The sequence below is a fragment of the Patella vulgata genome, chromosome 8 (assembly GCF_932274485.2).
Source record: "Patella vulgata chromosome 8, xgPatVulg1.2, whole genome shotgun sequence".
In the NCBI taxonomy this organism is placed as follows: domain Eukaryota; kingdom Metazoa; phylum Mollusca; class Gastropoda; family Patellidae; genus Patella; species Patella vulgata.
Window position 1 is genome coordinate 12,858,547 of NC_065886.2, and position 237,445 is coordinate 13,095,991.

General features: G+C 35.7%; 8 protein-coding genes and 1 non-coding gene across 13 annotated transcripts; 6 read left to right on the top strand and 3 right to left on the bottom strand.

The window, feature by feature from the left end:
• Positions 1–5,703: 5,703 nt before the first annotated feature.
• On the top strand, positions 5,704–43,335 carry LOC130010334 (multidrug resistance-associated protein 1-like). Its single transcript, XM_050560464.2, has 29 exons — positions 5,704–5,840; positions 10,664–10,843; positions 11,879–12,001; positions 13,111–13,239; positions 14,071–14,199; positions 15,126–15,187; positions 16,490–16,636; positions 18,133–18,435; positions 19,019–19,199; positions 20,121–20,441; positions 21,118–21,255; positions 21,815–21,961; positions 22,693–22,847; positions 24,285–24,411; positions 25,938–26,114; positions 27,271–27,438; positions 28,283–28,472; positions 29,805–29,898; positions 30,523–30,634; positions 31,615–31,846; positions 33,195–33,505; positions 33,881–34,080; positions 35,429–35,552; positions 36,395–36,496; positions 38,358–38,504; positions 39,411–39,569; positions 40,532–40,698; positions 41,883–42,077; positions 42,970–43,335. Exons 1-29 carry the CDS (start codon positions 5,796–5,798, stop codon positions 43,079–43,081), a joined length of 4,677 nt encoding a protein of 1,558 aa, XP_050416421.2. The 5' UTR covers positions 5,704–5,795; the 3' UTR covers positions 43,082–43,335.
• Positions 43,336–47,427: 4,092 nt separating this feature from the next.
• LOC126830181 (coiled-coil domain-containing protein 153) lies at positions 47,428–53,778 on the top strand. Its single transcript, XM_050560495.2, has 6 exons — positions 47,428–47,587; positions 48,518–48,589; positions 48,961–49,080; positions 50,891–50,983; positions 51,714–51,844; positions 53,082–53,778. The coding sequence occupies exons 1-6, from the start codon at positions 47,527–47,529 to the stop codon at positions 53,208–53,210; spliced, it is 606 nt and encodes a 201-aa protein (XP_050416452.2). The 5' UTR covers positions 47,428–47,526; the 3' UTR covers positions 53,211–53,778.
• Positions 53,779–55,672: 1,894 nt separating this feature from the next.
• On the bottom strand, positions 55,673–63,456 carry LOC126830175 (monocarboxylate transporter 13-like). The gene is made up of 5 exons (XM_050560485.2): positions 63,352–63,456; positions 61,813–61,956; positions 60,317–60,463; positions 57,388–58,458; positions 55,673–56,636 (listed from the first exon to the last, which is right to left on the bottom strand). The coding sequence occupies exons 1-5, from the start codon at positions 63,356–63,358 to the stop codon at positions 56,467–56,469; spliced, it is 1,539 nt and encodes a 512-aa protein (XP_050416442.2). The 5' UTR covers positions 63,359–63,456; the 3' UTR covers positions 55,673–56,466.
• A 39,765-nt stretch (positions 63,457–103,221) lies between these two features.
• On the top strand, positions 103,222–148,201 carry LOC126830167 (multidrug resistance-associated protein 1). Its single transcript, XM_050560466.2, has 30 exons — positions 103,222–103,355; positions 108,802–108,981; positions 110,099–110,221; positions 115,021–115,149; positions 115,697–115,822; positions 116,612–116,673; positions 117,555–117,695; positions 119,667–119,936; positions 121,429–121,609; positions 122,244–122,564; positions 122,910–123,047; positions 123,884–124,030; positions 124,407–124,491; positions 125,246–125,315; positions 125,654–125,780; positions 126,633–126,809; positions 127,705–127,872; positions 128,891–129,080; positions 130,087–130,183; positions 130,418–130,550; positions 131,644–131,875; positions 133,090–133,400; positions 134,372–134,571; positions 135,435–135,552; positions 136,500–136,601; positions 136,948–137,094; positions 137,552–137,710; positions 140,027–140,193; positions 142,960–143,154; positions 144,004–148,201. Exons 1-30 carry the CDS (start codon positions 103,323–103,325, stop codon positions 144,113–144,115), a joined length of 4,641 nt encoding a protein of 1,546 aa, XP_050416423.2. The 5' UTR covers positions 103,222–103,322; the 3' UTR covers positions 144,116–148,201.
• Positions 148,202–149,790: 1,589 nt separating this feature from the next.
• On the top strand, positions 149,791–160,279 carry LOC126830552 (NF-kappa-B inhibitor zeta). Its single transcript, XM_056102821.1, has 7 exons — positions 149,791–149,966; positions 152,932–154,902; positions 156,051–156,147; positions 156,899–157,013; positions 157,795–157,884; positions 158,545–158,683; positions 160,104–160,279. Exons 2-7 carry the CDS (start codon positions 152,970–152,972, stop codon positions 160,277–160,279), a joined length of 2,550 nt encoding a protein of 849 aa, XP_055958796.1. The 5' UTR covers positions 149,791–149,966; positions 152,932–152,969.
• Positions 160,280–165,441: 5,162 nt separating this feature from the next.
• Positions 165,442–179,557, top strand: LOC126830170 (NF-kappa-B inhibitor zeta). Of its 4 annotated transcripts, XM_050560477.2 has the most exons (9): positions 165,442–165,593; positions 171,597–172,291; positions 173,270–173,572; positions 174,261–174,357; positions 174,760–174,883; positions 175,080–175,169; positions 175,496–175,634; positions 176,067–176,191; positions 176,749–179,557. In XM_050560477.2, exons 2-9 carry the CDS (start codon positions 171,646–171,648, stop codon positions 177,001–177,003), a joined length of 1,779 nt encoding a protein of 592 aa, XP_050416434.1. In that variant the 5' UTR covers positions 165,442–165,593; positions 171,597–171,645; the 3' UTR covers positions 177,004–179,557. The 4 variants fall into 4 exon arrangements, with proteins under 4 accessions (XP_050416434.1, XP_050416430.2, XP_050416432.2 ...); XM_050560473.2 differs by having other exon boundaries at positions 171,597–173,572; XM_050560475.2 differs by lacking the exon at positions 165,442–165,593 and adding an exon at positions 170,675–170,842 and having other exon boundaries at positions 171,597–173,572.
• Positions 179,558–182,220: 2,663 nt separating this feature from the next.
• LOC126830180 (deoxyribonuclease-1) lies at positions 182,221–196,078 on the top strand. 2 transcript variants are annotated; one of them, XM_056102677.1, is made up of 9 exons: positions 182,221–182,516; positions 189,940–190,087; positions 191,120–191,202; positions 191,692–191,778; positions 192,783–192,883; positions 193,223–193,335; positions 193,868–194,025; positions 195,331–195,427; positions 195,975–196,078. In XM_056102677.1, exons 2-9 carry the CDS (start codon positions 189,956–189,958, stop codon positions 196,041–196,043), a joined length of 840 nt encoding a protein of 279 aa, XP_055958652.1. In that variant the 5' UTR covers positions 182,221–182,516; positions 189,940–189,955; the 3' UTR covers positions 196,044–196,078. The 2 variants fall into 2 exon arrangements, with proteins under 2 accessions (XP_055958652.1, XP_050416451.1); XM_050560494.2 differs by lacking the exon at positions 182,221–182,516 and adding an exon at positions 189,260–189,280.
• An 8,364-nt stretch (positions 196,079–204,442) lies between these two features.
• On the bottom strand, positions 204,443–210,451 carry LOC130014029 (uncharacterized). Its single transcript, XM_056102822.1, has 5 exons — positions 210,443–210,451; positions 209,650–209,725; positions 208,530–208,853; positions 208,239–208,349; positions 204,443–204,486 (listed from the first exon to the last, which is right to left on the bottom strand). The coding sequence occupies exons 1-5, from the start codon at positions 210,449–210,451 to the stop codon at positions 204,443–204,445; spliced, it is 564 nt and encodes a 187-aa protein (XP_055958797.1).
• Positions 210,452–212,996: 2,545 nt separating this feature from the next.
• On the bottom strand, positions 212,997–228,436 carry LOC126830176 (uncharacterized). The gene is made up of 4 exons (XR_008788967.1): positions 227,646–228,436; positions 215,561–215,686; positions 214,663–214,762; positions 212,997–213,631 (listed from the first exon to the last, which is right to left on the bottom strand). It is a non-coding gene; the product is annotated as an uncharacterized LOC126830176 (transcript).
• Between the last annotated feature and the right edge of the window lie 9,009 nt (positions 228,437–237,445).

The window sequence follows — 237,445 nt, forward strand, 5'->3', positions numbered from 1 at the left end:
TTACGTGTGTAATAATATTGATCAATTTGATTTAAGTTTACCCTGAGCAATATAGCTCCACTGTTTCTGTCAAAACATATTCTATAACTTTACATCTGCTTCAGATCTCCTAGCTGCCAGTTTCTGGCTGCATTGAAAACGGCCCCACACTGATCCGCAGTGAATATTCGCTTGGCCGCTACAATCACTGATAAGGATGACATCGATGCGACTTTAAAATGACTACAAAATATTAACTTTTTTCTTTCGACAAATTAAATTCTGAAACATTTTTTTTTAGTATTAGAGAAATAAATAAAGGTGTTTGAAGTATATCTTGATAAAAAAATATTCCATATTTAGCGTAAATAAGTACAGAAAATAGTACGCGGAGGCGTAAAATGGGTAAAACGATATAATTTTGCCCGTACCAGTTCATATTACTACGTTCAATGTAAACAACGCACGTGTGACCATCAATTTGACGTTTTTTTCTGTTTGTTTACTCTGAATTCTTTCAGAAGTACATTTTTTACCGTCTAATCTGATTGACCTGCTCGTGTTTGTTTTAAAACAACAAAAACAAGCCACAGAAGTAATCTTTTTTGGCGTTATCGATGCCATCTTGCTTTGTTGGTAAACATTGTGATGTGACGTCACCCTTAGAACTACAGCGGTCTGACCTTTTAAAGGTCAGTCATCTTGGACAGAGATAAAAGACGGATGTCGCATTAGGTCTGTAAAACAGATTGAAACGGCCCATGTCAGACCAATACTAAAGAAGTTAAACCTTGATCCAGAGTGTCTTAAAAACTACCGACCAGTATCAATTTTATCTCTCGTTTCGAAAGTCATCGAGAAAGTTATTGCTGAACAACTCAAAGAACATCTAACTCGTGAGAATCTCTCAGAACTATTTCAGTCCGCATATTGAGACAATCATAGTTTTAAAACTGCACTAGTCAGACGGAGTAATGACTTATTGCTGGCTGCGGAGGGGAGAGTGACGTTTTTAGGGGGGGGGGGGGCTCACCCGGCACAGTCTACAGTAGGTATTTTAGATATGGTCGACCGGCAATTTATTTTTTTTCGGGGAGGGGACAAAACATTTTTCAGGGGGGGGGGGGGGGGGGCATTGCCCCCTTGCAGCCTTGCCCCGCGCTGGCTACAGGCCTGTTGTGTGGTATGGACAATAAGTGTGTCATATCGTTTGTTTTGCTTGATCTATCTGCAACATTCGACACTATTGATCATAATATTCTAATTTACAGACGCAAATATAGGTTAAAAGTATAAGACTTATCTTATTCAATCATACTTATCTAATCTTAATCAGATTGTATATGCATGTAGAAAATGCTAAATCAAATCCAGTCCAAGTAAAATTTGGTATTCCCCGTCGTGAAATCATCTGCAAACACTGTGAAGACTACCATCTTTTTGCAGACGACACTCAACTCTATCTAATAGGGCCACCATGTGATATTCCAGACAAACAACAGTAATTGGAACGCTGCATGGAGGGCATTAGAGTATGGATAACTGCAATCTTTCTTAAACTGAATTCTGACAAAACAAAGTACATGACCATTGGTTCAAAATCATATGTGTCATCATTAGATAGGCACTCCATTCGTGTTGGGAGTGATCAAATTAACCCCGTTCAATCTGTTAAAATTTGGGTGTTATATTTAACACTACTATGGATATGTTCCAAAGTAAAAGTTCGGTGCTAAGACCACCTAAAGATAAATTTGAAATGTTCCTATTATTAATTAGAACAGGTTTCGCTTTAGTTTTTATATTTTACGTTGACATTTTATTGCTTTAAATCTTCCTAGTGCAAAAACGGTAAATTTCACCTTTTGACCTCCAGGGTCACTAAGACTAAAGGTGAATTTAGCAAGTTTACATTTTTATTGAAAGTGTGATTACTTTCGATCATTTTCAGCTTCTTTCCATAATACAAGAATGACTGCGCATTCACTTTCAGTGCAAATGAACCCATTTGACCTTTGATCCCGAATATCTCGAAAACGCCCCAACGGCGGACTGATTACCACTCTGCATCGTATTCTACGCAAAATTTTACTCTAGAAAAGTTGGGTCTGGTTTTGTGCCCAATTGATGGAACACCCCCCCCCCCCCCGCGCGCTGAGCCTCCCGTCTATTCGCTAATTACAAAAGATACAAAACACTGCTGCACGTGTAATCACCAGAACAAAACTCCATGACCATATTACACCTGTGCTCAAATCCCTTCACTGGCTGCCCATAAACAGACGTCCCTTCACTGGCTGCCCATAAACAGACGTATTCAATATAAAATAATCCTCCTCGCTTACAAGTGCATCCATGGTTTAGCCCCTGACTACCTAAGTGATCTACAAATCAAAAAGTGCTTTTTAGGCTAATGATTGATTCTTCCTGAAAATCAGGTGACAATTTTTTTTTTCGGACAAATAGTCCCTCCGCCCCCACACCCACTCTCTTTAATTTCAATTCATCCAAAGGGAGATAACCCCGGTTTGTAGGAAATTCGATCGGATAGATTTCGGAATGAGACCAGCAATCGTTCGTATTTAGTTTACCTTTCTATTTATTGCAATTCTTTCGAATTTGTGTTCCGGAAGAAAATATACATGAATTTAGGAAAATATCTGCGAAAATAACATCACCGCCTACAGATTCCTTTGACAAGGTTCTTTGTGGCCAAACAGCTTAAGATCATCGGAATGATTAAAAAAAATATAGGGAGCCACGGTGGCTAGATGGTTAAGACGCTGGCTCGCTAGCCTGGAGGTCGGGTGTTCGATCCCTGCATTGGCCGAGAAAATTCATCTGGATTTTCCGACGTGGTTTCCCCTTGTCAGTGGTGCAGAACGGGGGCCTGACAAGTACAGCTGTCTAGTCCTTCGGACTGGAATGCATGTAAAAGATCCCTTGGCAGTTGGAATTCGATATAAGTGCCGCTGCCCGGGCAAAATTCCCCTCATAGCAAACAACAGTAATTGGAACGCTGCATGGAGGGCATTAGAGTATGGATAACTGCAATCTTTCTTAAACTGAATTCTGACAAAACAAAGTACATGACCATTGGTTCAAAATCATATGTGTCATCATTAGATAGGCACTCCATTCGTGTTGGGAGTGATCAAATTAACCCCGTTCAATCTGTTAAAATTTGGGTGTTATATTTAACACTACTATGGATATGTTCCAAAGTAAAAGTTCGGTGCTAAGACCACCTAAAGATAAATTTGAAATGTTCCTATTATTAATTAGAACAGGTTTCGCTTTAGTTTTTATATTTTACGTTGACATTTTATTGCTTTAAATCTTCCTAGTGCAAAAACGGTAAATTTCACCTTTTGACCTCCAGGGTCACTAAGACTAAAGGTGAATTTAGCAAGTTTACATTTTTATTGAAAGTGTGATTACTTTCGATCATTTTCAGCTTCTTTCCATAATACAAGAATGACTGCGCATTCACTTTCAGTGCAAATGAACCCATTTGACCTTTGATCCCGAATATCTCGAAAACGCCCCAACGGCGGACTGATTACCACTCTGCATCGTATTCTACGCAAAATTTTACTCTAGAAAAGTTGGGTCTGGTTTTGTGCCCAATTGATGGAACACCCCCCCCCCCCCCCCCCGCGCGCTGAGCCTCCCGTCTATTCGCTAATTACAAAAGATACAAAACACTGCTGCACGTGTAATCACCAGAACAAAACTCCATGACCATATTACACCTGTGCTCAAATCCCTTCACTGGCTGCCCATAAACAGACGTCCCTTCACTGGCTGCCCATAAACAGACGTATTCAATATAAAATAATCCTCCTCGCTTACAAGTGCATCCATGGTTTAGCCCCTGACTACCTAAGTGATCTACAAATCAAAAAGTGCTTTTTAGGCTAATGATTGATTCTTCCTGAAAATCAGGTGACAATTTTTTTTTTCGGACAAATAGTCCCTCCGCCCCCACACCCACTCTCTTTAATTTCAATTCATCCAAAGGGAGATAACCCCGGTTTGTAGGAAATTCGATCGGATAGATTTCGGAATGAAACCAGCAATCGTTCGTATTTAGTTTACCTTTCTATTTATTGCAATTCTTTCGAATTTGTGTTCCGGAAGAAAATATACATGAATTTAGGAAAATATCTGCGAAAATAACATCACCGCCTACAGATTCCTTTGACAAGGTTCTTTGTGGCCAAACAGCTTAAGATCATCGGAATGATTAAAAAAAATATAGGGAGCCACGGTGGCTAGATGGTTAAGACGCTGGCTCGCTAGCCTGGTGCAGAACGGGGGCCTGACAAGTACAGCTGTCTAGTCCTTCGGACTGGAATGCATGTAAAAGATCCCTTGGCAGTTGGAATTCGATATAAGTGCCGCTGCCCGGGCAAAATTCCCCTCATAGCACACTGTATGGCGTATGCCCGTCTTCATTAGCCCAGTATAGGCCCAGTTATAGGACGTTAAACCCCATTTCATGATTAAAATATGTTATCTATAGACAGAGACATCAAAACATTAAATTGGCGTTGAGTGGTTTGCATTTTTCGGAAATATCAGATTTCTCACTGATCCCCACGCTAATATGTACTCAGATCGATTAAACATACATTTTGCAAGAGCTAATTCTGCCTATTGCAAGTCTTTCTTTTGGCATCAAATCGTATATAAATTATTAATTAGGCATTTATATACTAACAAGCCCAACCTACTCTATTGACCAGAGGATGGGTTTGATTTTAATTTAATTTTCTGGAATTTTCAATTTCTTTCTTTTTTATTATCAATTTTCCGGAGCCACGGTGGCTAAGTGAGTTAGACGCTGACTCTTTAGCCTGGATATCGCGGGTTCGCTCCTGGTGTTGGTCGAGAAAGTTCATCGGGATGTGGTTTCCCCATGTCAGTGGGGCAGGGCGGAGGATCTGACAAGCACAGCTGTCGCTAGTCGTTCGGCTAGGACGAAAATCCGAGGTCCTAATGAACACATTGCATGGCGTGTATGTAAAAGTTCCATTGGCATTTGGAATTCGATATTAAGAGTAGGCCGTAGGTCAAATTTTCCCCCACAGCACACTATGTGGCGTATGTCCGTCTTCATTAGCCCAGTCGAGCTGAACAGTATAAGGACGTACAAACCCCGCCATCTCATTTCATTTCATTTCAGGTCTATGCAAGTTTGTTTTTGACCTACATATATCGTAGGCTACATGCAGATTTATCTGTTATCTACCCTTTTAGAACTAAATCCAAATTTATTTATAAAATAAATGCAGAGAAAACAAAATTAAAATTGGCTTATCGAGTAGACATATGGCCTTTAGTACATGATTTTGCTTTGTCATCATACAGTAACATGGACCTTTTATAATAATGTATTATGGTAACATATACCCATGCAACATATAAATTAATTTACGAACAATGGGACACTCATGGCAAAATGGAACTTCTAAAGTAAAAGGGGTTTTATTTTCATTTCATAAATTCCTAACACAAGGGTTTTTGGGGTCTATTTTACGACCGAGATTTTGTGCTTAGTCAGGGTTTTTTACAATTATATAAATCCTTGCATGAACAAACATACCATGTGACAGTCACGTGATGTTGATATGTAAAACATGAAATTTTGTTTGGAAGAAATTAGTCTCGGAAGAGATGTATAAATCTTTTTTTTTTTTGATTGACAGCTTGGTGTCATTACGGTTGATGGATTGAACTAGATGGGGCTGGATGATCACGCTAATTATCAAGATCTTTAGTTTTGGAGGTAGAAAAATGATTAGGAGAGTATGGCGGCTGCTTTTGAGAAGTTCTGTGATAATTCGCCAATTTGGGTAAATAGAACTTGTTATTTCAAATTTATTCCTGATTTTCAGATAATTTAGTTTCATAAATGCAAACAAAAAGTTGACTCTTGTCTTAATTATTTCTGAATTTGTTTGCCATCTAAATAGAGTTGCATTAAACATGATGGATGATGGAACCGGTGTTGCTGATTCAACAGTCACACCACAGTGATTTGACTTTTGTTTTAGTTCCCTGTGTGGCACGGTAAGGCCGACCTTAGTTTTAGTTACGCAATAAAAGACCTAAATATTGACACTGTTTTTACAAAAATTATTAGTCATACTGTACGTATAATAGGTCTTCCATAAAGGATGCACTGGACATCAATGAATAATACTATAACTATTGTATAGAAATTGCTCCGAACTGGCTAATGAAGACAGGGCTATTGACTGTATAGTAATAGTAGGGTGACCCACCATAAATAAATATCTCCAAATATCTCGACAATTACGCCACAATATTTATATATATGCCAAGCCTCAAATCAGTTCCACACAATTATAGTCCCTAAATAAACGATCATGTTGTACTTAATAAGCTATGACCATTAATCATCTATAAATAATAGACTGAAAACTGGTTCCAAGTGTCGTCCATAACATCCAGACACTTTTTAGTAAAAGATAGGTTACGTGCCCTTGTTTTGAAATTAGTCTCGCTTAATCAGTCTATCGACCATTCTACGTCTGATTGACAGGTTTGGATAATCAAGACTACTTTTTTACGAAACATAACAGAAAGCTAGAACAAGAAATTGAATTTAGAAATTAGCACTTTAGCCAACTCAACAATTGTTTTAAGAAACTTGTAAAAGTAAAATGAGTCTCATGGAAAAAACAGGTTAGTTGTGACACGTCTGGCTTTTACAGATTTTGCCTGGCACCATAGCTGCCCGTCTAAACTTGCAACTATTGTTATTAAACTTTTGCATTGACAAATTTGGATTGGATGTTTCGTACATATTATATAGGTCCTTTAGATCATGAATTATTTTTATGACCACGTTTCAGTATCTGTCGAAAAAACAAAGACAGGTATTTATTTATTCAGAAATAATTTGACATGAACTTGAATTTTGTGTTGATAATTACTTGATAATATTTGCTGTTGTATGCAAGTTTTGCCTCTACGCTAGGGTTGGCAATGGGTACATGTACTGTATGTTTAATGAGCCATATACTGGTACACAAAATTGTCTTATTTTGGATTTTTCATGCATTAATGAGTTTGCAAGGTGAAATTTGAGGGACTACTATTGTTCTGCTGTGTTTTCTGGTTACTTGGCTTTCCATAATAATGAAGGCCTACCAGTTGACTAACAAAACTGTTATGGTTGCTTATCTTATTATTTTGCAGCTAAAAAATTAAAGTTATCTAGCCAAACTGAAAAAAAATTATTTCACAGTACGTACATGAAATGAAATGGGTTTCAAGTCGTACTTTTCTGTTCATTAGCCCATTTCATTTCCAACCCGGAGGAGGTTTGTGTGGCCAAAACTGGCGGGGTTTCGATTCCCCGGATGTACATGACAAGGAGTAGGGTCGCCTGTCCAACCTCGTGGGTTTTCTCCGAGTCCTCCGGTTTCCTCCCACTGCTAAAGACCCCTACGCGCAAGCAAATTATTGAAATAAAATTGAACCATGTGTTAGTCCCAAAATGACCTAGTTTTTGTCGAGTGGACGTTAAACCCCATTTCTCTATCTCTCTATCTCTCTCTCTTGTGTGGCCAAATGGTATAACGCATGCACGTCAGATCATAAGGTCTGTTATTGAGTCAAATGGCATGGTTTCGATTGCCTGCTTGTGTGACAAGGAGTAGGGTCGCCAGTCCAACCTTGTAGGTTTTCTCCCACTAAAGACCGCTTCCCGCAAACGAAATGTTGAAATAAAAATTGAACCATGTGTAAGTCACAAAATGACCTAGATTGTGTTGACTGGAGGTTAAACTCTCTCTCTCTCTCTCTCTCTCTCTCTCTCTCTCTCTCTCCAGTTGAGATTGTTATATACATGTAGATATAGGTAGTACAAGATCTGTCTGTGAGTGCAATAACTGTGTAAATAAGACACATTCACCCTCTGAACTCTCTAGGGCAATAATAAACAGGTTGATATATATATTATGTAATGTGGTTCTTGAACTGATTATGCTTGATGTTTACAATGGTTGATGTACATGTACGGTAACTGTTATTAAGGGATATCTTATCCAGTAGAGGGGGCGAAGGCCATTGGCGTCGATTTCAGGGGTGCAGCCAATCACAGTGGGTGATTCAGTCAAGATGAATAAAATATGAAATTATCGCTGTTTACTTTGTTGTACAACATGGCATGCCCTATTTAATTTGAATACAATGTTTATTTCATCTGTTTGACATAAAATATCTTCCTTTCTACTAGTTTCTCCTACACTTGAATCTTGGAGGCATACATGTACATCAATGAATTGACTGCTGGCATCATCAAACCTCTGCATGCTACTAATTCAATTCACCACTCAGGCAACTTTTGTTAGAAAATATTTGTAGACAGATATAGATAAAAATTTTGTAGACAGATTTGATATGAAATGAAATGGGGTTGAACGTCCTACTGTTCTGCTCGGAACTGTACTAAAGAAGATGGGCATACTCCATACAGTGTGCTATGAGGGAAATTTTGCCCAGACAGCTGCCAATGTGTACACGGGACCTTGGTTTTTCATCCCATCCGAACGACTAGACAGCTGTCCTTGTCAGGCTCTACGTCCTGCATCACTGACAAGGGGGGAACCACGCCGGAAAATCTGGATGAAATTTCTCAGCCAATGCAGGGATGGAACACCCGACTTCCAGGCTAGCGAGCCAGCCTCTTGCCCACTTAGCCACCGTGTTGATGAAACATTTAACCCTATTCCATTCATTATCCCAGCATAGGAGCAGAACAGTGTAGGACGTTAAACCCCATTTCATTGTAACGGTGCATAGAAATAGAGCCAGCGCCTTACCCACTTACCCACCGTGACCTCCCAGATGCAATATAACCACCTGTAAAGTCGCCAATCATTATTTCAGACAATATGTAATTTTTCACGGGTTTAAATCTCGCTACATTCGACTTAAATTGATTATTTATTTAACATTTGATTAAATAAATGACATCAAAGTATCTACAGGGGCTACGGTGGCTCAGCGAGTAGGATGTTGGCTCTCTCTAACATGGAAGTCCTGTGTTGATCAGGATTTTCCTGCGTGATTCCACTTGTCAGTGGTGTATTCTACCCTTCAGAAACCTAGGCTTTTTAACGGCAGTTTAGAAATTGTGTCAACTGTCGGAAAATAACTTTTTATACGCCCACATTGAAATGTGGTCGTATATTGTCGTCGCCCCCGTCCGTCCTTCCGGCTGGATGTCCGTCCGGCGTCCACAATTGCTTGTGGACGCTCTAGAGGCTAAAGTTAATATCCGATTGACTTTAAATTTATATACAGTGTTTAAGGCCATGAGACGAAAAAGCCTATTGATATTCAGCGATTTCCGATAATTACTGCCAGAGTTATGGTCCTTGATCACTTCAAAAAATCTTGTGGACGCTCTAGAGGCGAAAGTTAATATCTGATTGACTTTAAATTTATACACAGTATTTAAGGTCATGAGACGAAGAAGCCTATTGATTTTCTGCCAGAGTTATGGCCCTTGATCACTTCAAAAAATCTTGTGGACGCTCTAGAGGCCAAAGTTAATATCCGATTGACTTTAAATTTATACACAGTGTTTAAGGTCATGAGACGAAGAAGTCTATTCATTTTCAGCGATTTCCGATAATTACTGCCAGAGTTATGGCCCTTGATCACTTCAAAAAATCTTGTGGACGCTCTAGAGGCGAAAGTTAATATCCAATTGACTTTAAATTTATACACAGTGTTTAAGGTCATGAGACGAAGAATCCTATTGATTTTCAGCGATTTCTGATAATTACTGCCAGAGTTATGGCTCTTGATCACTTCAAAAAAACCTTATGGACTCTCTAGAGGCCTAAGTTAATATCCTATTGACTTTAATTTTATTCACATTGCTTAAGGTCATAAGACGAAGAATCCTATTGATTTTCAGCAATTTACGATAATTGCTGCCAGAGTTATGGCCCTTGATCACTTTGAAAAATCTTGTGGACGCTCTAGAGTCTAAAGTTAATATCCGATTGACTTTAAATTTATACACAGTGTTTAAGGTCATGAGACGAAGAAGTCTATTCATTTTCAGTGATTTTCGATAATTACTGCCAGAGTTATGGCCCTTGATCACTTCAAAAAACCTTGTGGATGCTCTAAAGGCTAAAGTTAATATCTGATTGACTTTAAATTTATAAACAGTGTTTGAGGTCACGAGGCAAAGAATCCTATTGATTTTCAAAGATTTCTGATAATTACTGCCAAAGTTATGGCCCTTGATCACTTTGAAAAATCTTGTGGACACTCTAGAGGCCAAAGTTAATATCCGATTGACTTCAGACTGATACACAGAGTTTAAGATCTTGAGACGAACAAGTATATTGATTTTCAATGAATTTTTATGACTTGGAACAGCTAAATCCATGATACAGTATTAAAAGTTTTGTATACAAAACGTTAGCATGGGGCAGAACTTTATAAAAACCAAACAAATTCTAATGGTTTTCTGAGTTGTTGCTCTTAATCAGGTTTAAGTGTATTATAAATGTTTCATTACCGAAAAATATGCGACAACTCTTGTTGACTGCCCGGACGATTTAGCTGCTGTGGGTGTATGTTTCGTTGCCTGGCAACCTATCTTTTTGTTTGTGTATTTCAGAATGATAGTTTGATATTGAACAATTCGTGGCCACAGTTTACTGATTGCTTCCAAGAGACAGTGTTGATATGGGTGCCATGTGGATGGTTGTGGGTGACTTTACCATTTTATATTGGCTATGTACTGTCAAGTCAAGATGGCATTCCTATACCTGTCAACTCCTTCAACCTGGCTAAAACAGTAGGTTTAATTTTTTAATCTGAAATACAGTGAAAGATGAACTTATTGTTACTTAAATTCTTCTTTATATTATTCAGTGGCTTATCACCACATGATGTCATTAGTCATAAGTTCTTTCCTAATGATAAAAGTATTAAACACAATATATAGACAATGCCTATATTAGACATATCAAATTAGTGTCAAACATAATGAATTGTAAAACCGAATATATATTTTCAGTAACGATTTATAATAGAATCAAAACCTTTTCATACTCTTCGTAAATTTATTGACTTCTTTGAATATGAAATATATCAAGACAACCATTGAAAGTGTTGTGTTGATGATACATTTAACCCCATTTTAACATACCGGTGCATGTATGCATAGAAATAGAAATTACCAGAAGACATTAAAGATTCATTGTCACGAAAGTATTTATCGGGAGATTATTTCCAATAAAAGTATGGCAAATTTGGTATATACATGTATGGAATGTATAGACGGCCAATCTTACTAGAAAAATACTGGATTAACAGAAAAACACCCATAGAGCAAGCACTGGGCAAAAATGTCTGGGTGACACTAACTGGCAACCCAACGGTTTGTCCGACAGCTTATTGTATGCTAACATGACTGAAGGAGTGGTTGATATTTCTTGATCGAATGGTTAGACAATTAGGACCATTGAGGGGTGTAAACAGGCTCAGCAATTAAATGGCGGAAAAAGAAGTAGACAGAAAATAATTCAAGAGTCTCAATACCGGTATGTATGGTAAAGTAATGACAAATACATTCTGAAAAATGGACCCTCCCAAGATTATGTTAGATGACAAACATGAGTTCTCAAAACAGATTTTTTTATAGCTTAGGGTATTTCCCCGTGAATACAAAGTTTTGAGAGGGATTTGTAGTAAATTTTTGATAGATTAAATGGTTTGAATATGTTTTTAGTTCAAATATATCATCAAATCACACAGTTTGTATGTGGGAAAGTATCTTTAAACCCCATTCCAATGTCTTCCATATACTCATTTTATTTAACTGTTGTAGTTTTTCAGTATGTTTCTGTTCTTTCTGGCTGTCATTGATATTATAAAAGATGCTAGTGATGTAAACCCTAAACGAGATGGATCAGTTGATTACGTATCAGGTGGAATTTTAGCAGCTTCTTTTGTAAGTTTAAGAGGATGTATGAATCATTGTGATTTTAAAGAAATTTCCTATACTCTCAGTTTATTGAAATGTCCGACAAGGACAGCTGTCTAGTCCTTCGGATGAGACGAAAAACCGAGGTCCCGTGTATATATTGGAATGCACGTAAAAGATCCCCTGGCAGTTGGAATTGCCCGGGCAAAATTTCCCTCATAGCACACAGTAGGACGTTAAACCCTATTTCACTTCACTTCATTGAAATGTCCCCATCTTATTGCATTTCACCGGATTTATTTATAAAAAATCTAGCTCTTGATGAAAGGTTTTCAACATCCTTTTTAGGTTAAAGATACATTATGTAAGATTTAGATGAAGAACTGACTGTTCTTGCTATAATAGTTCAAAAATATGTAATGCAAAATGAATATATTGAAAATTTCATTCAAATTACTTTATTCTTAGCGAAGTTGTCAATGCTTGTAGTTTTGACAAGATGTGTGCATTGATTGTTTATTATCGTACCCACAATACTGGTATATTGAAGACTTAGCCTCGCTTCTCCATTTTTAAATTAAATCATTAATTGGCCGTACCGTTCTAATTTACTTAAAATCAGAGCCATCCGATGGTATGGAGAGCTGATTAAGGTCTTGTCATGTAAATACATGTAAGCGTCTAATTAATGATTTATATAACATTTTAGGCCTAAAGAAAGACTTGCAATGAGCAGATTTAGCTCTTGCATAACTTATCTTTAAATATTATATTGATTATGATTTATAGTCAATTCATTTAGCACCAAAGTCAGTTTTTAGGACAGGAGTGTCTGAGAACCAGGCCCCAAGTTCACAAAGTATTCTCAGACTTAGGTTAAGAATTTATTCAACTTTCAATCACTATTTATGAGAAATATCTTGGATCTAGAAACATAAAACTTATTGATGTATTTTATACATTAAAACAACAAAAGTTTTATAAAGGGCTATATTTTAGTCAAAATAAGGTGAATAATTTTGAGTAAATTCTTAACTTAAGTCTGAGAATGCTTTGTGAACTCTCGGAGCCTGAATGTTTGTTTTTTTAAAATATTTTGTACATGAAAAAAATAGTATTGGTTTTTGTTTCTTCAGTTAGTGACAACTATATTGGTTCAGTTTGAAAGAAGTCGAGGTTTTATTACATCAGCTATATTATATATCTTCTGGTTATTGTTATTTATTGCTGGTATTATTCCATTTTATACAAAAATAATTAATAAAGTAAGTACAGATTTTATATCACATAAATATACATCTAAATATAACATTCTAAATGTACATGTACTTATATGTCTAATAGACAGATTCTTTAATTTATTGTATTTACATGTACACCTTGGTTCCGTCGGTATCTCTTTCTTGATCCAGTATTCACGCAGATGTATCAGCCTATCCAGCTTTAGTCACCCTGCTAAGGGAGTGTTGCCATCCCTCTTCTCGTATCTGTGTCTAATAGACATGACAGGATAAACAGCACAACAAATTTACAGCCAAAACAAATGGAAATAAATTGAAATGAAATGGGGTTTTGCTCTGACTGAGCTACTGATATACTCTTATATTGATATCCAACTGCCAAGCGATCTTTTACATGCATGCCAATATGTACATGGGACCTCGGTTTTTTTGTCCCATCCAAATGACTAGACAGCTGTCCTTGTCAGGTAATCCGTCCTACACCACTGACAAGGGGAAACCATGCCTGAAAATCCCAATGAACTTTCTCAGCCAACACCTGGATCAAACCAGGGACCCAGTAAGTCAGCCACACAAATGGTACAGAAACACAGCATAGTCTCATTGTAACAGCATTTAATCCAAAGAATATGTTTCCGTAAAGAGGAGACGAGGTCGGGGACAACATTGGATCAAATAGGATCTATCCCTATAATAAAGAGGAGTAACTCATTTAAACACAAAAAAACTTAAGGTTTCAGACCACTATTTCTTAACATGAATAGATAGGTTTATAATATGGAGTATATGACAGTACGATTCAGCACTATATAAAGACAAACTGTGTTAATATGTTAATTATGCTTTATATTACAGGAATATGAGAATGATTTATTCCGATTTGTTTTGTATTATATTTATTTTGCTTTCGTGTTTGTGGAACTTATTCTACATACGTTTGCGGAATCACGAAGTAGGAGAGGTTACCATGAACCAGGTGAAAGGGTAGGTATTTTATATCTCTGTCAATTCATTTGGAATAATGTTACCTATAGAGATATTGTAACAAAATAACTAGTTAATTAGTAAAATAGGACGTTAAATCCAATTTCTCTCTCTCCCTAATTAGTAAAAGGTCAATTTTTGTTTAAATTTATTTGATGAAAGTTTACTTAGGAATAGGCTTATCTACTATAATGCTTTCCAGGAGCAAATGGTGGATGACTAATCCAGATTTTGCAGCTTGGTTTTCCCAAATTCTTTCACATCTACGCCAAAATGTACATGGACCTCAGGTTTTTCTTACCACTTGAAAGATGTCACACGACACCACTGACAAACCAAACTGGATAATCCAGAGAAAGTTTCTCTTCCAATACAGCTCGAACCTGACACCTCTTAGCTGGTTAGCAAGCCAGTGCCTTCCCCAACAGTAGTGTATAATATATATAGACGGGCTACTGTTTAATGTGGGTGGAGCCTCACACAACAAACTTCAGCCGACTCCAGTACCCTACATCTAGCCTCTGCTGTATGATGAATTCTGCCATTGGAACTACTTTCAAATTCACGGATTACAAATGGCAGCACCCATGAAGACGCCTATCATACAAAGCTTTCAATGTCTGAAGCTGTTTTTATCCGATTCACAACTTTGCAATGAAAACTCTACACACTCTTCAAATAACGCCATTTTTAGAACTTCTTTCTAATAGCGGCAATTTTTCCTAATACGTAAACCAATAGCTGCATCACAATTATATAGGTGTAGGTACATATCACTTACTGTCATATAGCCGAGGCTAGATGTAGTCAATGTAGGGTACCAGAATCTGCCATGGTTTGCCGAGTTGGTAGAGTCTAACATGAATGTTATGTATTGTATAGCCTTTGTCTGCCAGTTTATTGACAAAAGATTTTTGATATTTCAGCAATCTTCACCAGAGACAAAAGCTTCATTTCCTAGTCAAGTCACCTTCTCCTGGATAAACTAGTAAGTTATTATTTTATTATTTCTTGATTTGAGCAGATAGTTGAAAATTATTTGTAACATTTCCAGGTCTTCAACTCCAAATTTTGTCAACCCAGTGTTTACTTCAGATAAGTGGGGCATTGGGCAGCCTTATGGTCTTATATGTGCACTTTAGATCATAAGGTCTGAGTCGAGTGGCATGGTTTCAATTCCCAGCATGTTTCTGACAAAAATCATGGGTTTCGTGCAAGTTCTCCAGTTTCCCCCCACTGCTAAAGACCCCCTACATGTACAAGTGAATTATTGAAATAAAATTGAACCATATGTTAGTCCCAAAATGACCTAATTTATTTTGAGTGGATGTTAACCTCATATAGTATAGTACTAAATATGCATTTGGCTAAATATACATTTCTCATATTTAAAGTTGCAATTTCATATTTTTAAGTTATATTTTTAAAATTTATTAAAATAAAGCCTTAAAATAGATGGTATCTATAAACAGTCCTACCTTGTTAAAGAATAATCCTATTAATCCTATAATTCACTATTGCCAGTTGAGAAATTGGCAAAAATATCATTTTCATCTTCAAATTCAAATGTTTGAAGATAACTACTCCATGATGGAGAATAGAAAAAAAAGGGAGGTAATTGTGTTATTATTTCCGGTGTAAATGAGTTTTAAGTTTGAGAATGACACCTATGATCGTATAATAGTGAGTTGACAACCTATTGAGCAAAAGACATAGAAATAATTATGTTTTGACTTCTTAGAAAATATGAAATTGTAACTTTAAGCATTTTTATGTTACCATGGCAACAAATTTGAGTTAAGTTTCTGGTATACAAGGACGCAGGATGTAGATGACTGTCCGCCGGGAGCCATTCACTTGAATTGATATTTGTTTATTTCTTATTCTGGGGGTTTGGATGGCCGTTTATTTCTTATTCTGGGGGTTTGGATGGCCGAATGGTTAGCACATGCGCGCTGTATCATAATGCCTGTCATTGAGTCAACTGGCGTGGTTTCGAATCCCCGGTTGTACGTGACAAGGAGTAGGGTTGCCTGTCCAACCTTGTGGGTTTTCTCCGGTTATTCCGGTTTCCTCCCACTGCTAAAGACTCCTACGCGCAAGCAAATTATTGAAATAAAATTAAATCATATGTTAGTCCCAAAATGACCTAGTTTATGTCGAGTGGACATTAAACCCCATTTCGCTGTCTCCCTATTTCTCTCTCTATTTCTTATTCTTTGTTTTGTTTTGCGTGAAGTGGGCTTCTCCTGCAGTAACTTTTAATCATCTTGTTTATTTTATTTTACAGTTTGATATTGTTAGGATATAGAAAATCTATAGAAGAAGAAGATCTATTTGAGCTGAATCCTAGAGATGATAGTGAAAAAGTTGTACCAGAATTTGAAGAAGCTTGGAACAAAGCTTTACAAAAAACAAAACAACAGAATGAGGAAATGTAAGTAAATACACATAAACACACATAAACTGGACACAAGTACAAATTAGTTGATTTGGGGTGATTTTAAATGATTTTTATGAATTTTCAAACAAGGATTTGATATTGAATAAATGTGAAATACGCAAGATTAAATGATACCTGGGCTTCAGTGTCAACGCCCAGCAGTTGATGAAGGGTTATCACCCGAAACATGTCCTGTTTTGAATTCAATCTACTGTCACACATTCTTGTCAAATTTGTTGCTTGGAGATTATTGTTTTCTAAATCAACTGAAAGTGAATGAAATTAAAAATAAATTCTTATCTGTCTGGAGCCATGGAGGATATTGTGAGTAAGACGCTCGTTCGCTACCCTGAAATTCGCAGCTTCTCTCCCGGTGTTGGCTGAGAAAATTCATCGGGATTTTCTGACGTGGTTTCCCCTTGTCAGTTGTGCAGAACGGAGGGCCTGACAACACATTTGTCTAGTTGTTCAGGTGGGACAAAAGACGGAGGTCTTGTGTACACTGGCCTGCACGTAAAAGATCCCATTGCAGTTGGAATGTGTTATAAGAGTAGGCTGTAGAGCCGCTATCCGGGCAAAATTTCCCTCATAGCACATTGTATGACGTATGCCCGTCTTCAGTAGGACGTTAAAAGACATTGGTGCTGGTGAATGGTGACGATTACTTATTAACCCGTTGACTGATGTGGCAAGTGTTGCGTATATAAAAATACAGTATTGTTGATGTTGAATCTCTAAAAAAATTCACTGTTCAAAAATAATTCAATTCCAATCGTTATTGACAAAGATATCATGAATTTAAGATATGTCAACTTTTGGTATCATCTGCTGACGATATCAACAGGACATGTTGAAAACAAGCCAGTGTCACCATAATCTTAGCTAAAATGTTTTTAATCCGATTGAATCCAAGATGGAGGATTATTTATCGTTGATATTTTGATTTTGTTTACTTAAAGATACCTTATGTAAGATTTAGATAAAGATGTAGCCATTCTTGCTATAATAATTTAAAAATAGATAATGTAAAATTAATAATTTGAAAATTTCCTTTAAATTACTCTATTGCAAGCGAAGATGTTATTAGCCTTTGAAGGTTTGACAAGACTTGTGCAATAATTTCAACCACCGTACTGGTTGTTCGAAGCTAAGTCTCGCGCCTCCATTTTTAGCTTAAATCAAATTATGACTGAACTGTTCTTATCTATTTAATATCGGAGAAATCTGATGCCATCAAGAGTTGATTATAGTCTGGATAAGTTAATTAAAGTCTAATTAATAATTTATATAACATTTCAGGCCTAAAGAAAGACCTGCAATAGGCAGATTTAGCTCTTGCATAATGTGTGTTTAATTATATGTTAAAAAGTAAACCTGAATATATTTTAGCGTGGATTAAGGTATGAAAGATCCAACATGGTCCGAAAAATAAAAATAAACATCAATGGATTTAGCTTTTGACTAAAAATTATCATTTATTTCTTTTACAGTGAAAGAAAGTACAATCTCAAAAAACATTATACTGGTGTTTTTTCAAACAAAGCTGAAGAACATCATCTTAGGAACGAAGCCAAGTCATCGAATGTTTCTGAGAAAACCCCTTTATTAACGGAAGGCAGTACTTCAGTTGAACAAGGCGTGTCTTTTAAAGGAACAAAAGATGATGCACCAAAGAAAAAAGAAGCATCGTTGTTGAAAGTTTTATTTAAAACTTATGGTTTTACACTACTCTGGTCATTTGTTTTGAAAGCTATATACGATTTGTTACAATTTGTTAGTCCCATTTTACAAAGGTAAGAATATTTTGTCTAAGCGCTGCCTAATATTCCATTAAAACGTGTCATGGGGTCTACTAGTGTGATGCCAGTCCTAGGCTAGTACGAGACCAATCTGATTAAAATACAGATCTATATTTCGTTTGTTTATACTTTCGATGGTCTACACTAAATGAAGATCTGACCAGTTGTACTAGAAGGTCGCGTCAGGGGTGGTACGATTGGCTTTTTACCCAATGGCGTCAGATATTGATCAATCAATCAGCGTGGAGCTGTTTCTAGTGGTTTACCCACAGTTCTGTGCATGGCACGCTAATCCAGAACACCTGTTATATAACAACTCTTCCAGATCCTATTGTAGTACAGACAAATAAAATGAAATTTTGAACTATAAAAAACGAAACGAAATAGGATCTTTATTTTAATCAGATTGGTAGAGACAAGATGTCTAATTTATTTGTTTTTCTCTCTCTCAATCAGTCTGATTAAAATATAGATCTATATTTTGCTTCTTTTTTTTATATAGTTTTCTATTGCCTCCACTACATGAAGATCTGACTGGTTGTATTAAAGTTTTGTTAATATTTTTCTTTTTTTACAGTGCATTAATAGATTTTACACAGAATCGTGATACTAAACCAGATTGGCAGGGATATGTATATGCTGGAGGTTTTTTCGTCATCGCAACCATCATGTCATGCTTCTACCATTATTCATTCCATATCAGTATGACCCTTGGGATGAGAATCAAATCAGCACTTATAGCAGCCATTTATAAAAAGGTATGTATGCTTGGAAGTTGCACTTGTCTACGGCATCTCCCTCGGTTGAAGCAGACATTAAACCTGACATCAAGTCAAATCAAGGGAAGTTCTACTGGTGTATGCCAGATTTCCCCAAAACTGGAGCATGTTTGTAGGCTACCAAATTTACATTACAGATGACCAAATAGCATCTGCTGCCACAAAAATGACAATGTAACTAAGTAAGATAATCATTCCATCAAATTGAACAAAGAAAACGGCAAAGTAACCCAGCATCTTGCGAAGAGTTTCCCAATAATCATAAATTATTCTTTTCCGCATAGGACAACAAATACTCTAAAATGTTAATTTTCATCCAGTTGAATTTCATAATTCTATCTTCCACTCAACTTTGAAGCCATGGTCGATCAGTGAGTAATACACTGGATCTGTAACAAGGCAGTCTAAGTCAGGATTTTCCAGTTTGTTTTCCCCTTATTAGTGGGGCAGGATGAAGGGCCGGGCAAGGAATAAAGTCTAGTCATTAGGACAGAATTGTACGTAAGAGAACCCTGGCCGTTGGAATACAAATGAGAGTAGACCATAGCACAGATGGAACAGAAAAGTAGGATGTTAAAACTCATTTCGATTCAGTAAATATTTGATTTTGGTTTTTAATACTATCTTTCAGTCTATTTATAGGCTTCCGACTTGGGCCTGGCTAGGGACAGCTGTCTAGTTGTTCGGATGGGAAGAAAAACCAAGGTCCCGTGTACACATTGGTACGCATGTAAAAGTTCCCTTGGCAGTTGGAATTCGATATATGAGTAGGCCATAGTGCCGCTGCTCAGGAAAAATTACCCTCATAGTACACTGTATTGCGTATGCCCGTCTTCATTAACCCAGTCGGAGCAGAACAGTAGGACGTTAAACCCCATTTCATTTCATTTCTATTTCTAGGCTCTAACTATCAGTAGTGAGGCGAAGAAACAGACAACCGTGGGAGAGATAGTCAACTTAATGTCCGTTGATTGTCAAAGAGTTCAAGATGTCACCGGTTATCTCTATATGTTATGGTCTTCACCTCTTATCATATCTGTCGCACTCTACATGTTATATCAGTCTCTTGGAGCATCCATCTTTGCTGGCCTGGGCGTTATGATATTACTGATGCCACTGAATGCGTTTATCGCAACTAAACTGAGGAAATATCAGATGGCTCAGATGAAGTTGAAGGATCAGAGGATAAAATTGATGAATGAAGTCTTGAATGGTATCAAGGTTAGTGCTCTGGGTTTTTAATGGTAGACAATTGGTACTCAATATATCCAGGCGCATGTCCAGATAGGGCTCGTGCCGAGTATGTCAGGCTGATCCAGAAGGGGGGGTTTCAGCGGTCCACCCCCACCCACCCACGGGATGTTGGATTTCTCTCTTTAAAAAGCTCAGTGTGTTTGTATAAATGTCAAAATGACAATATAGACCATGTGTTTCTCAAAAACTTTCAAGGCCAAAGGTACATAGTCTCAGGAACCTGGCATAGCCCCTCCTGCAAAATTTCCTGGATCCGCCCTGTATATACAAGGTGCGAAGCATTGTTGCCACTGTGGCCTCATCCCTGCATTAATCCTATATATGTATGTGCCTAATTGAGCAAAAATATTGTCTTGGACCGTCAGATTTAATCAAATTTTTCGGTAATCCCCCCAGACCTCACTCCAGGCTTCGGTCCCTCAATTATACATGACAAGTTGTTAGGTCGTCTGCCACTCCTCATGGGTTTTCTCTGGATTCTCGAGATTCCACCCTCTCCTAAAAATATCCTACTCAAAAAAATATAATTGAAATCAAACTTTGTTGAACCATATGTTGGTCCCAATATGACCTAATTTGTGTTGAGTGGATGTTAAATCCTGTTTATCTCGCTCCCTCTCAAATAAATGATTTTATGTTTTAGGTATTAAAACTGTATGCATGGGAGTTGTCATTTCAAGAGAAGATATTGGCTATACGAGACCAGGAGTTAACCATATTACGTAAATCAGCATATCTCAATGCTGTAGGAACATTTGCTTGGACTTGTGCTCCTTATCTGGTGAGTAGGATATGATCTTAAGGGAAACTCACTATCTGGTGACTAGGATCTGTTCTTCAGGGAAACTCATTCTAGTGAGTAGGATATAATCTGAAGGGAAACTCCTTATCTGGTGACCAGGATATGTTCTTAAAGGAAACTCCTTACCTGGTGGCCCAGCTCGGAGCAGAACAGTAGGACGTTAATCCCCATTTCATTTCGTTTTCCTTATCTGGTGAGTAGGGTATATTATTAAAGAAAACTCCTTATCTGGTGAGTAGGACATGTTGTTAAGGGAAACTTCTAATCTGGTGTGTGAGTATGATATATTCTTAAATGAAAGGTCACAGACATGTTTTAGTCAATAAAACTGGTTAATTGAGGATGAAAGACTATCCTGTGCAACTGTTTGAAGATCTGTCTGTTTCTTGTGGGATTGGCAGTAAGTTTCCATATTGCGAGCTGTGTAAGTGCCTTGATAACCATGTCTATAGTACTTACGGAAGTTATAGTTGTACAGCGAACAAACAAACAAACTTTCTCTGTTGTTATATAGATGATGACTATTTATATATTTCAGGTAACCTTAGCAACATTTGCAACATATGTTTTATCATCAGATGATCATTATTTAGATGCCCAGAAAGCCTTTGTCTCATTGTCTCTATTTAATATTCTACGTATGCCAATTAATCTCTTACCTATGATAATACCATACTGTATACAGGTAATCATTTGATACACAAATCTTTACAGTTTCAGGAAATATTTTAATGATGCTGTCTTTTAATTAGTGGGGGTTTAACGTGAGAGTCAAGTGGAGTAATTTTGGTCGCCTGTCCAACAGCATGGGTTTTCTCTAGGTGATCTGGGGTTTTCCCACTGCTAAAGACCACTATGCGCTATGGAATTATTGAAATTAAGTTGAACCATAATATGTTAGTCCCATAATATATCAAGTGGAGTTACCCCCCTCTCTCTCTCTTTCTCTCTCTCTCTCTCTCTCTCTCTCTCTCTCTCTTCTAACATATTAAAATGCACCTACAACATTTAGCTCTTGGAAAATGAAGTTGCTAATTGTTAAAATATTTCAGTTGTTTTATAGGCAACCATTCACATTGAAGGCCATTTTGTTGAAACTTGGTTTATGCTTTATTATGCAATAAACCTTGGAGGAGCATACCTTTGAACAATTTGAACAAGATTCATCAATTGTTTGCAGAGTTATTGCCCTTGGCATACCTTTGAATTTTAGTATTTGCTTTGAAAATCATGTATTTGTAAATTACATTGATTAATCCATGAATTTCCGAATCTATACTTGGAAATATTAAATATTCCACCAGCCCTGAATTTCACGACAACTGAAACAAACTTTAAAATATGCTGGATTTCAATCGACCATGAATAACCAAGCTGAATAACTTTAATCCAGAGTTGTTTTTATTTTATTATCAGGGTTGGGTCTCTATAGGAAGACTCTCCAAGTTTTTACGAAGCACTGATTTAGATCTGGAAACAGTTAGCCATATTGATAGTGTAGAAGCTGTCGTAAAGATAGATAATGGAACATTTAGATGGGATAAAACACTACCAAAACCTACACTTAGAAAGTATGTACTGTCGAGTATTCATTTAGCTTGTTTTTTTTGTTTGTATGTTATTTACAATACATAGAAAATATATTATCGTTTGTACCAGCAGTTGCACTTAACTATCAGTCGGTCCAGAAACTAGTCCCCCCCCCCCCCCACCTCCCTATATTCCTATTGATGCATAGAAAAGATATTATCGTCTGTACCAGCAGTTGCACAGAACTATCAGTCGGTCCAGCCACTGTTACTTTTTCAAGGGAATGTTGCCCCCTCCCCCAGCCTCCTATATTCCTATAAATACATAGAAAAGGAAGTATTCATTGAAATGATATGGAATGGGGTTTACTGTTCTTCATTAACAGTGGGGGAGCTGCGGTTGGTCTTTGAGTAAGATGCCGGCTCTTTAGCCTGGAAATCGCATGTTCGCTCCCGGTGTTGGCTGAGAAAGTTTCTAGGGATTGTTTGTCATGGTGTCCTCTTGTCAGTGCTGCAGGACAAAAGACCAAATAAGGATAGGTGTCTAGTCGTTCAGATGGGACGAAAGATGGAGGTCATGTGTAGACATTGGCATGCACATAAAAGAAACCTTGGCAGTTAAAATTGGATAGAAGAGTAGGATGTAGCACCGCTGTCCAGGCAAATTTTCCCTCCAAGCACACTGCATGACGTATGCTCATTTTCATTTGCCCGGTTGATGCAAAATAGTAGGATGTTAAACCCCATTTCATTTCATTTTTTGTTTATTTTTGGTATAAATATATACTATTCAAAAAAAGTAGGGGATATTTGATTTTGAGGGCATAATACTAAAATATGCAAATGACAACGAAAAAAGTCACTATAGAACTTAACAGAAGAAACATTTCCAGTTACATGTGACGCCCAAACGCACCAATAGCTACCGCATGGAATGCAGGTGATGCTTGGGATCATCATGGGGGTCCAACCCAAGATTTGCACGACTCTGACTTTGAATGTTACAGTCATTGTGGCATTGAATTCCAGGATGGAAACATCAGTTTAATTGTTTTAGTGACCAGAAAACAAATTTTGATATGCGTCTGTGCCTTACTTAGTCTAACGATCATTTGGAATAAATCGATGAATGTGAACTTCATTTCATTTTGTCATTTGTTTCTTCGTCAGTTTCATTAGGTGACTTTAATAACACTTAAAAATCAAATATCCCCTACTTTTTTTGAATAGTATATATATATATTATATATTTGTTTATTTTAAGTATAGATATTATATTGTATATTTGTTTATTTTGAGTATAGATATTATATTATATATTTGTTTATTTTTAGTATAGATATAGATATTATATATTTGTTTATTTTTGGTATAAGTATAGATATTAAAGTATTTGTTTATTTTTAGTATAAATATAGATATTATATATTTGTTTATTTGTAGTATAAAAATAGATATTATATATTTGTTTATTTGTAGTATAAATATAGATATTACTGAAGGTAAATTAGTGGCTATAGTTGGACAAGTTGGATCAGGTAAATCATCACTGATATCATCTTTACTGGGTGAACTAGAAAAAGTCAGTGGTAACGTCAATATTAAGGTAAGTTAAACATAATCAATATATACTCTTCAAAAAAAAGTAGGGGATATTCAGAAACAATACAAAACTGGGGAAATGCACTGCTGTTTTTTTTTAGAGGTATCCAGTGTATGTTAATAACAGGCCAATTGCCTACACATGAACATAAACAGTTCATGTGGGCGGCTTATCTGACGGCCCCCATTTCACTCGCAAAGAGATACACTGTCAAAAGTGAAAATGGATGTTTTTGATTTTTGTCTTAAAAATGAGTAATTGCTCCACCAATCCTCAGACATTCAGCAATTCGTCGTAGGATGCTCCTAATCAACCGTCCAATCACGATTTGGGGCAATCTGACCCACTCGTCTTGCAGTGCCAGGGCCAATTCTTGCAGTGTTGTCGGTTGACGTTGAGGTCGATGAACACGTCTTCCGATCAAATTAAACGTAACACACTAAAGCAAAGATATGCTAAACAGTAAATCTTATAGAAGAACCGATAGGAAAGCAAATATGGATAAGATAAACTAGCAAGCGGTAGTTTTTATCAACCCTTCCTTGAAGTGTCAAATTTGACAATGAACCCCTCCCACGTGTATGGCGCTATTGCGTGTCGCACATGCAGCTCAGTGGTTCTGTTGGGGAGATAAGTCCTTCATCTGTGAACATACTATCAAAGCATGTCAAGTGTCCATGACTATTTATCATATCACAACCTGCCTAGATATTTGCATTTCAATATCCCCTACTTTTTTTGAAGAGTATATTATAGTCAAGTAGGTTTATAATTGTGCTTACTTCATGGCTGGACTATTGGTTTAATGTGTGTATGTGAAATCACTACAAGGTGTGTCAGTTAGTCAAGTGGTATAATTTTGATTGTCCGATTTCCTCCCACTGCTAAAGACCCCTATGCGCAAGTGAATTATTGATAAAAACATATGGTAAACCCCATCTCTCTCTCTCTCTCTCTCTCTCTCTCTCTCTCTCTCTCTATAAATGCATGACTGAAAATTGCTAATCCTGATAATAAGTCATAAAGAAATGGGTTTTGAGTTTGAATTTGAACAAAATTAATGTTTTTGCGAACTCGGTATCTCAATTGGTGAATTTGAAGATCTCAAGGTAAATTATCACTAATTGGTGAAAGGGAACATTTATATGAGTCCCTAATTAAATCAGACACTACATCAAGGTAAATTAATGAAAAAAGGATTTTCCACGAGCTAATGGTTTTCAGTGTTATTGCATGTAGCACAAGATGCTAAATTACCTTTATTTTGTTGCAGCAAAGGTCCCACAAGATATTAAATTACCTTTGTTATAATATATTTGTTACTACAGGGATCTATAGCATATGTTATATATGATATACTTGTTACTACAGGGATGTATGGCGTTATATATGATGTATTTGTTACTGCAGGGATCTGTAGCGTAGGATATATATAAAATATTTATGTTACTTCAGGAATCTGTATATAATATATTTGTTACTGCAGGGATCTGTAGCGCAGGTAATATTTGATATATTTGTTACTGCAGGGATCTATAGCCTATGTGCCACAAGAAGCCTGGATACAGAATGCTACTGTTAAAGATAATATATTATTTGGTAGTCGATGTAAACACAAGACCTATGATCGTGTTCTAGAAGCATGTGCCTTAAAACCAGATCTAGATATCCTACCTGGTGGTGATTTAACAGAAATAGGAGAAAAGGTGACAAATTAATTAAAATATCCCACAATCTTTGTATTATTTTATATTAACATTGTTCCTAAATGTCTTTTTAGCTCTTTACAAAATCTTCTGCAGTCTGGGGGGTTGGATGGCCGAATGGTTAGCGTGTGTACGATGCCTTATAAGGTCTGTCATTGATTCAAGTGTCTTAGTTTTGATTCCCCAGTTCTACGTGACAAGGAGTAGAGATGCCTGATTGCCTGTCCAACCTTGTGGGTTTTCTCCAGTTTCCTCCCACTGCTAAATACCTCTATGGGCAAGTGAATTATTGAAATAAAATTGAACCATATGTTAGTCCATAAATGACCTAGTTTGTGTCAAGTGGACGTTAAACCCCATTTCTCTCACTCTCTCTGCTGCAGTCTAGCTGCTGCCATGAATGTTACCCTTTTAATGCAAATGAATCCAATCCAGGAGTTTATCTAACTTGGATATTTGAGTTTGATTTCTTAATTAGATGATAAATAATTAATTAGAGTATATTTTAGTGTTCATTGATTTAATCTAAAAATCGATGATCAAGACTTTGTTATTATCGTAGCAATGACAATCGAGACTCCACTATTCTCCAAACAGGCCTAACTTCTTTGAAATTTTCAACTTATTCCCTTTTCATTTTTTTTTTTTTCCGCTTTCTCACTAGCCTGGAGGTCGGGTGTTCAGTCCCTGCATTGGCCGAGAAAGTTCATCCAGATTTTCCGGCTTGGTTTCCGCTTGTCAATGATGCAGGACGGAGTGCCTGACAAGGACATATGTCTAGTCGTTCAGATGGGACGAAAAACCGAGGTCCCGTGTACCTATTGGCATGCACATAAGAGATCCCTTGACAGTTGGAATTCGATATAAGAGTAGGCCATGGCAAAATTTCCCTCATAGCACACTGTATGGCGTATGCCCGTCTTCATTAGCCCAGTTCGGAGCAGAACAGTAGGACGTTAAACCCCATTTCATTTCATTTTCATTTCATTATCTTTTTTTAACCATTATTGTGAGAACTGCCAGCTCGGTATCTAAATCTAACATAATGCTGAATTAAGCTGTGAAAAATTAGATATTGTCGTAAAAAGGGAAATAACTTGCAGTGTCTAGAAGTATTATCTGACTTTATATTTTATGTTAATTTTTTCTATTTTAGGGAATCAATCTGAGTGGAGGACAGAAACAGAGAGTTAGTTTAGCTCGAGCTGTTTATAGTAACGCTGATATTTATCTTCTCGATGATCCACTCAGTGCCGTCGACTCACACGTAGGAAAACATATCTTTGAAAAGGTCATAGGTCATGAAGGAACACTGAAGAAAAAGGTAAGGAAATCATGACTCAATGGCAAATTATGATCATTATTAAACCATTATTAACATAAAAAAGAACCCAAAATTACTTAGTTTGTATTGAGTGCACATTAAACCCCAGATTATCTTGAGAATCAGAATATTGTTTTTTTTAATATACTCAGTATGAATGACTAATTATGGATAAGACATTTCACATAACTTTAATGTAATTTCATGTTTTATAATTGTTGTTTCTCTGGACACGATTGTTGGTTTGGTGGCCGAATGATCTAACTCACGCCCTTTAGATCATAAGATCTGTCATTGAATCAAATGGCATGGTGTCGAACTACAGTGGACTGTCAATTCCGACATCATATGTGATCAATAAAATAGACAGCATGTCAGAATACTCAATTGCCGCAATGCCGGAAGTACTAGATGTAGAGATCCGGAATCTGCCAAGGTTTGCCAAGTGTGTATTTGCCACGAGAATCTCAAATCAAATACCAAGCACTCTCTTATTTACAAAAGATTATTAAATTATCAAAGATCGACAAATGCTTTATGCTCACAGATAATTGATTGGTGATTTCTTGTCGGCTAACACACACTGATTGAAGGCCAGATTATCCGATGTTAATTCAACGCAAATCGTGTGTCGGTACCACTGATTGATGTCGTAATTCGGAATATTCTGAATCCAGACTACTCATAACTTTTTGGGGTTGAAGTATTAAGGAAATAAATCGGGACATGAAAATGATGACAAATTTCACAGAATATCTTAGTATTCAGATGTCGGAAGTGACAGAGTCCACTGTAGTTTGTGTTCAGTAAACTTTAAACCCCATTGCTCTCTCTCTCTTTTTAGACTCGTTTGTTGGTTACTCATGGTGTTCACTGGTTACCTAAAACAGATCTAATTATTGTCATGAACGAAGGGGAAATTTCAGAAGTTGGATCATATAATGAACTTGTCTGTCATGATGGAAAATTTGCCCAGTTTTTAAAGCATTATTTAACAGAAGGAGCTGGATCTGAAGATGATGATGATCCAGAGAGTGAGTACTGTATATTTATTTTAGGATGGTGTCATGATGGAACTAAACTTAGATAAGCAGTTTTATTTGTTAACCCCTTAACTGTGTAATTAATTTGACGTTAACTACCCCCTATTGCGTAATTAATTTGATGAAAAACGTCATTTTTTGGCCTATTTTTTTCTGAATACAAATTTAAGTGGTCTTAAACCGTAATAAAACTAACAGTAAATAGAGTTGTCTCCCTTCAATTAGATTTCCTCGACCAGGCGTATTATTACATCTAACGCATGGTAAGATTGTGTTCGAAGAATGGGTTGGGGAAAATACCTCCAGGGCGTTATATTACGTCCTACACACGGTGAGTGGCAGTTGTCCAGGACGTTATATAACGTCCTACGCAGTTAAGGGGTTAATTAGATGAGAGTGATGAAACTTGTTGACTGTTATATTCGGATCCTTGGATCCTGGGGTGTTGTACAGTTACATGTGGGTGAAAAGGAAAAACAACCATTCTCCATGTTAGAATTCCAATCTCTTTCCTTATTACTCAAAAAGGCAAAAGAACTACCATATAAGGGAGACAACTTGTGTGAACTTAAACATAAGGTTTCAGACCACAATGATATAGACTATACCACAATATGACAGTACCGTATATGTATTTCAATCACAAATCAGTATATTGACTAAATTTGACAATGAGCATTCTTTGCTAGTTAAACAGAGTGTTAAGTGATTTGATTGCTTGGTGCTTTATAAAAAGATAAATTGTACAATTAATTAATGACATCTGTATTTATTTTAGGATTGATTCAGAGAACATCACTCTAACTTTTCGTTTTCTCTTTTGCTTCTGTGTCTGCTGCACAGAATCCGCTGTATTGTACAGTTCATACTTGCCAAAATTTGGTTTTGCCCTAAATGCATCTAGAATGACTTTTAAAACGACTTATTGATTCCTTCCTCTGCCAGTGATCATCTGACTTACATATTTAGTCACGTGTAGAACATGATTTTACTGTGATATTACAAACTATAAAATATTTTCACTGTACAAGCTAGAATATATTATACATTTATTGTACAAGCAGAAGTGGTAGGCCAACATCACCTAGCCTATGTTACTCCCCAGTCCGAGCTACCCCTTTACACCAAATTTCAGTCTTGAGGGGAAAAATCCTAGTGTAGCCGACAAACCTGAACAGACAAGACAGCAGAAAAACAACAGTCACTAATATTAGTATTGATATTTATACAGTACAACGTGTAATATATTTTATATTTATATTCTACAGGCTATGATATATTATATATTCATTTTACAAGCTATAATATATTTTATATTTACAGTACAAGCTGTTAAAAGTCAGATATTGGAGAGATTGGAATCTGTAACTGGTACATCTGATTTTGCTACATCTGGTGATGATGAAAGAACATCCGGGTAAATATATATATATTGTATATTTATATATAAACACAATTGGTAGCAGGTATCTTTGATTCAGTCCTATTTGTCAATGTTGAAGGCCTGTAATTAATGGGGCAAAAAGTCAAAATAGATATACATTGTCCGTCAATTTTACAGCACCCCTGAGAACATTTCCCACCCCCCTCGTTGCTCTGAGCTAGTTACGGCCCCACAATCTTGATTGACTGGTTATGAATATATGTCACTATCTCTCAATTATAACATGCCATAGAATTAGGATTACAAAGAGTTAAATCAAATTGAAACTTTACGCACAATAAATGCAGTTAGATTTATAGTTCCTATTCCTATGCATAAAAAGCTTTAATAAATATCATAAATGCTTTTGTTTACATTGATTTGATTTAGTCTTACCTGACCGTTATTGTTTACATTGATTTGATTTAGTCTTACCTAACCGTTATTGTTTACGTTGGTTTGATTTAGTCTTACCTGACTGTTATTGTTTACATTGATTTGATTTAGTCTTACCTGACCGTTATTGTTTACATTGATTTGATTTAATCTTACCTGACCGTTATTGTTTACGTTGGTTTGATTTAGTCTTACCTGACTGTTTTTTTGATATTTTACCAGTAAAGATTCTACAGTTCGTAAAAGAAAGCCATCAACTGATTGTGTAGAGAAAAAGAAAATTCCTGCAGAGGTCAACAAACTTATTGATGCTGAAAAAGCGGAAGTTGGAACGGTAAGCTCAAATTTCCTCTATATGAACATACTTAGGAGAAAAGAGCTATTTAAATTACATTGTTAAACAAGATAAGCTCTAAATCAGTCTGGTTTGGTTAAAGGACATTTTTCTATTCAGTGCCAACAGAGTGGATAATCTGCTACAAGAATTAGCTCTCCCGATATTGCTGGATTTAGATTAACGCTTAAAACAGGTGTGATTATTTTGGATAAAGCACAATATTAAGACTATCATTAGAATAGATTATGGATAAGCTGAATAGTTTATTGTAACAGGATCAACTAGTCATGTGATATTGCGGTTTATTTTTAATTGATGCACTTTATTTTATACTTATAACATCTGTATTCAATTACCTGTATCCTTCTCACTAAATCCTTCTCGGATTGAAAAAAAGCTTTTATCCAACACACACACACAGACGGAGACACAGAGGGAGAGAGAGAGGTTTAACGTCTACTTTACACAAACTAGGTCATTTTGGGACTAACGTATGGTTCAATTTTATTTCAATAATTCATTTGCGCATGGGGGTCTTTATCAGTTGGAGGAAACCAGAGTTAAGGCCCTTGTTTCATTTTGTAGAACCTTGTGAACCCTCAAAGGACAAAAATTATAATCTCATCTGTATGAAATTGTCTTGTAAATGCCTACAATTACCTACAAATATGTGACAACCCTTGTCAACCTCTCGAACGATTTAGCTGCTGTGGGCATTTGTTTCGTTACCTGGCAACCTACCTTTTTATACTTCCGTTGGTCTGCACTACATGAAGATCTGACAGGTTGTAATAGGAGGTCTATCGCTGAGAATGTCTACCCATAGTTCCCTGTGCCAGACGATAAGAACTTGACTCAACAGACCATTTAATTGGCTACTCTCTGAAAAAGGGTTATTTAATAACTCATCTAGATCTGTGTATTAATTAGATTGTGAAATACTTGCAAGTTATATCTGTGAATTTTGTTTATTTTAGGTAAAACTGGCTGTGTTTATAGAATATGCTAAAGCTATTGGTGGTATTACAACATTGTTGATATTTTTAATTTATCTGGGATATCAGGTAGCTAGTGTGTATTCTAGTATCTGGTTGAGTCAATGGACAGATGATCCGTATCTGTTAAATCGTACATTAAGTAAGACCACAAAATATCAAGACAAGAACGATATGTATCTTGGAGTTTATGGAGGACTGGGTGTAGCTCAAGGTAGGTTTAGCTAAATGTTCTTGTTACAAAAATCTTGTTTTCAAAATAAAATCTGAAATATAAAATGAATTTGTGTTTAACCAGGCTAATGATTACACTCTGATCATCAGTGAATATTCGCTAGGCCACTACTGATCATCAGTGAATATTCGCTAGGCCGCTACTGATCATAAGTGAATATTCGCTAGGCTGCTACTGATCATCAGTGAATATTTGCTATGCCGCTACTGATCATCAGTGAATATTCACTAGGCTGCTACATTCACTGATATGTATGACATCGGCATGGCTTAATGAGTCCCCAATATTAACTTTTTTCCTTCTGCAAATGAAATTCTAGAAAATGTTTTAAGCATTAGAAAAATAAAGGTGTTTGAAGTATATGTAGGTAAATTAATATTTCCTATTTAGTGTAAATGGGTATTTAAAATGAGAAACGGCACCATTCTGCACAGTAGTGTCTTCTGTAAACAATGCGCATGCCATTAAGCCAATGATTGACAGGGTGATGGGATGTCACATGTTGAAAGCAGTCATATTTTACAGAGTTATTAGAAGACTATTGCAATACCACTGTGAAACAGATTGTAATGATTATAAACATACACTATACAGTTTGCTATGAAGGAGATTTTTCCCAGACATCAGAGGGGGGTTGTATGGCCAAATGATTAGCATTTGCGCGCTGTATCATGAGGCCTGTCATTGAGTTAACTGGCGTGGTTTTGAATTCCCGGTTGTTCGTGACAAGGAGTAGGATTGCCTGTCCAACCTCGTGGGTTTTCTACTGGTCCTCCGGTTTCCTCCCACTGCTAAAGACCCCTACGCACAAGCGAATTATTGAAATACAATTAAACCATATGTTAGTCCCGAAATGACCTAGCCTGTGTTGAGTGGACGTTAAACCCCATTTCTCTCTCTCTCTCTCTAAAGACCCCTATGTACCATCTTATTACCTTATGCTAGCCCCATAATGACCTGGCTCATGTCGGGTGCACATTAAATCCCATCTCTCTCACTCAAATGTTGAAGCAGGGAGTTGGTTGGCTGAATGGTTTTAAAGCATGCACATTAGATCACAGAGTCTACCATTGAGTCAAGTGGTGTGCTTTCGATTCCCTGCTTGTATATAACGAGGAGTCGGATCGCTCACCCAACCTCATTGGTTGTGTCTGGGTCCTCCGATTTTCACCCAATGCTAAAGACCCCAACGAGAATTACGAAAATAAAACATAACCACATGCTAGCCCCAAAATGACCTGCTGGTTCATGTCGATTGGACCTTAATCCCTTTTTTCTCTCTCATGCCTTTGCCCATGATCAATTTGAAATATTTCTTCTATTTCAGCGGTTATTATACTAATCTTTGCCTTGTTATGTTCAACGAGAATGGTAGCAGCAGCCAGAACTCTCCACGCTAAAATGTTATTTAATATTTTACGATCACCAATGTCTTTCTTTGATACGACACCTAGTGGTAGGATAGTGAACCGTTTTTCACGAGATATAGAAGTTATAGATAATAATCTACCCAGTACGTTTCGTGTTTGGATGAGTTGTTTTTTTGGTGTTTTAAGTACGTTTGTTGTGATAGCGTACAGTAATCCAATATTTCTGGTAGTTGTACTGCCATTGGGATTACTCTACTGGCTAGTTCAGGTAAGTTTGGGATTATTTCCCTCATCATCTGTTAGTATAGAATGCAAGCTTGTGCTTTAGATCCTAATGTATGTAATTGAATCAAGTGGTGTGATTTCAATCCCATGATGAGGAGTAGGGTCGCCTGCCTGACTTTGTGGGTTTTCTCCATGTCCTCAGGTTTCCTCCCACTGCCAAAGACCCCTAGTATTTAATACATGCAATCTACTTAATGACCACAGCCTGATTACTAACAATTTCAACTAACTAATAAATGTTATGTACATAAAATGACAACTTACATCTGTTTGTGTCGTATATTTCCATTTATAAAAGTGTTTTGTTCTGAAGTCACTGATATCAAGTTTACAGTGATATTCTGGATTGTTGTTTCAGAGATTTTATATTCGAACATCAAGACAGTTAAAGCGAATTGAATCTACAACACGATCACCTATCTATACCCACTTCAGTGAAACAATAACAGGAGCTTCTTCAATTCGAGCCTATGGTGCTTCTGAGAGATTTATAGAGGAATCACAATCACGTGTGGATAGAAATCTGGTTATATATTTCTCAGCCAATTGTGCAAATAGGTTAGTGATCTTTTTATGTATTTCACAGATAATTCTGTTAGTATTTTTCAGCCAATTCTGTTAGTAGTTCACAGCTAATTTTGTTAGTATTTCACAGCTAATTCTGTTAGTATTTCACAGTTAATTTTGTTAGTATTTCACAGTTAATTCTGTTAGTATTTCACAGCTAATTCTGTTAGTATTTCACATCTAATTCAGTATTTCACAGCTAAACAGCTTATTATGTTAGTATTTCACAGCTGATTATGTGAGTATTTCACAGCTAGTATTTCACAGCTAATTCAGTATTTCACAGCTAAACAGCTTATTATGTTAGTATTTCACAGCTGATTATGTGAGTATTTCAAAGCTAATTATGTTAGTATTTCACAGCTAATTTTATTAGTATTTCAAAACATACTGGGATCTTATTCCAGTAAACTTAAATTGAAGGATGCGGCCATTTCATTGAAGTCCTGAAATGAAAAGAAATGTGGTTTAACATTCTACTTTTCTGTAGCAACTGAGCTAATGAAAACAAGCATATGCCATGCAATGTGCTATGAAGGAAATTTAATGTGCACACCAATGTGTACACAGGATCATGGTTCTTCATCCTGTGCAAAGAACTAGACACTGTTCCTTGCCACGCCCTCCATCCTGCATGACTGACAAGGGGGGGGGGGCACGCTTGAAAATCTTGGAGTATCTCTGGATATCCTGGTTAGTAAGCCAGCTTCTTACTCACTGAACCACTTCGGCTTCCATTCAAGTCCTAATACAAGTTTTAACTCTTGTGAAATAGCTTCCAAGAATACAATGGACACAGTGCGGTCCCATGCATAGAAGAATAAGATTGATTGGAGAGAAAAAAAGCAAATATCAAACAAAAACATCTATCTAATTAAAATACAAATCTATATTTTGTTTCATTATACTTTCGATGGCCTGTATTACATGAAGATCTGACCAGTTTTAGTGGAAGGTCGTGTCAGAGGTCATACAAGTGGCTTTTGACCCTATGACGTCAGACATTTGATTAATCAATCAGCGTTGATGTTTCTAGTTCTAGTTGGTTACCCACAGTTCCGTGCACCTCATGCCAAAAATATGCCGTAACAGACCCTTTCATTGGCTAATCCTTCACATCATTTAGAACGCAGGTTATATAACAACTCTTCTAGATCCTATGTAGTAAAGACAAGTAAAACGAAATTTTGAACTATAAAAACAAAATGAAACGAAATAGGATCTGTGTTTTAATCAGATTGACAAAAACATGAGTATGATTAAAGGACCAAGGTAGGGCCTGATTTTAATTCTAGAATTTAAAAATTAGCTTTGAATAATTATTTGTTATTGATTACAGATGGCTAGGATTTCGTCTGGAGTTTCTAGGTAATATTATTGTATTAGCCGCAGCTATATTTGCTGTATTAGCTACAGATTTAGAAGGTGGTTTGGTTGGTCTATCTATAACATATGCTTTACAGGTACAGTAGTATAGTATAATTCATAAAACATTGGTGGGTTGGATGGCCGAATGGTTAGCATGTGCGCGCTGTATCATAAGGTCTGTTATTGAGTCAACTGGCGTGGTTTCGAATCCCCCGTTGTACGTGGCAAGGAGTAGGGTCACCTGTCCAACCTCGTGGGTTTTTCTCCAGGTTCTCTGGTTTCCTCCCACTGCTAAAGACCCCTACTCGCAAGCAAATTATTGAAATAAAATTGAACCATATGTTAATCCTGAAATGACCTAGTTTGTGTCTAGTGGACGTTAAACCCCATTTCTCTCTCTTTCTCTCTCTCTTCTAAAATATTGGTGGCTAAGTGGGTAAGACACTGGCTCGCTAGCCTGGAGGTCGCATGTTCGATCCCTGCATTGGCCCAGAAAGTTCATCGGGATTTTCCGGCATGGTTTCCCTTGTCAGTGGTGCAGGACGGAGGACCTGACAACAATAGCTGTCTAGTCATTCGGATGAGACAAAAAAACGAGGTTCTGTTTATACATTGACAAGAGTAGGCCATAGTGCCGCTGCCCAAGCAAAATTTCCCTCATAGCACACTGTATGGCATATGCCTGTCTTCATTAGCCCAGTCGGAGCAGAACAGTAGGACGTTAAACCCCATTTCATTTCATTTCCTAAAAGATTGTTTGAGAGAGAGAGACTTTCTAAATAGATAAAGGTTTGTATTTGGTGTTTTTAGAAATATTGAGCATTCACTGGCTTATGCATGACACCCATCACTATTTCACGCTAATCAGAGCAATATCGGCTATAATAAAAGTATGCAATATTTGTAGATATAATATGTATTATAAATGTTTTTGTAGATAACGATGACATTAAACTGGATGGTGAGAATGACAAGTGATTTAGAAACTAACATCGTATCAGTAGAAAGAGTAAAAGAATATTCAGAAACACCAACAGAAGTAAGTTTATTGTTTATATATATGTAATGGGGGCCACAGTGGCTCAATTAATATGGGACAGACTCGCTAATCAGTGGGTTACGTTTTGATCCAGGTGTAGACTGATTAAATTTCTCAGGGTTTTCTAGTCTTGTTTTAACGTGTTGAAAGTTCTCCCAAGAAAAAGTGTTTGTATGGGACAAAAAATGAAAGTCCTGTGTACACATTGTCAAAACACCTCACAAGGAAAAGTGTCTAGTATTTGTATGGGACAAAAAAAGAAAGTCCTGTGTACTCATTAGTGTGTAAAAGGACCCCTGCCAGTTAGAATTTAAAAAAAAATCCAAATGGCTTTAAATTACTGAAAGTCTTTATATACAAAGCAAATCCTAATCATCCTATGTTTATTTACTATAAGTTCTAATGTTTATAAATATATTATTTAGGCTGTGTAGAATATACCATCCTATATTTATTTACTATAAGTCCTAACCAGTGATGGGATTTTGCCTGTATATTCCGGACATGTCCGACGCTATTTTTCCAAACGTCCAAAAATGTTCGACCAGAAATATGCCGAATCGGACATCAAGACATGGTAAATAATATTCAAAATTCGAAAATTGATATAGTGTACTGAGTGTATAACTACCACTCAACCCGATTATCGTTGATAATAGGCTGCATTGATTAGGTAATTAAGTGATCAATGTATTCATCGTTTTATACCGTCTATACACCCACCTTGATTAACTACTTAATCTGCCTTGATTGGCTGACTTAATTCTTTGTCGGACAATTCATCAATTCAATCCTGAACAGATGTCATTGCTTCTCTTTGTCGAACTATATATCAATCCAATAAACTTAATCCACGTGATTAACCTGTGATTTCTCCATTGTCTCACGTTTTAATCTCCTTGATGTCGGCCGTAGACATTAGTCATTTATGTCACATATCCTAATAGTATATAACACCCCGAATCAATATACATTGTGTCCGATAACCTGACTGTGATATTTCTTCAGTGGAAGCCGAAGTTAAATAAAGCTATTTCACACACACTCAAAATGAAAGTAGAAATCTCGCGAGACACGTGGAATCATAAATTGTCGGATTTATGATCTATTTTTGAATGGGGTTTATGTTTTTAAATAAATAAATAAACACGCTAAGAAATGTTGACGAATATTTCGATTGGAATAACGTAAGTAGTTACGGTAGTTGTTTTAGTCGGTAGCGCGTGCTTAGAGTCTAATGGGATTTTTTAGCAGTTGGTGTCACTCGCTCGTTGTATTAGAGCGACGTTTACTGCAGTTTACGGTCAAATAAATTTCGGGATGTCAGTTTTTTTACCTTCCGTATATAAATCGAAACTGAGTATAAGACGAATGCCGGACTTTGATGAAAAATGTATCGACTTATGACCCGAAAAATACGGTAATTTGGGGGGAATTTGGAACCGGTACGGATGGGCAGTAGTCTGAATGCTTTCATTCTATGGTATTACGATGTCAAGTAATTTTGTAGGAATATTATTGACATAAATTTGAATACCGTACGGGAATTAAATATGAAAAATAACAAGGTGCACCTGTTTTTTTTCTATTACGTATGAATTTGAACATTTTGTTGATACATGATTCTGAATTGTGGTTTGAATTGTCCCTTTATTTTCGGGAAGAAAATGTCCGACGACTAAAATTTTGAAATCTCATCACTGGTCCTAACGTTTATAAATATATTGTTTAGGCTGTATGGAATATACCATTGTATCTTTATTTGCTATTTGCTCTAATATTTATAAATATATTGTTTACGCTGTGTAGAATATACCATCCTATCTTTATTTGCTCTAATATATATGAATATATTGTTTAGGCTGCATGGAATATACCATTTCGTAAACCACCAAGAGGCTGGCCAGATAGTGGTAATATTATATTTGAGAATTTAACAACTAGATACAGACCCGGTTTGGATCTCGTGTTAAAGGGCATCAACTGTGAAGTTAAATCTGGTGAAAAGGTAAAAAATATAATTTCATGTTCCATCTTTGGTGGAGTTTTTATTCCAACATAATAAAAAAAAATTTTCACTGGTGCTAGACCCAATTTTTATATTTATAATTATTGTTAAAACAATGCCAGACTCCCTCTGTACCAGCCGGTCTTTTTATTTAGACCTGCATGTCACGTGACAAGGAGTAGGGTCGCCTGTCCAACCTCGAGGGTTTTCTCCGGGTCCTCCGGTTTCCTCCCACCGCTAAAGACCCCTACGCGCAAGCGAATTATAGAAATAAAATTAAACCATACGTTAGTCCCGAAATGACCTAGTTTGTGTCAAGTGGACATTAAACCCCATTTCTCTCTCTCTCTCTAGACCTGCATGTCAAAGTGGCCATATATTGTCATCAACTCCTCTTTAAAATGTGCCACCATTCAATCTTTATGAAATTTCATTTGGCGGTTGTATGTTTCAATATCCGTTTTCATAAGCCCAGTTCGGAGCAGAACAGTAGGACGTTAAACTCCATTTCATGTTTCAATACCTGCATGCGAACTTATTAATAAAAAGTAACACAGTTATATGGGACAACAATCACTGGTTTATTATATTCAGTATCCTCAAACTCTGCAATAATAAACAAGGGATGGTAATCCTCTATAATTGTTTTAATTTTGTATCATAAGGTCTGTCATTGAGTCAACTGGCATGGTTTCGATTCCCTGGTTGTACGTGACAAGAAGTAGGGTCGCCTATCCAACCTCGTGGGTTTTCTCAGGGTCCCCCAGTTTCCTCCCACTGCTAAAAACCCCTACGCGCAAGCGAATTATTGTAATAAAATTGAACCATGTGTTAGTTCCAAAATAACCTAGATTGTGTCAAGTGGATGTTAAACCCCATTTCTCTCTTTCTCTTTTCTGTCTATAGATTGGTATTGTTGGTAGAACAGGAGCTGGTAAAACATCTTTATCTATTGTATTATTCCGATTAATAGAAGCTGTGTCCGGTAAAATTATTATAGACGGACAACATGTCGCTGATATCGGACTTCATGATCTCAGATCTAGTATTACTGTATTACCTCAGGTGAGTTTTAAAATGTAGAGATATCTGAAACCATAGGCTAGTGCTCCAGCAGAAATTATAGCCATTTGAAGTTTACATTAAATTTGTATTAATTTCACATTTGAAATATATTTTGATTGGATGTACTTGTATTGATAATTTCATTGTAGATGTGGTTCATTTTGAACCAGAAACTGGTTCCATACCTTGGTAATCTTTTTCTCCTTCTAGGTGGTGGTCAGGTCATCTTAATGCATGTGTTTAGATCATAAATTCTGTCATCGAGTCATTTGCATAGTTTAATTCCCTAAGCATATACTTGACAAGGAGTACAATCACCTGGTACCTCAAACTGCTTGTAATTGAATTATTGTTAATTATGCTAGTCCAGAAATTACCTAGTTTTTGTCAGTGGGGGTGAAACCCCATTCCTCCCCTCCTCTCTCTCTCTCTCTCTCTCTCTCTCTCTCTCTCTCTTTTATTTGTTGGGGTGACCCTCTTAAAAAAAAGGCTCTATCAATTCAAATGTGATAAAAATGAAACTTGGCATTGTGCATTAATTAAGAGTAGACCATGTGGAATGGGAGTATCAGTTTAGCCAGATTATGTTAATGGTAGTCTTCTATATTTCAAGGGGGGTTGGATGGCCGAATAGTTAGCACGCACGCTCTGTATCATACAGTCTGTCATTGAGTCAACTGGCGGGGTTTCGATTCCCCAGTTGTACGTGGCAAGGAGTAGGGTCGCCTGTCCAACATTGTGGGTTTTGTGGTTTCCTCCCACTGCTAAAGACCCCTACGCGCAAACGAACTATTGAAATAAAATTGAACCATATGTTAGTCCCAAAATGACCTAGTCTGTGGCGAGTGGACGTTGAACCCCATCTCTCTCTCTCTCTCTCTCTCTCTCTGTATATATATATATATATATATATATATATTTCAGGGTCCAGTTCTATTTTCATGGTTTCTTCTATATTTCAGGATCCAGTTCTATTTTCTGGTAGTATGAAGATGAATCTTGATCCGTTTAATGTTTATAAAGAGAGTGATCTATGGGAGGCGTTAGAACATGCTAATTTAAGTAAATTTGTCTCAGAAGTCCCAGGTAAATTAGAGTATGAAGTTGGAGAAGGAGGGCAAAATCTCAGGTAAGGGTCATAACAAAATCTGTGTCACAAGATAAGTGGGGTTAATTTGGCCGCTATAAAATCAGTGACCCAAAGTTTAAATAAATAAGATTGTAACTCCCCAGACTGCGATGAAATAACTCCTTACTGAAAATACCGTGAGTGGATGGGCGAATCTCTAGAACAGTGTAGACAAGGTTGGTTCTCAGTTAGGCAGTTTGGGGTTAAAAAGAAATGAAATTTAGGTTTAATGTCACTAACAAAGACAGGTATACAACATGTAGTGTGTTATAATGCACCGTAGTACTACAACCTAGTCTTATTTTAAATTCCAACTGTCAAGGGTTCTTTCACATGCATGTCAGTATGTACCCGAGATCACGGTTTTTGTCCTATCTGAACCACTAGACGTTGTTCTTTGCCAGGCTCTCCGTCCTGCACCAATGATAAGTACATACCACAACGAAAAATCCTGAGGAACTCGACCAACACTGGTATCGATTCCGGGACGTTCTAGTTAGTGAGCCAGTGACTGAACCACTGTTGCTCTGGAGTGAAAAGGGAAATAATCTTTAAAATATTTCAAAGTTTGTAATTCCCAAGCAACAAATTTAATCCAGGACTCGTTTTGGGCAGCAATTATATATCAACACCTTCTGCATTAAACCAGCTCCACAGTTCCAATACATTCTTTACAAGTTTGTTACTTTTACCCTCGTCAGACCCGGGTGGCGTCCTTACTGTGTGACACTATGGCGACGGAAAATGGTCGCCGAGTGCGTCAAGATCGCCATATGCGTGGTCAAAGCGTGGTGGAAATGCCAGATATCGTGCTGTGGTCGCCAATGATCGTTGAGTCACAGCGTTTGTTTTAAGCATGTTCAAAACAAACGCCAAGGTCTGCGATCTGACCTGGAAAGCTGTAGGAACACGTCTCTTTTCAAGTTTGTAATTTTTTGGGACATTTTCTTGTATTGTTTTTACGATTGCCGGCGACCTTGTGCATTTTCTTGTATTGTTTTTACGATTGCCGGCGACCTTGTGCATTTTCTGGTAGACGTACAGTCGCTTCAGTGCAGTAAGGACGCCACCCCGGTCTGACGAGGGCATTTCTGATTTACTATGAAATATAGGACACATTTGAAGTGAAAACATTTTATTTTTATTATTCAAAACATTTTTCATTATTTTGTTTTTTTTCTCAGTGTTGGTCAGCGCCAGTTGGTGTGCTTAGCCAGAACTCTTTTACGTAAAACTAAGATATTAGTTTTAGATGAAGCTACAGCAGCTGTTGATATGGAAACCGATGACCTCATTCAACAGACAATAAGAACAGAATTTAAAGATTGTACAGTATTAACGATAGCTCATAGATTAAATACTATCATGGATTATGACAGGTCAGTGATATTACTCTCTCTCCTTCAGGGGCGGATCAAGAAGGAATTTTTGCAGAAGGGGATTTACCAGGTTCCTGAGACAATGTATTCTTTTGAGAAATATGTGGTCTCTATTATCATTTTGACGTATATCTGGGTTGACCAGAGATCTCCACCCCCCAAACCCCTTCACTCTGGATCTGCCTCTGTCCTTATTTAACAGTTCAGTTGGAAATTAGATAATGAAATTATACATTCTCAATAAACACAAAAACATAATATGTAATACATTTACTATCTTAATTAAAGCGATGTTACATTGAGGGTTTTCTGCTTGAGATACCATTTAGAGAACCCTCAATGTAACGTCGCTTTAATTAAGATAATAATTGTGTTCCATATTATGTTTTTGTGTTTATTACGTGTGTCAATTGCTAAATGCCACTCAAAGAAGATGATACATTCTCATTAGCTGTGCTGACAAGGACAATTGTTGTTATTTTGTGCGAAATTAATTCTTTTGTCATGGCATTTGCACATTACGTGGTTGAATGTAATATTTGAGCGAACTAAATCACAAACCTAAAGGGGTAGGAATCAATTGTACATTTCGATCCTATGTGTTATATTGAAAAATCAGCTGGTCCTAATAATAGTAAATCTTCATAAGATGAAGGAATTGTTAAACCCATCAGGTACCGTAACTGTTAGAGGACTGTACTCTGTGGTGATAAAATGAGCCTTAGTTGGCAAGAGGAATTGATTTGTAACCAAGCTGGCTTGATTTTACTATCAGCGATCTTATTTACAAACTCAATTAAGTCATTTGTAAATTTCTGCACCCCCAACCCCCCACCCCTCTACCACTAGTAAGCACATTGTTTTATATCTCTTTAAATTTACTTTAATTCAGAGTCATGGTACTGGATAATGGTTTAATAAAAGAATTTGATCAACCAGACAAGTTAATAAATGATAAAGAAACAACCTTTTATAGTATGGCAAAAGATGCTGGTCTAACCTAGTCTACCAAGTGTCTATTTTGAGACCAGGTCTTTCTAATTGTACCATTGCCAAATATACTGTGGCCTTAATGGCAGGTCTACTTTACAAATGACAGATCTCAAATTTAACAAGTCATTTTTTGATGTATGGAAATAAAAATTAAAATACTGTTTAGATCTATATTTTGTTACATCTCACAATGTCACAAGTAAACTGCACTATTGTATTTATACAATTTCTGAATATTGAAATTGGATGGATAATATTTTGGGGGGGGGGGGGGGGGGGTTTGATGCAGTAAATTATGTTTAGTTAAATTAAGCTAACTGGACAGAGTTGGTCAGCCTTTTACCTACCATGCATTAATTTGGTCACACAAAAATTCAGATGCGCCATATAAATCTTTTACCCCTGTCTTATTCTTGTAATAATATGGTTGTATTAAACACATATCGAACAGTTTATTAGTTTGATTCATTACAGGGGGGGGCTGGATGACCGAATGATCAGCGTGTTCGCGTTGTATCATAAGGTCTCTCATCGAGTCAAATGGTTGGTTTTGATTCCCCGGTTGTACGTGACAAGGAGTAGGGTCGCCTGTCCAACCTTGGGTTTCCTCCCACTGCTAAAGAAATGTACACGCAAGCGAATTAGTGATATAAAAATTGAACCATATGTTAGTCCCAAAATGACCTAGTTTGTATTGAGTGGACTTAACACTCTCTCTCTCTCTCTCTCTCTCTCTCTCTCTCTCTCATTCTCTCTCTCTCATTCTCTCTCTCTCTCGCTTTCTTGATTCATTAAGCATACAACTAAAAACAGATAAATGTTAAAGACTATAAAGGATATGCATGAAATAATAAAATCGTTAATGATTATGCTTGCTTACTGCCATACTTTATTATTATCACAGGGATGCAATGTACCACATCCTACTATTCTGTGCCGACTGGGTTAATAAAGACGAGCCCTGACTTAAACTATTAGCTAGGAATATATTATTTTGTAAATGTTATATATATTTGTATTATTATATTTTTATAGTTTAATTATAACCTAACAGCAGTGCTGGAAAGTATGAAATGGCTTCAAAGCTGGTTTTATATTTTGATCACAATCTAATTCATGCAGGAATACTTGTAATTATCATACCCTACCATGTGTATAACACCTACGACAATTCCATAAAGCATTCAGCTGAATGAATCGGCACTGAATTGCAATCGTATGTGTGGACATATTAGGTGAATTCCCCACCCGATTCACTAGTCGATTGCATCACCTTTCACATCAAATGGTTAAACATGGCAGCGATCATGTCTTCAAACAATCATGTGACTTCTCAATAACAGTTATGATTGGCCAATGAATTCTAAAATCGGTGAATGCTTCAGCCGAATAACACCGAACACACAAAGCAAATTTTGGTGCCCATTGATTCGGCCAGTGTGTCCTCCGTTTAACTAGGTCACAGCAGCAACTAAGCATCAGACCATTTGAAAATATTTGGATATTTTTCTTATCCTGTTCAGGAACGTATGGATGTATAAGAGTGTTTTCACTTCAGTATTATCTTTTAGAGCCAATATGGCAAATATATTCATCTTAATCAACCTCTTACCTGTTGAAAATGTGTGTCCTAGAAACAAACTAAGCATTATAAATATTAGATGTATACATTTTCATGCCAAAAGATTATTTTTTATTTGTAGTCAAACATAAATGCGTAGTGCTATAATTGAGTATATTGGACATAGATGCATAGTGCTATATAATATTGAGTATATTGGACATAGATGCATAGTGCTTTATTGAGTATATTGGACATAGATAACTGAAATATTCTGATCATATTAATCATAGTTTCTAGTGGTATATTTGATAAGACATTTATTCACATGGCAAGCCTATAATCAACTCTCTAAACCATTGGATAGCCTGGATATTTAATGGATTTGAACACCTGTGACATTTAATAATTTAATGTTATAATATATAATCGAGACATTGTTTATTATCGTAGCAATGGGACTTGACAATCAAGACTATCTTGTCAAAACTTCAACAGTAATTTGACTAAAATATTCGTTATATTCTCCTTTCATTATCTATTTTTTTAACTATGATAGCTTTCGAACAGCTCTTTATCTAAATCTTGCATTTTTGATTAAAACTATTTAAAAGATCTGAAAATTGTTCAATTTTTATTCGGCACCCTAAAAATAGGTTCACTGGAAAAATTTTGTATTTCCTAATGGGTATGTTTCTGGTAAATAATAACGAAATTTCAGTGTTTAAATTTGTCTACAGAAAACCATTTATTAGACCTGGGGAAAATAAACTTTATGGGCAATTATGATTGGTTGGGTTGCTGTCATCACTGGTCTTGCTGGGGTGGGTGTGGGGGGACCTAAAGCTGTAAAATGCTTAATACCCCCAACAAAAATATATAGAGGACAAGAGCACATTCCCTCTTTAGCCAAAGAGTTTAAATTAGAACAAAACTAGTAGCTTACCAATAAGAACCTGGGAGGGCTGCAACGCCACTCTAAAGATTTCATTTAATTTCTGCACAAATCATGATTGTTACTTTGTATTAAACATACATTATGCAAGAGCTAAATCTGCCTATGGCAGGTCTTTCTTTAGGCCTGAAATGTTATATAAACTATAAATAAGACATTTATTAATAAAACAATACCATAATCAACTCTTGATGGCATCGGATACTTGAGATTTTAACTAGATTAGAACTGTTTGCCATTTAAAAATTTAATTTAAAAATGGGAAACTGAGACTAAGTCTCGAATATACCAGTGCCCTGGTTACCACTATGCACACATCTTGTCAAAACAACAAACAGTGATAACTTGGCTCAGAATGAAGTAATTTGAATGAAATTTTCAATATCTTCATTTTACATTATCTATTTTTGAACGAACTATTATAGCAAGAATGGTCAGCTCTTTATCTAAATCTTACATAATGTATCTTTAACTATCCAAAGGTATTAATCCCTAAGCAACAAGCTTAAAAAGTGATATGGTTTTTTTTTATAGAAGTATGTTTGGATTAATGAATTGTTTATATATTTAGAAAAACAAAATGAATGGTAATATTTACCATATGATTGTTAGGGATAATTATTTTGTATCAGTAATATTTGTCAATGCTTGTTAGTGATAAGTATATTGTATATCAGTAATATGATGTGTATTGATTAGCTTATAAGTATTTTGTATATCAGTAATAACATGAGTATACATTAGTTGATAAGTATTTTGTATATCAGTAATGAGTATAAATTAGTTGACTGTTTTTTTCTTGATTGTATAAATGTAATAAAAATTTGTTTCTTATATAAACTGTGTTTGTCCTATCATTTGTTTATTATAGCTTGTATTAACTGTAATACTAAGTGCAGGATGACTGCACCACACCCAAACAAAATTTATACAACAAACTCACAAGCAATAATTAAATAACAAATGTATATATCAAATAAGGTGGGGTGTTTGTAGGGAGCCATTATAGCTCATGGTCAGTCACTAGCCATGAGGTCACAGGTTCGATCCCTGTGGCTGAGTGAGTAAGACATTCCATCAGGCATATATTCCCCATTATCAGTGATGTATAACGGGGCCTGGTAAGGGACCATGTAAGTCGGGTTCGGATGGGATGAAAACCGAGGCAAGCTCGTACAAAATCTCTTGATAACTTTGATTAACTGTGAGGTGATATGTAAATTAATAAAAGACTTCTAACCCACATATCCGAAGTTGAAGAGGCTTTTTGGAGCAGGGGGCGAAAGGTCTAACGTGCGCTTTAAATCAACTGGTTAGTCATTGGAGTCAAGTGGTATCATTTCAATCCCAAGCTTGTATATGATATGGTGTTGGGTTCCCCTCCCAACCCCGTGGGTTTTCCCCAGGTCTGGTTTCCTCCCTCCCATTGTTAAAAAGAGCATGTTTATTATTGAAATTAAATTTACCATATTATGTTAGTCCCAATATGACCTTGTTTGTGTAAATTGAATGTTAAACCCCTATTTCTCTCCCTTGGGGTAAATGTGATGAGATTGGTGACCATGCTCAACCAGTCTAATTGAAATTAGACTATACGTTTATTTCTTTTTTGTTTTCATGTCATTTATATTTCCACTACACTCATGTCTAACAAGAACTCAATTTGGGAGGGTTTTTTTCAACTGACCTGACTTGTCCCCCTCGTTTAGCAATAGTTAGATAATGAAATAAGGTTTAACGTGACCCTTTTGCTGCACCATAGTTTCATCAATCAGGACTGGATGTACAGAACATAAAAATAGAGTTATCTCTCTTTAGGATTTCTTCCAATCAAATTTTATTATTCTCCTTACTGCATGTTGCAGCGTGATTAGCAACCGACCCTACTCGATAATTTTTGTGCAATTTTTCTTAATTTGTACCCAAAAATCAAAATCAAAATGCCACCAAAAAAGAAGAAAGGAAAGGGGAAAAAGAAAGGGAAAGGCAAGAAGAAAGATGGTAAGGAATTTAAATCATTATTTTTTCTACAAAAATAATTATGACATTTGACAATATTTTTGTTTTGTTTTCAGTTGTTTTTTTTCGCAAGAATCAGCTGATACTGATGGGCAACTGTCTAGAAAATGATAAGAATCAATCAGTGAATCAGGTCCCGGTTTCACAAAACATTCTCGGGCTTTAGTTAAAGGGACAATAACACTCTTGCTGGCTTGAAAGCTCTAGAAAATAAATAATATCTCTGTCTAAGTACTAGATGTTTAAGTGTCCTACCTGCTGTGTAAATTATCCATTACATCCTATTTTACTTGTCCAGAGGGTTCGAAAATATTTTTAAATCGAAGTTTCATTTCAAAAGGTTTACGTTAGACGTTTCAAACCATTATGTTGAATTTTTCAAAATTTTTAAATAAGGTGTGTTAAGATGAAATTTGTATCATCAATTACTTGAAATATTCTAAAATAGTACAATTTGTTGACCAGAATAAAGATTGGGACATATTATTCAGTTACAACAAGAGTGGTATTGAGCCTTTAAGAATTTACTCAAAATTGTTCGCCTTATTTTAACTAAACTATAGCCCTGTATAAGTTTTATATTATTTATAAAACGTTTGTTGTATCAAATAGTAAATACACCAATTCAATGGGCAATTATAACATGTTACTATGTTAACATTTTTGTGTTTTTGGATCAAAGATATTGAGTAAAGAATACTTTGTGAAGCTGGGGCCTGGATAGGCTATACCTTGCCGGGAAAAGAGGCCCTCAAGTTCAAATTAGCCATAGAAAGATTAGAAGAAAGAGCTATACAGTTTGAATATAGTAGGCCTGCTAGTAGTAAAGCCTAATAAAAATAGCAAAGTTGTTTGTATAGTTTATTAATAAAATAATTGCCATTAAAAACTTGATATCTTTTTTTCTTCCAGATGCTACTTTGATGTTAGAAGATAAATATAAAAGAACAGTTGATGAAATACAGGCTCTAAAAGATCATTTAGGTAAATATCATTTAACATTATAATTATACATCATTTTGACCTAATAAAAAGGTGGGTAGCACTCAACTGAACTATCTTCTTTTTTACTGATCAATGACAAAATCTAGAATTTGCAAAAATTGTTTGTGAAGATAAAAAAAAACATGCACCATACCCATGGACATTAAAATAAATACATTATTGGTACATGTTTCTATCTTGACCAAGTATATAGCCCACCACACCGGTCACAGGACAGTTTGTAATTTAAAGGAAGATAAGATTTATTGCATCAAAATGCCTACAAGAGGCTGCATACATAAAATGAGGGTAGATCAAATTATTTTAAATGACATCTTAAACTTAAATTAATTTTTTATTCTCCATTTTAGCAATACGAAAGGAGTTTACAAGGCGATCAGTTGTTTATAAAGATGAAATGCGTCAAAGAATGCTGGGAGCTGAAGATGATCTGGAAGACCATAAAAAGGATCAAAAGGACATTAGTGCTGGTAATAATTATTTTAATCTTTTGTAAGTTTGTTTTTATTTTTTAAGTCAAGTCGGCTTCATGGCAGACCTGTGACTGCAGTGTACAGGTCAGTGGACACTTCCCCAGATCCATTAACTCGATTTGGTTGTTATATTATTGTTTATTACGTAAAATTTATATTATTTATAAGTTATAACTAAACAGTACAAAACTATGGATATTTACCGTACTTTATATCATTATTTTAGATAACTTCATTATAGAAATGACTGGACAGTACAAGACTATTATTTACACTAGAAGTTTTATTATATATACGACTAGAAAGTGCAAGACTATATTATTTACACTATACAGGGCTGGGGTAATGGTAATGGGTAATGGTAATGGAATGTAATCATTACATTTTTTAAGTAATGAAAATGTAATGAGTAATGGAAGATTTCAAAAGTAATGAGTAATGGAAATGTAATTAATTACATTCCAAAAATCATGTAATAGTCAATTACATTTCAATTACTTTTCAATTACATTTTATGGCATATATAAATATTTCCAAAATGACAAGCCTCAAATTTTATAGCACCAAAGAAGTAATTAAGTGTATCTGACACAAATCCAATTCATTATAATTCTAAAAAAAAGATTTAAATCAGTTTTAAAAAATTATAAGAAAAATCAGAAGGCATTAAACATTTTCTTTTATTACTTTTTATGTAGGAACCCTTTTTAGACATGTAACCTAAGAAGTGGATTTCTGATAAGATGTATATTATAATCAAAGATTAGTACTAATTTGCAGCCAATCAATCAATCAATCAATCAGTCAGTTAGATTAAAAGACAATAGTCTTGCTGCACTTTAATCTTAATCTCAAGGTAACAAGTGACAAACCAAACAATGACCTTTAAGTATCTCATCATTTTATGGTTACTTAAAACTAATATATATTTTGTTTTAGAGTCATGCTGAATAATTTACCATTTATTATACAATATATTATAGAAAAACTATTTGGACTGATTACAATTTTTTAAAAATTACTTAAAATGAAAATACAGTTAATTAACTATAGTTTTGATTCATTTTTCAAGTCATACAGTGAAAATGTCAGTTTTTGTCACCACTGCCCATCACTATAAAATTTGCCTTGATGTTATAATTGTTAGAAATAATAATTCATAAACAAATATCTATTAAGTGAATCAAGGATTAGTTTGAGTTTGATTTTGTAGGTACTTCATGGCAGAAAAATAAGGTTGTCTTTTTAATTTCTATGAAAAACTTTTTTTTGTCACCACTGCCCGTCACTATAAAATTTGCCTTGATGTTATAATTGCTAGAAATAATAATTCATAAACAAATATCTATTAAGTGAATCAAGGATTAGTTTGAGTTTGATTTTGTAGGTACTTCATGGCAGAAAAATAAGGTTGTCTTTTTAATTTCTATGAAAATTTTTTTTTTATTTATATAGTCATAAAGTAATGGGTAATGGTAATTAATTACTTTCAATGTAATGGGTAATGGTAATTAATTATATGGCTAAAAATTAGAAAGTAATTGTAATGATTACATTTAAAAAGTAATGGTAATGTAATTAATTACATTGGCAATGTAATGGCCCCAGCCCTGACACTATAACTAGTATAACTTTATTATAGATACGACTAGATAGTACAAGACTATATTATTTACACTATAACTAGTACAACTTTGTTATAGATACGACTAGACAGTACAAGTCTATATTATTTACATTATAACGTTATTATTGATATGACTAGACAGTACAAGACTATATTATTTACATTATAACTTTTTTATAGATATGACTAGACAGTACAAGACTATGCAAACGGAAATGGGATTAAGGATTCACCAGTTGGAAACTGAATTAGCCAGAACACGTACTAAACTTAGTAAGTAGAGATCAATAAATCATATAGCTTTACAACTTTGATTACCTGTGATGTGTTATGTAATTTATTAATAGAAGTCTTCTAACCCACAATTAAAGGGTATTATTGGAGATTAAATAACGAATTGACAGTTCTTACTATAATAGTTAGAAAATAAATAGCGTAAATAGAATATGCTGAAAATTTCAGTCAAATTGCTCCACTCTGAACCGAGATATTAGCTTTTGAATTTTAGGCTAGCTTTGATCACCATTACTAAAGTTGGTACGATAAACTACAAAGTCTTGATTATCCATTTTTACGTTTAATTATTTTTCAAAAAAAGTATTCCAATCCGATAAATATGGTAGGTTAGCGATGGCATCGAGAGTTGATTATGGTCTGGATAAGTTAATTATCATGTCTAATTAATAATTTAGATATTATTTCAGGCCTAAGGAAAGACCTGCAATAGTCATATTTAGCTCTTACATATTGTAGCCTATGTTTTAAGAGGCATTAGTGCTTATGGAATGTGTGATGTTATAGGTGTTTCATAAATAAACTTTTTTTAAAATTAGATGATGTTTAAAATTTTAGATTTATTTTGTGGTTTTCAAGGAGTTCAACAAAAGCCCTTGACAAATATCTTAGTCTAAAGAGATGATTGCTTGGATGAGTGTGAGACATAATTTCATTAGAAATGACAAGACAGGCTAGACAACTATGTTAACATAATATTATATTTCAGCTGATACAGAACTTCAGCTAAAAAAGACAAAGGAAGAGAAAGACAAGAAAATACAAGATAGAGAATTAACTATCAGTGAATTAAAACTAAAGATGAACAGTATGGAGAAGGATTATGAAGCATGCTTACGAGTAAGTGCATGATAAAAGGACCAAAGCCCCACCCTCTACCTGGTAACCTACCTTACAATAGAAATGATGATCGCCCGATTTTTTAAGTTTTTTGATAGGGTAACCTACTAAAATTGTGAAATCTGACAACTGTTATAAGTTTATGAGAAAGCCACCCAGTATGAGTTTAGAAGTATATGAAGATGCAGGCAATCTGATTAAAGCACAGATCCTATTTCGTTTCGTTTTTTTATAGTTCCAAATTTTGTTTTATTTGTCTGTACTACACTAGAATCTGGAAGAGTTGTTATATAACCTACGTTCTGGATGGCATGAGGGATTAGCCAATGAAACCATGCACGGAACTGTGGATAAACCACTAGAAACACCAACGCGGATTAATTATTCAATGTCTGGCATTATAGGGTCCCAAGCCATTCCTACGACCTCGATGCGGCCTTCAACTACAGATCTTCATGTAGTGTAGGCCATCGAAAGTATAAAAACACGAAACGAAATATAGATCTGTATTTTAATCAAATTGAGATGCAAGTGGCATATTTAATATAGTGACAGTAACTAAGTTTGGTGCCAGAAATTAGATCTTCTGCTATTCTGGTTTCATGAAATTCATGTATTAAAACCTAGATTCACAGCTTGTGCATCTTCAATAGAAGGCTTCATCTCGCTTTAACTCTATACATCTTATCAAGGCCTTCATGTAATACCCTGGATGTTTTATCACTAATTTCAATTGGCTACTGACCAAGCTGGGGAGCGTATCAGATTCCTCGATCATCACAAATACCAAGGCTCTCACTTTCCAACTAAAATGTCTACCTTTGATAATAGAGTTGCAAAGTTCAAGGATCGTTGAATGTCAAGGTTTTCGTGGAGGTCGCTATATTTGATTTGAGCCTGTTTGTGTCACAACTTCTGATTGGACACTACTAGTACTGTTCAGGTGTGTGCGGTAAATGGAGATAACATAAGCTAAAAGTTCAGGAATTGTAAAGCAATCTAGCAACGTCCAGATGTTGTAAAACCCACAGTCGTTTCTTCAGGAACAAGTTGGTTGTGGGACTGCAGGAGTGTGTACAATTAATAGCAATTATTTCAAATTTCAAACAGTACTTCATTGACCCCCCCCCCCCCTCCCAATGAAATGAATGGCCAGGTCCTTCAATCTCTGCTATCCCCTTTCTGCCACTGTGAAGATGTATATTAATTATTGTTGTTTAATTATTTCTTTTTACAGCAAGCATTCGATCTCCTAGTAGACAAAGTAGAATCATCCAAAAAACTGTGGGAAGAAAAATCTACAACAATACAAGCTAAAAATAAACAAGTGCTTCTAGAATTTGGTCTTAATCCTTTAGAAATATAATCTACATTTGTATGTAAAGAACAAATTAGTGATGAGTGTTGTGCAGGTAGCAGTGTATTATTATCTTGGTAGTATGGAATCAACTTGATACTACTTCTATAATGTCTAACATTTGAGAGAATTCCCGGATTCTTCTGTTTCTAATTATAACTGTACTGGAAATATCTCTTTAAGAGTCTGTTAGACTTACATTATTAGATGTCTATGACATTTGAGACAATTCCTGGATTCTTCTGTTTCTAATTATAACTGTACTGGAAAGATCTCTTTAATTAAGGGAGTCTGTTAGACTTACATATTATTAAATGTCTAACATTTGAGAGAATTCCTGGACTGATCACTTGGTTGATCCACTGTGTAATATAACTGCTCTGGAAATATCTCTTTAAGATCATGTTAGACTTATGTTTTGTTTAGCAATCTTTAGGTATTTTATAAATAAAATATATGTTTATTGTTTAGAGAAAAGAATTGTGATATATATTGTAAATAATGATTATTATGATATTTCCTCTTAATATATGTAATATTGATAATGTTATTTATTAAAAACATTTTTTATACTAGATATATTTGTAATTTATCATCTGATCCTGTTTATCTAAAAGAGTGTTTTCACTTCAAAATATTGCTAGCCTAAGGTGTTCTAAGGTTTAATTGTTTGTTGATTTCCCCTTTTCACTGGTACAGTTCCGAGAGCCTGTCAAGGACAGCTGTCTAGTTGTTCGGATGGGACGAAAAACGAGGTCCTGTGTATACATTGGCGTGCATGTAAAAGATCCCTTGTCAGTTGGAATTCGGTATAAGAGTAGGCCATAGTGCCGCTGCCAAGGCAAAATTTCCCTCATAGCACACTGTATGGCTTATGCCCGTCTTCATTAGCCCAGTCGGAGTAGGATAGTAGGAAGTTAAACCCCATTTCAGTTCTGTTTAGTGAATTGGTTGAAATTCTAATTTATGATATTTAAATAGACTGACAGGTAAATTTCCTCCCAGTTAGTATATAATATTATATAGTATATAATAGAATTGGAAATAAGATTGAAGTAAGAGCCCTGGTCCAAACCACTTAAAGTAGCTATTTTTAAGTCTTTAACTCAATATCGACATTGAAAACACGAATTATTTGTCAATTTAAATCAGCATTGATGTTGTGATCTTACCGATACACGATGAGCTTCCGACATTGATAATCACACTTCCAAATTCAAAAATAAATATATGATTAAGGCATAAAAACTATGCCATAGAGAAGCCAACAGTATCTTTGCTATCAGACAGGCAAAACTTAAGTCAATATTTTGGGGGTTTGGTTTAGGAATTCTTTGCTTTGGCCCCAAATGAGTTCACTGTAAGTAACCTTCATTGTATTTAAAGCCCCCAACATACATATGTCTGCTAGATATAGCTTTGGAAGAATTAGAGTTAAATATAGAGTTTTTAGATCCCAGAATTAAGCCACGCCACAAGATAAATGTACTTCAGTAGCACGACAATTTTTCACAAAGCTAGGATTAATTTCAACTCTATTTCCATTAAACATAATATATTTTGTAAATTCCAGGAATTCTAAGTTATTCATTTTGGATATTAAGACATAACACGGGCATAATTTTGTAGGATTCCGACAAGTTAGTTTCCTTCCAGATATAATGTCAGGGACTCGGGGCCATATGGCGTAAATCGTGCTGACAGTTCCACTCCACACCAACAATATGAGTAAACCGTGCTGGCAGTTCCACTCCACACCTACAATATGGCGTAAATCCTGCTGACGGTTTCACTCCACACCAACAATATGGCGTAAATCGTGCTGACAGTTCCACTCCACACCAACAATATGGCGTAAATCGTGCTGACAGTTTCACTCCACACCAACAATATGAGTAAACCGTGCTGGCAGTTCCACTCCACACCTACAATATGGCGTAAATCGTGCTGACGGTTCCACTCCACACCAACAATATGGCATAAATCATGCTGACAGTTCCACTCCACACCAACAATATGGCGTAAATCGTGCTGACGGTTCCACTCCACACCAACAATATGGCGTAAATCGTGCTAGCGGTTCCACTCCACACCAACAATAGTGGTAAATCATGCTGGCGGTTCCACGCCATACCAACAATATGGCGTAAATCGTGCTGGCGGTTCCACGCCACATCAACAATATAGCGTAACTCGTGCTGGCGGTTCCACGCCACATCAACAATATGGCGTAAATCGTGCTGGCGGTTCCACGCCACATCAACAATATAGCGTAAATCGTGCTGACAGTTCCACTCCACACCAACAATATGGTGTAAATCGTGCTGACGGTTCCACTCCACACCACCTATCTCTGTATAAACAGAAAACAAACTTGTTTGATTTTAAACCTTATAAATACTTTTAATAAGTAAATTATAAAATAAAACTATAGGTAAAAAATCACATTATCGACAATATAGTTTGTCGATTCATAATATATTTCAATATAAACGTTTCAAAAATAAAATATATCGTTATGAAAATTTGAGACTTCATTGTCGGATGTTTGACCATAATGGGCGCTCATAATCGTTGTGTACTTTTCCGATTTTTGAAATTAAAAATCATTTTAATCAAAGGCGCACCATTTGTCTCTACCTGGTGGGGGAAGTCGAACTCATGCTAATTTGTGGTAGGCTCATGCTAATTTGTCCACCTGTCCCCAGCTCTGCTCTGGACTGCAAATACTGTTTTGGTATCACAAGATTTAAATTAAAACAGAAAGATTTTAATTACATACGAGTAGAAACTCGTCTTATTTCGAACTAACGAGATCGTTGGTAGAAGGTGAAACTCCTGGACCGTATATTAATTTATTGCTCTACACGGTTTAACATATAATTAAATCGTTTAAGAGACACTTATTTTACAAAATCTTCAAATTCTGGATTGAAAATACGATGACACCGAATAACCTCAATCTTAAAGGATAATGTTGTCCACCAGTTTTACATAGATTAAACAGATTACAAATAAGTACAGATCTTTACTATGGTTGAACCGTAACGCCTACCCACGAGTTCCGGGTGTGACTATATATTGTCTTCTTCAGAAGACGAGGAGTTGTAAAATGAAACTGAAAGGATGTCAGTTCGAACCTGAATATCCAAACCAAGAAAGCATTTTTTATTTACATGGATACCATGATCAGACATTCTCGACAACATGTTCATGTGGATATTATTGTTAAAATGAATGAAATCGGGTACACCAAACAGCCTTTTCAATCATCATCTTCTATTTTCGCCACACTAATGCCGGGAGTTGCCTTTGCCTTTTTACGATGGCGTCTTACTAGTGGTTCCATTAATAAAATTAGAGCAGTAACAAAGGCAGTAGCACCGAGAAACTGATAGGCAGCAACATAGCTCCCTGTCACATCCCGTAATAGACCTGAAAATATTTTTTTGAATTTTAAAAGCCATGTAACATTGGAATAATATTAATTAAATCCTGGTAGCGGTTACCTGTCGGGTTGTCGTGTCGGAACTTATAATATGTCCCTATCTCTTCATGTGGGTCACGGTGGCTAAGTGGGTAAGACGCTGGCTCGCTAGCCTGGAGGTCGGGTGTTCGATCCCTGCATTGGCCGAGAAGGTTCATGCAGACTTCCTGGCGTGGTTTCCCCTTGTCAGTGATGCAGAATGGAGGGCCTGACAAGGACAGTTGTCTAGTCGTTCGGTTGGAACGAAAAACCGAGGTCCCATGTGCACATTGGCGTGCACGTTAAAGATCCCTTGGCAGTTGAAATTCGATATAAGAGTAGGCCGTAGCGCCGCTGCCCGGGCAAAATTTCCCTCATAGCACACTGTATGGCGTATGCCCGTCTTCATTAGTCCAGTTTAGGAGCAGAACAGTAGGACGTTAAACCCCATTTCATTTCATTTCCTATCTCTTTATATTAAGATTATCGCGTAAGAGTTTCATTACTAGCAATACCCTACTCCTTGTCACGTACAACCAGGGATTCGAAACCACGCCAGTTGACTCAATGACAGGCCTAATGATACGTGCTAACCATTCGGACACCCAACCCCCCAAATTGCTATGGTGTATTTGATAAAATCAATCTTCGTTATCTTTTCATACAAATTCCTGTAAAAGAACTTTGCTTTGTCACCTTGGGGAGATTTGTTATACTTACCTAATAATGGAAACATTGCTACACTAGATATTCCACCATACAGCTGCACAAAACCTAACACAGGACTTAATTTAGCTAATCCCACTATATCTATCAATATGACAGTTAATAACGCAAAATAAGCACCAGAAAATAACCCCATCACTACTGTAAACACCACAAGCCGGGGGAAATCTGTACAAAATCCAACAAATTGAAAAGAAACCCCGAGAATAATCAACGATATAATCACAATATTCTGTTTTCTTATCCAGTTTTTATCAGCTATTATTCCAATGATAAATCTACTACATAGATCAACTGCTGCTAGCACCATGAGGAGGTTGGAGGATTGAGTACTGTGTAGACCCATCTCTTTATTTAGAGGCGGTAATAAAAGGCCCCCGGTACCAACTGCAATTGGTCCAAAGAATGTAAAGGCCGATATGATCAGGAAACGATAGTCTTGGAATAATCTGAAGTCAAACACTCTGATGAGCTTTAGAAAAAGTCCTGGAATGGATTTGGTTACTATTTCACTCTTATCCTTTTCCTGGTCCACGATTCTTCGATTTTGAACACTTAATTGTAACACACTATCTAGGAGTATAACTTTGTTAATATGAGAAACACTGGCCGATTTAGATATAGATTCGTCCAAATTTTTATCTAAAGGAAATCTTTTATCAACAACAATATTATTTTCGCTGTTGCTTAATATTTTGGGTGCCACAAGGGTTGAGCGACCGGCAATAAGATTTAAGCCATAGAAAGAACCAACGTCCGCCACTGCGAGAGTAGCATCAATAGTGACAGCTGTTTCAGAGCATTCCTCATCTGTTTGCATTTCTTTAGGTTTTAACGGACGAAATAAACAAGCAAATGGAATAATATTAAACATTAGACCACCGTATATTAATAAAGCCCCACTATATCCTTCTGTATCCAGTAGATAGTTTAACATAGGTGCAAACAGCATACCTCCTAAACTGGATCCACAGGTGGCAAAAGCTGTGGCAAAGGAACGGTATTTATTAAAATATTGACCTAATATTACAAAGGTTGGACTGAATACCATTCCATGAGCAGCACCTGAAAAATTCAAATTAGGGGAGGGAGGTTAGCATTCACTTAGTTTGGGATTATCAAATAATTGGCCTGAAAACCCAGGAGGTTACAATACGACCCTACTTAAGATACTTGAATAGATGACAGGCTGTATGATCAACAGCCCAGCCCCACCCACCCCACCCCCGACTGTATGATCAACAGACACCCCCCCCCCCCCAACCCGCTACAAGCCAACAACAAGACTCCTCGAATTGTTATGGCTATACGTATTTTTTATGTTAATCTACTTAGAGTGTTGAGACAAACAAATGTTTCGACAAATTCTGTGGAATAATAAAAATTAAAAAAAAATAAATAAATAAAACCCACACAGGTGTTTTAGAATTGGTGCGCATGTTCGGCCTCGTACGGACTGAAATCTGCAACCTAGCACAACCCAAACCACCCAAAGTCATTTTTAGATTAACTCCCGATACATTAATTGTGTTTCGTTGTTACGTTTATCTCTTTAGCAGAAGCATACTGAAAACCCCCAAGACATGAAGTAGGCATCGATTGTCATAATTATTATGTGAATTCATAAAGGGCCGTTTTATTAAGCATCAAGGAAATAGAAGCAAAGCGTTTCCATAAGAGCAGACTGGTATGTCCCCATGTCCAATTAAGCAGGAGGTATTTTTTATCTGTAACAATATTTACCATGGAATTACACTTTTCATTCTACAGATATTTGTTCGTGACTCTACGATCATGTCGTCCAGAAAGTAGTAACATTAAGTGATAACGTAATACAAGATTTTATATAATATAATAATATATATATATATGTCAACCGGGCATTCGTCGGTCATGGTTAAATTGGACAAACTTTTGACCTTTTGATGAACTTATATTCTATACATGAACTGTAGTGTAAATTAATATATTTCCCCAGCACTCTTTAACAAACAAAACTTTAAATATTTCTGATATCACCTGTCTTAATTGTATTTATTCAGAAATGCAAGAATCTCACCAGGGGGTGTTTAGATGATTACAATGAGAGGGTGGGATAGAGGAAGTAGATGGGGGGAGGGGGGGCGGACCGAATACCAACAAAACCGAAAACAACCCCTGTTAGTGTAGGGTGCTTACAGAATATCAGTGACAGTGGCTAAACCTCCACGAAACACAATCTGATTAAATATAGATCTATACTTCGTTTCGTTTTTTTATACATTCGATGGCCTATAGTATATGATTAAAATACAGATCTATATTTCGTTTCGTTTTTTATACTTTTGATGGCCTACACTACATAGAGATCTGACAAGTTGTTTTGGGAGGTCGCGTCAGTGGTCATAAAAGCGACTTTTGACACTATGACGTCAGCCATTTGATTAACCAATCAGCATTGATGTTTGTAGTAGATAACCCATAGTTCCATGCACCTCACGCCTAATGCTCGCCGTAACAGACCGTTTCATTGGCTAGTCCGTCACATCATCTAGAACACGTCAATGATAACAACTCTTCCAGATCCTAGTGTAGTAAAGACAAGTAAACCAAAATTATGAATTATAAAAAAAACGAAACAAAATAGGATTTGTGTTTTATTCAGTTTTCACGAAACATTGATGTACTCTGAATTCCGATGGTGTTCCCCTGAATATTACAGAAAAGTTTTAAGCTAAATCACTCCAAATCTGACCTGTCCAGGATTTATAAGGCAACGTGATAAGGCAATGTATGTGTGAAAAATAGAGGCGTGATTCATAAATTTGACATGGTCCCCAGTAAGTTGGAATGTTGGGCGTTTAAAATACGTTTTGCATTTAACAGGGACAATGATTTTAAAGGGCTGATTTTTTTTCTGCTAAATATCGAGATTTGCACGTACCTGCTAATATACACTCTGTCAGTATAACATAAGTTATGTCAGATGCAAACACCTTTAAAATAACATTGATACCATAAATAAATCCCCCTACAGCTACTACTGATCGAACAGTTATAAATTCTAATATAATATTATGTACCAATAGAGCTGTAATATAAATACTGATATAAATACTAATATTATGTAGCAATAAAGTTGTAATATAAATACTAATATAACTACTAATATAATATTATATACCAATAAAGTTGTAATATAAATACTAATATAACTACTAATATAATATTATATACCAATAAAGATGTAATATAAATTATACTCATATAACACCATTACCATTACTGATATAAATGCTAATGTAATACCATGCTTTGCTCTAATAAAGATATCATATTATAATATTAATACAAGCAACGCTTTAGCCTGACCGACTATTGGCTTTAACCTTTAAGGGACATTATTAACCTAGCCTTATAAATGACAAGACTGGTCATTTATACAAATGCCAATGTGAAAATTTACTCAAATGAGATAAAACGTGTATAGTTACGCCGTTGGAAATATCACTTGTTAGTAATAAATGACAGAAGAAATTAGACCCTTAATTTTCAACCAAGAGTTAAGAAATGAAAGAAAAAACCTTGCTACTTAATTAGTACTTCCTACTTAAACATGCATTATGCAAGAGCAAAATCTGCTCATTACAAGTCTTTCTTTAGGCCTGAAATGTTATCTAAATTATCAATTAGACATTAATTAACTTATCCAGACCATAATAAACTCTCGATGTCAAGGCTAGCCTACGATGTTGGCTGGATTAGATTCTTATATGCCGCTAACGGCCGTTGATAATTAAATCAGAAAAAGTGGATAATCGAGACTATGCTGTTTATATTAATGATTTTAGTAATGATGACCGAGACTATGCAAAAATTTCACCCGCTTCTTTCTCGGCTCATAGTGGATCAATTTGACTGAAATTTTCAGCAAATTACCTTTACACTATCTACTTTTTAACTATTATAGCGAGAACTGCCATCTCTTTATCTTATCTCCCATAATGTATCTTTAATTACTAGGATAAATTAATATGCATTGATTGTCATTTATTCAAAATCTGTAAAATACTATGTCAAAATTCCAATAGCACACAGATACGATAACATGGAATCATATGTTCCGTGTGATGTGGCATAGTGTATTTCATTTCCATTCAATTGTAAATTATTTAAATAAAACAATATTATGTACGGATGACAGGTTTTAATTAAAGGCGTTTCCTACAGCGCTCTGGCGTATGACAGTTCAGCTCAAATAAATATTCAATATTTGCACAGAAAATATATGTGAGCATATTCTTCGTGATGAAAACCAATGAGGTGGGGGTAAGTTTCGACAGCTACAGCCAACACAGTTATGAAATCCGTTTGTAAGTGTTACGAAATGTTTGTTTTGCAGAATATAGGTTGGTAACTTAGTTAATATTATACTGTTACCTGTTATAGATTGTACTCCACAGCTAAACCCCATAGTTAAAGCTGTCGTCACTGCAGATGTCTCAAATCTTTCTCGGTATTCCACAAATAAAATTCCAAACGTTCTTATATAACCCATACACAAGGTATTGGTCATGAAACATGCTGAAAACCCCCAAAACAAATCAACAAAATTCTAAGCATTAAGAAGTATTTGGATCGATCGATCATGGAATTCTACAAAGTTAACTTCTGTTTGCTACCTTAAACATACATTATGCGAGAGCTAAATCTGCCTATTGCAGGCCTTTCTTTAGGCCTGAAATGTAATCTATATTATTAATTAGACATTAATTAACTTATCCAGACCATAATCAACTCTAGACATTGGCGTACGAGCTGGGGGGGCCGGGGGGGGGGGGGGCACCAAATGCTGGGAAAATTTGGGCACACAATTGTACTTTGTAAAAGTTGTATAAAAAAATATTGTGTTCTTGAATGCGTCCAATTTAACAGCGAATTTAAATTCAGAGTGTCTATAGTTAGGCAATTAAATAGAAATCTTAAGACTCGAACCCTCTATTGTTTGGAGTACAGTAAGCCACAAATTACAGTTACATAAACAACTGTTTTTAGTTGTGTATATTACAAGTAAATAAAATTTACTTCTTTTTTATTGATGATTTAGAAATTAAGAACTTATTCATCGCAAAAGAGATATTATGAATCTTATGTAACATACTAAGAACCTAACTACATTTTTGGGTCACCCCCCCCCCCCCGCCCCCAGTAAAAAATTTCCCCGTACGCCTATGACTCTAGATGGCATCGCTAGCCTACGATATTTACTGGATTACAATCCGATCTGCTGCTCAACGCTCACTGATGATTAAATCAAAAACATGGATAATTGAGACTGTTTTTATCGTGCAGACTTTAGTCATGATGATCGAGGCTAAGCCTAAAATGCAATCACTAAATTCTCGGTTCAAAAAATTCCCTTTACATTATCTAGTTTTTAACTATTATAGTGAGAACTGCCAGCTCTTTATCTAATGTCCCATAATGCATCTTTAACTTGTAAGTCTAAGTACAAACGTTATATGCACGGTGGTTTAAATTTTATTATAAAAGACAATATCTGCTGTTCTATACCTTATTCTGGGACTGGGCAAGAGTAATATGCAATTATTATTTTTTTTAAAAAAAACCAAACAACCAAACAGTACAGACAATACAAATGTATATTCAACTGAAATGATAGTGGATATATTCGGAATACAAGCTGTTACATTGTAATATGTCGTCAGTTCGATCCAACGATGTCTATTGGCAAGGATTAGGGTCGTATGCCACATTAACGAAATAAAAATTAAATTGCTAGTCCGGAAATGATTTACTTGTGTTAAGTGATTAGGAACATTGTATGTCGAAAGATATTTAAGTGTAATCGATTAATAGTCAGTCACAAAATGCACATTCAAACAATACAATGTTTTTGTGTGTTTTTTTTTCTTACAATATAAAAAATAACAATTCAAGCCATTAAGAAATTCTTACCAAACATAATAACCCATGCCCAACCATGATCTATAGGTGATTCCTTTCCTTTGTCAACTTTACCATTATCATCAATTAATGGCGAACTTTTGTTGATATCTTTTCCCTCCATTGTTCTGGTCTAATAATAGATAGAGAAACAGTCTGGTTCAGTGTGTATATAAACAAAACAACACAACGTTCTAGCGTAGCGTATTCTCGAATCAGTATCACACAGTTGGCTTGTGGGCAATTAGAATAGGTTTAGTTATATGCTTGTGTATTCTAATTATGTTAACCTATATTCCAAATCATACTCAATATCCGACAGCTTATCTATAAAGAAATGCGTTCATGTTAATATCGTCAAGCCTACGGTTAGGGTATGCTGTAGTTTAAGACACATTTTAAAGAGATATAATCACTAGAAAACATGTATCATTTTGGCCAGGGTTTTTTGTTTATTGTATTTTGGTTTGTCTGACGAATGCCTCGGGTGACCGTGCCTAGGTCATGTTTTTTTCTCAGAATTTCTAATACGATATCTAAAAAACAAATCCCTGTTTTCCTACAGATTCCGTGCTGAAATACTACCACTGCCACTACTAAGCAAAGTTCACCTGTGTCTTTAAACCACCTACAAATGGAACGTTTGTTTTACCATTACACTATACACCCGCATGCCATACCACGAAACTATTATTAGGGAAGTACAGGAGTCACGTGTATGTTTGACTTATATGTATAGGTTATAACGCAAATAAAATGAAATGAAATGAAATGGAGTTTAGCGTCCTACGTACTGTTCTGCATACGTCATACAGTGTGCTATGAGGGAAATTTTGCCCGGACAGCGGCACTACGGCCTACTCTTTATATCGAATTCCAAATGTCGAGGGATCTTTTACGTGCACGCCAATGTGGACCTCCGTCCTGCATCTCTGACAAGGGGGAACCACGCCGAAAAATCTGGATGAACTTTCTCGGCCAATGCAGAACACCCGACCTCCAGGCTTGCAATCGCGAGCCAGCGTCTTAAAGCCACTTTATAGCAACAAAACTAATTCTTACTTACGCTCTATCACTAACCGTCGTAATTGACTTGAATTGAATTCGAATTTACTTCTCTAACGTGGTCGTTTAAACGTCGAGAAGATTTAAGCCGTTTAATCACATATTAGCCGTTTCAACAACTTAATATTGTGTGATAAAATAAGTGTTGGTATCCACAATGGGTATAATCCTACGTAGAAATCAAATTAACTTTTGTGGGTAACCATATATGAATACCATACCGGTACACTATTCTGGGGCTCCATGGGCTTTTATGTCGAGAGCAAAATCTGACTTACCTTTCCAACCTCTAAACACTTATTTCATCAAACAAAATGAAGTGGTTTAAAGACAGAGAGAGAATTGGTGCTTAACGTGCAATCGACACAATATAATTCTTTTAAATTGGTCTTCTGTCATGTTGCCCATGTAATGATAAATCTCCCATAGAGCAAACATTCACATTTTCTTAAAAGAAAAAATCAAATAATTACCCCACAACAACCGTTTAATACAATTATGAATACGGCTCTATCCAGTTTTGAAAGGCGAGATGGCATAATTTCGATCAGCATATAAAAGAAAAGTCCCAGATGTTACAGGACATAATTTGAAACACGTGGGTTGAGCTGCAAAGAAATTGCCTATTGACCGTACTTGAAAGTTGCTAAAAGCCTTGTCCACAATCCGTCGTACCTGTTTTGATAGTAGTGGTGGGACGATACATCGATACGTATCGGGATCGCTATACAGAGGTTGGCGATATATACTGTATCATTTTAGCATTGGGTATCGCGATATATCGCCGAGCAATTAGACATATTGCGTTTTTTTAAGTATCGTCTACTTTACTCACTGAAATTGTTTGAAATAAATGATTCTCTGTTCAAAGTTTCTTTCAATAATACTGTCGGATGTTCTACATGGTGTAGGCGTAATTTATTACCACCATCACCGGCGTCCCAACGGTACTTGCATCTTGCATTTTCAGAGTGAAGCCGCATTCCATGATGTATTTAATTACTACTGTAAGTTACGTGACGGTTCCACTCCACTGACTTAAATCGTAGTAACTTTTCCACTCCACGCCAACAATATGGCGTAAATCATGCTGACGGTTCCACTCGGCACCAACTATCTCTATATAAACAGAAAACAAACTTGTTTGATTTTAAACCTTATAAATACTTTTAATAAGTAAATTATAAAATAAAACTATAGGTATAAATTTATATTATCGACAATATAGGTTGTGGATTCATAAATATTTCTCAATAAAATACATGTTAACGTTTCAAAAAAAAACTATATCGTTATGAAAATTTGAGACGTCATTGTCGGATGTTTGACCATAATGGGCGTTCATAATCGTTGTGTACTTTTGCGATTTTTAAAATTAAAAATCATGTTAATTAAACGGTATAAATATCAGATAAAAATAATAAAACAAGATAACTAGTCATCACCATCCCGCGCCCTAGCACTTGTTTGGAAGGCATAATGAGAAACAATTTCTTGGAAGATCAATGGGACTAGTCAGACGAGTCATTTACTCTGATCACAGTAGCTCAGCAAGGCAGGGTCGCTACTCCCTGTAAGGTTTACACAACAACCTTTGCCTACCAAACTGCTTTATGTTAAACAATAAGCTTATACATCAGAAAATAGAAATACTACAATAGGTTGATGTTTGTACAAGGTTTCAAAAAGATTTCTTGAGCGGATAATCAATATCAGAAAATAAATACTCGAATAGTTTGATGTTTGTACGTAGTTTCAAAAAGATTTCTTGAACGGATAATGAAATATGCTCCGGAAAAAAAATCAGGACGGAAGGAAGGTCATCAGAAAATAAAATAATAGGTTGATGAAATGTAAAAGTGTTATAAAGTTACCTTGAGTTTCTGTGATATGCTCTAGAATAATAATCATATACCAAAAACTATGTCAAAATGTGTGGTAAAAATTCAAAATCATTAAACAGAGAAACTTGTTTCCCTACGAAACACAAAGTTATTAAATCCGAGAAATTAGCAAAAGGCACAATTACTATAATAGGTTAATGTGTGTACAAAGTTTCATGAAGATACCTTGCTTGAATGCTTTATGAGATATGCTCCGGAAACAAAATTGTACACCCAAAACGAAGTCAAATTTGTTTCCATGGAAACACAGAAAATATAAATCCCAGATATTTCTAACAGCACACTTACTGTAATAGGTTGATGTGTATACAAAGTTACAAGGAGATATCTTTAACGTTTTATGAGACATGCTCCGGAAAAGGAATTGTACACCAAAATCTAAGTCAAAATTGTTTCCATGGAAACACAAAAAAAAAATATAAATCTCAGAAATTACTTAATAGCAAAAGGCACAATTACTGTAATAGATTGATGCGTGCACAAAGTTTCAAAAATATATCTTCAACGGTTGATGAGCTATGCTCCGGAAACGAAATCGGGACGGACGGACTGACGAACGGGCGGAGCCCATTTCAATATCCCCCCTAACTTCGTTCGGCGCGGGATAATAAAAACTATTTTTAATTAATTTCATATCACTGCATTTCAAATTAATTTTTAGCCCATCATTCTAAATTAATTTTCTTATCACTTTCAATATGGTACGACATTTCATATCACTGCATTTTGAATTAATTTGTATCATTCTAAATTAATTTTCTTATCACTTTCAATATGGTTCGGCATTTCATATCATTGCATTTTGAATTAATTTGTATCATTCGAAATTAATTTTCTTATCACTTTCAATATGGTTCGGCATTATATATTACTGCATTTCAAATTAATTTGATCATGGGTTATGTGAAACACTATTATTTTTGTTAAAATTATAATTTTTTAACTGAGAGATATTCATTATTTGTTTAAAATTATGATATTTGATTCCAATGTACGACAAGATGACTAGTCATCACTTTCCGCGCCCTACCAGTTGTTTGGAAGGCAAAATGAGAAAAAACGTCTTGGAACAGTAGCTCAGCAAGGCAGGGTCGGCTACTCCGTGTAAGGTTTGCACAACAACCTTTGCCTATCTCAATCAACTGCTTTATGTTAAACAAGAAGCTTATACATCAGAAAAAATAATACTATGATAGACTGATGTTTGTACAAAGAACGGATAATGAAATATGCCCAGGAAACGAAATCGGACGGAAGGACGGTCATCCGAAAATAAAAAAAAAATAGGCTGATAGTAAAAATCTTATAAAGGTATCTTGAACAGTTTCTGAGATATAATCTAGAATAATAATTTGTCAAATTTGTTTCCATGGAAACACAAAAATGATTAAATCCGAGAAATTTAAAACTAACAAAAGGCCGCGGAAACAAAATTTTACACCAAAAACTAAATCAAATTTGATTCCATGGAAACACAAAAAATAAAAATTCCAGATATTCCTAAACAGCACAACTACTGTAATAGGCTGATGTGTGTACAGAGATTCAAAGAGATACCTTGCATTCTTTATGAGATATGCTTCAAAAACAAAATTGTACACCAAAAACCAAAAATAAGTCAAATTTATTTCCACGGAAACACAAAAATCATTAAATCCAAGAAATTCCAAATTAGCAAAAGGCACAACTACTATAATAGGTTGAGGTGTGTACAAAGTTAGCTTCATGTATAAAGATATCTTGAATGGTTTATTAGACATGCTCCGGAAACAGAATTGTACACCAAAATCAAAAGTCAAATTTGATTCCATGGAAACACAGACAATAGAAATCCATGAAATTCCTACACAGCAAATGTAATAGGTTGATGTGTGTGCACAGTTTCAAAAAGATATCTTAAAGGTTTAAGACAAATGCTCAGGAAACAAAATTGTACATAAAGTCAAATATGTTTCCATGGAAACAGAAAAATAATTAATCCTAGAAATTTCAAATTAAAAAGGGCACAACCACTGTAATAGATGTTTATCCAAAGTTCCATGCAGATAGCTTGCATGCTTTATGAAATATGCTCCAGACACAATATTGCACACCAAAAACTAAGTCAAATTTATTTCCATAGAAACACAAAAATTATTTAATCCGAGAAAGTCCAAATTAGCAAAAGGCACAACTACCATTATAGGTTAAAGTGTGTCCACAGTTTCAAAATGATATCTTCAACGGTTTATGAGAAATATATTGATGTTTATATAACGTTTCATGTAGATATCTTGAAGGGTTTATGAGATAGGCCTATACTTCCGGAAACAAAATTGCACACCAAAAATAAGTCAAATTAATAAATCCGAGAAATTCCAAATTAGCAAATGACACAACTACTATAATAGGTTAATGTTCATATAAAGTTTCATGAATGGTTTATAAGATATGCTCCGGAAACAAAATTGTACACAAAAAAACTAAAACATGGAAACACAAAAAATATAAACCCCAGACATCCCCCCCCCCCCCCAAAAAAAAAGAAAAAAGCAACAGGTTGATGTGTGGATAAAGTTTCAAAACGGTATCTTGAACGGTTTATAAGATATGTTCCGGAAACGAAACCGGGACACACGGACGTACGGGGCCCAATTCAGTATCCCACCCTATAACCTTCGTTCGACGCGATAAATAGAATTAATCAATACGATCATAATATAGATAATTAAAAATAGTTTCTAACATCTTTCTTTGCCGAGAAATAACCAATTTTGTCAGGATCACTCTTTAAGATTTTTCTAATTTTAATAGGCATTATAAAGGGTTAATTCTGTTCAATCGTTAAATAATTTTCTGTTGTGCAAAGGACAATCGAAGTATTCATTTCGGTACCCGTAATCTAAATTAAATACATCATAAATTCATATAAAATCTGCAACCTAGATCAACCTAGATTTTATCTTATTTTTTGTAAATATATAAACAATAAAAATATAGCACCAAATATAAATTAATAATCTAAAAAGTTCACTCACAGCCACAACGGATTTCAATTTTTTTAAAAGGGACACTCAGTTGCCAGCTTGTTATTTACCGCCAAATAAATTAAGGGCTTTTTAATTCTCAAATCAACTTCTTATCCAAAATATGAGCTGTATTGCTTGACCCCTAAATCCAGGAACATTTCTAGATCTTCGGCATCACAATGTTGTACCATGACAGTTTCTCATTAACGTTTTTTGTCAATTTTATACTAAATATCATTTCCAGCATCGTTATTATCAATATCAACAACTTTACCCACATCAGCCCGTTCATCATCATCATCCACATTGTCATCACTTTCATTAGAAAAAGCCGCACTATTTTCAGAAGAAATAGCCTCTCTATCTTCAAGAGAAATAACCACTCTACTTTCGGGAAAAATAACCATTCTACTTTCAGGAGAAATGGACATTCTACTTTCAGGAGAAATAGCCTCTTTACCTTCACGAGGAATAACCACTCTACTTTCAGGAGAAATGGCCATTTTATTTTCAGGAGAAATAGCCACTCTAGTTTCGGGAGAAATAGACGCTCTACTTTCAAGAGAAATAGTCACACTACTTTCTGGAGAATTAGTCACTCTACTTTCAGGAGAAATAGACGCACTACTTTGAGGAGAAATAGACGCTCTACTCTGAGAAATAACCACTCTATTTTCAGGAGAAATGGCCACTCTATTTTCAGGAGAAATAGCCACGCTACTTTCATGAGAAATGGCCACTCTATTTTCATGAGAAATAGCCACTCTACTTTCAGGAGAAATAGCCACTCTACTTTCAGGAGAATTAGTCACTCTACTTTCAGGAGAAATAGCCACACTACTTTCTGGAGAATTAGTCACTCTACTTTCAGGAGAAATAGTCACTCTACTTTCAGGAGAAATAGTGACGCTACTTTCAATTTCATTATTTTGTGCGCTCAAGATCAGATTATCGGAAGATCTGACACTTTCAAACATAAATAAAACACCACCGTCGTCTTCATCATCACTTATTATAAATGCTTCATCCAGTTCTGTCATTTTTCTGGTGAAAAATTCGACTTCAGCGTCAGCAGCCGCGTCACTGTTGTTCTTCAAATTTCTTTGTGACGCACATTTTTCAAGTTTTACATTTTCGGTTTGAAGGTTACCATGCGCACTGACAATGCCAGTAGTGTTATGAATACTATTTAGGTGATGAAACGAATTCACTGTGTCAAAATTTTGATCATTAGATTTTAATGAATCTTTACAATTCTCATCTTCATCATCATCACTAATCAAAATGGGATCAGCAAAACGTGCCATTCTAGTTTTATAAAACTTCAATTCGTCGTCATCCACATGTTTTCGCTTTCTATTAACCTCTGTTATAGCATCATATTCGGAAGTTAATCTCTTTGCTAACTCTAAGGTTTGGGGTTCGATTTTCCCATTTTTGCTCATATCGATTGGAATTTTTTCTATTGTATGTTGTAATAGATCCCTTGAGCTTGACGCTATCTCTTGATCATCTCCTAAAAAAATTACAATGTCCGGTATTTCACCGGTATCGTTGCCATCCATGGCGAAAGCTTTTTCTGAATCTCCGAATAGGTACAGCACTGACCACCAAGTTCAATTCAATTCCTGAAATAATAATACAAAATTTCAAATATAGAATGGACAAAAAGAAAGCCCCCCCCCCCACACACACACACACACACACGCCCACACAATCCTAAATTTGTTGTATATTCAGGCAATTCAATGGTAGTCTACAGGTAACAAAGTATACCACATAACAGTCTAAAATCAGTAACAAAATCGAAGAATTGTCTTAAACTAACTAGGGATGTTGCCAAATAAAACACCCATTCACGTGTATTTGATGATCAAGAATTAAGAATGCGCAATTAGTATCTAACAACGTCGCAGGTCCGTCCGTTACTAAAATCTTAGAATTTTATTGTCAAAACTTTTCTGTTGCAGCAAAAGTTGAACATTTCTTGGTAGGCCCGTTACCTTTATGAAAACATGCTATTAATTGCCGAATAATTATAAATTTTTAGAATAGTTTAATTTATTTTTAAACAATAATAAAAAAATCTTTTGAAAACTTGTTTATACATCTTACTTGGTCTCTACTGGAAGAGGTATAAAAGAAAGTTATATGAGTGTGGTGATACTTCATGCCAAGTACCAGAAAGATTTTATCCATAAGAGATTCTTGCTCTTTTCTCTTAAGGAGGCCTTATTTTTATCCCTCATGCCTGCTCATGTAGATACGTTTACAAACATTTCACATAAAGTAGTGTCTTTCATATCAATGCGAACGCTTAAAGTCTACCGTTGGTATCCTTAAAAACTCCAAGCATTCTTGAGTTAGAATAAGGCGAACATTTTATTTATTAAATTCTTAACTTATATGTCTGAGAATATTTTGTGAACCCGGGGCCTGGAGTTGATATTACTACAGAGTTTAGACCAGTTGTTGCCAATGTTATGTCCAATGGTGAAGACAAATATTGCATGTCGAGCGGCAGGATCATTGCAAAGAAAAAATTATTCAGCATCAATCATCAACTACAGAAACCACTGTATGACTACCACCAGTAGAACAGAAATCCAGAAAAAAAAGTTAGAAGCTTTCCTCACCCATACATAGTAAGTGGACTGGAGTCAGCTCACTTGGGACAAGTAAAAGCAAACGTTGGTGACAAAACTTGTTTGGTCCATTTGGATTTTGTTTAGAACTTCTCCATCAAAATTCAACCAGAAATTCAGAGTGTCCTTTGGAGTAATAAACAATAAACTTTATGTACAATATTTTCACAGATTCTTTATGTGGATCAATGAAGATATATGTTTTGATATCTGACTAATTAGATCATGACAAACACGACGTTTTTATTTTTATATCACATATGATACACCATTAATTGATATTGAATTTTCCAGAAAATTTGCAGTTGGTCTCTTCATCTTCACCTAGTCTTTCATCTCAATTCCATGCAGACGTTTTTTTTATTATTTTTTTCAGAGTTTTGGCTTAAAATGAGCAATGTATAAATAATATTGGGGGGGGGGGGTATAATCACTTTGGCGTAGCATTCTTGCGATCAGGTACCGAAGACTAAATTTAGATAAATTTAGATGACAGTAGAGGTCAATCCTGAAACACACAAAGTTTACAGTGTGCTGCCTGGTTCTAAAGATGAACCACGTCAATGACATCAGTGAATATATATTATTATTTGAAGGTACTGAGTATCTTTGGAGTTTGGACATGTTTTGGAAAGTACAGGGATAGACCATCTCTGTTATTGGAAATACTAATGACCCAATACCAGCTGTGCACATATGTCATATTACCAGGATCCCTGAAAACAGCAAACAGGTTGTATATGTATATGTATATGTATATGTACAAAGTTTCATAAAGATATTTTAACGGTTTATGAGATAATTGTGGACCAAAATTGCAAAGGTTATTCGACTGAAAAATTAATGCAATAGGGTGGTGTGTGTACAGATTTGTATATAATTATATTGTACAGTTTACGAGATATGCTCTAGAATAAAATTGTATAAGTGAAATTTGTTGCCATTGAACACAAGCATTATTAAATCCAAGAAATTTCTAAAGAAAGGGTACAACTAACAATAGGTTGGTATGTGTACATGTACAACGGTAAGTATAGGATATTAACCTACCCGAGGTTGATATGGTAGAGAACGCGAGGGCGAAGCCCAAGCGTTCTCTACCATATCAATCCGAGTGAGAGTAGGTTTATATCCGACATATACAACGCCATTTCACCCTTAAATTTAATGGGCTCTTCCATTAAAAGGCAACAACGATTGGATAATTGCTCGATAGTTTCCGCCAAATAGCGAAAATTACCGAAGTAATCACGTGCAATTACGTGCATGTTTTTGTTTATACGTCGCCATTTTGGACCATTGAATTGAAAGCAAAAACAAAATGGATAGTAATAATAGTAATACGAAGTCAGACGAATAATCAATCCTTTTTAGCCAACATATTGACGATGGAATAGATGTGAATGCAAATATCGACGAGGATCTATCCAAAGCCTGCAGAAAATTTGGACCAAAAGGCATTCTTTTCCAAGAATTCTGACAGTGAACCATGATTGAAGGTTTTCGGTATGTTCAGAGAAGGATTTGACCGGCTGTTTTAAGTGGACTGTACCCAAAAGTACTTTACAAAGGAACTCTTGGTCGATAAATACCTTCAAGTCTTGTAGTGTGTGGAGAAATAATCGCAATGTGGACGAAAAGAAAATTCTGAAAGATGTCTTAGACATGGATAACCGATCTAAATTATTACATGTATGTCGATAAGTACGCCGTCTATTTCGGTCCTGAATGTTAGAAACTGTACCATAACAAATTTTAATTGTCAAAAGAATAAAAATTTATTTCTGTGTTTTTTGTATTATTTCGATCATCTACGTCATCAGTGGTTGATATGAGCCGGATATATTGACCTGAGATGACGTCATTAGCGGTTGATATGAAATATCAACCTGTCATGACGTCATCAGCGGTTGATATGAACGAATATATCGACCTTGGCTATGATGATGTCATGACAGGTTCTTAATATCTAATATTTTAAGACAAAATGAAAATTTAGAAATTGGCACGCGAATCGTGTTCCAGAATGCTTTCGATTGCCATTTGTAATGAAGCAACTCGATAAACGAGGCTAAACATACACCTCAGGAGACTACTACCGGTGTAGACTTAAATAACCAGACGCCAGGGCGGAGACTCCGCTATCCCTCAACCTTCTCTGTGAAGTTCCACAGACTTGTATGCCATTCGGAACTGAATAGATTTCGTATATGATCATATTATGTAATTATTCTTGGATTACAGACCGTTTAATTGTCTGTTACGCATGCGTGCCATTCAAAAGGATATGAAATAATCTTTTCGTCGCGTTAGGGACCCCGCAATTCTAGTCGGGCCCAGGGCCCCGCTCCGGTTAAGCTGGGCTTTGCAGACAGTATACGAAAAAAATTGATTTAAAAGTGGTGAGTGAAACTATAATGACCTTTGACTCATGACCTACCGATTTTGGACCAAAATTATTTTTAAAAAGGTCATGGCAATGCATAAATTTACTATCCACAAATCAAAATGAAAACTGTGAAAAAAAAAAGAATTAAAAGAAATAAATTGGAACCTTATGTAATTGAATATGTCATCTCCGCATATGCAAATGACTGACTCATCAAACAAAACAAAAGAAAGTTGAATTTGTATAAATTACTCTGCTTCTACTGAAGTCTTTTAAATGTAAATATCTAGGGATTTTTTTTTATTCAAAATGCATAGTATATATTTTTCGTGTGCAGCTATAAGTGCATGAGGTGCCTAATGGCATCAAAGTGCCTGATTGCCCAAAGGCTAATATAACACTACAGAGTTGGGAGATGAGCATCCCAAAAAATTAATATGGCTCTGTGTTAAAACTGTTCGAATCAGTTCAATAAAATAAAACCAAGTACGAACAATCCAAACCATTAGACAAAATTCGAAGTTCTAAAAAAAACGGTATAGGCAAAATAGTGTAATCAGGCAAAATAGTGTAATCAGCATATGGACTGTTGATCGTGTACAAAATACACGACAAACAGTGGTAACAGGTGTCTGGCAGAGTAAGCTTACCCTGCCTGGCGCCACACCCGCCATAGCTGCATCCAAACTATTAGGCGTAATCTCGGTAAAATAGCGTGATTGGCCAATGGACTATCCTAAACATCAAATATTTGATATTTGATGCTTTATGCATTGCAAATGAGAATCTCTGAACGCCATTCTAGCAAAGCTTATGCATACGATAGGGTGACCCATGTACTCACAGAAATACAGTCCACCGCTGATAGTTCGAGACTACCCCTGAAGCGTGCACATTCGCCGTGCCGAGACCAACTTATTGACAGTATGATACTATAAATAGCCATGGCACGTGCAATTCTCTACAAATCTATCAACTATTAGAGCCGTAAAAATTTTATTGTTGACGATTTTGAATAGCAGTAAAATTAAGCTTCTTGGTTATTACAGCAGATTTAGAAATTACGTTCGTTTCATTTTTTAAATCGCTTTATCATTAACTGTACCGTTAAGAGCGGCATTTTTTGGTTTAGTACAAATAACATCTCTGAATCACTCGGGTTAGACAGGAACATGATACTAGCAGTAGTTTCATTTTACTTTTACAAGCTTCTTAAAACGATTGTTGAGCTACCTAACGTGCTTATTTCTAAATTCAATTTCTTGTTCTAGCTTTCTGTTATGTTTCGTAAAAAAGTAGTCTTGATTATCCCGACCTGTCAATCAGACGTAGAATGGTCGATAGACTGGTTAAGCGAGACTAATTTCAAAACAAGGGCACGTAACCTATCTTTTACTCAAAAGTGTCTGGATGTTATGGACGACTCTTGGAACCAGTTTTCAGTCTATTATTTATACATGATTAATGGTCATAGCTTATTAAGTACAACATGATCGTTTATTTAGTGACTATCATTGTGTGAAACTGATTTGAGGCTTGGCATATATATACTATTCAAAAAAAGTAGGGGATATTTGATTTTTAAGTGTTATTAAAGTCACCTAATGAAACTGACGAAGAAACAAATGACAAAATGAAATGAAGTTCACATTCATCGATTTATTCCAAATGATCGTTAGACTAAGTAAGGCACAGACTGACCATTATAAGGGTAAAATGATACCCGGGGTCAAACAGCAAAGTTACCACAGCATCACAACCAAGTCAGTAACGGGTAAATCCTCCTCTGTTTGCCAAACAAGCATTGATCCGACGTGGCATACTCCTAATGAGACGTCTAAGGTCATTTTGGTCCAGATTGTCCCATTCCTGTTGCAACGCAGCAGCAAGTTCTTGGACATTGGCAGGACGTTGTTGACGTTGACGTAACCTCTGTCCAAGCATGTCCCAGACATGCTCGATGGGGGAGAGGTCGGGACTCAGTGCTGGCCAAGGTAATGTGGTGATGTTCTGTTGTTGGAGGTAACCTGTAACGATCCTGGCCCTGTGACATCTTGCGTTGTCATACTGGAAGATGAAACGGCGGCCATGACGTCGTGCGAACGGCACAACATTGACTGCCAAGATGTTGTCCCGGTAGTACTGGCCTGTAACACGCCCTGCAACAACATGTAAAGCCGTTCTTCCAGCAACAGTGATGCCTCCCCACACCATAACAGAACTACCCCCAAATCGATCATGTCTGATGACGTTAACGTCTTGGAAGCGCTCGTTTCGACGACGCCACACCCTCCTACGTCTGTCCAAAAAATCAACAGTGAACCTTGACTCATCTGAAAACATCACATTGCTCCAGCGTCGATTATCCCAGTGTTGACGATCCCTACACCAACGACGTCTTGCCTGAATGTGATGATCTCTCAAACAAGGGATCACGCGAGGACGTCGGGCGCGAAGGTGACCCCTATGCAGTCGATTCCGAATCGTCTGGCCACTCACTCTCACACCAGTGTCTGTTTGAAGACGAGCGCTGATCTGATTTGCTGTGATGACACGATTTCTCAAGGCCAAGGTACGGATAAATCGATCCTGGGCTTGAGTTGTCGCCCTTGGTCGACCTGAGCGTGGTCTGTCCTGTACAGATTGTGTATCACGGTATCTGGACCATAGCCTGCTTATGACAGACTGAGAAACATTCATCGTCCGCGCCACAACCGCCTGTGTTGTGCCGATCTGTAGCATGCCAAGGGCACGTAACCTTTCATTTTGGGTAAGCCGACGCATATCAAAATTTGTTTTCTGGTCACTAAAACAATTAAACTGATGTTTCCACCCTGGAATTCAATGCCACAATGACTGTAACATTCAAAGTCAGAGTCGTGCAAATCTTGGGTTGGACCCATGATGATCCCAAGCATCACCTGCATTCCATGCGGTAGCTATTGGTGCGTTTGGGCGTCACATGTAACTGGAAATGTTTCTTCTGTTAGGTTCTATAGTGACGTTTTTCGTAGTCATTTGCATATTTTAGTATTATGCCCCCAAAATCAAATATCCCCTACTTTTTTTGAATAATATATAAATATTGTGGCGTAATTGTCGAGATATATGGAGATATTTATTTATGGTGGGTCACCCTACATACGAATCCTTTTGAATTAACGAAGCCCTGCTTGTGTATTAGTTGCAACAAAAAACAAGTCATCAACATCCCGCGCCCTTGCACTTGTTTGGAAGAAATAAGGAAAAATAACTTCTTTATGCTATTGGTAATGTATACATGTAGCTGTTTGTATTGTTACAAAGTTTTGAGCCAATCAATGAAAGAATAGTACATTTGCAAATACCCAAATAACCTAGAACAGGAATCATATATCCTATAATTTATGCAATGTATCATTACGATTGTAGTGCAGACATTTACGCTGGCATGTAAATGATTTAGTACAATCCTCACATTTATTCATGTTTCTTCCTCTTTGTAACAGTAATAAATGTACATGTATACAAGCAAGGTTTTTAAAATTAATGATGAATAGTTGAATGTGTATTTAAATGAGTTTTATGAGTAAATGATTTACTACAAACATCACTTCTCCTTTAGGAATGTCCAGATACTGATGAGAAAATGGTTTATGAAAGCATAACAATGAAGCGGCAAAATATAGATATTCAAGTAACAATTATACAAAAAAGTGAACTTAACAAAATACAATATGTTGATCATGTTAGACTTTCGTAAAGTAAATAATGAGTGAATCATATACTATAACTGAAAAAAATTGGTATTACAGGTGCACATAATGTAAGTTCTTCATCCTCTCATTTTGAATTTCTCAGATTTGATAATTTTATGTGTTTTCAGAAATTCCTAAATAGCAAAAGGCACAACTACTGTAATAGGTTGATGTATGTACAAAGTTTCAGAAAGATATCTTGAATGGTTTATGAGATATGCTCCGGAAACAAAATTGTACACCAAAAACTAAGTCAAATTTATTTCCATGGAATTACACAAAATATCAATCCCATAAATTCCTAAATAGCAAAAGGCACAACTACTATAATGGGTAGATGTCTGTACAAAGTTTCAAAAAGATATCTTGAATGGTTTATGAGATATGCTCCGGAAACAAAATTATACACCAAAAACTAAGTCAAATTTGTTTCCATGGAAACACAAAAAATATAAATCCCCAAAATTCCTAAATAGCAAAAGGCACAACTACTGTAATAGGTTGATGTATGTGCGAAGTTTCAGAAAGATATCTTCAACAGTTTATAAGATATGCTTCGGAAACAAAATTGTACACCAAAAACTAAGTCATTTTTGTTTCCATGGAAACACAAAAAATATAAATCTCAGAAATTCCTAAATAACAAAAGGCACGACTACTGTAATGGGTAGATGTCTGTACAAAGTTTCAAAAAGATATCTTGAACGGTTTATGAGATATGCTCTGGAAGCAAAATTATACACCAAAAACTAAGTCAAATTTGTTTCCATGGAAACACACAAAATACCAATCCCATAAATTCCTAAATAGCAAAAGGCACAACTACTGTAATGGGTAGATGTCTATACAAAGTTTCAAAAAGATATCTTGAACAGTTTATAAGATATGCTCCGGAAACAAATTTGTACACCAAAAACTAAGTCATTTTTGTTTCCATGGAAACACAAAAAATATAAATCCCAAAAATTCCTAAATAGCAAAAGGCACAACTAATGTAATAGGTTGATGTGTGTGCAAAGTTTCAGAAAGATATCTTGAATGGTTTATGAGATATGCTCCGGAAACAAAATTATACACCAAAAACTAAGTCAAATTTGTTTCCATGGAAACACAAAAAATATAAATCTCAGAAATTCCTAAATAGCAAAAGGCACAACTACTGTAATAGGTTGATGTGTGTGCAAAGTTTCAGAAAGATATCTTGAACAGTTTATAAGATATGCTCCGGAAATAAAATTGTACACCAAAAACTAAGTCATTTTTGTTTCCATGGAAACACAAAAAATAGAAATCCCAGAAATTCCTAAATAGCAAAGGCACAACTACTGTAATAGGTTGATATGTGTGCAAAGTTTCAGAAAGATATCTTGAACGGTTTATGAGATATGCTCCGGAAACGAAATCGGACGGACGGACGAACCCCGTTTCAGTATCCCTCCCTAACTTCGTTCGGCGCGGGATAATAAAAGATTGTTTCCTTTTCAGGGATAATTGCAGTTTTTACAGAAATGATAATCCTTGTCAACAGCTGCGTCATGTGAGAAAATCTACAATACGAAAAGTGGTCAGACGCGCAGTTAAGTTGCTTCTTTTTTAGGAGTAAAATAAAGAAACCTGTTGATACAAATAATTATACAATCTCTTTTCATCATGAAAAAAAATTATTGACCAGATTTCCGGAACTGAAGAAGAAATGTTGTGACCCATGGAATAACCATTCAAAGCCCAGGGCCAAATCCCTTGGAGGTTCCTCAAATCTGTATTAAGAATGCAGAGATCCTCCCGATGGCCTTGTTCCAGGTGAAAAGTTTTGCTGTGAGTGTGTCATTAAACTGAAAAATGTTAACTCTGTTGAAATAAAGACTACAATTGATGTTCCGGTACGAAATGACGATCCAATGATAGATGAGGATGAAAGAATGTGTATCAGCCCAGATGTCAATGTGGCTTTAGCCAGTTTCGGCTAAACTCCTGTCAAAACTGTTAAATTATCTTTATCTGGAAAGAAACTGAAAGGGAAGGCTTGAATCAGCAACTAAAACCCTAAAAAGTAAGGCCGAGCTTTAGATGCTTCAAACAGTGGTGGAGAGGAATTTTGAAAGAGAAATTCAAAGGCTCTAAAAAAAAACCATGCTGAACGCATATAGATTTTAACTTTATCCCCCTTTTCAAAGAACATGACAGAATTTAGAGCTACTAATTATTTAGTTAAAATGAGCTACACCGTAAAAAGAGAAAAGGCTATTTTAGGACAATGTGACTCTAACAGTAAAAAAGGGAAATCCATGAGTCAAAAACTAAAAGATGGCATAATATCCTTTTATGAAAATGATTCGAATAATAGAATGTGTCCTGGAATGAAAGAAGTCGTTAATATTCTCAACGAAGATGGAGAGAAGATGAAATATCAAAAGTGCCTAGTTATGTCGAACCTGAAGGAACTTCATGCTTCGTGGACGGAAAACTTTCCCCGATAAAAATGCTGGTTTTTCTACACTTGCTGCTCTTAGACCAAAATGGTCTGTTCTGGCTGGTGAATCAGCTGTACCCATTCAGCATGTGTTTGCAATTATCACCAGAATCCAAAACTCATGCTGGAAGCTTGTCTGAATGTAGATCTCCATGACCTCGTGAAATTAAGTGTTTGTTCCATCGATAAAGAAAGGTGCTTGATGGGATACTGTAAAAACTGTCGTGGCCGAAATGAAATCGCGGGGTATCTTGATTAATCTGATGAACTTTCTGAAGTTTGTGATATTAGTTTTATAAGCAATGGATTAGCACTGATAGAACTATTCAGAGAAAACTTCATTGATAACCTGGCAACCCAGATTGTTAAATTAACAAGACATAACTATGTTGCCAAATCCCAAAGTGATTACATGAAAAGTTTGAAAACAACTATGAAACCTGTCGAGGAAATAATTCTTCAAGCAGACTTTGCCTTTTTAAGTGATGTCCTTCCTTACCTGAAGCAGAACTTCCTAGTCTAAAAAAAATCCATTATTTCACAGATGGATGTGCGGCACAGTACAAAAATAAGAACAATTTTATCAATCTATGCTACCACAAAGAAGATTTTAATCTCGGGGATGAATGGACTCTTTTTGCCACCTCTCATGAAAAAAGTGCTTGCGATAAACTTGGAGGTAAAAGGCTTGTTACGAAAGCTAGTCTTCAACACCCAAACAACGAGCAAATTGTCTGCTGTAAATATATAATGAACTTTTGTAAAAAAAAAAAAAAATATATACCAAAAATTAAACTTTTTAATGTTGAAGCTACATCTATAAGTGATTATGAAATGAAACTATTAAAGCCTCGCTTTGAGTTACCTAATACCTAATAGAAGGCTGTTTTGGGGTACCTCAGGAAAATATCATCTGCCGAATTGAGGCACCCTTGCTCCATTATTCTTCTTCCAGGGGATACATAATTGATACAAATGATGCAAACAAAATTGTAGAAGTTTGTGACAAGTGAAGATAATAAACCCCACCTTTAGTTTATAATTCTACATCCAATCTAAGCAACCAGCATCATTTCTGTTTGAGAATATTTAAGTGACAGCTAAAGTTTTCTTGTCTCAAAGTTAAACCTAATCAAATCATAACTGACTGAAAAACAAATCCAAATTTGAAATTTTTATCACCAATGTCATCATTTCAATTAAACTAATGACTTTACAAAATACTTTGTACAAATGTTTTGCAAAACATTTCAAAATATAGTGTGTATGCTTATCCAAAATTTGTGGAAAACCCCATTTTTTTTTACATCTCTTTTTTTATCACGAAGAGCATGATGACCGGCTTCAATTCTCTATGACCTTGACCTCGGGTATCAGAGGGTAACAAGGTCAAATGAAAGGTTAAAGGTAAGGCCAAAAGGTCATGATAATTGAATATACTCCTATATACAAAGCAAACCCATATTTGGAATCCCTGTGCAATTTCCAGTTCATTGTAGCCGAGATATGGGTCCTTAAAGATTAGAAGGATCGCTCATTTTTACCCATTTTCGAAAATTTCGGTTGCTCATAACAACCGTTCATCCGATTTCTAATGTCGCAAATGGAGTATACATCAATTATTTAATGAAGATCAAGTTCTATACATGTAAGAAAATTTTTCATTCAAGTTTGGACTATTAACATTTCAAAACCTGCGCAAGGCAGTAGTCAATTCTACCCAATGTGAAATTTGTTAATATCAGCAATAGTTTTATGATTATTGAAAAAGTAAAATTCTTACACAAAACCCTTTTTTTGAAGACATTCCAGTGAGTGATACACCCACAACGGGAGGTGTGGGCATTGCAAGCTGCGAGAAGTAGGCCAATGATCTAAGTCGCCCTGGTTGGTGCCATAAATACTACTGGGAACACAATTTCACCCATGTTAATATTTCCATGGGGAAACTTTTGTAATTATATGATTCATGGTGTCCCTCCTGGTACTGTTGGTAGAGCAGACTCTAGTAAATGGATAACAAAAAGTGTAAGATCGGATTCAACCCCTGAAGAGAATCTGTGGACGCAATAGATCCAGCTAAACAAAGTGAGATCAGTATGCTTATCGGGCCCACAAAGAAAACGAGATCTTTTGGTTATAAGCATACATTGTCAGTTTAATCAAATCATAAAATTGTCCACAACCTTGGTATTATTAAAAATATATTTGTCAAGTTCAGTATCGCAGGAAATCACCCCTACTTTTTTTGAAAAGTATAAATAGCCTAATTGTGTAACAAACTCAATTTTTTTAGCACGTCATATTATATAAAGGCTAACCCGTATGTTAAAAAAAACAACAAAAACAAAACAAATAACCCACGCGGCTGAAATATACTTAGATTTCAAGTCAAAATATGTAGCAAGCTTTGATGTGATCGAATTTCATAGGATTTGCTAGAAATAGTTCCACTACTGATGTAGCTACAATATGTAGCTTTAAAGGCGCCAATGCACATAGATAACAGCCTTGAACACCCTCAGCAAATTTGAAGTCTCTAGGACCACGGTAAGTACTAGGTGTACGAAAGTGCATTAGCGCCGCTTTAAACTGGCTGGAGTAAGACGGAAGACATCAGTAGTGGTACCATTTCTACTACTGATGTAGTCCGCCTTCACAGTAGTGGCTCGTCCTACGGAGTTCCTTTGTGCAAGTTTTTTTTTAGTCAAATGACTACTAAAAGGTTACTGGCCTATAGCTTCCTTAATTTTCAGTCCATCCGAACAACTAGGAACCCGTCCTTGCCAGGCCCTCCGCCCTGCACCACTGACAAGAGGAAAGCACGTCTGAAATTCCCGATGAGCTTTCTGCTTTCTCAGCGTCCTACCCACTTAGCCACCGTGGCTCCCAGTTCGTTTCAAAGTGAGAGATAGAGATAATTAACGTCCACTCTTTGATTTCTATTGATAGACATAATAAAGACTCAAACGGGAAAAAATAAAATAACATCACATGGCTTTGTGGTCTGATTACTGTGACTGTAGTGTAGTGTATTCTGTCCAACACTAGAGTAGAAGAATCTGATGACACTACACAAGCCTGCCTTTACGCCACGGGAATGATAGAGTCTACAAAATCGAAAACGAAATTACACAAATTGTTTAATAATGAAAGGGCAGTGTTAAGACAGTTTAAAAAAGAATGTGGCTAGATGTCGCATCAGTTTTATCAATGTATGTTTGCAACCTAGTTTTACCAGTTTTATAAATTACCACAGACGATCCATTATAAATCCTATAAATAGAACAGGCGATATACATTTGCCATTGGGGCCTAGAAGAAACATCGCTTTGAAAATGTAGAACGTATTACCGCAAAGAAAACCTGTTCGGTTCGGTAACTATTTTAGTGGTCCAGTCTTCACTATTTATGATAGAATTACTTATTTCAGTACAAACAGTAATGATATATGTGTTGAACCAGTATTTGAACTTGCGTATATTAAGGAGTCTTAGTTAGACTATCAATTGTAGTGTTAAAAGTTAAACACAGTTTAATAACGATACATTTAATTGTTTGTAGTTTGTGTAGCTAATATAATAAGGATTTGCAATTGCATGAACCAGAAAATGGTCACACAACTAAAGAGAAATATGAGAAAACTAGGAAATGGGTCTACACAACAGTATAACTCCCCACAGTCAAGTATATTTTTTTTAGTACTAGGCCAGGCTAGTAGTAGCAGTAGGCCTACTAGTAGCGATGCTAAACGCCGCTAGGAGCGCTGGCTGTACTATTTACAGACATCACAAAAAGTTGACCGAGAAAAGTATACGTCGTGTTACGCCTTGTCATGAATATTCAAAGTGTCAAACATTGACCACGTGATGTTTACCATCGAGAAAAATAGATGAACTTGCTGTCGAGTAGGATTTTGAGAAGCTGAGGTAAGATTTTCTGATATTTTTCATGAATTGAAAATTTGAAGTTGAGAGAAATTTTCGAAAAAGGCCCTCGACGCTCAAGATTTTGGTATATTTGGAAAGCCCAATTCATTAACTACTTAGTTTGACCATTTGTTAAGTCCGTATCCCCCGTAGGAATTCGTAAAATGGCTGAAATTGAACTATGTGGAATTAAAGGGAGGTAACTCGTGGTTGATCAGGGTTCAGACCATAATTAACCCCCCCCCCCCCACAGACTTCAGTGCAAAAAAAATGATGTTAGATTTGGACAGGGTTTTTTATTATATTGAATGTTACTAAAGCTACCAACCAAACTTTAGCCAGACATTTCACTAACAAAGGATAAAAATTGTGAATGTTGTTGACCACCTTGGATTTTTTTTTCAGGAACTGTAGCTGAAGAAGTAAGCTACATAATATATACTCATCCAAATCCAAACATAGCCAAAGGCGATCCCTGATATTACTTGGTACAACATAAAATAGACAAATGATGATGATATATAGGCCTACTCATACAATTTGCATGAGGACTATAAAAAGGGGGGCTTGAAACTGACTGTTTCTCAGCATTCTCAAGAAAGTCCATAATTATTATAAATTTGGTATGAATCATAGAAGTTAGTTTAATTTATTGTTTGAAATCAGTGTTAGTAATCTTATTTTTGTTATTTCAATATTTGTGATAATATTTATTTTATTTTTAACATTTTCTACCTGAAAGAAGTGGCCTGATGCGTCAAATGTTTTTGTTTATTTTGAAAAATATCGCATATGAATAATGTGATTATTTTATATTGTTATTATTGTTTGTTTTTGTAAGATACATGTATTAGAAATCTTATATTTGTTGATAAATGTGATAATGGTTTCTTTTTTTTTATCATTTATTTTAAACCGGTGGGTGAACATTTTTAATTTCATATTAAAAAGTAACAGATATGAATTTTGATCTTATTGTGATTTTGTTTTTAATATTTTTATATTTTTATGACATAGATAATGTCTCGGCAAGATGTATCACCATCTGAATGTTTATATTGTTTTTATTTTCATGGGATAATGTCTCAACAAGAAAGCTAGACTTCTACCACTGATATTATAATATAGTATATCGTAATGCACATGTATCACAAATTAATTTTTTTAATACTCTTTCATGTAGATCATATCTTACTTTTTATAAGCTTACCTTTTAATTTGGACTCTTTTAAGATATTCAAATGTTTTAATTATGTCTATTAATTATGTCTGTTTTTATTTGAAATTGTAGTAATGTTGATCACAAAAATATAGCTGTTATATAAATCATAGTTTAATTGTTAATTTTCATTCCTGAAACAAACAATTTCAAATTGATGTACATGGCAGCTTCTAAACAACTAAAGCAGTTGGCGTGGCAAAGGCGGCAAATCTGCCAAAAGCTTACAGGTTTATTTCTCATTTTGCCACACACTTTCATGATTTTTAAAAATATCCACAGTATACGTTAGTATAACCGGTTTATAATTGTTGTATGACTGTGAATGGCCAGTGGTCAATGGCCTCGGAACCAGTAGGTGCCCAATTACATACATAAACTTGTTTCTCTTCGACATTGACATCATACAGTCAAAAATTGTGATTTAAGGTGTTGTCATGCAAAAAATAAATAACAGAACAGACTGAAAACACTTTTATGTGTGCTTATTCATTAAAAAATAAGCCTCTGTATTAATGTCAAAGCGCTACAATTTAAGTACACACAAATTTGAAAAAATTTTTGCTGTGATTTGTGCGAAATCGGCACGGATCCCAACTTTGAACCTCTGTAACATAAAAAGTATATACTAGGATATTATAGCGACAATTTGGCTTTATCAAGTACATCTAGATCTTTAATTAGTGCAATTTTCATAGACCTATCTTGTATAGTTACTGAGATATTGGCTTCGGTCACTTTTTTGCGGTTTTTAAAAAAAGCCGTTTTTTAGCGCCTCTGGTTTGCCTTCTTTAAAACGCTATAACTTTTTAAATTTTCAATATTTTTTCGAAATTTTTTCAGATTATTCATTCTAGATAGTTCACAATTGCAGTATCGTTGTCATTTTTGAGTCAATGGTTGTATCTGAAAACCCGTTGGCAATGCTACTACTAGGAAATGGGTCTACACAACAGTACAACTCCCCACAGTCAAGTATATTTTTAGTACTAGGCTAGGCTAGTAGTAGCAGTAGGCCTACTACTACAGGAACAACTCAAGAATCACGCCAAAAAATAGAGAAAACAAATAAATAAATATAGGCCTACACAGTGTCATAGTATTCACTCAGTACGACAATACTTCAAATAGCATTTATCAATCTCCCAATTCGCCATAAAATATTACAAATTTAAGCAAGAAAGCAACATAGTTACCCAGTATATCTTGTGCTATTGGTAAACTTGAAAATCTGACAGCAATAAATTGACAATAATTAGCAAAGTTGATGAAAATTAGCCTTGCTGTGTCTAAGTGTAACGTTACTACCAAGGCTATCCGACGTAACTAAGGCACGATCAATTTGGGATTACTACTCCTGGACAACAGCCGAGTTACATCTCTAAATATGTCCATTTTTTGGTGATATTTTTGTTATTGATATTTAACTAGCTCTGTTTGCAAATATTCTGTTTTGAAACTATTATTTTAGCTGTTTACAGATATTTTTTGATAATAAAACAACGGACTTATTGGAAGCGAGAAAGGATAACGACGTGAATTGAATGTGACTAGGAAGGGACATAACTCTAATGGCTCATGGATTCAGACTGGTAATCTCTCATCATTTATTTCAATGGGCGAATCCAATATATTAACTAGGCCGCGCGCATGTCCAATCGACCTAGTTTATATATACGTCATTGATCAAATTACTTGGCTTATAAAATAAAAAAAATTCAACATACCCATGATCATAATATTTATAACCACAACCTTTGCTAATGGGCTTCTGCCGGGGGATATTTTCATTTATTAACAGTAAGTGTAGTCGAGGCAAGGGGGGGGGGGGACACACAAACAATTACACAGGACAAACCTACGGACAGGACACAATATACAGACAAATAAAATAAAAAGCGCATAATATCAGATTAATTGAATGGTCATGTTGGGTACATTTTGGCTTGTGTTAATCTGTGGATAAATGCAAATTGTCGGGTTAATATTATCGACTTTTGGCCTTCACAACCCGACAAGTCCGGGAGATTTAGGGTTTACTCCTCGTTGGAGGGCGTGGGGGGGGGGGGGCAAGGCGCACATTAAAGAACGCTTGAAAGTTGTAATTCAAAAGAAGAGTATAGGCCGTAGCGCCTAAATAGCTCAATGATAACACGCTGTATGGCGTTTGTCGGTCTCCATTATCCTAGGTGGTGCAGAGAACGGTAATCTTTATACGACGAAGACTGAGACTGAATAAGATTTTGTATCTTATGTTGTTATACGTCATGAATATGAAAGTGACCATCCCGATTGTCACAGCGTCTCAGAAATAAAAGTCAGTGTACATATGAAATTCAAGCGCCAATATATAGAGCAATGGCGGTTTTACCTTGTCTCAAAATTTCAGCTCAAAATATTTAGGCGTTTGGATGTGAACGTCAAAACCGCTTATCCGGACACGTAACCCTTTTAAAATTTCGGGTCATTTTTTTCGTTTGGTGATCTCATAATCTATTGCCGTTACTTTAAAGGTCTATACAGTGCATGACCCACCTGCTGTACTTGATAACGAAAGGCAAATTTCACCTACACTTTATTTTTATAAAAAATAGAAGTCTGGTTTTATCCAGACACCGTATAATTAGTTTGGGGCACCGGTCTCCATTACAAATAAAGACGGGTTAGCAGTAAGCGCCCAGGTACTGTCCCGGGCCTGTGATACAATCAGGTATATAACCCAGAGAAAACCATACTGTAATTCCAGCATGAGTCATGATCTGCTATAATAATGTTACATGAAATATGAATTTAAGCATATTGAAGTAAAATTTACCTATACAACTTACCACATGGGTGAAATGTATAAAAAAAACCAGGTAGTCTAAAACTAAATGTTCTGGGTTAAGTGGGAAACATTTCTAGTATTCAATAGAATCGAGGTATACTAGTAATTGAATATAGTTAGGACATATGTTCCATTTACCACAGGGGGATCACGTGGCTAAATGGGTAAGACGCCGGCTCGCTAGCCTGGAGGTCGGGTGTTCGATCCCTGCATTGGCCGAGAAAGTTCATCCAGATTTTGCGGCGTGGTTCCCCCTTGTCAGTGATGCAGGACGGAGGGCCTGACAAGGACAGCTGTCTAGTCCTTCGGGTGAGACGAAAAACCGAGGTCCCGTGTATACATTGGAATGCACGTAAAAGATCCCCTGGCAGTTGGAATTCTATATAAGTATAGGCGATAGTGCCGCTGCCCGGGCAAAATTTCCATCATAGCACACTGTATGGCGTATGCCCGTCTTCATTAGCCCAGTATAGGAGCAGAACAGTAGGACTTTAAACCCCATTTCATTTCATTTCATTTCCATTTACCACAAAACAGAGTAAAAAACAAACAATATATACTGAAATACAGAGAAGCGAATAAGAAAATGTAAACCGTCGCCTGCTGCAAGGGAGGGGTGGGGGTGTCCGGTGGGATTCTCTCCAAGCAGTCTCACAATTGCTATTGAAAAACTGACTGTAAATGGTGCTTTCTAGAGTATATACTGGTGTTTCTAGTTTTTGTGCATATTTAACCGTAGGCAATCTTAGCAATTAATCAAAAACGACGTAAATTCAGGACTATAGGGGGACTCCAAACTACACAATTACATCAACTATTTTAGGGACCCCTGAAACTATCATACTCCTTTCATCCCATCCCTGAAAATGGAGGGGAAGGATGGGATGTTGAAACATGTTGCAAATTTTCGCATTAATAGATTACTTTAATTATTAGTACAAATTATACGGCATATAAACTGAAAATTCGTATATTATTTTACATGCAGCTGCATAACAAAATTGTTTCCGTTTTATCCAATAAACAATTTATTATTATATTTGGGAGAAAGATTTGGCGCTAAAACGTGTTACAAATATCCGTATTACATGGTAGACATTGAATTATCATATAAATTAACAATTGGTATATTGGTCGAGTATTTTACAGCTACAGAGAAGTTTGTGTTTAATCGAAAATTCCAATAAATAATGTATTGTTAGTTCCACTGGAAGTGCTACAGGTGGTAGATAATAGTATTTAAATTTTGTTTAAATGTGTATTTTCATAAACTTATTATGTAGATATATTGTTATATGAAAGGTCCGACCGGGTATAAAATAAGATTTTGTGTGAAATGGGTGTCCTGGAACCAAATGGGTCCATCAGATATCTGATTCTACAAATTTGGGCATCTATAGGGTTATTTGTATCCACCATGCACGAACCATGAGGATATAAATCCCGTCTCAGATAAATTCTATTTGGAACAAATATTTCCGTTTCATAGAAAATTCTAATAAACATTCATTCAATACCATTTGAATGAACAAGTGGTTACTATCTATAGTATCTACATGATACCAGGGACGGACTAGGGGTCTTGAGGGGTTCCCATTGTATTGGGAGGGGGGAGGGGGGCAGCGGGTTTCTCGCTAACCAGGCGCGAATGATTCCTGTAAATTTTGCTTTCTAGGGTATATCCTGGTGTTTCTAGCTTATGCACATATTCAATGTGTGGTAAGCTTAACAATTCATCAAAAGCAACGTAAATTCAGAACTAAAAGGAAACCCCAAACTACACAATAACATTAACTAGTTTCGGGACCCCTGAAACTACCATACGGCTTTTCAGTCCATCCCTGGAAATAACACCACTTAAGGGCTGTAAACAAGGATCGCATAACCATTTCTGAACTAACATTATGGTCTAATTCCTTAAAAGCTGGATAATTTTACCCCGATGAAGATGGTGCAAAGACATACCGAATGAAGAAAATTCCAATAAAACATAAGAACGCTAAGCAGATGTTTGGATTTCTTAAATTTATTTTTGAACCCAAAATAGAATTCAGTAGCCCTGAAAACCGTTTTAAGTCATATTTTAAAAGCAATATTCGCTTGGAAAGAATCTCCATTATAATTTATATTTGGATTGCCGTTTTAAATTTGTATTTATTTATTTATTTATTTTTCCAAGAGGCATATCAAACATGACAAAAAAGGTGATAATATAAAGTTACATGATAATAAGATGAGAAAGTTTTGATGAGAGAAAAAGTAATGATGTCGTGAATGATAAGCCTCTTGAAGATAACCCTTAAAAACCTGCTTAAATTAAAACTAGGTTTATTTCCAATGGGGTTGTTGTTATTCCAATAAGGTCCTTGGAAATTTACACCATCGGAGCTATTCTAAATTAGTTTTTTTTGGAATCGGACCTCAAAAACATTACATAAGAATTATTACAAGACATATCCAACGGAATAAAATGACGATTAAAAAGCCGCCATTTTGGATTTCGAAAATACTTTTTTGAGATCAGAATTCCACCAAATGACACTGAAAACCATTTGAAAAGCATGTTGTAAGTCATATTTAACAGCAAAAAATATAGATTAGTTTAAAATCAGACATTTTTGGATTCCATTTTGGCTACCATTTTGAATTTCTGCCACATTAGATTTTCAATATTCATTTTCGAATTCAGAGACACCGAAAACCATATAAAAGACATAGTAAAAGTCATATCTGACGGAATAGTGACTTTCTGTATAAGCAGACAATGTTATTTATAATTAAATTTAGTCATCTTTTTTAATAGAAATTTTTTTTTTTAAAAAAAGAAGACCGGCACCATATGGAAAAACAAGCACTTTTTTATTGTTTCGGTCAAATTTGTTATTTTTGGAACATTATAACAAAAATTTATTTATTGTTGTATTATAAGGTTTGTCATTGAATCAACTAGCATAGTTTCGATTTCCCGGTTGTACGCGACAAGGAGTAGGGTCGCCTCTCTCACTGATCTCTCTCTCTCGTTATTGTAACCGTTAGCCAATTTAAATCAATCGTTTATTAAAAGTACAATTTTAACTATTAACTATACACCTGAGATACATAAGAGATGGAATCGATTACCTTACTCCAGCCATTTTATGAATATCCAATGATTTTAACAAGGAGATTTGATTAGTCTAATATTTAATAGACCACACCTATATAAACGTGTCAAACTCCGCCTCAATACAGTATATAAGTCGAAAATAAATCATACTTACCATATTGTTCTTGTTAATCAACCCATAATGGGCAAATCCTCTTCTCTGAATCAGCATTCGTTTCTACTGTTAACATGCATAAATGGACTAATTTTGGAAGAAATGCGACGTCTGATATGTCGTTGTGACGTCACAGTAACGTCATGACGTCGTAGAGACATAACGTCGCCATTTTTGGACTCGCTGGTACCGACTTCCTATCTGTCTATATTTATGGTGTCTAAATCCAATAGTTTTAAAGATATTTGCAATTTTTGATCGACAGCCGCCATTTTGGATTTGGCCACGCCCCCTGTCCTTATTTGGACTCCGATTTTGGTAAACTTTCTTTTCCTTACTTAGGACATCATAATGAGCCAATAGAAAGCAAAAAAACCTTTTGTAGCAATTTGTTCTACGTATGACATCATTTAGCCGTCGTTTGACCCGCCTATAGTGCAAGCTCTATACGGTTGCTCTTAGTTGTAGATTAAATTATGTCGATAGTGGATCAGTTAAAGAAATAAAACTCAAGGACAATTTTATTTGTAACCGCCTTCTTGTTGTAACTGAATAATATGTCCCAATCTTTATTCTGGTCAACAAATTGCACTATTTTACAATATTCCAATTAATTGATGATATTTAACACACCTAATTTAAAAAATTGGAAAAATTCAACTAAATGATTTGAAAAGCCTGACGTAAACTTTTTCAAATGTGACTTGGATTTAAAAATATTTTTAAACCATCTGGACAAGTAAAATAGGATTGAATGGATAATTTACACAACAGGTAGGACACTAACACTTCTAGTACTTAGAATAAGGCTATTTTTTATTTCCTGGAGCTGTCAAGCCAGCAAGAGTGTTATTGTCCCTTTAAATAGACGTTTATGGCGGCCACATGAAAATATGTCTTCTGCATACAGAATCATAATATGGGTGTTTATATTATATTTTCTTTTTGTTTTTATACAGATGTGAATCTGGTTCGACCTGTGTATTCCCAGAACCACCAGAAAGAAAACATCCAGATGAATCTATATACACTAACTGGGGAACATGTACCAGTAAAAATAATAAAAATCATTTTTACCAGTTTATGGTTTACAAATAAAAAATAGGTTTTAATCTATGCACTGTCCTTTCATTCTGTTTCCGTCCCACAAAGCAATTCAACATTTGTGCAGTTTTTACTAGATTGGAGTAAATCGTGGCAACTTTTAAGCGGAGATCTTTCATCGGCCCAGGTCTGGGGTTCACTTTTTTCTTGAGATAAGGGTCTTTTCCGATCCTCTAATTTCTCTAGCTTAACAAAAAAGGGCCGATGTATTCAGATTAGAGTTTTTGGTGCCCGAGTATGTATTTGGTGGATGGATTGGGGGACCCATTTAAGTCAGAATTCTTTGGGGAAGGATCGTGTGATTTGGATAGATTTGAAATAAAAGATGACACAGTAGACTATGCGTAGAATACGATGCCGAATGGTAATCAGTCCGCCGTTGGGGCGTTTTCGAGATATTCGGGATCAAAGGTCAAATTAGTTCATTTGCACTGAAAGTGAATGCGCATCCATTCTTTTATCGTGAAAATATGCTGAAAATGATAATCACTCTTTCAATAAAAATGTAAATTTGCTAAATTCACTTTTTTTCTTTGTGACCCTGGAGGTCAAAAGGTCACCTTATCCATTTTAGCACTAGAAAGATTTAAAGTAATACATGTCAACGTAATAATATATAAAAACTAAAGCACTGAGCCTCCAGTCTAATCATTCTGTTTCCGTCGCACAAAGCAACATATTATAAACATCGTAATGCGGAGATCTTTCATCGGCCTAGGTCTGGGGTTCGCTGTTTACTTCAAAGAAGTAATTTCTCTAGCTTAACAAAAGGTGCCGGTCTATTCAGATTGGAGTTTTGGTGTACGACTATGTATTTGGTGGATGGATTTGTGGAATTCTTTAAGGCAGGGTGGTTAGGGTGGGTTTAGAATAAAAGAAGACGGTGGGACTATTAAATACGGCTTAAAGCTTTAACAGTTTCTTGTGAAATGGCAGGAACTGTACCATATGAGACAGAAATATGTTGATCGTTCTGAATATAGCTGCCAGTAAAATGGGTAAGGGAGGTAACTATGTCTAGCGTGCATGCACGTATAAGAACCCCTGGCAGAATTCGAAATAAGAGTAGACCGTACCGCCCTGATAGAACACTGATAACACATTGTATGGCGCGTCCCCGTCTTCATTAACCCAGTTGGTGCAGAAAAGTAGGACGTTAAACCCCATTTCATACCTATCGAGGAAGTTTATATGCAGCTGTGTTCACTTGTTGTATGGCTGATTTGAGGTCTCGTGTACAAATTGACGTGCACGTAAAAGATGGCTTTACAGTTGGAATTCGATATAAGAGTAGGCCGTAGTGCCGTTGTCCGAGCAAAATTTGCCGCATAGCACACTAATGGCGTATGCCCGTCTTCATTAGCCCATTTCTGAGCAGAACAGTAGGACGTTAAACCCAATTTCATTTCATTTCATTTTGTATATTAACCAAAAACAGATATGACAAATGTATACTTCACTTCTGTCTTTTGAACTAGTGTATTTTTTTTTCCATATACCAGCCATTAATAACGTTTGTTGGCTAAGAACAGTTTATTGAATAATTGTGGTGGCCTTTTAAAATTGCACCAGGACTATAAATATACATTGTCCAATGAATATGCAAAACCAGGCTATTTTTCAGCTTTGAACAGACACACGCACACAGACAAAATATATTATTGAGATTGGCTATTTCTGTTATATAGACGGATAGGTCATAAAGTAGTACATTTATTGTTTGTTTTTAGTTCGAAAGCGGTCACGGGTATGGTGGATGATAGAGAGAGAACAATGGGGTTTAACGTCCACTCGACACAAACTAGGTCATTTCGGGACTAACAAATGGTTTAATTTTATTTCAATAATTCGCTTGCGCGTAGTGGTCTTTAGCAGTGGGAGGAAAGAGGAGGACCCGGAGAAAACCTACGAGGTTGGACAGGCGATCCTACTCCTTGTCACGTGCAACCGGGGATTCGAAACCACGACAGTTGACTCAATGACAGGCTTTATGATACAGCGCGTACGTGCTACCCATTCGACCATCCAACCCCCATGGTGGATGATAGTAGCTATGTAAAATTGCAGCAGTCTATCGGAATACCGGATTTTTTTTTTGTTGTTTTTTTAAATCCCAAAAAGTGGCATTATGATCTACACAGAACACATATAATTCCCATGTAAAGAACTAGCGGGAGCCGTGGTGCCTCAGTGAATATATGCGCTGGCTCAATTAACGGTCCCGGTGTTAGCCGAGAAATGTGCTCGCTAATTTCCAGCGTAGTTTCCCATTGTTAATGGTGTAGGACGGAAAGCCTAACGTACATGGAAAATATCTCTTTAATGACCCCCATAATTTTTTCGCATTATGTGATGTGAGGAGATGGTTCAGTATAATTCCAACGTATTGTAATTGTATTAAATACTACGATGTATCTGGGGAACATGTTTTATGTAAGCATATTATACCTACGCTATGATGGGTGACATTTTACCTTGACAGCGACGTTTACTACTACTCTTCGTCGAATTCAACCTGCCAGAAGTACCTCTACTTGCACGCTAATGTGTCTACGGAACCTCGATTTCCATACCATTCGAAGGACTAGAACAGTCCATTTCTAGGCCCTACTACTGCATCACTGTCGAATTTCTCGGCCGACAAAGGGATCGAACCGGATACCTGGTTAGTGAGCCAGCGTCTTACTCATTGATCCACTTCCTATCGTGTATTTGACATTACACGACACAACCAGTAATAAATTGTATTCAAAGTGTAACGTATTGTATACATACACTATCAATGTTTATATGTAAACGTACAGCCTACGTATCTATGTTCATAAATCTCCTTTTCGTATTTATTACAATAGTTCATGTCGCATTAAGAAAATTCAGAGGTGGTGAAATCTGGTCCGGTTATACATGTTACAGAACTATGAAAATGAGCCAATGTATTGACCCTGAAAATGTTTGTCAAGTGATGATAATGTCCTTTAACATTGCATAAAGACTAAAAATATACTTTGACTAACAACTATGGAATACGATATCATTGTCGTTACTCAACGTAAGCTATCATTTTAAGGATTGGCTACTTCGAGCGAAGGATAGGTCAAACAGCATGAAAATAAAATGTACTGGGGTTTAACGTCCTACTGTTCTGCTCCGACTGGGCTATGAGGGAAATTTTGCGGACCATGGCGCTACGGTCTATACCCTTACTTCGAATTCCAATTTTCAGGAGATCTTTCACGTGCATGCCTCGCTTTTTTGTACCATCCTAAAGACTATACGTTGCCCTCCAGACAACTGACAAGGGCGAACCACGCCGGAAAATCTCGATAAACTTTCTCGGTCAACACAGGGATCCAACATCGGACCTCCAGTCGGGGATTTTTATTTATATCTGAATTGCAACAGTTTTTCTTAAAATATCAAGCCGGCTTAATTACCCCGGTGCGTGCAGAATGGAGGACGTTAAACACCATTTCATTCATTTAAAAAACCAAGATCCTGACGTTAACGAATAATCCACGGGGACAGGTTAGCTTCTACGATCAGATTTCGACAGTACATATTAGATCAATACTATTTTATTTTTCTACGCGAAAACTTTATTATTTACTTTTTTGAGACATTACGTTTAGACCTGGGTTTACATTGACAGCATTGACACTTGGGCAAGGTTATTGAAGCGTACTTTGACTTCTTTTGGGGTTTATCGTCTTTGGATTCCCTTGGGGAACTTTTGGCTACGCTGGAGCAAGAACACTCCTTCCCTCCAGTAACGTACATGATTGCTTGATGAACGGATGCAGATTGTTGAATTTGTTTCAAAAAATCTACACATGCGGCCCAGGAAGGCTCTGGTCTACCTACAGCCAAAGCAATGCTATTGTTTGGAATTTCCAGAGAAGGCGCAAAAGGGATTAAACGAACGTCATGATGACCATTTTCTTTTGTCCTGTTCGTTGTACCCAGATCCTCTATAAGATATAATCCAGTACATATCTTGGGAACAAACACCATGTTTATATGTCCTTCGGATGTTCTATTAATTGCAGCAGGTGTCCATCCTAAATTAGCTGCTGAGGATTCCAAAGATGATTCGTGCTCTAGTTTTGTTCTAATAAGACTGACAACTTGTAAAGTATAGTAAGTATGAGTGTCTAATTTTTTCACCTGCACAGCAGGAACAAATGAAATCCTCTCTTTTCTTGAATAGTTAGTTCTACACGATGTGGGCTTGCCCACAGGCACGGGCGCTTTGTTGCAGCTCATTTCTGGTTCCACTTTCATTAATTCCAGAGAAAGGGCAAATTTTATTTTTTGTCGTTCTTGAACAGATTCCATTGTGAGGGTTTTACTAAAATCGAAACGTAGTGGAGGCGCAGGGATTTCTTCAGTTGAAGCGGATACATGTTTGTGTTTCCTTTTTCCGGAGTTTTTACTGGATTGGGATAAATCGTGGCAACTTTTAAACGGAGATCTTTCATCGGCGCATGTCTTGGGTTCACTTTCTTGCTTCAGAGGCCGGATTTTTTCCAAATCCTCTAATTGTACTAGCTTAACAAAAGGGTCCGACCTATTCAGATTGGAGTTTTGATGCACGAGTATGTATTTGGTGGATGGATTGGGGGACCCTTTTAAGTCAGTATTCTTTGAGCCAGGGTCGAGTGGTGTGGGTGGGTTTAAAGTAAAAGAAGAGGCAGTAGCCGGTGGGACTAGTAAATAAGGCAGGACATAAATTGGGGTTGCAGCTTTAACACTGTTTTGCGAAATGGCAGGTGCTGTGCCATGTGAGGCATAAATAAGTTGATCGTTCTGTATATAGCCCTCAGAAGAACGTGTAAGGGAAATGTCACTTGCATTTTTCGATTCTAAAGATCTCCGACTTTGTGGAGAAAATATAATGGGAAATCCTATGTCGTTTCTTACAAATGATATATGCTGCGGATTTGTGGAAATTTTAACTGGGTCAGTGGGGGTGTTTGTAATAGTAATAGAGGAGTTTGATGTCACGTTTTGCTTTTGGGGTGTGGAGGTAGAAAATGAATACGATTTGGTTGCTTTGACATTTTGATTGTCTCGGACAAGTTGTGGACTTTTCGTTGTGGGATAAGAATAGAGCTGTGTTGCTTTTCCCTTTTGAGTATCTCCTACATCCTGTGAACATTTCATAGGTACTAATTTACGATGACGATATTCGTTTGAGAACCTAGAATGTAAAATCTTGTGGTTGTCCAATGCATTTTGTTGTCCGTTCGTGGCATGAATTGGGTGTCTTATGTTTTTGATTATATTAGAATCGTCTTCATGAATTCCAGACTTAAACTCAGAAGATAGTCGCTTTTGTAATGCTTCTTCCTCGTCCCTTTGCCTTTTTCTCCATGTTGCAAGACTCAGCGTCTTTCTTGTTCTCTTTTTGGGACGAGCTGTAGAAGGATTTATTCCTCCAGAAGAAAGTAGACGGACATCCCCTTCATTTAAATTGGCTATAGGAGTAATGGCATCTGCTTGGTGTTCTCTGGAACTTGAATGCCCCAGGACTTCCTGGTGTACTCTATCTTCTAGATTTCTCTTTGCCAGCTCGATCATATGCATAACATCTTTATACTGAATCTGTTTATCTCGTTTAGTCACGACACTTTTCGTTTCAGAGTGAAGCAGTGCTTTATCAACGGTAATGTGTGTCCCCTTTTCTGTGTCTGTGCTGTGTCTTTGTTTGGCAATAGCCTTTGAGACCGGGACATAAAGTTCATTACTTTGTCTCCGGGAAGACGAATCGGTATTTATTTTGAGAATTAGCGGACGATTTGGATCTTGGCGTTGTGCTTTATTCTTATCTTCCAATTCATTTTTTCTCGAAGATTGCGGCGAGCACTGTCTAAGAAAACATTTACAACTGACGTCTTTACATGTTATGTTTGGTAAAGATTTTATTGGCGAGGGCTCGTTGAGCATTTTCATTAAAACACTGGGGGCGTCTGGGCTTCTCGAATTGGAAGTATCATCAGCAGTCCTATTCTTTTGTTTCTTCTTGCAACGTGTTTTAACACTGCTTTTCTTTTGGAATGTATTGTTTATATTAAGCGTTGAAGAACTTTGCCCATTTTCGTAAAATGGTGATGAGTTACTTAACATTTTAGGGGGTGGCGAAACTGAAGCTGTTAGGGTAGATCTACCCAAACATTTGGGTCCCAGGTCTAGTATTAGATTCGAGGATCCGTCATCAAATCCTTCCATACCGTTTTTTTAATTTTATTCAAGGGATATTAGTACCTTCAAAAGAAAGAAAATTGTAATAATTGGCTACTATGTTACATTCCAAACAACTCAAGCAGACTTATGACTATGTACCGCCAGACTCGGATTAACATTTACTTTTACTCTTCTGACTTTGCGTAATTCCTTTTGTAAGATTTCTACAAAACAACACTGTCAACAGTAAACTGTGTGTTTATGTTTGTTGATATTTCATTTGAAAATCCATGGCTCAAAATGAGGAACACTGGCTGGAGTTAGATTACAGATTAGGCCCTACACATCAGCAGAATGAGAATGGTGCATTGATTATGGACCTTCTTTAAAAAATAGAGAATTTAGTTAAGAACTTACACTTTGATTCAGCAATCACAAATGAAATAACGTTTCAATTAATTTCTGTGGGCTTTTGATAAACTCTTTGCCTCTTAATAGCTCTCAAAACAAAAACCATTAACAATAACCTGATGACCACCTTCCGAAACATAACAAAACTTGTCAACAGTGCTCGCCATGTTTTGACGTCATAGCAACGTTCTGACGTAATATGTTACAAAGAGGTTCACATTGGACTTTAGAAACCTGCGTCATTTGGAGCTGGATAGGGCGGTGCTGGTTGAGAAAGGATGTCCCATCTGGCGGTCCACAACAATACATAATATTATTTAGCCCAAAGACTTGGTGTTATCAATTTCGCTTACATAGAACTGAACAAATTGTCATATCGTAGCTTTTTAATTACGATAGTAATTTTATAGTGTATCAATTTGGATGTGTCTACTCGAAGTCTGAGGCTCTGAGCTGCAACATTCTTTGAATCGCTGAACTACAGAACTACAGAAAAAAATTCTTTAGAATTTTTCAGGTCATAATCAGTTTTGAATAATAAATTTCGTGGATTTCGATAAAATTGTGGAAGTTTTGTTATTGTCGCAGACCGTGCATCAGAATGTAAGGGGCAAATTGAAAGAAAATATTCAGTCTTCAAAAGCGTGACCACAATCGCAAGGGCTGTCAGAAATGTGTCTGGGAAGCCTCAGAAAACGATGTCCGTTCAAATCACTGCAAGAGAGTCAAGGCGAGAATGGAGAATTTGATTTTTCCTGCTGTCAGAGTGTAACACCATGGGTCTTTCGTCAGACGTGGAGAGCGGGCGTTGGAAAACCGGTCGCCACATCCTACGTATGGCCCATGCATCTTTTCTTACTTATTTTAGTAGCCTTAAATGTGATCGTCTAGAATTTGTCTCTAGCTGTCTTTGCGTCTGCTTCACGTTGGGTATTTACTTCTTACTGTTTTCTTAAGACGTCTGTATTCTCAGTAGTTACAACAATGCAACAGTTCGTGTTTACATTTTATATATCATAGCTGGATACATGGATACAAGCATAGTATAGATTACAAAAGAAAAATCATTCTCTCAAACCTCATTCGGCCAGACTCGCTGGTGTTATATCTTTTCCTTTCTGGATCAAGTTGTTGTCTAACGAATTCTCACAAATATGATAGTTTTGTAGCTTGGGTTTTGACGTTCAATTATCTAATTGGTCAAATATGATGTAAATAATTAGAGAGATTGGTTAATTGGGCCAAATGACGTCGACACCCTCCCTTATATGGTTAAATGGAAATTCACTGGAGAAACTTCCCATGAGATATCTGTTATCATCCTAGAATTGAATGTTTACCACATTATAACTCTTTTTTTATATAACAAGTTAATTTAAGTACATACTACATATCTACATATGTGAATCTAATAACTCGCCAAAGATAATAATTAGTACAATACAATGCCATCATTAATTTCAAGAGCAAAAATTCTACAAGGAGTGTTACAAGAGTAGTATCTTGAAGGTATTTATAAGTTGGTCAAGGTAGCTGAGTTTAGATTTAAACGGGGGCATATAAAGTTTCTTTTAGAAAGATCGAGTTGATTCCATTCTCTAATTGTGGATGCTATAGGGGTGTCAAACTGATTTCGATTCAGATACATGAACTAAAGTTTTACATCAAGTGGGCAGGATATATAAAAAAAAAAGTATCAAGATAAAGAAAATTTTATTGATTTATTTGACTAAAATCGGTACATTTTATAATGCAATACATTTTGTATTACATACAGAGTCCTACGGGGCGCCGTTTGTAAAATAATTATTTAATTTTTTTATAGCAAAAAACATTAGATTTAACTCCGAATATATATATTTAGATAAATATTAGAACAAAAATGGCATATATGTAAATATCAAAAAATATTGTAGCTAAAGGTCGAGTTTTTGGTCTATGAAAAACTTTAAATGTTATATCTTGATTTCACATCGCTTAGCTAAATATATAAATGCTAAATATTAAATCACTGAAAAATCTAAAGTTAAATATTTAGCTAAACTAAATATATATTTGTGGTCCCGCCAATATTTCTATTATCGTAAGCGACACAAGAAACTGCGCATAAAATGATGACGTGTACCCGACACGTGAGCCTTGGCACAATAGGCCTACTAGCAATTAGAAATGGAAGCTGACCACGAACTTGTAACCCGAATGACGGCCGTTCGCACAGATCAAGGCAATGAGGACGTCCTACCTACAGGTGAACTTCAGGGAAAGTTGTACACTACGTCATCGTTTAGCGTGAAGTCGCTTACAACAATAATTATTTTACAAACGGCGTGGTACGGTTGCGCTTTGTAAATTTAACTATATGTTTAGCTAAATATATAATTATATAAATATTTAGCTAAATATATATTATTTAGCTAAATATATATTATTTAGCTAAATATATATATATCATCAAATCTCTTTTTTTGGTCTTAAAATATTCAATGTAAATGTTAAATATGAAAATAGAGACAAATCAAGAAATATTTATATATATTATGTTAAATATTGAGTGTTTGTTGTATTTTTAGTTTAAATATTAAAAGTGAAAAATTTGCACAAAAGTCGAGATTTAACTATATATATAAATTTAAATTAAATCTAGTGTTTTTTACTATATAAAAAGCTAAATAATTAATTTACAAACGGCGCCCCATAGAGTACAAGTCAGTTTGTTGAAATTTGTGCCACGGGTCACATTTAAACCCTTGGCGGGCCATATGTTGGACTTAGACACCCTTTTAAAGAAGAAGAAAATAATAAACAAAAATCTGCAGAAATGTGTTGGGGTCGACGTTGCTTAAATTTGGTTTCGTATAGGCCTACTATAATTTATATTGGGTATATAATACGTTGAAACAAGTATTCGGGAGTGAAATTATTAAGGGACAGGTCTCCTCTATATGGGGGTTATAATTAAAAATAGAAACAACTGGTAAAGGCTTTATAATAAGTTTATGTCATAGCTAGAGATCGAGATATGGGGTGTAACGTCCACTCGACACAAACTAGGGCATTTCGGGACTAACATATGGTTCAATTTTATTTTAATAATTGCGCGTAGGGGTCTTTAGCAGTGGGAGGAAACCGGGGGACCCGGTGAAAACCCACGCGGTTGGACAGGCGACCCTATAGGCCTACTCCTTGCCACCCTACGTTCGTTATATTTGTTGTATTGTATTAATGTTCGTTTATTTGTTACATGTATTTGTTGTATTGTATTAATGTAATTTTTGTAATTGTAAGCTGCTCCTCGTGGGCGTTTTATGCAATAAATTTACTTACTTACTTAGGCCTACGTACTTACGTTGGCATGCAGTTGGAATTTGACGAAGAGTAGGTGGAAACGCCATTGTTCATGTCCCCGTGGAACCTTTCAATCATAATTGTACGGTATTGTCGGTAAGCTTTTATTCTGCCAATCAACACACTGAAATAAATATTTTGCAGTTCTTGGTGAAATACGGTAACTTTCCGTTTATTTTTGAATGTTTTTTAAAAAGGACCTACATCGTCAAGAAGTGAGAATTAGAGTGAAAAAAACACACCGAAACGAACTCCGGTCCGAATTTTTATTTCTATTATTTTTCTTTTTGAATTATCATCGTTATCTGATTACGGTTATAAAACACGTGTTCCAGTCCAGTGTTTTTACCGGGGAAGAAAGCCGCACTGAATTGTGGGTAAATTCGTAGAGTTTCACAACAACATGTCTCTCTTGTGCGTCAAGTCGGTGTATATAATTGCTTAGCAAAAGCAAGAATAACCATTTGGACCGTAGCAGTACAACAGTATGGACGATTTCTGCGGAGGTGAACCCGTCTGGGTAAGTAATATCCAACTCACTGTCATGCCATGGCGCCCTAATGCGTTTGTTTGGCGTAAAACAACCAACTGTCAAACTCAGTTATGTTATATAATCACCGAATCGAGCTGTAGTCAGCGAAGCGATAGGCCTAACCTTGCTGGTGCGTAACTATAGTACATGTATACGTTCGTACTTTTTTATACCTACAATGAACTGGGTCAAGTTTTTATACACGTGCGATTGAATATTAGGTCGTGATATAGCTGGTTGAATATATATTATTTTAAAGGGACAATAACACTCTTGCTGGCTTGAAAGCTCCAGAAAATAAATAATATCTCTATCTAAGTACTAGATGTTTAAGTGTCCTACCTGTTGTGTAAATTATCCATTACATCCTATTTTACTTGTCCAGAGGGTTCGAAAATATTTTTAAATCGAAGTTTCATTTGAAAAGGTTTACGTTAGACGTTTCAAACCATTGTTGAAATTTTCAAAATTTTAAAATAAGGTGTGTTAAGATGAAATTTGTATTATCAATTAATTGAAATATTCTAAAATAGTACAATTTGTTGACCAGAATAAAGATTGGGACATATTATTCAGTTACAACAAGAGTGGTATTGAGCCTTTAAGGAAAATAATTAAATGCCTGGACTTGAATTGCAAGGACATGGCATAATAATAATATTGTACTTCCTTCTAATTAACATCATCATACTTCATTAATTTTTGTCCCATAACTAGTGAGTTCTGGAAAATGAATTCTTGAAAAGAATATAGCATAAGCCTACCTGCGGACATTCTTGTAAGGCACGTACCAGTCACAAACATTGTCAAACATAAATTATTACGCAAGTTGACAAGTATAGGCCTACCGATATATGAAATCTGATAATTGATTGTGTCTGTGACAGATGCCTTATGTTCCAGGCTTGCCTGCAGGGGTGCTGGCAGAATCATACCCCAAAAAAGAAGCCAATTAAGGTCTCTTAATTTGCTGCCATGATTTGATTTAAAAGAGGCAAGTCTTTAACTCAATTAATAACACCCACAGTCTTTGACATTGCAAACACGACTTATTGGTCAATTTAAATCAACATTGATGTTGTTATCTTACCGTGATAAGATGGAAGGGCTCCAATATTTAAGACAATCGTGTGCCAGAATGCTTTCTAGCGCCATTTGTAATAAAGAAACTTAATGAACAAGGCTTAACATACCCCACTGGAGAAAACAACTGATGTAGATTGGAATAACCAGACGCCAAAGACTGCCATTCAATTTGCACTCTTCTAATATAACTGATTAGAAATTACAGTAAAAACAGAAACAAATGAATGTAGGCCTAAATCAGTTTATACATGTATACATTCATAATATTACATTTTTCTTTGTATAGTTGTTACTCGAGTCAATACATGTATCAATACTTTATGTAAACGACTGTAGGCCTATCTATATATATTGTATATACATGTATATATAGTAGCAGTTACATGTATTATTAGTCCTATTTATTGCCCCTATACGGTAACCCAATTTACAATCGAAATAAAAATTAACTCAGAGAAAAAATTACATAGTAGTAAATTGATCAAGAGTCAATCTGTTTTACTGCAGATATTAAGAGAAATTATTTTATGTGGATAGAACTGTTAAGAAATGAAAAAAATATGTACATTATTAAACCAGTTTTTGGACTTAACAAGGCGATAATTAATATGAAACATTTCAGTAAGACGTTATATTTCACATGTGCCACATGTCGTAGATTACCTTTTGGTGTGTACCAGATGCGATAACAGTGTTTTTTTTATAGGCAGGGCTGGATTAAGACCCACAGAGGCCCTAAATACTTAAAAGATTTTGGAATATAAACAATAATAAACCACAAAGAACTGACTAGCACATCGATCATTAGAGTTTTTCTGGGATTTTATACACCTTATTGTTAATTGCGATAAAACAGGTAACAGTACGAAAAAACAAAAACAATGAAAAACTAATTAAAAGTTCTTAGTTAATTTTTAAATTAAATATTTTAAATTTGGCATCTAACAGAGCAGACATCTTGTGGTGCCCCCATTACCATGGTGCCCTAAGCACATACTTATATTGGCTTAATGGTTAATCCAGCACTTTCTGTAGAGGTTAAGATTTGTTTTTCTGCTCTATTGGTGCTAATATAATAGGTTAGGATCAGGTTATTGTTAAAAACTTCGGCTATGTTGTACACATTCTTTTATTTGTAGGTGGATAATTCTATTTGTGCTAAGTCATCATGACCTAAATTTGAGAGATCATTCTAGTTTGTATGTTAATCTTGTCAGTGACCATATTTTTGATGTCCATTTCATTAATGAAAATATGACATTGCTAATATCAAAATCATCACCTGAAAATAATGTCATAAAATCTCTGGGGTTTTATGCTTGACCGGGCATGGAAATAATAAATTTGATTGATCTTACAAAATGCTCTATTGAATGTTGTTTGCAGGGTATCAACAAGGTTGATATCGCAGACAAGTCTTATTTTGATATATTCAACACAGGGGTCTTTTTATGTGGGAACGGGGTTGGGTGGCCTGAAGGTTTAAAGTGTGCGCGTGAAATCATAAGGTCTGTCATTGAATCAAGTAGCGTGGTTTCAATTTCCTGCATGTGACAACTAGTATGGTTGCCTGTCCAAACTTGTGGGTTTTTTCCGGTTTCCTGCCACTGCTAAAGACCCATACAAGCAAATTATTGAAAAAAAACTGAACCATATGTTAGTCCCAAAATGAGCTAGTTTGTGTCGAGTGAATGTTGAACCCTATTTCTCTCTCTTTTCATGTGGGAGGAAGCCTTGAGCAAATCCACAGCACGAAGCGTGACATTTCATTTTAAGTCACTAGGCGAAAGGTGACTATCCAGTTACAGCTCGAAGCGTTACACTACATAGACCACTAAGGCCATTGAATGTTTTATTGTCTAATGAAGTTATATCAAAGACTTTAAACTTCATGAACTTAATGCTTGACATGTTTTAGATTATCAATTAATAAAACCCATCAAAATAATTTACATGACTCTGTTTTTAAATACTGGTTGATTTCATGCAATAATAATTGTACATACAGGCGACCCTACTCGAACCTACTCCCTGTCACGTACAACTGGGGAATCGAAACCACGCCATTTGACTCTTGTGACAGACCTTATGATACAACACGCTAACCATTCGGCCATCCACCCCCCACCCCACCCCCATCCCCGTCTAGGACTAAGCCTAATAGATCTTATCAAAAAATGAAAGCTTAGTCATGTCCATTGTCGTCCCTCTCATCATTATTAAAAAAATGATCTTGTTAGTCTAAAAATGATCACTTTAGATGAAAGAGTTGACATTTTTTTTATGTTTAAATAGTGTGTACAATTTGCCATTTGAAAGACCATAGGGCATGTCTCCAAAACAGAATTGCATCGTGTTATGTAAAATATAATAATTCAATTTTGCTATATCATGAAAGAAAATACACTTGTACTTTAGAAACTTAACATGTTATCTTTATGTCCATTGTGGTCCCGCCCTTCATTAATGAAAAAATGATCTTGTTAGTCTAAAAATTACCACTACTTTAGATGAAAGAGTTGACATTTTTTATGTTTAATCAGAGAGTATTATATGTTTTGAATTTGAATTTGAAAGACCATTTGACCAAAACAGAATTGCATCATGTTATGTAACATGTAATAATTCAATTTTGCTTTATCATGGAAGAAAATCCATTTTAATGTAGCCTACCGGTATTCAAGACTGCTTTATCATGGGAGAAAATTCACTTAAGTTGTACTCATAATGTGTAGGTGGATCTCTATCATTTTATAATGTTTACCTACAGGCTAGTTACATTAGGGATACAATGAAGCCTATTGAATTTGGACGATTTCTGAAAATGATTTCTAGTGCTATTGACCTTGATCACAGTTTAGAATCTTATTACCCCTACGCCCAACAACTACAAGAGTTATCATCCATTCTGTTTGAAATTTACATTCATGATAAAGTAAAATTGAATTATTACATGTTACATAAACAACATGTGCAATTCTGTTTTGGACACATGGTCTTTCAAATTTAAATTCAAAGCAAATTTAATTCACGGATAAACAAGAAAAATGTCAACTCTTATATGTAAAGTGGTCAGTTTTAGATTAACAAAATAAATTTTTCATTACTGATGGGAGGAACAACAAGGGGTTTTACATAGGCTAAGCCTGTTCCCCAATCCCATTCAGACAACATGAATAAAAATATTGTTTATAACCCCCCCCCCCCCCAAGAAGAAAAAAAAAAACCAACCATGGAGTTCAGTTTGTTAGTTGTAACCTAAAACATAACCTAACAAAATGTCTGGTACTAATTAATGAACTGGCTATTAAATGTAGTATGTAGTGGTAAGTGAAGATAAGGGATTCCTTGAAAAATATCCGTGGAGCATGCACAGGACAAAAATGAGAGGGTGTCACTAATTGGCAGCATGACGATTAAAGGGCCGTCTGCTCGAGAGACGTCAAAGGTTGCACGCGAAGATTGACTGATCTCTCAGTGTTAACTAGGGAGCGCTTGATGTACATGTTTATGTTGATAAAACTTGACCCAGGGCGAAATATGAAGTTCTTGTATTTCTGCCGCCATTTTGAATATCTTTGTCAGAATAGGTCGGATGTTAAAAATATACCTGATTTCGTTTTTAGCGACCCCGACAACCTATAAAACAATATATTACACGACCTAGGATGGTGAAAAATGATTTTTTTTTTTATTTTTCACGCCATTTTTGGCCGCCATATTGAATATTTAATTTTCCCCAAGGGTGACACGACCACACCCACCCTGGAAAAATCAAGGGGATCCTACCCAACAATAATCCACCGAGAAACATTATACATGTATATCAGGCAAAAGTGGGTTCAGTGATAATTTGAAATTTGACGTCCCACGACTACTAGGAAAGGGTGAGACTTAAATGTACAACAGTTTCTGAGATAAAACCACAGGAAAAAACGTGGGCAGTGGATAATCCGAGAATTTAATTAGGCTTTGATATTTGTGATAAATGGACATTGATTGAAGACAACATCGTCGTTTATATGCAATGAATTCTCCTCCGGCTTCGCACCCTTTGCTACATGTAGGTACCCCGAAAGCCAAGTCACGTGACATGAACATGACTTCTTTTAATAGATTTTTTTATAGCTTGGGGTATTTCCTTGCGAATGCAATGTTTTGAGAAGGATTTGAAGCCAAATTTTGATAGATTGATAATTTTTATTCCAAATATATATCATCAAATCACCCAGTTTGTACGCGGGAAGGTACATGTATCTTTAACATGGGCCTCTTGTTCTTAAAACTTTCAATTTTTGGTCTGGTTGTCATGATGTAACTGCTGAATGTTTTTTTTTCCTTTTTTCAGAATGACAGTTACTTCACGAACACGTCATGGCCACAATTTACTGATTGTTTTCAACAGACTTTATTAGTGTGGGTTCCATGTGGTTGGTTGTGGATTACTTCCCCTTTATACATATATTATCTGTGTTCATTAAAAGATGGCATCACTCATCCTGTTAATTTACTTAATACCCTTAAAACAGTAAGTAACTACTTACTTATATATCCTGTATCATAAATTGTGACATTTTGTTTATAGTGTGGAAAGGTACCGATCCACTGGAACATTTTGAAATAGTCAACAGATATTGGTACAAAATGAAATTAAATGGGGTTTTCATGCCCAACTTTTCTGCACCATTTAAGAAAGAGGTATATGCTACATAGTGTGCTGTCAGTGAAATTTTGTCTGGATAGAGGCATTTCCACCTACTCTTTATTCATCGAATTTCAGCTGTCTTAATGGTTCTTAATGCCAACAGGGAAACAAGTCCAAAAAATCTTGTGGAACATTCTCACTTCACAGCCAACATGAGGATTAGACCCCTTAACCTTCTGTTTATTTTAGTGAGTGGCTTTCTCACAGAGCAACTATATTGGGACATTTTGAAGTCCGATAATCTTATATTGTCATTTATCATGAATAAGCCTATCACAATTTGAATCCTATACCTCTTGATTGTTTGTAAATATTATTAGTTTAATATTAAATTATTTAACATTCAGCGATTATCCATAACATAACAAGGTATATATTTTCAATCTGCTTTTAGATTTGACTTTTGATAGGTCAATATTCAGCATCCCCTGTGTATGATATCAAAGGGATCTAGTTGAAGTAAGCCAGCCCCACCTATGATCATCACTAGAATCTTTGATGGTCCTCTTTTGAATCTGATTGAATCCCAGCAGGGAGATTATCTACCATTGTTATTTTGATTTTGGCAGGGGATTGGATGGCCGAATGGTAAGCATGTGAGCGCTGTATCATAAGGTCTGCCATTAAATCAACTGGCGCGGTTTCGATTCCCTGGTTGTACGTGACAAGGAGTAGGGTCGCCTGTCCATCCTTGTGGGCTTTCTCAATATCCACTGGTTTCCTCCCACTTCTAAAGACCCCTACGCGCTAGCGAATTGTTGAAATAAAATTGAACCATGTGTTAGTCCCGAAATGACCAGGTTTGTGCGGAGTGGATGTTTAACCCCATCTCTCTTTCTTTCTCTCTCTCTCCATTTTGTTTTCTTAGTTAAATAATTCATTTGAGAACATAAATCCCGTCCAGCAGCTTTCATATGAATAATGTTTTTTGTAATTTCAGTTTTTTAGTTTATTTTTATGTTTACTATCTGTGATAGAGATAATTAAAACAGCGGGTGATGAAAAGAAATCAGCAGTACCAGATTCTTTATATGTTAGTAACGCAATTCAAGCTGCTACTTTTGTAAGTATTAGATCTTTCTGAAACCAATCAACTCTGCCTAACTCTCGTTCATTTTGAAAATAGGCCTATTCGATATTTCTAAAATCAATTGAATATGTCTGTCTTTTGCTACTTTTGTAAGTATTAGATATTTCTGGAAACCAATCAAATCTGCTTTGCCTAACTTGACGCTTCTGAACGCAAATACATCTATTGGAATTGTTTAGCTTTCAAAAAGCATTAGTATGGACAATGTGTGTGTTCTCAGACGAGGGCCTGCTTCCATGGATAATCCCCCCAAACCTGTGTTAAACTTTGAAATGTCAAATATTAGGAATGAATGAATGAATGAATGCAATGAGGTTTAACATACCGGTACTACTCTTCTACATCAACCGGGATATTGAAGATGGGCATACACCATACATTGTGCTTTTTGAGGGATATTTTGCATGGGCAGCACTTGAATTACAACTGTCAAGGCTTCTTTTATTGGACCTAGTTTTTTTTGTCCCATCCAAATGACTATGTGCTGTTTCTTGCCAGGCCTTCTGTCCTGCACCACTAATAAGGGGAAACTGCAATGGAAAGTCCTGGGGAACTTTCTTGACGAACACCAAGATTTATCCCCGGACATCCGACAATATTAGGAATGAAAGGTGTGACTCGTTAGATTTAAAATGATATTTAAATGGGATTGTCTATGACTATTTGATAATTATCAATTGATGATAACCTCATCTAGTATAGTAGTCTATAGTATTTATCACAGTTAAATTTTAATCTTATCATTTATATAAGTCATCAATTATATCCACCATTTTAGGTGAAAGTAATATATGAAATGAAATCAAATCAAATGGAGTTTAACTTTGTACTGTTCTTCTCCGACTGGGCTAATGAAGATGGACATACCCCTTGAGGGAAATTTTGCCCAGAGATTGTCGCTACGTACAAGCCAATGTGTACGTGGTGCCACAGTTTATCATCCATCTGAGCAACTATACATTGTCTCTTGCCAGGCACCACTGAGACCGGGTGGAACCATGTCGGAAAACCATGATACATACACCATACATGTAGGTGAGAGTAGGAATATAGTGTTCATATGATCAACAAATGTCCTGGTCTATTCCTCTTCTTTGGGATGTTTTTAAAAGTCAATATTTGCCATACATGGTAAATTATTTTAGAAAAACTTTCAAGATTAAAAGTTACTGACACCAATGATGTTTTGAAAAGCAAAACAGAATTTTCACATATTTCCATTTAAGATTCATTATCTAAGATTTGAATAAAGAGCTGGCCATATTTGCTATAATAGTTCAAAAGTAGATATTGAATTATGAATATATTGAAAGTTTCAGTCAAATTATGTTATTCTTAAAAAAGTTATGAATATTTGAAGTTTTTACAAACGACTGAGTAAATACATGTAGTCATGATTATCAAATACCGTTGCTGTGATAATAAACATAGTCTTGAGTTTCAATTTTATAGCTTAACGATGATATTACAGACATTTTCTAATCTAATTAATATCTCAGCCATTAGATGGTTGATTATGGGCCTGTCATGTGAATAAATGCCTAAAATATAATTTATATAACGTTTGAAGCCAGAAAAAACACCTGTGATGGACAGATTTAGCTCTTACATATTAAGTTGTTTCTGGATAAATGAGAAATATGACATTCATCAGGGGTTTTAAGTTTAAACAATATTTTATTCATTTGAAAAGGATTGATATATAAGTTCTTTCCCAGGGGTTTGGTTATAAGGACTTTTTTAGGGGGGAGAAAAATTACATCTTAATGACAGAAACTTGTGTTGATACTGATGATAATCAAACAGTTACAGATTTTATGTCAAAAAGGGTACCAGTATAATTAACCAAAATTTATCTAAATCGTCAATTATTAAACTCATTTAGCATTTTCAAACATTTCATAAGTTATATAGTTTTGATTGAGTAAACGGATGAGATTATATAAATTATAAGATATCTGGGAATGATAACATTTATCAGAGATTCGCCTGGTAAAGGGACAATCTGTGCACGTTTCCAGGATATGATAATATATTTAATAAAGATACCCTACTAGTTTTCACAAAATGTGATGACTCCGTTATTCAGGAATATTATTGTCGTGAACTTCAAGTCTGTATGTCGATTGAATATCGAAAATTTTCAGCAGGTGTTCCTATTTGTTGTTAATTTTTTTTGTGCGTAATCATATTAACCTATTCAGAATATGACATTCTATGTTAAAAATTACTAAAAAAAAATTTTTTGTTAAGTCTGGTTATATCAAAGGGAATGGGAGCTTATAATTACCCAACTTCCTACACAATGTCCACTTGGGTCCGGTTTGTTTTAAAATGAATTAAAAACCGTGGTGATGAGAAAGCCTTTTTACCTTATTTGTAAAAATTTTTCAAAATCTTGAAAATGATCAATAGACTTGCTGAAAGAAGCTAAATCTCTAATCTTTGGCACCTAAAATGGACGAAAATGGTTCTAAAAACACATATTAATGTAATTCATGTATGAATTTATAAACTAATTAACATTTGATTTTAAAAAATTTATTACAATTTCTGGTCAGTTATATTTGGGAAGTTACATGAACAGTCCAAATTAAATACATGTGTGTCATTTGTGCCTGGTTAGTCCAGTCTACTTTGGAAGTACTGTTTGACATTTCACTTCTGCTTGTGCTTATTTGCGTCGTTCATTAAGCTGCCTCATTACAAAAGGTGCGCAAGAACAAATAGAAACCGATGTCGAAAAATGTTCATTGTATATCTAAATATTGGTTATCAGGATTTTTATGGTAAGATAACAAAATCAGTATTAATTGAAATGGACCAATATTAAATTTTATGGATAATATTTAGTTAAAGATTTAGCTACATTAATAAGTTAAATGTACTTGATGACCATGACTATCACCATTATAACTTGACAAGTAGGCTATATAGATTATGTTATCCATGTACTTAATAAACTATGCATGGACACATGTCATATCGCCAGGGAGATGACTTCCTGCACATTCCCAAAGCTGGCTGGAGTCAGCATTTTTAAGCGACCTTTTCTAAGACAGTTACATGTAGGATACTGAAGAAAATAACAAGAGAAAAAGAAAAAGGTATTTCTTTCGAGAGTTTTTTTCTGAAGTCTTCCCCGGCATGACTGAAGTCGAGGACTTTATCTTGCTTATAAACTGGCTATGTTTACATGTACGTAAAATGAGAATATCATGTTTTCTTAAACCCCACTAGCCTGGAAGAATAACCCATTACAGGTTTAAAGAAAAACCTTCAGAAGAAAAACCCCAAATTCCCCTATCTACATTCAAAGCCGCCCCCGACTTTCAGACCACAAGTTATTTCAGGCATAGAATATACCCCAAAGATCAAAGAGATTTACTGTACCAGTTATAGGTTGATAACAGTAAGATAATACTCTATGAAATATCTGTTTTCCATAAGTATGTGATTGTTATATCCTATCCAGTTACTATATATGTTACTAATAGATTATTAAAGTTAAGCTGGCTTAAAGATACATTATGGAACATTCAGATAAAGAGCTGGCTGTTCTGCTGGCGTAGATACCGGTAGTCTCAATTATCCATGTAAGGTAAAATTATTAAATGCTGCAATTGTTCTAAAGTTCTAACCCATTTAATATCTCGACCATCAGCGATGTCCTAGAGAGTTGATTATGGGCTTGTTTAAATAATTATTTATATAATATTTGAAGCCAGTTAATTGATCTCTTTACATAATGTATCCCTAATTCTCGGCAGTGTTTTTAAACCAGTTTAATATAAGCGTTATAACGACAAATTAGAAATGATTGTGCATATTAGGACAGTCTTAACTATTAAAATATATGTAACCTAGTGACAGAAAAATGGTGGTCCCATAAATTTAAACAATGTATGAATGGTATTTAAAGTTGTCAAGAGATAAGGAGATCTTTGATGATTATTTGTAATGTTCTAGATGAGTGTGCAATTTTTTGTAATGTCAAGTATTGGTGTCACCTATATTTTATTTTTAAGTACATTGACACACTTTCAGACTAGACTCTTCTTTATTTGGTTTTCAGTAATATATTCCCTAATTAATGGCAAATTGATTGTTTAAATAAGATTTGACTGTTGAGTTTTCTGTGGTATATTTTTTTAATTGTTGTCACCTCTGTCTGTCTGCCACTCCATCCGTCCACATTTAGCCAGTTCAACATCTTCAATTTTTTGCTGTAAATTTTTCCTAATGAAATGAATAACAAAAAGAATATATTGAAAATTTTTAAAGTATATTGTGCAAAGTTATGAGTGCTTGAAGTTTTGACAGAATGTGGTATCGTTGCAAAGGTACTTGACAATCAAGACAAAATCTTGATTATCTATTTTATATCGTTAAACATTAAGATGACAGTGGTGTGCTAATATTCTTAAAATCAGAGCAACCCGATGGCTCATAGAGTTGATTATGAACTTGTCATGTTGATAAATGTTTAAATAATAATTTAGATAACATTTGAAGCCAGAAACGAAACCTGCAATAGACAGATTTAGCATCTTTAAACAAACCCCTTAAAAGAAAGACCTGCAACCTGCCGATTTAGCTCTTGTGTCTTTAATCTTTAATTCGTTTATAATCCTTGAGTGGCATTTAGCGATTGAACACATTAAAAACACAACGATAAGAGAATACTTGTCGAAACGTCGTGCTATACTTATAAACCAGTGATTGTATTTCCATATAAACTGTGTTGTGTTTTTAATTCGTTTATTTTTCAGTTGTTTGCAACATTTATTATACAGTTAGAGAGATTTAAAGGCTTAATTACATCAGGAATATTATTTATATTTTGGTTACTCACCTTTGTAGCATCAATAATACCATTTTATAGTAAAATATTTCAAGAGGTTAGTATCATTTATTTATATCCTACCATAATGGCCTCAAAATAATTCATCTCAGAATTTATACTCATTGATACTGTTACATGTAGGTAAGGATTTGTATAAAAAATGTCTGACTTTTCTTAAAAGTACACATAGCAATATTGTGATTAATTGATTAAAAAGACAGCCATGTCCAGCAGCCAGGGACCCCTCAGGCCCCAACATTGAAGAGGCCCCCAAATAAGTTCTATTAAAATTTTGTACCATAAATTAAAATGTTACGATGGAGTTTAAACCGATAATTTCATATTTTTAAGTTATATTTTTAAAATGTATTAAAATAAATAGATGGTATCTATAAACAGTCCTATAAACAGTCCCAGCTCTGCATGCCTGTTGTTGGTTGCTGATAATGTTAAAGGTTTTGCCCCATACTATCATGGCGTAATTTTACTAGGATTTCTTTCATTTATCACGAAAAAAAAATCTTGTTAGTCTGAGAATGACTAGATATGTTAAACAACATTTATAAATGTCTTTCTTACAAGATTTTTTATTTTATTTTCAGGAATATGATACTGATGTATTCCGCTTTTCTCTCTTCTATATATACTTTACGTTTGTATTCATTGAATTAATATTATCATGTTTTGCGGAAAAACTACACAGAAATGGCTACCATGTGCTGGGCTTGGTAAGTTATGGTTTAATTTTTTGTGTTTTATGCAAATTGTGGTGGAATTATGGATTACAGCCAGAAAAATTTCATTTTACTTTTTCTTGACACAATGACAATTCAGGGCAAAAATGAGGCCTGATTCTTTCCAATTATGTAACTCTTTGGGGAGTTGACTACATCGTTCTGTAAGAGATATCAGTTGTTTCTCATTTCATCAACAATAAGAACTAATAATTTAAGGTAGATATGGTGTTTTATTTCACATCCTGTCTTCATTATCCCAGTTGGAGCAGAAAAGTAGGATGTTAAGTCCGATTTCATTTAATGTCACATCATGGACTCTCTTAGACCACACTGTTACAAATTTTGCTTCCTTTTTCTTGGGCAAAAATTTAAAAACAACAAATATTTGGGTGTCCTCAAAATCTTGTGGTTCAAATTTTGATGGGTTGAAGTACAAACTGTGATTTGATGGTATGGACTAAACCCTATTCAAACTAATTTGTATCCCTCCCAGAAACATTTTAATCGCAGGAACTAACACAAGCCACAAAAATCTATTTAAGCAGCCTTGTTTGTCGTTTTGCGTGACTTACTTAAAAGAAGGTACATGTAAATTAGTGACAGGTGATCCCACCCCCACCCCCCATCATGACTTGAATTAAAACCGATGTGTTAACTATTTTTGTGTAGAATTTGTTATTTATTATATCAAATTTGATAAAATCCACACTTATTTATGAAAATGTATTGCCTGATCATTAAAGTAAATATTTACTTGATGAATTTTATTCTATTTTACAGAAAGCCTCACCAGAACAAAGTGCTTCTTTTTTAAATAGATTAGTTTTTCATTGGATTAATCCGTAAGTACATAAGCATTTTAAATATTTGAACCATGAACTGGTTGCTTACACTTTCTATACGCCCACATTTTCATGTGGATGTCTGTTATCATCGCCCCGTCCGTCCGTCTATCCACAATTTGTTTTGGACACTCTACAGGTCACAATTTTTATCTGATTTTGACAAAACTTGAAATACAGGTTTATCTCCCAACGATCTTGGTTTGTGAAAAAGGGACCAAAACTGATGAATCTTAAAATATGTGTTTATATCACAAAGATCTCAGTTCCTTTCCATATTAAGGCATATCAGGCCTTAAGTTAGTGGATTATGGCCCGTGATTATATGAGAAATATAAATATATCATCATTTTTTTTTTTTTTTTTCTTATGATTGAGTTCGAATTACGTAAAAATCGGACTGAAACTGCCTGACAAAATTTCTGCTCGTTGAACGCAAATAGACTAAAAGTACATGTTTGTAATACACAGGTTGTGGACCCGCTAGAGGTCACAATTTTTGTCTGATTTAGATAAAATTTAAAATATATCTTTATATCCAAAAGATTTCAATCTCTTTCAATATTGGCGCATTTCAGACCATAGCTTCCAGGATTATGGCTCCTGATTGTACGAAAAAGTCACATTTTTAGCTTGTGGATCCTCTAGAGGTCACAATTTTTATCCAATTTGCAACATAATGAAGGTTAAATTCGAATTTCAGGAAAATCGAAACGAAATTGTCCGACAAAATGGCCACTCCTTGGGTTGCTTATTCTTTCGACAATTCCAAAGTGTCTGCGATGACGTTGTGCCCAGTTGCTTCATGGTCAGGTCTAATCAATTTCTAATAATTGTTGCCATTGTTATTGCCCTTGATGACTTTCATTATTACATTTCAGACTTATCTTCACCGGTTATAAGAAATCTTTAGTAGAAGATGACCTTTTTGAACTGCATCCTAGAGATCAAAGTTCAAATTTTGTGCCATATTTTTACAAGAAATGGACAAATGAACTGGAGAAAGTAAGAAAGCTGAATGAGTAAGTACGAAAAATATATTAAAAATATATAACTTTCTCATAACAGACTCACAGATATTTGACTTTCACAGTATACAATGGATTAAAAGTCCTGAAATTTTCTTGAATTCAATTTCTGATAATGTCAACACAAGGTACAATTTTATGGATACACAATTACTGAGTTTAATACTAAGGAACGTTTTGACGAGGATACTCCTGTTATTTAAGAGATTTAGGAACCTTTACTATATTGTAAGTTAAATGGAATATCGGTTGGAAGATATTTACTTCAATTCAGTATTTACAAAGATATGATGGACTGAAAATTTGTACGCAAACCAGTAGCTCCTATCATATTTTGCTGAAATCTTTTCATGGGCCTCTGTTGAAACCTGAGTTCTACAACATCTAGCCGTTGCTAGATTATTCTGAAATTCCTGAAATTATAGGTATGTTATCTCCCTTTATCACAGACACATAAACAATAATATGTTGTCCAATCAAAGGTCGTAACTCAAATCAAACGTGGCGACCTCCACGGAAACCTTGACATTGAACGAACCTTGAACTTCGCAACTCGATTATCACAAGTAGACATTGCAGGGTATTACGTGAAGGTCTTGATAAAATGTACAAAGTTAAAGCGAGATGTTATTTAAGAGATTTAGGAACCTTTACTATATTGTAAGTTAAATGGAATATCGGTTGGAAGATATTTACTTCAATTCAGTATTTACAAAGATATGATGGACTGGAAATTTGTACGCAAACCAGTAGCTCCTATCATATTTTGCTGAAATCTTTTCATGGGCCTCTGTTGAAACCTGAGTTCTACAACATCTAGCCGTTGCTAGGTTATTCTGAAATTCCTGAAATTATAGGTATGTTATCTCCCTTTATCACAGACACATAAACAATAATATGTTGTCCAATCAAAGGTCGTAACTCAAATCAAACGTGGCGACCTCCACGGAAACCTTGACATTGAACAAACCTTGAACTTCGCAACTCGATTATCACAAGTAGACATTGCAGGGTATTACTTGAAGGTCTTGATAAAATGTACAAAGTTAAAGCGAGATGAAGTCTCCTGTTGAAGATGTTTGAATCCAATCCAAGTGATTTTCTTCCATTGATACTTTGAATTTGTTTTCTTAATTAAATTTTCGATAATCAATTTTCTGTCTACATTTTTGTGTACATTAAAAGTTATGATAAATTAGATATTGTTTGAAAAATGCAAATGTAATCTTCTGTAGGCCATCATAACAGAGTTACAGATCAATATTGTTTCCTTGGTTTTATTTCACTGCAACGTTTAAACAAGATTTCGCTAGTTGTTGTCAAGCATATATCAACACAATAAATAAAACAGTTAAAAACTTGTGAAATCTTGTTGAAATGCCGCAGTGAAATAAACCATAGTAGTTGCTATTCCATAAACAGTGTTTTATTAGATCAAGGTTGCATATTGTGGGATTCCGTTAATTATGGCTCTCTTTAGACATGAAGTCAATGAAAATTTTGTTTCCTGGAATTCTGTGGGTTAAATATTAATGTATTTGATTGAAATTTAGTAGATTGTTTTACATAGCAGAGTTTCAAATTTCAGAATAATTTTCAGAATTTAATGCATGCATGTTGCATCATAAGTAAGGTCTTTTATTGAGTCAGGTGTCATGGTTTTGATTCCACACTAGTACCTGACAAGAAGTAGGGTCCAATCTCCGGTTTTTGCTCTGGCTCCGGCTCCGCTGACTACTCTCTCTCCCTCTCTCTCTCTCTCTCTCTCTCTCCTTCTCTCTCTATCTTAAAATTCATGCATTGTAAAATTTGTTGGAGCCAGTATGGGACGTAGCAGCAATACTCTCACAAGGTTTGTTTTGAAAAGGATATATGAAATAGATTAAAATGATGTTAATGTAAGAATGACTATACCCCTTTAACTGCACTAAAGAGTCCTAATCATTATTTTTCATTTTTTTCTAGGATAATTAAAAGGAAGGCAAATACATCTGTACAATTCTCTATGAATGGAGGGGGTCAGATCCAGTCATCTCATTCTGAAGATACAGAAAGAACACCTCTACTTCCAGCTAAAGAGGTGGAAATAAAAGGAGGAAGAGATAATGGACCAAAATTAAAGGATGCCTCTCTTTTAAAAGTTTTAGCAATAACATATGGTCCTACTCTATTGAAGGCTCACGCGTGTAAATTTATCTACGATTTATTGCAGTTTGTTAGTCCAACTTTATTAAAGTAAGTCTATTTATTATACGCACATTTTTTGACCAGGTACTGGACCCGAACTGGACCCTAACCAGTACTCATCTTATTGTTTCGGTTGTTATTCTTGCTGGCGACATGGGAGCCATGGGTGGCTAAGTGAGTAAGACACTGATTCACTAGCCTGGAGGTCGCTGGTTCAATCGCGGTGTTGGCAGAGAAAGTTCATTGGGATTTTTCGGCGTGGTTTCCCCTTGTCTGGTGCAGGACAGAGGGCCTGACAAGGACAGCCGTCTAGTCTTTCAGATGTTAATAAAAACGAGGTCTCGTGTACACATTTGCGTGCATGTAAAGTGTCTCTTGGCAGTTGGAATTCGATATAAGGGTAGGCCGTAGCGCCGCTGTCCAGGCAAAATTTCCCTCACAGAACACTGTCGGTTTGTGGTGTATGCTCGTCTTTATTACCCCAGTCGGTGCAGAACGGTAGGGTGTTAAACCCATCTCATTTCATTTTGGGGGAAACACCCTTCGCTAAAAGCCTAAGGCTATGCCAATTTATGTCACACATTGTTGAACCAGAAACTGGAGCCTAACTGCTACTCATCTTATTGTTCTTGGGGTCACACTCTTCGCAAAGAGCCTGAGGCTCTTCCAATTCATGTAAGACCTACATAAAACTTTGCATGCTTGTTCCTTCGACAATGGCACATCGATTGATCGATTTCAATTTTTGACATAAGTTCACAATTCCAAGATTGCTGCAATGATGTCCTCCTCAGTTCCTGGCACTTTCTAGTCCATAGCAATTGTTAAAGATACATTATGGGGTATTAGATAAAGAGCTGGCAGTTCTAACTATCATAGTTAAAAACTAGATAATGTAAAGGGAATTTGCTGAGAATTTAGTGATTGAATTTTCGGCCTAGCCTCGATCATTGTTACTAAAGTCGATACGATAAAAAAGCATAGTCTCGATTATCCATTTCATGATTAAATCATGAATGAAAGTTGAGCAGCTGATCGGATCCTAATCCAATATATATCGCAGGCTAGCAATGACATCGAAAGTTGATTATGGTCTGGATATGTTAATTAATGTCCAATTAATAATTTAGATAACATTTCAAGCCTAAAGAAAGACATGAAATAGGCAGATTTAGCTCTTGCATAATGTATGTTTAAGAAAAATAATAATACTATATTTTAAGGCAACTTGTTACAAATTTTTTCTAGTTCTGTGTTATATCCAGTTGGACATCTATTTAAATATGAATGAATTCAGCTGTGTAAGACTATCATCAAGTCGATAGTGGCATGTATCTAGATATTTAGGTCATTTTATAATAGGAGCCACGGTGGCTCAGTGAGTAAGGCACTTACTCACTAAACAAAGCTTCTCGGTTTCAATTCCTGTCTTGGCTGGGAATATTCCTTTGGTTTTCCAACCTGATTTCCCCGTTATGCTGGAGCTGGGTGGAGGACATGGCAAGAAAATACGTCTCTAAATGTTACTTTTTTTTTTCAGCGTTTTGATAGCGTATACCAGTAATCATGCAACAGAACCAGAATGGAAGGGCTACGTTTATGCTTCCTCTTTCTTTGTTGTGGCTATCGTCCAATCAGCTTTCTTTCATCAGAATTTCCATATTGGTATGACATTAGGAATGCGAGTCAAATCTTCTGTTATTTCAGCTATTTATAGAAAGGTAAGTTTATCTTATATAATTACCACTATCTAATTGTCAATTAGGGGTTGGGGGACGTGGGGTCCAACGCTAAAATATGTAAACCCACTGCTGTTTTGAAAGTGTGATTTAGTGTCCTACTTTCCTGCATCAGATGGACTAATGATAACAGTCAATGTGCTTTAAGGGAAATTTTGGCAAGACAGCAGCGCTACGACCTACTCTTAATTTGATTTCCAAAGGGTTCTTGTACTTGCAAGCCAACATGTACCCAGTGTGATGCAGTTACTCAATAGCATAGAGTTTACATTTGAACATTAACATTAAATAATTTTGGCAATGATCACATTGTCATAAAGGGTACCACTAAATATGTCAAATGATACGATGCTCTGAATGATATTTTCATATCGAATGTACCTCCATTACAAGCATGTTTCCTTCTCCAGCATTATAAAGATTTGTATTCATATCATCAGCCTTCCGATTAACAAAGGAACTTGACACCCAGAATATTTCTGAAATACTATCAAGTTTTCCCCTGAAATATTGCATGTAAAATTATCTCCATAATGATCTTGAATTCCAAAGGAGATTAGCATAAGTATTTTAAAAGCTAATTTCTGAATTAATTTCTGGATATTTTGTGTTCTAGGCAATGACAATAGACAGTGAGGCTAGGAAAGCATCAACTGCTGGTGAAATAGTCAACTTGATGTCCGTGGATGCTCAGAGATTACAGGATATCACAGGATATTTATGGATGATGTGGTCCGCTCCGTTACAGATTATACTCGCTATGTATTTATTGTGGGGAACTCTAGGACCGTCTGTTCTCGCTGGACTCGGTGTTATGATACTACTGATGCCCATCAATGGTGTGATTGCAGCCAAGTTGCGAAAATTTCAAATGGCACAGATGAAGTTAAAAGATAAAAGAATTAAACTGATGAGTGAAGTACTGAATGGAATGAAGGTAAAATAACGGCGATTAATAGTCAATGAAATAAAATGGTGTTTAATATCCTACTTTTCTGCACCAACTGGGCTAATATGAAGACGTGTACATGAGGGAAATTTTGTCCAGGCAGCACCACAAGAGCATAGTATTATTTTGAATATGTGTACACCAATGTATACACAGGATACCAGTTTTCGTCCCTCCGAATGACTATACACTAGTAAAGGGATTTATAGACTGCTCACATTCTGTGTGGATCACTTGATCTTCCATCGAATATCATTTATTAGGGCTGCAAGAACTATCACTTGAATTTGTTTGGCCTAAAAGATATAATGAAAATCTGGTTTTTTTTTCAAGGTGCTGAAACTGTATGCTTGGGAGTTATCCTTCCAAGAAAAGATCTCAGAGATCAGAAATCAAGAATTAGATATTTTAAGAAAATCTGCTTACTTAAATGCATTTGGTACTTTTACATGGACATGTGCTCCTTTCCTGGTAGGTTTTTAAACTTCAATTAAAATTTACCTACTATTCCATCATCTAATTTAACTACTGTCCCCACCACCTAATTTAACTACTGTCCCGACAATCTAATTTAACTACTGTCCCCACCATCTAATTTAACTACTACCCCTCCATCTAATTTGACTAAAGTTTGAGCCAGATAATATTAATTGTACAATAGTATCATTTCCTACTAAAATAGTTCTTGTTGCCACTTTTTCAGGAGGGGGCCACTGTTCGAGAGAGATAAGGGCACTGGATTCCCGACTTGAATGACCCTGTTGGGGGGGTTGGATGGCCAAATGATTAGCACATGCGTGTTGTATCATAAGGTCTGTCTGTGATTGAGTCAACTGGCGCGTGGTTTCGATTCCCTGGTTGTTCTTGACAAGGAGTAGGGTCGCCTGTCCAAACCCGTGGGTTTTCTCCGGGTCCTCCGGTTTCCTCCCACTGCTAAAGACCCCCATGCTTAAGCGAATTATTGAAATAAACTTGAACCATATGTTAGTCCCGAAATGACTGAGTTTGTGTCGAGTGGACGTTAAACCCCAGTTCTCTCTCTGTTCATACTTTGTATGTTAAACCTTGCAAATCTCATAATTATTACTCTCTCTAAGTTTGAGGTTATATTCCCATTCACATTTAGACTGTAAAACTTAGCGATTACGATACAGGAGCTCTATAGAGAATTGTGGTTTTTTTATAATTGCTCAGCATCACGCATCTTGTGCGCGTATTAAGGTGACTGAGATGTATTGTAGATACAGCATGAAGGGGGAATACCTAGCAAAATATTATATATGTATAACTATCCTAATTTGTTTCAGGTTACCTTGGCAACATTTGCTACATATGTATTATCCTCAACAGAGAATTATCTAGATGCCCAGAAAGCCTTCGTAGCTCTATCTTTGTTTAATATTTTAAGATTTCCTATGACTTTGTTACCTATGTTGCTGTCCTTTATTGTACAAGTAAGTCAAGATTTCTACTACTAAAGCCTAACATACACACCATAATCATTTTTATACCCCTCGCATGGAAATATTAAATTCCAGTAATTTTTGTTAATTACTTCTAAGAGTTATGTCCCTTAAATAAGTCCTATAAGATGGATTTATTATCATTTGAAGAGAAGTTATTATTAAGATAAATTTGAAGTTTTAATTGAAGTTTTAATTGAAAAAACTCGAATCACTTCAAATAAATCGTTTATTGTTTATTTCTTTAATAACTAATGACTGCCACTTCAGCAGTATTATTGGTAATTATATCTGTATTACAAGATGTTTTATCTGATATGAGTTGAAATATGTTCCATATCATATTATTATAATATGTTTATTATAGGCTAATGTATCTATAGGACGTATCGGAAAGTTTTTACGCCATGGAGACCTAGATACTGATAATGTTTCAAAAGACAGTTCTTATGGTATGTATACATTACTCAAATGTGGTTTTGATTATCTACTGCCAATTAAAGTTGTGGGAAACATCTTGAAATTGGCTCTGTCCATCCTTCCGGAGCACACTTCCTAAACAAATCAAGAAACTTTGTACACACTTCAATCATGTTAGTGTCTTTTGAGGTTGAGAGGGGTTGGGTTGCTGACCGAATAAAAACATTAGATCATAAGGTCTGTCATTAAGTTGGGGGGGGGGGGGGGGGGTGGATGACTGAATGATTAGCATGTGCACGCTGTATCATAAGGTCTGTCATTGAGTCAACCGGCATGGTTTTGATTTCCTGGTTGTACGTGACAAGGAGTAGGGTTGCCTGTCCATCCTTGTGGGTTTATTCCAGGTCCTCCAGTTTCCTTCCACTGCTAAAATGAATTATTGAAATAAAATTGATCCATATGTTCATCCCGATATGACCTAGTTTGTGTCGAGTGGAGTTAAATCTCTCTCTCTCTCTCTCTTCTCTCGCTTCCCCGCTTGTATATGACAAGGATTAGGGTCACCTGTTCAACCACATGGCTTGTCGCCAGGTCCTCAAGTATCCTACCACAGCCAAAATCCCAAACAAATTATTGAATTGAAATTGAACCATATTTTCGACCCAAAATGACTTTCTTTGTGTCGAGTGGACGTTATACCCATTTCATTTCATTCGTTTTTTACTGGCATTATTTTTTCTATTGTGTATTATTTGATACATTAATTAACTGATATACTTTAAATAGCTGATGTCATCCATGTTGAAGATGGAACATTTACATGGGATAAAACAGCCACGAAGCCTACTCTTAGAAAGTAAGAATAAATTTTATAGGAAATAATTTCAATACAAGCTATTTGAATATGAAGCATTATTTACTAATAATAATTCAATCAAATTCCATATCTTGTAGTAGAGTCGTATACATTTGTTACTAATTTTTAATTATTAATTTTCATTTATAATAGAGGTTGACCCGGGATCACTGGAATTGGTAGTTTAGTGCCACTGGTCCTATGTCACTCTGTGGCTAAACCTGTACTTATAATCCTAATTTTCAGACTCACGCAGCCCCAAACAGACAGTGACCAAAATATAACAAATATTTTTCTAAACCAATCACATTTATTTTATTATTTTTTTTGTTGAACAGCATCAATTTGAGAGTACCACATGGTAAACTGGTAGCAGTAGTTGGTCAGGTCGGAGCTGGTAAATCATCTATTGTGTCGGCCATCTTGGGAGAAATGGAAAAACTAAAGGGGAAAGTCAATGTTAAGGTATGGTTTATTGATTTCGTTTTTAAACTAATTTCTCTTTTTTATAATCTTTGAATGGCATTTAGCGATTGAACATAATATAACACAACACAGTTCTATGGATACCCAAATCGCCAAGCAGTGCGCTATTAGGGAAATTTTGTCTGGACAGTGGTGCTACCATCAAATTCATCACATCTGAATGACTAATCATTGTCCCTTGACAGGCCTTATGTCCTACACTAGTGACAAGGAGGAACCACGCTGGAACATCCTGATGAACTTTCTCAGTCAACGCACGAATCAAACACGGAACCTCCAGGCTGGTAAGCCCAAGTTTTACACACTGAGCCACCATGGCTCTGTGAGCCTAATGTGTTGATTTCTTTTAAGGCTCAGTAATACGGTAATATGTGTGCTTTTTTTAATAGCTTAAAGCGATAATTTCATACTTTTAAGTTATATTTTTAGAATGTATTAAAATATAGCCTTAAAATAGATGGTATCTATAAACAGTCCTACCTTGTTAAAGAATAATCCTATTAATCCTATAATTCACTATTGCCAGTTGAGAAATTGGCAAAAATATCATTTTCAACTTTAAATTCAAACGTTTGAAGGTAGGTATTCCATTGGGGGGAATAGAAAAACAAGGGAGATAATTGTGTTATTATTTCCGGGGTGAATGATTTTTAAGTGTAAGAATGATACGTATGATCGTATAATAGTGAGTTGACAACCTATTGAGCAAAAGACATAGAAATAATTATGTTTTGACTTTCTTAGAAAATATGAAATTCTAGCTTTAATAACAATAGTAATGTGTTTTTTTTAAAAGCTTAGTAAAATAGTAATGTGTGTGTGTTTTTACAGGGATCTACAGCATATGTACCACAAGAAGCCTGGATACAGAATGCTACTGTAACAGATAATATATTATTTGGTAGTGGAATGAATAATAAAAGATATGACGATATATTAGATGCATGTGCATTAAAACCTGATCTAGAAATATTACCTGGTGGAGATCAAACAGAAATTGGTGAAAAGGTAGGAATATTGTTTACAACAGTTTCTGTTTCTATATTAAAGACCATAGACATACAGATACAGTAGCTAACTTCATTGTCATCAAGAGCTATCTTGGTTTACAAGAGCAACTTTGTGGTCTTTGGGCTAAATTCATTGTCTACAAGAAAAAACTTTATGGTCTTCAAGAGCTAAATTTGTGGTCTTCAAGAGCTAAATCTGTGGTCTTCAAGAGCTAAGTTTGTGGTATTCAACAGCTGAATACATGTTCTTCAAGAGCTAAATTTGTGGTCATCAAGAGCTAACTTTGTGTCGTGGTCTTAAAGAGCTAAATTTGTGGCCTTCAGGAGCTGAATTCATGGTCTTGAAAAGCTAAATTCGTGGTCTTCTAGATCTAACTTTGTATCTTGGTCTTCAAGAGATAAATTTGTGGCCTTCAAGAACTAAATTCATGGTCTTCAAGACCTAAATTCATGGTCTTCAAGAGCTGAATTCATGGTCTTCAAATTCAATGATGTAAAGAGTTAATATTTTGTTTTATTTAACATTATACTCCAAATCTGAATATACATGTATATAATAAGCCACATTACAGTGATCAATCCTTTAGAACTTCCAGGGAAACCAATACCCATATCATATTGGACAGTGGAATAATCAGAACTGTGATGAGTGCAGTGTTTCCAAGGATATAAGCTATGTTGGTTGGAAAACGTTTCCAAGATTATTCCTGATCAAAGATTGCCAAAATATAAGACAAGCTGTCATTGGCCATTGAGACACATGTTATTTCTGTGCTCCAATCAAGTTTATTCATAGATTCACATGTGATATATGAATTAATGTAAATCCAAATCCAGTAAGTTTTGGATTCCTATCAACGATTCAACAGCAGATATTTTTTTTTCTATTTTAGGGAATCAATCTGAGTGGAGGACAGAAACAGAGAGTTAGTTTAGCTCGAGCTGTTTATAGTAACACTGATATTTATCTTCTAGATGATCCACTCAGTGCCGTCGACTCACACGTAGGAAAACATATCTTTGAAAAAGTCATTGGGGAGAAGGGTTTATTGAAGGATAAGGTATGAACAGAAAAAATAATTATAAACAAAATAAGCAGACCTCTTACTGAAGCAATGTTTGATGGTGTGGTTTACACAGATCTGCTATTGTATTACATTGTTACATTGTGAATCACATTCTTGTCAGTGCTGATGTCAAGTTCAAATTGTACGTAGGAGTTCTCAGTAATTTCTTGCCAGCACTAAAGCGATGTAAATTAATGAAATGAATATATACAATCCTACAATTAAGTTGCTGTATAAAGTCAATTTTAAACCATGTTTCTCTTGATGGATTTCAAAAACACCATATAAAAATATGATTTTGAAGTGCTAGTTCGACGAAGGTAATTTTATTTAATCTAGATAGAAAGAAAGATGGGGTTTAACATCCACTTGACACAAACTAGGTCATTCCAAATCATTTGACTTAATGACAGACCTTTTGATCTAAAGCATACAAGTTAAACCATTCAGCTACCTAACCCGTATTTATTGGAGAATGTGGATTGAGGGTTAGGGTAAGGGTTAGGCTTGGTCCCAGGTTAGGGTTAGCGCTAGCCCTGTTTACATCTCGAGACTTTGACGAAATATGCAGGTCCTAACCTTTGACCTAACCACAATCCACATAATATGAAGTCATATGTGCTAAAATGTGCAGGACCGTCACCGATCTAGCGTTCTCCCTATGTAATCCAGAAAATTTGCTACTGGTGATTTGCTTTCCTGTATTATCACATAATAGATACAGGGGGTTGGATGGCGGAATGCTTAGTGTGTGCGCCTTGTATCATAAGGTCTGTCATTGAGTCAACTGGTGTGTTTTCGATTCTCCGGGTCCTCCGGTTTCCTCCCACTGCTAAAGACCCCTACACACAAGCGAGTTATTGAAATAAAATTAAAAACCATATGTTAGTCTCAAAATAACCTAGTTTGTGTCAAGTGGACCCTTAAACCCCATTTCTCTCTCTCTCACATAATAGATAAAATATAATGTCATTTACTAATGAAATTCTGTTTCATGTTTTTCACTTTTTAGACAAGAATTTTAGTAACACATGGTGTGCATTGGTTACCGATGGTAGATAATATTGTGGTTGTTATAGATGGAGAAATTTCAGAAGTTGGATCCTACGATGAATTATTAAGTCATAATGGGGCATTTGCTCAGTTTTTAAAGACATATCTAACCGAAGGAGCTGAATCGGAGGAGGATGAAGACCCTGATAGTAAGTTGTTCTGTAACTGAGTGAAATCTTGCACACAGTTAAAGCAACCGTGCATGGTTTGCATTTTGGTCAATCTGATTAAAACACAGATCCTATTTCGTTTCGTTTTTTATAGTTCACAATTTTGTTTTATTTGTCTGCACTACACTAGGATCTGGAAGAGTTGTTATATAACCTGCGTTCTGGATGGCATTAGGGATTAGCCAATGAAACCATCTGTTACGGCTACTTCTTGGCATGCGATGCACGGAACTGTTGGTTAACCACTAGAAACGTCAACGCTGATTGATTAATCAATGTCTGATATCATAGGGTCAAAAGCTGTTCATACGACCTCTGACGCAACCTTTTGCTACAACATGTCAGATCTTCATGTAGTGTAAGCCATTGAAAGTATTAAAAATCAAAACGAAATAGAGATGGCATTTTGAGGAAAATAAATTTCTCACGGCTTAATCCATGTAATTTGCAGTCAGATTGATTAATTAACATTTAATTAAGAAAAAAAATCAATACATCAACTCTAGGTAATCTCCTGACTTGGATTCAGTTGGATTAATGATTCCATGAAAACAATGGTGGCGATCATGTTTAAATTCCCCTCAGAGTCTTTCATAATCAGGAACTTCTTGCGACTCTGTATTGCAAGAATTTATTGAAATTCGTGGAACATTAATGGCATCAGGCAATATTTACAACTTTACACAATATCTGTCACATTTGAAGGACCTTGACCATTAACAGATTTTTGGACTTAAATAAAGTTTAGAAATTATAGAAATTGGCGTACTGTAGTATTTATTTATAATTCATTAGTTTATTGAATATTATCTTTGAATAGAATCTCGGCCATTATATAAATTTTCATTGAAATAAAATGAGGATTAAATCATTTTAATGCATTTTTGAATCCTATTAAAGTCTTTTATTCTTGCCTTGATTCACCCATTTCATGATGGTCGTAATTTCATTGTCTGATAAATCTCTTTATTTAAAATATTTTCAGTCCAACAGATAAAAAGTAAGATACTTGAGAGAGTTGATTCCGTTACGTCTGATGGTGCCACATCCGCAGATGAAAAAGAGCGAAAAAGAAAATTAAGGTTGGTTTTACAAGTTTTTTTTATTTTTTTTATGTTTTACAAAAGTAATTTTATGTTTTACAAAAATAAAGGGTTATAATTTTTAAGTTTCTAAAGTTTTTAAAAATTATATTTATTTTTTATTTACCTCAATTGTTTATTTTTATATATATTTTTTTTTTGCAAAAATAAGAATGTGTTTAATATTACGGTATCATTTGATAAATTGCTTTGGGTGTTTTTATTTTTTATCAGTTTAACAAAATCACCGGAAAAACTAATCAGACAGAGAAGTCGAATATCGGAAACTATTCCAGAAATACCCAAAGATAAAATACCAAAAGAAGGCGAAAGATTAATTTTAGACGAAAAATCAGAAACTGGAAAAGTAAGTTTGATTTGACAGCACTGTTAGTAAAAAGCCATATGTCGTTATCTAAAGAAAAAGTAGATAATAGGGGGGAGGGTCACATTAATTTCAATATTTAGGGCAATCTAATTACATATTCATATTTTATGAAATGAAATGGGGTTTAACGTCCTACTGTTTTGCTCTGAACTGGGCTAATGAAGATGGGCATACGCCATACAGTGTGCTATGAGGGAAATTTTGCCCGGACAGTGGCACTATGGCCTACTCTTATATCGAATTCCAACTGCCAAGGGATCTTTTATGTACACAGGACCTCGGTTTTTCGTATAATCATCCGAATGACTAGACAACTGTTCTTGTCAGGCCCTCCGTCCTGCATCACTGACAAGGGGGAACCACACAGGAAAATCTGCCATATTTTATGAGTATATGTTTATTCATTGTGGCCCACAATCCAAATTTATGAGAAGTCAATTTTAGTCACAACAGTATGTGACTTTTGATTCAATTCGGTTTGATAACATTGTGGTGTGAATTAAATTTACAACTACTTCTTTCATTTGTTTTTCACCTGTATTTACCAGTGTTGACTGACTGACAGTGAAATCGACAAGGTGTAGAAACTACCTGTCAGTCAATTAACAATTTAAAGAATAAATACAGTTAAAGGGGCGTTATTGGAGGTTAGATAAAGAGTTGACAGTTCTTGTTAGAAAAATTTAAAAAATTGATAACATAAATAGAGTATGCTGAAAATTTGAGGCCTCGATCATCATTACTAAAGTCGGTATGATAAAAAACAAAGTCTCTATTATCCATTTTTACATTTAATTATTTTTCAAAAAATATTTTCCAATCTGCTAAATATTGCAAGCTAACGGTGACATCGAGAGTTGATTATGGCCTGGATAAGTTAATAAAGGTCTAATTAATAATTCATATAATATTTCAGGCCTAAAGAAAGACCTGTAATAGGCAGATTTAGCTCTTGCATAATGTATGTTTAAATTATGTGGAAATAATAAGAAATAAAAAAAAATGGAATAATGCTAAAAATGAATAAATTAATATTACTAATCTAGAACATGATGTATATTTTTTATTACAGGTACATCTATCAGTATTTGTAGATTATATTAGAGCTGTTGGTTTCTTAGCAGCCTTTTTTATTATATTACTGTACGCTCTCTATCAGGCAGCTAGCGTCTATTCTAGCGTTTGGTTAAAAGATTGGACGGCTGATCCACTGTTAGCCAATAGAAGTATAGCAAATACCACCAAATATCAGGACAAGAATGCCTTGTATCTTGGAGTTTATGGTGCTTTGGGTGTTGGACAAGGTAAGATCGACTTGAAGTGTTTTCTTTGAATATTGGGGGGGGGGGGGGGTGGATGGCTGAATGGCTAGCACGTGCGCGCTGTACCATTAAGTCTGTCATTGAGTCAACTGGCGTGGTTTTGATTCCCCGGTTGTACGTGACAAGGAATACGGTCGTCTGTCCAACCTTGTGGGTTTTCTCCGGGCCCTCTGGTTTCATGGCACCGCTAAAGAGCCCTACGCACAAGCGAATTATGGAAATAAAACTGAACCATATGTTAGTCCTGAAATGACGAGGTTGGACAGGTGACCCTACTCCTTGTCGCGTACAACCGGGAATCGAAACCACTCCAGTTTACTCAATGACAGACCTTATGATGCAGCATGCACACGCTAACCATTTGGCCATCCCCCCCCTCCCCATGTCAAAACAGTTGAAATAAACTATTTTTTATGAATCAAATCGCATACACAACAAAGTTAACATAGATTATTTAAAACATCTTAATTTATTTTCCGTGTTTGATTGGATGACTCCCTGAAATAGATGCCCAGAGTTGTCTCCACCTCTACCGGTGTCACTGCATGAATGGGAAGTGTATTGAGATGAGGATATTAAAGTAGTTCTGATAATATTATATTTACTATACTATTATCACACATCAGTGTATCAATTATAGTCCATCTGATAATACTTAAAAAAAAAAATCTCCATCTGTCTTGAAAAACTCACCTTGTTAGTCTCAGAATTAACAGTCTACTGGTAGTTTTCCTGAACAAATACCCAATTAGTCTCAGAAATACTGTATTATAATCTATACTTTATCTATATATATATTTGTGACTGTCGTTTTCTGTCTGTCTGTCTGTTCGGGGTTGGCGGCTACACTAGGTCTGCCCCGAATCTGAAATTTGGGGTATAGGGGTAGCTCGGACCGGGGAGTAACATAGGCCAGGTGACGTTAGTCTACCACTTCCGGTTTCGGAGTTATGACCCCCGAGCGAATGCCGGTCTGTTCGGGGTTGGCGGCTACACTAGGTCTGCCCCGAGTCTGAAATTTGGGGTACAGGGGTAGCTCGGACCGGGGAGTAACATAGGCCTGGTGGCGTTAGTCTACCACTTCCGGTTTCGGAGATATGACCCCCGAGCGAAGCCGGGTATCCTGCTGGTTTATAAATAATGTATCCTGTTATTATGTTTTTATATATTAATCAGGTGTTCTTTCTTCATTTCAGCTATCTTTGTGTTGGCGTATGCCTTAATAGCCTCGGTTCGATTTATCAGAGCTGCTGGCGAACTTCACTTCCGGATGTTGGCTAACATTTTACGATCTCCCATGTCCTTTTTTGACACGACACCTGTAGGAAGAATCGTAAACAGATTTTCAAGGGATGTGGAAACTGTTGATAATAATTTACCATCGTTGTTTAGAAGTTGGTTGAATACTGTATCAGGTGTGTTGAGTACCCTGATAGTTATCAGTTATTCAACTCCACTGTTCTTAGTTCTGGTTATACCACTAGGTATTCTCTACTGGCTAATACAGGTAAATATTCACCTTGGAACACATGAAAACATAGCGGCACACCTGGCTAAATATATATGAAAAAATATAAGAATTTTGCAAAATAAAAACATGACAAGTCAGGCAGCATACAACCGTAGACAGAGACAAGTCATAGACACTCAAACTTAATAAAGAAAAACACAGCTATAAACTTATCAATAGACATCAGTGAATACTCAATTGGGATCACATAGTTTTTCGCATTTTCTTGGTGTGCTGTTCAAAATCCCGTGCCACACTTCCATGGCACACTGGTTGAGAATCACTGCCTTGGCTAAATGTCATCTTGTATTAATCATTGCAAGGAAAGTCGTTCGGATGAACCCAAATAAAAAGTGATCCTGTGCACATGAAAGAACCCTTGAGAGTTGGAATTCAATTGCTCCAAGTTGGAGATAATGTCAAGTTTGGCTTGAGATCTGGGGGATTAAAACACTGATCCTATTTCGTTTTGTTTTTTATAGTTCAAAATTTTGTTTTACTTGCCTTCACACCACTAGGATCTGGAAGAGTTGTTATATAACAGGCGTTCTAGTTGATGTGAGGAATTAGTCCATTAAACGGTCTGTTACGCCAAACTCTTGGCATGCTCTGCTGATTGATTAATCAATGTCTGATGTCATAGGTCAAATGCCACTCGTATGACCCCTCCCGGTACAACTTGTCAGATTTTTACGAAACGAAATATAGATCTGTATTTTGATCAGATTGAGAAGCTCTGAGACAATATGTCTGCTCATATATGTGTAGGATAAGAGTGGAGTGAGGCCAAAATGGTGGCAGTGCTTTGCACATTTGTTTGTTTCACGTTATTTTAAAATATGCTCTGGGGTGGGGGGATTCTAGGGCGGATACTTACCTACCTTAACTGTAAAACAGAGCATATTTTTACCTTGTATATATCGCAATTGTAAAATGAAATGATTATATATATGTTCCTTGTATTTCAGAGATTTTATGTTCCAACATCAAGACAGTTAAAACGATTAGAATCTACAACACGTTCACCTATTTATACTCACTTCGGTGAAACGATTGCTGGTGCGTCCACTGTCAGAGCTTACGGTTGTACACAAAGATTTATAGATGAATCACAATCAAGAGTAGATAAAAATTTAGTATTTTATTTTGCCGGTATTGCCTCCAACAGGTGAAATTTAAATTTTGTTTAAACAATATTTTATTCTTTTGATTTATTTGGGGCATGCACATAAAATAACCCTAGACAGTTGGAATTTCGGAATAAGAGTAGACCGTAGTGCCGCGATGCGGGCAACATTTTCCTCATAGCACACTGTATGGCATATGCCCGTCTTCATTAGCCCATTAGAACGCTCTAACCCCAATTTCATTTCATTAATTTATCTGGATTGAACAATATGTTACAAGTAAATAAGTTCGTTTTCTCCAATATCTTTAGAATTATAAATATCGTTCATTCCTTCGATTCATGAAACTGTTTTGAGTGCAGCTGAATTTTCTATTAGATTAAATTTGTTTATGAAAAACACCAGTTCAAATGATATTAACCTTTTCTTCATGACATAATTTAAGTTTAGATCAAAGAAGTATTTAAGAATTATAACCAAGTTTTTATGTGATTGGATTGAAATGGGGTTGTATATTGTCCATCCGTTTGTCCAGTGGTCCGCAATTGCTTGTGGATACTTTAGTGACTTCAGTTATAATCCAATTAACTTGAAATTTTGATATTGTGTTTATGTTCATGAAATGAAGAAGACTACTGCTATTCAACATAGTCTGATAGTTACTGTTGGAGTTTTTGTCCTTGACCATTTGAAAAACCTTGTGGATACACTAGATGATAATGTTATCATTCTGTTGCCTGTGGACCCTCATTCGATTAACTTGCAATTTATATGCAGTGTTTGTATTTTTTTTTTTAGACAAATTAGACTATTGACTTCCAACGGTATCTGTTAACTAGAATGACTAAAGTTTCCTGGCAACCTATCTTTTTGTTAGCTATAAGATCATATTTGAATATTTCAGGTGGTTAGGATTTAGATTAGAATTTTTAGGAAGTTTAGTGGTATTAGCTGCTGCTATGTTTGCCGTTGTATCTAATGATAGTGGTATTGTTGGTTTGTCTGTATCATATGCTCTACAGGTAAGTCTTTATGTATATAATAAATATGTATCATAATTATCTAGTTCTTTAACTTCTTTATTATTACTTCTTTCTGTCATTGAGTCAACTGGCGTGGTTTCGATTCCCCGGTAGTAGGATCACCTGTCCAATCTCGTAAGTTTTCTCCGAGTCCACCGATTTCCTCCCACTGCTAAAGACCCCTACGCACAAACGAATTATTAAATAAATGTTAGTCCCGAAATGACCTAGTTTGTGTCAAGTGGACATTAAACCGCATTTCTCTTCCTCTCTCACAAATTTGTTTCAAAAGAATAAAGTTAGAGGTGTCATTTGACAAGTGTTCTTCTTGACTGATTACTTCACTTTAGAGATCAAACTTTCACACTATTGTCCCACGTAGTTGACAAGGAATTAAAAATTTATATCGCTTGCAGAGAATGATAAATGGTGGGAAATTCTCAATTTATTTTGGACTGTTAATCCTTTTAGAGATTCAACTTTCACAATATTGTAGTTTACAATGGATTCAAAATTTCTCAGATAATAGAATGATCTGTTGTACTGTACACTAGATGTTTTAACATCAGATCACATGTATTATTGTGCACTTGGGGGTGTAACACAAAGGTGGCAATAAACAAATTAATACACAAAGTTGTATCACATAATTATATCCTAAGAAACACACAATGACACAACGAAAATGAGACTTTAATAATAATAATAGGCCAACACATAATAAAATGTATGTGAATATATAACAGTAGCCTGTAAATCAATTGTAGTTGACAACGGATTAAAAGTACCTAAAATGGCGTGATCAAGGACTTTAAGGTTAAATTGTTGAAATTCTAATTTTATGACCTGTAGATTGACTAACAGTTAAGTTCTTGAGTTGGTTAAAATGCCTCAAAAGGGGATCAGTGGCTTTCATTAAAATATTTGATGTTATTTTTGTTAATTAGGTGACGGGTTCATTAAACTGGATGGTGAGAATGACAAGTGATTTAGAGACTAACATCGTATCGGTAGAAAGAATGAAGGAATATTCTGAAACTCCAACAGAGGTATGAAAAACACTTCTTTAAACTTTAAACATTTGCAGTAATCCATATATTTTGATAAAAATCAGTAATTGAATACAATCGATTACGTCTAGAAATCAGGCAACAAATGTGTAAGGCACATGGTCAAGGGACATATCTTTATATAAAATTATTCACAACAATTTCATATTTTCAGGGATGTGTATTTCATATTTTCATCATTTGTCTTTATAAGATTATTCACCATAATTTCATAGTTTTATAAATGGTATATTTTATTCACAATGATTTAACAATCAATGGTGTATATAAGATTATTCACAATGATTTCATATTTTTATAAATGATGTATTTTATTAATGTACAGGCAGCGTGGATATTACCGTTTAGACGTCCACCTGCAGGCTGGCCAGGTCAGGGTGCTGTTAATTTTGTGAATTATATGACTCGATACAGACCTGGTCTAGATCTCGTACTGAAGGGAATAAGCTGTGAATTACTTCCAGGTCAAAAGGTAACTAACTTTTATAACATACTTTGTTTATTAATATATAAGAACACTATTGTATTCAGAAAATAAAATAGGGTTTGATGTCCTAGTGTTCTGCACCATCCAGACTAATCAAGACAGACATACACCATGTAGTGTGATACAAGAGACATTTTGCCCTGACAGTGGCGCTATGCCCTACTCCTATGTTGAATTTCTACTGTCAAGAGTTGATTTACATTCATGCCAATATGTTCACAGGGCCTCTGTTTTTGTCCCACCTGAACATCTAGAAACTAACTGTTCCTTGCAAGCCCCTTCCATCTCTTGCAAAATGTGGGCGTATCTGGCATGGCAACTGCTTGTTATTTTGGGGGGTTTTATCTGCTAAAATCTTCCCAAAATTATTTGATTTCATTTGTTAAATGGATAAAAATGTCTTCTATATGAAACGAGTGTAATGAATTGTGAATTTTACTAGGTTGGAATTGTGGGTAGAACTGGAGCGGGTAAATCATCGTTAACTGTAGCCTTGTTCCGTCTGATAGAATCAGCAGGTGGAAGTATCGTTATTGATGGACAGAAGATCAGTGATATGGGTCTACACGACTTACGTTCAAAACTTACCATCTTACCACAGGTAAATATTTTACATTGCTAGGGTGACCCATGCACTGTACAGAAATACAGTCCACCGCTGATAGTTAGAGACTACCACTGAAGCGTGCACAATCGCCGTGCCAAGACCAACTTTCTGACAGTATGATACTATAAATAGCCATGGCACGTGCAATTCTCTACAGCCGTAAAAAATTTATTGTTGACGATTTTGAATAGCAGTAAAATTAAGCCTCTTGGTTATTACAGCAGATTTAGAAATTACGTTTGTTTCATTTTTTAAATCGCTTTATCATTAACTGTACCCTTAAGAGCGGCATGTTTTGGTTTAGTACAAATAATATTTCTGAAACACTCGGGTTAGACAGGAACATGATACTAGCAGTAGTTTCATTTTACTTTTACAAGCTTCTTAAAACGATTGTTGAGCTACCTAACGTGCTTATTTCTAAATTCAATTTCTTGTTCTAGCTTTCTGTTATGTTTCGTAAAAAAGTAGTCTTGATTATCCCAACCTGTCAATCAGCCTTAGAATGGTCGATAGACTGGTTAAGCGAGACTAATTTCAAAACAAGGGCACGTAACCTATCTTTTACTCAAAAGTGTCTGGATGTTATGGACGACACTTGGAACCAGTTTTCATTCTATTATTTATAGGTGATTAATGGTCATAGCTTATTAAGTACAACATGATCGTTTATTTAGTGACTATAATTGTGTGAAACTGATTTGAGGCTTGGCATATATATAAATATTGTGGCGTAATTGTCAAGATATATGGAGATATTTATTTATGGTGGGTCACCCTAACATTGCTACAATAATAAACAATCTTCAAACACCCATAACTTAGCTCAGAATAAAGTCATTTGAATGAAATTTTCAATGTATTCATTTTGCATTATCATAGGAAGAACAGTAAGCTCTTTATCTAAATCTTAAACAAACATTATACAAGAGCTAAATCTGTCTATTGCAGGTATTTCTTTAGGCCTGAAATGCTATATAATCTATTAATTAGACATTTATTAACAAAACAAGACCATAATTAACTCTCGATGGTATCGTTAGCCTGCGATCTTTAGTAGATTATGAGCCGATTTACTGCATAACTTTCCTTAACGATTTAATGATTAAATGGATAATCGAGACTATGCTGTTTATCGTACTGACTTTAGTAATGATGATCGAAGCTGGGCGGAAATTTTAATCGCTTAGTTCTCGGTTGCTGGTGAATCAATTTGAATGAAATTTTCAGCAAATTGCCTTTACATTATCTAGTTTTTAACTATTATAGTGAGAACTGCCAACTCGTTATCAAATCACCCATAATGTATCTTTAAATAATGGATCTTTAAAGAGATAGTTTCATATTTTCTTAGAAAGTCAAAACATGATTATTTCTATATCTGTTGTTTAAAGGACAATATTGGTGCCAGTCATTATCACATATGTGTTAGAGCTGGTTAAACACATTCCAAATATACTTTTACCCCATAGATCATTGCTACGATAGCTGAGTAATACAGGTTTCCCGTATCGGAAGTGACGAACGCCAAAGGAAAACACGAGTCACCGCTCTATATAACTGACTGAAGCGACGAGTGATAACAGATACACGGCCGAATTTCTGCTCACTTATAATTCCTTTGAAGACCAACAGTTGTTGTGTGAGACTGTGAGAGGATATCTGACAATTCATAAAAAGAATTGACTGCCACTAGATAAGAGAACACGAAAGAAAAACAGAAAAAGTCTGTGCATTACCATGTTTTTATAAGGTACAGAATGAATATAAACAAGGGAATGTACGGACTATTTCTATTTTTCTTGTGTTCTCTTATCTAATGACATTCAATTACTTTATTGAATTGTCAGATATCCTCTTACAGTCCCATATAACAACTTTTGGTCATCGAAGGAATTATTAGTGAGTAGAAATTCGGCTGTGTATCTGTTATCACTCGTCGCTTCAGTCAGTTATATAGAGCAGCGACTCGTGTTTTCATTTGGCGTTCGTCACTTCCGATACGGGAAACCTGTATTGCTCAGCTATCGTAGCAATGATCTCTGTGTTAAAAATATATTTGGAATGTGTTTAACCAGCTCTAACACATATGTGATAATGACTGGCACCAATATTGTCCTTTAATAGGTTGTCAATTATACAATCATAGAAATCATTCTCCCACATAAGATTTTCAAATATATTTACTCCCCATGTATAAGACTTTATTTTAATATATTTTAAACAGTTATCGTTTTAATTATGCGGTAATGCTTGTCTGGCATGTTACCTTGCAAAAGTAGGTTAATTTATATATTATCAATATTTTAGGATCCAGTGTTGTTTTCTGGAAGTCTGCGAATGAATCTGGATCCGTTTGATAAACATACAGATGAAGAACTTTGGGTGGCACTAGAACATGCCCATCTACGTAAATTTGTCTCAGAAGTACCAGAAAAGTTGGAATATGAATGTGGAGAAGGTGGCCATAATCTGAGGTATTGTATATTATTATTATTACAGCATATTTCAGTCTGATTAAAATACAGATCTATATTTCGTTTCGTTTTTTTATACTTTCGATGGCCTACACTACATGAAGATCTGACAAGTTGTAATCGAAGGTCGTATCAGGGGTCATACAAGCGGCTTTTGACCCTATGACGTCAGACATTGATTTATCAATCAGCGTTGACGTTTCTAGTGTTTTACCCACAGTTCCGTGCATGGCACGCCAAGAAGTTGTCGTAACAGACTGTTTCATTGTCTTATCCCTCACTTCAACCAAAACGCTGATATTATAACAACTCTTCCAGACCCTAGTGTTTTAATTACATTGCAGCATATTTATTGTGCACCCCTTCACATCATGTGTTCAGGGGCACTTTACAAAGTGACAATTTAATAATAAATCTATTTAAAAAAAATCAAGGCGTGTATGTTCGCCTACATGCTTCACCGTCGCACTCGACCCCCACATATCTGGTATCAAATTAACCAGCATGACTGTGGGAATGTTTTAGGCCATCGAATTTGGGCCTTAGGCAAATTGGGCCCAAGGTGAATTAGGGGCTAGGCGAAGCCCGATAACCTGCTAGGTAGACAATAAAATATATAAAAAAACCAACAAAAGTATGTTAAAATTTGTTTATACAGTCAGTTAAAAGCTTGTAGGAAGTGGAGAGGAAGTGGGGTGTGGTTGGGGTGTTGTCGAATGTTCAACGGTGTCACTGATTACAGGTCTGTTATCTGTGCATGCCATGAGTTGATAACACAATTCTACTTGACCATGGAGTATGCAGATTTTTACAAGTTTGCACCAATTGCTAAAGAGCTTTGTATGCATGTCTATTAGTGAAATTTTGTTTTTTGGTACCAAAATACTAAAATAATTACTGGTTTATATACTATTCAAAAAAAGTAGGGGATATTTGATTTTGGGGGCATAATACTAAAATATGCAAATGACTACGAAAAAAGTCACTATAGAACCTAACAGAAGAAACATTTCCAGTTACATGTGACGCCCAAACGCACCAATAGCTACCGCATGGAAACATCAGTTTAATTGTTTTAGTGACCAGAAAACAAATTTTGATATGCGTCGGCTTACCCAAAATGAAAGGTTACGTGCCCTTGGCATGCTACAGATCGGCACAACACAGGCGGTTGTGGCGCGGACGATGAATGTTTCTCAGTCTGTCATAAGCAGGCTATGGTCCAGATACCGTGATACACAATCTGTACAGGACAGACCACGCTCGGGTCGACCAAGGGCGACAACTCAAGCCCAGGATCGATTTATCCGTACCTTGGCCTTGAGAAATCGTGTCATCACAGCAAATCAGATCAGCGCTCGTCTTCAAACAGACACTGGTGTGAGAGTGAGTGGCCAGACGATTCGGAATCGACTGCATAGGGGTCACCTTCGCGCCCGACGTCCTCGCGTGATCCCTTGTTTGAGAGATCATCACATTCAGGCAAGACGTCGTTGGTGTAGGGATCGTCAACACTGGGATAATCGACGCTGGAGCAATGTGATGTTTTCAGATGAGTCAAGGTTCACTGTTGATTTTTTGGACAGACGTAGGAGGGTGTGGCGTCGTCGAAACGAGCGCTTCCAAGACGTTAACGTCATCAGACATGATCGATTTGGGGGTGGTTCTGTTATGGTGTGGGGAGGCATCACTGTTGCTGGAAGAAAGGCTTTACATGTTGTTGCAGGGCGTGTTACAGGCCAGTACTACCGGGACAACATCTTGGCAGTCCATGTTGTGCCGTTCGCACGACGTCATGGCCGCCGTTTCATCTTCCAGGATGACAACGCAAGATGTCACAGGGCCAGGATCGTTACAGGTTACCTCCAACAACAGAACATCACCACATTACCTTGGCCAGCACTGAGTCCCGACCTCTCCCCCATCGAGCATGTCTGGGACATGCTTGGACAGAGGTTACGTCAACGTCAACAACGTCCTGCCAATGTCCAAGAACTTGCTGCTGCGTTGCAACAGGAATGGGACAATCTGGACCAAAATGACCTTAGACGTCTCATTAGGAGTATGCCACGTCGGATCAATGCTTGTTTGGCAAACAGAGGAGGATTTACCCGTTACTGACTTGGTTGTGATGCTGTGGTAACTTTGCTGTTTGACCCCGGGTATTATTTTACCCTTATAATGGTCAGTCTGTGCCTTACTTAGTCTAACGATCATTTGGAATAAATCGATGAATGTGAACTTCATTTCATTTTGTCATTTGTTTCTTCGTCAGTTTCATTAGGTGACTTTAATAACACTTAAAAATCAAATATCCCCTACTTTTTTTGAATAGTATATAACGTTTTGAAGATAGTACTCTTGTTTTTAACAAGCAAATGATAACTAAAACTCTACAGTTAAGGTATGTCTACAGTAATATAAGTAGGTAAAAATATAAACATATATAACAAGCACTTGTTAGCACCAAATTGACCTAGTTGTGTTGAGTGGATGTTAAAGATCCCCTGATAGTTGGATATTGAAATAAGATTAGATCATAGTGCCATGCCCCAGGCAGAATTTCCTTCATAGCACATGTCATGCTATATGTCTTTGTTAGCCGGGATTGGTAGAGAAAAATAGGAATGTTATACATAGAGTAACATAAAGAACTGACCCATGCATTTTGTCTTATACCTGGAAATATTCGTTCAAAATTCTGTTAATACATTTAAATGTGATTATATACTAATACAAATCCATTTCTTTTTCTTTTTTTTTCAGTGTTGGTCAGCGCCAGTTGGTATGTTTAGCGAGAACTCTTTTACGTAAAACTAAGATATTAGTTTTAGATGAAGCTACAGCAGCTGTTGATATGGAAACCGATGACCTCATTCAACAGACAATAAGAACAGAATTTAAAGATTGTACAGTGTTAACGATAGCTCATAGATTAAATACTATCATGGACTATGACAGGTTAGTGTATCTGAAGAATTTTTATTATATCCATCAGTAATTGCAGTTGTAAATGTTTCAAGCACCAGTCAGGTGTACTGTGGGGTGGGGGGGGGGGGGGTGGATGGCCGAATAGTTAGTGTTTGCACACTGCATCATAAGGTCTGTCATTGAGTCAACTGGCATGGTTTCGATTCCCCAGTTGTGTGTGACAAGGAGTAGGGTCGCCTGTCCAACCTCGTGGGTTATCTCCGGGTCCTCTGGTTTCCTCCCACTACTAAAGACCCCTAGGCGAAAGCAAATTATTGAAATAAAATTGAACCATATGTTAGTCACGAAATGACCTAGTTTGTGTCTAGTAGATGTTAAACCCCATCTCTCTCTCTCTCTCAGATGTGCTGTTCGTTCCTTAGTTAGTTTGGCTTAACATCTGTTTTTCACTTAGAGTTAAATCGGTGACATCAGGAGTGCCAATTAAGTCATATGGATTTTTTTTATATACCTCACATTTCAATGTTGACCATATACTGTCCTCGCCAATGTCCGTTGGTCTGTTGTCCACATTTGCTTGTGGACTCAAGGGGCTGGAAATTAATGTTTTTAGGTTCATGAAATGAAGAATCCTATTTCCGATAACTGGAGTAGCTAAAGTTATCATGATTACCGACACATGTATTGCATAATCTATGTTAGGAAGAACTAAATTTGAGTTATTTCTGATAATTACTTCATGGGTTGATTTTGGTGTCCTTTAATTATCTTCAAGATAAATGTGTGACAGCCTATGTTTTGTTACCTACCAACCCATCTTCAAATATTGTTATTATTCTTCTCAAACAACATAATATTATAATTGTTCTTTTATTTCAGAATCATAGTGTTAGATCAAGGCAATATCAAAGAATTTGATGCACCAACTACTTTACTACAAAATAAAAACAGTAGTTTTTATAGCATGGCAAAAGATGCTGGCTTGGTTTAAAGCAAAATGGCAAATCGTTTTTTATATCATCAGTTATATCATTCTAAATCATACATCCAAATCTTGATTTGTCATATTTTAAATCATAGAATAGGACTGATAGAACTTTTTTATATAGATGAATGATGCATAGAAATAGTAACCCAAGGGTTGTTGCCATGGAAACTAACATTTGTAGTGCAGATTTGTTTTTTTTTAATTATTTTTTTTTTAATTATACTTCATAAAAAAAAAATGAAAAAAAAAAAATATGTTGGTCACGTCAAAAATGGGATTATCTAAACAATCTCAGGTTATTGTTATTAGAACCTCTACTAAAGACAAATTTCAATGTAGATTTATTCCGAACTTTGTATTATTAGTTTTTGTTCTGTGTTGTTGATTTGATATATTGGCCTGTTCATGTAACATTGTTTACAACATAATATCTATACTAATATTTGTGACAGTCTGTTCAGGGTTGGAAGTTACACTGGAGCTGTCCCGAGGCTGAAATTAGGTGTAATGGGGTAGCTTGGACCAGGGAGTAACACAGGTCCTGTGCCGTTAGCCTACTGCTTCCAGTTTCGGAGTTATACTACTTTCAACCCATGCAGCGCCGGGTCATCCGCTAGTGTGAAGATAAAACTAGTGAAACTTTTCTCTTTTATATTAAGATTTCTATGAAAAAGAATTGTTTTTAATAATCATATCATTTATAATTATTCATAATGAGAAGTACCGGTATTACTATCTATTTTTTAAATGGCTATATCAGAAAGTCTCAAAACAAGATAGATGCACTTGTTTAAATATATTTGTATTTTAATTATATATTATTTTTGTGAGCACTATAAACAAAACCACAATTTATATGATAAACGAACACTTGTCCGTACACATATAGCACAACATTTCGATAAGTGTTCTCATATTGTTACTGAGGGGTTGGATGGCTAAATGGTTAGCATGTGCACATTGCATCATTAGGTCTGTTATTGAGTCAACTGGCATGGTTTTGATTCCCTACTTATACATGACAAGGAGTAGAGTTGCCTGTCCAACCTTGTGGGTTTACTCCGGGTCCTCCACTTTCCTCCCACTGCTAAAGACCCCTACACACAAGCGAATTATTGAAATAAAATTGAACCAAATGTCAGTCCCGATATGACCTAGTGTGTGTTGAGTGGACGTTAAACTCCATCTCTCTCCCTCTCCCTCGTTACTAACTTATCATTTGTGCTTGATAACAATATGAAAGAATACTTGTCAAAGACATCGTGCTATATGTGTATAAACCAGTGATTGTTTTCCATATAAATTGTGTTGTGTATTTTATTGTATGTACTTAAATGATTAATGGAAGTCCAACAGATGAAACAGATCTGATTGGATGATATACATTTAAAAATCGGACAAGATGACCTAACTTGTTGCACTCAAATATTTATCAGGGTAAAAATTGAATATAGTTTGTGATCTATTGATTGTATTATTGATTTTATCAATCCATTTCATTCTCATTGTAATATCAACAAGATTTTATATTTTATCATGAAAAGATGGGTTGCGAGGTAACGAAACATACACCCACAGCAGCTAAGTTGTCAGGGCAGTCAACAAGGATTGTCGCATATTTTTTTCATTTGTTAGTAAGGAGAACGTTTACAACACATTAAAATCTTACTACAATAATAACCCATTAAAGATACATTGTGGGAGATATTTATAGAGAGTTGGCCATTCTTGCTATAACAGTTCAAAAGTAGATGATGAAAGAAGAATATATTGAAAAATTCAGTCAAATTAATTTATTCTGAACATAGTTATCATCGTTGTAATATTTGCCTAGAAATGGTAGCGAAATGTGTCTTCACCTTCGCCGAACGTTTGATTGACAGGCGTTGACTCCACCTACATATCTCGATTATCAAGTAAAGTTTTCAGTGGCATACGGAAACGCTTTACAGCGGCCTCGCTAAGTACACTCTATCATTAAGCCTCGATCTAACTGACGTATTTTCATCAGGTTACCCCTTATCTGATTTAATCAATTAGTGAAATCCTATTTAAATCCGAGCTGTAGCCGAGCCATCCGTGGGTCTACAGAGTTGATATTGGTCTTGTTGTTTAAATAAAGGTCTAATTTATAATTTCTATAACATCTGAAGCCTAAATTAAGACTTGCAATAATCAGATTTAGCTCTTGCATAATGCATGTTTAAGTAATTATCAGAAATCATTAGAATATGTTTCATAACCTTGAACAATTTATATTAACTTTAGCCTCTAGAGCATCCACAGGTTTTTTCAATTATCGGAAATTGTTGAAAATAAATAGGATCCTTCGTCTCATGACCTTTAACAATGTTTATAAATTTAAAGTCAATCAGATATTGTCTTTAAGTTAAGTGGCATGGTTTTATTTCCACGCTTGTAAGGTCACCTGTCCTTCCATTGCTAAAGATCCCTACACTCAAGTTAATTATAGAAATAAAATTGAAACATGTTAGTCCCAAAATGATGTTAAACCCCATTTCTCTCTCTGAGTGGAATGGAAGCATATATAAGCCAATTATATTCCATTTAGAAATCCAACTCTCACAATGCTCCAGATCGCAAGGGATTCACAGTCCATTAAACGATGATCCTGGACATCATATCCTGGACATCATATCCTGGACAAAAGTCCAAAAGAAATTTGAAATTTCGCTAATAATATACCTCTCATATTTTTTTTAGATTTACATATTACTCTAATACATTTGTTGTTTTGATACAGAAATATATTAACTAGTGCCAAGTAATTCCATTTGTTCATGCACATGGTTGTAATTAGTTTTATTTTCTCAAGCTGTAACATAATTCTTTGATTCTCAAGTGTCAAATTTTCTTCTTTTTTTTTTTTTTTGGCATCAATTTTAGACTTGTGTGAGATTTTGATTTTGCCATGAAACTGCTCATTTGTTTTGATCAATGTATATATATATATATATATATATTTAGATCATTTGTTTTGGTTTTGCTCACGATTTTTATATGCATTTAATTTGTGCTTGAAAACTTAGCGAATCGTCACGCTATGTAGAATAAATCTGTGATTGTATTCCATAGGCCTATAAATGGGCCTTGTGTATTTAAATATAAATGTGTATTGTCATCCCGTCCGTCCACAATAACTTGTGAATGAAGACTTTGCCGATCAGAGTTCTTAAAAATTTGCAGGAATTGTGCTTTGGGCCAAAAGAATTTTTCATTCGCTAATTGTGGACTGTGGAGTTATCTACCCATATGAAAGCTTGTGAATGCGATACAGGACTAAGTTCACAACAGGATTAAAATCTGAGTGACCTTGTTAAAAAAGATTCCTATTGATTTGTAGAAATTATTTGTTACCATGCATGTACATAATAACAGTTTCTTAAGCTTATACAATTTTCTTATTTATATTCAAACTAATAAAATGATATAACAATGTATATTTAAAGGGACAACAACACTCTTACTGGCTTGACAGCTCCAGAAAATAAAAAATAGCCCTATTCTAAGTACTAGATGTGTTAGTGTCCTACCTGTTGTGTAAATTATCCATTAAATCCTATTTTACTTGTCCAGAGGGTTCAAAAATATTTTTAAATCCAAGTCACATTTGAAAAGCTTTACGTCAGGCTTTTCAAATCATTTAGTTGAATTTTTCCAATTTTTTAAATTAGGTGTGTTAAGATGAAATTTGTATCATCAATTAATTGGAATATTGTAAAATAGTACAATTTGTTTACTAGAATAAAGATTGGGACATATTATTCAGTTACAACAAGAGTGGTATTGAGCCTTTAAAAAAACCCATTTGTTGTGTTAAATGGTTGTGATAATAGATGATATATAGCCGAATCTTGGGTGATTTAAACAACAGATTACTGGAAATAAGACAGATTCTATGGAATATAATTACTAAGCTCGTTAATGGTATACCATAGAATGGTGTCCAATGTATTTCCAGTTCAATGGTTAAATTCTAATTAAATAGTTTTTTTTAAAGAGATAACTTATAATATTTACATTATTAATACATATTAAAATTATATACAAAATAAAGTTTATATAAAGAAATAAAATGAGTTTTAATGTTCATTTGATGCAAGAGAAATGGGGTTTAACATCCATTCAACATAAACTAGGTCATTTAGGGACTAACATATGGTTCAATTTTTGCTTCAATAATGCACTTGTGCGTAGGGGTCTTTAGCAATGGGAGGAAACCGGGGAATCGAAAAGCATGAAACTGGACTCAACGACAGCTAAACGTTGTTTTCACGTGCATGCATTAAACCATTAGACCACCCAACCCCCTCCTTTTATATGCCTATCTTCATTAGCCAGATATGTCCTTTTAATGCACCAAACTGGGTAATGAAGATGGGCGTATGCTGTGCAGTATGTGTGCTATGAGATAATTTTATCTGGAGTGTTTCTGTCTACTCTTCATAGAAAATTCCAGTAGTTTAATTTTTTTTATGAGCATGCCAAGGAGGGGTGGGTTAACTTTGTTTTTTTGTCCGATCCCAACCACTGGGCACTTTTTCGCTGCCAAGCCTTCCTTCGTGCGCCACTACTAGGGAAACCATACTGGCGAAACCAGAACAAAACCGCAAGGAATTATCTAAAGAAGATTCTTGTCCGAAGCCCCATTAGAATTCAGGAAATGGGATCGCAGTTAAAATTGCATTTGAGTGATGACCAAGAATAATAGATTGACTTTCCATAGTTCATTGACAATGTCGATAGTGACGTTTTTTACGGTTAATGCTTAATGATAAGGCCAGCTCAATTTTTCGTCATAGTTCCAAGGGCGTTGATTTGTCATAACTTTTTTTTTTTGGGGGGGGGGGGGCGGACAAACCCTGTAACATTTCATTACCAAACGAAACAAATAATTACGAACAGTTTACTGTACCAGTGTTATTTCGATGAAGGCTGTAACTAGGGGTAATATGATGACAATATGGAAAATTGACTACCTACATCAAAGCTGCATAAATATATGAAGTTAAGTGAATCGTTCTACGATCTAGACTGTTCTTTTTGAATATCTTGGCAACATGAAGGGGGTCATTATGCACCGCACACACCCTCAAGTGGTTCAGTCGGTTTTGCGTCATGGAGTTGCGCAGCCAAGGTTTGATACGGCGCAGAGTGCTGAAGGATTGCTCGGCTGAGCAGGAACTAGCCGGGTTCAGCAGTTTGAGATGAGAAGAGCTTCGACAGAAGGGAACATCTTCCGCACTTCAGATTACATAATGAAGAACGCACGTGCATTTCAATGAAATACGTCGCGCGAGTCAAATATTTCCACCACAAATAGTAGCCTATTTTATTTATAATTAGCAAATGTACGCTTGGCACATTATTGCCCGTACCATTAAATTTGAAATAATGGTACGCGACACATCTGTATTTTATAGAGGATAATATGGGTTAGCTCTTTAATCACGATGGTGTTAACTACCGTTGTCGTTTAACGTACGCTTTCACCGCTGGTGACATCGCAGACAAAATAGCTCAATGAAGGCTAAAAATAGCTTTAGTTTTGATTGGTTAAACAGAATGTGACGCATTTTGTCAATATTTATTAGGTGATTTCCCTTATGATGAAAACCCCACGTGATGAAAATAACGACCAATGAAAAGTAGACATCCGTGTGTTTACCACTTCAACCATTCTGGACAATCGGAATTTACAAGAAGCTTTATATTAGAGTCAGTTTTTGTCATAAATATTTTTAAAACCCAAGTTTGAATTGTGTCATTGAACTCGAATATATTTGAGAATCACGTTGCAAGCCTACCAGACGATTGAATCGAAATTTTGATGGTAAGTGTGGGGGTTAAATTGAAATAATAATATGCTCCGACGCTTCGTAATTGTCGTAAACGTGTACGCCGAGCGTTAGTGAATCTAGATCAAGTTGTTGTTTACCTGATCGTTGAGTATAGGGCGTGTACGTGCCTGTCATTTATGTCACGTTGCATAACTACTCGTTTTTATTACCCTACCGGTGAAAACCGAATGGGGCTATAAAGGTTTTCTTTCGACCTTCGAATTCGGCTCGTGTGGCCTCCGCGCCTGTTTAGTGTCTGAATTTTTCATTGAGACACCGGCAATTTCTTTGAAATTTGGTAAACAGCTGTAGCAGCGTTACAGATTTAGTTACTTTTCGTGGCATGCCCTTATTTCTTTCTCTTTTTAAAATTAAATCATGGTAGTTTTTCTGTGTATTTCTGAACAAAATAAAAAAAAAAACACAGAGAAACACCAGAAATTTTTTTTGATAGATCTATATACAATGTAGCTACTACAGGAACAAAAATTCACTAAATTCTTTAAAAAACCAACACTAATTACTAAAAAAAAACAACCCTAAATACCAAAATACGGAAATATTGGGTTCCCGGGCACCAAGCCTTAGCAGATCAACCACCCACATGTATTGGCTCATTTGGACGCCCAGGTCCCAGTAGGCTTTTCCCTCGGATCACACCTAATACAATATGGATTTTCATGAAATAGTGGTAGGCCCTAATTGCAACCTGTATTGGGATGTTTTCAAACAAGATTTTAAAGAAAATGCACTGGTGAATGATGTAAACGGCAAAAATTGCCGTCCGAAAAAAAACGTAACCCCTAAATTCAATGACCCACCTAGAGTGCCCCACAATTTTTATAAGCCTTATGGGTGACCTAGCCATGATTCATGACCAACTTAGAGTGTCCAACTATATTTATGCGTGGGCTAGCTTGACCCATCACCAGTCTGTAAGGTGTCCACCATTTGCAGTGAGAGTTCCCACAATTTTTATGCATGGCCTAACCTGACCCATGACCCACCTAATAATTTTTATGTGTGGCCTAAGGGTTTTCATATTTTTCCAGTAATCAGTATCAAATTTTTTTTATTTTATGGATTTTTTCGAAAATTTTTGTTTGGTATATACAGCCACATTTTCTACCACCATAATATTTTGTGGCATATGTTCCTAAGCCACAAACATCCATGTCTATAAAGCACATTCATACAGTCTTTCAATTCATGCCTTGACAATAAAGGCTATTTATTTTGAACGATTTGTAATAAATAACTACGGTACACTGCCAGAGTTATTGCCCTTGATCACCTTGACAAATCTTGTAAATGACTGGCTAAACCATGGAACCTATTACACACAGTGCTGAGGTTTACGAAACAAAGGTTTTCAACATTTTCTGATGGTTACTGACAGTGTTATTGGCCCTGATTACTTTGAAAAATCTTGTGGACACCCAAAGTGTAGATGCCAAAGATATCTTCCAATTGATGTGAAATTTATTCACAGTTGTTATTTTCATTCAACGAGAAAACTTATTGTTTTTCAACAATTTCCAATAAATATCTGGATTCTCCCTGTTGCAAGCTAGATTTATTCATCTTGGAAAACATTTTATTAGAAAAAGAGTTGTCAGTTCTCACTATAATAGTTAAAAACTAGATGATGTAAAGGCAATTTGCTGGAAATTTCAGTCAAATTAATCCACTGAACCAAGAATTTAGCGATTGAATTTTAGGCCTAGCCTCCATCATTATTACTAATGTTGGTACGATAAAAAACATAGTCTCGAATCGACTCTTGATTATTCATTTTTATACGCCCACATTTTCATGTGGACGCATATTGTCGTCGCCCCTGTCCGTCTACAATTGTTTGTGGACACTCTACAGGTCACAATTTTTATCCGATTTCAACGAAACTTGAAATATAGGTTTATCTCCTTTAGATCTCGGTTCCTTTTGATATTGGCATGTATCAGACCATAACTTCGATGATTATGACCCCTGATTGCACGAAAAATCGCGTTTTTAGCTTGTGGACCCTATAGAGGTCATAATTTTTATCCGATTTAAAAACACGTTTTAGTATATCACCGTTACACCCTAAGGATGGTTGAGTTCGAATTTCGTAAAAATCGGACCAAAATTGACGGACAAAATGGCTGCCCGTCGTACTCAAATAGCGTAAAAATATGGTATATCAATGTTGTGGACCCTCTAGAGGTCACAATTTTCTTCTGATTTTGATGTAAGTTTATAACCCAAAGATCTCGGTTCCTTTCGATATTCGCGCATATCGGACCGTAACTTCCTGAATTATGGCCCCTGATTGTACAAAAAATCATGTTTTTAGCTTGAGGTCCCTCTAGATGTCCACAATTATTATCTGATTTAAAAAAACGTTCAAATATATCACTGCTACACCATAATTTTGGTTGAGTTCGAATTTGTGAAAATTGGGCCAAAACTGCCGGACAAAATGGCTGCCCCTCGTACGCAAATTGTGTAAAAGTATGCAATACGAAGGTTGTGGACCCTCTAGAGGTCACAATTTTTATCATATTCTGATGAAACTTAAAACAAATCTTTATATCCAAAAGATCTAAGTCCCTTTTGATATTTGTGCATTTCAGACCATAACTTTTGGATTATTGCCCCTGATTGTACAAAAAATCCCATTTGTTTTTAGCTTGTTCTCTATCCATCTCTTGCAAAATGTGGGCGTATCCTGTTTGTCAGCCGCCCGCTGGTTTGATTTAATCATGAATGAGTGTTGAGCAGCAGATCGGATTGTAATCCAGTAAATATCACAGGCTAACGATGGCATCGTTAGATGTTAAGTATGGTCTTAAGTTAATTAATGTGTAATTAATAATTGAGATAACATTTCAGGCCTAAAGAAAGACCTCAATAGGAAGATTTAGCTCTTGCATAATGTATGTTTAAAAAAATTATTCTTTTGTGTTTCTTCAGGATGATTTGTTGTGAAATTTAATCCATGAACCATAAACATGCCTGTTGAAGTAAAAACTAACATGCCTGGAAAGCTGTCCTCAAATGGATATGACATTTATATTAAACGCGAACCAGTTGAGTCTTCTGACTCCACAGTTGATACAGAAAAATTATCAGCAATATTTGAAAACTGTAAAATTTCTTCAAGTGAATGTCAAAGTTTCAAGGAGGAGATTAAACAGGAAGATGTCGCTGAAAAGGAAATCTGTAGCAAATTATCAAAAGTTACATTGAAGGAGAAGAATGATGACGGAAAAGATATTGAAGTCATAGTAGAGAATATTAAAAAAGAAGACGAATGTGGAGAAAAGAAAAGAGCTCTTGGCTCTAATGGTTTGGTTACTCGAGGCCCCGCAGGTGGAATACCAGCAACATTCACTCAAAGCCAACACAGTGTTCAAGCTCAGTATCAAAATGGCTACTCGTATTCACAGAGCATGCCATATTTCCAACAACCACAACAGAATCAATATGGAGGATATGACAACAACCAATATGTTAACAATATGACGAATGGTAAACGTCGACCTGAAGAAGATGATGAGACACCTTATAAGTATCAAGCTCCAAATATTGTACGTGAAGGTATGAATAATTTGAATATACCACTAAATATACAACCTGAGAATGTTACCAACCAATGTCACATGTCAGGTGGAATGATGTCGGTTCAAAATACATTCATGGTGCAGAAAACGAAAGTACAGTTTCCACCTTATGTTCCTACAGATGATAACGATGACCTCTCTAATTTTGGGAACTCATTAACTGATGAAAATGTCTACCAGAACTTTACATCCCCACCATTTACACAGATGCAGACACCCCACAGTGACAGCGTTTCTACAGATTATTTACAAGATGGTGGAAGCGAAGGGTATGGCAGCCCTGGTCATGAGTCTCAATATTCAACCATGGGTATTGATTCCCCTCCTCCCCACTCCAATTTGTCAGACGACAGTGGCATCTCCAGCCCAGATCATAGAAATTTGGATGCAGCAAGTCCGAGCAGCAACATGTCTGTTAATTCAGGCAGTCCAAGAAGTAATGTCTACGCTCCTAATCTGGGCATGCCCCAGCAATACACAAACACCGACTCCATGTCCTGCGATCAGACGACACATTTCTCAAATTATCAGACGACTGAGGTCAATTCACAACCTTCAGAACTTGATTGGGAAGATGAAGGTATGAAAGATATGTTAAAAGATGCTTTGGATGTTGTGGCTAAGGATTTGATGGAAATAAACCGAAGTAAGGAGATGAGAAAAAGGCAGACGAGCGGTTCACAGATGAAAAGTTTGAACAGCAATTTGAAGGATAATTTGGCCATAAATCCAAATAATAACTTGATAAATGTAACTAATACTACCCCACAGACATCAAGCAATGTTATCAGACCAGTCAACGCTAATAACAACAAGCCAGCCAATCTGCCATCAGTAAAGCCTCAAGCACCGGTTAATAATTCCCAGGTGGTCATACAAGCGGCACCTGTCAGTATGGGTACCCCTGCTGTTTCCGTGACATTGGCTCCAGTATCAGTGATGCCAAACACCAAACCCAACACAGTCATGTCAGGCGTGCCTGTTACTACCGGGCAGATCCTACTAATTGCTCCAAGTACGCAACCCCTGTTTGTCGTTAATCAACCCGTCAAAATTAATACACAGTGCAACCCCAAAAGACCAACCAAACCCACCTACGTCCCCATTCGACCCAAATTAGACCCTGTTTCTCCGAAAAAGTCGCCACAGAGTTCACCTGCTAATTCACCTAAAGGCTGTGATTTGAAATCTCAGATACCAGCAACTGTGACGGCAGCAGTAAAAAATAACAAACCTGTTCAACCTGTGACCAACACAAAAACTCCATCAAAAACAACTAGTACATGTACTACTACTACATCAAACAGCAGTGGAAAATCTAGTAAGTATATTATATTCTATTCAAATTCAAATTAACAATACATTTATTCAAACTAATTTATGTACATGTATCAAAAGTTTGCTTACACAAATCCTTCTCAAAGCATTTTAATCTCAAATAATGTCAGGTTCCCTCTGTCGTGCGATGTGTTATGATAGGATGGTCCCTATTGAGTCCTCGATCTGCTACATGCAGATACGTTTCGATACTATCAATGCGATTGCTATGAATGACCTTAATGTATGATAAAACCTGATAGGATTACTACGATTACTTGACGATTAAAACCACAATTTCAATCGTAGTACGCATCGTGATGGTGGGAGCTACCCATCTCACTAGAATCTTTAGCTTGTATTTGTAGTTAGTCACTGTCTATTTATATACATGTAAATATCAAAGAAAATTCTTCCATTATCCTCTGCCAACTTCTTTTTCTGCAGTTTAATCACAGAGTTTACTGAACATTTAAATCTCTCAATGTTCTCACACCTGTTAGCCATTAGATCAACATCAGACAGGTTGTCAATTAGCGGTACCCTTACATTTTTGTCATGTGGGTGCTCCATGTATGTTTTTCATGGCATCGAGTATTTTTCTAGTAAGATTAAGTGTCTCCGCCTTCCATATATACCAAATATATCATACTTTTATTGGAAATAACTTTCGTACCCTCAGTTCTTCATGTTTATAAAATTGTGCTGGAGCCATAAAAAGCTCCTGCCAATTTCAAAAATGAGAAAAAAGCTCCTGTAAAATACTCTTCATACTTATATTGCAAGACTAATTCTACATTTTCTTTAATTAAGGAGAGCCAAATTGTATTTACAGTATGCTTTAGTCTTGTTTAATATTTGATGAATATGGTAGCGTCAGAATTATCATCATGGAAAGGGATAGCTCGAACTTATGCAATTTAAAAGTGAACAAAAACTGAAAGTAGTTTATTAATCTCAACATTTAGAAGAGCGATTTGACTAATTTGGAAATTTGAGGTGCGTTGAGAGGAGCAGGAACGAAAGCGCACCTTAAACGTGAAGGACTGTACCCTATAAACACTTTGTGGGAACGTATCTCTAATACTTCAAAATCTAGGCCTACCATAGTTGTGTTTTATTCCACTAATTTAAATGGTTTGAATTTTTCAGCTACTTTATCAAGTAACCGATTAAATCTTGCTAGAAGAGCTGTTGCTGATTTAACAAGTAATGCACTACGATTTCAAGATGAAGATGAGGGCAATACGTATGTGAAATTTTCACTAGCTCTGTAGTAAAAGGTCATTTATATCTACATGTATGTACATGTGATTGGGTAGACAAACACCAGGTGTCCAGGGCTTCACATGGGATGTGTTCTATTGTGAGCCAGAAACCACCAGAATTGACAGAATTGCAATGGATGGCACTGAATTCAGTCCTGTCAATGTTTTTTATACACCCACATTGAAATGTAGTCATACATTGTATGTTGCCGTCGCCCCTGTCTTGTTGGTCAGCCAGGTATCTACAATTACTTGTGGAAGCTCTAGAGGCTGAAGTTAATATCCAGACTTTATACATGGTCTTGACACGAAAAAGTCTGCCGATAACTAAATCCATGATATTAAATGTTTTGTATACCAGATGTTAGTATGGAGTAGAACTAGAAGCCAATTACCCGTCTTCATTAGCCCAGTTCGGAGCAAAACAGTAGGACGTTAAACCCCATTTCATTTCACTAGAAGCCAAACAAATTATAATGATTTCTCATAATTACTTAATGGGTTGTTATTCTTAATCTGATTTTAGTGTCTTGTTAATGTTTCATTACTGACAAAAGAAAAAATATGCAACAACTCATGTTGTTGGCAGCTACCTACATGTACATGTATCTTTTATTAATGTGGAGTGTGGAAGTACACATGCTTTATAGACCTAAACCTAAATCGTTTTTTCACTTAATTGTCACTAATGATATTCCATATTATTATGTTGGATATATATTTGTACTGTAGATATTTACATGTGGCTGTATGTAAAGCTGATATATACTTCGTTCAAGCCTTATTAGAGAGATTAGAAAGAGAAAAATTAATAGGAATGATTGATGTTACAAACCTACGCAGACAGGTAATTATAATTAAAATACTTACATTTATATACCAACACAAACAGATCTGGATGTGTTTTACTAAATGGTTTTGTAGGGCTGTGTATTGCGGCCAGAAATTGTATTGCAATACTTGACAAAAGGTATTGTGATATACATGTATTGCAGTATTGCAATACTTCGATCAAGTCAGGGTTTATCACAAAGCACATTTTTATTTTGAATAGTTTTATTGTTTTTACAACTTTGGTTTTGGACACTTATTGTTTACTGCAAAGCCTATAATATGACTAATTATGTGAATACAGTTGAATACACATTTCACTTTATTTTTTTTTTACAACTTTGGTCTTGGCTTAGCAGACTTATTGTTTATTGCAAAGCCTAAATAATATGACTGATTATGCAGTCTTTATAAACAGTCTAGCTAACATTTGAATATAAAATAAAAGAAGAAAAACGTTGATACGTCAAAAATGTATCAACACAGTGTATAGTGGACGATCATATGCTTGTAAACCATATTTGTGCTTTTACTGGTATGCAATGAAACTAGTTACTACAATATGTCTGAAATATTGATAACCAGAGAAGTTGTATTGCCTGGCAGACTATCTTTGCTTTTGATATTTTGTGACATGTAACGCTAAATACTAGAATCCAGAAGCAAGGTTAAAACTTGAGAAAATTGTATCACTGCACACAACAGATATGATCAAAGTATAGCCTGACTATCTATTTTATGGAAAGTTCATTAACTGGTAAATTGATCTGTATAATAAAACTATATTTATTTTATAGACAACTTTATATTGTGCTGTGTGTACAAATAAAGCTGATATTGTGGAGATGTTGATAAAACATGGTGCAGATGTTAATACACTAGCTGAGGTAAGATATCATTTACAGTACACTAACTTGTCCCAGATTGAATCGCATTAGATCATAAGGTCTGTCATTGAGTCAAGTGGCGTAGTTTTGATTCCCCACTTGTACGTGACAAGGAGTAGGGTCGCCTATCCAATCTCGTGGGGTTTTTCCGGGTCCTCAAGTTTCCCCTAACTACGCGCAAGGGAATTACTGATATAAAATTAAACCATATGTTAGTCCCAAAATGAACTAGTTTGTGTTGAGTGGTTGTTAAACTTCATTTCTCTCTCTTTCTGTTGCAGTGATCACTTAAGGTGATTAAAAATACTGCCCTGTTTGCTTAATAATTCTTTATATCCTGGAGTTTTTTTTGTCATAGATGTTTAAAACGTCCTGTTTCTTTATAAAGTATTAATCGTTAAGAAGCATTTAATACCAGGGTAGAACAATAAACTATAACACATACTTATGGAAGAATAATTACTCATTTATTTAGGTGACGTTTCGAAGAGTATTCTCTTAACGTTATCAAGCTAATATATTGATAACGTTGAGAGAATACTCTTCGAAATGTCGCCCAAATAAATAAGTAGGTGTTTTTCCATAAGTATATGTTATAGTTTATTGTTTATAAAATATAGTATAAACTTGTGAAATAATGGTTATATCTATTTTTAACAGAGAATGGTACAAGGAGGTACTGTACGTGAAGTTAGAGCAGCGGTTCATGTAGCTGCTTCAAATGGTAAAGAATATCTAGAAACATTAAATGCTTTATTAAAGAGTAAAGAACTCAACTTGAACATTGCTAACTCAGATGGTAAGTGTCCTATATGTTTGTCATACCCACTCCCTCTGTATGTAGGGAGTTGTGGGGGCCGAATGGTCTTAACATAGTGCTTTAGATGATAAGTATATAATTGTTACACACACACTGTGTGTAGTAGGAGTCACGGTGGCTAAGTGAGTAAGTGGTGCAGGATGGAGGGCCTGACAAGGACAGCTGTCTAGTTGTTTGGATGGGATGAAAACCAAGGTCCCTTGTACAAATTGGTGTGCAAATAAAAAATCCCTTGGCAGTTGGAATTCGATATAAGAGTATGCCATAGTGCCACTGTCCTGGCAAAATTTCTTTCATAATGCACTGTATGGTGTATGTGCGTCTTCAATAGCCCTGTTGGAGCAGAACAGTAGGACGTCAAACATCATTTCATTTCTTACAGTATGTAGAGGGGGGATCACGTGGCTAAGTGGGTAAGACGCTGGCTCGCTAGCCTGGAGGTCGGGTGTGCGATACCTGCATTGGCTGAGAAAGTTCATTCAGATTTTCCGGTGTGGTTTCCCCCTTGTCAGAGATGCAGGATGGAGGGCCTGACAAGGACAGCTGTCTAGTCGTTCGGATGGGACGAAAAACCGAGGTCCCGTGTACACATTGGCGTGCACGTAAAAAATCCCTTGGCAGTTGGAATTCGATATAAGAGTAGGCCGTAGTGCCGCTGCCCGGGCAAAATTTCCCTCATAGCACACTGTATGACGTATGCCCGTCTTCATTAGCCCAGGTTAGGAGCAAAACAGTAGTACGTTAAACCCCCATGTCATTTCACTTCATTTCAGTATGTAGAGGGTGGGAAGGCGGGGCTCAATTGTCAACCAATACACTTTATATCATAGAGTCTTGTCATATATTCAAGTATCATGGTTTCAATCCCATACTTGTATGTAACAAAGAGCCTGTCTAACCTTGTGGGATTTCCTCCCACTGCTAAAGACCCCTATGCTCAAGTGAATTATGGAATTAAAACTGTACCATTTTAGTCCCGAAAAGTTTGTGTCCTGTGGAGGCTAAACCCATCTCTCTCTCTCCCTCTCTCTCTCTCTCTCTATCTCTCTCTGATAAGATTTACAGACAATAATTTAAAGATGCATTATGCAAGCAAAATGTCGATATAGAGCTGGCTGGATATAATATTTATAAAGATAATGTAAAATGGCTATTATTCTGAGTTAACTTATGAGTGTTTTAAGTTTTGATCAGATAGTCACGATTGTATAGACCCCTAAATGCAGGTGAATTAAATGTTAGTCATGAAATCATCTAGCTTGTCCCAAGTGGATGTAAAACCCCATTTTGCTCACTCGCTCTCCCTCTCTTAAGTTATGTTTTATAAATTAACAAGCCTTAATTTAACTATAATTTTTTTATTATGAAACATTAAAATAATTGATTGTATTAATTACAGGTCAGACAGCTTTACATTGTGCTATATTATGTCATAATAAAGCGAAACAAGACTCAACAGACTGTATTGATAGTACACCTATCATAGAGACTCTAATACAACATGGTGCTGATATTAATGCTCAGGTACATCTTTCTTCATTTATCATAAACGGGGTTGGATGGCCGAATGGTTAGCGCATGCATGTTGTGTCATAAGGCCTGTCATTGAGTCAACTGGCGTGGTTTCGATTCTGCGGTCGACGTAACAAGGAGTAGGGTCGCTTGTCCAACCTTGTGGGTTTTCTCCTCCCACTGCTATGCCCCTATGCGCAAATGAATATTGAAATAAAATTGAACCATGTGTTAGTCCCAATATTGCCTAGTTTGTGGCGAGGACGTTAAACCCCGCCTCTCTCTCTCAGTCAAATTACTTTATTCTGAGCAAAGTTATGTGTGTTCAAAGTTTTGACAAGATAGTCTCTATTGTATAAGTCTCATTGCTGCGATAATAAACAAAGTCTTGATTATCCATGTTATTTTATTGTTAAATTATTAATTTGAGAAGGTATTTTAATCAATTCAATATATACATGTAAGCCATCCAATAGACTAGAGAGGTGATTATAGGCTTGTCATGTGAATAATAATAATATATATAAAATTAGAGCCAGACAAAAGACCTACAATAGGCAGATTAAGCTGTTACATAATGCATATTAATTTAGAAGAATCGTAGTTTTATAAGCTTCCTTTCTTTCTTTCAGGATAAAAAGAGCGGGAAGACACCTCTAATGTACGCACTAGAATCTCGAAGTCTTCATCTTATTCACACAGTCGTCAAACAGATAAAACAGGACAAGATGAGAATGTATTTACGAACGCAATCATTCGACGGAAACACGCCACAAAAAATCTTAGAAAGTCTGAAGACAGTACTTGATGTGAATTCATGGCAGAAAGTTCATGATATGTTAATGTGTTCTAACAAAGATGTTAGTTGTTTTAATATCCATCAATAAACAAAGTGAACTCTTGACCTCGTCAAGTCATAATTTTACCAGTGATGCTAATTTGGACGATCGACCTCCTTAAGTCATAATTTTACACGTCATGGTTATTTGGACGATCATTATATAAGTGAACTCTTGACCTCTTTAAAGGAGCTAAATCACTAACATTTGGGACCTAGAAATTCACAAAAGTGGGTCCCAACGCATATAATACTGTAATATGAATGTATATAAACTGATTTACATTTAATGGTTTCCGTTTTTACTCCAATTTCAAATCAGTTATGTTCGGCGAAATAAGTCAGCAATCTCAATCGAGTGCAAATTTCTAGCGTCTAGTTATTCTAGTCTACATAACTCCATTTGATTTGGTGCAATGTGTCTAGCCTCGTCCCTCAATACAACTGGGGCTGAAGCGCATTATGGTACACGATTCGTGTACCAATGTTAAAAAAATTATTTTATCTTAAATATCGGATATCAGAAGCTCATCTTTTCCCGGTAAGTTTACATCATCAATGTTGATTTAAATTGACCAATAATTCGTGTTTTCGATGTCGAAGATTTTGGAGGATTTTGAGTTACGGACTTAGGTCCTTTAAGTCATAATTTTACCAGTGATGGTAAATTGGATGGTCATAAGCGAACTGTCGACCTCTTCAAGTCATTATTTACCAGTGATGGTAATTTGGATCGATCATTATGTAAGTGAACCTCTTTCTCGGAAACCCATTTTCCGTTGTGCAACTACTGCTGTTTATGTACTGTCATGTCTTTCAAGGTTTCCATGGTGAGGTAATAAAACAAAGTCTTCTGTGTTTTATCAAGGTAGTAAATCACCAGGAGTTTTTCTACATAATTGAAGATTACTTATATCATCGCTAAAACTAAAAAGTCAACAGTGACAAACTTTTTACTCTCCAGCAGTAGTGGACCAAAAGAAACAGTGGGTTTCCAATGAGGAGGCAGTGGGTGACCGGTGTTATTTGTGAGACATTCATACTTGTGACATATCTCAATATGTGCTAAGCGAATTATATAATCATGTTATTTATTATGTTTGTAACATTATTTTTTGTTGAATATATATTTTTGTTTTTTGTAATATATATATTATTTTTGTGGTTATAGACTTATTAATACTGTAAGCTTATTGTTAGAAACAACATATAGCTTGATAAAAACAGCTGACTGACTGCATGCAGGATACATTAGCTTAAAGGTCACAGCTAGTTTCTTCTTTTATCCATTCTGCCCAAAGAGAACTATTTGTAAATACATTGAGAATAGATCTCTGGCCTGAATGGTTGCCATGTTGAATAATTATTGTACTATTTTGTTATAAGGTTCTAATCCATGTTACATCTTTCATACACACGAAGACTAAATAAATATTTTCAATGTTATTAAATATGAAAATGGAAGCATTCAAAAATATTCTCAAAGTTACTTAGTGTTTTCTACTAAAATCGTTGATATAGAAATTAAAATGTCTGTCAACTAGCTTTGTGTCTTTTTCTCAAGCAGATCTCCTTGAGTAGGTATAGTATGGTTGTGCAAATGTACAGTATAGATACATGTAGCCATCTTGTTCTACAATCTTTTAGTGATGTGTTATTAATAGAAAGAGTTTCCCAACAAGAACTTATAATTTATGTTATTTTAGGCAACAAATACAGTTGATCTGACAGTTTGCATGTTGTCAAATGTTTTTTTTTATCAGTTTGGTTTACCTATAGTGCGGTCTTCCCGCACTTAGTAAAACCTAGAAAGGTTCCATGTATATCGTAACATTCACTATCAAACAAACATAATCGAAAATTTTCATTTCATTCATGTTTACCTAATGCTGTGTAACAGTAGAAGTTAAAATAAATTAATTTAATATTGCATTGGTTTGTTTTTAATTATTTATTTTTTGAAAATACCCTCTGAATGAAACACGAAATGAATGTATAATTTTGTATCACATATATATACAATGTACGTTTCATGAATTAACCATTAAAATTCTTTTTAATTTAAGGCCTAAAGAAAGACCTGCAATAGGCAGATTTAGCAGTTAGATTTTGCAAAATGTATGTTTAAGCGAAGATCATATTCTATCACACATTCTTATACCTCTTGTTGGGAGGGTTGGATGGCTGAATGGTTAGTGTACGCGCGCTGTATCATAAAGTCTGTCATTGAGTCGACTGGCGTGATTTCGAATCCCCGGTTGTACGTGACAAGGAGTAGGGTCGCCTGTCCAACCTCGTGGGTTTTCTCCGGGTCCTCCGGTTTCCTCCCACTGCTAAAGACCCCTATGCGCAAGCAAATTATTGGAATAAAATTAAACCATATGTTAGTCCCAAAATGAACTAGTTTGTGTCGAGTGGACATTAAACCCCACCTCTCTCAAGACTAACATGTAGTTCAATTTTATTCCAATAATTCGCTTATACGTAGGGGTGTTTAGCTGTTGGAGGACCCAGAGAAAACCACAAGATTGGATGTAGGTGACCCTATCCCTTAGTCACATACAAGTAGGGAATTGAAACCACACCACTTGACTCAATGACAGACATGATTTGACCATTTGTTCACAACCCTGATCAGTGAAAAGTTATTTCTTACAATCAGCTAGAACAATTTATCCATGACAATATTATCATAATGTCAACATTTTAAAACCAACTTAGACTGTCTACAGTTAGTGTGTAGATAGTACATATCTACAGTCGTTGTGTATTTAGTATATGTTGGCCTATATACTGTTTCATTTTAATATCTCATTTAAGGATCCATTATGTAAGATCATCCGGACCTTATAATATTATAAGGTCCATGGTAAGATTTAGATAAAGAACTGGCCGTTCTTGCTCTAATAATTTAAAAATAGATAATACAAAGTTAATATATTGAAAATTTCATTCAAATTAGTTTATTCAGTGTTTGAAGTTTTAATAAGAATAGAAGATGATGATCAGTGGCAAGTGATAAACAGAATGTGGGTGTGTCAACAACTCTTAGAAATGGTTCTACTATATACTGATGTCTTCAGTCCTGCTCCAGCCACAGTAGTGGATCATTCCTTTGAGCAAAAAAAAAGTTACTGCCATTAACTCCCTTAATTACCAATTAAACTGACCCCAAACTCTACTTTACATAGCTTAACATATAAAAAAACAATTTCCCATTGAAATAAAGGTGAAACCTAGCTTAACACATGATCAATTCATAAATTTAATAAAATCCAACGTCTACGCAATATTTCTGTCGTTTTTGAAATGGTCAGTGTTCTACTCTTCACTATTTGTAACATAATTACTTATTATTTCCATGCTGATATATGTATTGAAAGTTTTGCAATTGAAGCTATAATTTTTACTTGCACAAAGTCTCAATCCTGAGTGTATCAATTGTAGTGGTGGACAAGACAAGTACAACACTGCTACACATATTGCTGCTAACCAACTCTATGTGAGAAAATTCAACAAAAAAGTGAAACAGAAAAATATTTCTATTTAAAACAATGTTCCATTACAGCTAATTGATTATAAACAATGTTCTATTACAGCTAATTGATTATAAATGTATAAAATATGGACCCATGATAAAACTTTGATCAGGATATAGGCCTACACAACAAGATATGAGTTAATAAACATCAGTTGATCGCGAATCTTGTAAATTTCTTCATTTTAAAACATTTTTTCTGATCTAAGGGCTTACCATGAGTAATATAAACGTAATTTCCTTATTATTCATAATTTTACGTACAGGTAGAAGCTACGCTATGAGTACGTTATTGAATAATAGAACCTATAAAATCTGTCTACGAGATGTCATTAATTATAGGGTTTATAATGAGGGAACATAGCTTTTAAGAAACTCTTTTTTCCTTTAGGCCTAACAAAGATAGCAATTCGAGATCATTGATAGAAAAAAAAGTAGGATAGATCTAGAGTATTACTAAGTAGAAGTACTATTATTTATTGCCAACCCAAGCAGGTCAAATGTCAGCTGATAGAAATCCAATAACAAATCTGATAGCTTTTAAAATTAAATATGTTGCCTTGGTGTTTCGGCAATTCTTTTTTGATACTGTCAATTAGCTCCCAATATAGAAACCCAGAAATAAATAAGGGGTGTTTAAGATATAATAAGGTGCTAAAAATAGTCCAAAATTGCAAATTACCACCGACTTTCAGGAAAACATAGAACGATTTTGGTTGGACTGTAACAAAAATGACGTCATTAATAAATATTTATTAGGTGATTCCCCTTTTGAGAAATGTATCACGTGATAAATTGGTGACCAATCAAACGAGATATCCGGGTATTGACATCATCACAGAGGCCAAGACCATAGAACTGTACTGACGAAGACTTTCCATGTGATCATTTCACGTTGTGTAGGCTATGTATATCATTAATATTTTGTAATAAGTGTTGCTTGAATTTTCATTCATATTGGAATTTAGTTCCAAAGCTACGGAATAACTGCTATTTGAATGGTAAGTATATAGGTGGTTTATATTATAAATAGTCGGCACAGAGTCTGTTGACAGTCAATCTCAATGTGATATTATTGATAAGAAGAAGGGAAATCAACTGACACACACTGACACAGTACAGAAAGACACCATCGTGGTCAGCGTGGGTGATCGCAGTAGAAACTGACAATTTTGACAGGCTAGCTATCTATAGGTTACGTACATAATATGTCCGGTGCAAAGGACGAAAGGTTGAAATGTCAGATTCTACTATTTGCAGTTCAATGTGACATTTTTGATTTTGTCAGGAAAGGTCCTAGTCATAGGGGTACATTTAGATAAAATTATAATGAAACATTGTGCCGTGGCCTGAGTGGGTTACTTCCATAAAAAAAATTTCAAACAGCAATAACATACATTAAAATCTACTAACAACTGAAAAATAGAAATGAACTAGACAATGTGCATGCTTTATGATAAAATAAATATATCTATAAATAATTAAACTTCCATCTGATTAAAACTCAGATCCTATTTGAGTGTTTCGTTTTTTACAATTCAAAATTTCATTTTGTCTTACTACGATAGGCTGCTATAGAGTCAAAAGCCACTTGTATGAACCCTGACACAACCTCCCACTACAACTGGTCAGATCTTCATGTAGGAATGCCAGTCAAGTCGTCCACAAATGATGCTAGATTTATAAAGACAATAGATATGGATGTAGAAGGGGCCATTTACACTTTTCAGTTTAATCGGTTTAATTCCACATGGATTTGTTTGTAATTGATTGGTTATTAAAAAAAATTGTTGACCAATACCACATTTTTCAGTCCAATCTTGATGTTTCGTTGACAACAGACAGAACCAAAATATTGTACAAGAACACTGTCTAGTTCATTGGGTTCTTGATGGATTCGCCAATATGGGATTTGTCACTTCCTGGTTTTAATGCATACATACATTTGTTGTTTATTTTAAGGATTGGTCAATTAAAGTTGTTATATTAAGGTTCCTGTCTAGTCTATAGCCTACATATACCTCATCAATTCGACTGAATATTTTGCTTGAAATCTCCAGTATTGACAGTCTGTTAGGTTTCTCACACATGGTACCTTCCATAATTAGCTAATTACCACTGTGTTTATATATATATTGGGGGGTAGATGGCCGAATGGTTAGAACGTGCGCGTTGTACATTGTATCATAAGGCCTGTCATTGAGTTAACTGGCGTGGTTTCGATTACCTGGTTGTATGTGACAATAGTAGGGTTGCCTGTCTAACCTTGTGAATTTTCTCTGGATCTTTCAGTTTCCTCCTAATAATAAAGACCCCTATGCACAAGTGAATTATTGAAATAAAATTGAACCATATGTTAGTCCCAAAATGACCTACACATGGTTTGTATTAGTGGTGGTTAAAATCTCTCCCTCTTTCTACAGTACATGTATATAATTAGGCATTTGTGGTTTGAACTATTGAAGAGTACAATTAATTACATCTCATAATTTTGATGGGTTTTTTTTATGTTGGAGAGGATGATGACTTTAGATTTAAACTGAATAAAAACTAAATCCCATGTACATGTACCAGATTTTGAAATTGCTCTGTACCCCATAATTTGTGTACATATTTTGAAATTGGAAACCCAGTAAGTACAAAAAATACTCATTTATTTACATTATTTCATGTTAAAGATGGGTTCCCAGAAAAGTATTTATCGGGTGGTTATTTCCAATAAAAGTATGGTAATTTTGGTAGTTATGGAAACTAGAGATATCCAATCTTACTAGAAAAATACCGATTCCATGAAGAACACTCATGGAGCGTATACTGGACAAAAATGTAAGGGTTCCCTAATCGACAGCCCGACGATTAGGAATTTCTGCATGCGTGATGTCAAATGTCACACGCGAACATTGAGCGCTTGAAGTACAAGTTGATAAACTTTATGAAGAGTTAGACATACAACACTTTCTGAGATAAAAATGAAGGAAAAAGACGCGGGTAGTGGATAATCCGAGAATTTAATTAGGATTCGATATTTGTAATAAATAGTAAGCGGTTAAAGACAACATCGTCTTATGTATGCAATGAATTCTCCTCTGACGTCCAAGAGAGGTAAGTCACGTAACGTAAACATGACCTGGTTTGATCGAATTTTTATAGCAGGACATTCTTTCGCAATTTACAATGTTTAAGAAGGATTTGAAGCAAAATTATGACAAATTAATTAGTTTGAATATGTTTTTAGTCCATATACATGTATACCATTAAATCACCCAGTTTGTACGCGGGAACCCATCTTTAAATGGTTAAAATGTCTCACAGATAACACATAAAAACTATATTTTAGCAACTTTATTTGTAAAATATAATCCAAGCTAAGAATGCAATTATAGGCCTTTGTAACAAGTTTTTATGTGTTTTTCTCATTATCATGAAAAATGACTTGCTACATGTAGGTTTTCCATGTCACTGACGATATTCAATACTGGGTATGTACATGTACACTTAATACACAAGGACACAAATATTTAAACAGTATACAAACTATTATATTACACATGGATTATATATCCGTATTACGGGAAGTTTTTATTCATTGGTTCGTTGTTAACCTATCAAATCTAAAAACATGACTACAATGTGGGTGACATGTGAGTGGTTTTCCTTGCTGAAAGTTTCGGTTTTTCCTTACACTTCAAATAATTTATGATTAATCATTTTGACTAGTCCCTATAACTGTTGGTAGCTTGAAATCGGGTGGTAATAAATACATTTATTAGTATTAATACTAATGTAAATTGTGTAATAAGTTCATTATGTAGAGTTCACATGAATAGTACTGTGTTACAATCTTTCCAGTTTTAGTGGCAACACTTCCATGTATACATGTATGTAAGTAGAATATTGATTAAACCGTATTTCATTTCACTTCCATGTATGTTGTAAGTTTATATGGCCACATTGAAATTGTTGTCACAATTTCTTGTGGACACACTTGAAGATAAAATTATCATCTGATTGACTCTTATACGTTGTACATGGAGTCAGAGTTTATATTCATGAGATGTTGATTTCTCCTCCAATTCTGATAATTACTTACTTTGTTGTTGCCCTTGATCTCTATGAAAAATCATGTGGATGTTTTAGTTGTTATCCGATTTGCTTGAAAATGAACATTTCTGTTTGAGATGAATCCTATTGATTTTATAAAGATTATTGATAGTTATTTAGATACTTCTTGCCCTTGGTCATGCTGAAAAATCTTTTGGATACTCAAGACTCTAGAGGCTAAACTGCTGGAATTTTTAGAGGACATGCATGTAGCTATGTGTGTGTTTTTTTTGTCTGGCAACCTATCTTGTATTTTGTTTTTAAGTAGATGTTGACAGTGACATTATAATACATTTATTCTCATGGTGTAGCCCCAGGCAATATTATTTTATTTTATTTAGTAGTCAAGACTCACACAGCAACTCATTCACATTACATTGTACATGATTAAGGCTAAAAAAAAAACATTGCAGATTTCGTCATACGTGTACATGTAGGTTATGAGATGCTGTTGCCCATATGTCTTTCATTCATTTAATTTTATTATTTTAAACCCATTATAAACCACAATGAGTTCATGTACTTTATAAGATAGCTTACAATAAGTTTATCATTAATCTTATGAAGATTCAAACAGTTCTATAAAATATTTGAAATTATGTTGCAATAAATCACCAGTGACAAAATTAGGTCAGTGTACGAAATAATAGACATTTTATGTCTAGGTGTCTATAGTTCTACATACATATAAATTATGTTTGTACAACCCAGGTTTCTGGCAAAATCCAGTCAAGTGAGAACTAGGTAGAGTTTACTGTAGTCGTTTATACATTACTAGAAGAAACCATTCAACTATTTCACACGGTTTCACCTACATGTACCTTATGAAAGAATGTCTAATGTATTAATATGATAATAGCCATTCGAATATATATCCTAGAGGTCTTTCTTACATTAAATACAAAAATAATGTGTGAGTAATATTAAGATACTTTCCCACATAAGTATATGTAATTACAGTTATCTCCAATAAAACTATGGCATATTTGCTATAGAGACACTCAGTACATCATACATGTACATACATACATGTACTAAAAAAAATACTGAATTAGAATTCGTAGAAAAAAACACAAATGGGGTGCCCACAGGATAAAAGTGTAAGGGTGTCCCTAACTCAAAATCCAACCTCGTGGGTTTTCTCCGGTTTCCTACCACTGCTAAAGACCCATACACTCAAGCGAATTATTGAAATAAAATTGAACCATGTGTTAGTCCCCAAATGACCATAGTTTGTGTCAAATGGACATTAAACCCCATTTCAAACTCTCTGTCTCTCCCTAACTGAAAAATACATTCTGTTTCTAACTTTAATAATACATGTAGCCTGCATGTGATAAGCCTACTACATGTACATGTACATGTACATTGTTGTAATAGGCCTACATGTATATGTGGATACAATTGTAGGTCAGGAGTAGATATTATTTCCAAATGTACCTCTTTTTCCTGGATGACTTACATGTATTCTATATATTCCTTTTCTTCCTAAGCATTCCCAGAGTTTCGTATCTTTAGACAGGTTCCGGGAGGTTCTCTCCCCCCCGGGCGAAGCAAATTTTGTAGATTTCTAATGGCCTTTGCATCAATTTTTAAGTTGGGTAAATGTACATTTTCTTGTTAACTGGTTTCAGGATTTATTTATCATATAACCTTTTTTTCCTGGATAAATATTCATGCTAAAGGAAGAATATATACCCCTCATGGTGTAGGTACATTTACGTGTGTGTATTTTTAATTTAGGTACAAAGTATATGAAGATCGATCAAATCATAAAATACCTCCTTGTGATTTGGTGAAAAACAGAATTATTTTACACAGGAGTGTTTTACATGGGAGTGTCATTTATAGATTTAAAAGAGGCCATAAATTTATTCTATTCTTGTGTGTTTACAACAATGTTTGTGTTTTACTTAAACTTTTAGTGCGTACTTACATGTACATATAAGTTAAAGCTGTTTATCCATGTATTTAGGTCAAAGTTCTCTTGACTTTTGGACTGGTTGACACTATTATTTCTAGAATGTACATGTACCTGTACTCATTACTTGATAAAGACTTAAGAAGTGGTTGAAACCTGCTCAATAATAAGCAGTAATTGTATTCCATAGAATTGTGACCTGTATATTAAATAATTTGGAGGATAAAGGTAGTTGAGAAAAGATTTTTATTTTGTTATTTTTGGATCAAAGTATTTTACCAAGGACAAGATTTACTTGTGATATTTTTCTATCAGGTATTTAATTAATTTTGTTTTTTGTGTTGATGATAAGAGACCAGATTGATTGATATATTATAATTGGTGATGGTTTGTTAATACCGGTAATACATGTAACTAGAAGTTTTCCCCAACTTGTGTTGATGATAAGAGACCAGATTGATTGATATATTATAATTGGTGATGGTTTGTTGGTAATAACTAGAAGTTTTCTCCAACTTTGCTTGGTCAAAACTGTATTTGATAATAAATAAGCTTTGAACTTAAAAGTTTAAAGACTTATTGTTGTTCATAGATACATGTAGATGTGTATTACTTCTACAACACTACGAAATACATGTATATAATGATTTCGGGGAAAAAAAACTACGATGCCATCTTATGTGTCGGATTGTCACTGGATTTGAATCCAATCTGCTGCTCAACGATCATTGATGATTAAATAAAAAAATGGATAATCGAGACTCTTTTTTATCGTATCGTCTTTAGTAATGATGACCGAGGCTAGACTGAAAAATCAATCGCTAATATCTTGGTTCAGAGTTGAGCAATTTGACTGAAATTTTCAGCATATTCCCTTTACATTATCTAGTTTTTAACTACATGTATTGTAGTGAGAACTGCCAGCTCTTTATCTGATCTTCCATGATGTATCTTTATAATGTCTTTTGTTTGTGTTTTTCAGGGTAGTTTGTTGAGATATTTTATTTAATCATTGACGTAAACAAACCAAGATGTCTGTTGAAATAGAAGCAAATACGTCAACCATCATTGAAAAAAAATACACCATGTTTTTATCACATAATCACGGTCGGGACATTAACATAAAGCAGGAACCCGTAGAATCTTCAGACTCGGAAGAAAACGACAAAAGCGAATCTGATTTAGACGATAGTGAAAAGTTATCCGCGATCATGATTAAGTGTAAAATTTCTTCAACTGAATCCAAAATTCTTAAGGAAAATGACGATAAGAAGGAGGATGCATGTGAAAAGGAGATCTGCAGTAAATTGTCAAAAGTTACGTTGAAGGAGAAGAATGATGACGGAAAAGATATTGAAGTCATTGTAGAGAATATTAAAAAAGAGGACGAATGTAGAGAAAAGAAAAGAGCTCTTGGCTCTAATGGTTTGGATACTCGAGGCCCGACAGGCGGAATACCAGCAACGTTCTCTCAAAATCAACACATTGTTCAAACTCAGTATCAAAATGGCTACTCATATTCACAGAGCATTCCATATTACCAACAACCACAACAGAATCAATATGGAGGATATGACAACAACCAATATGTTAACAATATGACTAATGGTAAACGTCGACCTGAAGAAGATGACGAGACACCTTATAAGTATCAAGCTCCAAATATTGTACGTGAAGGTATGAATAATTTGAATATACCCGTAAACATACAACCCGAGAATGTTACCAACCAATGTCACATGTCAGGTGGAATGATGTCTGTTCAAAACACATTCATGGATGCAGGTGGAATGTTGTCGGCTGAACCTGCGCCATTTTCTCCCTATATCCCATCAGTTGAGGGCGAAGACCTCTGTAATTTTGATTTTGCGAATGCCTTTATTGGTAATGAAGAGCCAAACAACCAGAACTTCACAACCCCACCATTTAGACAGATACCGTTAACCAACTGTGAGAGTGTTTCTCCAGATTTTTTACAAGATGGCGGAAGTGAAGGGTACGGCAGCCCTGGACACGAGTCTCAATATTCAACCATGGGTGTCGATTCCCCTGCTCCTCGCTCAAATTTGTCAGAAGACAGTGGCATCTCCAGCCCAGATAATAGAAACTTGGATGCAGCAAGTCCGAGCAGCAACATGTCTGTTAATTCAGGCAGTCCAAAAAGTAATGTCTACGCTCCTAATCTGGGCATGCCCCAGCAATACACAAACACTGACTCCATGTCCTGCGATCAGACGACACATTTCTCAAATTATCAGACGACTGAGGTCAATCCACAACCTTCAGACTGCGACTGGGAAGATCTCCTTGATATTGTTCACCAGGATGAGATTAGAATGGAAAATAAAAAAAGACAACAAAGTGGGGAGACACATGTGACAAATTCCAGCAATAATTTGAAGGATAATTTGAATCCTAACACTATACCCACTACATTGCCACGAACCTCGGTGAACGTTGTCACTGGAAATTTCAACACAATCAACAAGCCAGCCAGTCAACCGGTCGTGATGCCTCAAGCATCAGTCAATAATTGTAAGCCATTCATACCAGCGACTCCTGTCAATATGGGTACTCCTGTTGCTGTGACATTGCCGCCAATGGGTAATTCAAATCAGAGCGTACCTGTTAACACTGGACAAATTTTTTTTATAGCTCAAGCTCCTCAACCTGTGTTTCTCGTCAACCAAGGTCCCTTAATGAATAAACAACCAGCCAAAAGACCAATCAAGCCGAATTACGTCCCCATTCGACCAAAATTAGATCCTGTAGCTTCTAAAGAATCACAACACAGCTCCCCGGCACATTCACCGAAAAGTTCCGAGTTAAAATCTCGAGTACCGGCAACTGTGACAGCAGCAGTGAAAGATAACTCAACAGTTCAACCTGTGACCAACAAAAAATCTCCATTACCACCATCTTCTACTACATGTCCATCAAACAATGTTGTAAATACATGTAAGTATATTTCATTGGTACATGTACATATAGTAATCCTAGCTCTAGGACATTTCGTCCCAGGACAATTCATCCCGGACAACTCGTCCCAGAAGACAAATTATCCAAGGTCGAATAGTTCTATGGGACAAATCGTCCTCGGGGACGAGTTGTCTGGGGATAAATTGTCCTGGGCCGAATATTTCTGGGACAAACTAGTGGGCTATGAATAGTCCAGAGAGGCTTCTAGTCAATTTATTGTACTTTAAGTTACGAGTAAGTTACATGTAGCCTACTACATGTATGTAGTCAGTTTTGGAGCATTTACTGGCTTCGATCAATGGATACATGTAACAATAATTTTCTGATGAATTCTTTTCCCATCGACTAAAGATTGATTCATATTAACACATGACCTACTTGCATGTATATAATCAGTGAGCTGAAAAAGAGCTACAATTGTCATTAATTGTATATGTAGCAATCACACCTCACATTAACCAATGGTGAATGTACATCAGGGGCATAACTCTTATCGTTATGTACATGTAGCAGACAGATTCAGACCACAATTAAAAATCATGTGTCTATACTATAGATCTACATGTATAATGATTGTTTAATGAAATAATATTCCCTTGGTTACAGTGTTCAGAGTATTGATACCGATTAGATTCATCTTTCATAACATGTATTTATCTTTTTTCAGCATCATCTTCCCAAAGTAAAAAATTAAATGTAGCAAGACGACATATTGCTAAATTGACCAGCACTGATTTGAGATTTCAAGATGATGAGGGAGATACGTAAGTTCATTTTAAAATTTGACTAATAAAATTTGACATACATGTACATGTAAGAGAACACTTGTCGAAACGTTGGAGGTGTACAAAGTTGGCCAGTATTTTTTGTGGTACATGTAATCACATATATTAACTTAGTTTTCGGTACACATCATGGGACATTGGTGACTGAGTCTTGGTGTTTTAACTAAACTATCATCACCATATAATAGAACTCACACAAATCTTTTAAAGGAAGTTTGAAAACTCATTTGTGTAAATTTGAATATTTATAAGTGATCAAGTTTACTAGTGGATGAATACATTGTACATGTAAAGATGATGTCTTGAGTATGTATTTGTGGATGTAATCAGCAAGATATATACTTGTGTACAATATTATCATGATTTTAAATTTATTTACAGATATTTACATGCAGCTGTATGTAAAGACAGTAATAATATAACTGACTTTGTTCAAGCATTATTAGAGAGGTTAGAGAGAGAAAAATTAATAGGAATGATTGATGTTTTCAACGTACGCCGACAGGTAATTATCTAAAAATATTATAAATTTGATAATTATTTTGTAGACACCATTAGATTGTGCTGTGAGTGTAATAATAAACTATAGATAATTTGTAGACACCAATAACTTGTGCAGTTTTTGTAATAAACTATATTTATTTTGTAGACACTGTTACGTTGTTCTGTGAGTGTAATAATAAACTATATTTATTTTGTAGACACCATTATATTGTGCTGTGAGTGCTAATCATCCTAATATCATAGAAATGATGATAAGATATGGAGCTGATGTCAATACATTAGCTGAGGTAGGTAGACTATGATATAATGACAGTAATTCATCAGGTTGTCGTATTGAAATAACTGTAATACAAATAACATCTAGGGAACTTGGTGTTGGCATTCAAGTAGCTAAGTTGCTATGGTTATTCACCAGTTTGTCATATGGAAATTACTGTAAAACAAAAAAGATTTAGGGAATTTGGTGTAGACATGCAAGGTTCTTCACCAAATAAAATCATAGTGTATACATTCAAATAGTTTCCAAGTTTATTCAAACTGATTTTTTGGTATTTGTTATTCGATGTCAATTTTTTGTCACCTAAAGTTATAATATCCTGTGTATTTTTAACAGAGAATGGTACATGGAGGTACTGTACGTGAAGTTAGAGCAGCGATTCATGTAGCTGCTTCAAATGGTAAAGAATATCTAGAAACATTAAACGCTTTATTAAAGAGTAGAGAACTCAACTTGAACATTGCTAACTCAGATGGTAAGTGTCCTATATGTTTGTTACACCCACTCTTATTGGATATGATTTAACTAGTTTTAAACATTTGCATACAATAATTACACATTTACAAACAATAATTTAGTTTGTTTTACAAAACATAAAGTGTAGTTTAATGGTCGAGAGTGCGATGTTAAGTAATATTTTGATACTGCACGAGGGCATCAGCCTGAGGATTTCATCAATATATCATGCAATGTCTTGCTACTTAAAATAGACACACGCTATATTTAAGTACAAATAATTTTCTATTGGCATGTTGCCCGTGGATTATTTGAAATATTGGTACAACAGGTAAAAAGGATGACTGTATTTTAAAATAGTGGATTGTCAAATACCGTTGTTACCGGTACAATAATGACTAGGGTTTTTTTTATTATTAAACATTAAAATAATTGATTGTATTAATTACAGGTCAGACAGCCTTACATTGTGCTATATTATGTCATAATAAAGCGAAACAAGACTCAATTGACTGTATTGATAGTACACCTATCATAGAGACTCTAATACAACATGGTGCTGATATTAATGCTCAGGTATGTTGACAGTTTCTGATATCCTGCCTAGAAAATGATCATGTTAATTTCATGTTAGAGGTATTCATACAGCAGTTTTAAGAGTGGTTGCAAATTCTCTCTTATTGTCATAACATGGGCAGTTGGTGGCGCAGTGATATGCAGGCCTTCACGCAAAAGGAGCGCTCTCGCTCTCCTGGATGCAACTATATATTGGACGAGGTGCACTTTTTATCACTTGCCTCAATAGTCTAAATTGAAAGTTCATCGAGATTTTCCAAGGTGGTTTCCCCTCGTCAGTGGTGCAGGGAGTCCAATGGGGCTAACATACACTTTAGATAAAAAGATTTTTAATTGAGTCAAAGTATGTGACTTCGATCTCAAACTTGCATGTGACCAAGAGTAGAGTTGCCTGCTTAATTTGGGGGTTTTCTATGGTTTCCTACCACTACCAAAGAGCAATGCACATTAATGTGATAAATATTGTCATATGTTATTTCAGAGAGGATGTAAACCCCTTGTCTCTTAACTTTTACAACGATACATTTCAAAAATAAAAACTTTTGTCTTTCTTTTAGGATAAAAAGAGTGGAAAGACACCTTTAATGTACGCACTAGAATCTCGAAGTCTTCATCTTATTCACACAGTCGTCAAACAGATAAAACAGGACAAGATGAGAATGTATTTACGAACGCAATCATTCGACGGAAACACGCCACAAAAAATCTTAGAAAGTCTGAAGACAGTACTTGATGTGAATTCATGGCAGAAAGTTCATGATATGTTAATGTGTTCTAACAAAGATATAAATGGATTTAATATCCATCAATAAACAAAGTGAACTCTTGATGAGTCATAGTCATAATTTTACCAATGACGGTAATTTGCATGGTCATAATAGAAGTGAACTCTTGACCTCATCAAGTCATGATTTTATCAGTGATGGGCATAATAGAAGTGAACTCTTGACCTCGTCAAGTCATAATTTTACCATATAAAAGCATTTGAGAAATGGACTACAAAAACATTTTGAGAAATGAGACTTACATGTAAGTTAAATGAGTGTTGAGAAACTGAACAAGTATATCTGGTCAAGTATCAGTGTTTGTTTTAGATATTAAGGTGACTTTTGATGAGTATTTACTTTGAAATATTGCAAATATTCCTGTCTTGTCGTTCGTATACACTGTATATATTGTTAGAAGAGAAATACACCCAGTATAGTCAACTGGTGTATATACCGTAGTTGTTCTATTTGACGCCTTTTAAACTTCACTAAGAAAATATACTCTAACTTGGATTTGCTGTAACATATAGTTTGTTATGTAACGGTTCATAAAATGATCCAATAATTTGCCATAGACTTGAACGCGTCTTCGTGAAGTAAAAAAAAATATTGTGAATCACTAACTAACCAAAGATATGGGAGCAATCCTGAAAATAGGGCACCTGTCACAAAACAATGTCAGACACAACCCGTCTGGTGTCTGTCATTCTCTTGGGCTGATTTGCCATTATTTAGTGTTGACATGTCGGATACAAAATTCCAAATATCAGGTACTAGTTGATAAATTCCTGACCTCGATTTTAGTGTGCTATTGTCAACAATATCTTTTATTTGTTAATATATTCAAAATATATTAATTTGATGATAAAAATGCTATACATATTTTTTATTTTTTTTTGCAATTGTAAATTGTTGTTTTGTACATATATATCATCACTACATTACATGATCAATCGAATGTCATAGAAAGATTCGCATTGTTATTTATCAAAACAAAAGACATTTGTTAATTACTGCACTGTATATAGTAGTAAGGTAGCAGTGAGCGTGCCTCAAGAACAACACTAGTACATGTAGCTAATGGATTTGTTCTTGAAATATGAAGGTATGAATCTTGCCTTATGTAAAGGGGAAGAATTGTACAACCCTGTTATCAAAGGGGGAAAATTTGTAAGATCCTGTTATTAATGTAGCATATTATTTTGTTAATTATTGTTGCATGCATAATATATTTTGTTCAATGAGCTACATATGTATGTATAGTTATGTTGTCGTTGATTATATTTATGCACAATTTTAAAATGTCCCTCTTGTCAAAACAGGGTAGAGTACCCTGCCCTGCTTCAAAACAAAACTAAATACATCTTTTATTATGCATATGTACATTTCATTTTTCATGTACTTCATTTTATCTTTCATGACTACCTTCATTAGCCCAGTCTGTGCAGATCAAACAGTAGGATGTTAAACCCCCATTTCATTTCATTTATATTTCATGACCACCTTCATTAGCCCAGTCGGTGCAGAATAGTAGGACGTTAAATCCCATTTCATATCATTTATATTTCATGAAGATTTTCCAGGGACTGTCAAAAATATCAGTATATTGCAATACAGTTCATTATAAATACATACATGTAGCGCAATACAAAATTTGGCATATCAGTATTTTCACTCTAATTTTGCTTTCTTTTTTTAACAGCCTGTCAGCTGAATTGTATCTAAATAGACATTTTCCATTTTATTTATGAATTTAAGCGGCTAAAAAGGACTTTTGTAAAATATTAAAGGATTTTTGACCTTTTATTTACTGTATTGAAATTTAATTTGATATTTTTACAAAAATAATCAAGCTATTTCTAATATTTATTTTTCAAAACTGAGAAATATATGCAAAATTGCTGGAACTGATGTCTAACCTCGTGGGTTTTCTCCAGGTCCTTGGGTTTCCTCCCAATGCTAAAGACCCCTATGTGCAAGCGAATCATTGAAATAAAATTAAACATATGTTAGTCCCAAAATGACCTAGTTTGTGTGGAGTAGACATTAAACCCCATTTCTCTCTCTCTCTCTCTCTCACTGGAACTGATGAGTGATTTAATTAAAATATAGTTTTTCACCTGAAAATAGGTATATTGCTAGATGATTAGAGATCACAATATACAACCATGTTCATCTTTTATTCAGCACAATCTGATTAAAGTACAGATCTATATTTTTTTTATTTTTTTTTATACTTTCAATGGCCTACACTACATGAAGATCTGACCAGTTGTAGTGGGAGGTTGCCTCAGGGGTCATACGAGTTGCTTTTGACTCTCAAATGAAACGATATACGATCTGTGTTCTAATCGGATTGCGTGTAGCATTGCATTAATTAAAATTAGATATTTGCATATAAAATGCTTAATTGTATTGTTAATTGATACCCACGCACAAATCAAAATGTTGTTTTGAATGCTTTTATAGTTTATTTTCAGTTTAAATTGTTAATTACTTAATGATTTGTTGAATCATGCTTACACATCGATTTGCAAATTATTCCATTAACAAGTTGTCACAGACTTGATAACCAGTAAATTAAAATGTCATTATATAATTATAGTTGTTTGTTTTGCTGTTTCTTGATAGTTCTGTCATTCTACAAAACAGGACCCTCATTTGATTTATATGCCCATTTCAATGATAAGACCGGGGGGGGGGGGGTCGGATGGCCGAATGGTTAGCACGTTGTATCATAAGGTCTGTCATTGAGTTAACTGGCGTTGTTTCAATTCCCCAGTTGTAGTGACAAGGAGTAGGGTCGCCTATCCAAACTCGTGGGTTTTCTCCGCGTCCTCCGGTTTCCTCCCATTGCTAAAGACCCCTACACGCAAGCGAATTATTGAAATGAAATACAGATATATTTTAGTCCAAAAGTGACATAGTTTGTGTCGAGTGGACCTTAAACCCCATATCTCTCCCTCAAATTGCAGGTCTTTGATTTTATATGATTATAAGACGTGGTTTGGGTTTTATGAAATTATCTGATTACCTGTATAAGATTTGTTAATGTTTACACTGGGAAGAACTGAAGACAGTTTCCCTTGATTAGTTTTTAGTGCCTTGTAAATGTTCCCCATAACCAACAAAATAAAAATGTGACCGCCAGTATGGACTCACCAGATCAATTGGCTGCTATGGGGATATGTTACATGTGTCTTGCCTGGCAATCTTTTTCCATCTGCCATTACATTGGAATAAACAGTTTGTCTGGGAGAAAATATCCATCTTTAACCTTATTCCAAAGTTAAGACCAAGCCTTTCCAAATCAGAACAATGTTTTCTGCGACAATGAAGAAGGCATACACCATGCAGTGTACTATGAGGGAAATTTTACACTGACAAAAGTTTTCCAGTTTTCTTCAAGGGTTCTTTTAGTGCAAGAGCCATGGTGGCTAAGTGATTAAGACACTGGCTCCCTAGTCTTGAAGTCGCGGGTCGGTGTTGGCCAAGAAAGTTCATCGGGATTTTCCGGGGTAGTTTTCCCTTGTCATTTCATTTCTTTGAAGTACAGGCCAATGTATACATGTGACCTTGGGTTTTTTTGGTATTCATCCAAGCAACAAGACACTGTATTTTGCCAGGCACAACATGCAATGAAGTATCAGTAATATATGTAAGGACTGTCAATGGGGAAAAGTGGCTATAAATAACATAAACAAAATTATAAAGTTTATACAGCAACTTTAATTAAATTTATAGATGGCAATGTTTGCAAACGATGAAAACCAGAGGCAAAAAATTTAATCATGGAATTAACACTCAAACTTTAAACACATACTCTTTTAGCTGCCTGTTAAATAAATAAAAAAAACAACAACAAGTAAAACTAGTCTATTCAAAGTCTTATTCCAGCAATCATTAACCACTACAACTCCGCTATCATTTAGTTGTGCTGTTTTAGGAGGAGTTTCTGTTTCAAACCATTGTTGGCAAATTGATAAAATTTGTTGAGAATCATCAAAAATTATTAGGTTCCTACTGTCTGCATAGTTTAAAATTGTCTGTCTAGATTAGGTAAGGAGTGTATGGGTTTACAACTGTTGACTTCCACTAGCGTAATGTGTTGTTGATTTATTAACAAACTAATTAATTACTCAACACACCCCAGAAAAGTAAACAGTTGGAAACCCAACACTAATCTAGACAGACAATTTTACACTTAAAGCCGTATTAGGTAAGATTAGATAAAGAGCTGACAGTTCTCGCTATAATAGTTTAAAAATAAATACTGAAAAGAGAATATTTTGAAAATTTCAGTCAAATTGCTTCACTCTAAGTCAAGTAATCCACAATAAAGAAAGACCTGCAATAGGTAGATTTAGCTCTTGCATACTGCATATTTAACATTAAATACAGAAACTCCTACTTAAACAGCAACAACCATATGATACTAGAGTTATAGTGATTTACATTACAATATTTACTTAATGCAGGCACTTTCAACACATGGGTGTCCTGTTTCCATTATCCCCCTTTCATTTCCTGAATTTTGTCTAAAAAAATGAGTCTCTATTTTTTTCATTCAAATACAGATTCTGATTTTAAAAGAATGTTGTCTTCATTGTACTTCGTCAATTTAATACTGCCTATAATTACAGCTATTTATTTAATCATAAATTTAATTTTAATTTTAATGGGGAACATGAACAATAGGATTTAAAACCTCCATGCTTTTCCTCTTCCAAATCTGCCCAGCAAGTCAACATCGATGTGAGCATGGAACAGGACAATAACCACTAAATATATACATAATATAGATCAGTAAATATTAATACAATAATCGGCAGAAAATAACCATATTTAAAATTGAAAAAAGATATAACATGGCAATGATAATGTTAGAGGAAGTCTTTCATCAAACTTTTGTAATAATAAAATATATATTTATGCACACATAAAACACACATTCACAGCACACATTTCCTTTTCTTTAATGTTATTTACAATTATATAGTATCAACACATCTCTTGGTACCAGTGATGGGATTTCAAAATTTTTCTTGTCGGACATTTTACCGAATATAAAGAGACATAACTCTTTTCGTTATTTAAGCAGAAGACTTCATGCCACAATTAAAAATCACATGTCGACAAAATATGCAAATCCCGTACATAATAAAAATAGGTGAACCATTCAATCGTAACACTATAATTAAACATATCTCTGGTACCATCCAAACAAAGATGACCATATTATAAACATCCATTTGTAAATTAAAGATACATTATGGGAGATTAGATAACGAGTTGGCAGTTCTCATTATAATAGTTAAAAACTACATAATGTAAAGGCAACTTGCTGAAAATTTCAGTCAAATTGATCCACTATGAACCGAGAACCAAGCTGATGAAAGTTCCGCTTAGCCTCGATCATCATTACTGAAGTCGATAAGACAAAACTAATAGTCTTGATTATCCATTTAATCGTTAATCACGATGGAAAATTTTGCAGCAAATCGGACTGCAATCGAACAAATATCGCAGGGAAGCCTTGACATCGAGAGCTGATTATGGTCTGGATAAGTTAATTAATGTCTAATTAATGGTTTTTATAACATTTCAGGCCTAAAGAAAGACCTGCAATAGGCCGATTTTGCTCTTGCATAATGTATGTTTAAAATTAATTCTTTAGAGACATTTAATAACTGGATAGAGCAATAAACTAGAACACATACTTATGGAAAAACAATTACTGATTTAGAGTATTCTCTAAAGTTTTCAAGCATGTACAGTAACAAATGTGTAGGGCAATTATATATAGAGAAGCAAAAACAAAAATCAGAAACTACGCACGACAACAACAAGATCAAAGGCAGTGATTGTTCTTCTATACAATAAGTATGAGTTATAGTTTATATTAAAATTGATCATTATTAAATCAGTTGGTTTGTATAATCAATTCATTTCTAAAATACATCTTTGGTACCACACTAATAAATATGACCATACAATAAACATACATTTCTAAATTAAAATTGATCATTTTTAATTTTGATCAAGATGTTACTAACGTCATTTGAGAGATTTTGAACCCATTGTAAACTACAATATTGTGTAAGTTGGAAAATATATATTGGTCCTAAAATGGTTCAATTCCATTCAGTATTTACAAAGATACGATAAATTGAAAATTTCACAACATTCTACAGATTATATAAACAGGATACACCCAAAATTTACTTTGGTTAAAACAGTCTAGAATCGCATTAAACTTTTACATATAGGTGTTTAATCCTCTAATCTCCTAGATTTGATTTGGGATAATGATTTCATAATCAAACTAATTTATACCGATATTATTTTAAATTAAAAACTGTTTCTAAATAGATATTTATTATAATTACAATTAAATACAATTTAATTTAATAAATTCTGTCACAATATATCTTAATATAAATGGTTTTTAATTACAATTTAAATTCAAAATTTTTTGAGTATATACCTGAATTACATGAAATCTAGACACAGGTAAGAATGGTCACGATCGTCAACAACAATATGAGCAACAATTTAAATATAAATATAGGTATAATTGTTCTAAGGGAAACATGCAGAAAGCTATATTTCTTCCGAATTTCAAAAATCTACAGGAAGGCTAAGTATTAATATGATCGATTTTAATATTATTGGTTATAAAAACTAACAAACTAAATCACTACCAACTAATATGACATTTTTAATTAACCTTACTGTGAAATTAGACGGAAACTCAATTATTTATATATCTTACTGCCAACAGCTGAACCATCTTTTGCTATAATATATACCCCCCCCCCCCATCAAATAAACATGAACATTTTAATTCTCTAACACTTTCGATACATGGTGCCGGGTCAGCTGGTCATCTCAGACTACACACGCATATTCCAGGTGACAAGGGACCAAGATTAGTCTAGAATATTAACGTAAACAGTTAACAGAAGACCTAAATGATAAAAAACAATTGTCATCAAGTGGGACCCAGTCATCACACACTCCTTGAATTATCTGTAGGACCCTGGTTACCAGATCCAATTTTATTATTAGAACAGATATAGTAGAAATAGGGTTATACACTAAAAAAAAATATTCTTTGTCAATACCAAAAATAATTTCTCAGTAAGAAATAACATATTACAGGATGATAAGGCATTTAAACAATAAATGTCATCGTACATACTGTTATACATAATAAATAATATATCAACTTTTAATGTCATGATGTTTACAACAATTATTAATGTAAATATGTTTGTAACAGTGATATATTACAAGATAAGAACAAATACAATCAATTCTATTTCTGTCAATGCTAGTATATATACTAAAAAAAAAAAAATTCTTTAAAGGGACAGCCATGGTTTAAATATGTAATTAAATCAAGTTTTAAGTGTTTAAAAGTTTTGACAAGATATAGCGGATTGTCAAGTACCATTGCCATGATAATAAACAAAGTTTCGATTGTGAGTCCTTTATATTAAATGTTAATTGATTATATGGTGCGGATTGTCTAATTCATTTAATATCTCAGCCATCTGATGATCTAGAGAGCTGATTATGGGCTTTTTGACATGTAAATAAATGTCTAAATCATTAATTTATATAACATTTCGAGGCCGGAAAAAAAGGCCTGCAAAAAGGCAGATGTAGCTCTTACATAATGCATCCTTAACTGATATATAATATAATAATGCATCTTTAACGGATATATAATAAAGGCAATTATTACATAATGCATCTTTAAATAATTTTATATACTAAAACATATGATACCAATCCTTTAACCATGTTTAAACCACTTGTATGTTTTATTGAGCAGTGTGGCCACATTTTCTCTTAGAACAGATTAATAACATAATTTAGGGATGCTTGATTCGTCAGTCCGGAGCACTCGAATTAAATGAATTGCAATTGAGTGAAGTGGATTTCAGTCTTGTCACAGTTCTGTCAGTCCTGACAGTGGAGGTGGTGTGAGTACAAAATTGTGACTGGACACAACTAATATATGTCATCTGTCATGGTTGGTTGGGATATTTTCTTATGCAGTCAGGTTGTAACCCGAAAGTCCCCTTTTCACTCGATACTATTTTGGGGATTTGAAGAATTCAATTCCAGACTGTTTAATCGAGTATCCACGCAGTTAATGTAACGGGAGAATAATATACAACAAAACTTATAAATAGCTAACATTAAGTCAGGGTCAAGCTGGTTAACATAACTAAAACTAAGTCAGGTACAAGCTGGTTAACATAACTAAAAATAAGTCAGGGACAAGCTGGTTAACATAACTAAAACTAAGTCAGGTAAAAGCTGGTTAACATAACTAAAAATAAGTCAGGGACAAGCTGGTTAACATAACTAAAACTAAGTCAGGTAAAAGCTGGTTAACATAACTAAAAATAAGTCAGGGACAAGCTGGTTAACATAACTAAAACTAAGTCATGTACAAGCTAATTAACATTACTAAAACTAAGTTAGGGACGAGCTGGTTAACATAACTAAAGCTAAGTCAGGGACAAGCTAATTAACATAACACATAATATAAAATAAAATAGGAATATCAAAGACAGTAATATATTATAATTAATTCTACATATTGCATGTAAAGTACCTTTAAAACTTATAACTTGCTTGACTAGCCAAATAGGAGATATATACCAGAGCTTCTACTGTTTAATACTAATAAAAAAACAATAAAAATACTAAAGGTAAAATGCATATAATTTGGCTTTTTCTTGTCAACTGAGTCAGATTTTCAATGCCCGGATAATTTGTAAAGAACACTAAAACATGCTAATAATTATCCATGTATTATCCATGTACAATAATTATCTATGTACAATTTTAACAGTTATAAAGTATAAATGAATATTTGGTATTTTTCTCACTTGTGGCCAAATACTTTATAATAATACTAACAATAACTTGAATAAAAACACATTAAAACATATTCTCATCTCTATAATTAATACAACCTTATCATTCATTTCTAATAACTTTTATTACAGTCTATTGTTTCTGTTAACTTTATTACAGTAAATTGTTTTTAATGACTTTATTACAGTAAATTGTTTTTAATAACTTTATAACAGTAAATTGTTTTTAATAACTTTATTACAGTAAATTGTTTCCAATAACTTTATTACAACAAATTGTTTCTAATAACTTTATTACAATAAATTGTTTCTAATAACTTTATTACAAGTTGTTTCTAATAACTTTATTACAAGAAATTGTACTTGTTTCAATGGCATTTAATAATTCAACTGGATAAAAACAGGTCACAACTGTATGGAATACAATTACTCTGTATTACTGAGAGATGTTTGACTTGGCTTCTCTAGTTTTTATTAAATACCACTGTTTACTATTATTATTATTATAGTGCACCCTTTCATATAACATGTTCAGGGGCACTTCAATAATTCTCTTGCGCATAGGAGTCTTTAGCAGTGGGAGGAAACTGGAGGACCCAGAGAAAACCCACGAGGTTGGACAGGAGACCCTACTCCTTGTCACGTACAACCGGGGATTCGAAACCACGTTAGTTGACTCAATGACAGGCCTATACAGCGCGCATGTGCCAAACATGCAGCCCCCCTTGATTACCGTAAAACAAGAAATATTGACGCACTAAAACGCAGAATGAAATTAATGCATCTCTTCACTGAAAGAGAGATCAACGTTTTAAACAAAACCAAAAAGTGCCACGAAATTACTGCATTAGCACAATTTGCAATCATGGAAATGCCTAAATAAAATTTCATGGTTTATAGAAACGATTAAAGGCCTACATATACTTTCACTTGTAATCTTTTAGAGGTATTTAGGAATTAGATAAAGCAATGAACTATTATATAACACATACTTCTGGAAAAATAGCTACTAATATATATCTGCTCGAGGTAATACTCTTCAAAACTTCACCAAAATAAATTAGTATCTGTTTTCTTTAAGTATGTGGAATAGTTTATTACTTCAACTTGGCCCATGAAAATCACCCAATTCTCTTATAATCCGCAATAAATGTATAATGTGAATAATCTACTTCATCAAATACACAAACACAGAGAATTGTTTTAATGGAATTAAGTAGGTAAATTGGAAATACACAGAATACAATTCTATGGAAAATAATTACTGATTATCAATGAGCGATGTTATGATTCAGATTTTCCAGTCTTTCAATGGAATTAACAAGCCAACAATGAGGCTGATGTTCTCCACCACAACCCGAAAATAAATAGATGACGCATACTAATTATTTGCACATTTATCATTTTTCAAAAGTATCGAGCAATTAAACTGATTATCCAATCTTAGTCTGGGCAGAAAATGTTCTCGGTCAAACTCAGTCAAGATTTTGAAGTACCTTGTAGTGAAACTTTATACCAAGTTTCATCCCTCTCCATCAATTAGAATCAAAGTTATCTTGCCCTAAAGCATCAACCAATCAAATTCCTTATTTATGCACAGGCATTCACCTAATAAACACCCATACCAAGTTTGGACATTCTAGCTCAATTAGGAGAGTTGTTATTGTGTTCCAAAAAGTCTGATGGACGGACGGACAGACAGAATCCTAAAAAAACGTCGCTCGGTAATAAATCGTAATTGTATTCCACAGAATTATTTCTTATGTATAACAAACAGAATGATTTGGAAATCTGCTGGAATCTATTTAAACAAATATCACTGTTTTTACCTTAGCTATACTATATCTACCATATTGTTTAATACTCTAATACATCTTCTCAATGACCTAGTCTATAACAGACTAGACACAAATTACCAGTCCCTCACAGTAGATATTGTCCAGTATTGATTCGATCAAAGGCAGGATAAACATATGACATTAAACATATAATCTTTGGACTCCTTCCATCACACAATGAATTATTAGATGTAACAATAATTACTTCAAGTCACTCCCATTCTAACTCATCTGGATTATCTTGAGGCAACACTAACAATAGCTTCTGGAAAAACTGATTCACAAAATCTGAAAAATAGAGGAAATAAATCTCATAATTAATGTTTAGCTGATGGTGCTGTTTTTAATCTTATTTAATCCAAAGATTATCTAGTGATGATAATATTTTGATTTTGTTTTTTTAATTAAATGTTAAATAATCAATCTGAATACATATAAGCATGTCGTGAGAAATTTGATATTTTCTGAAAAGTGCAAATTACACAGGAGTCAGGTGTTAAAGTATTTATTCACTCTGTTTCATAACAAAACGATAGCTTGACCACAATAAATAAGTTAATGCTTTCTGATAACTACATTCTTTTGCACAAATAAAAACACACAAGAAAATGAAAGACTGAACCAAATATCAAAATTTGTTCAGTTTCTTTATTATCTTTTTTTAACACCAAATATAATTCTACTTGGGATGAACAATTAAAAGATGTGTATTATAGTTTAAAGAAAGCCTTTAACTTTAATTCTTTTCTACTTTTGAAACCTATTTGTGATATCAGATTTTATTCTAAGCTACCTGTTATATTTTACTTTTATTATAGTTTTATTTAGTTTTCCTATATTTATATTTCATTTTATTGCATGTTTTATTGACGTGTATTGTACAGCCCATCTGAACATGTTTTGTAAAAGATAAAACTCTATAAATAATAATAATAACTAGAACTGTGAGGCAGTAATGATGGGTTTCACCGGTGCCATGTTACTCTTGAACTGACATCACTACCCAAAACAATGAAAACGTTAAACACTTTTTGCGTGCGAGGGGCGGCCATTTTGTCAGGCAGTTTTGGTCTGATTTTCACAAAATGCTAATTCAGCCGTCATTATGGTGTAACGGTAAAATATTCAAACGTTTTTTTCAGTCGGATAAAAATTATGACCTCTATAGGGTCCACAAGCTAAAAACATGATTTTTCGTACAATCAGGGTCCATAATCCATGAAGTTACAGTCTGATACATGCCAATATCGAAAGGAACCAAGATCTTAGGGAGATAAACCAAAATTTCAAGTTTCGTTGAAATCAGATAAAAACTGTGACCTGTAGAGTGTCCACAAACAATTGTGGACGGACAGGGGCAACGACAATATACGTCCACATGAAAATGTGGGCGTATAAAAATGAATTAAGCATAGAATCATCTAATATATCGAGCGTTTACGTGTAGGATGACAGATGGCCGTATTTCTGACTTATCTTGACGGTGGAATGGATTCACAGACACACACATATATATCATGAATACATATGATTAAAATACATGAGTTTATCAGTAGAGATCTAGGAGTGCAGTTCGGTATTCAGGTAATCATTCACACGTCACTGACATTCTAACTCTTTGATTATTGAATCAGTCAAGAACTATTTATTTTGAAACCTTAAGGTGTCCAATTAGAAAAGAATTAGTAGACACAAAATTATTAAATAACTGGGAAAAACAATTTAGAGTAATGGGGTGTAAGCAGATGGGCCGTTTTGTCCCATATTAACTTTACCATGTCTTATAGCCACTGTTCTATAGCAATACATATTGTGGAATTTTTAATGTCTATTTGTTCTCTGCTGACCCTGTCACATACCAAACTAAGGTTGCCTGTCTACAGTTAGCTCCGCTTGAGAACAGACACTAAGCTAGTTGACCGACATTTAAAGTCCTAAATCGACCATTTTAGTTGAAAACAATAAGTAAACTTCGAGAATTTTTAGAAGTATTTATTCTGCTTCCATTCAATGGAATTCAATAGGTCTATTTAGTCTTTGTGTGTGTGTCAGGTGTGACACAGAGTAGAAGCGCAGTAGAAAACAATATACCGGTACTAGTTTTTGGATATGGCGGCCATTCAGGACAGAGATTTATTCTCGAAGTATGAAGTAGATGGATCTTTGTGTGTCATTGATATTTCCACGATTACAAAAATTCATACTTTTTGGGTAATTTCCATTATCAATTTACTTGTTATCAGTAGGAATTGTTGAAACATGTGGAAACTTTGTGTTTTACTGTTGGTGGGAGTATATCAAATTAACTCTCTAAAAATAGCTGCTTTCAACATCAGACGTCTTGGTGCACATGCTGTCAGTAATCATGATGCCTTACAGAGAATGATTCAGGTATAATACTCTTTTACAATCATTTTATTTTCCCAATTAAAACAGAATATTTAAAGGCACCTTGAGTCAGATTGCTCAAGAATCCAAATTAAAAGAATGCATGCTATAAAAGTGTGTTGTTTGTTAAAACCAAAAAATGGCTTGACAAAGAGTGGGCTGGCTTGTACGAACCAGCGGCTGCCAGGCAGGATACGCCCACATTTTGCAAGAGATGGATAGAGAACAAGCTAAACAAAAAGCGATTTTTCGTACAATCAGGGGCCATAATTCAGGAAGTTACGATCCGATATGCGCAAATATCGATGGGAACCGAGATCTTTGGGTTATAAATTAATATTTCAAGTTTCATCAAAATCAGAAGAAAATTGTCACCTCTAGAGGGTCCACAACCTTGATATACCATATTTTTATGCTATTTGATTACAGGGGGCGGCCATTTTGTCTGTCAGTTTTTGTACAATTTTCACGAAATTCGAAATCATCCTTAGGGTGTAAAGGTGATATATTCAAACGTTTTTTTAAATCGGATAATAATTGTGACCTCTAGAGGGACCTCAAGCTAAAACACGATTTTTCTTACAATCAGGGGCCATAATTCAGTAAGTTACAATCCGATATGCGCAAATATCGAAAGGATCCAAGATCTTTGGGTTATAAACTTATATTTTAAGTTTCATCAAAATAGGATTATAGGGTCCACAAGCTAAAAACGTGATTTTTCGTACAATTAGGGGCCATAATCCATGAAGTTTCGATCCAATACATGCCAATATCGAAAGCAACCGAGATCTTTTGGAGATAAACCTATATTTCAAGTTTCGTCAAAATCAGATAAGAATTGTGACATGCAGAGTGACCACATACAAATTGTGGACGGACAGAAAATGTGGGCATATAAAAAGGTAGCAGGATTATTATTATCTGTGCGACTCCTGGCAGGTTGGTATTTAATGATCAATTACCGCTGACTACCACTGACTACCAAGAGTGTTTATCCAGTTTTGGATAAATGTAGTAATATCTGAATTACAGATTGTTGGAAGGTATGATATTGCTGTTATTGAAGAAGTTATGGATTTAACTGGTATTGGTCAAATAGTCAGTGGATTAAACAGGTAAACTTAATATACCTTTATTATTACATTAATTACAAACTAAAGGTAATAAAGCATCCCAATGGACAATTTATCATAATATGCATTTGTTAGGTGGTCAGGTAAAACGAAGAACTTTGTTTTTAATGATATATGTTTTAGTTTTTATGTGGAGATACACTTGGTTAGAGAGAGAGAGAAAGAGACAGACAGACAGAGAGAGAGTGAATGGGTTTAACGTCCACTCCACACAAACTAGGTCATTTTGGGACTAACATATGGTTCAGGAGTCTTTAGCAGTGGGAGGAAACCGGAGGACCTGGAGAAAACCCACGAGGTTGGACAGGCAACCATACTCCTTGTCACGTACAACCATGGAATCGAAACCACGCCAGTTGACTCAATAACAGTCCTTATGATACAGCGCACTCGCGCTAACCATTCGGCCATACAACCACCCTGCACTTGGTTAGGTGTTTTGATTTTGTCTTTAAACTTTTCATATTGCAGTCAACATGGAACAACACATTATCGCTATATCCACAGTGATAAGATCGGAAGAACATCTTATAAAGAATATTATGGCTTTATATACAGGTAACTAGCTCATATCTCGACTAACGATATTATTTACAGGTAACTAGCTCATATCTCGACTAACGATATTATATACAGGTAACTAGCTCATATCTCGACTAACGATATTATATATGTGTTAGTTTAGTAATTCAGGTGTGTGGACAGATCTTTAGAGAAGTGGGCGAAACTGAAGAACAAAAAGAAAAATCAGTTTAAGGCGTACCGTGCCCACGAGTCGCATGGATAATAGATATTATGATCTACAGCACGTAATAGACAACTGGTCCCCACCTCACCCTTTGTAGGTAAAAGACAAAAGGTGGTGCTATAGGGTTATATTCATTTTCATCCGACCGTATTCAACAATATTTTTTCTTAATAGGCCATTTTGTACAAAAGTACAAAGCAAGTGTGTCAGCTACGTGAACTCACCAACAGGGCCCTCACAAGCCTATGTAGCGCCCCCACCCCCCTTGCATACTGCAACTGAATTGTCCATTACCTGCGCTCAGTTGACTTGAGTGGCACCCCCCCCCCCCTTGCATACTGCAACTGAATTGTCCATTACCTGCACTCAGTTGCTCTTTTATGATTAGAGAAATTTTTATACTTTTGACACTTTATCGAAATAACTATTTATTAAATTAACTTATATGTAGAGGTTTTAGGTTTATTTCCCCTTCAATTCTCCATTTGATCGAAAAACCTGTAATATATCTTGGAAAATCAGAATTCTACCCTCTCTATTAGCTGGATTATGAACTGGTTTACACCGGTTTAGGGGAAGCAAAGGCCGATGATTTGCTATCTCAGCCTCCAAGGGGGTTAGGCAACACTTTGAATATTTCTCGTATGCACTAAGATAATTTACCGTCTCCCAAGAAGTGTAGCCCCCGGGCATATGAACCCCCCCCCCCCTAATGTGAGGGCCCTACTCATCAAATGAAAAGTAATGCTATGTATTCTCAGAGAGTACAGAACAATTGTTGGATATGAGAGACAAGACTGATTTTCAATTGTAGATCTGACCTGGTGAGTGTAAAGAAAACCTATCAATATAATGATGTAAATGATTGGTTCGAGAGAGAACCATTTTCTGTACTCTTCCATGTGCCAACAGCTTGTAAGTAAAACATATAGTAAAATTACTTGCCAGTTCAAGGTGATTTTCAAGATAAATCTGTTCTTTGATTGGCATTTAGTAATTGAACATATTAACACAAGGTACAATTTTATGGATACACAATTACTGAGTTTAATACTAGGCGACCTTTCAACAAGGATACTCTTGTCTTTATCAAGCCAATGATACAGGTATGTGAATAGTAGGCAAATATATACAGAATATGCCACAAAGATATATTTGCCTACTATTCACATACCTGTGTTTATTATATATAAAAATGAAGATTTACATTCCTATATTATCCTATATTCGGTGATTATTCAATATTATTTCCAGCTCTAACAGACTTTGTGATAACTGGCATACATATCAAACCCTCTGATGCTCCAAATGAGATAAGTCATTTACCAACAGTTTATAAGGCTGTATCTTCAGCTTTATCCAATAAGGTAATGTTCAGCGTAATTACACTGATAACTTTTAGTTATTGAGCATGTATGCAGGTATTTTGTTCCGTTTATTTTTCAGTTGTTTATTCAATTTGATCTTGGTCTACAGATATTGCCTGGTTGTACAGTTGACAAGGCGTAGTGACAAGGCGTAGGGTCGCTTGTACAACCTCGTGGGTTTTCTTCGGGTCCTCCGGTTTCCTTCCACTGCTAAAGACCCCTAAGCGCAAGCGAAAAATCAAACTATACATTGTTTGTGTGGAGTGGAGTTCCCTCCCTCCCTCTCCCTCTCTGATATTGCTTAAAACAAGAACTTGTGATTGGGAGAATATTGTCTCATGTTGACACTATGTTTATCACTGTTGTAGACCTGGTGGTGGTGGTGGTGGTGGTGGTTTTATTCAGAATGTAATCAGTGATTAGAAAACTGATTGTAGTTACCTGTTCTTTAAGAATGTGATGATTGTGGTTATATATTTTTTCAGAATGTAATGATCGCTGGTGATTATAATGTGGTTATATATTTTTTCAGAATGTAATGATCGCTGGTGATTACAATGCTGATTGTAGTTATTTGAGTGCGAAAAAATTATCCTCTAATCCTCTATACACAGACCAAAGTTTTACCTGGTTAATATCCAGTACTGTAGATTCTACTGCTAGTCATCACACAAACTGTGCTTATGATAGGTAACTAGTAAAACCATACTTGACCATACAAACTGTGCTTATGATAGGTAACATACTATAGTAAAATCATACAAACTGTGCTTATGATAGCTAACATGTAAAACCATACAAACTGTGCTTATGAGGAAACATACTATAGTAAATGAAATGAAATGGGGTTTAACCCATTACTGTTCTGCTCCGAACTGGGCTAATGAAGATGGGCATACGCCATACAGTGTGCTATGAGGGAAATTTTGCCCGCACAGCGGCACTACGGCCTACTCTTATATCGAATTCCAACTGTCAAGGGATCTTTTACGTGCACGCCAAAGTGTACACAGGACCTCGGTTTTTCGTCCCATCTGAACGACTAGACAGTTATCCTTGTCAGGCCCTCCATCCTATATCACTGACAAGGGGGAACCACGCCGGAAAATCTGGATGAACTGTGGTATGAAGTGGGGTCTGAGAGCTTGATCGATGAAGAACACTGCTGTCGATGCCGCCTCCTCTCCCTGGACCAAGATTTTGGTACTCCATAGGACCCACTCTCTGGTTCAGGCCGATTCCACCCCAAACCATTATGCTTGGACCTCCCCACGAGTCTCGTTCCTTGACACATTGGTCAGAATAACGCTGGCCACATCAACGCCATATTCTGGTCCTGCCATCTGCAGTTGATACGCAATACTGACTCTCATCTGCGAACAGAACAGTTCTCCATTGCCTGTGACGCTGTGACGTTATTGGGCAAACTGTAGACGTTCAAGTCGATGGTGAGTGGTGAGGATCGGTCCACGGTAAGGTCTACGGCAATAGATGTTCTCCATGGTGAGACGTCGGTGCACTGTATCGGTACTGATCGGTCTTCCGTGATTTTCCACTGTCTGAGGTACTGTCTCAGATGCCTGTGTGAACGGATTCTGCACGTTCTGTCGCACAACATGGCAGTCTTGTCGCCTTGTGGTAACCCTTGGTCTACCAGTTAGGGGGCAATCATCCGTGCCCGTGGTGTTGGTGGCCTGAAGGAATTGCTGAATCCTGTAGAAGGTCCGAACATTGACCGAGAAGTGATTGGCAACGACGTGGGCAGTGTGGCCAGTGTCGGGTCTTCCAAACGCCTGGTTCCTCTGAGCTGTCGTGAGTCATGGCATGCTGACGTTGTAGTGTTAATGATTCAACCAGGTATGGGGGTGCATTTTATAGGACTGTTCCCGGTGAACAGCACGTGAAAATTGCTTGCTATTTCTTCAATTTCTAATTAAAATGGTTAAAATACAACAGCCTGGAACAGGCAGTAACATATTGAATATTATATTCCAGATTTGTAGTAGCTGGTGATCAATTCAAGGAAGCTATTGTTCCACACAGTGCTAAAGCCTATAATTATGAAACAGGATTACATCTAACATTTGATGAGGTACCTTCAAATTTTACAATATAGCAATCGTAATACTTTGATATAGGTGTTTATTAAGTTCACAATTAATATTGTCAGTCTCACCATAGTGGCAATAAATTCATCATTTTAAAATGAATAAAGAATACTAGTAATGCTGAAATGAAATGGGGTTTAACGTCCTACTGTTTTGCTCCGAACTGGGCTAATGAAGACGGGCATACGCCATACAGTGTGCTATGAGGGAAATTTTGCCCGGACAGCGGCACTACGGCCTACTCTTATATCGAATTCCAACTGTCAAGGGATCTTTTACGTGCACACCAATGTGTACACGGGACCTCGTTTTTTTGTCTCATCCGAATGATTAGACAGCTGTCTTTGTCAGGCCCTCTGTCCTGCATCACTGACAAGGGGGAACCACGCCGGAAAATCTGGATGAACTTTCTCGGCCAATGCAGGGATCGAACACCCAACCTCCAGGCTAGCGAGCCAGCATCTTACCCACTTAGCCACCGTGAATAAAGAATACTAGTAATGATACAAATTCAAATTTTATCTATTTCAGGCATGGGCAGTAAGTGATCACTATCCAATTGAACTAGAAATGAAAGATTCAGTAGATATTGTTGGCTAAATAAAAAAGATATAACAAGGGGCGTGTTCTAGAATTTGATGGTCCGAGCTGGCGACAATGTCAAGTTTGGTGTGTGGTCTTGGGGATTACCTTGATCATTTATGTGCATATACATTAGAGTGGAGTACAGCCAAAACGACAGCAATATCTCGCACGTTTGTTTATTTTGACACGCCGCCCCAGGAATCATGAATGATCGCTGCCAAACAGTTTCTGTGGTGGGGTAGGTACCCTTGACAGACCTCTCTAGAATGGCACATGTAATCCCACATATTTTCTACAGGGTGACCCAAAAATAAGTTCCATTTCAGCATTTAAATTTTAATTGTTCTACATTAGGAGGGAATCCTTCTGGGCCAACTCGTAGAAAACCAGGAAAATTCTTGATATACTAATACATGTATTTCGTATAAGGCAAAAAACTAACAGTTGGTAACTTCACACAAGAATTGTGGCCTGTAGACAACACACAGACACACAAAAAGAAAATGGGCGTGGCTCTGCCACTAGGGGTTGGGCATGCCCCCCAAACCATACGGATGTTCCTTAGGGTACAAAGAATAAGTATGCAAAGTTTCAAGATGATACGTTAAGAAATGCAGCCTGTAGACTACAAACAAACAAATACAAGAAAAGGGCTAGGCTCTGCCCCTGGGAATCGGGCATGTACCAAAAAAATATAGGGATCATACATAGGGCATAAGGCATAAGTATGTAAAGTTTCAGGATGATCACTTAAGAATTGTGGCCTGTAGGTGACACACAGACACACAAAAAGAAAATGGGCGTGACTCTGCCCCTGGGGGTTGGGCATGCACCCCGAACGATAGAGATGTTCCTTATGGTACAAAGAATAAGTATGCAAAGTTTCAAGATGTTACGCTAAGAAATGCAGTCTGTAGACGACAAACAAACAAATACAAAAAATCGTTGTGGCTCTGTCCCTGGGGGTCGGGCATAAGTATAAGTATGTAAAGTTTCAAGATAATCACTTAAGAATTGTGGCCTGACGCACACAGACACACACACATACAGGGGCGACGGCAATAAAAAACCTAGCCCGAGATTTTTTTTGCCTTTTGTAGGGCCATTTATCTTGATCTATCAGATTTGCAAAAATTAACATTTGCTACCGAAAAGATGTTCTGACTCGTCAAAATCAGAGTTTTTCAGCAAAATTGCAAAAAGCTAAGCAGTGAGAAACCCTAATAAGAATAATTTTAACAAAAACAATAATGTTTCACACAAGCTATGCAGTGTGAAAGCCTAATAATAAACTACTTACTAATCTTAGATTGAATAACTTTAGGTTTCTTTTGCCACCTGTTGCCAAATATATATAATACTGCTCCAACTCCTACAATACACAGAGCCATAAAACTCTCGGTTGGTTTCTGATAGAATGTTAATATAACTATAGCAAAACTGATCAAACACAGCATCAGTGGCAGTACTATAGGTACCTGAAAATATAGAAAACTTTATGAGATCTAATTTACAAAGGGAGTTGGGTGGTTCAGTGGTTTGTAGAGGACAAGGAGTAGGATCACCTGCAGGCTTTCTCCATGTCCTCCAACTGCTTGAGATCCATTGCCTCAGAAAATTATTGAAATATTGAACCATATGTTACTCTGAAAATGAGAGAGAGAGAGAGAAATGGGGTTTAACATCCACTCGAAACAAATTAGGTCATTTCGGGAGTAACATATGGTTTAATTTTATTTCAATAATGTGCTTGTGCGTAGGGGTCTTTAGCAGTGGGAGGTTGGACAGGCGACCTTACTCCTTGTCAGGCCCCAGATACAATGCGCACACGCTAACCATTCGGCCATCCGCCCCTCCAGTAGTTGTTTCTAGAAGAAGTTAAATACTATTTATATGTCTTGTCTGTTGTTTATTCATAGGTATATGCAATTTCTTTTCTTGCTACATTGAATCTACCTTTCACTATTCCCATGTCGAATGTCACATATAAGAGATATTTAAAAATACAAAAATCAGCATTTTTTCCATAATCAAGGTTGCCTGTCCAACCTTGTGGGTTTTCTCCGGGTCCTCCGGTTACCTCCCAGTGCTAAAGACCCCTACGCGCAAGCGAATTATTGAAATAAAATTAAAAACCATATGTTAGTCCCGAAATGACCTAGTTTGTGTCGAGTGAACGTTAAACCCCATTTCTCTCTCTCTCCCATAATCAAGGTCTGTGGTCTAAGGGGAGACAACTGGTGCAAGTTATCTCCCTTTATTCTACACACAAAGTTGAATTATATCATTAATTATAAAGTTAATTCTATAATGCACTTAAGAAATATTTAAAAAAAACCAAACAATTCTGCAACCCAACAATTGATAAGATCAAGCTGAAATTATGTAATATAATTTAAAATACTAGTCAATTTCCTGCAGCAGTTGATACATTTTTCCTTTTGTTCTCCTCAAGTTTCAATATGGCACAGGAAAATGACAGCTTGTCAGATATAGATTCGCTCTGAAAGTTCTTCCAATATAGAATATAGATTTATTAAACTATTTCAGTAATCTTAGGCCTTCTTTCCTGTAGGGCAGATTGCACATTTTTGCTTTCCAGGTAATGTAGGACTTTTTGTAAGAAGTTTGAATTATATTTGGTTCACTCAGAAAAACACATCGACATAAGCGTTGTCATGAATAGCCTAAAGCAAAACAGGTGTGACAACTGCTTATGAAGGCCATAGCTGTACATTCTAGAAAAAGGCCAGTGTGTTTGAATTTGTAGCCGCCTGGATTGTAGTTTAATTAGGAAATAAACTAAAATGAAATAGGGTTAAACACTGTTCTGCTCTGACTGGGCTAACGAAGACAGGCATACGCCATACAGTGTACTATGAGGGAAATTTTGCCCAGGCAGTGGCACTATGGCCTACTCTTATATCGAATTCCAACTGCCAAGGGAACTTTTACGTGCATGTCAATGTATACATAGGACCTCAGTTTTTCGTACAATCCAAACGACCAGACAGCTATCCTTGTCAGGCCATCCGTCTTTTTAGAAACCAACATGCCCTTACTAATGTACTTCTGAACAAGGGAGTGAAGACCTTCATTGGTATTTTTGGTTGATATACCCTGACACCTTTTCAATAAAGCTTTGGGCAATATCTATTAACAGAGTTGTTCAGAGAGAGAGAGAGAGAGAGAGAAATGGGGTTTAATGCCCACTCGACACAACTAGGTCATTTCGGGACTAACATATGGTTTAATTTTATTTCAATAATTCGCTTGCGCATAGGGGTCTTTAGCAGTGGGAGGAAACCGGAGGACCCAGAGAAAACCCACTAGGTTGGACAGGCGACCCTACTCCTTGTCACATACAAACAGGGATTCGAAACCACGCCAGTCGACTGAATGACAGACTTTATGATACAACGCGCACGATAACCATTCAGCCATCCAACCCCCCAGAGGTGTTCAGAGTTCAGTGTTAAACACTCAATGATGATAATAAAATATGCAAATTAATTCTACAAGACTTACTTTAATTGGTCTGACAAGATCGGGTTCCTTGAATCGTAAATAAACTTGACCAGCAAACACCATGGTCAAAACAGACGCAAAACCAAACCCTTCCATTTCAATTAGAAACCAGATATCATTAGATGTTTGGAAACAAATCGTGAGACCAAGCTGAAAGATAAAAACAGATCAATAGACCAAGCTGAAAGAATAGTTAACATGATTGAATAATCGATTCGAAAGGTTAAAGTTTTCAACTGTTAAATTTCTTTAAAGGTTAAAGTTCAAATGTTATTTTTCTTTACAGGTGAAATTCAACTGTTAATTTCCTACATGTGAAAGTTCAACTGTTAAATTTTCTAAGTAATACAATATTATAAATCACAAATAATTAATTTGTTTCAACTCATCCTAATTTCTGTTCTTTGCATATATTAAATAAAGGCTAAGTAGCAACAAGTATATACTGCTAATCACTATCAATGCCATTTGAGAAACACTCTTCTCAAACACAAGCATGTTAAATCAATTCAACCCATATTAAACTATTTATTTTATAAAACCAAAACCACATCTTATGATCAAATAACAGCAAAGACCTGCAATTTGAGAGAGAGAGAGAGACAGACAGACAGACAGATGGGGTTTAACATCCACTCGGCACAAACTAAATCATTTCATGACTAACATATGGTTCTATTTCATTTCAATAATTCGCTTGCGTGTAGGGGTCTTTAGCAGTGGGAGGAATCTAGAGGATAACCCAAGAGGTTAGACAGGCAGGCGACCCTAAATCTTCTCACATACAAAGGGGGAATCGAAACCACGCCAACTGTCTCAATGACAGATCTTATGATGCAACGCACACACGCTAACCATTCGGCCATCTACATGTAACCCCCCACCTGCAATCTGAAGTGCAGCAGAAACAATGGATTTGTTAGTATTTATTGCCCTTCTGGTTTGCATTCTGCCATTAATATATTGTTTGAGTACTTACAATAACAAGTAATGAAGACATTGGTGTTAGATATTTATACTGTATCATTGACATAAACTGAGGCATGTGATTATTCTTAGCACCAATAAAGAACAGTCTGAAAAACAAAAATATATAATTCTATTAACAAAGAATTGTAATGTCAGTCACCCAGGTGTTGACAAGTTCTACAAAATCAAATTAACTGCTATATTTTACTTAGGTTACCAAGATTTGAAATCAAATTAACTGCTACAATTTACTAAGGTTACCAAGATTTAAGATCAATTTAACTGCCATTATTTACTTAGGTTACCAAGATTTGAAATCAAATTAACTGCTACAATTTACTAAGGTTACCAAGATTTAAGATCAATTTAACTGCCATTATTTACTTAGGTTACCAAGATTTGAAATTAAATTAATTGCTATAATTTACTCTAAGGTTACCACGATTTAAGGTCAAATTAACTGCTATTATTTACCAACGTTACTAAGATTTTATTAACTGCTATAATTTACTAAGGTTACCAAGATTTAAGGTCAAATAACTGCTATAATTCAACTAAGGTTACCAAGCTTTGAAATGAAACTTAAAAATTGTTGATCATCTTTCAAATTCATGCTAACTACAACATTGCGAAAAATGAATCTCTATAAGAAATAATGAGACCCAAGTTCACAAATCATTCTCAGGCCTAAGTAAAAATATACTAAAAATTGTTCACCTTTATAAAACTTTTGTTTTAATGTATCAAATACATCAATAAGAAACTATGTGCAAAGTTTTGTTTTTCTGGATCAAAGATATTTCTCATAAACAGTGATTGAAATTTTAGTAAATTCTTAACTTGAGTCTGAGAATGCTTTGTGAACTTGGGGCCAGAGTTCAAACCATGATTCAACTGAATTGACAAAGATATTTCGCAAAATTTGGCATCATCTGCTGACAACACAAAAAAAACAGCGACACACCGAGGCTACTTTTCATAGTTAAAGTACTTGATTTGTAAAAGAATCAAATTACCTGGACATAGAAAGAGCTGTTCCATTCATTGTACCACAGACTGATACAGCGATTAATATAGGTATCAACCATGCCATTACACCCATCGTCTGACCGGCAAATGTCTGTCAAAAAAAAATTATACACAATTAAAAAATTATACAGTGGCAGAATATTCAATTCCAATTTTCAGATCTGGCCACAAGTTCACAAAGCATTCTCAGACTTAAGTTAAGAATTTACTCAACTTTCAATCACTGTTTATGAGAAATATCTTTGATCCAGAAAGACAAAACTTTGCACATAGTTTCTTATTGATGTATTTGATACATTAAAACAACAAAAGTTTTATAAAGAGCTATATAGTTTAGTTAAAATTAGGCCAACAATTTTGAATAAATTCTTAACTTAAGTCTGAGAATGCTTTGTGAACTCGGGGTATTTATTTAGTTTCTGAAATATACTGAGACCCATTAAAAACGTAGCACTTTTATAACTGGATGATTTTAAACTTTGTTTGAGCAATATACACTATCATGTACTGTAACAACATCGAATCACAATGCTAATTTTTTCTGTGTTTGAGAAAATTGATCTCTTCTTGTGTATTTACATGACAAAGAGAAGATCCCTCACACGATTTAAATATCAAGTACAACAAATCAAAATTGAATTCGACGAAATAGTAAATGTTGAAAATCATGATTTATTGGTATAAAATATGGCTTTTAAAAACTTAGGGTCAGTACATACACCTCCATCTTCAATAGAAGACTTGATCTAGCTTTAAATCTGTACATTGTATTAAGCCCTTCACGTATTACCCTGCATATTTCGGCACTAATTTCAATTGGCTACTGACCCAGCTGGGGGGCGTATAAGATTCTGCGATCATCGAGAATACCAAGTCAGCACATTCCAGCAAAAATGTCTACCTGTGATAATCGAGTTGCAAAGTTCAAGGTTCGTTTAATGTCAAGGTTTCCGTGGAGGTTGCCATGTTTGATTTGAGTGTGTTTGCGTCACAATTTCTGATTGGACGCTATTGTTCACGTAGCTATAAGTTTGGGAACTGCAGAACAGTCTAGCAACGTCTAGATGTTGTAACACCTGCGGTCGTGGCTTTAGGAACATGATGCAACTCATACATTTCTGTGGAAGATGCAAGTAGATAGTCATACACTGAGAAAGCACCACTGCATCATTCAAGAAGGCATGAGTATCAAAACCGCTTCACCATTTCGATTTGGGTGTCATCACACTATAATCCAGACAGACCTGGATGATACGGGAGAACACAATCCTTTCCATAATAAAATTATACTAACCACAGCCACAGCTGTTGATTTCAGCATCTGTACAGGTGTTAGAACTGATAAATAGGCAATATTAGCTACCAGATAAACTACTATTACTATACACATAGATATCAATATAGCTCTTGGTAAATTTCTATAAAATAATACAATATACTTTAAACACATACATCATTATACATACTCATAGATATGAGAATAGCTCTTGGTAAATTTCTTTAATATATAACATTAATATTATACTTAAATTACATGCATGGGCTGTAGAGTTTGGTAGCTCGCAGACCAGCCACAAGAAACTCAGTGAAAATTTTGTATGTGCAGGACCTAAAGTCCTTGCGGCCAGTCTACGATCTTCTACGGTGCCGAACACACACATTTCCCCTGTAGACTGCCCATAGTAGCATGTACAGTGGGTTGTGAGCTAGGTTTTAAACATATACATAATCATGTTAGCTATGTAACTTGCTCACACAAGAAATGGTACCAAATATTCTAGAAAGATAAAACATATGAATGAAACGTCTTATGCGAATACTAATCGAGAACCACAGTGGCTAAGTGGGTAAGACGCTGGTTCGTTAGCCCGAAGGTCGCGTGTTCGATCCCTGCATTTACCGAGAAAGTTCATCAGGATTTTCCGACGTGGTTTCCCCATGTTAGTGGTGTAGGCTGGAGAGCCTGAGGACAGCTGTCTAGTCGTTTGGATGGTATGAAAAACCTAGGTCCTGTGTACACATTGGGGTGCAGGTAAAAGATTCATTGGCAGTTGGAATTTAATATAAGAGTCGGCCATAGTGCTGCTGCAAGGGCAAAACTTCCCTCATAGCACACTGTATAGCATATGTCCGTCTTCATTAGCTCAGTCAGAGCAGAACAGTAGGGGGGACAGAGAGAGAGAGAGAGAGAAATGGGGCTTTAATGTCCACTCAAACCAAACTAGGTCATTTCGGGACTAACACATGGTACAATTTTATTTTTCTTCAATATTTCGCTATGGGCGTAGGGGTCTTTAGCAGTGGGGGGAAACCGGAGAAAACCCACGAGGTTGGACAGATAACCCTACTCCTTGTCATGTACAACCGGGGAATCGAAACGACACCAGTTGACTCAATGACAGACCTTATGATTCAGCCATCCACACCCCGCCCCCAAAGGCCAGTAGTAGGACATTAAAACTCATCTCATTTAATTTAATTTCATTTCTAATACAACTCTCTTTATTTACAAAATCCCAAACTGCGGCAGCTTTTTTTCTTAAAGGAAAGCAATTTGGCAAATAAAAGAAAGCTTTTTTCTCTGGGTTTAACGGTCAAATAAAAGAATCAATGACTGCTTGTACATGTGTGCAAATATTACATGGGCTTTTGTAAAAAAAATATCGTTCACTGAATTCAAATATATACTACACTTACTTGTTGGGGTTAACTAATTCTTCTGTCAAAAAATTTAAATAACTCCTGTATAAAAAAGAAAAGAACCTTTTTAAAAAAAAAGAATTGCACTCAGTGATTTTAGAATCTATCTTCATATTTTCTCTAAAACTGCTGATTACTACAGTAATCCAAATGTTCACAGGACTGAAAGTGTTTATCAATATGGTAGCCTAATATTTTTGATGTTTCTCTTCGAACTCCATTTTTTGTGTCACTGTTTGATTTAATGACAGATAGTCCAAAGAATACAATGATCAATATTGTAGCCTAATATTTTTTATGTTTTTCTTCGAACTCCATTTAATGACGTATAATCCAAAGAAAACACTTATGATGTTATGGAGGCATCTGTCACGTATTAAGATAACGTGATACTCTTGTTTCATTTGGTCCATTAGAGACTGTCATTCCTGTCTTTGTAAATAATGATGTAATTATTTCTCTTAATTCTGTTCATTATCCAGGGCATACTCTAAATCATATATTCCTTATAAATTCTGGTAATTCTCGGCACTGTCAGTCTGCGACTGTATTGGAATAATTTCTGGACAATAATATTTTTTAAATAAAGAGTATATGGTATTTTAGGACTTCAATACGGTAGACTGTCTAATCAAATAGAACATTATTTATGGATAACAATTACTATGATTTATTAAACTGTTTGATAACTACTTGAAATCTTGTTGTAATCAACCATAGCAATTGTTATTCATAAATAGTGTTATATTTGATTATGCCCCAATTACTAAATGCCATTCAAAGAATATACAGTACAGTGTCTAATGTCCAATTTTCTGGCGGAACACATGCATGTACTTACTTATATACAGAGGACAAACCCTTCAGATTTCAGTGCATATTGTGATATATATAAAATTGTTTTGATTCAGGCTACAGGCTAGATTATTACATCATAGAGATGTTTAATCATTATTCGCATGTGTAATACCGGATGACACATCAAAGATAACCTGATTCACGTCTACAAAACACCATCAAAGATAAATTGGTAACATAAGATTTATTGAATCCTTCATCTCTATGGGTAGCTGTGTGTTTCATCAACACATAAACTCTCACATTATTTGTTGCCAAATGTAAATATTATATATTAGTACATTAATTTTGTAGACTAGAAATGTATGTAACGGATTGACATTCTCATTATGGACAGTTGATAGTGTGAATTCACTCCTGAAAGGTCATTATGGATTAAGTTGGATTATCACAATCTTATTAAAACACAGATCCTATTTCGTTTCGTTTTTATAGTTCACAATTTCGTTTTACTTGTCTTTACTACACTTGGATCTGGAAGAGTTGTTATTTAACTCGTGTTCTGAATGGTGTCAGGGATAAGCCAATGAAACGGTCTGTTACGGCGAGCTTTAGGCGTGTTTTGCACGGAACTGTGGGTAATCCACTAGTAACATCAATGCTGATTGGTTAATCAAATGTCTGACGTCATAGGGTCATAAGTCGGTCAGATCTTCATGTAGTGTAGGCCATCAAAAGTATAAAAAAACGAAACGAAATATAGATCTGTAGTTTAATCAGATTGTGATTATCATAGACCTTGTGTATTAACATGCACAGACTTAGAATTTGTTTCATTCCTATGACTAGTTCTTGCTTCTTATGTAAATAAAGCTAATATTTACAACACTATAAAATCTGGTAGTGACTGATAGTCGTGTGAGCGTGATTTGAGCCCCGTTTCTCGAAATCTTAACTTAAGATAAAATCCAAATTTTAGTAGATACTTCAATTTTGAGTGGTGAAGTACGAAAATAAATCTAATATTATCCAATCAAATTACTAAAATTTTATCTTCGTTAAAATTTCGTGAAACAGGCGAGTGAGCGATATAGGAATCTGTTGCAAACTACAGTATTATAAAAAGTTAAATCTCTAATAGAAATATCAGTCTAAAAATGAACTGAAAATCCATCCCTATGTAAATGGTATTCCACTATCTCGGTTTAATTTTTTTAATTAAATCCTAAATAATCAATCTGATTATCTGTTAGTGTAAGCATAAATAAAGCCATGATAAAAGGGATATCTTCTGAAAAATCTAAATCATGTGCAGTTTCTTAAAAGGCAAAAACCTATAGGCTATTTACATGTACATCATAATTATATGACACTTGTGATGACTTTAAAATAGATATATACATGCTAATACAGCATAGAGACCTAATTCAACAAGTTAAACAAAAGTTAAAGTATTTAAAGGTTTGAGTATCATTTGCATTTTTGCTAAATATATCAAAACTACCATGCTAAATGTGTACTGAGATTGATTATTTAATCAAGAAATCAAAATACCAACGCTAGATAATCTACTAGTTTGTATTCAATTTTATTTATTTAAGAGAGAGAGAGAGAGCGAGAGAGAGAGAGATGAGGTTTAACGTCCGACACAAACTAGGTTATTTTGGGGCTAACATGGTGCAATTTTATTTCCATAATTCGCTTGCTCGTAGGGGTCTTTAGCAGTGGGAGGAAACTGGATTATTAGTTGATTATTTAAAAAAAGGAGTGTTTTATGTATAATTTCAGAGAGAGAGAGAGAGAGAGAGAGAGAGAGAGAAATGGATACAAACTAAGTCATTTCAGGACAAACACATGGTTCAATATTATTTCAATAATTCGCTTGTGCGTAGGGGTCTTTAGCAGTGGGAGGAAAACGGAGAACCTGGAGTAAAACCCATGCGGTCGGACAGGCGACCCTACTCCTTGTCACGTACAACCGGGGAATCGAAACCCCGCCAGTTGACTCAATGACAGACTTTATGATACAGTGCGCACATGCTAACCATTCAGCCATCCAACACCCCTAATTTTATTTAAACTTAGGCCTACCAATAAAAGATAGCGGTGTCTTGTTACATGTGAGCAGCATAGATTGATGTGAGAGAGAGAGGGAGGGTGAGAGGGTTTAATCAAGTTTAATGTCCACTAACCATTGGCTATCCAACCCCACATAGATTGATGAAATTTTAATTTATCATAACTTTGTAAATGATTAATGGATATTCCTATATGAGATCAAGTTTTTACAGTATTGTAGTTTTCAAGAGATTCTTATAGCACCAAATGATTTATCAAGTCTTTAATTATGCATTTTTAAAATATGTATATGAGTATTTTGATTTAAGACAAAAATCAGTGGAATAATTTCTGATAGAAAAAAATTTGCAAGGGGTTTGTATACTTTTCATAAATATTTGAAACTGAGATCATGCTCTGCCATTTTACAGGCTATTTTTGAAACAATCAAATTAACATAGCATTGTAAGGCAAGAAATATAAGCCCACCAAACAACATATTGCAGTAAACTGGTCACAATTCTATAGAATACAATTACTGCAGGGTGTCTTTCAAGTTTCCAGGATCCGGGCCAATAACCACACATATGTAACAGATAGACATATCAACAGGGTACTTTCTTAGAGGAGTAGCCAAACAATCCCAGCAATTTTGTAAATGTGTTCTAAACTGAGAGTCAAGACCCTTGGGCCTCTTGTTATACTACAACATAGACCACAATGATCGAGGGTTAATTCATTGGTCACAATATCACTACTGGTGATCGTATTCAATACTTCCTTTAGCAGGGGGGGATCATGTGGCTAAGTGGGTAAGACACTAGCTCGCTAGCCTGGAGGTCGGGTGTTCGATCCCTGCATTGGCCGAGAAAGTTCATCCAGATTTTCCGGCGTGGTTCTCCCTTGTCAGTGATGCAGGACGGAGGGGCTGACAAGGAAAGCTGTCTAGTCGTTCGGATGGGACGAAAAACCGAGGTCCCGTGTACACATTGGCGTGCACGTAAAAGATCCCTTGGCAGTTAGAATTCGATATAAGAGTAGGCCGTAGTGCCGCTGCCCGGGCAAAATTTCCCTCATAGCACACTGTATGGCGTATGCCCGTCTTCATTACAAGGCGAAGAATGGCACCTAAAGATGATTCTGTCAGTCTATTGCGAAGACTGTTTTTTATGATTTTCATCTGAGAAAAATCTCTTTCACAGTCTGCAGTGTGTGGAGGGAGGACCTTAAAACACTTGGCTAAAAACGATACCGTGGGGAAAGTTCATGATAAATCGGGATCTGTACATAAAGCCTCAACAACCTCACTGGTAGTCTTTGTGCCCAGGTGGTCTCTGGCGTAAGACTTTAATACCGACCATTCGGACGCAGAGTGGACACAGCCAAATCTCTGACAAAGAAGCGCGTAATCATCACAACCTTGATGGTAGTTTGGTTTAAAGATTGAAAACGATTCCATGACAGGACTGTCCACAAATCGGTCATTAATATTTTGTATAAGTGTTTCAAGAAATGGGACCTTCATGGATTTTTCAAGGGATGATTTTGGGGTTTCACCTGAACAAATCTCACTATTCTTTCTTAAAACATTTTGACTTCTGATGGTTATATCGGCCTTTCGCAGATTTTCGATGTAACCATCAATTTGCTTTAGATAATCACCATCGGCAGTTTTTAACTTTTCCAACTCCTTAATCACCGTCTGTTTGACCCTTGTAACAGTTGGGAAATCAACGTCGGTAGCTTGAAATGATTTTGATAGAATATTAACAACAGGTAGGACATCACAAAGAAGAAGTAATGTGAAAATAAAGCGATAGTTACTTAGGAATAATGCAAGACCAGTCGCCATTGCGTTTCCCCCGCTCCTCGGCCTCGCGTTCTAAGCTACATAATACACTGACTAATATTCTACGTAGGCGTTGAACACAGTTTCCCATGCTTAACCAACGAGTTGATGAAGGCTGCAATACTTTCAACTCGGATTCGTGGAGCATTTTCTGTACGGAAAGAAGACCTGCTGACCTAACGGCACTATTGTCATAGAAGTCATATAATTGTCTAAGCATGTCTTTAAACTTTTTAAGGTAGGGATCAACATTTGCAGCCTGTTCCGAGGCAAGATTTAGTTTGTGTGCCGCGCAGTGACATCCAATCGCTTCACATTTTGGGGAATTGTCTGGTTGGGCATCTAGCTGTCGAGTTTGAATTTTCTTAACGACCCCATTGACTCGCCCAGTCATTACTGATGCCCCATCAGTGCCAAGTCCTCTTAGTTTGCTAAATTCCAAATCATTTTCAATAATATAATTGATCACATGGTTAGAAATAGTGGTGGCGTCAAGTGTTATTCGAGTTTCGTGTGTGGGAAGACAGTCAATCATTTTCAAAAATCGAACTTGAACTAAACCATTATCCTGTATATAACGCGAACGTAGCATCATCTGCTCTTTGAGAGAGCAGTCTGTCGTCTCATCAAACATTAAAGCCAAATGTGAACTTTTGCGAATATCATTTAAAATGTCTGATTCTATAATGCTTGACATGGTATATAGGATTTCTTGAATTGATTTCCTACTAGTATAACACGCGTTTCTACCGACCAATATATTCTCCTTCAAATTATCACCAAGATATCCTACAAAATCGAGTAGAGGCTCAAAATTAGTGGTATTGGCTATCCGTTGTCGGCACAAAAAATACAGACATGCAAATGTTTTGGTTAAATAATTTTTACATATTGTTGGGACTATGGCAACACTTATATTGGATTGTTGTGAAACTTCTATACTGCACTTTAACGAATCTTGATGGGTAACACATGATTCATGGTCATTTATACTTTCTAATCTTATCCGTTTACATGGAGTAATAATCCAGATATCCCGCTATTTTTAAACAATAACGGTGCCGTAGTCTAGTTTAACCAGTCATGATAGTTACATCGCACTAATGTGACCAGTTAAAAGAGTCTAAATATCAGATAACTCTGCGCGTCAAATAAGAAATCGAAAGTAATATATTTCCTCGAAAACGTATATTTTAGATGTCTACTATGATACGAGGCCAGTTTGACGCGAGTCAAAATAATTTATTCAATTTATGAGGTTAAAGGCAACAAATAGAAACGCTTGTACCAATTTAGATTATCTTTATTTACAAGAAAATGAAGGTGGGTGGAAATCTGTTTCAAGATATTTTTGCCGGGCGGACAATATTGGTGCTGGGCGGTGCCACCCGGTAATTGTAATAGTAGGCACATCCCTGCTTTAGTTTAAGTCTTTATGTGATATTATCATATATAACCTCAAAATAAACTTGAATAAGCTTACTTCACTCATTTTATGTAGAGCTTTTGATCTCATATTGTGACATTTGATACAAGTAGGTGAGCCAAATTCACAACCAGCCAACATAATGACCTTCACTCAAGTGAACTGACTCATTCTAGTGCCACTATAAACAGACCAAAGCATGATGTGTTTAAGTAAAAAACAATTCCTAATATATTAGCTTTCATAAATGAATATTTTTAACAACAAAACTATAAATTATAAAAGAAGAAGTGTTTATGACAACAGAACTCAAAATATTAAGATTTCACAGTTTTCATAAAACAGGTTATAATACTACAATATGTTAGCTAAATTATTGATTTAAATTACAACATATAAGTGTTTTTACCACGACCCAGATCAATTTATAATGAATAATTTTACATTTTGTTTGTGTACACTATTTTATAGTTTAGTATTAATCTAGACATTTTGAATTATCTGTGATGTTTAGTGTTTTTGTTAGTCAGTTATTGATTAAAATTATTAATGTAAGTTACAGGTTTATTAGGAAGGCGTAGAATAATCTCTGTAGTAATCTCAAGCCTAGTTCTCACTTTCTGGGGAAGGGAAGAGAGAGGGAGGGGGGTGGGGATTTAATGTACACTGGATACAAACTGTATGATTTTGGGACTAACATATGATTCAATTTTATTTCAACAATTCAAAAAGCAAGTATGTGTAGGGATCTTTTGCAGTGGGAGAGAAACCCAGGAGCCTGGACAGGAAAACATGACCCATGTACAACCGGGGAATCGAAACCACGGCACTTGACTCAATGACAGACCTTATGATCTAAAGCGCAAACATTAATTTAAACCATTCGACCACCCAACCCCACCACAGTACACATACCAGAAACTTTGACTCAATGATTAGTAGCATTGCACACATGAGCGTCTAAAATGACTGAAGTATTGCGTTCACGAGACACCCAATTCAATTCCTTCTCATTTTCTTTAATCATATTTAAAATTTACTGATTTTTTAAAATAATATAATAAACATTTTCTTGGCAACATCCAAATCCAAAGTAATGTATTACAAATTTCATTCAAGTCTTAATTAGTTTCAATCTGTCTTTATGCTGTTTTTTTTTTAACAAAAGTTACAGTGAATTGATTTAATAAAGAAAGTATAAGTTGTAAACAACAGATGTGATTAAAGTCATATGATACATACACTGTAAGGTAATAATATATCTATATTATTATAATAAAAACCTAATCATTTCTTATTGGTATTGATTTGTAAGTAGGAACCATATCAAGTTTTCATTATATTTTCTGATTAAAGACTAATGTTAATAACTACATGTAATTGAATAAAACTACATCTGTGAATAGTCTAATAAAATATGAGCTTAATTAGAAGTGATAAGTACATACATGTGCTTATCTGTTTTTTCAAGTAACAAATCCAGATCCAGGAGATAAAAGGCACTTAACAAAGCACTGCTTAACCCCCCTCCCTTCCTCCCAATTACCATTATAACCACATTGCCATGTACTGATATCTGCAGGTTGCATTATGAAGCAAAAGCATCCCCCAATAACCACCAAAACCACATTGCTATGGCAGCTACAGATACCTACAGTTAGCACCATGAGGCACAAAGCACCCCCCACCCATATTAACATTATATATTATAACCACACTGTCATTGTCATTAACAATATATACATAATAATAATAATAATTTATTTATAATGCGCCTATTACCACTATAAAAATAATGCCCAATGGCGCAGTTAACACTTTGTGGACATGACATATTATTAGAAAAATAAAATAAAATTAACTGAATGATAAAAGAAATTAAAATGGCATACGATAACAATCAAAATATGGTAGTAAAGATTACAATAAAACACGACATGTAATAAACAAATTAAAATAGCTAAAAGTAATAAAGAATAAAATAGAACAGCACCTAAAACAGTATACAATGAACTGGGATGCCTGCATTAAAAGCCATAGTAGTCGGGTTTGGTTGGTAGTGGATCTAGTGCACACGATGCAGATCATAATGAACTGGACAAAACTACTTTGTTTATCTAAAAGTTCTGATAACACCTGGTTGTAATATTCAATTTGGATTTCACAATCCGAAATTGTTTGAAGATTTGAGAGAAGATCACTCTGAATAATATCAGCTTTGAAAGAGGCAATATTAATGTTTCTAGTTTTCCTAAATTTTAAGATCTTCTTTAATGGAGGCGGTTTTTTAGTCAAAATTTCCCCAAAAATACAGAAATGATCAGAAATTTGTTTGTCCTGTACACTCACTTTATCAATAATGTTATCAGTCTCGCATGTGATAACAACATCTAAAAGGTGCCCTTGTCTGTGTGTTATGTCTGTAACATGCTGTACAAGGCCAAAAGAGTTCAATATTTTACGGAATTCGTCAGAAACAGTATCATCAATATTATCAAGATGAATGTTAATATCACCAGTTATAAAAATCTTACCAGGTTTAGAAGATAATATATCCAATAAAAGATCCGAAAATTCACTAAGAAAGATACTATGTTCTATTTGGCGGACGATATAAGCACACAAGATGTATTATTATCATTGTTGAATTTGAGTCAGGTGTGAAGAACTTCAAAACTTTTGTAATTAATGGCTGAAGTAACCGAAGATATATTTAAAGTTTTCTTGTAGTATACTGCTAAGCCACCACCAGTTTTTGCACCACTGCGATTAAATAACACAGAACTAAAGTTATTAGGAAGTAATTGATTTAGTACCAAATTATCTTTAGCTTTAAGCCAGGTTTCAATGGCAATAAATATGTCAATATCATTGTCTATAATTAATTCTTGAATTTTATCGGTTTTATTTTTTATGGATTGACAGTTCAAGACACAGAAATTTACTTGATCACACTTTTTATCTTTACTATTAACATCTAGTTGTACTAAATTAGTAAAATCTACTACCCTTTTCCCTCTTTTTCTGGGCTTGTTTGATATTTTGACAGGGATACAATTTCCTACACCACAGTTTAAGTTAATTAGATGGTCAGTTGATAAGAGTTCAGGAAATTGTTCACTAACAACATTGAGGATAGGAGAGTTGTATTGTTTTTGGTTATAATCCAGAGATTTCAGCTCACTGAAACTGTAGGTGATCATCTCTGATGATTACTATTCACCACTATACACTGTCAACTATGGGCTATTTTCATCCAAAATACACATTAAAATATGTTATAAACCAAGTCCATGCAAAAAATAACTAGTAATAATAGCAGTTAAAACATATAAAATTACTAACAACTAGCAGACAAGACACAGTGCAACCTCTTGGCAGCCATCTTGATAAGCTAAAATAACCACATTGCTTTCGCAGCTACAAGAAAAAGCAGCTTGCAACATCAGGCACAAAGCATCCCATCCCCTTTCAATTGACACCTGGGGGGTTGGATGGCTGAATGGTTAGCGTGCGCGCGCTGTATCATAAAGTCTATCATTGAGTCGACTGGCGTGGTTTCGAATCCCCAGTTGTACGTGACAAGAAGTAGGGTCGCCTGTCCAAACTCGTGGGTTTTCTCCGGGTCCTCCCACTGCTAAAGACCCCTACGCGCAAGCGAATTATTGAAATAAAATTAAACCATATGTTAGTCCCGAAATGACCTAGTTTGTGTCGAGTGGTCGTTAAACCCCATTTCTCTCTCTCTCTCTCTCTCTCAATTGACACCATTATAACCACATTGCTTTTGTAGTCCATGTACCATGAGGAACACAATCTGATTAAAGTACAGATCTATATTTCGTTTCATTTTTTTTTATACTTTCGATGGCCTCTACCACATGAAGATCTGACCGGTTGTAGTGGAAAGTGGCATCAGAGGTCATACAAACGGCTTTTGACCCTATGATGTCAGACATTTGATTAACCGATCAGCGTTATGTTTCTAGTAGGATACCCACAGTTCCATGCATTGCATGCCAAGAACTCACTGCAACAGACCTTTGCATTCGCTAATCCTTCACATCAACTAGAACGCAGGTTATATAACAACTCTCCCAGGTCCTGGTGTAGTAAAGACAAGTAAAACGAAATTTTCAACTATAATAAACGAAACGAAATAGGATCTGTGAGATTGTGAGAAACAAAGTTTAATTGACGTATCTAATATGCATATTATATACAACAATGTACATTATTCATAGTGTCTACTCTAGTCATTTATAATTCAAACTTACCATCCTGAATAAGCCCAGAAACCAGAGTAGAAAGATAAGGCAATAGCTCCAGCACTATAATCTGTTCCTTCAAAACTATTGGTAAAATTTTCTCTGTCTCCTGTAAAATATTACAACAGATTTCATAAATAGTATTCAAATCAAAAGTCTAAAAACGTACCACAATTTAGAGTGTGTTGTGAATTGTGATATTTTGATTTACATGTAGTGGAATGATGTTGTTGATGGATGTTGTTGTTAAAGATCGATAATGCTGAAGAATAATGTTGTTGATGAATGTTGTTGTTAAAGATCGATAATGCTGAAGAATTATGTTGTTGATGGATGTTGTGGTTAAAGATCAATAATGCTGAAGAATGATGTTGTTGATGGAAGACATGGAACTATATGCTACTAATTGTTGATGTTAATCTATGATGCTGTTGAAGGAAAATATGGAATTCATGATGTGCTAGAGTTTATAAGATAAAAAATGGAAGTTGATGGGGAATCAAGATGTTGATGAAGTGGAACTGTATGATAAGGAATTGTGATAATGATAAGGAATTGTGATAATGATAAGGAATTGAGATAATAAGGAATTGTGATAATAAGGAATTGTGATAATGATGAGGAATTGTGATAATGATGAGGAATTGAGATAATGATAAGGAATTGAGATAATGATAAGGAATTGAGATAAGGAATTGTGATAATAAGGAATTGAGATAACGATAAAAATTGAGATAATAAGGAATTGTGATAATGATGAGGAATTGTGATAATGATGAGAAATTGTGATAATGATGATAAATTGATAAATTGTTCATTTAAGATGAATTGTGATACTATTGTTTGTTCACATAAAATTGATCATCTCTGTACTCAATCTGCATAATATTTCACACCTATGACCTACCTGTTCCCAAATAAATAAATCCAATGATGACCACAATGGCTAAGGCTACTAATTTGGCCGTTGTAATAACAACCTGCATTCGTGTCGCCCATTTCACGTTTCGTCCGTTGATAACTATAAGTAAACCTGAAAATATATGGGCATATTAAAACAAAAGAATTATCAGACCATTAGAGACATAATTTCCTCTCCATAGCCAAATTTCAACAATACTGCTGATCATGTATGTTTAAATTGTATCAAAAAAACCCCAAAGAATTGGAGTAATACTTTTTCATGAGAATTGATTTTGCAGATAGCAGTGTGACATTTCCCACGCTTGAAATTAAGACCTCAATTGTACGTGGGTGGACTTGTCTACACATTCTATGAACCTAAACCTGTAGATCTACAGTTAAATGAATTGGGTTAACATATTTAATATCACATGTAACTAGCCATTTAATTTATGCTTAAAATAGGAACAAACTATGCAATAATTTAAAAGTCTTTCAGCTGCCATTATTTTATACCTCTCTTTATTCATTAACAAATCTAAACTCCTCAATGTGTGGTTAAGTTAATTGGTCAAAAGCGAGACATTATAAAGTAATATACCGGTATTGATATTGCACGAGGGCATAAGACCGAGTGTTATATCAATATATTACACATTATCTTGCTAGAGACCATTTAAAATACTGACACATTCAGTTACATTATACACATGTACACTATCTTACAATATGCATTTTAATGAAATCTTCACACGAGTCCAATATTTCATCTAGTACGTGTATAGTCTATGATTGGCAAATTGCCTGTACAATATTTGAAATAAATGGTACGCCAACATCAAAGGATGAGGCTGACCTTAAAAATATCTTTGTTTCGCCTAACGCGACTGACTAACTAAAACCACCCCCGACTTAAATTATTTTATTGCACTTTTCCGCAATCTTTTTATTTTATTTTGTGGGTCAATCTGAAATATATCACGAGAGTTATTTCCCTTTACTATGGCTATACTTAGGGGTAATTGGGTTTGATTCATTATTGAAACTGGTTGATCAAGACAAAAGCGTCATAGGTGTCGCTTCTCAACAAAATGGTTGCAGACGAAAGCACGTCCATTCTCACGAAATGATTCTGCCTCTATGTCTGTGGGGCGTCGTTTTAAACATGACGACGATATTTTCAATATCCGTTTTCGAGAAAAATAAAGGCACAACCCGCACGATCGTTAGAAACGTGTTGAGGGAGTTTCAAACGTGAGTGTGTTGCAATTTGTGTGCGAGTCGTGCATCAAAGATCAAGAAAAATCCCGATGTCATTGATTTGTTTGCCAATAAAAGAAGACGAATGTTTGCACCCGGAAAATTATCAAGCTGTCAAATTAGCTCTTAAAAAAAAAAATCTGAAAAAAAACCCGACCTACCGACCCTTCTCCTCGATTGTGGGTCGGGTTTGGTGAAACAAAGATATTTTTAAGGTCAGTCTGATGTCACATCTATATTCAATAATTAAAGGCAGATAAATCAGAAGCTCTGGGTTCAACCCCTGTATTTAATTAGAAAGTTACGCAGGATTTTCCATTCTGATTTCCAGGTATTAGTGACATAGGATGTAAGGTCTGGCAAGGAAAATGTATAGTTGTTTAGATGGTACAAAAAACCAAGGGATTGTGGATACCACTGGCAGTACATTACATATCCCACTTAATAGGTCATTGAGACTTAAGTTAATCTATTACATACATCTACATTCAATCACCAAGCAGATTATTATTAACTGACCTTAGGCTTGATTCTTTCATGTCAAATTTTATTGCATTATTATTACCAGCTATATCTACTTTAAAGTAGCCAAGTCTTTAACTTAATACAAATACAAAGTCTTCGACATTGAAAACACACATTATTTGTCAATTTAAATCAACACTGATGCTGTGATCTTACTAGGAAAAGATGGGATTCTGATATCCAATATTTTACAGACAAAACAAACATTTTACCATTGGTACATGAATCGTGTACCATAGTAATGCGTTTCAGCGCCATTTGTAACATTTACAAGGGACTCAAAGAAGAAGGCTAGACATATTCCACAAGTCATGTCAAACGGTGACCTCATATTCTTATCTGGAGAACATGCACAATAAATACTATCAGTATAGACTGGAATAACCGGGCACTAGAGATTGCCATTCAATTAAGACTTCTGGCGTACACGGTACATGTACAATGTATATTGCCGAACATAACTTATTTGAAATTAGGAGTAAAAACGAAAACAATTGAATGTAAATCAGTTTATATACATTCATATTACATTATTATATGTGTTGCGATTCATTTGTGTCAATTTTTAGGTCCCTAATATTAGCGATTTAGCTCCTATAAACGTGCATAATGCAGGAACTAAATCTGCCTACCAGTATTGCAGATCTTCCTTTGAGCCTGAAATGTTATCTAAATTATTAATTGGTCATTAATTAACTTATCCAGACCACAATCAACTCTCAATGCCATCGTTAGCCTGCAATATCTAATGGATTTGAATACATTTTGTAATGGATAATTTAAAAGTAAAAATGAAAATCGAGACTTTGTTATCATACCAACGTCAGTAATGACCACCGGGATTAGCCTAAAATTCAATTGCTAATATCTCAGTTCAGAGTGTACATATCTACATGTAATTGCACAGGGACATCTTTCTATTACATTGTACATGTTTATTATAATCTTTATTACAGTAGATGTTTAGCTATATCTGATTACACAGGGACATCTCTTTGTATTACATGTACATGTATTAATATAATCCTTATTAGATGTTTAACTTATTGTAGTACCGTACGGTAACATAGACTCGTCTATGGAAATTATCTGTATGACATTTAGACAGATTTTATCATTAACAGAACACAGTTTTTATGGGAAACAATCACTGGAAAAGCATGACGTTTCGACAAGTATCCTCTTATCGTTAGAATAAACCAGTGATTGTTTCCCATAAAAACTGTGTTCTCTTAATGTGTTTCCCAATCGCTAAATGCCACTTAAAGATCAGATTTTATAACACTTAAATGGCAATAGCGCTTGTACTTTTCATTGGATGATTTTAAAAACTTACACACATGGTTTTTTGTCCCATCCGAATGGCTAGATGGTTTTGCTAATGCCAGTCCTGCACATCACTGACATTGGGGGTGGGGTGGGGAGACCAATCTGGAAAATCTAGAAGACTTCCTCAGACAACACACGGATGAATGAAAACAAGAACTTTTTGGTTTTATATTGAGCTACCGTGGTTCCTATTGAAATTAGACCAGAGGTTTGAGACAAATATGCCAATCTTTTCATTTAAAGGTGTATCAAGTTCTTAGAACTCTTTGGAGGAGTTTAATCAATACTTTTTAAAAAGTTCCCACCAGTGCTTGGATGTTTTTTTCTAATTTGGCGATTCAAAAAGGTACTTTGAATAATTTATTACGGTACCAGGGCCCTTATTCACGAAAACTTAAACTAAGATACAATCGAAATTTTAAGAAATACTGCAATTCGATTGGCTGACCAATATGCAAATTGGATATATGCAAATTGCATATTGGTCAGCCAATCGAATTGCAGTATTTCTTAAAATTTTGATTGTATCTTAGTTTAAGTTTTCGTGAATAAGGGCCCAGTATTGTAAAGTTAGTAATATGTGGGTATAAGATATACATTCCAATACGGGTCTAACCCAATAGTGTACAACTGAAAACCAAATATTAATTCATACTTACACACTATACAAATTGCAATAAGCTTTGTAGCCATAGCAGGAATTTCACAGTCCGGAAATAACGGTTGTAATATATACACACAGCAGATTAAACTTAAGGCTGCTATACCCACGGGACAAATTAACAAAAAGTTGATCCATAAAATAATAAATCCCATGAAGTCACCAAATGCTCTTTTTACATAAATATATTCTCCACCTGACTGGGGTATGGAAGCCCCTAGTTCTGCATAGCACACAGCACATAATGTATTATAGACGCCACAAATAACCCACATAACTAAACTGAATCCCACTGATTTTACATTCATTAAAATTCCAACAGGTGAAACAAAAATTCCAGAACCAATTATGATTCCAACAATAATTGATACACCTTGAAATAAAGTAATTTGCTTTTTTAGTTCAATTTTCTCTGATGTTGTTGATTGAGACATACTGGGTTCTGCTCTTCCACGCCCCATATTTAGAAACTTAGTTGAGTACCGATAAACACCAGCTACAAAAGTCAATTGAGTGTAAATAATTTACCGATACCAACCGTAATAAATAAATAATATCCAGTTTCAGAATGACAATTTGTCAATTGAGCAAATATCTTTTACTACGTTTGGATCACTTGATCTCGTTTAAACATTAAAAAAAAATCTAACTGATAACCTCTTCGATATCAATGTAGTCCGATACAGTGTTATAATTCATGTAGGTCTACTAGATCGGCTAACACTATATGTAGATAACGGTAAGACGAGTCGAAGTGCTAGTGTGAAGTTCAACAAATCTATCGCCACGTGTTTTCTACACAAAAACAAAATACCGTCTGCTTCAGTCTAAATCAACTTGGCCTGTTGAGTCACTCCGTTAGTCGCCCGTGTTTATCGCTTCTTTGGGCTGGTTCTCCCGTGTTCTTTTAAAATAATATTGAGCTGTAGATTTACATTAGGATAAATAAGGTTACGTATGACCAGACTCAGGCTACAAATGCGATGTTGTTGTGAATAAATCTGGCTTCCCGCCAACGATTCCCAGTCAATGAATCCGTGTGAGTTACTTACTCTTGACAGGGAGAATTCCTTTTAAGCCGTAAAACAAACTTCCATAATACCTCTTAATAGTAGATAATAAGGCCTGATGTTAAAAAGTTAATTAGTACTTAGTTTATATCTTTGTTACTAATAAATAGAACTTTGACATTAACTGTTCAAACGTATGAGATAATTAATAAGAACTTCAGCCTGGGGTTAAACCGCCAATTAAATCCTTAACAATAGACAGTGTTGTTATTTACAAGTGCCTAATTAATAATTCTTATTATGTAAGCACTAATTTCTTTACACTCAGTGATGAATAGTCTAAATTAATTTTGGTAAATTATTACCTATCTATCAGTATATCATATAAAATAGGTAGGCCTACACTTATTGCAAAATTGATAGGGCAAGGCTAACACCTATCACGTAATCTTGCAATCAAAAAAACATTTAAAGGAGCTAAGCCTCTAACTCAATATTTTCCATAATATTTGAAATTTAAAACACAAATTAGAATTCAATATTGATCAATTTCAATCAATATTGATGCTGTTACTGTTATCTTGTCGTGAAACTATAGCTAGGATACTAATATCCAATATTTAAGACAAAATTAACATTTTGGTTTCGGGTATCATTTTGTAATGAACAAACAAAAACATACCCTACAACACAATGTGGAAGTAATAAGCAAAGGCTGATTCACAAACGACAAGCAAATTAATTTTAAAAACGTGTAGAATGCACTAAGCGGGTGTAAAAGACTGCCGTTCAAACTGTTGACGTATTTCGCCGAATATAATTGATTAGAAATTACAATAGGTTTTTTTTTTTCTTTCAGAAATTGAATATAAATCACTTTACATACATTCATATTACATTCATATGTGCTTTTAGAACCATTTTTGTCTATTTCAAGGTTCCAAAAGATAAATAAAATTAAAATGGGATGGAACGGGGTTTAATGTCTTGTCAATACTACTTTAAATTTGGGGTCCTCTTTAATGTCAGTGGTTACGTGTGCAATATGAGGAAGAAAATACGAACGACCAGTCCGCTCGGGAGGTGCGTCGCCTGACTTAAACATGCATTATGCAAGAGCTAAATCTGATTATTGCAAGTCTTAATTTAGGCTTCAGATGTTATAGAAATTATAAATTAGATCTTTATTTAAACAACAAGACCAAAATCAACTCTGTAGACCCACGGATGGCTCGGCTACAGCTCGGATTTAAATAGGATTTCACTAATTGATTAAATCAAATAAGGGGTAACCTGATGAAAATGCGTCAGTTAGATAGAGGCTAAATGATAGAGTGTAATTAGCGAGGCCGCTGTAAAGCGTTTCCGTATGCCATTGAAAACTTTACTTGATAATCGAGATATATAGGTGGAGTTAACGCCTGTCAATCAAACGAAGGCGAAGGTGAAGACACATTTCGCTACCATTTCTAGGCAAATATTACATCGATGATAACTATGTTCAGAATAAAGTAATTTTACTGATTTTTTCAATATATTCTTCTTTCATCATCTACTTTTGAACTGTTATAGCAAGAATGGCCAACTCTCTATAAAAATCTCCCATAATGTATCTTTAAGTAAAAACCCGAAAAATTTTCTCGGTCCACAGCGGGATCGCGAAGAACATTGTTACATCAAGGAATATATTTGAAATACAACTTTAAACCGATTTATCTTAAAATGACAGTGGTGTTTCTAGTGAGATGATTGAATACTGAATGACGTACATGATATCAAAGATTTTTCCATAATATCCATGATTCTTGTGATTTTATGAAGCCTTAAAATAATGAATGAAAAAGATGAAATTTGCTGATATTCTCTAGGAAAAATGCAGGGTTTGGGTTCAAGAGAACAACTTGTTTTGTTTTGTTTTTTGATTGTAGAGTGCAAATTGTTACCCGTAAAAGTTGGTCTAGTCAATCAATTACTTCTCAAAATTTTTTATTGGTGTTATAAAATTACCAAACATGTCATTAATGATGATAAACATGTTTTGAAGTGGTTTATAGATATACTATTTAGAGACCCAAACAGAGGGATAACACGGTCGTTAATGGGGTAAGAGATAATTTGAAGGGCCATGACGGGGTAGTTTTTATTGGGGTTTTTTTTATCGAACGAAAGTAGACATAGGAATAGAAGCAAAATTTAATGTTATTTATATACATGTGTCTAAAACAAAGCACACGCGACAATTGTAAGAGACGAAACAGAGTTTGAACTATTTTACGCATTTCATAAAATAAATATTTTCGGCTACTTTTGTGACAATGATTTCTCCCTATAGTGGTGATGCAATCAGAATGACACACCCACATTCCGACCAGTGTTTGATTGGACGTAGCTAGACATCCGCAAATCAATATTATTGAAATCTTACAACTTGGAAACGAGATGATGCAATACGCGTTGGGGAGGTTTTTGAAAGTTAACGAAACAATTATATGATGATGCAATAGATTCTTTTTCCCAAATTTCTTAAAATATTGTAGGCCCTATTTATGTCTGCTTATTTAGACCCATCTTGATGGCTATTTTTATTCTTCAGACGGCCAGGGGAGAGTTAGAAAGATAGATCTGCCTTTCGTGTTTTCATTGATTCAGTTGTTAACATTTTATACACTTTTCGAAAGTTGAACCATTTAACATCCAGCGATGTTGCCGCAAGACAAAGGCCTATAATAGTCGTTCGGATGGAACGGAAACCCAAGGTCTCGTGAAGCCTACTTATTGGCGTGCAACTGCAAGTACAAGAAGTAGATGACTATTGGCAGTTGGAATTCGAAAGAGTAGGCCTACTGAGTAGGCGGCGGTAACGCCAATGTCAGGGAAAATTTCCCTCCTTATAGCACACTGCACACTAGCTGTATGTCGTATGCCCGTTTTCATGAGTCCAGTCGGAGCAGAACAGTGTTAAACCCTTTTTAAATTATTCGTTACTTATACCTATCTAAAGTTGAACAATAGGTACCTGCAGGTACTAATAAGCCTATCGACATTTCTAAATTTTGGGCCTACGTGGTAGTAGGCCTATTAATGCGGTTGTACCTAAAAGGTGTGACCTGTACTTAAAATACCTGAACCAAAACACTTAACCCTGAATACCCCGTATGCCCGTCTTATAGCAGAACAGTAGGTCGTTAAAACCTATTTTATTTTATACTTTTCTGGACCAGTCGGACTATTGAAGATAGGCATTATGCAGAGTGCTATGACAGAAATTTTCTATGGTCAGTGGCAGGACGAAGGGTTTGACAAGGGATAAGATATAGTCGTTCGGGTGAAACGAAAAATTGAGGCCCCATGTACATATTGGCGTGCACGTAAAAGACACCCAGACTGTTGGGATGTGTTATTTCATTGTAAGGGTGAGTGCATATGTCATTGTCAGCGTGGGTGCCTTATTTCATTGTCAGCGTGTGGATGATACATTTCATTGTTGGGTGGGTGTGATCATCAATTGTAAAAATGAAAATAATAGATATCGACGGACTATATTATAGTGAACCCGCGGACTGGTGAACCCGCGATATAGTGAGCATTCGCGAGACCTAGCCGCTTCGCTTATCTATAATTCAACAACCTACCTGCAATGTCAATTGAGCCGTACGTGTGATATGCCGGAATGTCTTAGCTAGTTCTCTGACCTTTCCATTGTCTATTTTGTCATTGTGTTATTTTATTATAGATGACGCAACATCGTGTAACACCGTGAAACCAATGTTTGGATAATTATATTGGGATAAAGAATGTCGAAATAAAGAGCAAATCGTTTTATTGTTCGGAATTCTAAGGCATAGTAGACCTCCTTGTTAACTTCCATATAACAGTTTGTCAAACATAGACCTTATAATAATACATGATCATGCTGATGCAATATAATCTAATTTCATTGCAATTGCAACCCAATCGTCCTAGTTGTCTGTCAGTACCGGTACATGAGAAAACTTGCTCAAAAAACAACCCAATAATAAATAGGGCCAGGTGAATAGATGAAGTCATGTAATACTAATAATTTAAAATACCAAGATATTATTATAAGCATTATAATTTTAAAACTATAAATAAATACTTTATTAAAGACTTAAAACTACCTTCCATGTTTATAAAAACTTTTTAAAGAATTAAAAATACTTATCATACGGAAGCGTATAGGGGCCATGCAAATTTGTTTAGAAGACCTCGAGATCCTGTTGTCCTGTGTTACTTTTTCGAGATATGATATTCTCGAAATTCTCCCTCCCATCCACGATCTCAATTTAATATTCTCGGGATCTTGACATCCTGTGTGAATTTTCTCGAGATCATGAGTATTTTTATACTCCCGATTTTCAGCGCTCCGCTTCGTCACCCCCACACCTTTTTTCCGAAACCTTGTTAACACAATAGAGGCTACAGTTTTTAATTGATTTTGTTTTTAAAATGTGGTGTGAAGTATTGGAGCCTATCGAGTTTCGGTACTCCGCAAACTTCTGTTCCAGAGTTAAACTCCTTATCCGTACACATTGTTAGCGCGATTGAGGCTACAGTTTTCAATATTCAGCGTTCGGCTACTTTCTGTTCAAATGCCTTCTAACATCATAGAAGCTGCACTTTTTAAAGTATTTCTTTCAAATTTGGCGTGAAGCATTGGGGTCATAAGATTTTCAGGGCTCAGCTATCTTCTGACATATGTTCCGAAGTTACATTCTATTTTCCGAAAACCTTGTCAACACCAGTTTAATTGCGGGACCCCTTTAAATTCGGTGTTTACGGGTGCAACACGAGGAAGAAAATATTCCAAATGCACGACATAATGTGTACACGGTGGACTTCGTGTTTTCGAATAATCCGAACGACCAGTCAGCCCTGGAGGTGCGACCCTTGATTTAACTAAAATCCCGAAAATTTGAAGGGCTAGAACGGGGCAGTTTTTATTGTTTTTTATCAAATGAAAGTAGACATAGGAATAGAAGCAATATTTAATGTTATTTTTTTATACACGCATTTAAAACAAAGCACTCGCAACATTTATAACAGACGAAACAGAGTTACGCATTTCATAAATTTTTCGGCTATACTCTTGTGACAATGATTTCTTCCTCTAGTGATGATGCAATCAGAATGACACACTCACATTCCACCAGTGTTTGATTGGTCGTAACCATAGAGTCAATGTATACACCTCCATGGTGGTAGCATGGCATCACACTGATCCGCAGTGAATATTTGCTTGGCCGCGACAATCACTGATAAGGATGACATTGATGCGGCTTAATGAGCTAGAAATATTAACTTTTTTCCTGCGACAAATTAAATTCTAAAACATTTTTTGTATATATTGGAAAAATAAATAAAGGCGTTTGACGTATTAGTAGTTAAAAATTATTTCCGATTTAGTGTAAATGGGTATTAAAATGACTAAAATGCAGCATTCTCTCCGAAGCAGTTATGTCTTATGTAAACAATGCACGCGCCATTCAGCCAATGATTCACACCGCGTGCTGTGACAGCACGTCTTAAGGCAGTCATCTATGACAGAGATATTATACGAGACTCGTAATTCTCTGTGAAACAGATTGGCATGGCATCCGCAAATCAATATTATTGAAATCTTACAACAAGGAAACGAGATGATGCAATACGCCTTGGGGCTTTTTCTTAAACTAAACGAAACAATTATATAATAATGCAATAGATTTTTTTACCCAAAATTTCTTGAATATTGTATTTATGTCCGAAATGTCTGCTTGTTTATTTATTTGGTGGCTATTCTGCAAACGGCCAGGGGACAGACATAAAAATGGTTAGATCTAGTCTATTTCATAAGGCCAACTTCAAGTTTAGTCAAAGGTCACGAGTGCCAATTTCAACCCTAGTCCCTAACCCAACCCCGCGCCTAGCCCTAACCTACAATCTCGCCAACAAATATCACGGGCCTCAACCTTATTTACATCTCAGCGACCTGACGAAATCTTGAGTTGGCCTTAAGAATAAGATCTAGCCCAGAAGTATAGACCTATCTATATGCATGCAAGACCTTTAGCTGTCAAGGTTATTCATATTTTATACACTGTTTGAAAACTGAATCATTTAACTTTCCCAAGGCGCACCGACCTTAAAATTTGAGTTATTCGCTACTTATCTAGGGGGGTGGGTGGGGTGGGGTGGAAGTGTGAATGGTTAGCTGTGTCATAAAGTCTGTCATTGAGTCAACTGGCGTGGTTTCGATTCCCCGGTTGTACGTGACAAGGAGTAGGGTCGCCTGTCCAACCTCGTGGGTTTTCACCGGGTCCTCAGGTTTCCTCCCACTGCTAAAGCCCCCTACGCGCAAGCGAATTATGGAAATATTATTGAACCATATGTTAGTCCCGAAGTGACCTATTTTGTGTGGAGTGGACGTTAAACCCCACTTCTCCCCCTCTCGCTACTTATCTATCTAATTCTAACGTTGTGCAATTGACCTGAGGGCAGCCTATCGACATTTCTAAATGATTTATTGCATTTGATTACGTAGAATAACCAGGGTCAAAATTTCTCCCATAGATGTTTGTTAATTTGGCGAGACAAAAGTTACTTTGAATATGCTATATAAAATCTATTAGGGTACCGGTACTGTAGGGGTCTAACCGGCCAGTGGTGTACAATTTATTATCAGATATCAAAGATACCTTCCTGTGTACAAACTGGGTGCTTTGAGAATACATTTGGACTAAAAAACATATTCAAACTAATTAATCTATCAATATTTTGCTTCAAATCCTTCTCAAAACATTGTATTCGCCAGGGAATACGATTGCTATAAAAAACGTATTAAAAGAAGTCACTTGCGAAACCGGGTCAGAATTCATTGCATATACAAGACGATGTTGTCTTTAATCGCGTTCCATTTATCGAAACCCACTTAAATTCTCGGATTATCCATTGTCCACGTCTTTTCTGTGTTTTTTTTTTTTATCTCAGAAACTGTTTTACGTTTAAGCTCACCATCAAGTTTATCAACATATACATCAAGCATTCACTAACGCTGAGAGATCAGACAGTCTGCGCGTGCAACCTTTGACGTCACTCGAGCAGACATCCCTTATCGTCGGGTTGCCGGTTAGAGAAACACATGTTTGTCCCGTATGCCCTCCATGGGTGTTTTTCAGGGAATCCCATATTTTTCTAGTAAGATTTGGCGTCTATACTTTCAATATATACCAAAATTGCCATACTTTTATTGGAAATAACCACCAGATAAATACTTTTGTGGGAAAGTAACTTTAATTCATACTTACACACTATGCAAATTGCTATAAGCCTTGTAGCCATAGCAGGAATTTCACAGTCAGGAAAAAACGGTTGCAATATATACACACAACAGATTAAACTTAAGGCTGCTATACCCACGGGACAAATTAACAAAAAGTTGATCCATAAAATAATAAATCCCATGAAGTCACCAAATGCTCTTTTAACATAAATATATTCTCCACCTGACTGGGGTATGGAAGCCCCTAGTTCTGCATAGCACACAGCACATAATGTATTATAGACGCCACAAATAACCCACATAAATAAACTGAATCCCACTGATTTTACATTCATTAAAATTCCAACAGGTGAAACAAAAATTCCAGAACCAATTATGATTCCAACAATAATTGATACACTTTGAAATAAAGTAATTTGCTTTTTTAGTTCAATTTTCTCTGATATTGTTGATTGAGACATATAGGGTACTGCTCTTCCACGCCCCATATTTAGAAACTTAGTTGAGAACTGATAAACACCAGCTACAAAAGTCAAATGAGTGTAAATAATTTACCGATACCAACCGTAATAAATAAATAATATCCAGTTTCAGAATGACAATTTGTCAGTTGAGCAAATCTTTTACTACGTTTGGATCACTTGATCTCGTTTAAACATTAAGAAAATCTAACATATAACTTCTCCGGTATAAATGTAGTTCGACAATTCTCTGAGATTTCTGTGGTACGGAAATGATGCAACATCGTTTAACAATGTTTGGTCAATTATATTGGTATAAAGAATATCCAAATACAAGGTAACTAGGTGTACTCCATTGTTCAGAATTCTAAGGCAAGACAGGCTTACTTATTAAAGGACAATATTGGTGTCAGTCATTATAAAATATGTGATAGAGCTCGTTAAATACATCCTAAATATAATTTTAACACAGAGATCATTGCTACGGGAGATGTGTAACAAGCACGTGAAGAAACGGGAAGTGACGTCAAACATGACAAACACGAGTTGTCCTTCTATATAACTGACTGAAGTAACGAGCGATGACAGACAAACGATCGAATTTCATTTCACTGATAATTCAGTTGAAGATGAAAAGTTGTTATATGAGACGATGAGAGGATATCTGACAATTCAAAAAAAGAATTGGGTGTCAGTAGATAAAAGATAACGAACAAATTAGAAAAAGTCAGTGCATCACCATGTTTTTATAAAGAACAGAAGAAATAAAAACGGGGGAATGCACGGGATTTTTCTATTTTTCTCGTGTCCCTTATGTATTTAACCAGTTCTATCACATATATAATAATTACTGACACCAATATTGTCCTTTAACTTTGTTGTATAGCTGACGCAATATGATTTTATTTCAATGCAATCGTCTTAAAGATACACTTCCGCGTACAGACTGTGTGATTTGATGGTAGATGTTTGTTAATTTGGCGAGACAAAAGTTACTTTGAATATGCTTTATAAAATCTATTAGGGTACCGGTACTGTAGGGGTCTAACCGGCCAGTGGTGTACAATTTATTATCAGATATCAAAGATACCTTCCCGTGTACAAACTGGGTGATTTGAGAATACATTTGGACTAAAAAAATATTCAGACTAATTAATCTATCAAACATTTGTTCAAATCCCTCTCAAAACTTTATATTCGCGGGGAGATACCCCAAGCTATAAAAAAACTGTTTTTAGAAGCCATGTTTGTCATCAAACTTCATTTTGGGAGAATCCATTTTTCAGAATGTATTTTTCATTGCTGTCCATTTACCATAATTATAATATATTGAGGCCTAAGTAAATTCTACTGTCGTTTAATTGCAGAGTCTTTTGTACGTTGACATCCTTCAATGTTCCCCAAACCGCCTAACCATTTGATCAAGAAATAACAACCGCTCCCTCGGTCACACTGGCACATAATAAGCTGGCCGTCAACATTCGGGATGCCAGTTAGACCCTGACATTTTTGCCCAATGCTTTGCCCAGTGGGTGTTTTTCGGATAATTCAGAATTGTTCTTGTAAGATTGGGCGTCTATATACTTTCCATATCTTCCAAATTTGCCATTACTTTATTGGAAATAACCACCCGATAAATAAATACTTTCGGGATAATGTATCTTTAATTAGTTGTCTGTCAGTACATGTGAAAACCTGTTCAATGAAAAGCTATTCAAAACACCACCCATTAGAGCCATATGAATAGATACGCATTATTATACGCATTATTATAAATCTACATATAAATACATTATTAAAGAATTCATATAGCCTTCCATGTTTGTTAAAAAAATAGAACCAAACAAGACAATTACACTTGTTGTATGGAATGAAATGAAATGGGGTTTAACGTCCTACTGTTCTTCTCCTATACTGGGCTAATGAAGACGGGCATACGCCATACAGTGTGCTATGAGGGAAATTTTGCCCGGGCAGCGGCACTATCGCCTACTCTTATATCGAATTCCAACTGCCAGGGGATCTTTTGCGTGCATAACTTGGTGTATGGGCGATTAAGAAATGTTGAGATAAATGTCGACTGTATATATAGACAACTATTTTAATACTTACTAGCAGGATACCCGGCTTCGCTCGGGGGTCATAACTCCGAAACCGGAAGTGGTAGACTAACGCCACCTGGCCTATGTTACTCCCCGGTCCGAGCTACCCCTTTACCCCAAATTTCAGACTCAGGGCAGACCTAGTGTAGCCGCCAACCCCGAACAGACCGGCTTCGCTCGGGGGTCATAACTCCGAAACCGGAAGTGGTAGACTGACGCCACCTGGCCTATGTTACTCCCCGGTCCGAGCTACCCCTTTACCCCAAATTTCAGACTCAGGGCAGACCTAGTGTAGCCGCCAACCCCGAACAGACCGGCTTCGCTCGGGGGTCATAACTCCGAAACCGGAAGTGGTAGACTAACGCCACCTGGCCTATGTTACTCCCCGGTCCGAGCTACCCCTATACCCCAAATTTCAGACTCGGGGCAGACCTAGTGTAGCCGCAAACCCCGAACAGACCGGCTTCGCTCGGGGGTCATAACTCCGAAATCGGAAGTGGTAGACTAACACCACCTGGCCTATGTTACTCCCCGGTCCGAGCTACCCCTATATCTCAAATTTCAGAGTCGGGGCAGACCTTGTGTAGCGACCAACCCCGAACAAACGGGCTTCGCTCGGGGGTCATAACTCCGAAACGGGAAGTGGTAGACTAACGCCACCTGGCCTATGTTACTCCCCGGTCCGAGCTACCCCTATACCCCAAATTTCAGACTTGGGGCAGAAGTAGCCGCCAACCCCGAACAGACAGACTTCGCTCGGGGGGTCATAACTCCGAAACCGGAAGTGGAAGACTAACGCCACCTGGCCTATGTTACTCCCCGGTCCGAGCTACCCCTATACCCCAAATTTCAGACTCGGGGCAGACCTAGTGTAGCCGCCAACCCTAAACAGACCGGCTTCGCTCGGGGGTCATAACTCCGAAACCGGAAGTGGTAGACTAACGCCACCTGGCCTATGTTACTCCCCGGTCCGAGCTACCCCTATACCCCAAATTTCAGACTCGGGGCAGATCTAGTGTAGCCGCCAACCCCGAACAGACAGACAGACAGACAGACAGACAAACGACAGTCACAAATATATATATATATATAGATAGATAGATAGATATTATTTTAATGTTTTACCTAAGTGGGTAAGACGCTGGCTCGCTAGCCTGGAGGTCGGGTGTTCAATCCCTGCATTGGCCCAGATTTCCCGGCGTGGTTCCCCTTGTCAGGGATGCAAGACGGAGGGCCTGACAAGGACAGCTGTCTAGTTGTTCAGATGGGACGAAAAACCGAGGTCCCGTGTACATATTGGCGTGCACGTAAAAGATCCCATGGCAGTTGGAATTCGATATAAGAGTAGGCAAAATTTCCCTCATAGCACACTGTATGGCGTACGCCCGTCTTTAGTAGCCCAGTTTAGGAGCAGAAACGTAGGACGTTAAACCACATTTCATTTCATTTCATTTAATGATTTACCTTAAATCTATGAAAACGAAACAAAAAATATCTAAAATGTTTTTAAATTTGTCCATTTTAGTATGCCTGTTTATACGTTTATCAACACAGGCATTGACTGTACATAACATGTACGATGTGAATAAATATCTTTATAACAAAAAAAGAAGATAATTATTGTGGTTTTCACCTCGTTAATAACTACCAGCGCTCGTTCACATACCTTTCCTAGGAGGGGGATCAGATATTTAGGAGATAAACACTTCTTGTTTCGTAAATAGAGGGGTGTTATTGTCCAAAAGACATGTCCTGAGATCATTAGGACCCAAGACACCCCTCTAAATGCGAAACAGGAAGTGTTTATCGTTATTGTAACATGCTATTTTAGCATTTTAAAAGAAATTACTAAAACAGAGGGGTATTATTGTCCAATCGAGGGTGTCTAATTGACCAATCAAAACGCAAAATTCACCCTTAAGCATGTTACAATGTACCACGTAAACTATGCAAATGGACATCATGAGTTCAGTCCATGAACTGTCTTTAAAGGGATTCACATAGGCTTTGTCTATTGCCCAATCCTTATTCAGATTTTATCTCTATAAATAATAATGCTTATTTTTAAAACACAATGTCCCAAAGGGCTCGATATTCTCGCCTGCATCAACAAGCTCCATACATATTATCACAAAACATTATATTATACATTCATGGGTGGCGGATTTACAAATACGTTATACGTCGTGCTAATAAAATACGTATTTGAGTAAACATTGGCGTGATCTGAGCCTCGCCCCTTTAAACAATCGCTCAAACCTTTACGCCCCCCGCCCTCCATTGCACATAAACATCTTTTCTTCGGGATTCGTCCTATAACATGTGTGGTTGGGTTTAGGACATCCTCTGTATCCCCTGCGGTATCGTTTCATTCAGTGCCGGACTGGTGGGCGCGGCGAAGGCGCGCGAGCGTCAGAGGGGGGCTGGGGGTGGGTAGTCTCTCCCCAGGAAAATTTTGAAAATTGACAACCGCAAACCCATTTTCAAGGCATTTCAGACCATAGCAGTCTTGTAGTACGTTTTTTTCCCATCTTTTCTTTCTCCTGTCCTGTGTCCTGTCCTCTCCTTCCTTCTTTCTTTTCTCCCCCTCTCCTTTCTTTCTCTTTTCTTTTTTCTATTTTTCTATTTTTCTTTTTTCTTTATAGGCTTAGGCCCACTTTTTTTTCACGGACAGGTGAACCCAGTCCGGCACTGGTTTCATTCTAATCCACTAATCGGAACGATACCACTTGGGATATCGAGGATGGAGAAAGAATCGCGTGACAGTTGAAATTCGAAATAAGAGTAACCCTCATTTTATAGCATACTGCATGCCCATCCCCATTAACCCGGTTGGTGAAGAAAAGTGTAGCACGATCACTGCCACATATCTTTGTTTTAGCCTGATCGTCTAGGGATTGGTTTGACTCTAGACTGGCTACATTTGTACATGTTTGCATCTCTCTTCTTAAAGTTACAATTTCATATTTTCTAAGAAAGTCAAAACATAATTATTTCTATGTCTTTTGCTCAATAGGTTGTCAACTCACTATTATACGATCATAGGTTATCTTTCTCACACTTAAAAATCTTCACACCGGAAATAATAACACAATTCCCTCCCAATTACCTCCCTTGTTTTCCTATTCCCCACCATGGAATAGCTATTTTCAAACGTTTGAATTAGAAGTTGAAAATGATATTTTTGCCAATTTCTCAACTGACAATAGTGAATTATAGGATTAATAGGATTATTCTTTAACAAGGTAGGACTGTTTATAGATATCATCTATTTTAGGGCTTTATTTTAATACATTTTAAAAATATAACTTAAAAATATGAAATTGTAACTTTAAGGACACCACCGCTGTGTTTTCTCACGATACTGAAATTAAATATGTAACAGGAACAACGAGAGGTTTTTGATGTACGTTTTTATGTCACAACAGTTACATAATATTCAAAATGAACATCTCTTTCTCTCAACTCCAACTCCTGCAAAAGTCTAACCAGCGTGGATAGACTCAGTAAAACAGCCGTAGCAATCGCTTTCCGGGCAAAATTTCCCTAATGGCACACTGCATGGCGTATGCCCGTCTTAATTAGCCCAGTATAGTAGCAGAACATATTTCATACAGAATGTACATTGGTCGAGAAAGTTCATGCGGATTTTCCGGCGTGGTTCCCCCTTGTCAGTGATGCAGGACGGAGGGCCTGACAAAAGCAGCTGTCTAGTCGTTCGGATGTTACGAAAAACCGAGGTCCCGTGTACACATTGGCGTGCACGTAAAAAAATCCCTTAACAGATGGAATTCGATATAAGAGTAGGCCGCAGTGATGCAGTCTGGGCAAAATTTCCCTCATAGCACACTGTATGGCGTATGCCCGTCTTCATTAGCCCATTTCGGAGCAGAACAGTAGGACGTTAAACCCCATTTCATTTCATTTCATTTAGAATGTCTCAAAGGCCTGAATATTTTCGCCAGCGTCAACAAGTTCCATATTGTCACAAAACATAATATACTCTTCAAAAAAAGTAGGGGATATTGAAATGCAAATACCTATGCAGATTGTGATATGATAAATAGTCATGGACACTTGACATGCTTTGAGAGTATGTTCACAGATGAAGAACTTATCGCCCCAATAGAACCACCGAGCTGCGAATGCGACACGCAATAGCGCCATACACGTGGGATGGGTTCATTGTCAAATTTGACACTTCAAGGAAGAGTTGATGAAAACTGCCGCGTGCTTGTTTATCTATCCATGTTTGCTTTCCTATCGGTTCTTGTATAAGATTTACTGTTTAGCGTATCTTTGCTTTAGTGTGTTACATTTAATTTGATCGGGAGACGTGTTCGTCGACGTCAACGTCAACCGGCAACACTGCAAGAATTGGCCGTGGCACTGCAAGAGGAGTGGGTCAGATTGCCCCAGATCGTGATTGGACGGTTGATTAGGAACATGCCACGACGAATTGCTGAATGTCTGAGGATTGGTGGAGCAATTACTCATTATTAAGACAAAAATCAAAAACGTCCATTTTCACTTTTGACGGTGTATCTCTTTGCGAGTGAAATGGGGCCGTCAGATAAGCCGCCCATATGAACTGTTTATGTTCATGTGTAGGCAATTGGCCTGTTTTTAACATACACTGGTTACCTCTAATAAAAACAGCAATGCATTACCGCAGTTTTGTAATGTTTCTGAATATCGCCTACTTTTGTTTTGAAGAGTATATTATACGTCAGGACCGGATTAACCTTGGCCTGGGTCAAGTCAGTTTATCGAATGTTATTAAACGTTATCCATGAGCGTACGTGCGTTTAAACATTGAGGCGTATTGCCCTTCTTGGGTTCGATCGTATGAATCAATGTCATTGTTCATATTAGCCCATATCCTAATAACCTCAACATGTATGTCAAAGGTAAAATATATGTAACAATAGTATTCGTTCTTCGTATATAGTTTTTATTACCAGCCTTTTAGTCGAATCACTGGGTTGTGCACGCTGATTGATACTGACGTAATAAGGTCAAGTGATCAAACATTACAGACATTAAAGGAGCTAAATCGCTGATATTTCGGACATAGAAATTGACACAAATGGGTCGCAACGCATATAATACTTGTGGAATATGTCTAGCCCCTTTCTTAGAGTCCCTTTTTACAGATGGCACTAAAACCCATTATGGTACACGATTCGTGTACCAATGGTAAAATGTTTATTTTGTATTAAATATTGAATATCAGAAGCCAATCTTTTCCCGGTAAGATCACAACATCAATGTTGATTTAAATTGACAAATAATTCGTGTTTTCAATGTCGAAGACTTTTGATGATAATGAGTTAGAGACTTAGCTACTTTAAATACAACAGAAGGTATCAAGGTCCGTCATAATAAATACTCACGCGAACAACCCGTGTGTGAGGTATTTTAATCATTCTAGTAACAAAATTATATATTTACAAATATGCCTTCTAGCCATGAAGGATTTAGCGGTGATGAATATATTAATTCATTCACCATTGCTAATTGTAAGTACAGGAGGGTCCAGAGCACACAAACAAAACCAATAAGACAAACCTGCGGACAAGACACAAACTACACAGACATTGCAAGGTATAAACAACCTGAAAGCGTTTACTTCGCTGCCCACTCCCGGGTCTATAATGACACCGTCAGAACAATCTCGGCGTATGTTTGTTTCGCCCGGGTCGGACTTTTCCAACGTGGTTTCCCCTTGTCAGTGGTGCAGGACGGGATAGCCTGACAAGGACAGCTTTCAAGTCGTTCGGATGGGAAGAAAAACCAAGGTCCTGTGTATACACTGGCGTGCACGTAAAAGATCCCTTGGCAGTTGGAATGTGATATAAAGGTAGGCCATAGTGCCACTGTCCGGGCAAAATTTCCCTCATAGCACACTGTATAGTGTATGCCTGTCTTCATTAACCCAGTCGGAGTAGAACAGTAAGTCGTTAAACCCCATTTCATTTCATTTTTTGTTTCGCCCGGGCGAATTTCACACACTTTAATTCAATTAGGAAACGTTTTATCAAGCAAATTGCACAGACTTAAAACATAGAGTATCCCGATGAAAGGGGAAGTTATTAATTCAGTGAATCACGGTATTAAAATAATAACATTACAATAGAGGGTTGAAATCAAACAAGGAAATGAAATGAAATAGGGTTAAACATCCTACTGTTCTACTCCGATTGGACCAACGAAAACGGGCATGCGTCATACAGTGTGCTATGAGGAAAATTTTGCCAACTGTTATATCGAATTCCAACTGCCAAGGGTTCCTTTACGTGCACGCCAATGTGTACACGGGACCTCGGTGTTCGTCCCATCCGAACGACTATATAATCCCGATGAAAGCAAAGTTATAAATTTAATTGAACCAAGCTATTAAATAAATTATAGCAGATCCACAATACAAGTTTTCGTCACTTCCGAACGACAGATTCACAATACAGGTTTGAAATTATACAAGATTGCTATATGTTTATAAAGTCACAGGCTCTGGTTCATTAACAAAACACGCCGTCCCCAGTTCAATCTCGAAGATATCCGAGAAGAATCCTCATGATCTCCAAGCCTGGATTTCCCTTGTCTAGAAAGAAAAGGCGTTTAGTCATTCGGATGAGACGAAATGAAATGGGGTTTAACGTCCCACATTTGGCACCAACTGGGCTAATGAAGACGTTTAGCCTACTGGGGGAAATTTGGCCTGTACAACTCCACTAGAGCCAGAGGCGTGTTGGGTGTCCGAAGGAGGGTAGGCAGATCAAACATAGGACCCTTAAGGAAGTGGAGGGGACAGTGCCAGGAATGTTTTGGTACTGTGGCACATGTTAGAATTGATGTGACATATATCTGAGCCATACCATACCACAGTTTTCAAAGGGTTCTAGAACACAGCTGTGTTATTATGAAGGACGGTGCTGTGTTACGACAGGTTGACTGTCGCACACTCTAATCAAAAAAGAAATCAGAGAAATTCTACCCCTATTCAGTCGATCACCAGAGGCTTTGACTGGTTCACCTGTCCCACAGAGGATGAAAGCAAACCACCAGCATATATGTACATTGAGCGTGATTGTTTTTTGTTAGTGTCACTGGATCTGTTTGGGACAAGGGAATGGCAGCAGGAAAACTGGGCACAATATCGTCATTAGGACAATGGGAATATAATGACATTGACGCGGGCATTTCCACGATGTAACTAGAATTTCGAGGGTACTTTTTCAGAATCGAGGATACTATTTCAG

Bases quoted from the DNA above. Each gene is read 5' to 3' on its own strand.
- LOC126830181 (XM_050560495.2), top strand. From the start codon at position 47,527: ATGCCACCAAAAAAGAAGAAAGGAAAGGGGAAAAAGAAAGGGAAAGGC. The intron at 49,081-50,890 runs GTAATAATTATT...ACTTTTTTATAG, and splicing joins TCAAAAGGACATTAGTGCTG to ATATGACTAGACAGTACAAG. The intron at 50,984-51,713 runs GTAAGTAGAGAT...ATTATATTTCAG, and splicing joins CAGAACACGTACTAAACTTA to CTGATACAGAACTTCAGCTA.
- LOC126830552 (XM_056102821.1), top strand. From the start codon at position 152,970: ATGCCTGTTGAAGTAAAAACTAACATGCCTGGAAAGCTGTCCTCAAAT. The intron at 157,885-158,544 runs GTAAGATATCAT...TATTTTTAACAG, and splicing joins ATGTTAATACACTAGCTGAG to AGAATGGTACAAGGAGGTAC. The intron at 158,684-160,103 runs GTAAGTGTCCTA...TATTAATTACAG, and splicing joins GAACATTGCTAACTCAGATG to GTCAGACAGCTTTACATTGT.
- LOC130014029 (XM_056102822.1), bottom strand. The intron at 208,854-209,649 runs GCATTATAGAAT...AATCATTTCAAG, and splicing joins AATCCTATATACCATGTCAA to CTACCGACGTTGATTTCCCA. The intron at 208,350-208,529 runs GTTGTGATGATT...TATCGTTTTTAG, and splicing joins TAAACCAAACTACCATCAAG to CCAAGTGTTTTAAGGTCCTC.
- LOC126830180 (XM_056102677.1), top strand. From the start codon at position 189,956: ATGTGGAAACTTTGTGTTTTACTGTTGGTGGGAGTATATCAAATTAAC. The intron at 191,203-191,691 runs GTAAACTTAATA...TTCATATTGCAG, and splicing joins ATAGTCAGTGGATTAAACAG to TCAACATGGAACAACACATT. The intron at 195,428-195,974 runs GTACCTTCAAAT...TATCTATTTCAG, and splicing joins TACATCTAACATTTGATGAG to GCATGGGCAGTAAGTGATCA.
- LOC126830175 (XM_050560485.2), bottom strand. The intron at 58,459-60,316 runs GTACGTGCAAAT...TGAATTTTTCAG, and splicing joins GACAGAGTGTATATTAGCAG to GTGCTGCTCATGGAATGGTA. The intron at 56,637-57,387 runs GTAAGTATAACA...AAATATTTTCAG, and splicing joins AGCAATGTTTCCATTATTAG to GTCTATTACGGGATGTGACA.
- LOC130010334 (XM_050560464.2), top strand. From the start codon at position 5,796: ATGGCGGCTGCTTTTGAGAAGTTCTGTGATAATTCGCCAATTTGG. The intron at 19,200-20,120 runs GTATGTATGCTT...TTCTATTTCTAG, and splicing joins TAGCAGCCATTTATAAAAAG to GCTCTAACTATCAGTAGTGA. The intron at 34,081-35,428 runs GTTAGTGATCTT...TATTGATTACAG, and splicing joins TCAGCCAATTGTGCAAATAG to ATGGCTAGGATTTCGTCTGG.
- LOC126830167 (XM_050560466.2), top strand. From the start codon at position 103,323: ATGGACGATTTCTGCGGAGGTGAACCCGTCTGG. The intron at 116,674-117,554 runs GTAAGTACATAA...ATTACATTTCAG, and splicing joins GTTTTTCATTGGATTAATCC to ACTTATCTTCACCGGTTATA. The intron at 134,572-135,434 runs GTGAAATTTAAA...TGAATATTTCAG, and splicing joins GCCGGTATTGCCTCCAACAG to GTGGTTAGGATTTAGATTAG.
- LOC126830170 (XM_050560473.2), top strand. From the start codon at position 171,646: ATGTCTGTTGAAATAGAAGCAAATACGTCAACCATCATTGAAAAAAAA. The intron at 174,358-174,759 runs GTAAGTTCATTT...ATTTATTTACAG, and splicing joins CAAGATGATGAGGGAGATAC to ATATTTACATGCAGCTGTAT. The intron at 175,170-175,495 runs GTAGGTAGACTA...TATTTTTAACAG, and splicing joins ATGTCAATACATTAGCTGAG to AGAATGGTACATGGAGGTAC.